The 260,118-nt window shown below is 40.9% G+C and overlaps 9 protein-coding genes and 1 long non-coding RNA gene across 14 annotated transcripts; 3 read left to right on the plus strand and 7 right to left on the minus strand.

The window, feature by feature from the left end:
- Window positions 1–5,009: 5,009 nt before the first annotated feature.
- LOC117832238 (cAMP-dependent protein kinase type I-beta regulatory subunit) lies at window positions 5,010–87,284 on the minus strand. The gene is made up of 13 exons (XM_034711284.1): window positions 86,923–87,284; window positions 84,947–85,137; window positions 83,628–83,814; window positions 63,880–64,050; window positions 57,649–57,740; window positions 34,779–34,840; window positions 28,222–28,268; window positions 24,484–24,642; window position 23,886; window positions 19,260–19,319; window positions 16,501–16,622; window positions 7,885–7,966; window positions 5,010–6,449 (listed from the first exon to the last, which is right to left on the minus strand). Exons 3-13 carry the CDS (start codon window positions 83,799–83,801, stop codon window positions 6,277–6,279), a joined length of 1,143 nt encoding a protein of 380 aa, XP_034567175.1. The 5' UTR covers window positions 83,802–83,814; window positions 84,947–85,137; window positions 86,923–87,284; the 3' UTR covers window positions 5,010–6,276.
- Window positions 87,190–112,282, plus strand: LOC117832233 (dynein assembly factor 5, axonemal-like). Of its 2 annotated transcripts, none has more exons than XM_034711277.1 (13): window positions 87,190–87,767; window positions 88,234–88,418; window positions 88,598–88,722; window positions 88,927–89,045; window positions 90,598–90,830; window positions 91,170–91,394; window positions 95,841–95,984; window positions 97,682–97,850; window positions 102,368–102,515; window positions 105,495–105,645; window positions 107,333–107,489; window positions 107,705–107,896; window positions 111,680–112,282. In XM_034711277.1, the coding sequence occupies exons 1-13, from the start codon at window positions 87,230–87,232 to the stop codon at window positions 111,823–111,825; spliced, it is 2,532 nt and encodes an 843-aa protein (XP_034567168.1). In that variant the 5' UTR covers window positions 87,190–87,229; the 3' UTR covers window positions 111,826–112,282. The 2 variants fall into 2 exon arrangements, with proteins under 2 accessions (XP_034567168.1, XP_034567169.1); XM_034711278.1 differs by lacking the exon at window positions 87,190–87,767 and adding an exon at window positions 87,835–87,888 and having other exon boundaries at window positions 111,680–112,280.
- A 101-nt stretch (window positions 112,283–112,383) lies between these two features.
- On the plus strand, window positions 112,384–118,939 carry LOC117832236 (glycerophosphodiester phosphodiesterase 1-like). Of its 2 annotated transcripts, none has more exons than XM_034711281.1 (6): window positions 112,384–112,978; window positions 114,583–114,758; window positions 115,532–115,637; window positions 115,888–116,001; window positions 116,274–116,485; window positions 117,569–118,939. In XM_034711281.1, exons 1-6 carry the CDS (start codon window positions 112,718–112,720, stop codon window positions 117,714–117,716), a joined length of 1,017 nt encoding a protein of 338 aa, XP_034567172.1. In that variant the 5' UTR covers window positions 112,384–112,717; the 3' UTR covers window positions 117,717–118,939. The 2 variants fall into 2 exon arrangements, with proteins under 2 accessions (XP_034567172.1, XP_034567173.1); XM_034711282.1 differs by having other exon boundaries at window positions 115,909–116,001.
- On the minus strand, window positions 112,495–121,481 carry LOC117832239. Of its 2 annotated transcripts, none has more exons than XR_004635171.1 (2): window positions 121,356–121,481; window positions 112,495–113,040 (listed from the first exon to the last, which is right to left on the minus strand). It is a non-coding gene; the product is annotated as an uncharacterized LOC117832239 (long non-coding RNA). The 2 variants fall into 2 exon arrangements; XR_004635172.1 differs by lacking the exon at window positions 121,356–121,481 and adding an exon at window positions 114,004–114,244.
- LOC117832237 (MAPK regulated corepressor interacting protein 2-like) lies at window positions 120,497–126,009 on the plus strand. The gene is made up of 5 exons (XM_034711283.1): window positions 120,497–121,071; window positions 121,167–121,236; window positions 121,740–121,879; window positions 123,110–123,202; window positions 125,602–126,009. Exons 1-5 carry the CDS (start codon window positions 121,017–121,019, stop codon window positions 125,670–125,672), a joined length of 429 nt encoding a protein of 142 aa, XP_034567174.1. The 5' UTR covers window positions 120,497–121,016; the 3' UTR covers window positions 125,673–126,009.
- Window positions 126,010–126,022: 13 nt separating this feature from the next.
- Window positions 126,023–135,060, minus strand: trap1 (TNF receptor-associated protein 1). Its single transcript, XM_034711279.1, has 18 exons — window positions 134,347–135,060; window positions 133,239–133,409; window positions 133,052–133,134; window positions 132,814–132,954; window positions 132,380–132,451; window positions 132,052–132,212; window positions 131,807–131,916; window positions 131,645–131,718; window positions 130,502–130,657; window positions 130,039–130,159; window positions 129,820–129,889; window positions 129,541–129,688; window positions 129,193–129,378; window positions 128,953–129,091; window positions 128,766–128,851; window positions 128,530–128,675; window positions 128,359–128,431; window positions 126,023–127,006 (listed from the first exon to the last, which is right to left on the minus strand). The coding sequence occupies exons 1-18, from the start codon at window positions 134,603–134,605 to the stop codon at window positions 126,905–126,907; spliced, it is 2,298 nt and encodes a 765-aa protein (XP_034567170.1). The 5' UTR covers window positions 134,606–135,060; the 3' UTR covers window positions 126,023–126,904.
- A 2,065-nt stretch (window positions 135,061–137,125) lies between these two features.
- crebbpb (CREB binding protein b) lies at window positions 137,126–177,534 on the minus strand. Its single transcript, XM_034712245.1, is given in 34 exon segments — window positions 137,126–140,356; window positions 140,472–140,753; window positions 140,984–141,145; window positions 141,393–141,449; window positions 141,451–141,539; window positions 141,542–141,560; window positions 141,946–142,034; window positions 142,037–142,110; window positions 142,188–142,304; window positions 142,385–142,531; window positions 143,131–143,281; window positions 143,401–143,468; window positions 143,595–143,672; window positions 143,771–143,827; window positions 143,955–144,035; window positions 145,291–145,379; window positions 145,489–145,728; window positions 145,844–145,962; window positions 146,106–146,286; window positions 146,468–146,641; window positions 146,841–147,239; window positions 147,390–147,578; window positions 148,088–148,209; window positions 148,526–148,588; window positions 148,681–148,858; window positions 149,032–149,149; window positions 149,268–149,405; window positions 149,564–149,660; window positions 149,786–150,025; window positions 152,580–152,693; window positions 155,210–155,462; window positions 158,145–158,312; window positions 160,917–161,524; window positions 176,642–177,534. Coding segments are annotated over 34 exon segments (7,446 nt in total). The 5' UTR covers window positions 176,727–177,534; the 3' UTR covers window positions 137,126–137,956.
- Window positions 177,535–179,564: 2,030 nt separating this feature from the next.
- Window positions 179,565–219,943, minus strand: LOC117832891 (adenylate cyclase type 9-like). Of its 2 annotated transcripts, XM_034712209.1 has the most exons (11): window positions 218,591–219,537; window positions 216,579–218,436; window positions 190,814–190,986; window positions 189,032–189,142; window positions 188,434–188,690; window positions 187,306–187,408; window positions 186,148–186,356; window positions 185,321–185,480; window positions 184,914–185,056; window positions 184,669–184,692; window positions 179,565–184,405 (listed from the first exon to the last, which is right to left on the minus strand). In XM_034712209.1, the coding sequence occupies exons 2-11, from the start codon at window positions 218,389–218,391 to the stop codon at window positions 183,046–183,048; spliced, it is 4,353 nt and encodes a 1,450-aa protein (XP_034568100.1). In that variant the 5' UTR covers window positions 218,392–218,436; window positions 218,591–219,537; the 3' UTR covers window positions 179,565–183,045. The 2 variants fall into 2 exon arrangements, with proteins under 2 accessions (XP_034568100.1, XP_034568099.1); XM_034712208.1 differs by having other exon boundaries at window positions 216,579–219,943.
- Window positions 219,944–224,118: 4,175 nt separating this feature from the next.
- Window positions 224,119–239,432, minus strand: srl (sarcalumenin). The gene is given in 11 exon segments (XM_034711650.1): window positions 224,119–224,657; window positions 224,660–224,854; window positions 224,857–225,179; window positions 225,181–225,256; window positions 225,259–225,294; window positions 225,297–225,326; window positions 225,446–225,679; window positions 227,153–227,269; window positions 230,422–230,517; window positions 230,923–231,024; window positions 239,293–239,432. Coding segments are annotated over 11 exon segments (1,404 nt in total). The 5' UTR covers window positions 239,354–239,432; the 3' UTR covers window positions 224,119–224,523.
- Window positions 239,433–243,381: 3,949 nt separating this feature from the next.
- Window positions 243,382–255,218, minus strand: tfap4 (transcription factor AP-4 (activating enhancer binding protein 4)). The gene is given in 8 exon segments (XM_034710886.1): window positions 243,382–246,338; window positions 246,341–246,359; window positions 246,476–246,643; window positions 249,967–250,116; window positions 251,096–251,266; window positions 251,377–251,475; window positions 251,592–251,757; window positions 254,706–255,218. Coding segments are annotated over 8 exon segments (999 nt in total). The 5' UTR covers window positions 254,795–255,218; the 3' UTR covers window positions 243,382–246,201.
- Window positions 255,219–260,118: the final 4,900 nt, after the last annotated feature.

A 260,118-nucleotide genomic window follows, 5' to 3' on the forward strand; every position in this document is an offset into this window, starting at 1 on the left:
GGATAGCTGTAGCAGAGAGTCAGAGCAGGAGAAGAAGACAGGAAACAAAAGAGAGAGAGAATCAGGGAGAAAGAGAGGGGGGGTAAGGGTCGCACGCCCACGGCTGTGCTCACTGTGCCAAATCTAAATATGTAGCACCAAATAAAAATAAAACATCCTCTCATGAGACCACGGGTGGCTTGGTAAGGGATGCAGCAAGCACACAAACCAAATCACTCCCAGCCATCTTATCTTGTAAATTTTTGGCAGCTCTTATATAAAACTTGTTGAGGGATGCCCTAATGAAGCCACCCTGTTAATGAGGAGCCAAAATGTTCCCATGCTGGGCTAAATTCTTAAAAATGTATCTCTGTGGTTCTCAGTGGATTTCACACCACTGAGGACCCCACTTAAAAACCACATTCCTCTTCCTGCATGTTCATCGCCTCCTCCACCTCTGCCTATATCCTCTGCATCCTCTTTGTCTCCTCCTCCTCCCACTCCTCAAACCCAACAGACTCATAAGTTTGTCTTCTTATTTATTTGGACAACATACCTCACAGATGTCCTGCACCAGTCTTACTATAGTGTGGGAGTATAGCTGAGAGTTGTAGAAGAGCCAAGCTGCAGTAGCCAAACAGGGATGGAGGGAGTAGAGGGGGTGGTAGTGCAGTAGGGGTCATTCATCCTCCTGAGTCCCAACTCCTGTTGCTTCCTACTCTCATGGACCACTTCTGATTTGTGCTAAGGGAGAACCCACAGAAAGATGCCGGTTTTCTTTGTATGTGGGACAGACTAGCAGTCAGCTATGCATTGAATATGCTTTAACCAACAACTAAGAATAAAAAGTAATAGATGTTCAGACCTGCATGTTCATAACTCTTGCGCTGATTTTAGCACCCCTATGGACAAAGCATTACCTTGAATGCTGTTCCTTCATTGTGCAGTAACATATCTTGACATCTTCCCGCATACCGGGGAACAAGTTTCAGGCATTAAAAATACCATAAAGATAATGGTTCTCTACCTAAAATATGTGTCCCTGGCATCAGATTCTGGATCAAATTCAGAGGGTTGAAGTAATGCAGGTCTGTTAGCAGCCGTGCATATTCAGCCAACATGTAAACATTAGATCAAAGTGCTGGAGAGCCGAGGCCACATCCACTTCCGGGGGGGGGCGTGGTCAGAGAGCTTATTCTCATTTAAAGGCAGAGACACAGAAAACAGCCTGTTCTGAGCAGGGTTGAAAAAGAGGGGTTAACAGGCATGCCAAAAACTGATTTCAAAGTGGGGTTTTTTGAGCAATAAACTTTAAAGACATGTTTTGGGGACCTCTTAGACCAATATATTTTGATGAAAAAGAGCATAATATGTCACCTTTAAAGTAGACATGAGTTTTTACTTTTAAAAATGCGTAATTATTCAAACTACTTAAAAAAAATGTAAATGTTGTATTATCACAATTCATGGGTGCAGTCAAGAGTACATGTATGTGTGGTGGCCAACATTTCACAACACACAACATTTCACAAAACGTAAAGGGTAGGTACAACACTTCTTGTTTCTGATTGGACAGATCTTGACAGCTCGACGTCCTTTCCTGTTTCTACTACTCAGCTGAGTCCCTGCAAGAATTTTAAACTGAGTTGGAAGGAATGGAAGAGGAGATGAAAATAATAAAGGAATATTTAAACAAAGGATACACATGTAATGTAGCCTAATACTCCTAAGGTGGTACATCCTCAGGTCTCGGCGTCAGGTGAAAAAGCATCAGGTCTCCAGGTAACCTCTGGGTTAAATCAGTCCGGGGCTTTGTGGGGCTCAGATCCTCAGATACAGGTTGTGCCATTATGCACAATAGGGTATTTACATATTTTGAGTGAGCAGTTTTTTTATGCTTGCTATCGGAAGTAATCTGGTCATAAACTGTGAAATTTGTCACATATGACATAGATGGACTCCACAATAAAATGGTAAAGGCTCCCCCCCTCCATCCAGCTCATCATATCTGTGGATAGAATTTGGGGCCGTTTGGAGGAGAGCCCACATGTTTCAGCTTGGATCAGATGAGAGCAGATAGTGACAGTTTGTCCCTGTCATATAAAATGCAACTCTGGGCAAACTGAACTGAGATGGCTTGAGATTTAGTTAAAACTCATGTCGTTATAGTTGCACAGACTGGTGACTGGTGCATGAATCTAAACTAACCGGTAAGTTGTTCTCCGTGATAGGAATACAAAAGTTGCCCAAATTGGAAGCTGGTCTTTATGCCCTTGTAAAGGCCATGATCCCGATCATAAGAGGGGACAGGGCCACAAATGGAAGGATTTGCTGTAATTCAGGACTTATGATCATAATCAAATGTTAAATCTGATTGAAAAATACAATTTAATTTAAGATTGATCACAGTGGGCATGATGCACTGCAGCAGCGCCTGATGTGCGAAAGTGGGAAGTTATATCTCCTTATATCACCTTATATTGAGAGTCTGTTTTTATTTTTGTATGTTCCTCATTGCTTTTTCCTCTTGTCATGGTGATTTTCATTGCTTAACTGACGTGATTGCTTTTTGTCCTGCCTCATCTTTCTTCTGTCTCTTCCTCCTCCTTCCACTTGCTCTACCTCAAACTGTCCCTGCCTCAACCTTCAACTTTGCCTACACTGGACTTGAACCCAGAACCATCCGACTGAAGGCCAGCAGCCCTGTCCACCACACCGCAGAGCTGCTTGGCAGTGCATGGTTTTTTGTTTTGGTCTTTTCATTCCACTATTTTGTTGTAGTACTTTAAAAGCTCAGCACAACCACATTGTGAGGAAAGTGTTTCCTTTCCATCTCACATTGGAAGCCCATATTGGGATTTAAACCCAGAACCAGTGGATTGAAAGATAGCATACAGGTCCTGGAGAGATGGCTGACTGTAGCCAATAAATCGCTGTGCGTATGATAGGCTGCAGCCTGCTCTTGTCCTTAGCAGTGGCCACAGCGTACCAGATGGTGATTGAGTGGGAAAGGATAGACTTAATGGAGGTTTAATAATGTATGTAAAAGGCATTAGATTATTTCCCTTTTTTCAGCCTCTACATTTGATACTCCCTAAAGCAGCATTTGCTTTTAATCATTTTTTTCAGGCATTTTGTCTGGTAGTGTTACTCAGAGTTAGAAGTGATTTTGACAGCACAGACCTCTGCAGTCATCTGTGTCAAATGATAGGCAAATCTGCAACTCATTACACAGTAAATTGATCTGCTATTGTTGCTTGTTTATGTGTCAGTTTGGGACACGTTATACGAAAAGCTGTCCAGCCGTCTTGCATAACCTTGCTAACAAACTGCACAAACAAGTCATTATTTAAAATTGTCTGTTGACCATTTGAGTTGAGATGATAATGTTGATTTCAAAATTAAAGCTCAGTTTCCCTGAACTGATGTTTGCAAAGCTGAATAAATGTTTTTGGTGTCAGTGTTACAGGCACAGTGGGACTACAGGAGCTGTATGGTGGATTATGGAGCTATTAAAGCATGAAAGACTCAGGCGGTAGTAATCAAAAGTTGGTAAAGTAGTGTGTGAAAGTGTGTGTTTTTCTGCTTATGCTCTCGCATTAGCACTGGCACTGAGCCATGGTATCGGGGCTCCATCTTACTATTTGTGCGACACTGCCAAGTTTTGTCCTCAACTGGCCCACCCAGCATGACCCAGCATTGGCCCTGCCTAATCAGGTGCTCTGGATACACACAGATACATGCATGAGCTCACACATACACTTTCTCACATAGGTCATCTCAGTTTTCATTCAAGCGTTACCAGTGTTATCAAAAAGGTTGTCTTTGTTATTTTTAGAAAAAATGATCACAGTTGAAGGTTGTGACTTTTAAGTATATTAAGTACATCTTACCAAACAAACTGCATCAATTGGTGATGCTTTGTTTCCCCAGAGATTGATTTGTTGCCTGCATCATAAGCACTTTGTAGTTTTCAAAGTGCAGCCGTCAGGTTCAGTTTGAAAATTCAAAAAGTTAGCTTCCACTGAGCTACATTTTCTACAACTTCCAGTCACATAAATCAAACTGTATTTTCCAGATTTTCACCTTCTATCCTCCTGGGTATGTTCAAATACCTACTACTCCAAGCTGTACTTTTAAGCAGATGTGCAGCTGACACATCAGCTGAATCGTCTTGAGAGCAACAACAGGAAAGATGAAATTGTAATCCAAAGAAAAAGGCAGCAGAATAATTGACAGCAGTTATAACTGAATTTGCAGCATGGTCTGCAACATTGTAGAAATTAAGCTTTAAGAATGTCTAGGAGGAGAAAGGAAAGATGCAACATGCAAGTGGAATAAGTCATCACATTCAATACATGTTGAACTATACTTACTGCATTAGGGGACGTGTTTTTTTCGACAGGTATCAAACCCAGGATGCTTGCAAAAAAAGAGAGAGAGCACTATTTGTATCGCTGAGTTGCAAAAATGAAGGTGTAAGAAAGTTCATGTGCCTACGTGATAAGTTGTTTGTGTTGGCCTGTGTATGTGTGGAGCAGTGGGTACTATACTCAATGGCAAGTCGGGGGCACATTCCTGAGTTGATTTAGTGGGCATTAAGATGAAGAGGAATGTGTCAAAGCTGTGGAGGCTTTAGCCTACTGCAGTGTAAACTGGCTGGGAGGAGCTCTGAGACTCTCTGACAGCTCAGACTGACGGATGAGTGACATTAGCTTAATGTGAGGAGGATGGAGAGCAGAAGAGAGTGTAGAGAAGACCGGTTTGAGAAGAGGTACCTTTTAGAAGAAACATAAAATGTGATTAAAGAGAACAGTTGGCACTTTAGAGGAGATTAAAGGGGACTTTTAGGAGAGGCTGGCTGTTGGCATGAGATGAGATGAAGGCAGAGAGAAAGACGTCTAATCAGGAAAGGAGGAGAAATTGCCAGAAGTTGGGTTAAACGAAGGGGAAAACATGTTAAAAGGAGTCACATTCTTACACAAAAGGGGTCGCTGATCAAGAGAAAATAAAGACTCCAATCAAGAGGATTTCAGAAGCTTATCTTTATTTGCTCAAGATGGTTTGATAGTTGAAAGAAAGAGATACGGAATACAGAAAGATTATTTTCTTCCCATTTAATACAACTTCTTTTGCTGGGTCATTTGTGCTAATTTGACAGGTTACAATAGATTAAAGGAAAGCAACACATGAATAATTTCTACCTCTGTCTTCTATATATTAATAATATATAAGTCATGTCTTAAAACAGCTGAATCAAACTTCTGGTTTGACCCAAAGTTACAAACTCTAAAGTGGTGCAAAAGCTTTCATACACGTTTCAACATAAAACAAAACCAGCTTAAAAAAGCATCAGGTAATAGTTGTGTGTGAGTCAGTGTTTGTGTGTCGAGGAGTCACATGGTCCTGAGACAGTGTAAGCACGTACAGAATGGTTGTGTGTCGTGTCAGTGTGTTTCAGACTCTGCTTGTGTGTGTGCACTGTACTGATAACACTACTGCCCCATTGGACTACCACAACTCTCAGATCAGACTTAACCGCTGCAGGAAATATTGGGACAGAGAGGATTTCTTGAGGACAAAAAAAACAACTTGTCAGTTAATCTGGCTGGCACACGCTGAGTAAAATCCCAACATATCATCTCTTCTAACAACCCCGACAGATAAAAGTACAATTAAAAGCACAAAAATGAAAGAAGCAGCCAGGAACATAATGCAATTCATACCTCTATATCTAGGTTTTAGAAAATAGAGATATGTGTAGTGCAGGTCTGAGTTGACCTTCAAATGGCACCACGCACAGCATAAAAACTAAACAAATAAAGCACAAGCAAAGAGCAAAGAAATAAGTGCTCACTTCCCCCTGCTGTACGTAAACATGTCTTTACTTCCTTGTCATTTCCTGAATTCATCCATACCCTTCATAAATACATGAAAGTGCAAACGCTGTTTTGTCAGATTAGAAGCATGCATCATATACAGTTGACACACTGTATTTATGACTCATTTACAGTCGAAACATTGCTTTCCTCCCTCTCATTTTTACACTCCTGCGTGTTGTTTTCGACATAAAGCTACGTGACAGCACAGGTCAAGTCAAAGTTCACAAGATCAAAGAAAAAAAGAAATGCGAAAAATGGAAAAAAGGCAGGAAATGAGCGCCCTGTCATCACGGATGTAAAACCCACATCCTTTACCCCGAATCCTCACCTCTATCCCACCCATGGACCAAAACTCTGATGCTGATGCTGATGCTGCCCACCCCTGCTGGTGGGGGCCCGGATAGGGGCCAACGGGTCACACAGTGAGGGAGATGAAGCTGTTGTATCTCTGGATGTTCCTTTTAAGGATCTCTGAGCATGGCCCCAGCACACGCTCAAAGCGGGGCCTGTCCAGCTTCACGCACTTGAGCGGACCGCGAGCAACTACGGTGGCTGCCCTGGGACGGTTCAACAGCAGGGCAATTTCACCTGAAGGAGGAGGAGAAAGAACATCAGCTAAGGTGTGTTTACTCTGTTTACTTTGGATCATCTTTTAAAGTTTGAATGACGTGAATTTCTGCTTGAGTTGTTCATTTACTGTCATATACTTTTCTCATTTTTAGTTTAACAGATCTGTTTTTTTTAGTAAAGCGTTACTACGGCAAGAAATAGATTACTGTGTACCCCCAAGTTGGAGTAAAAAGTTTTCAAATGCTAAACACTGTTACAATTACAGAAATGAGCATCCTGGGGGAAAGAACAACACCTACATTAAATACACACTGTGGCATCAGAATGAGGAAACATGACGACAAGTAGATGCTGCGGTAGTTGCAGTGCAATCTTGTACAACCTTATCCCAGATTGAAACTAATGATCTATTCATTTTACTATCATACAGCACACTTTACCCTGTTCATGACCTGAAAACATTCATAAAAAGCACAAACTTACCACCTCTGCTGTGGTTTTATGCTACAATAGCGTTTTTTAACTAAGCAGCTAAACAAGAGAACACTGACTACATGATGTAAGCATCACCATGCCAGCCTGCTTGAAGGGACATTTCCCTAATCTAATTAGCCTAAGCCCAAAAAATAGTTTTCACTGGCCCTTATCCTCGTGCGTCATAAAGGGCTCAAGAGCATTGAAGCAAAAAGAAGAAACCCTAAAGTAACTTATTACTTTTAATGCAGTAACTAAGTTACTTTTTGAAATAAATAACTAGTAATTGTAACTTATTCCTAATTTTCTGCAACTTTCCCAACACTGATTATTGGACAGCAGCTCTGATAATCTGTTTCTTATTTTTCATGCAAAAATAGTTTTTTTATTACACAGCAACTGATAAAAAACAGACATGCAGAAACAGCAGGTTCCTTAAAAACAGCCCAATCAGTTACGCTAAGACATCTTGCTTTCATTTTAAACTTTTCAGTGCAGATTTATGCAATCAAATAGGGTAATCAAACATAATGAAGTATTTTGTAAAGAGAATCACGTCACTGTGGATGGATCAGTCACATCGTGTAAGGTGATTTTCATATCTAAAACAGTTGCAAAGAGAAATATCTAAGATTTTTAGCATTGTTCAGACAAACTAAGCATTTTGTATCAACAGTTTGGACTTTTCACCTCACAGTTCCCTTACTTCAGTTTTTTAAAGCATTACCAGATTGAAATAGAAAGCTCTTTTACAGAAACGTAAGTATCCATGCTACATTTGAGTGTTGTTTGAATGTTTGACCTGTCACAGTTGTATGACATGCCAGAGTTTTATCATTTGGTGCTTTTCCATGAAGAATTTCTCGAATTCATGCTAAAATCAACACAATACAAACCAGATAGTATATTTACCAAAAGCTGTTTGTGTGTGGTGCCAAACTGGGAATGGAAAAGGCTTCATCAGCCAACAGCCACTCACCAAAGTAATCAGAGGGTCCGAGGCGTCCAACCTCCACGTACTCCTCATTGTCAGACCTGCGCTGCAGAACAGAGGCTATTCCCTGCAGACAGGAAGGGAAAGGAGAATTTAGAGGAAAGAAAAGAAAAACACAAAAAAGAGAGAGAAACAGGATGAGAATGGGAAAAAAAAAAGGGGGGGGGGGGGGTAGTGATAAAGGAGAGAAGGGGACAGAAAAGGAGGAGTTATTTAGCAAGGCTGAAAACCATCAGGAGGATTAAGCCGGGGAGAAATTCCTTTGCTTCATAAGGACACAGGTGCACAGGATTTAGGCCACTTTTCCATGGGACGGACACCTGTTCTGTTCTTTGGGAAGCGTATGAGCAGAAACACAAAACAGCACAAACTCAGATATTTCAACGGGGTACGTGATACAAACTCTGATTGGTTCTGCTTTATTTTCTCTAGGGTGCACTACACACAAACATCTAAGCCTGTTAGAGGCTGAACTCATTCCTCAGTGTCTCCATCCCATAATCCCCTTTTATCAACGTTCAGCCACAAAATGGAAACTACTGTAGCGTCCAAAACTGAGGAAGTTCCAACAGTGTGCCCTGTGATGACCTGAAAACACTAACACATAAACATGCACACACACCATTTCTCAGCGTTCTCCGGTAGCATTAGCATGATGCTAATGTACATTGTCCATTTGCAAACACACACACACCCACACCCACACACACACTCACAGCCTGGCAACAATAACAAGAAACACAGACAGATGGATGCAGACTACAACACAGACGTTCACATACACACATACAGTGAGAAAATCAACAGCTGATGTCTGCTGGACTGACTGACTGACTGACTGGACCCGCAGCTTGATGAGAGAGCGTGTGAGCCATCGAAAAAGTAGAACAGAGGAAGTCTGATTTCCGTTCACTCTGCCCAGCTGATGATAATGGTTCATATTGTCTCCTGCAGCTGTTGACAAACTTTGTGTGTGAATGAGCACATGACAGAATGTTAGTCTTTGAATATGAGCTACAACAAAGTGTTTGGAGTAGTTCTTGATGCACACACTGACATGCCAAACACTTGTGTGGATAAAAAGTCAGAGAAAGTAGATGAACTGATTCATCTTCTTCACAAAAGTGAAAGTAAACACACCCTCTGAAGGATCTTTCCCCCCCTCTATTTCTAAGCAAAGTTAACTTAATTCACAACATATCTGTGATATTATTAAACATGAATCAATCAGACGACAATTCAATTTGAAAAGAGTCTTGTCTGAATTTCTTGGGATGAAATCGGTCTTGATGTTGGGAAGGTTGCGTGCAATGATCCAAAATGAAACACATTAATCATTCTCCTCAAATGCATTAAAGTTGAAACAACAGCTCTGAAAATAAATGTCAAAGAAACTGCTTAGAAAACTGGAATTTACAGATAATTACATCAAACAAGGGAAAACTCTGAAATTGTCAGAGAATACATCTCAACAGTGCAGAAACCTGAAAACTCATTTTAAATAAGGGAAAAGTATTTGTTCTTTGTTACCCAACTCTGCAGACAACACCTTTCCCCACAGGATATCTGTTTGCCATTTATAAGGCAGAAGCAGTGGTAGAATCCTCCAGAAACCTACATGAAGGAATTAAGTTGGTGTAAAATAGCAGCAGGTAGAAAAAAAAATCAGCAGAGGGAACTTCCTAGTGTGTCTTGGACCGTGTCGCAAAACAGACTTGACCGTTCCAAATTTCTCTAACTGTCTCTAATCCTTCTCTGCTTCGTCTGCTCCTCCTGCCGACCGGGCTAATAATGTTAATATGAATATAATGAGCTTTAATGAGAACCCAAAAACTGCCAGCTCCTAACTGCAGGCTTACAAAGGTGAGACTGTGTTTCAGGGAAAGGGATACGTGAGTTTGTGTTTGAACAGAGCTGTGGAGAAAAGGGGGATTCTGTTCAAATATGTGGGATATACCGATGACCTCAATGCCAAACTTTACTTTAATGCCAGGGCTTAGCAGAGTACATGTAGCTTTGTATTGGGCAGTTGTGTGGCTTCAGGAAATTAATACAGTTTTGGAGACTAATTGACCAATAGGGGCCATTTCTATCTAAGATGACAAGAAGTTCATACTGATATAGATGTGTCATATTTATGTCCTTTTTCCTTTCCGTTTTGTGTTAGGTTTATTTAAAAATTATGAGTTTTGTAATGAGTATTATAAAAACAGTCCTTGATGTTGTTTATGCTACATTTATTATCTGATAAAACTTCCCTTCAGTTTAAAAACAACTTCTGTTACTATTTTATGGTGTAAGTAAGCAAATTTCTAGAGCACTTATATTGCTGGTATTGAGGTGCAAGCTAAAAAATACGACATCGACCTGTCCTTCCACCCAGCATTATGGAGAATGTAAGATCTATCGACGATAAGGTGGACGAGCTAACCCAGGCACCAGAGGGAATACTGGCAGAGTACATCATGCTAACAGAGCTAACACCGAACACGAACGCCACATTGGAAGGATTTCACCTGCTGTGGGCGGACAGAATACAGGAGAGCAAGACTGAACACACTGGTGAAGAGGGCCAGCTCAATCCTGGACCCTGTGGAGGTGGTGGCTGAATTATGGCCAAGCTGTCGTCTCTGGTGGACATTTTTTTCTATATACGTTCTTGTGAAATTCTTGTACTGTACACCTTCTGTTTGCTGCTGTAACTCCACGAATTTCCCCACTGTGGGACAAATAAAAAAGGAGTATCTTATCTTATCTTATCTTTACCAATAAACATATTTTTCTTATACAATAGTGCACTTGCAGTTGAGTATTGTAGAACTGTATACATTTTATATTTGCGGAGAAAAGGTTTACAGTGTGTGGTTTTAGGAGCTTGTGTATTTGTAAGTGGTTTTAGCTCCATAAGACATACACAATATCACAGCTGCTTTGCTCCTGACTGAAATGTGTCTTATTAGCCCCACTGATTAAAGATTAGCCAGTCTCAGCAGCTGAACTGATGAACTGGGACAGAACTACCCTGAGCAGGAGGCTGAAGGCAGGAGGCAGATAGCTTTCCTGTGTCTGCTGATCTTGGTCTTAATGCTGCTCTAGGCTGTGGCCTAGCTCCAAGTCGTGAGCATGCAGCAGAATAAAGGCTGGTGTCTCATAGTAATGGTGCCTGCCTTAATGATACTATGAAGGCTGGTGTATGTAAGCCACTATGTGAACACAATATGACTGAGATTAGGTTTGCTAGACTAAGAGTTCTCCTTATTAGGATTAGAGCTGGGCGATTCTGAAAATTATGTTATAACGCTAAAATATTTCATGTCAGTGGATATTGATAATTATCACGATTAATATCAAATCATTATTTTATTTACATGTAAAGCCAGATTTTTGGTTCTGTGTGGAAGTTGAAGAAACCATATCTGGATTTAGTTTCTGATAAGCTTCTTGAATCAATCATTTCTGACGGTGTTAAGTTACAAAGATTTTTAAGTTTTCTTTGTGTGTAGCTGTCGCTTATTTCAGCTGTGTTTACATTCCGCTCCAAAAGTCTTTAAGCCCCGCCTACCTCTCACTCAGCAACATAATTGGCTGTTCAATTGCCGTCTTCTTCTTCTGTCTAATGTTGGGTGGCAACTAGCGTTTAAGGATCATTAGCACCCCCTCCCTTTCCAGTGGTTGGGGGTTTAATTTCAGGTTTTAATACATCAAACTTTTATTGAACATGTATTATATTATATTGACAAAATTATATCATGATATTATTGTTATCGAATTATCACCCAGCCCTAATTAGGAGGGTTGTTTTTATTACCAAGGGAAGGCAAAAGAGGGAGTGGACATGAAATTGCACACAGAAGAAGACAGAGTTTTCAATCAATTAGAAGTTTCTGTCACGGGGTGACCGCATTGCATCTGCACCATCAATTATGTTTAATTAAAGGGAAAATCACTACAGGGACCTCTGACTGAGCTTTACAACCACCAGTGAACAAGGTGTTTAAGTACAAAAGTGGTCAAATTGTGAACGGGGAGAGAAGAGTGCAAGGGGCGCTGAAGCATCAGTGTTTACATCCAGTTGATGCCTCTCCTTTCTTTTCATGTCCAAACAAAGAAAGTGAGACAGTGCAGCACTGTAAAAGTACAGTAGTTCAGTGGTGAACAGGCTTCATCCAGTGTGGTCCAGATAAACCATCGCATACTGTACCACCCCAGCTCTGCTCCTCAGATATTTCCTTTATAAACATGGAGGATCCTCCACGCCATGCCGCAAAGGTGCAAAGGATAGGCAAGAACGACAGAGAGGGTAAACAAACAGAGCGTTTGAATGAATGAATAGAAAACGTGCAGCGAACTAAAAAAGAGCACAAGTGAGACATCACCAATATCAAGAGGATCTGAAGGGGTAACCTTAACCAAAATGAAGCCCCACTCATGCACATACCTATTCACAACATACCACACACAGAGCGGAGCGTGTCGGCTCGTGGGGATATGTCAAATGTACACTCTTGCATGTAGGAAGTAACACTTGTTTGATCAACAACAGGCACAAAGACAGAGAGAAAGAGAGGCACAAGCAGAGGTAGAAAGGAAAGGTGATATCCTGAGTAGCCTGTTCACGAGGCCACCCAGCACCACGAGTGTCTGCACCTTCTCACTGAGATGCCAGCCCACTCAAACACAAAGAGACTGTTATAGAAACATTCACTACTCTGCAAACAGAAATGTATTGAACAAGTTCTCTAAAATGAAGTGATTCATCTTTCCCTCACTCTGTGCTAATGCATTGATCTTCAGTCTATAAAATCCATGTTAAGCCCCATTAGCTAAATTGCTGTGCTTCATGTAGCTCCAAATAACAGGTGATATATTCTGGACAATCCACAGAGGATTTCTTTCCTCCCCATTGAGACATTTTAGACCTCCTCAGTGTGATTACTTTTGTATAGGGTCACTGACAAAATGTGGGATAATAAATTGAGATGTTGCTGTTTGGATTTAAGGCGGGAGGCGTTGAGAGTCCAAGCACAGAAAAAGGCAGATGAGCAACGCATACCTGATTTTTCTGAGCTTCAAACAGGGTAAAACAGGCATGAGTCAACTTCAAATACAAGACAGATTAAAGATAAGACTATCAGATAAATGGGGTTAGGAAACAGTGAAAAAAAATGTATGTCACCAGGAGAAATTGGGGATTCAGTGTGTTGGCCAAGGTCACTTTATCATGTGACAATGGGAACTGGGATCACACCGCCAACCTTCTGATTGAGGGATGAGACGCAGTCGCCCCATTTAATGAAAATATAACATTCAATAATGGAGTTCAAGAGGTTAACTAGGATTTGGTTTCTTTATGCTGATAAGATGTGTGTTTTTTTATGTCTGACATTTACTTAATAGGGATAGGGAGATAAATATGTAAGTTTTTGGAATATGTTCATTCAGTTTTTTATGGTTTGGTAAACTCACTTTGTTTTACATAACTTTTTCCCATCATTTCTTGAAGTAACACATTCAGCCCCTGTGAGATGGTGCAACTTACTTGTTTTCAACATAATTTTTCAAAATTCTCACTGACAGTTTTTTTTTTTTCCCATCCCTCTTTCTCTGTCCTTTTATTTGCAACATTTTATGTGACGTGGTGAGACCACAGATGACAGGGCGCAGGCTCGAAGTGTGTGAGAGTGAGGGAGAGGCAGCGCGCATGTTTAGCGAGAAGGGACGTAAGATGAAGTGGAGGGAAGGGAGGATAGAGAGGAAGTGAAGCTGAGTCCTTCACAAGCCCCCGGACTTCTGTAAAAGCTTGTTTGTACAGTGTGAGGGAAAAAAGAGTTTAAAACATGTCTCTTTTGATTTGGGCCCCTTTTTCCTCCTGGCAGTTAAAGAAAGTGATGTCTCTACACCTCCTTTTGTAAAGCCTCCCCATCAGCAGCATGTTATTTGGTGATTGTGGGGTTTGTCTCTTGCTGATGCTCCAAAACCGCAGAAACACAAAGGGTGAGAAGAGACAGAGGAAAGGGGAGGCAAGGAAGTCACAAATGTGAGACTATCAAACAAAAAAGTTAATTCTCAACTTAGTGAAAAGTAAATAAAGGTGTGGAGATGAGAAAAGAGAACAGTTGCAGATGACGAGGGGAAACTAATCTGATGGTAGGAAATTCTTACTCAAAATCCTCCTCTCGCATCTTATTTGTCCGTTTTAAATGACCCCCTCTCTCCTTTATTTCCTCCCTGCGTTCTTTGACTCATCCTTCTCTCCCTCGCTCTCTCTCTCTTTTTTCTCCCCCTCGTCTCCCTCCCTGGAGGCTGGGTCTGTTGACCCCGTGTGAAAGTCAGCAACACACATTCCACTACAGTCCACCCTGCTATGGGAAAGTCAGGCCCTGTTGGATGAGAGATGGAGAGTCACAGAGGGAGGGAGGGAGAGAGAGAGAGAGAGAGAGAGAGAGAGAGAGAGAGAGAGAGAGAGAGAGAGAGAGAGAGAGAGAGAGAGGGGATAGGAGGGAATTGGAAATGATAATCAAAGATAGACAGCAGAAAGGAAAATGGTTTAAAGAAAACTTACTATTACAAATTCAGTTGACAAACAGTACCCGTGTCTTCCTCTCTCCTTGCACCATCTATCCATACTATGATCCCTAGATTCTTCTGAATATGTTTTTCTCTCTCTCTCTGTGATCTATAAGTCTCAGATTGATCCATCATGCATTGCTAAATGTACGGCTATATTTTCGTCCTAAACACTGATGGAGTTACGGTGCTGGTTTTTAAAGCATTTCTGCAGCTTTGGGAGGCTTCAGTCTGAGGCTCCAAACTTGACCGAGACTGGGTGGATAATGTGAGCTGTGTTTAAGACATACATGTGCAGTCTACAGAAGATTTGATGGTGCGTTTTGTTGCTTTAGAAGTATTTTCATTTCAGTCAGACAACTCACGTTACTTAAGATAAAGTTTATTCCAGCATGCAGTATTGTGTTTTGGCGTATGGGCTCCGAACCTCATTACTCCTCGTAGATTATTAAATGCAGACATTTAGGAGTAATGAGATAGGACTAACCCCCTCGGAGCCCACAGGTGGATGCCGGGGAGGAGGTGGGTACGAAGTTTGCACACAGCGCTAAGCAGGACAGCAGGAGCACTTGCAAAGCAGAGGCAGAGACAGGGAGACTTGCAGCTTAAATAGACCGCCAAATGAGAGGATGTTGAGATCAGCTGACAGGGAGGATGATGACGTGTCAGTATGAATGAGCACAGCTCAAGTTGTTTGCCTGAACTAGCTTGCAGGGGGGGCTCCATTTTATGTGGAACATCACCATGAGAGCTTACAGGTGCTGAGTTTTGAGTTTAGAGCAGGGGGCGTTACCATTGAAAAATGAAATAAAACTTTAAAAAAAAACAATTTTATTTTTTGCTTATATGTATTTGCTTATCTCCATTTTTAACCCCTCAACCATTTCTGAGCTACAGGGTCAACTTAAAAAAGAGTTTTATTAGCTTGGGAGATTTTAAAATCAGGTTTAAATTCAGGATAATGCTGTTAATTAATTGTTTGGTGTCATTTCTGCTTGTTATCGTTCTCTGTGTAAAGACTTTGTGCTTCTGTCTTGGCCAAAACGCACTTGTAAAATAGATTTCGTATCTAAATCGGAATATAAAGGTAAAATAAAGGTTAAACAAAAAAAAAAATCTGGATTTCAGTATCTAGAAACTGTGCCGGTAATGAGTTAATTTGGGATATGTATGGAAAGTGCCACACATCCCTGCGTGGATGTGACCATAATCAAATATTTAAAGCAATGTAAAGTTGTCAGAACTTTTAAACCTTTACAGAAAACTGTCAAATTTGGTTACTATCATAACAAACAAACAAAAAAATGCATACTGTCCAAATACTTACAGGCTGCATTGACTATTTCAGAGGTTAATGATGAGGAGGGTGAAAGGATGATGCAGGATGCAGGATGCAGGTGAAGACATCAATCCCTCAGTGCCTTTGTTAAAACCCTTTGCATCCAACCACTCCCATACACAGCAACCTTAACCACTGTCCACAAGCACTGTTATTGGACCTAGAGTAAGACAGTCAGAGCTAATGACTGAGAGGCAAACCGTCAGCTGAGTCAGAGGAAGAGACAGGAATGAAGGAAGCAAGGACAAAACCTCAGCACATTGTGCCCCCACCCTCCCTAGACAAGGCCCTCTTGACTTGACCCCAGTGAAAGCTGTGTAAGTATGGAGTTAATCAAAAGTGTGTTAGGATGACAGGCAGGGGGCCCTTCATGAAGCTGCAACAGGGGCCCCACATCCACAAAGCTTGCAGTGTGAGGGGGGGCACGAACCGTGGTTGTAGGCTGGAGCACGGGGAACACTGCCGGCTACTCTGTCTGCTGGTGGCAATAAACGAGGATCAGATCTGATCTTAGCAAAGAGCCCACCAACATCTCTGCATTACGACATGTTCATCAGACATGCTGCCCGTCTGATGACACACACATGTTATTGAGCACCACATGTCAATGTGTACAGCTTACAGGAGATGGGACAGTAAATTGAACTGTCCAACTCTTTTTCCCACCCACACTTATCATCTCTCTCGGACCTTACCTCTGTTATAATGAAGAAGTCATCACCAGGTTCTCCTTGCACCACTATCTTCTCTCCATCTTCAAACTGAACGGGCTCCAGAGCATCAGCCACAGTTAGACGTTCCCACTTATCCAAAGACTCTGTGAAATGGTCATAAGTTCAGATCATTTCAATACAGAAAATATGTATTTACACTGACATTTGCAACAATAGTCACACAGATGTGTTTGTATGTTCACTATTGTCCTAAAGGAAGTCTTTTGCAAAAGTCCAGTAAGCTGACAGGAAAGTTAAGTCCTACCTCAGGCTAATCCAGTCATTCATCAGGGATCATTACATCTTAGATTCCCTTTTCTCCTCCCTCCTGCCATAGAGCTATAACACCTTGAAACCCCCCCCCCCCCAATTCTGTAAGACTCTGCTGACTCTGGGATGTGATGAGAGAAAGCTGTCGTCTTAAGGGTAGATCAAGTCTACCATAAAACAACAGAAAGATTCTATGTTATTTTTTTACTCTGAAACAGTCAAATAGCTGGAGAGAAACCTTGGAACCCATCAACCATTGCTGGTGACAATTCAGCCTGTCGGAGAGGCAGCCAATACGTCTTGATTTCAAGAGAAGCAACTGATATTCAAAAAAATGATAATGGACATTCAAGTCAAGACTTCCTCTTCTGTTTGCTTAATTTTGTTTACAGTCTAGTAACTTAGGAACCAAGACAGGAGCTGGATTGAGAGAAGACATCTATGATTTGATTGTTATAGACATTATGTTCAGGACAACTAACTAAATCCAGGATTCTTTCCTGCGGATTCTGCATTCACAAAGATGGATTACAAGATTTCCACACTTTGTTGAAGTGTGGGGCCAACCAAAAGAGAATGAAGTTAGTTCGAGGATGTTATGGTGCCATGTGATTGAACACAATTCCGTAGTAAAGCAGGAACTGGACACATTTACAACCTTAAAATAGATTTTTATTTCAAGGTATATTTAAACATTCCCTTGCTTGTGCACAAATTGACCAAAACCTTTGATAAGATCTATGTTTTTTCCAGTTTCTAGTTGATCCTAAGAGCCAGTGGCAACAGCTGTCTTTCCAAATATTCAACCACATGTACAGTGACGTGGTTAGCCCTGGATATTTTCAGAAGATGTCGGTTTTCACACAGAAACCAAGAACACAGACGGTCTCACATCCTCACTGGGAAAAACTTTCCAACCAAAGGAGTTTTTGACAACTCAGGACTATGATATCCTTAGAAAGAGGAGGATCCACTTATACCTAAATACCTCTACATAGAAAAATGAGCAAATAAGTTCATTCTTCTTTCACATTTCTGCAGATTATTCTGTTTTGGTCTAAACTTAACAGTCCTTCTTTGTCTGGAACGTGACTTATCTGCAGTGAAAACACTCCTCATCTTAGCTTTAACTCAGTGACTTGGTGACTGTGTTTTTATTTGACTAAGACATGAGTAAGAGGTGTGAACTACATCAGAATCTCCATGTTTGAGACTTTTGTCTGCTGATGTGCTCAGGAACTGATCCTAGTGTGTCCATTTGTGCAAATGTGTATGCTTTTAGGATTAAGTAAGGTGAAGTCTGGTCACTCGGAGGTGTCCAGTGTCCCCTCCTGTGGGGCCGTGGTGTCTGCTGGCCCCAGATGGATGTCCTCTGTCTGGCTGGGAGCTAAAGGAAGCAGGTCCTGTAGTAGTGATCCTTAACGCTTGGCATGTAACATGATACACAAATGTGCTGACTAAAGACCTACATTTCACGCTTCGCAGAGCCGGCACCCACTTGGATCATCTTGCTACACACACATACATGGTGCACACACAGGGAACCGGCCATTGGGATATCGAAGCCTCTGTGTGCGTGTGACAAAGAGCATGTTGTTTTTTCCCCCTCCACTCCTCGACATCAAAGGGCTTGTACCCAATTTCGTGGCTATCTCGAAAATCAAAGACAAACAAAAACACTCCCGCCTCCTACCCCTCCTTCCATTCACAGAGGTAAAGTGAAGAAGCAGAGCGGCAGAAAGAGGAATGAAGAGAGGAAAGGCACTTGGAGGAGGGAGGTGGGCGTTTGAATACAGGCCCGGACAAGGCTGTCAAAAAGGGAGATGCAGAAGAAAGGAGGTGAATGAAAGAGAGTGGATCTCGTGGAGACGTTCTCCTAAGACCTGAATTGAGTGTATGTGTTTACTCAGCCAGCTAATAACTCTGTACAGGGGGCATGGCCTCGCTCTATACACCACACACACACAATCAAGTGGAAGGGGATGAGATGTCAGTTCCAATTGCAACTCGTTTTGAGAGCCTGAATGAATCTCATTCGCTGTTCCACCAAACTCAATGGCCTGTGTCGGGTGGTGTTTTCCAAATTCCAGTAGGAAAAGAGAGGCTTATCTTAACTCCCTATTCTTTAATTGTCCACACCGCCACATTGCAGAGTGTGACTGGCTTTAGCATGAACAGTGGGAGAAGATTAGGACTGTACACACAGACCTTACTCAGCTATGGGCCATGTGTGACAACATGCGCCTGTGTTTATGTAGGCTAATCTACAGTATATGTTGCACTCGGCAGATTTACAGCCTGCACTCTGGACCCTTTGACCTGTGTTTAAATGTATTGCTTAACATGGCATACACGTGCATATCCATCCGTTACAATGGTAGATTCATACTGTAAATACAGACATTAACAGTAAAACACATGGAAAGTCCAATGACATCTTCAGTATGTGATACTTTTAGATGCAGACTCACCAAGGATGGACACTTTGCTGAGGAACTCTTCATACATCTTTCTCTTCCTCAAGTGCTGCCCTGTAACAGAGGGAGGAGAGGTATAACCCATCAGACACACTGGCTCACATATTATACAGGATTATACAACAATTCACTTAATATGATAATTTTCATGATTATTTTGAAAAACACTGATGTAAACATCTTGGTTTTGAGAGGCAGGACTGATTTATTGCAGTTAAATTTAGCTACATACTGAAACTGTGTCCTTTTCATTTTAGCTCCACAAAAATCTGAGCAAAAAATGAAAGTGATTGAATCAATTCCAATCTGGAAAAAAATCTGAACAGCTCTGACTACGATGGAAGGAAGACTAATGGATGCTGACATAGTTGATTGATGTCTGACAGACATGAATAAATACAAGAGTTATGTAAAAGGTTGAAGTGGTGAGTGGCTGACTGACTAACTGAATTAACATTCACATCCTGCTGTCCTCCTGTAGGTGACTGTGATTTAATGCAATACCATACTTTTAGCCACAGTATACAGTTATCATATGTGTTTAATCAACGTCTCCCAATGTATGTTGAGAAAACGTTCACTTTACGCCTAGTTTTAAACGTCTCTTAAACTGTGGCCTCACTGGTCTCACTGGGACTGTTTTTAATCTAAGATTCAGAAAAATTTGAGCACTTTGCAATATTCTTTACTACATTACTTTACAAGTTTTCATCTTCTGTATCTTTTAATTGGCACTTTGCTGATATAGGGAGCATGTGTATTGTACACCGTCTTTAAGTATCATTTTTGAAAGACTTTCATGATAATAAAAAAGAGGAAAAAAAATTGTGATCGTGATCCGAATCTACAGCGCAATCTATGATAAATGATGTAGACACTCACTGTACATAGCTTATGCGGTCATACTTATGGATGTGTGTATGACTTATGTGGTAATCCTCATTGCATGCATGTGTCTGTGTGTGTGTGGCCCACCCCACCCACCAGGCAGAGGGACTTTCCCCTCTGCCATGAGCATCAGGTGCTTCCTGACAAGTCTGGACCCAGAGGACCTCTTTCCTAACTCCGTTTCTCCTTTCTTTCCCTCCTTCAATGCAAAGAATCACTAAGAGCGAGCGGTAACTTAAAGAGGAACGCAGGGACAGAGGAGACAATCTCATCCACCTCGTGTCTGTCTCTGCATATGGAAATGATATATTGAGGCCCGGGTGTCTGTAGTGAATAAGTGCCTGTGTGCCACTGCTGCCTCTAATTTCATATAATTTCACATTTTCTCTTAAAGGTGAAAATGTTCTCAAGTGAGCCAACATCAAACTCAACATCATAAACAACTTGATTAAAGGAATTCTAGCCTGCATCACCTCCCTCCTGGATAAATTATTTGAATGTGTGTGTGTGTGCAAAGCATGCAGTCTGTTTTTAGTTCTGCCACTTATGTTTTGTAGCCGTCTCTGCAGGGATGAAACTTCATGCTCATTCACCAAGCAAATACAAACATTCACACATGTATACTTAACCTCACACAATCTCACACACACACACACACACACGCACACGCACACACACACACACACACACACACACACACACACACACACACACGCATACATACATACATGAATCGAACAGAGATTTGAAGTTGGTCTGCTGATTTCATCGCCTCGCCATAGAGCTCTTCAGACAAGCTTGCTGAGCTTAAAGGCTTACCAATGCGTACATAACATTACATTATACACAGCAGGTCTGATTTATGCCACTGCTGTGGGAAGGGCTGGGTGGGCTAATGTCAAGTCAGCAAAATAGGAATGATGTGGAGGGTATGAAAATGACACTTTTCTACATTTCTGAGTCTTACATTTCAAATGTTTTTTTTTTTTTTGTCGGGGCACATATTTTGCCCTTTGAATTTCTTTATTTATCTGCATCTGTCTCGATCCTTCCTGTCTACTTGGGAGGGCGTGTGCAGAACTCCCCAACTTCTGTTAGCCCTGATGTGTTCGCTCCTCCTGCGGTTAAAGATGAACCAGCCTCTGTGTCTGCTCGCTGTCTTTGAGGTAGAATCATCAAAGAGTTGAGGTGTGGAGAGAAGCCAGACTAAACCAACCGTACCTTACACCCCATCCCCATCACCTTCATCTCTGTCCAATGCGAAACACACACACCCCCACATCCATCCTCATTTCTTGGTATCATGTCTCCTTGTCTCCTATCATCTTGTGCTTTGTTTGTTGACAGGGGTCTGTCATTTTGTTAACGGCTTTGTCTGTAGCTGTGTGAGTTTAAATACCAAGATGACACGATAAGATGGGTATTGTTTGACTGTTGGCCACACAATGGAAACAGTGTATTTATCACAGGGAATGATGTTACTTTATTTACTAAAAGCACTCCTGGATAAGGATTAAAGGAGTGCATGCAGGGTAAGGTGGTTTTGGAGAGCCACCTTGGCTCTTATTTAAATGACAAGATTGCTAATACGTTCACATTCCTCCTTTCATCAGCATCAGCTCATTGCTTTAAGAACTTAGAGAGTTATAGTGATGTTGATTAAGACATGGCTTTGTATCATTTTTGGGGTGGTAAACAGCACACACTGAAGGGCTTATCATCTAGGTGATGTCTAAAAGGTAATCTATTAACAGGTGTAACTAATTAACTACCATAAAAGTGTTCCACAGAGAGCCCTTCATCATAGCCTGACATTGAAAAATAACTTTGTACACAGATGGACACACTAAATCGAATCGCAGCATCAAATAGTTTAAATACCCCAAATCTAGATAAAAGTAGAGATAACAAATCTTTCAACTTAATTAAAGGTGCAGTGTGTTGTGATAAGCAGCATTTAGCAGAACAGACTCGGTAGAAATGGAAGATGACATTCATAAGTCTGTAACTTAGAACAAGACTAATATATCTACATAAGGAGCAGGTTCCCTTCCATAGAGGCCATATATTAACATCCGTGTTTCAGCATTCCACAGAATGGACAAACTAGTGAAAGCCATACATGTGTTTAGATTTAGTGAGGGGCCACCAGAAATATACGGTTTAGAAGACAATATAAAAGAAGATAGTGGTAGTTGTGTGTTCAAATCATTTGCATTGATAGGTGTTTATAATGGAAAATAATTGACAAATTGAGGGTCATATCTATCATTCATCACAGGAGCAATGGGCAAATCTTAGCCTTAGCTGATTGGATTTTGTTTAAATGTTGATACAAATTCTCATCCTGCTGTCTTTTAGCTATGAAATGTATCACTCACTGAGAATATTTGCTTTACGAAACATAAAACAGAGACTTGCATCAAAATCACAGTATCAAAATTGTCAACGTTGTCATTGATGGTCTCATTTGCTTTTGTTGGTCATACAGAGGCATCACTGTTAATTTTAATCCGTTTCATTTTCTGACAAAAAATCCTCACAGGGGCTTTAAAAGAAAATATATCCAGTGTGTTTAAAGGTAACACATGGCAGCTGAGTTTATTGTTTACAAAAATGCCTTTAAGACATTCCCCATGGACAGCCATCATATCAAACCACATCCATATTAGATAATCAGCTTTAATAAATGTGTTGTTCAGTCTAAGTAGCCGCCCAAAACACAAAGATATTCATCTTATGGTTTCTTTGTGGTTGATCTCTGAATTTCCCTTTTTAACCAAATTTAAGTCTTTGATTTAACAGTAAATGAATAATCAAGATAAGACTTTCGACCCTCACTTCATAACTTTGCCTTAGATTATTAAATAGGTTTATTCATAATATGCATAACATACAAAATAAAAGATAAGTAAGTTGTAACTTGGGTATTTGGAAATCCAGCTAGAAACAGGACATGAGAGAAGCAGATGTGTAAACAATGAAACTGATGGTCGTGGCAGCACACCTTCCCAGGCTCCTGACTAACAATCTGCAGACACTCAGCATAATTTCACCGGGAAACACACACACACACACACACACACAAACATACTTAGACACACAGAGAATGCTCATTGTGTTGGCTTAAGATGTTGCCAGAATACCACACTTTATAAAAACAGCTTTACAAATCATTGACAGCAATAATTAACAGCAGGTTCACATAATTGAATTCTGCTTCACCCCGGCTCCCTGCCTGCTGCTGCTGCTGCTGGAAGGAACGAAGGAATGAGAGCAAGGGAGAGAGAGAATCTTCTGAAAGAAAGGTTACCAGGGCAGTCTGTGCCCTCAGTTTAACTATGTGCTGAAGAGGTGACATGAGTGCTGTGCAGCCTTGTGCCAACTTTACACTGAGCTCAAAGGTCCAAAAACAATCCAGCAGTTACATCTCTGCAGGCCAAAATGTTTGATGCAGGACACCACTGAATGTATTTACAGCAGGGTGGAACATTTGATGAACTATTTAATTGGGCACGGAGACTTTTGCAGGCAAGCTTGCAAAGTAATTAGTAATTTTAACAGCACTCAAAATGTGTGAGTGTGTGTGTGAGTGTGAGAAAGTGTGTGTATGTGTGTGAATCAGTATGACAGCTAGGGCAGAGCACCTTGTGTTTCCAGTTTAAACATTTAGACATTCCTGCTAGATAAGCTCCTGAAGAAGGAAGAGTGTGTGAAGGCATTAGGGTTGACCCTTTCTTTCCCCTACAGCACTCCCTTCTTTCCCATTGCCCCTGTCTTTGTCTAGCAACAGATGTAAAGGGATATTAAAGCTGTGTTGAGCTGAGTGTTTGGTTTTGTATGCAACTGCTGATTTAATTTCCGTGGAGTCTAAAGATGCAAAGTGTGAGAAATGTTGTGGCATTGAAGGTTGAAATATAATAAGAGTGTGTAACGTATATTTTAGTAAAAAAAATTTGTTTGTTCATTAAAATTATTACTGTAATATTCTGTTTTTAAGGGTGTTTTGAGTCATTTTCCCATGAGTGTGCATGTCATCATGTCTGACATTAAACTGTTTTTTCTTTAATTTTCTAAGTGTAATAAAAAGGTCACATTAGTGTGGGCACTAGGCTTAAAAGTTTCAATAAAGAAAACTCAGAAGCCTGCCTCAAAGGATTTCAGTGAGAACATTGTGTGAAGAGGGGAAAGATTACTTTTGCTTTTCTGAAATTTCCAAAATTAACAAAATTTAAATGTAAACCTGGAATAATGGCTTCCCAACCAGCCAACAGTGTGCTTCTGAAAGTGTATACTCAGAAAGGTGATGTCAGTGTGTTGAAGTTCGTACCATAAGGATGCGTCGATAGCTGTCTCGGTCGATGCCCCACAGCTTCAGATCAGTCTTGGCCTTAACGGTGGCAGCTCTTGGAGTCCCATAGATCAGGGCCAGTTCTCCAAAACTGCCTCCTTCTCCAATGCTAGTCACCCACTCCCCGTTCACGTACACCTGCAGACAGAATGAGAAAGAGCAATGATGACGGTGTTAAGCTTAAATGCTTTTGAAGAAAGTAAATCATTGTGTGAAGTAATTACATTTTCTCTTTTTTTTGTCAATTCAACTTCACTACCATGAGACACCTTTCAAACCCCTCTCCCCCTCTCTCCCTCTCCTCAGTTTCCAGGCTGTTTGATATGCTCACTAGGCTTCTCTCTAAGCATTTGATCCTCACTAAGCCCTCAAATGAGACCCTCTAAAAGGTCCTCTATCCCTCCTATCTCTCAATCCCCCCTTTTATTGTCCCCTGTCTTGTCTTGTTAGGACCTTCCCTTTGATTTAGGACTGACAGAGAACAGAAAGCCCTAACAGATATTGTGGGTCTACTCTCAGATCTAAAACCCATACAGGCACTCACATGCTTGTTCGTCTTCATTTAAACACACACATACACCTACACAACTCTATTAAGGCCAGCCACTGTAGCTCTACAGACAATTCAACATGATTGAGACTCATCAAGGCTGTCTCTGGGGCTTCTATGGTTTCACCTGTCGACACACTATCCACTATGTTGTTGACTTAATAACACAGAGAGAAAGGCGGAGAGAGAGGGAGTTGCATCTCTCATGTGGCTGTGGATTGCCAAAATTGTTGCAAGCCATTATCCAAGGCTCAGAGTGGACCACAGGGGACTCATCCTTCACTATAAACTGGTGTGGCTTTAGAGAGATGCAGAGTGGTTATGCCATGCTTAGAAGAACAGACATACGAGTGTTACAAGGTGTTACATCACAGCATGCAGGTAATACTGTTCTCTCTGCACAATTTCTCCTGTTCTTTATGTATCTCCTTTGTGCCAAGTCTTTGTTCCGCCCACATTGTCATACCTCCTATCCCATTGGCTCCTTAAATACCTTCATGTACTTTCAGGTTAGTTGGGTCTCCTGGCTTGAAATGTTCAAACAAGCAATGTTAATCTAACTGTATCAGGTATGCAAGAGTGAAGCTGGTATAAGAACATAATAATAATAATAAACTTGCAGAAAAGGTGGCTCATAGAGGCTAGATTGGAAACACTTGCACTGTATTGAGTAAGCACTGTGCAGGGGGTAAAATGAAGTTCATATGTGTTGAACATTACATGCTGTTTCACAGCTGTCACTGAATATTCAAATGTTGGCTGGTGGTAATTAAGATGCAACAAATCATGAGCACTTGAAGGTGCATGAGCAGACAGTGTTGCTATGTATCTGTGTTTGTGGTTGTTTGACTTATCTGCACATTCCCACGAGCTGTGTGAGAGAGATGGGCTGTCTCTGTCTGTTGGCTGTTCCTCTGCAATTATTGCATTTAATTTCTAAGTCATATATATACTCTAATAATACTTCAATAAGCTTTCATCACAAAATAATAGCTTGCATTAAGGTAAAAGTGCTTAAGTGAATTAAGCCAAGTCAGTAAATGTCATAGATCATCATATGGGATTACAAGATACTCATAATGACTTTGGCAGCTATATGCAGAATGCAAATAATAAGTAAATGGTTTACATCACATCATATGATCATTTATTTACCACTAATATATCAGTCCACAGCAATCTGCCCCCAAATAAGGAGTTGTAGAGCCCCTACTGTTACTATCTAAAACACACAATCTAAGGCGCATGGTGTACAGTGAATTAGGGCGTGTCATTTTGAGGGCAGACATGGCGGAGTGTTTACATCAGTTGCAGTGGTTGTCAGCTTGTAGGCAGTTTATGGGTTGCCAGCAGATTTACACCCCTGTCTAATGAGAGACATCTCCACACTTTAATAAGTGTGGAGATGTCTCCACACTTATTAAAGTGTGGAGATGTCTCGGAGATGTATCGGCACCAAGCTTAGAGTAGTTTAGTGACTGAGCTGTGACTGGGAGGCAGCAGCTGTCTGTAGACATAGAAGAGTGGGTTAACGTTGAGGCTAAGTAGATGCGTCAGGCTGAGGACAAGGATGGGGTCTTCCTTGAACTTTGTCGCAGAATGACTAAGTCCTAGATGTGGGAGCAGATGCCTAACATTCCCCATTTGTAGAAAAAGAGAGGTTGACGACCAAGCCCACAGCAGGCCCGATGATAATGACACCAAGTGATGCTACAACTGTTGAACTTGGCTACTGAGCAACAATCTCATATGCAGCTCAAGAGACAACCAAGCGGCAACCTCTGGTCTAAAAATATGAGTCCAATGCGGAAGTGCAAAAAACTGCAGTTCAACGAGGATCCACTTGAGGCTGGCTCCGGAAGTACCGGAAACCACATACACACCAATTCAAAAAAGCCGATCTTTATAGCAGAAATAAACATGTTTACAGCCTGGTACAAAAGACGAGCGTAGTGTGGATAGCTTATTTCCTCTGGCGGCAATTTCAAAGATATTGAGATTACAAGTCTTCCAATGAGAGGCACAGCTGACTTGATTGACAGGCACTATAGCTGTTGGCTAGGAGGCTCAAAGCCCGCCTCTTTACGCCACACTCACTCGACAGCAGCAATATGGCTGCCGCTGAGGATTGGCCTCAAAACAGAGCTTCAGAAACAGATGGGTGATGTCACGGAGACAACGTCCATATTTTATACAGTCTATGGAGATAACATTATAGCACGGTGAATAAAATTTAAATATCATTGGCCTAAGATATATCCTACAACAAGTGAAAAAATGCTCTGAACTTATGTTCTGAGTTAAGATTAAACAAAGCTCTATGGACAAACTTGAGGAAAAACAGACCTGCTGCTTAAGACACCCAACAGAACAACTAGACCAAGTAGTTTTAACACTCTGACTGCTTGTCAAAACACACGCAATCGACTGACTGGATGTTTATTTTTTAAACCATGTATTGTAAGAGTAGGATCTGATAAAATAAAATATCAGATCCTCAAGAAGCTTTGTCAGAATTTTGCAAGACATCAGCCACAACAATTCAAGTCAATGCCTAAACATTCGGAAAGCGTTGGCTGTTACACATTCCTCTATCAGCGCGCCATCTATGAGTTTCTGCACTCCTTCCTTCAGGTGGGACGACTAGATCGTCACTCTTTGCCAAGCTTGCCATTCTGTCTCTCTCATCTTACTCACGGTGCTGGTGCTCATCGCTGTAAGCTGATAGGGTCACTTGTTTATCTTTCCGTCAGCTCCTCTTTTTATCCCTTCCACTTACCTCTACCGCTCTTTGTCAGGCTTACTAAGACAAAAGACATTCCCAGTTTGGCTGCCTTAGCGTTGCACTGGATAGCAGCATGATCAGATTGTCATCACAGAGGAACCTTACTTTGTAGAGAACAAAACATGGGGGCAGTCCAATACAACCTGTCCATTGTTTGTGGGTAACATTGTCTCAGCATGAGTGGAGAAGGCAGGATTTTCCCACTGAGTCACAATCCTTCTGATAGCTTATCCTTACAAAGAGGTGAATAAATGATATTATTGCCACACTAAATAAAGAAATCCCCTTTATTTATGTACCTCCACTCAAGCCAATTTAAATTCAGTGAAAAAATATTGAACAGAAAAATAATGTGAGTGTGTGTGCTTGTGTTTCCACTTACGTCCACTTCACCTTGGTCAATCACGTAGAAGTTGTCTCCTTCATCGCCTGGAGGTAAGAGAGAAAAGGAGAAACACAGGAGTGCTTGAGATAACAGAATAAAAGCTGAACCTAGAGCCAGCAAGTAAACTTACTTTTCCTACAACTTCTACCTATACTCAAGTTCTTAAAATCTGACTTTTAAACCATGAAACCAAAATTGGTCAATGTAGAGATTTGAACAATTCATCAAACTCTAAAATACCTCTTTCCATGAGCAAGACATTAAATGTTAGTAAAGAATTGGTGAGGATTTTCCTTTCCTGAACCCACACTGGCACACGTTATCACTCTCTCCCCCACATGTCTGTCAACTTTCATCCCTTCTTTATAGAACAACTATAATGTGTCTTGCTATCATATTTTTGGCTTCTAAAAGCTTTATGGCAGGCCCAGTGTCAGAGATGCGGCTGCCTCCTCCACAATGCATATTTCATTGGTCCTGCCAATAAACTATCAGCAACAGCAGTTCTCATTACAGCTGCTTGTGTAGCTTAATAGTGGAAACTCTGAAACAGAGGTGCCTGAGCATGCAGACTTCAAATCAGTGCAATGTTATGGTACAATAAAACTCATAGTGAGACAACAGTTGTTATTGTTTGATTTATTTTGGTTGACACTTTTTAGAGTTATACTTCTTTCTTGGTGTTTTTAAAACTTAAACAATAAATGGTAAAATTCAAAAGAATTGTTTAAGATTCCACTTTATTGCTAAGAGTTAGATCTGAGGATAATACCAAAAACACATGTATGTACATTAAAAATACAGCTGGAGCCAGCTTGATCTAAAGCCAATATAGCTCTGTCAAAAGGTACAAAACCTTCCAACGAGGCGTCTAAATCTTTACAACACATGATGTCTCCTATTAATCATAAAAGTATTAACTAAATTTGACATGCTTTTAATGTTTTAATGTAAAGCACATTGAGTCGCCCTTGTGTATGAAATGTGCTACGCAAATAAAGTTGCCTTGCCTTGCTTTTATTGGACATATTGCGCCATGAAACCAAGGCATAAGCAGAAGCAGCCTGGCTGGTAGGGTCTTGTATTGATTTGTCGCAGACACTTATGGCTTTGGAAAGTCAAATGAGTCTTGTGGTATAATTTGCTTCATTTTCTCTCACCATTCCTTCTTTACACAGCAGGAGCCGGCATTTGTGAAATGAGCTGTCAATCATAATTTCATATGCACTTTTTTTTTAAACAAAATAAGGAATTAAAACTAAAATTGTCAGAAAAATAAGCACTGGGAAATAAATCAACATGATAAGAACTAGCAATAATAAGAAAAAAACATGTTTAAGAGAAAGTTGTTTGACATGTATTTTAATTTTATAGTTTGGTCAGTTGTCCCTCTGTTAACATTACGGAGGCCGGGTTTATGATCCATACTGCAGCCAGTCAGCAGAGGGAGCTCTAAATATTTTGGCCTCAAAACAAAAACACTCATGTGGTGTCCGTTTTAAAATACTGTCAACAGTTGGGACCAGAAATTAACCCAACAACCAGTACAACAGTGACAACAGACTATGTACATGCCTAAATGGGGTGCCTGCTCTACCAACTGAGGTAAAATGGTGCCCCTAAAGTATTGGAGGTTCATGCATGCATGGGTTATAACTTGACAGGTGGTATTCTGGTATTTTAAACCTTTACCATTTATTTATTAATTTCATAAATGTTTGGGTCCAACAAACAATTTTGGAATTGACCAGTAGCTGCTTCTACTAGCAGCTGCAAAACAGGCTTCATTATATCAGTATCAGTAGCCGGCAACTATGCCAATCAGTGTTTGTCCACTAAATGTGCTGGTTTTCCCCATAGTCAGGCTCTCATTGTTATTTTAAGTGTCCGAGTTTGAAACTGGAATTACCCTTTAAGGTTAAGATAATAGTTAGACCACCAGCTGCAAAATAAACATGATAACTAAACTAAGAGGTGCTTTTTCTGTAGATGTTGGGAAATCTATGACTCAGCTTGCCATGTAAAGTGTAAAAGAAATGCAGCTACATACTTTTATATGTGCATAGAAGTCAACTTGCAATGTTGACCGGTCTGCTCACTATGGTCTCCGTTGTGTAAATGACAGGAGGATTCTGTGCTTTCAAAGCAAATGCTAACCCTTGAAGTGAGCCATTGGATCTGCTTGGTTGATGTCTGCTAAAAGCATCTGGTCTGAAGATAAGGCTGAAAAATGGCGTAGTGTTCCTTTAATTATACTATCCATTACATAGGGCTGAAGGGAAATTATTAAGGAGGACTGACAGCCACATACATAAGCACTGTGAAGCTCTCCCTGCAGCTACCTCCTACAATGAGATACAAATACACCTCCATTCAGAGGCACAAGTGGGCAATGAGGCATGAGTATACATGACAAAAGTATGCATGTGTATGCATTGCGTATGTACCAAGTGAGGGTGTGTATGGCTGTGTGTTTGTGTGTGTATATGTTCACCTGAGAGTTGAAAGGCTGCAAGCGCCCTGTGTGTAAAGTTCACAGGAGTTCACACGGCTAATTAATACTGAGTGGAGAGAGCTCGTTAATCATACAGCTCTATTTGTCACACAAAACGCTCCTTGTCTGTCTGATGGTCTGTCCCAGAGGAGACCCCAGGCATACACACATACACACACAAATGCAACCTGCTGCAACCTGGCCCTCTGCTATCTCCCTCTCTCTGTCTCTGCCTCTCTCTCTTTCATCTCATCTATCTCTCTTTCAATTCCCTCTCGCTCTGTCTTTCTTTTCTTCGACTCTTCCTGTCTTTTATCACTTCAGTGCTTGAGTCTTTGTTTTGCGCCTTTCCAGTCCCCATGTGCCTGAGAGTGCAGGCAAATATTTGAATAGTGCGTGCTCTCACACAGGCGCAAACGCACACATACGCATGCACACTCTTCACATGGAGCATGCACACACACAAACAAACACACACACGCACGCACGCGCGCGCATGGACGCGCATGGATTCACACACACACACACACACACACACACACACACACACACACACACACACACACACACACACACACGCACGCACGCACACACACACACACACACACACACACAAATGCAGGCTGGTGCTCTCAATGTGGCCTTGGTTCAACACAAGGTAATTATTGCACACACTGTTAAGGTTCTTTGGCTTTACTTAGAAGGAAAACATGGGATACAACCTCAGCCTGTAACGTGTTCTGTACCAACTGTTACGCTTAACCCGTTCATCTTTCACAACTGATACTATGTTGGAATTCATTATCTCATATTTGAAATCATCACTATGCTTTTCTTCTATTAAAGAACAATTGATCTGGACCTACATTTGACAATATATCACACTTAAAATACCTCTATGCTCTATTTTGCATGTAATGATAGTTCATTCTTTCTTTGTTTAAATACCACTCTAGCCACAGAGCTGATAACTCCCGGCTGTGTCAAAATAGTGTGCAATAGGCCAGGAGTAGGAGCGTTTCTTTTTTTTTTTGAAGCTGCACAGTAGTCCAGACACAAGCACTGACATCAGCGCGGCACTGTACTGTATATACTGTATGCCAAAGTCTGTAGTGTATATAACAATGGGCTGTCTGGGACTGGGGGCCCTGCAAGCTAGCTAGACTTATTATCACCAAATTAGGACTGATAATCCTGGATGTTATCTGAGGGGGTGGGAGAGACTGAATGAGTGGGGTCAAAAAGTAAAGCGTTTTCCTGCACTTAATGCAGAGGAGAACGTTGTTAGGATGGCAGTACCAAAAAATGTAATCTATGTCATTTTCTGCTTGTCTGAACCAACATTTCTTCCAGAATTGGAAATGTGTCAGTGAAAATTTGAGTTATACTGAATTAAACATCTTCTAAACTAAACAAAATCTTACGGTCATTTGTGCATTTTTCCTCTGCTCCCTGTTCTGTGTGTGTGTGTGTGTGTGTGTGTGTGTGTGTGTGTGTGTGTGTGTGTGTGTGTGTGTGTGTGTGTGTGTGTGTGTGTGTGTGTGTGTGTGTTTCTTAAAAGGAGTTCCAGCGGGAGGTGTTGGTAAAATAAAGTCTGACTCTCCCTAACTCTGTGTTCCCTCAAAGTCCAGGGGCGTCTTCAGTTAAGGCTTTAGTAACTTTGGTCAGGCAGAGTGGAACCTTGCATTTGGTTCAGCCTGAGGGGATGTATGAGCTGGGGCGAAAAGAAGGGAACAAGGGAGTGTACTGACAAAATAAACAAAAATAGTGGCAGTGCATTAGATGCATGCTGTGAAATAAACAGCATATTTATTTTTGTGGCAGCACAGTCAATTGCCTGACCGCTTTGGCATTTTACCGGTATGTAAACTCCGTTGCTAGTGTTTGCGATATTTTGTGCAGTTGTTGCAAAGTACACAGGTGGAAAGTTCAGTGCAGCGGGACTTGGGCGTCAGATGGGAGTTAGCAATTGGAGCTTGGAGCATATTCAACAAAGCAAAACTCAATAATAGGACTTTGATAATTGTTAATTACATGCACACTGCAATAACCTGCAGCAGAACAATCACACGCACCTTTGGAACATCACTTATAAGTTGGTATTCTATCCTTTAATGCAAAACACATGGAATTGAGTTCATTGCCCCTGTGCAAAACAGCTGCTTCTCCAACTTCTTTCTCAAAACACAGCTGTTCATATTTTGGTCTAGACATCCATCACAATACAACATATTATGTTGACATTTATAGTGTGAATTACTGTAGAATTATGACTGAAACAGACTCAGATTGATGCACTTCTATAAAATGCTTCACAGAACTATTTTCTGTTATTTGCTTCTATTATTATTACTCTCTATTGGTAATTTGAGGCAAAAACATCTGCCTTTGGTAGCAGGTTTTTTGGACTGAGTCCTGCTGCTCTAACGCCCTCCTCTATTTGTTGAGCATTTATAAAGGATATTGGAGCAGGTGCTTCAAAGCAAAGTAACAAGGGAGGTGAGTGACTATGGCTGTATCTAACAATCACAATAACCTTTTATCTACTGTAATGGCCCTAATAGAGGAGGACATTGTTTTTAAGAAAACCCCAATTTTACAAAATGACTTTTGTGATAAAACCAAAAACATTGAATTACATCAAAATTAATTCTCACATTCAAATGGAATAAAATGTAATCACATGTGTGAGTGTAGCATTTATGGTATCAGTATGTTAACACCATATTAAATCCCCTGCAGTCTATTGGATGGATGACGGGTCTGGTAATGGGCATACAGTACCTTTGATCCGTTTTTCACTAACACACTCACACAAGCATCTTAAGACATCTTTTAGGGCTTGCCATATTTGGACATTACATTCAATACACAAATATGATACCATATTTCTTAGCTGTTTGACACATTTTTGGGTTCTGCTGCTTTGATAACTGTTTTCTTAAAAAAGGCATTATAACTCTGCCTCAGTTGTTGGCTTCACTGTCCTACTCTTGTGCAACTTTCATTGCATCTCAATCTTTCATTCTCCCAGCACTGTGGAAGTGAGACACGGCTGGTTTCAGTTGTGAGGGGTACACTCGCTTTCGTGGTGGTGTCTGTTGTAACGAATATTGACATTTAATTACTAAACACTGAATATATCTGTCAGATGTATACAGAGGAAAAAAACAACTACTTGTATTTTGGTCAATGCAGCATATTTGGTCTACGAAGATGTTTGCTATTTGCACCACTGCATAAAAGACTGTCTTATTTGTGTCCTTTGCAAATATACAGTGTTTGAACATAAACATCAATGACTTTTTTCATGATTTTAATAGCTGAACCCTAAACAGTGAGATATTCCACAATTTACAAGTTAATGATTTTGGATAACATAACTACGATGGCCCTGAGAGCTCACAGCACTGCAACTTAAGAAAACACATACAAAAAGACAAAACACAAGCAAATCAAGAAAAAATGTTCATCAATTTGACAACACATGCGCAACATTTAGAAAACGTGCTGCAAAGACCACAACACAACGGAAGTGATGCACACGTCAGGACACGCTTGTTATCTCACTTACTTTTTTATCTCATAGTCCAACACCACTGACGGTAAGAGAACCTCAATAGCGCTATGACTCGAAATCTGCGTCAACAACAAGCGTGTCCGGACGTGTGCATCGCTTTTAAGTGTCCTCTGGAAACACTTCTGTTGTGTGGCAGTCTATTTGCAGCGTGTTTTTCTAATGTGTTGTGTTGTGGTCTTTGCATTGCGTTTTTCTAATGTGTTGTGTTGTGGTCTTTGCAGCACGTTTTTCTAATGTGTTGTGCTGTGGTCTTTGCAACGCGTTTTTCTAATGTGTTGTGCTGTGGTCTTTGCAGTGCATTTTTCTAATGTGTTGTGTTGTGGTCTTTGCAGCATGTTTTCTAAATGGTACGCATATGATGTCAAATTGATGAAGATGTTTTCTTAATTTGCTTGTGTTTTGTCTTTTTGCATGGGTTTTCTTTAGTTGCAGTGCTGTGAGCTTCCAGGGCCACCGTACACAACAGGAATCACACCATACCTTGCTGGATGACAGTTTCTCCTGCAATGTGGGTGACTGGGAACATGGCGTCAAATATGTCACTGAAGAAGAAAGAGAGGGAAGAGGAGGAGAAGACAGGGGAAAGAGGGAGGGAGAACACATTTATTACCAACATACCTGCTATCATGGTCTCTGAATTGTTTACTCACTCACACATACATATAGTGCACACACACACCCACACACACACACACAAGTTTGTTGCATGAAAGAGTGGCATAATGAAATAGAAAGAGAAGCCATCATCACTGGGTAAACTCAGGTACCAAAGCCAAATAGAAGGGCCTGAGGACTCTGGATTACCCACACAAAACACACCCACTTGAATGTGGACAATACTGATTTCACAGACATTATCCACAGTCAAACAAACACTTTCTAAAGATAAAACCACGTTAAAGGTTATATATGCCAAGATAAAATATTTAGTCTAGTCCGACAAATCCACAAAGTTTTCTCATCATTATGCTCAAAACATAAATCTGCAGTATTTTTTTTTTCCATATCTTTTTATTACATTTTTGCAGACAGTACAAAAAGATGTCATACAAGAGTCAGATAAGACAGAGTATCTGCATATCTGCAGTATTTTTGGTCCTATTGTTTTATGGCGTTCTTTTCATTGATCCATTATAAGTGCCGCTTACAACCTAAGAGAATAACGTGATCGGCAAACTGTGTGCTACATTACATTAGTGCTGCACCTAGGCTTAGACATGACTGTGTGTTGTTACAGCACATGATCAAAGCCTTAATCTCCCAGTGTATCTTTTAAAAGCGGTGCTGAAAAAACAAACAAAATGAGGGCTGTGCCTAAGCACTTAATTTCTGTTTCAGCCCAGAAGGGAAAGCGCCTGTTAAATTCTTCCTAATCGGGCTGTTTAAATGCATGAAGCCTCAGCAGATTAAAGTTCCTCTGTTGAGATGTGTTAGAACAAGAGAAATCTTCAGTATGCTTCCTCTCCTCCTCCCTGCATGTCTCTCACCTTCAGGGTATATTTATCTATCTAATCAGTTACATACCGCCTGTCTTATAGAGAAATATAGAAAAAACAATAAAAGGGGGTCAGGCATATCAAAGGCATACAAGACCTGCTGAGTGAATGCGGGGCAAGTCTGAGCCCGTTCTTGGATGTGTGTTTAAGACTGAATGTGTGTGTGTGTTTGCAGCAGGTCTGTCTGTGTATGAGAATATATTGCCTATGAAAAGTTTGTACTCAATCATGTGTGGGTGTTGAATATATCCACACTTTTGACAGAACACTAGACTATCTACAAGCATATAGAAATGAAAAGGTTAGCACAGTCAAACACAGTTTTTTGCACTCCACAGACCTAAAAGTGCTGCTTAACATGAACTTCCCGCTAAGAAAAATGGAGGTCAACAGATGTTGGGGAGAGATCTGAGGATGTTATTGAGTGGTTTGGAAGTGAACGGACCCTGTTGGTATTTGTTTATGTGACGCGGAATAAAAAGCAGACCTAAGAAGGTGGATTTGGGCCAACTACACCCACAGGTACTAGTAGCAACACAGCTGGGCACTGACTCACACATGCATCAGGACACAGAGCACGCACACATGCAAATTGTACAAAAACTTTTCAAACTGCACAAACAAAGGCTAAAATATGGACAGGCACACTTATGTATTGATATACGGAATACATGTAGTGCCTAAGCACGCAACTATTGCACTCAGTCGTGCTTACCTGCATGCAAACACACACAACTGCAAATATGACACATTAAAACACATGCGTTCCTGATGAAAATACACATACTGGCACTCTAATGACACACAGTCGCAAACTCTTTGATCACAATTAGTCAGGGCAACATCTGCAGAAGAGCCCTTGACTCTCCTCACGTCTGTGGACACCTGCACTCGACATGGGGTCTGTTTATTCAGAGAGCTCAGAAGAAGTCAGTTTCAGGTCGAGTATGATTGGTAAAGTGTTGTGAGTGGAAATAATGCCCAAATACAGAAAAAGAAAGAGTGTTACATCTAAATGATTTGTGCTCTGTGACATATGAGTCAGTGTTATCAAACTCAGGACTGGTAATACTTCTGGCAAGATCACTTTTGTACTGATGATGATGGTTTGATGATGATGCATGCAGTGAAGTTGGTGCTCAAAACTTAGACATGCAGTCATAAAGACGGGATCAAAGGCAAGAAAACCTGCGTTTGGGTAATTGCCCTTGACCACCTCTCTCTTTCCAAAGCCCTGCCTCTCTCACTGAATGCATCGCTGAGCACAACAAAGACACTTATGCAGGTAATTACTTCCCCTCGTCTCTACCTGTCTCTCTTTCCCTTTCTTCATCCTTAACTTCCTCTCTGTCTGTTCTTGATAACTTTTCCCCTTCCTCTCCCCTCTCAATTACCCCTTTCTTCCCTCTAATTCCCTCACTGCCCCACCTATTTCTCTCATCTCTTGGTCTATCGCCCCCTCCCCGCGTGTCCCTGATGGGGCGATTAATCTTGTCCTTTCCGCTACCTGAAGCCCCTCTGACCTTTTGGAAAAGCAGAGGACTCCACAACCCCTGCTAACAATGGATGTGCTGTTCTGGCAGCAACAGGCAGAGAAACCATGCAAACTCTCAAGGGGCTACCAAGTTCACCATCACCTGGGCACTGTGCATTCCTCCATCACATGCACAGATGATTTCTAGAATCCTGCAGAGGCTAGGCTTGACAAGCTTTAGGGAATATGCTTTTTTATTTGCTTGTTGAATGGGACTTTTTTGGAGGGAGAGCGGCTCTTTTCATTTAACATTTTGAATGGGACTTTGTTGGGATTGCATTTTTGTTAATTTTTGAATGGGTTGGGATGAGTAATATTTAACTCAACATTCGTGTTTTTGTTCTTCAATGAAAGAATTGATTGTTCAATAAAATATTTCACACTTGATAAAGTTTTACTTACCAATAAATCTGTTTTAATTGTATTATTTTAGATGGATGTCTGCTTATAACAAAACAAATATTTATGCTTGGAAATGACACCTTTCCATTAAATTACCCTCAATTCCCATAAATTCCCATTATCCCATGGATAGTGTCAAATTTGGAATATTTCCAAAATTCCCAAGCTTAACTTCCAATGGAAAATTTACCGGAAACTTTCCGGAAATTGACCGGAAAGTTTCCACCCCTTTGCAACCCTACTACTACCCCATAATAATAATAACAAAACTGGATGCAAAAGAAGCATTTGTGCAAAAGCCCAATCAGTGTTTCAAATTATGCTTGCTGATATCATTCTGATGTTTTTCAAATTTTTAATTGTACCCCTCTGTGCACACACTCTGTACCTTCCCTGTTGATGTCAGGTCAATGAAAATAAAAGCAAAACTAATAATCTGAACTACAATCATGTCAGTGAAGCAGTAGGTCTGGTTAAATGGACACTCCAGTGGTGCCAGAAAATGCAGGTATGGGAAAAATTCATACAAATGAAATAGAGTACCTCCGTTGATAAAAAGCTGCATGTCCTACAAAAAAATTTGCATCTTTATGCAAAGCATGCATGTGTGTGTATATGGGAATAATAGAGAATTTCTCTTTTGAACATGCACACAACAGCCTTCTTTTGTTCTCAAACACCTATAAACTCAGTTAGCTCAGGGGATTTTCACTCATTAATTAAATAAAACCAGGCCTGCTTGTTGCAGCTGGATTTACCTGTTGACAACCTTTCTTGCTAACCTCTCTTTTCCTCCGTTTTTATTCCTCCTTGAACACAGCTGTTTATCCACCCAGCAGCGCAGCAGACGTCTTGTCTCTCACATTACTACCTCAACACACTGCACTGCCACCATGCCATTAACACCAAAGGTTTCTTTCTAACTGTGCGGCATGCAGCCATGTCTTTGTGTTTCTTAATGGGCCGCAGAATGTTGGGTTACACAAGCCCTTAATGGGGAACTCATCCAGAATGTTCACTCGTCTGTGTGGAAGAGATTTTGCAATAATCAAAACAATCAACAACTGCACCGCATTCAGGAATGTCCCAGCTCTCCAAGTTGTGTCTTGGCAGGGATGTGCCACTGGTTTGGCTGGGTGAGTGTTCATGCCGTAAGTGCTTGAATGATTAATGTTCATTATCGCAGTTGATAGTAGTACAAATGACTTATTCTGGGATATTAAAGAACAACAGTCTTTGTTCTACAAGTTCACTGACTTTGTTGATAGAAGTAGGAGCCTGGGGACACCAAATGAACACTACATGTCATGTGGTCATGTAGACCAGGAAGGGTAGCAGGAATACATGTTGATTGTGTGGGCCAAAGTTCAACAAACGCTAACACAGAACGGTTTACCATCTTTGATGTCTCTGTGAATGCAGTGGAGCTTTTAAGAAAACCTACAGGGATCCACTGAGCTAAAGGTGAATATCAAGCAATCTGTCCAAGGGCAAAGTAAGCTAAAAATTGGATTTCATGTACAAATATAAATAAACACCAAGTGGTTTCATTATGTTAATAAATTAAAAAACAGACATGAGGAGACCTATTTCTAAGGTTTTTAAAATGAGCTGTTGTCCCATTCTTGTCTGATACAGGATTCAGCTCCTCTCCAGTTTGGGGTCTCCTTTCTTTTGCGTTTCATGATACACCAAATGTTGGCAAGTCATGACTGCAGGCAGGTCAGTTTAGCACCTGGGCTCTTCAACTAAAAAGCCTTACTGTTGTAATTTATGCAGAATGTGGTTTGACATTGTCTTGCTGAAATATGCAAGGTCTTCCCTGACAAGGCGTTATCTGGATGGTAGCATATGTTGCTCCAAAGCCTGTATATATTGTTCGGTATTAATGGTGTCATCACAGATGTGTAGGCTACCCTTGCCGTAGGCACTTATGCATCCCAATACCATCATGGATACTGGCTTTTGAACTGCGCTGATAACAAGCCAGGTGGTCCCTCTCCTCTTTAGAACAGAGGATATGGCGTCCATGATTTACAAAAAGAATGTTAAATTTGATTAATTACACCACAGGACAGTTTTCTACTTTGCCTGAGTTGATCTTAACTAATCTCAGGCCAGAAAGTTCACTGAATTTCCTGGATCATGTTGGTTCATTATTCCCCCTTTGCAAGCTACAGTTTTAACCTGTATTTATGAATGCAGCAACAAACTTTGTTCATATAGACAAAGGCTTTTGGAAATGTTTTTTAGCCCATGCCGTGACCTCCACTACAGAGTTATGTAGGTTTTTAGTAAAGTACTGCCTGAGGGCCCAAATAACAAGGCCATTCAGTATTGGTTTTACAGTCATGTGCCCTTGGTACACATATCTCCAGATCCTTTGAATCGTTTTATGATATTTTGTACTGTATATGATGAAACCCCAAAATTCTTTGCAATTTGACACTAAGGAACATGATTCTGAGAATGTTGAACCTTTGCTCATTTCATTATAGTCTGCCTGATATTAAAAGCTCTTTGAGGTCTCAAAAGATGCACTGTACAACATAATCTCAACAACTTAACTAAAGTGGTAGGTCTTGATGAAAAACACAAACGAAACACAGCCTTTTGTTTGGCTGCCAGGTGAAGGATCTTGATTAGTCAGCATAATGTGTGAAGCATATGTACCACAGAAAAGCATAAAAACAGAAATTAGTGTTTCAATGATGATGTTAGGTATACCGAACTGTTTACTTGCCTGTTGTATGACTCATTGTGGGTAGATCACAGTAAGAGGGGAAAACAGCTTTATGAGGCTGACGAAGTGATTGACAGTTAAACGTCCTGAGTTTAAAGTATAGCTAAACGGGACAAAGTTACTCTCATGGGACAACAAACTCACCCATCTGCGCTTAATTACTGTGGACACAATTGCAATTTCTCATTTAACCACAACATTATATAAACTGGCACGTTTCAGCTGGTACAAACACCAATGCACTCAGATGTATAACATTCACAATGGGCAGGAGCTTGAGTCAGTGAGAATAGAGGGGAGTAAGGGGGGATGAGGTAAGTATAATTATAAAGCACTGAAGCCCTCATTGGAGATATTTATGACAAGAAAACTCTTGGCACGTGGCTGGGCTCTCAAAGGAGAGAGAAAATGGGGGGGATCAGGACATGCCAGCTACTGCCCAGAAATTCAAGAACATACTCCCAGCAGTGTGTATTCCAATCTACATGGTCAAAAAACACCACAAAAACAAAAACAGAATTGACAAGATGTTAATCATAATACTGCTGGTATAATACTAATAATAATGGTTGATAATTTCATTGTAAAGTTTGTAACTTTTTGCTGAAGAAATGTCTTTCAATTAAATGAAATATATAACATTTGTTCATTTGTTATTTAGTTCAGATAAAATATCCCAAGTTAGGTGTTTCCAGGGTGGAAGGAAACCTAATTAAAAGTATCTTGTTTCCTCATGTAGAATGATGGATATTTCTGGATTTGAAGTTGTCACAACTGAAAATGTTAGATATTATTCCCCTTATATCTCTAAGATATATTATATACATCACTGTCAACCCTTTTAACTTTTAGCTAAGTTTGTCATGGGTTGAGTCTTCTTGGAGTTCAGTCTGCTGGCAGATACATGGGACATAAAACTCTTGAGAGAAGGAACCAAATATTTCCCACACAATGTTGTTCATTTCTCCTCATGTAAGCAGGATAAGCATACTCTGAATAGCTGAGAATTTTAATCTGGCACACACATTGCTGTCTGTAGCTTGTGGCTGTGCCATGGTTTTATATCAATTTTTGTGCGGATATGAAAAAATACCAAGGTAACATATCCTTATACCCATGCACACATTGAATATTTCCCCTTTGCTCCACTTTGAAAACATGTAAGGTTGAGCTTCTGTCTGGTCACTTCTTGCAGATTTACCTGGCCAAGACTGAATATACAAGCAGCCATGCAGCACAGAAGTGGTTCTAGGGTTAAGAGCTGAACATAACAGTTTATGGCTGGTGGCAATGACCACTTAAAGATGGTCAACGATGTGGGAGGAGAGTGGAGGCCAAAGCAGAGAGAGGAGAAAGAAAACCCTCACCTCCCCAAGTCACAGCTGGCCTTTTTGTTCTTAGCTCTCAAACTGCAGTTCTGATAAACATCATAAGCTCCAAAACACACTTGGGGTACTTTACTTTGCAGTGGTCTGTTGCAATGTTAAAACTTTTTAAATCCTTCATTAAATTTAAGAGTGCTCTGGATATTTCTGTCTCAGAGATCTACTGGGGGCTAATGTTTGCATTCGTGGAGGTCCAAAGACATTTGTATGAGTTCACTGTGATTAAATGGTGGGAGTTATATTTAAAACCAACAGAGGGCAGGGATCACACTGTGTTAAATAGACACACCTGGTCATGGTGGGTTTATAAGCAGTGTAAACCTGCATGCACCCTGTTGCCTCAAAGTGTAGACGTGTGTCTCTCAATTTGTGTGCATTGCAGTACCAAAGCCCCTGAAAGTCAGGGGTGCTGATCTGTGTAACCCGTGCACTGCTGCTGAAGATCAGTGTTATTTAAATGTGCTACACTGATCAGACCACCTTTAAGAAAGAGAGATGGAGATACAAAATTAAGCTCTAGATTTGCAACAACTAGTTCCAATAGCTCTGACTTTCAAAAAAGTGTTCAGGTACAGTAGTTAGGTGTATATTTTTTGCCCATGTTTGCCTGTTGTGTATAAAGTGAAAGTGCATGAACTACGCTGCAGCCAAGATGGGCAATTATCAAAAAAAACTAGAAGTGGAAGGAGTTATGAAACCTCACCAGACCATCTCGGTTTCTGTACGTAATTTCATTCCCTTGAATTTTGTCAGCATCTGATCAGCACTGATTAAAAAAATGGAGCCTTGCCAATAGGACTGGGCCATATGGCTTAAAATTTAAATCTCAGTTGTTTACGCACAAAACAGGAATTAAGATTCTAACAGATTTTTTTTCCTTCTTAAATAAAACTATCATCTGGGTTAAAGAAAGCTGTTTGGAGGAAGACACGGACGATGTGTCTATTGTAGTGCATCAAAATGACTGTTCCTCCAGCTCTCTGGCATTTTTTTCACATGTACAGATGTACACATGAGGTAAGGCAACATCAGCAAAAAGCTTGCGGCAGGAGAGCACGTACCTGGGGTCTACAGTTTTAAGTGTATGAAGAACTCTTATCTTATATGAGCAACATATCTTGAGCGAAATGCAGCACAACTACATCATCAGCTTTCCCTTGTGTCCCTTTCTTGTCTTACGTAGATTACGTACATAAACAGACCCCATCCCAAATGCCTAGCAGCCTTGTTGTTTGTGTCTCTGTAGTAAGTAAACGGGGGGTAAGCACTGAGGGCCTAAATGGAATGGTGGAGGATGAAGAGGAAACTAGATTTTCACTCTAATACATCGTCCTAAACCACAGTTAAAAATTAAGCGATTAAATTGATTAGTCGTTGCACTACAAGCTAGATACTCTACCTATGAGAGAGTTAGTGAAAAAGTGCTTCACAGTTGTGATTGTAACAAAAACAAACTGTCAATTCTCATTCCAATAAATAAACTACACTTTGCATTAGGGCTGCACAATTAATCAAATTTTAATCGTGATCACGATTTTGGTTGCCACGATTAAATTAGCCTTATCGTCTGCGATATTTGTATTTTATGTCAAAACTGGGGAGCTCGTAAAAACATATTCACAAGCAGATAATAACATTTCCCACGCGCAGATATGAAGTCCACGCGAGGAAATTCAACAACCACGTGTGAAATATCATTATCTGCTCGTGAATATGTTTTTACGAGCTCTCCCGTTTTGACATAAATCTAACGCTATTATTGCCTTTTCTGTTTAAGCTGTAATTGTTTCCATTGAGTTGCACTTTGTGATGGCACTCTGTAATAGTATTTTTTATTATTATTATTTGTCATTTATTCTTATTAAAGGTTTCATTTTACACTGAAAATGGTTCACATATTGTTTGTTTAAAAGTAGTGTAAATACAGATGTTTTCCCAATGAATAATCGTGATTAATAATCGTGATTGCAATATTGGTCAAAATAATCGTGATTATCATTTTGGCCATAATCGTGCAGCCTTACTTTGCATACAGGGACAGCCAATGTAAAGGAAAGAACAACTGCTACTAAGGCTGCTCTAAAATCTTGAAGCAGTAGTCTTCGGATTAACATGAAACTGAACAGCTACCTTAGTAGCACCTCAGACCCAACTAATGTAGACTTGAAGCTTCCACAACACACTCAATATCAAGCTATTTAAAGGGACAGTCAAGAGAGCAGATAAAGTAGAAACAGAGAGAGGTAGAGAGGAGGAATATAAAGAGACACCTTTCACTCTTGCTTGTATACAAACAAGTGAAGCCACACACACATTTTCACCCACGTCTACAAGCTTAAAAATAGTTTGTTCTTTTACAACGTCTGCCTTAAGTTTTCACAGCAGCAGTGATAATGATGCAGAGCCTGTACACAAAACCTCATTCCTCGGCTGTGACTACTACTTGGAAAACACCCATTCAACACACACTCACGCGCACACACACTCACACACATATACACACACACATAATGGCATCCTGGAGGCAAGAGGCGGAGTAACTTGGCAGTAACAGACTAGAAAATGAGTTAGATAGATAGAGGGAGGGGGTAAAAGAAAGAAGAATCTGAGGAAACAGGAGAGCAAGGAGGACAACACATTGTGACAGTGTCTTCATATGAATACAAGCTGCTAGTATCTGATGTTTGAAATTATGGGATTGTTTGTTTGTATGCTTCAGAGCAGCCAAATAGCTTCAGGCATTGTTGATTTAGAACAATCATTTGGTGGGAGTGTAGCTAATGTGTTTTCTTCTTTAAATCTGTATCACTGAAGATAGATAAGTCTCACTCCCTTTTCCAGCAGAACCTCTGGAAATGTTGCTTCCCTGTGTGAATTCAGCGTGACAAGGCTGTTTAACAGGCCTACCTGATGATCCAACAAACACCACCTGCTGATGCAGCCATGATGTCAGCCTCAAAACATCACAAACATGTCCAACCCTGCACTTTCTCCCTCTCTTTCCTTTTGAATTCAGCTCCGCACAAATAACTTTCCCGAAATGTCTCTTTTATTTTCTTCATGATCTCCATCACGCCTCACATTTTCAGAACTTGTGGATTTTCACACCTTCCTAATCTGCTGTCTCTTTTGTTTCCTCAGGGCAGGAAAAAGAGAGCTTTTCCTGCACTTGTAAGGAAAAAAGGGTCAGACTCAATCAGGCGCTGACAGGACTAAGCCTCTTCCTCTCTGATTTGTCTACAGGCGACATGTCACTGAAAAGAGAAAGAAAGTGGCAGACACACGTGAAAACATTTTCTTTTCCTCACCCAGAGTGTTGATAATAAAGAGATACTCCCCTGAATTACGTAGGTATATAATGAAAGATAAAACAACCCTATACATTACATACAGCTGCCAAGAGCTGTGCCTCTCTCTCAATCTCCCTCCCTCCTTCTCTCACTCTCTCACATACACACATTCCCTGACACATCGCTGAACATCACAAGACATGCCGCTGTCCTGCGGGCATGTCTTTTCCTCTCCCTTCATCTCCGCCCTCTCCTCCCTCCCTCATTCCCACCTCACAGAAGACAAGCTTTGGAACAAGATAAGCGTTTGAGAAGCAGATCGGGTCACAAATTGTCTTTTGTTGGTGTTTAAACCTGAGAGGTGTTTACACTGCACATTATACGTGCATGCTCAAACACATAAATACAGTATATAGACGCTGAAACTGAGACAGAGAGGAAACTCTTTAAATGCCTGAGGAAGAGGGAGGGCAGGATGAGTGGATGACTTGATGGAAAACAAACCCCAAAGGGACCAGGTATCCACAGTAAAAGTGCTTAAGGCTAAAACGTGTGTGTGTGTGTGTGTGTGTGTGTGTGTGTGTGTGTGTGTGTGTGTGTGTGTGTGTGTGTGTGTGTGTTTGTGTGAACGAATGTCAACAACTAGGGCCCTGGGCAGTGAGGTAATAGGAGCAAAGAGTGCATGGAAGGGGAAAGAAATAGTTGACATTCAATACCTGACATCTGACTGATGTAAGGCCTTCCCTGCCGGAGACAGACAGCTTCATCAGACTCAAAGATCTGAAAATCTGGACAGCTTTGAGCAACCACGTAGCACCTTCCCTCTCTTGATGCACATAGCAGCGCGTCTCTCCCCACCCACCATAGTTTCTCTTTCTTTTTATGAGTCGGTTCTTTCAACATTATTCATCAGCGGAACATTTTATAAAGACCTGTTAATGACGTAGCGCTTCGCAAAACAATCAAAAACTAAAAGAGTGACATCATCAGCAACCAGCTGCACATAACTTTTTCACAGTGGTATGAGTAATCTGAGATGGCGCACTTCAATCAGTGCATTAACCGGAGGAACACTCTCTCAGAACACCGGCAGAGCGGTGTCAAGCGCTACATGTTATCAGACACAAGGGGCAGAGTACAAGAAGAGATCATCTAAATTATTGATCACAGACGGCGATCTACACACGGCGGTCCTTTCAAGAATCGTGTGTGTGGAAGACACCAGGGAATGGGCTAACGTTAGCAGCTGTAACATAACAACAACAAAAACAAACAGCAACTTGCAAGATATAAAAAGAACCCAATTTTTCATCCGCTATTCTGATTCTGCTGCTGTCAGGCAGAAACCTTGTATCTCCATGTTTCATTATTTATTTATTTTTTCAAAAATTATTGTTTCTTAGTGCCTGTCAGTGGGGATCACAAATTATCAGCCAATGAAAAGCACTAAAAAGAGCTTGTGACTGAATCCTGCTCAGTGTTTGGTTATCTAAAATCATAGACTGTATATATAATGGACAGCGTTGGTCCCCCTTTTCCCATTGTACGGTTTTGAAGCCAAAGTATCCCGTTCCAGAAAACCGATATCTTGTACACTTTCTGCAGCAAGAGTCTGCGCAGTAGGGAATTTGTGTTTCCACGGTAACAAGCTACGCCCTACAGCGTAGCGTCCATAGGTCCTACAGAGTTTCTATCTATGACAGCTGTCAATCAAAGCAAACCCTGATGTAAAACCCCGTTTTTTTACCATCTAATAACTAACAAAAAAAGGAACTTTTCACAAAAAAGAGGCCTTGAACACAAAACAGTCAAATAATAACTACATATCACCACAGCACACAGACGTGAGAAACGTTCGTACGACGTGTATTTATTTTTTAAAGCCAGCCACTAGGAGGAGCAGCCTCACTTCGAGCCGAGCCAGATGATGTCCATTTTATATACAGTCTCAGTCTAAAATACACAGCTTTTTTTTTATTTCCTGAAAAGCTGTAGTTTTGGAGATGTGAGGTTTTGGCCCGATAAAAGAGATTTATCAAATTCACTTCTGACATAGAAAACTAAATTCTTCGTCATTCTTGCTTTATTGAAGTTTCTCCAGTGTGATTTGCACTAAAGAAAACACCAGCTTTGAATGGAATTCCCTGAATATTCATATTCATATTTTTGTTCACAATCTCAAAACTTATAAATTAGGAAGATTTAAAGTTTATTCCAACACATCCTGAATGTCAATGCAATTTTACAATAAGCTTAGTGCATAGCTTTGAGAGGCTCACCAAAACAAGTTGGTGTTTCCTTATGCATGGGAGACCTTAAGAAGCAAGAGTTTGATACACTGAATTAATCCACATTATTATTAGTTATTTTTGCACTTTTAGCAGCGTTAAAAAGTTTTGCAAGGTGTTGATGCAAACTGTGCTCAAGATTGCTAAGTACACTGTCCTTATAAATACAGTATAATATTTGCCATGCATAGACTCTTTATGAACACAATTGCAAGGAACTAAACTTCTAAAGGAAGAGCCCTATACTGTATCTACTACATATTACTACAGATCAGCATTGGTCTACAGATTCTGAACATAGACAGTCACCTGAAAAGCTCATGATTACGGCCTTAATTCTATAAAACACAGATTCAAGCTTATCAGGCATGGAAGAAACGGACTGATCACCTCTTATCTAAATGAAACTCAACCAGAGTGACACAACGAACCAACAAGGAGGTCATGGGAGAATTAACACACTATAACTGGACTGTTGTCTGTGCCCGTGCACTGGAACCTATCACAGAAGTATAGACAAAGCAGACGGGATGTATACAATGGGAGGCCATGGGCCAAGCAGGGCTATTCTGTAGGGTGCCGGGCTGCTCTGTCCTCTGCTAATGTGCTAGTGGTCAGTGTGTGGGTTGTACTGTGTTGGCCTGGCTGAGCTACAAAAGCACTGAAGGGTTGCCGGAACATCATGTCCTCACAGCAGGGGCAAACCCTGGCTAGGAAGTCATTATCATGCCCATTTGCACATTTAGCCTACATATTCATTCACATGAAAGCAAACGTGACATTGTCCATGATCACCAGCACCCTGAGTCACTCCTGACTAATATACAGGAACACATGTCTCAGCATTATCCTGTTCACAAAGATTTCTAATGAACTTACTTACTCTCACTCTACTTCACTTGCATCTCTCAAGTTTTCCTCTATCAGCAGTTGAAGGGTTTCTGAGGGCTACTTTGTGAGGAAAAATGCAGGTGATTCACTACTTTCCCCACTGCATGTATCATGTCCAACTACTGTTTGGATCTAAGAGGGAGGCCAGGTTTGCTCGTTTCCCTATTTGTGGCAATACACGTAGGGAAGTGCACTGCCATGCATGCATGTGCACAGAAAGCCATCTACCTTTTTACACAACCATGCATCAGTAATTGCACAGGTACCTGTGCACCCTTGCATGAGCAGGAAAACATGTTTACACATGTGCTCTCACATACAAATACTCACATTGATGGTATAAACAGCTGAAAAGGCAGGGATGAGTCATGGCTAGCTGTGTTTTTTTCCTGCATGGACTCTGGGGTACATTTTGGAGGGAATTAAATGTTCTAAGAGAACTCCAGACCCTAACACTATGACATGACTCACTACTTTCTAAAGAACTGGATGGAGTGAAGGATGGAGAAAGATGGCAGGGGGCGGAAGAGGCAGCAGGGGAGAGGTTGAAACACAACAGAGGGTATGAGAGAGGACAAAAGTTTCCAGTTATCTCTGCAGTTGTGAGGGTGCATACATGTGTGCATGCGCTGATGTGTTTTCATCAGCAGCCAGGCTGATATGAACTTCCCAAAATAATGTGTTTGTGTGCATGCCCTGTGGTTTGCACAGATACAGAGGTGAAGTTGCCCGAGTGTGCTGGGGGAGGTGAGTCTGCTACTGCTGGCCTGTTAGTCCTCTGTGGACTGGATGGTGGTGGGGATGGTCGAGATTCAGTCAGGCCTGCAGCTCTCCTGTGGAGAGTGACCTCATCGCCTGGCCCCTGGCATTGTGGCAGCAGCACAAAGCCATGCAGGAGACAGAGAAAGAAGACTACACATGAATGTGGGGGAGGGACTGGATGTGAGCATGGATGTTGACTTGAATGAGCCTGTATATGACTGCGAAGGAGAGAAAGACAGGAAGAAAAAACTAAGAGAGAGTGGTTAACTATGAAAAGAGAGAGAGAAAGAGGACCACCAGGCTCTCAGAAAGAGCAGGGATGTGGACAGGCAGCTGATGAGGGAATCAGTAAGACAGGAAACACCAACACAAACAAAAAGACTAAACAACACAAAATCGGATTGTTTGTTTGTATTGCAGACTGTTGCTGTTGCATGGCCAACCATAAAATACAAATCACAGCCAAACATCTCCTCCACTCTTCCACCTGAACACACAGAGCAACAGGTCCTCTTAAGGGCTGGAATAAGGTGCACAAATAACCGTAAAGCCAAATACACACACAGGACGCAGACGACAGGATGCTTCCTGAGTAGTCATTCCAAAATTACAAGAAAAAGAGATTTAGTTCAGTGAGAGGAGAAAGACAAACAAGCATCCACTACCATTCAGTGCCACTGCATCCTGTTTCCTCTGCACTATTTACTGCCTAAAAGAGAGTGGGGGGTACATTAAACAAGTATCCTCACATGTATTTCCTCTGAAAAACTATTATCTTAGATATTTAAACTTATTTAAGTGTGTGGGTATCTGTGAACATTACATGAATTAGCTCATCTGACTCTCTGAGGCATCACTCGTTACATAGTTAATATCTGTATTATCTGTGTGTGACAAAAACACCCCCTAGGGGCTGCTGTGTGGTAACAACACACTCAAAGGGTCACTGTGTGTACATGTGGATGTTGATGGAGATGGAGTTTGTGTGTGGCTGTAATGCATTTTTTAAGAAGCAAGAGTGAAGGCATATAAGGCTCAAGTTCCACAGCTGTGTCATTTTAGAGCCTGATTCAAATAAATGAGCTATCAGATCATTAAACGATTATCAGTACACTATCTCACATTGCATCCTTCTCTTTGTCCGTTCACACAGAGGCGAAAATAAACTTCCACTGGAACGCGAGACATGATAGATCTCTCGCACGCAGCTTAGGTGTCTTTCCCTTCTTTATTGTTTGTTTGTGTGACTTTTCTGTCACTAACTGATTTATTTGTTGTTGCTCTTTGCACCTCTTCAAGGCAACACACACACACACACACACACACACACACACACACACACACACACACACACACACACACACACACACACACACACACACACACACACACACACACACACACAGTGCTAGTACACTAAAGATGTTCCCTGTCCATCGACAGGGGCTAGTGGAGAAGGTGCAGGGGTCAGGGTTTAGGGGTCAGAGGTCAACTAATCGGTCACTTCATCAACTCATTACTCAGCTTGTTAATTAGAGGATTAAAGCAGGCAGGATGAGGTAACCACATCTCCACACCCCTGCACTGATTGTATTCTTTGCTTTTACATTGAAACTACAAAATGTGACTGGTGTGCTGATTATACTTATTAGAGAATTGTATAAAAAAAATTGGGACTCTCTACATTTCAAATTATTGTGTTTGCTTGATTTACAGCTAGGTCCTGACCTCAGCAGGTTTAACAACTCCTATTACCAGATGGCAATGTCATTTATAATACTACAGACTCTGCCAGGACATCCAAAGGAATGGGATAAACAGGGTTTCCTCAGGCATGCCAGACTATTTATGTGGTAACACAGAGAGCAGGGCTTCTCGTGTCTGTACTGTCCCCAGGAGACTGTTTTGTGGTAGGAAGGCATTAGACTAATGCAGGACAAGAGAACTTGATGAGCGTATGTATGTGTCTATTTGTGAGTGTTTTGTTTGTGTCAAGGGAGAAATAAATGCACCTCAGACAGATTTCCCAGAGGCCCCTTCTTCTGTAATAAATCTACCTTTATATGTGACCTCCTGTGCCTGTCTCTTCCTGCTCCATCTCTCCATCTTTGCACTGGTTCATTGACCCTCCTGTTATGTTTGTTTCTTAGGGACAGCAATAATGTTCTAGGGTAAACTTGACCCAGGGCATATTTAATGATTTAAAAGTGTCAGAACCCCAAAAAATCCCCCAAAACATATTTTTAAATCTCATTATTAACTTCATTACTAACCACTTAAATCAATATTTAGTGCATTGGTGTTGTTTAATTCTCACAGATAATAGTTCAATGAGGATAATTCACTCGTTTTTTTATGAAAATTCATAATAAAACTTCTTTATGTACATTGGAAAGTGATTGGGGTGAAATTTATCACACAGTTGCAAAGGAACATTTAATATTTGACACTTCTGACCCCTTTTGGCCTCCGCTCTGACTACTGGTTCAATTTGACCCAGGAACAGCATCCTTGTAACATAAACAAGCAGGGGGGGTTGCAAATGTGTGAAATGAACAATATTCATTTTATATTTTGACCAAGCTAATTAAGCCAAGCAGAAGAAGTTTCATAGCGAAAAAATACTTTTAACATTTTATTATTATTTTTTTTACTTTAAAATGGGTCAATTTGACAGGGGGGGTTAATGAAATATGGATTGTCAGGTTACAGGTGTGAAGAAATGTTAACAAAAACAGGCGAACATAAACACTGGCTGTGCTGCTTTCAGAAGTTTCTTTTCTTATCTCTTCAGGAGAAAGTCAATAAGAACACTCTCAAAGTAAGAACTGAAATAAAGTTTGTTTAAACAGGCGATAATGCTTCTGTTGACTGTATTACAAGATTGGTTCTCAATGGGAATTTAACAAGGAGAAACAGTGGAGGAAGGCAGGCCTATCTGAACACAAGGCTATGAAGTTGACAAATTTGCTCCAGCTAGATATCCAGTGTGAGTCTCTCTGTTCTCTGCTATCAAAGTGCTCTCAGGATGAGATAACAATTTCAGTTTATACAACAAACACTGTGTGGTTACAGTATTGAGACAGGTGGTGTTCAGCTGAGTGTGGTGGTGTTAGCAAAGCAGGTCCAGCATAAATAAAGTAATATCCAACACCATTTCCTGGCTTATCTTTTGTCCTCGTGTGTCTGTTTGCATGGGCATATCATAATGAGGTTCTAATAGCAGCTAATGAGCATAACATAGATGGATCCCTCCAGTGGTCTGCTAGGGACAGAGGTGAAGACGTTAGGTTAGAGAGAAGCCAAGATAAAAGAAAGTTAAATAGAACAAAATACTACTCACTTGTGGCATATATTACTTTCAACCACACTCTTTACAGATCAATCTTAAGAACGTATTTTTATAATGCTGTAAGAGCATGAAAGACTGCTTTGATCTCTGCAGCCAACAAACTGCTCAACAAAAACAGAGCTTAGATGAAATCTGGAAGGCAAAATCTGTTGAGGTTTCCCGTCCACGCAGCTGAAGAAAGATGGACTACACATACACACCCAGACGCACACACATGCGGCTGGTGGAGCTCAGAAACTCAGGGGCCATAAAGTTTGACATATGGAATGGTGTGTTAATCAAAGACTCCACGCTCCCAGCTGGAGCAGCCGCACTGGGAACACAGGCTGACATGCATACTTCAGAACATCCCTCTGCGCGTGTGTGTGCGTGCGTGCGTGTGTGTGCGTGCGTGCGTGCGTGTGTGTGCGTGCGTGCGTGCGTGCGTGCGTGCGTGCGTGCGTGCATGCGTGCATGCGTGCGTGCGTGCGTGCGTGCATGCGTGTGTGCGTGTGTATTTCTCAGGGTACTGTAATCCCTGCCATCCTTTGTAGGGATGGTTATACCAGTGCATGTGTGTGTTTTGTTCACCATTGCACCAGTACAACAGGTCTAGGTCTCAGATTTGTTCTCCCAACTTCTGCACAACTCTTGCCTTTCAGTCTCCAATAGAAACCACTCGTTATAGGGCTAGTAGGGAGGATTCCTATATAGGGCTTATCTATATTAAGAAAAATGGTTTGTGCGGGATTATCTGATCAGCTCACAGAACGCTGACAGTTAAAGAGATGAATTAGAGCAAAGAAAAGTTTGAACAGTCAGAGAAAATGAGCTTTCCTTTCTTCTCTGAGCGTTTGGTGGAACAGTCCTCTGACAATGTAAAGAAGTGGTAATCTGAGTGCGTTGTTTTATAGAAAATAAATTCCCCTTCTCTTACTCTTTTAACTGATCTCTCCTTCACATTCTCCATTTGTATCTCTCTCCAGAACACACACATACTGTATATCTGCACATCTTTACATTCCTGACAATGGAAGCTGAATAAGCAAACTTCTACAAAACAGGATACGATCGAAGCAGAGCACTTGTTGGCTCTGTTGGGCACTGCTTGTCTTACTCGGAATCCACTGTCCTGTCCATGTAAGCAGTACATTTTTATTTATTTGCAAGTTGTCTTTTCTCCTGCTGCCTACTTTCAAGTGATTTTCTCCTTCATGCAATCACTTTTCTTGCATGAACTTTATGTGAGCAGGTTGCCTTAACCGTACAATTTTATCTCCAATGAATACCAATTACACAGTGTAGTTCTCTTGAGCAATCTTTCTTTAGATCTTGCAGTCTAAAAACTTAGAGGAAACCGATCAACTAATATAAACAACCAAAAATATATTTTTTGTCTAAACCATCCCCTGCTGGATTATTTTCTCCTGCTCAGTTCACGCCCAGATTTTAAAACACACTCTGACATCTCTTAGTCACTCTTTCTACATTTATATTTTACACATTTGGTAAGCGAGTTAAACATTAAAATAGTTGGAATCCATTCTTAAGACATGGAAAAAGTGGTTGATTAAGGATGATGTATAGTGAGAGGGTTGTTGAAACCATAGACTGTATAAATAATGGACGTAGTATCCGTGACGTCAACCATCTGTTCCCGAGCGCTGTTTTGAAGCCAATCGTTGGCGTGAGGTTTGTGAGGTAAAGAGGCGGGCTATGAGCCTCCAAGCCAACAGAAACAGTGTTCCTGCCTGTCAGTTAAGTCAGTCATGCCCTTAAATGGGCAAAACCCATCATCTTAATATCTTCTGAACTGTTGCGTTAGAAAAAAATTCACCCCATGTACAGTGTGTGCCGAAAGAGAAATAAGCTACGTAGACCCAAACAGTTTTTTTTTTAACCAGGCTGTAAACATGTTTATTTATGCTGCAAAGATCGTCTTTTTGAATGGGTGTATATTTGGATTCCTGTGTTTCTGCTGCCAGCCTCAAACAGATGCTCGATGAATTGCAGTTTATAACACTTCCACATGGGCTTCATATTTTGAGATCTGAGGTTGCCACTTGGTTGAAACAGATTGGAACCTGACGTTGCAAGTGGGACCCTGACGCAGGCAGAGGAGTCTTGTCGAACCCCCACTTAATACATTACTACTTACTGAAATAGTCAATAATCTATTACCAAATACTGATTAGGCAATAATTGTATGAATTTAAAAATGTATATTTTTCAGGTAAAAATATTCAGCTGTAGTCTCTGCCTGAGTTGCATTCATTAACAGTTAACTCTGTAGCCATTTCAAAATTAGATAACTTTTGTTTATACTGTTTAAAGTTTAGATCACAGTTATTCCACTAGAGTCTGTGATTATATGTATTTCTACAGTTGAGCTGCTGAGACTGTTAACAAATTAAAATCAAGCATTTAACACAGCCATGTGTTATAATTGTATAAATGATGTTAGTTCTGGCACGTCACTACAGCGAAAAACTGAACTTACCAGGAAATCCTTTGAACCCATCCTAATCCTGCAGTTTCAGCTGTGTGCATGCAGATTCCATGTTATCTCGCACCTGCTATAACTAAGTCAAAGGCTGGCAGGGAGCTTTAAAAATATATATTTTTTGATTGTTTACATTAGTTGATCGGTTTCCTCTAAGTTTTTAGACTGCAAGATCTAAAGAAAGATTGCTAAAGAGAACTACACTGTGTAATTGGTATTCATTGGAGATAAAATTGTACGGTTAAGGCAACCTGCTCAAATAAAATACATGCAAGAAAAGTGATTGCATGAAGGAGAAAATCACTTGAAAGTAGGCAGCAGGAGAAAAGACAACTTGCAAATAAATACAAATGTACTGCTTACAGGGACAGGACAGTGGATTCCAATTAAGACAGATGAAGAAGATGAAGAAGTAAGAAGGAAGACTAGATAGATTTTGAACTAAAGACGGAAGATAAAAAAGCAAGGAGAAAAGAGGGCAACAAAGAAAAAAAGTGATGAGAGCTAAAGGAGCACTGGAGAGAGGAGAAAAACAGAGAGGGCTTCATTGTTTTGGATCCTGCTCATTACTGAAGGGGATGATAGCATAATATAGTGCTAATGGGAGAACAAATCGTGTTGTGTTCGGCTTACATAACCGCTGAGTGACTAATCACACAAGATGTTTCCTTGACACACACAGCGAACAGCTCTCCGTTTTTTTCAATCTGTCTCACACACGCAGTCCTCAAAACAAAACAGAAAAGATATCTTGTGAATGAGTTGAGCTGTTTATTTCACAAAACAGGAGAAACTTATTTCCAATGTCACTCAAGAGTCAAGTGAAGCTAGTCTAAAGTAAAACTTGTAACTGTCACTTTTCTCCCGCCCAATGGCACCATATTTACAAGTACTCCTGATAACCTTCATGGACAGCTGTTTGCAGAACAAGAGAGGAGTAAGAAACAGGGAAGGAGTGAGAGAGAGAGAGACTCCATCTGCTTATGTGCGTCAGCCCATGACAGTTCTAGCTCCTGTAAAGAAGCCAATGTTCTTCTGCCAATGACAGAAGGAATCAACAAGAAAAATAACTGGCTTAAAGCTTCATTTGCTGTTTAACTGTCTTTAGTAACAGGGGTATATTCTACTATAGTCGATCATAGATATTGTGCAACCTCTAGAAAGACCAAAAATCACATATGGTGCTTCTCAGGCAAAGTTTTGTGCCTAACATTACCAAAGTGAACATATAGTACACACCAGAGCTACTGAGCCATATGCTCAGGATTCTAGGCTGCTGTGTGCAATTTTTCACTAACTCTCATTGACCACACATTGGCCTTAGATTAGTACACGTCTGTCAGTACGGGCTGCAGGCGCAACAACCGCAACAAAACCGCAAAAGCTACCAAGCCACCATCCAGTTATATAGCTAGCCGTCCAGCATCATCAGCTGGAAGTGCAGAGAGAGGAAGAACAGATGAGAGGGAGGGAGTCTGTAAGAGTGACAGAAGGAGTGGAATAGTTAGAAGACGGTAAAGCCAACTAACTGCCATGTTTCCTGTGCAATTTAGCAAATCAGACAGAGAATTCACCAGCTGAGAGCCTTCAGAGCCTCAGGCTGCATGTTCACCCACAAATCCCACAACAACTAATTCCTGTGTGCAGCAGATTTCTTCAATGGCTGATTCTAGCTATGTTTAGCGAAACAGTAAACATGACAGCCAGTCGAATAAATTCTACATCATGCATGGTTTCAAGGGTCGGCCATGTCGCCAGTACATAGCTTAGCTTGCCAAGAGGCCTTGAGTACATTAAAACCTGATGGTTTATGGTCTACTGCCATACATTTCTGTGCAGTAACTCTAATCTGCCACATTAGCCACCCAAGTACATGGTTTCTCAGACTGTCTGGATCTATCACATGTTGCACTGCACTCTGGGCTGCTTCAGAGGCACTGACGTGCAATCAGAGGCCTGCATGCTTGTGCCAAGGGAGCACGGTAAATTGTCAGCTGACGAAAGACTGGAAAGAGCATGTTTTGGGTTTGGCCTGTGGAGGCTTTAGCCAACAGGAAAGCTCCGGTGTTTTCCTCTCCATGGGGACTTAATGGATTCTCCCCGCCAATGAAACATTATTCCGGCTGGCAGTCCGGACCGCCAGCCACCTGAGAGGCTTTCCCACAACACCCCCCTTCCCTGTCACAGCCAGGCTGCGCCATCACTTGGAGATCTGGGACAGATGGAAGGCTGGAGAGAGGACGGTTAAAAGAGGAAGGATGAGAAAGAACAACGAATAAGAGCAGATGCTATGAAAAAGGGATGGATAGAGGGAAATCAGCATCACTTGCTGCTGAAACTGCTATGGAGAATTGTTGATTTCTCAGCAATGTATCTAAGCCTCAGAGACAATGTCTGAAAATGCAAGACACACATAGGTTACCACAGCAACCAACCGTGTAACAAAATACACAGAGACACATAGTCGCCCCCTTATGCACCTTTTTTGCTACACCTTGTACACGCTCTGTTGGCGTCTCCATCTCTCAGATATGCTCCTGAAAGCAGGCAACACTGGCACACAGTGGCCACAAGGGCAACACACTCAAAAGGAACAATGTCCTGTTTATGATTTTATCTGCTGACATACATTCACTCTCATTTCACATTTGGACTGCTGCTATCTCACTTCATGTTGTGTAAACTGTGCAAAACAGAATTCAGTGTAGTCTTAGACATCTGGTACCTTCTCTCATTGTCATCCAGATGGGCGAACAGCACATTCTTCGAGATGGCTTTTGCCAAGGCCGTCATGGTCTTGTAGTCCTTTGGGATCACCTGTTAAGACAAAGCAGTAATGTAGACTGTAAAGTAGACAGCCTGCAGGTGGACACATGAATTAAAGCAGCAAAAACACATAATAGCTTTTACTTCAAAGAAGACCATATTGAGTAATTAAAGAGCAGCGTATTGGCAAACTCTGAAAGAAGTATCCCGCACGTGTGTCTGTGTATTTTTGGGAAAGCCCATCTGTTCAGGGATTACACTCAAAATGTCACACAGCCCTTAAAATTTCAAGAGAGGCCTGAACTCATTCATAAAACATGCATTTTCATGTCCCAGACTCTGTGGGTTGTCTGCTAGAGTGTGTGTCTAAGAGTTTGAGTGTGTGTGTGTACATGGAAAGGGGATTGCAAAGTCTGTAGCCACAACAAAGTAAAAAAAATCTGTATTTAGAAAGAGGCATCCCAGAAGAGGACTTCAGCCTCACAGAGGCTGAGAAAGGCAAAAAGTAAGAAAAAGAGGGAAGGAGTAGGAGTGAAGCAAATAAAAAAAATCTTTATAGAAAAACTTGAAGAGGATGAGGAGTGTGTAAGTATGTGTGTGTGTGTGTGTGTGTGTGTGTGTGTGTGTGTGTGTGTGTGTGTGTGTGTGTGTGTGTGTTGTCTCTGGTGCTGGGGGAGAGGAGGGGGTAAGCTGTAATTACGTTAAAGCAACAGATGTCTCCACATGAAGACGACCACGCAGCACTGTTCACATCATGCACACAAATACACACTAAACCACATCACACAGGACATAAAAAGTACCAAATTTTTCATCTATCTGCAGAACACAGGCCTGGCTACTCAGTGGACACAAAGGAGAAGAGGCTGGGAAAGTGAGTTGGAGTAGGAGGCAGTCACCCAGAGAGGCTTAGCAAAAGAAGTAATTTTCAGATTCAGACTTTGGGTCAAACCCCTAATCATCCTCCACAAGACCAGGCTCCAGCGCTGCCACACAGGAGCTCATTAAATGTCAGCTTGTTAATAGCTTTTGAATAACTCAAATTGATAATTCAGATTTTTTTCTGCAACATCTCAAAGTAATGTTTCAGTGATCTCTTCTGACCATATCGGAGAGGCTTAGGCCTTATGGACTGTTGAAGTGTGTTGAATGAGAGGAAGCAAAAACAAAAGTGCTTGAGTAAACTTCATTGTCAGCAACAAGTATAGACTGTATAAAAGGAAGAATGGCATGACAGCTTCCAAAAAGTGAAGCCTAAAAATTTGGAGCTCTCTCTCTACTGACTGGCTGCAGAACAGGTCATAAAGCCCGGCAGATGGGATATGACTCAAATTATAAAATCTTAACTATAAAAAACTTTGAGGTCTGGCTTACAGAATTCTCCAGTACCTTATATATGGAGAGAATCAGATATGAGCTGTTGGGCAAAACAACCAGATTCTAACAAATATGTCAGCCCTTCCTTGACTACATCACGGCTCTTAGAAGACCCAAATGACACCTCAATGCCTTTGCCTTTAATCACACAATATAATTGCACAAAAGAATGACCATAGCAATATGTAATTTAGAGTGCTAAACAGATGATGTGTGCGTTTCTTGTTTTTGTTTGTTTGTTTGTTTGTTTGTTTGTTTGTTTGTTTGATTGTTCGTTTTCTGCTTTTTTGTTTTGTTTGTTTCATCTTGGATTTTTTTTTATTTGTAGAATAGGATGGGGGGATTGTTGGGATTGTTCTTCTTTGTTAACCTTCTGAATGTTCTGTCTTCTGAAAAAGCTATAAATAAAGTATTTAAAAAAACAAAGTTATAAAATCAAAATACATGTCAAATGAATTTTTTCAAAAACGTGTTTTCTGTCAGTAAAACAAAATCTTATTAAGCGGAGTTTTGTCAGTTTACTTGACACATGTAATTGACATTAGTTTGACCCAGGACATATGGACTTCTAATGTTAGTCCAATGAGTATGCAGAATTTGACGGCCCAGGGGCTGTATGAAGACTCTACATGAGCCATTATTGCATGCACTGGAGTGCTCCAGTTCACATACGGCAACAGTGATCTGTGTAGTCTTTAAAGCAATGCTAAGGCAGTGAAAGATTGCAAAGGACAGGGTGCAAGATCAGAGACAGTGACAGTGAAGGGCCAATGCTATGAAGGCTTGGGCTGCATGGCACACCTTTATTATTGTTGTTTTGTTTACAGCTTGTAAAAAATGAATTCACATTTGAGGAGTTAGAGCTGTTCTGTGTCTTTGCCAGCACAATAGTGGCCTCAGTTGGTAAATATAACATGTTTTCCCCATTTTTGCTAACTACATCTTAGCCCTTCTTACCCTCAGGTGGGCATAAAATACTGACTATATTTCATATATCATGCATCCCTAATATTTATCCAACCTTATCAAAAGAACAACCTTACTAGCTGACACTGACAGTCTGAGGCCAGCCCTTCAGGTCATTCTGCTAATGTGATCTGCAGGCATGATGGACGGGCCTGATGATTTGTTGAGACTCAGCACATTACAGCAAAGCTCCCTTTAATCAGATGAGTAGGGTAAGCTAATTGATTGAGTTCTGTTAAACATTGTGACAGTGGTGTCGTAATGAAACTGATGATGTGGGGCGATGTCAGTAAACATGCCTTTGACTGTGTGTGTAAATGTGTGTGTTTGTTCCTTAGTATTCATCAATGGCCTGGAGAAGTCCTCTCTCATATTGAAGCAATAGAGTTCTTTCATGCTCTAATACAATATTAATCCACTTCTCTCTGATGGTGTGTGTGTGGTTACGTGAATTCATTTATTTTTCACAAGTGTCTGACGTGGCAGATTGAGTTTATATGTGCGTGCCTGCGTGCGTGCGTGCCTGCGTGCGTGCGTGCGTGCGTGCGTGCGTGCGTGCGTGCGTGCGTGCGTGCGTGCGTGCGTGCGTGCGTGTGTGTGGAGTCAGTCTTGATACTGAGGGACAGTCAAGAAAATGGGGCTGGGAATGAGGGCAGGCTTGTTGCCATGACACATGACTGCAGTATCTGGTAGAGACCTCTGAGCCATAAACACAAGCGCCCGTGGGTGTGTGCACATACCTGACACACTCACGCTCTGCATGCTCCAGTGACCATGGGATTACAGCGTGGTGACAGGGGGGTTTGTGTAGTTATGTCATTACCCGTCAATTAATAGCATGTCAGGTTAATTTTAATTTAACAAGCATGGTCATAATACTGTAACCACTTGGGTGTGTGTGTGTGTGTTTGTGTTCTCGTACAGTATATGAATGTGTGTGTGCTTCTGCTGTAATCTGGGAATAGAAAGGTGAGTTATAGCTCCTGGCAAAGAGCACCCTTTCCTATCTTGCCATGAAATTAAAATGGACACATGGCAGGTTTCAAGATGACAGATAACTTAAACAGCTGCTGGTGAAGATGAAAAAAACATGAAACCCCTGCACAAAAGAAAACTTCTCGCTGTAAAAACAATTAGTCAAGGTCATTTAGAATTTATCATCAGTTTAAATTTAAGTTAGTATAAGTGTTGTGATAATTCAATATTAAATGTTACAGTCATCTCAACTAATGTAAAGTATCCATCTTAAATATTAACTCAATTGGAATTAGGAGTATGAATCAAAGCATATACCTCATAATAAAGTCGACTTTAATATATAGGTTATTTAGGATGTCATTATACAAAGTGATGACATTAAAAAGTGGCTGCCACTGTTGCCTTATAACGAGACAGTACCTTGTTCACATCCCAGTTCAGCCTTTAAAGAAAAGGAAATGCTTTGTTGACTAAATAACTAAATTGTAAAATTAACCCTCCTATTACCCTTGGGGTTAATTGGACCCCATAATGATCATAAACATCATTTTTTTGGCTTCGTATTTCATGATTTTTTCTAATTTAATGGGGACAACTGGGAAAACATAAATTTAAAATGTTGATATGTTCCATTTTCCTGTGAAAAAAAACTATGCATCAATGTTCCTTGGGGTCAATTTGACCCCAGGCTGTTTTAGCTGTATAAAACATAGGAAATTTCACATTTTACACACATTTGTTTTGGTTATTTTGGATGATATTGAGGTCACTACAAGATACATTTTTATAACCTAAAACAGCCTCCCTCTACCTTTAGATTGATATATAATATTTCCAGGCACCATGTCTCTAAAGACATTCCATGATGTGTCCCGTGTCATGCGTTTTGTTAACATAGAAACAAGGCAGGGCGACGAGAGCATGACAAACTCACAGCAGTTTGATGTTCTGTTTTACAGAACATCCTGTAAGTCCTTCTGAATGCTTTAAACTGTGTTTATGCTTAAAATACGTTTTATTTAAAGGGCTATTTAGGTAGTCAACAAAGAAACATAAAGTACCTGACACATAAACCTGGGTAACAATCAGTTTCTGGAGGTTTAAATTACTGGGGTCAAATTGACCCCAAGGATAAAGGATGTTAGTACATTTGAGGGTAAGAGGAGGGTTAAGTAAACTAAAGCAAACAGGTAGCTGAATATGACGAGGCATTTTTTTTTTATGAATAACAGACAGTTTAAACAACCTGTGACTTTTACACTGTTTAGTTTTTCTTCCCTAGATTATCAGCCTAAATAAAAAAATATCTTTGTTTTCTCTCATTCCTTGTCTCAAGAAGTATTTTGCACAACCAACAAAAAACTATGAAATATGGGAAAATATTGTTTGCAATGTCTGCTGTAACAATATGAAGTGTTATAAAATAACTAAATTAAGGATTGCATTTTAGCTTTATCTTAGAGTTCTTACGGCTATCTGCTGTTCTTCAGGTTTTGCACAATACCTGCGTTTGAAGCCTGTCCCTTCTGAATCCAAAATATACCCTAAAGCATTTTTTCACCACTTGATTGACACAAAGTAATTTGAGATAGCTAGCTTGAGCTTCATATGACTGCATCAAAATATATTGAAACTTTGAATAATCCAACAGCATCAGTTAGTGTATGCGCAGCTCTCTGCAATTTCTCAAACAGCAGGGACATGAAAAAACAACAACAACAAAAACTATTTTGCAGGTAGGCTTGTAGCAAAAGCTGTTCCTTGGTCATGAATACATGTGATGAGGTTTTCTTTTTTAGATTGTGATAAGAATATTATAGGGTTGGCCACATGTATATAAAAGAACAACAATAGGAAAATACTGCAGGCAGCAACATGATTAGGAAAACTGTATTATATCATTTTTTCAAAATAATTTAGCATGTACAACATGCTTTAAACATCGATTTAGATCAAATAAAGGATCCCCTGAATGCAGGATCCAGTCAAAACCAAATAAATCCAACCGCTTTTGTTAAAAGAGGTGTCAGGATCTACAATATTAAAGAAAGATGTAAATCTTAGCCCTACCCTTGCCCTGTTTGGTATTGCTGGTGGAGATAACCCTCACCTGACTTCTACAGAACGCTGCAATCCAGACGTGCAATCCTGCTAAAATGGAAGGGTGCTGCCCTGCCCACGCTTGACCAGTGGCGTCAGGATGTAAGGTCCTGTCTCAAACCTCTAACCTTTCTTAGCCTGCTTCCATAAGGCTCAAACTAAATCATCATGAGATGAGCTTTGATCTGGGCCCTTGGCATAAGAAGTAAGATCTTACTCTGTGTGGTGTGCTGCAAACTAACTCTTAGATATTACGCCTTGATTTTTGTAGGACAGCTGGGGATGGGAGGATGGGAAGGACTAAACATGTAATGATGTGCTAAACATCAGCGCAGCAGCTGACTCACACACTGCTCATTTGTTGTAAATAAACTAATTTGAGTGTGCTTATTCCTTATTGTTGTAAATAACACTGCTGATCTCCCTCCCCACTGCCAGCTTCTTGTTAAGTGTTTACATTCATGTTCTTACTGAACATGGTGTTACCAGAGCGACAGAACTGTGTCCAATGATTAAACAGCAACAACAACAACCAAAAAGTCTGTTTTACTCTTTGATTACACAAGTCTGTCTCTAAATGTATCCTACTGTGGATGAGCCCCCTTTAGTTCACTTACCTATTCAAAATGCATTTAGGATATTTCTGTTTATTTAATGTTGTAATTGCACGAACACAGGCCCCTGAATCAATCAGTGTTATTGTGTATGTATGGAATACTTGCATGTATTTCTGTGCAGGTATGTACAAGATGTTACTTCTGATGCTGACCTTGCGTACGTAACTGACAGCATCCTCTTCAGTGTAGACCTCGGCACTGACCCCTCCCCTGCGGCGCCTGGCCTTGACAACAGGGTTGGGTGGTGGGGGAGAAACCTCATCATCATGTGAGTCGGACTGGCTGTTAGACTTCTGGCGGGCCATGATCTGCTTGCATTCTTCCTGTTCAGACAAAGAAAGATAGAAAATTGTTACATTTCTAGTGCTTCAGATATGAGGAAGCAGATCAATCAATCAATCAATCAATCAATCAATCAATCAATCAATCAATCAATCAATCAATCAATCAATCAATCAATCAATCAATCAATCAAGCTTTATTTATAGAGAATTTTTCATACAAGTCAAATGCAACCCAAAGTGCTTTACAGCGAGCATAAACAAGAAAAAGCAGAAATAAAATAATGGCAAGACATATTCAAAAATAAAAATGGATTTTAAAATAGGGACTAAAATAGAGACTGATGCACACCAACAACAATAAAATATGTGTAACTAAGATAAGTTAAAGCATACAATCAATATCAAGAATAGAGATAGTTAAAATAAACGAATTAAAAAGGGTAAGCATAATTTTTTTAAATAAAATTAAGGCTAAAAATATCAATAAAACTGAGATAAATTTGAAAAATAGATGAATAAATAAATACAAATAAAATACAGTTATGATTTGATGATTTATTTAAAAAATAATAAATAATAAAACAACATTAAAATCCATATACTAGTAAAAAGTAATTGAATAAAATTGTTAAACCCCGCATAAAAGCCAAACTGAATAAATACGTTTTTTAGTCTATGCTTAAAAGTCTCAATATCTCCAGCTCCTCTCAGATCCTCCGGCAGGCTGTTCCATTGTCGAGGAGCATAGTGGCTGAAAGCAGCATCACTAAATGTTTTTGTTCTCCTATTGGGAACAGCTAAAAGAGAGTAGCCTGAGAGGCCTTCCTGGTTTATAAACTAAAAGCATACACTTCAAAACTAGTAAAATAATTCTAAAATCAACACAAAAAGCAACATGCAGATGGTTTATCAAAGAAAAAAAGCGTCTCAGTTGGCATCCCAAAAGGACTCCAAAAAACAGATGCATCTTCTTCCTTAGCTTCAGGCAAGATCACCTGTTCATTTTTCACCCTGGAAATGATCCCATGACGATGGGATGAAAAATCTCTGACATCAAACATCATGTGGACTTTAAACCAGGTCAGATGACATAACAGAACTGTTAAAATGTCAGAGAAACAACAGTGGAAACATTTAAGTCCTGAGTGCACACTGTTTGGACATCTGGCTGCTATGGTATGAAGTCAAAGCTATCAAATATTAATAACTGCAGGCCTGAATATGCAGAGAGCAGAGAGCTCAGCCGAGTACTCCCCTCCTCTCGGTTGATGAACAACAAGGAAGAAAGAGATCAAATGGGAGACAGGATGCCTCTGGCTGGCTCTCTCTTCAACTGCTGAGCACACAGCACAGGATGAATTATTGATCGCACACTTGATTAACACATTAACATATGTACACAATGAAACCACTGTAGGCTGATAATACGTGGGAGTGCTGTGAGACAAGGGCAGTGGCAATTTTTACAAAGCCAGCCAGCATCACTTTTTTTGTATATCAGCTATAAATGGCTGGTGTGCTTTCTGTGATTACTCCTTTATTGTGTTACATGAATGTTTCTAATAGCACCGTCAGGACTAAGTTGATGGCTGTATCATCCACCTGCAGTTATTTACCATAAGAACGTCATCTGTTTGCTTTTGTATTGCCTGTATGTGCCTGAAAATAAACATGGGTGTCTTTACTAGACAAGGCTCCAGAAGGGTGAGTTGCGGTGGCACTCTGGTGCAGTATATGTGGGGTCTAAAGTGCTCACTACACAGTCAAAAATAAACTGGAACAGAGACTGAAATGATGTGGAGGAAGAAAACATAATCCAGGTGATTTGTCTGTTTTTGTAAGCCTTTTGAAAATGATCCATCTGTTTCTTTTTAAGAGAACTAACCCTTGTTAAAAGTTCTTCTTTAAGCAATAACAATTCTTCTTCAGTAAAAGAAACAGCAATTTCCTCACATCATTGAGTTTAAGTAGCCTCTAAATGCACAATGTACAGAGTACAATTCAAGAACAACTTCTTTCAATGCATCATAGCTGGGCAACTTCCTCTCTGTAAAACTAAATCAGGAGGAAGAGAAAAAAGAAGATCCACAGCAGCCTGATCATCATGTGTAAGTAGGGAGCATAAAACTGCTGCCACCTTTTTATGCTCATATACCGATAGAGGGAAAGAACAAGAGGAGCAAATATAACAGATAGATTGCAACAAGAGAGCAACAGACGTGTAGACAAGTAAGGACCGGAAATGTAAAGCCCAAGACCACACAGCTCTGTACTTCTCTTCACATTCAAAGGAACAACAAAGTGTCACAATCATACCAACATCAGAATGTAACTAGGACAGGGACATTAATACAGAAGTCAGTTAGACGGTTGCCTTGAGGGCATCTGTCTGCTTGTTCTGTCTCTCATTTTGTGAGCCGATATCTTTTCATCTACAATCTCTCTCTAGTTCTTTACTCCTTTCTGCATCTGATTTCTCTCCCCCTGCTAGCAACATCCTAAGGTTACTGTGATGCTTGGCACACTCTGCATAACACAATGCGAGAATGCAGAACACACACACACACACACACACACACACACACACACACACACACACACACACACACACACACACACACACACACACACACACACACACACACACACACACACACTTCTTGCTTACGCAGAGTCACTGCCTGAGGGAACACAGCCAGCAGGAGGAGAGGAGGGGAGGTAGAGCTGAAGAGCCGGAGAATCTCATAAACACATGCACAGGCAGACTGCAGGGGGAGAGGGAGGCTCAAACACTCCAGCTTAATCAAGGTTGCAATGTCTGCAATCAGATAACAAACTGTGTTCTCTTAAGATAGAGAGGTCAAAGCCAAACACAATGCTTCCCTTTCTCACAACCATTAAAAACACAGACATCATAATTCCAAAGAAAACTAGAAGTCAGAATCACAAACACAGCTGACGAGCTGACGAGCTGACGTCTACAACAGTCACTAATATCCTCTTGAACTCTCACACAAGCTCACTTGGGGTTGTACCAAGCATCTTTACCAACAAAACTTCACATGCTGCAATAACAAACACAGTGTCATAACCTCTGTTCTCCCACCTTGATGAGAATACACAAGATAACTCCAGCAGGCTAGCTAGAGTTTGTCAGCAGACGTATTTACCATGGCATGGAGGGTCCCTGGCCAGGCCTGCTGTGAGTCCCTCAGCCTGTCAGAGTCATCAAATCAAAGTGTGAGTGTGTCAAAGTGTGCATGGGAATTAAAACACATCTCATACACACCTGACACACATGTCACACGGCTGCAGCATCCTGCCATACAAGCACAGCGGTCGCTGTGTGCATGTGCTGTGTCTGTGTGCACACTCAGGTTTGAGTGTGTGTGGGTAAGCGGAGCATCCAAGTTAGTGAGAGAGAGAGAGGGAGAGAGAGAGAGAGAGAGAGAGCGGGAGAGAGAGAGTGTGAGTGGCAGAATGACTGCAATCCCCACGACACAGCAGCTAAAGAACAAGGCTACTGATGAAAACACTGATCACAGCAAAAAGGCTGTCTCTCCATCGCTTCTGCGCAACTCTCTGTCTCTGCTTTCCAGCCTCTCCCCCCCACCCCCACCCCCCCCCCCCCCTCTCTCTCTCTCTTACACACACACTCACAATCAGGTGGCGCAATGAGAGGGCTCCTCTCGCTTCCCCACCGTCACTATGACAACAGGGTACAGTAAGCATCCTGACTCGTTGGTTGTGAGTGTGAACGAGAATAAACAGTGGCTTGCATACCTACGTATACACACACTGACGCACACACACACACACACACAAGAGTTTTGCCGCCTGTTGACACACTGTCTCTCTCCCCCTCTTTGTCACTTTCTCCTACATCTACAGTTCATGGAGGTGCCAACGTCACTCCCCTCAATATGGACCTCTGTTCTGACCAAATAGCGTGGCTGCATGTTTTTGCACCAGCGCCTGGCTCCTCACAGTCACATAAGGATACATTGTCATACATTACAATTCTCATGTGTGCCAGACAATAGTCTGTACCATGCAGCGTCTCGCTCACTCCCCACCGATCTCAAGCGCCTCCCACATGTTTCCCTCTTAGGTCAGAGAAATCAAGTGGGGACTTTGTGTCTCACGCTTCCAACAAGTCCTTTGTACTGTTCTGGCTTCTGTTTCCAAACACAGGGACATGGGACAAATGTGACCTGCAGAGGAGGACTCATCAATCCAAGGTGAGCTGATTGTAGCTGCAACGTGTTGTTCCAGCAGCATTGGAACCTTTATTTTTGCTTTATCTTTTTCCACACTAACACAGGACCGAGAGATTTGAGGCAGTGCCATTTATCATCCTGAGAGCTTGGAACAGTGGTTGCAACATAAAACACAACTGCAGTCGTTTTTTTTCTGCAATGTTACCCTTTTTTGCTATCGAATCTCCATTTGAAGTGGTATAACTTTTTTCAAATACATCTAAAAACATCATATTTATCTAGGGATATCTGATTACTGTTATATCAGTGCTAAAATCCCATGTCAGACCTTCTCTCTCCTCTCTCCCTCCTTCTCTCCTCTGCTCCCCCTACGTCATCATAAGGGGCTAGATGCCAAACATAGAGAGAGGACAAAAGAGTAGACAGAGGACACAGGCGAGAGCAGGACACAGAAGCTCTATCCAAAAAAAAAGAAAAGTGGGCTTTTCATTAGAGACACAGAAACTGTGTGGGTCGGAGATAAATCCCATGGAAGATCACACAGACAAAGGATGAAACACTCTGTTAATCTAAAGTCAGTGTTATTACACCATTATTACTGTTAATTTCAACTCATTCACGGATGGTGAGTCATTAAAATGCACCTTTTCTGTTCTGTTCAGTCCCCCTGAGCAATTTTCACAGAGCAGAGAGGAACAAAAATTTAAACTGAAACTCGTCCTAACAGCTCTGAGTAACTAACAGACTTATCAGGCCAACCAAACATCATGCTTTATGCAAAAGCTTTAAACCCATGAGAGAAGATCAGAGAGCTCACAGAGCAAACACATCAACACAACTATTCTTCAATGAAGCTCATTTCAGATATTAGTTAGAGGAAAGGAAACAGCTATACGTGATTACCTGAGGTAGCCCTGATCCGTTGACGTAGATAATTTCACTCTCCACTGCCGGGGCTGAAAGCATGCGAGTGAACCAGAAACAACAAGGTGCCGCGCAAACACAGACAAACACACATACACACACAGGTAATGAAGCATGGAGCACTGATGTAGTCTATTCATCGCTTTGTTCCAGACCATTACAGCAATAGTCAGAAAGTTCGCTTCTGTGTTGGGACTGCATATTGTTGAGTGCTGACCTCCTGGCTATGAAATGATGTCCACTCTCTTACTCTCCTGATGGCAATCAATACATAATGTGTTCTTAAAAAAGAGCGAAGAAAAGCTGCTATCTACAGCCAGAGTAAACCTGGGAAAACACCAACCAATCAGCCTTTTTTGGGTGCCAAAAATTTTAAACCATTTAAATCCCGTCCCGCTGTTCTGCCCGCTTCCTGCGCGTTCATTTCCCCGGCGTGAACTCTGAGTCCCCGTCTCCTGCCGCTGCTTCCCCTGACTCTACTGACTGCCCCTCTCGCTCGACCTTGGGCCTGTCCCCTCTTACCCGATGAGGTGCTTTGCTCAGGACTGTAGTCCGGATCAGAGTCTAAAAAGCTCTCACCACGGGGCTCTGACAAGCAGAAGAATTAATGACATTCAGTTAGTCCTAAAGAAATGTAGATGTATTGTAGCGTCCGTCCAGACGCTGTAGGGATGACGAGCCGATTCGTGAACATGTTGAGTTTTAATAACCGTTCACTGTCGGCCGTGATCACGACAACCAACAAAACAACAATCAATGTTTGAATGACTGAAGAACTTCTCCTCTTGTCTCTCCTCTCTCCCGCTTACACACTCTACACCTCTCCTGATGCCTTCACTAACCGTCAACACTGTAGGAATTAAGAACATCTACACTGAACACGTTTAACAAACAGTAGAGTTGTTACAGTATTATATGTGTTATAACTTTTCTCCTGATATCGTGTCACTGGTACAACTGGATAATGCTAGAATGACAGCTGTGAGTACTAACAGCAGCCATATTTATTTGTGTTTTTAACTTTCACTATGATAATGTTTTGGTGAGGACCGGTTTTGAATCAGTCACCATCATATGGTCGCAAGTCAGCGGCGCTCGTGCATGTGAGCGGGGGCGGGGGGCGTCGTTTTGGAGGAGCTCTGAGGGAGGAGGGGAGGGGTTAGACGGAGTCATGAGGACATGCTACATTCAAATTCATGCTAGTTTTCTGAGACTACCAACCCCAGCTTTAAGTTAAATTTGAATTTAAGCAGCAGTCTGTAAGATACATGTAGCTGACTTATTTAGGCACATTTACTGTCAAAGAGTAAACCATTTTATTTAATTTGGGTTTAATTGCTGTACAGATGCACTTTTCACATGTTCCCTGTGAACAGAGGTTAGGTTTACTTACTATGTCAAATGTGAAATTGGCCAAATTTGCCCTGGTTGTGTGTATTGTTATGATTGTCTCAGGGAGAGCATCATCCAAGTTTTAAGTAGGATGTACTTTTTTGTATGAATTTTGTTTGAAAGCAATTGTCATAAACAAATATGCAGTTTTAAGTATTAAGTATTTTTCTTATTTTGCACAAGAAATGAATATTACATAACAAATGTGATAAGAGTATCACCATAAGACTGTACGCTAATTCCAATATAGAAGAGAATTGATGATCTCTGCAATTAGGTGTGCGGAAAAAAAATATCGGTATTGGTAATCAGCTAAATGAGTTGTAAAATATCGGCATATCGGATATCGGCCAAATCCAATATCGTGCACCCCTATTGTTAGGTCTCATGTTAAAGGGTTTTGCAGTAGAGATAAACACGTCTTCATCTTTATTCAAAACGAATGTGGTTGCTGTTGATCATTCACTTTTTTCTTAAACACTGGGGTGTCTTTGATAATATATAGGTGAAGAGTTACACAAACATTTGCAAAATTGAGGGCGCAGCTGAGTTGACTAACAGGTGGATGTGATGTAGCTGTTGTCAGGAGGCTACAAGCACACCTTAACTCCCCTCGTTTCTAGGCTGACCAAAAGCGAGATTGAGTCAGCATTTTCTATACGGGGGGAACACCATTATTGGGCTTCAAAACACCTCTTATGAAACCAGTAGATCAGTAGAGTTGAATATTGAGACTGTCATTGGTAAAGTGTCAAAGTTTCAAATACCTTTTGGCTGCACATTTCCATCCTGATGTCTTGTAGCATATGACACACCATATGGTGATGTTACCAGGGTTAAAACTTGATTACATCACTTATTTGCTGGTTCAAGCTTCTCAGATGTGAACATTTTGCTTAAGTCCTTACTCTGAAATATAATAGAGAATACCTTTACATTTTGAGCCATTGATCAGAAAGAACTAATCCTTTCAGTTTAGACTAAAAGGAATTAAAATTGACATTTTTTTAAAATAACTTATTAATGATAAAAATGTAAATCACATCTGGCTATCACTGTCTCCTTTTTAGAGCTGTGCAGCATTTCTTCCTCTCTGACAAGTTGAAGAGGGAGGGAGGAGGGATGCAACGGGCAGATGAGAGAAGACAAAGAAGGACCACCAGGGAAACAGAGTCTTGGGGTCCAATTTACCTGTCTGGGCTCCCAAGGTGGGCCAGGGAGGAGGTTTAGGCCCGGGTCACTGCATGCACCCTAAGCTGATTTGACAAATACCCTGCTGCCAGCACGGAGGTGATGAATGAACACAGAAACTGTAGACACAAATTACTCTTTGTTGCTGCTCTTTGAAAGGCTTTACGTGTGGGACATGCAGTCTGTGATGCCAAAAAAGTCACACTGTATGCGCACACATCACTGGCACACATTCAGCCATAACTACAGAGCATGTTAAACAAAGCAGAGGTAAAGAAAAGTAGAGGGAAAGAAAATGCAAACCTACACCTAATTCTCCCTGAAATGCTCTTACCAAACTCTACAAACAACCAACCCTTCATGACAATCAGAGTTCTTTGGAGGGTCTGGTGGATTTGTTATGATAGGTCCTGGTGACAGCTGAATGGTTGGCAACACAGAAAGGCTTCTCAACTTACAACCGACAGGGAGACAGTGGCTGCTTGACCGACTGACAGACAGAGACTGACTGACTGACTGAATGAGGGTACCAAACATCAAATTAGGTATCCGTATTAGACTGCTGTTTGTGATTGATTGATTGATTGATTGATTGATTGATTGATTGATTGATTGATTGATTGATTGATTGATTGATTGATTGATTGATTCATTGATTCATTGATTCATTGATGTCTTCACTTCAAACATGTATATACAAAATGAATTGTAAAAAATATGAACAAGAAAAAAAGTCGAGAAATTCCACCAGAAAGCACTGAAACATTTCATTTACACGTGTGAAAGGAAGTAGGAAGAAGTAATTTTATTTATTTGTTTTTGATAGATGTCAATCTTTTTTATTTTGTTGTTCTTTTTAATCAAAAAAAGAAAAAAAAAAACAAGTTAACTTGGGTTTAGAAATAATGGTGGAAAACATAAACACACAATAATGTGCTACAATCTTAGTGGGAGCGCTCTATTTGCTAAATGAAGTCTTTCGTCTTAAATAACAATTTCATTTTCTTGTCACCTAACTTAAAGCTCCCATGAGAAACTTTTGGTATGTTTCCATTTTGGTGTATTTTATTTTATACACATGTAAGTAGTGTTTTCTGATTAAAAATCTCATCCTCCCTCCTTTTTACAATCAAATATATCACTCATGGAGAATCTTTATTGTGGAAAATGTAAACAATACAGGTTGCATGTTGTTTGACTCTTATACCTAACCCATGGTAGAAAGTGTTAGGTGGTTTTACAGACATTAAAAATAACTTTATAGATATTAACAATCCTCGCACTGATGGTCTAGTTTGCTTAAGTCACTTAGGTAAATTCACCAGTATTCATTCCAGTCTGTTTCATAACCAGCTAAAAACTCCTCACAGGAGCTTTAAGGTAGCTTCAAAGTGCTTAGACAGCAATCAGTGCAAACTTCTACACTGGAGTCTCGTTTGGTTTCATTTTTGTTGCAGTTTTGGATGTAAAATGACAGAAAGAAGACAGAGCACTAAAATCAAGACTCTTAAAAAATAATACAAGTTAATGATAAAGGAGTAAGAGGAAAGTAAACTAGCACAAAAGAGGTAAATTATCAATAGGGATGTAGGGTCCATATAGGCTATTACAGGAATATATTTATGTTATTTGTTACTCCAATAATACTATTTTATCTTATAAAACAACCCCCAAAAAATTGCTTTTATTTACCTATCAAGAAGCTTTCATATTCCCACACAGTAGGTGGCAGTATGCAATGGTGGGGAGTAGAATGGGTGAGACAAATCTTACAAGGCTGAGTAAAAAGAGAGGGGTGGAAAGACGAGGGGACAGCAGAATAAGACAGTAAGTGTTTTAAGATAGGGGTGGAGCACAAGACACAAACTTATGACAGTGCTCCGAGCATGGAGAACAAAGAGGGTACTCTCTTAATCAGAAGAACACACACAGCCACAGATATATACAGAAGCAAAAACTCAGAAATTATAAGGACTGCATTGAAAGCTATTTTTCCACTAAACTATAATTGTAAGGCATGCAGATATCTGTTGTTGTTTTTTCTGTTGAATAACAGCTACTAAAATTTTGTTTGTGATATAACCTTAAAAAAGTAAATCTCAAGATATCAACAGTAATGCTACACTTATTGGAAGAATCCACAGACCTCAGACGTGCAGCCTCTGTCCATGGTCCTATCCTCTCAGAATGAAGGCATAAAAGCCTCAAAAATATAACCAACGCATCTAGACATGCAAACATGGAAACTAGACTCATGTCTGAGCTCCGTACACATTCAGATGGGGTTGATGAGTGACGTCTAACAAGCGGTGAACATTTGATTGCTTGTGCAGCTGGTATGTTATGCACAGATTCAAAGTGTTGATTTCCATACAAGCAGCAGAGAAGGAGCAAGACACATCTCAATCAGATGTGTTCACAAGCAAAAAAACAAAACAGGAAGAAAGGATGAGAGAGGTAAGGAATGTGAGTGATCTTCTATGAAAACATAGAGCTGAAAAATCAAGCTGTTCTTAGATGCCAGAAAACACTGTTAAGCCCTGTGAAGATGCCTTATTCAATAAAACATCTGTGATGGCAGCTGCCCACTTGATGTACTGAGTGACATATTCACACTCACACATTCAGGCTTGGCACTTCGCCTGATGCTGCCTGTTAGAGAGATCTGTAATAAGGATGTAGACTGATGAGAAAATGTCAACTACTCTGGGTTCTTGCAGTATTACTTGTCTCATAACAAACTTTGTGAAGATATTAAAAAGCCCTTATTGCATTCAGTACATTTTTCTTCCTCTTATAAACTTTGGCAATGAAAAGTGTATTAGTCAACCAGGTTTTTGAGGTCCTTTACTAACAGAAAGCTAGTTTCCATTTAGCATACTCATCTCAAATAAAACAGAGGTCTCCCAGAGTCAACTAGGAAAATCTTCCACAGGTGCTGCCCTATAATCTATGCTAATGCTATAAACTTACCAAAAACGAGCCAACAGTCTGAAGACCAATCAGCTATCATCACGACAATTGCTACCCCTGGGAACGATCGCCAACTGCTTCGTTTTTTCCATAAACTGTATAAATAATGGTTGTAGTATCCGTGACGTCACCTATTTGCTTCTGAAGAGCTGTTTTGAGGCCAATCATTGGCCTGCCTCTTTACATGTGACGTAAAGAGGCAGGCTTTGAGCCTCCTAGCCAACAGCTACAGTGTTCCAGCCTGTCACTCAAGTCAGCTGTGCCTCTCATCGAAAGACTTGTAATCTCAATATCTTCGAAATTGCCACGTTAGAAAAAAATACACCCTCCGTACAGTGTGTGCCGATCGAGAAACTAGTTATCCAGACTCCACTCGTCTTTTGTACCAGACTGTAAACATGTTTATTTTTGCTTTTTTGAATTGGTGTGAATGTGGTTTCCGGTACTTCGGGAGCCAGCCACAAGTGGATCCTCGATGATCTACAGTTTTTAGGACTTCCGCATTGAACTCTGGAGGTTGCTGCTTGGTTTTTTCATGTAGCCAGTGGTTAGCAACAAATGGTTTCTTGCCAAGGTTCAGTTTTTAGTGCATTGTAGACATTCAAATGTACACAGCCAAGCCTTTGCTTCCCACCCACATCAGCTAGCCTTGACTGCCTATAACCACGTCATGACTTCACAAGTTTTCCTCTCTTGGACAACCTCTGGCAGGTACTGACCCCTGTAGATCAGAAATACCCTACAAGAGCTTCAGGTTTGGAGAAGTCCTGACCCACTTATTTTTCCTGCTAACAACACATCAACTGCTTGGGAGGAAATGATCACTTGCTGCCTCACATGGAACACCCATTGACAGGTGCCATTGCTGCAGGATAATTAATGGTTGTATATCTGCAAAATAAACACTGTAATGTATCTGTACATTACATGTCCCGAAGGAGTGCTGTTCATCCAAGTCTAGTGGGTCCCAGTTTCACTGTACAAAGTAAGTTACATAGTGCTCTGTATGACTCAGACAAAGAAACCATTTTATTTTGCCTCACTCGCAATTAACTGATCCTAAGTTTTCCAAAAAACAGCATCATGATATTGATTTATAAAAAGTAAAAATTACACAGCTTTCAGCAGATTGTTTGCTTTACTTCACATTTTTGATCTAGAACAGATTGTTAGCTACCCTTGCAAACAGATATCTGTTTATAGAGTTATAAAAATAGTTTGTCAAATTACTGCATATGAGACAGGGATGTCATTACGGAGGGTTGTGTCCCGCCTGCTTTGCTCTCGATTCCCACTCCAAAGCTTGCTAAAATGTGATTGGTCAGTAATACTCTAACAACAGTGCAATAAACAGAAACCAGAACACATCCCATACTGAAAATTCAGACCCCAGAGTACAGATGCTATCTTTTCTATGCAAATCTGTAATTATTTATTACAAACAACACATAGAATCCCTGTTATAAGATGGCCTATCAAAATACTCTGCTAAGGTGTCACAGAAAAGTCATTTTAGAGTGTAATGTGCCAAAAATTAGAATCACTCTTCAACAAGAACAGCCAATAGAGAAGGCAGGATGAGTTCCCCAATCAGAAGCTTCTGTTGTAGTGATCAAAGTCATCATTACCACACGTTAACAGACAGGATGAAAGGGAGTGAGATGGCTGTTATTTTCCCATTCACGACCTCAGCTGAGGACAGAAGACTTGTAATTATATCGAACAAAAGTTAAAAACAAAACCAGTCAACTGATGGTTTAGTTCGCTCTCCAGTGCACGTGTCTCTGTGTGCCAGTACATGAGTAGAAGAAGACAAAGAGGAGTATGAGGGGGAAAAAAAGACATCACAAAACAAGACTGCGAGAGAATGATTGAGGATATAAGACAAAGAAAAGAGATGCTCCTGATAAGAGTATGAATGCTGAATGAAAGCAACCCCGTGCAGATATGAAATGAGGTTTAGTCTGGAAAATGAAGTGAAAGAAGAAACCCCAGTGATCTCATTTGAGGCACAGATAAACTTGAACACATGAGAGGAGAGATGGAAGAACTTTGCAGATAAAGGGGACTCATTGAACACTGAAGTTCACTGTCTATCCTCAACTGTTGCCTGGGTTACCACTTTCAGTATGCGATGAGTGCTGACGAATATTGCTAAGAGAAGAAAGAGATAAACACAAACATGATGAGGGTGAAGTGAAGGAGACAATGTGATGACAAAAGTGTTTTTCAGTGTTGACTTCTTCTTTGTTACTGCACTAAAACCTGAGATGACCTGATTCCTCCCGTCAACAAAAACATAAAGACGTATATGTTGTTCAGCCCAAGTTTTTTTTTTTCCTTTACTGGAACTTGTACATTTTTACTGGAAACCAAATATTTCAGGACATAAGCATAAATGATTCACTAATAGAACACTATTGAACCAAGAGAATAACAGATTTTAGACAGAAGAGATGCAAAATGGAGTCTGCAGTCCTAAATCCAGATTGAATAGATGGGGCTTGTTGAACCAAATAATGTCCTCAGAGAGAAAAAGGAGCACAATAAGCTTCTTAAATAACTGGGACGGCACAAACGCATACATGCCCCGTTTCAATTCCATAATCGACCGACATTACAACACAATACAGGTTTGAAAGACTGAAATGAGGTTGTGAAAACTATGGACCGTAGGGGACAGAAGTCTGCCTTTCTTTTTTTATTCTAACCACTCTGTATACACCGAGCAATTTCAGTGACCACCATTCAACAAAATAGCTTGTCAACCTTGTTTCTTAAACAATACTGTCTTCAAAAATGCTGTGTGGATCCCAAGCGGCAATCTCCGGTCTAAAATATGAGTCCAATGCGGAAGTGCTAAAAACTGCAGTTCATCAAGGATGCGCTTGAGGCTGGCTCCCGAAGTACCAGAAACCACATACACAGCAATTCAAAAGAGATGATTTTTACAGCAGAAATAAACATGTTTCCAGCCTGGTACAAAAGACGAGTGGAGTCTGGATAGCTCATTTTTCGATCGGCTCACACTATGGGGAGGGTGGGGGGGATTTTTTCTAACGCGGCAATTTGGAAGATATTGAGATTACGAGTTTTCCAATGATAGGCAAAGCTGACTTGATTGACAGGCGAAACATTGCAGCTGTTGGCTAGGAGGCTCAAAGCCCACCTCTTTACGTCACAATCGCTCGACAGCAGCAATATGGCCGCCGCCGATTGGCCTCAAAACCAGCGCTCCAGAAACAGATGGGCGATGTCATGGATACTCGTCCATATTTTATACAATCTATGGTGGATTTTGAACTTCAAGCAACTCATAGGGAAACATGCATGAATTTTCAATTGGAGTTTTAGTGTAATTTTGTTCATCTTTCTGCATACACAATAAGGGCATTACATTCAAGGTGACCGCCTTTGGAGTGAAAAAATGTGTCTGTTCTGCTAACTGATTAGCATTGTGACAATGGCATCTGTCAAAATCTTCAATAAGTAGATATTTTCAAAACAAAACACTATCTGCTATTCATAGATTGTATTGAAAAACACTGAAGCCTTTGAAAAAAAAAAACAGATCCAGACTCATGTTGTCAACCTGAAGCTGCCGCGCTAATTAAAGTGAGAGTCCAAGCAGTGGTTGTCAATCAACATAGAGATAAAGTTAAGAGAGAGAGCCCAGGTACGAGAAACAAAACAGCACAGGCAAAACTGATTAATGAAAAGTTTTTCTTGGATTGTTTCACAGTAATTTTGCTCTTGAAAAATTATTAAAACAGGTATAGATATAATATCAAAGTTCACAATATTGTCATTGTGACTAGTGCTAGACCAATGATGTTTTTTAATGGGTGATGGTGATAGCAATAATTAATGAGAAGATCTTCCATTATGAAGCCAATATCAATGGTTATTTTTCTGCATTTGATAAAATACAATACTACTATAATAAATATTAACATACATTTTTCCATGCAAATTGAAATCAAATTTACATGGTTAACTTAGCAAGCACCATATTTCGATGTTTTGTTTTTATAATGAATGATACAGAAATATACAATATTATATACAGATCTTAGATTATGACCGATATCTATGTCCGAAGCAATACTAGACTGCATCATTCTATATTTCATAATTGGATAATTTAATATACAGTGGGTACGCAAAGTGTTCACACCCCTTCACTTTTTCTACATTTTTGTTATGTTATAGCCTTATTCCAAAACGGATTAAATAATTTTTTCCCCTCAATAATCTACACACAATACCCCATAATGACAAAGTGAAAAATGTTTTGTAGAATTTTTTGCAAATGAATTAAAATTAAAACACTCCGAACTGGCCATGAAACTGCCTCGGTGAAAAGGAGTATAACAAAGCTGCCTGACAAACGTCTGCAGACATTTGTTTCTTTTTTTAATAAGCTCATGAGAGCAAAATAAGGTAAAGCTAGTCTCAAAAGTGTCCTTCATATGTATCTTGTCGATAAAAGAGTGCTTTTTCTCTGTAGTTAAACTCAAAACCTTACTCTCTTGAAATAAATATTTCCTGTTAAATAAACACATTACGTGAAATGTTAGTTCGACGGCAGACTATTCAGTGACACTGTTTGATGTTTTATCTATCACACACCTTGCAACACAGGGAGAGTTATGACTTCTCGCCCCCCTCGGAGGACACCATCATCAGAGCCAACAGGTGGGGGATATGAGGCTGATTCAATGCAAACAGCAGCAGGGAAATTAGTGTAGTGCTTAAAATAAAGTGGAGCAGCAGCAGCAGCAGCATAGGAAGCAAGATGAAGCAGAGCACAACAGCTTCAGTCTTGTATAGCTACAGAATGTGATGGATGTGATGTAATAATGTTTTCCACCAATAACATTGTTTTTATCTAAGATGCAGCCACTTACACAGATTGCAACGGAGCCTTAATACTTTGCTCTGGAAGATAGAGGCCAATGTGCAATATTGCCTGTTACACATGCTTGCTACTGAGCCCATGTAATAATCATCCTGTTAACATGACTATAAGATGGCTTGCCTGTACAAATTTAATGTAAAGAGTCTTGATCACGACAGAAAATCTTTGATACTTATTTGTTATTGAGATGAGACACACGTACAGGGGAAGTGTGCAGCGTGTCATTTTACAACATGAATCAATAACAACTTAATACTGTGTGCTTCTGCTGAGCTATGTCACATCCATTAGTATGCGTGCAGCCTCAGTCTATGCAGCATTACAGTCCTCGCTAGCAGCAGCAGCAGCACCTCCACTATCACTGCTGTTTTTTCCTATGCTCTCTCCTTTTGACTACAGAGCTCTGTAAGAGCCTGATCCAGTCTCTTAAAACATACAGATGCAAACGCATAAAGAAGTTTGTATGACATACAAACACAAAGACACAATTTTGCCTTGATCTGGTTGGAAGTACAGCAAAAACAATATAGCCATGATGATGATAGTGACTGCTGATCATAACAACATTAAGTGTGATTTGAAATTTGAAAGCAACACAAGTTGTAAAAGTGACGTAATAATGAATAAAGCCTAAGATCAGGATGGTTCATTAGTTAAAGTTTATAATAAAACATGTTTGCATCACTGTAGATTAATACCTAAGACATCAAAACTATGAAAGAACATATATTGAATTATTTACAGGGCGTAAAATTATCACTCGCAAAGCGCCCATGGCGGGTAAAAAATGTTTTGGTGTCTATAACAAACATACACCCACCAGTGGCCGATGGAAAATTTTGTATTGCATGTGAGGTTTTGTTTTCATACTTTTGCCCATTTCTGCCGACTGTCAGGCTATTTTGACCCTTGCGGCGCGCTGTACTTGTGTTGTACGGCGGGAAGAGCGTTTCGAGGAAGATGTGGGGACACATTCCCAGCATGAAGCCACCACAAACAAAAAGGCAGGAGACGACCAAAAAGAGGAACAGACAGCTAAACGGAGTAATGTATCGTTATTATTTTAAATCAAATAAGGCATGATATTTTTATTTGGTCGGTGAAAAATATTTTTCAACAGCTGATGGCAGATGAGGTAAAAAGTTAATTTTACACCCTGATTATTTAATTCACAAAAAGTGTTAAACAAACCAGAATATGTTTTAAATTTTAGATTCTGTAAAGTAGCCCCCTTTTTCCTTCATGACAGCTTTGCACACTCTTGGTATTCTCTCAGTCTGCTTCATGAAGTGGTCTCCTGGACTGGTTGAATTAACAGGTGAGCCTTGTCAAGAGTTAATTTGTAGAATGACTTGCCTTCTTTATGTGTTTGAAACAGTCAGTTGTGTTGTTCAGAGGTAGGGTTAGTACACAATGGATAGCCCTATTTGACCTCTATTGTAATCCATATTATGGCAAAACCATAGTATTTCATAGTTTTGATGTCTTCAAATTAATCTACAATGCTGACAATAATTAAAATAAATGAAAACCATTGAATGAGAAGGTGTGTCCAAACTTTTGACTGGTAGTGTATAAACAAAGGGTATTCAAAACTAGAAAAAAAATAGAGATGTCTTTCTGATGCTCTTCTGTGGACACACCATTAGTTTAGCTTGCCTTAATGAGCTCAGCTTGCCTACATTAGGATTCTTTTTGCAGTAAAACAACAAAGTTTGTTGTTTGCATAGTAAAACAACAAAGGTTGTTGTTTTACATGTGTTTCTGAGCAAGTAGTATCATGCGTGGAGATATCCTTCCCTCTGAAACAACTGAACCAGGTAATTGAAACCTTCACAATCCTTAGAAAGCTGCTTCAGGTAAAAATACGCTTTCCTTGGATGCTCTTCAACAGACACAAGAAGTTGGAAGAGAAGCAATCTGAGAATAGAAGTTGCCACCCTGGCATCACCTATTGGTTTGTAAACCTCCTTATTAAAACTCTTTTGTTGCCCAGCCCTATACCTCATACCATTTCTAAAATTTTTACCTAACGCGTCTGTCTGGAGAAGAATAAACAAGTATAATGAATCATTTAATGAGTGGAAAAAAAGTATTCACTTGAACATGAAGTCCCAGCATAGTTTCCACAAACATGATAAAGCTTTGATCTTTTAGTGATTCAATCAGATGATTCTCACATGCTATCACACACACTCATACACACCTCTTAATAGCGATGATGCAGGGTCTCTTCCAGGAATCAAAGTGGTGACTATAAGCCCTGTTCTTATCTTGTATCTCTGCATAGTCACTTCGCTTGTTCAAGACTTCTCACCACGGCCAGAGCTCTCCACATGCTAACAGTAATAGCCTACAGCTCCACCCTAACCTTATGACCTTTTTGTGACAGCAATGTAAGAGTAAAGCTTATTGTTTGAACAGACACTCCTGATTCACTCCTGAGAAAACCAAACATATGCAATAACACTCATATAGGCTAAAACATGCTCAGCTTAGACAGCTAGTATCTTTGAATCTACAGTATGGTGCGTCACTGCAAGTTGTTTAACACAACCAGCTACTTATAAATAAAGCAGGAGACAAAGAAGCACCTTTCTTGTAAAAAGCATCTTGTGAGCCAGAGCCAACACATCAGCTGAACAGAGAGAGACACAATCTGAGCAGTCACGTTGTTTGTGGGCCAAGGGAAATGTGCCTCAGAGGTTGCCCCTGTGTTAACTCGTTTTCTTGTCATGATCCTTCTTTTTCACTGTTTAGGCAGAAGTAGAGCTGGGCGATATTGAAAAGAAGTTATCACAATACATTTTTTCCATATCAGTAGATATCGATAATTATCACGATAAATATGAAATCATTATTTCATTTACATTTAAAGGCAGATTTTTTGAAAGTTCTAGAAATCAGACGGTTGTTAGCTTGTATCTAGATTTAGTCTCTGAAAAGCTTCTTGAATCCCTCTTTTCTGACGGTGCTTACAGGAAGCAGGTCTTTTGTGTAAGACAAGATTTTTGTGAAGTTTTAGTTTGTAGATTCTTTTTTTCTCAGATTAAGGTTGTTACATATTTTGCTTTAAATTTACAACAAAGATACATCACATTGTATGCTGTGTATCAGTTTATAAAGTATTATTGTGAGTAGTGCACTCCCGTTTAAGGTTACTATGGATTACAGGCATTTAAATATATCAATTTTTTTATCAAACATTTGTTATATTTATATTGAGAAAATTATATCACGCTAATTATCGTTATTGAATTAATGCCCAGCCCTAAGCAGAAGCCAACGCTACCCAATGTGGCTGTAATCTTTCAACAAATGCGTCACCTATTCTGACAGACAAGCAGACACAAACAGTCTGTTCTCATAGCTCTCAAACAGGACACTGGCCTTTTATGGGTGATCCTCTCATATTCCCTAATGGAGTATCCCTTTTATAGGAGGAAAAATGAAAGCTCTAGTGTAACAGTGTGAGCTTTTGTAATCCAGTGTTTAAGCTAGCTTTACCTGATGTTCTTACCCGCTTGTATGTGGTAGTGTTACAAACATTTATTGAGTAATAACAAATAAATAAATGGTATTTTTGTAAAGTTCACGGGGCATTTGAAATACCTGAACTTTCAATGAGTACTTTTAAACAGAACCAATCCATCTTAAACTGAGCTTGTGTGTAAAACATTGTGATACTCATATAAACATCATCATTCATTTAATACCCCATCACTTTCAGGCTATTTGATTTACGTAGACTGTAGTATGATACGTGGTGAGAAAATATGAAGGAAAATCTGAAAGAAATCATTACTACAAAAAGGAAAACATTATGCATTTAGCATTCATGTCATACATTGCAGCACGCACAGATAAAAGTTACATACTAACTTGGCAACGCCATGTTCACCACACAAGATTTCATACAACACAGCACTCAGCATTACAAACAGAAAGGCTCAAACTTTAAAGTCACACAAACACAAGCGTCTTTTTTCACCAACCTTCTCCAGCTTTTCAAAATGCTCCCGCAGGAACTTCATAGGACGCTCAGGCTTTGCAATGCAGAGGTTCACAATGCACTCTTTGAGGATCTGCTGGATGTTGTGCTTCTGCACGAAAATTTCACAGCCCTTCAAACTCTCGTCTTCTTCCAGAGTGGAGGAGGGGGTGGCCATCTTACCTTTATCTCTGTGGCAGTGGGAGGAAAAACAGGGGAGGACCGTGAGAGGAGAGGAGGGGAGGGGAAGCAAATAGAAATGGAGGGAGAACTGGGTAGCAGAGGAGAAGAGGGTGGAAGAAAACAGAAATAAATGGGTTGTGCAGTATGCAGTGTGGGCAATATGAGTGAGTGCAAAGGGATATTGGGAATGAGATGAATCAGGAAGTTCATGGATTTGTGAGGTGCAAAGTAATTTTGTATATGAAAATATGACTTCCTGTCTTGTTATAATGTTTATTGGGTTCTCTTCTGGTGATTTGCAAACTATTCTATACAGTGCTATTGAACATGTTATCAATAATTTAAAATATTAGATTACAAATATCAGTATACAGTATATAATTAGAACGTACATGTGTCCCTAGGCAAATATGCAAATCAATCACCTGTGTGTTGATAGTGGGCAGGTGATCATAAACAAGAAGGATATGAATTTGTTAACTAAAAGTGGCATGAACAGTATTCAACACTATCATCCCATACAATAAAGACCTCAACCATGATTGATGCATTTATTAAAGACTATATATGACCTATGTTGGAGAAAGAAACTAATGCTTAAATGTTTATGTTATTGTGAAGGCAAAACATGATTTTTAATAGAGGTAAAGCAAATTATGTAGCAGTGTATCAAAACTGAAAGCAGCTTTGATTATGTCATCCTGCAGTTATGTCAAATAACAGTTTCTTTGTAGCAGAGCAAGCCAGGAAACTGTGCAGGTGCAGCTAACTGGAAACTAGCCTGTGTCACTTCCTCAATGGGAAATCACTTTTACGATGTGTTGTTATTTCACTGCATAAGAAATCTGCATCATTTATGGCCCTAAGGTGTGAGATCTACCGGGTTTCTTCGCAGCAAATAGCAAAGCAGTGTCCACACGTAACAATACTGCCATACCCAGCAAGTAAGGCAACTCAGTACCTGCTCAGCTGCATACAATAAACAGCTAACCATGCTAGCTCTGCTAATCTTACGGTGATCACCAAACTACAACGAAGGTGAAATACTGCGAAGTAAACAATGTCATCGGCCTGGTCTAGACCACTCATCTGTGTCTATAAAATCGCATTCCTGTCCAGGTCTCTCGCTGGTGTCCCTACCGTTATTTTGAAGGATGCTCAGAGAGAAAACACCTCGCTGGTGGTGGGAGGTTGATGAGGATCCGTTTGGTGGATGGGATGCTGCTGCTGCTCTGCCTCTCTGCGTCAGTCCCGATGACGTCAATCTGTCATCTCGACCGCAGCGGCACTCTCTCGAGGCCTGGAGCAGCGTCGAGCACGCGCCAGACCATCTGCAGGTGATAAAGTGTTTAAAGGTAACATTCACCTTAAAACTGTTGGAAGGAGATTTGGGCAATATTCGCTGTACTATTGAACAGATTGTATCTGTTTAAGCGAAAATGAATAGTTGCACGTCACCCTGGCTCAATTAGGCTGTCTGGGGACAGAGGCAAAAAGTAATAAGGGGCCGTTTATTAATTTATTACTACGATGCAGGGCATCCTATATTGCCCTGGGCTGCAATTTCCCACGAAAAAAAAGCACCTGGATCGCACATTACCCAATTTGCTTAAACACTGTGGCTGCCATAGAAAGCACATGAGCCCAGTGTTTTCCCTGTGAGAAATTAGTTTTGTTGTTTGTTTGTTTTTTGGGGGGGGTTTTCTATTACTGGTTTTTTTTGTATCGCTGCTTTTCTCTTGTCATTGGCCTTATTACTACTTTTTATGTGAAATGTATCTGGTTTCTGTATTGTTTTATTCATTCCTGAATTTTGCACTTTCTTAAAAACAATTTAAAAAAGTGAATTACAAAATAAAAAAAATAAAAGCACATAATCATATTTCCTCGACTGCGATTTCACCTTTGTGATACTTAAACATGTATCTTCCTTTTTTTTCTTTCTTTTTTTTTTAACTCTGAGGTCTCTATCATGTTGCATTTGAAGGTTACTTTAGCCTTTCTAAAACAGTGCTGTGATCTGTTTTAGAAAGGCTAAGTGGATTAACAGTGGGATGTTCCTATAAAATACAATTTAAACACTGAATTAAAAGCATACCATGGCAAACATAATTTAGATCAGTATCCTTACTGGGGATACACCCACAGAAGATGACTTTAGGAGCAGGGTAGGCCTGTATTGTATATTTCTGATGTCCATCAATTCCCTGAGATGTAGGGTGTTTATGATTCACATATGTAAGCCCTACTATGGTGTATAACTTGGTTCAATGTCTCAATAAACATCAATCAACTCTAACTGATTCCACCCCTACATAATGTTATATAGGCATCCCTTATATGGGTTTTATTCATCTGGTTCCATATGTTCATAAATAATGACTAAAACGTGAAGTAGGCCTATTACAAAAGTTTAATCAAAAAAACTACAATGGCTCAATGCAAATGTTGTATAGGAGCAGACATAGGACTGTGCGTTTTCATTAGCTTTATGTTTGGAGATAAGGCAAAATTATGTGTGACTGTATACAGTCTATGGTGTGAACACATATGGATCCTAGATTATTTCCATTCACTGTGCATTAGTGCACACAAGTATGCAGAATACCCTGTGCATCTCAATTGTTTAATAATTTGAGCTACAGAGTGCAACAGAACTTTTGAATGAACCTTTCAAGTTTAAAATAATTTCCTAATCTAGATAAGAGTGATCAATTTTAATCAAAGGTGGAAATGATCTTTTTTCTTCTAATTGTTAAAAAAAATAGCTTAGAGTTGTTGATGAAACATATAATATTTATTGTCTACTACCAACAAAACAAAGATATACAAAATAATATAAAATAAAATAAAAAGTAAAGTGAAACTGTAATGTAATACAAAGGGCATTTGATGACACGCTTCTGCCACCAGTAGCATAGCAAGACCAAACCATTGACAACTCTGTTGAATTGATATATATAAATAGAGGACGGCATTTCATAGAATTATTGTTTGTATTGATATAGATTTTTAATAGTGTGATTTTGAGTCTGCATGAGATGGCATATCTATACTCAAGACTGCTTCTGGTGAAGGGACTTCATAAAGCACTTCATGGTTTGGTCCCCACTTACATCTCAGAACTCCTGTCTCCGTATCACTCTGCTCTGTCAGAACACTCAGATCATCACACCAAAACTTCCTGTCTGTCCGAACATCAAGAACAAAGAGATATGGGGACAGGGCCTTGTCCATCTGTGCCCCAAAACTGTGGAATTCCTCGTTTATCTTGTGTAGGCCTACCTTGTGTTTACAGAAGGAAAAGACTGTCTGCAAAAAGGAAGAAATGTGTTAATAAAGTTGAGCTTTTTGAATCGAGGGCTAACGTAAAGCAGCCGTTTGTTTGTCGTGCAACTACATGTTGTCATAACGACAGCAAAGATGGCAGCGATGGCAGCTGGAGAAGAGCATGCTTCCTCTGAGGTTTTGAGAGGACTCGCTCGACATTTAAATTGTCTAAACGAAGACAACAAGGCGACAAGAAAGAGGGCTCTGGAGATAATAAAGAGGGAGACTGTTGATAAAGGACTTTCCAGTGACGTCTTGCAGGAGGTTTTCTCTGCCCTCCTCAAGCCTCTCCTCAAATGTCTGTCAGACCCGATGGAAAGATGCAGAGAAACTGCAATAACTACGTTAAGTGAGTTTATTCGCTGTGTACCCAAACCGGAGGAGTCACTTCCTTATGTAATGCCCTGTCTAGCTCAGAGGCTCGGAGAGAAAGACATCCTGGAGCCCGCCGAGGAGCTCCGTCTGTCGGCCATGGAGATGCTGACTCTGACGCTGGAGGTGTGCGGGAAGCATTTAGCGCCATATCTGAACGAAATGATCAACATCCTGCAGAGGACCATCGTAGACCCCTTCCCTGATGTCAAAAGACAAAGCTGCAAGTGTACCCTGAGCCTCGCAAAGTCTGTGCCAGGTTTGTGAACAGTTTTTGTGCTGGTTGTTGTGGATAAGGTATGTTGCCATGGTTTCCAGGCACGCAGACATGATTGCGATAGAAAAGTTCGCTTTCCTGCACTGTCTGGCCTCCTCTACAGGTAGACGATCATGAGTGTCTGTGACTGCAAGTCAATTGTTAGTATAGTAGTACAGTTCTTACTCTGGGGCAATTCAAATGTTTTTTTTAAAGTAATAGAACATGATAGATGACTCTATAAAACGCAATACACAAACATGCGTCACTTTGCCCTCACTTATTTTGTTCAGATATTGCTAGACAACTTTTTCTTGTCAATAAAAATAAAAGTGATGAGCACAAGAATAAAACGTAGAAATGTCACTGTTTTTTATGACTTAAATCCAACAATATATTTAATCAAATGTTCAATATTGATATTATACTAAAATGAAGAGACTGAACTGCTTGTCTTTTATTTCTGCAGAGCACTTTCACCTCCAGGCTGAGAGTCTGGTTAATCCTCTGATGCAGACGATTGCTCATCAACACTCCAGGGTACGGGTGTCTGTCATCGAAGCCACTGGGGTTGTCATTCAGCATGGCACTGTGAAAAACATGGATGACGTGCTCTCTCACCTGGCACAGAGACTATTCGACGACTCGCCACAGGTTCAGTTTAAAGCAGCTTAACACTGTGTCATCGTATGTGTTGCTTAGAAAATGTTTCACTCTCAGAGCATCTGCTGGTCTTTACAATCAAAGCAAGTGGTCTGTTTTTGTTGAGTTTTTTTTCCTTTGACTAGATCCTCTTTTCTGTTATTTTTCTGTTTTCCTGTTGTGTGTTTCAGGTGAGAAAAGCAGTGACTGTAGTTGTAGGTGAATGGCTACTTCACATGAGAGACAGATACTCTTATTTCCACAAACTCATCCCGCTCCTGCTGAGCAGCATCACTGATGAGATCCCAGAAATAAGGTAATCGATTCTGTCTTTTTTTTCCCTTGCCTCATAATACAGTATCATACAAATATTTGTCTGAGCTCATACAGGGGATATCTGGTTAAAAGTATGTATCACTTAAATATCTACAACACTGATATTTCAAAAGAGTGTTTTGTATTGATTGAAGTGACACTGTTTATGTTCTAGAAGATCATTGTGTCAACTCTCATCCTTCAGACTTCTTGCAGCTGATTTATGGAAGCAGGTTGGCACCCAATGGGAGAAGGAGAATGAGGAAGACATAAAGGACAAAATGGACTTTCTCCTTATGCCACCTCCCTTCTACCCACCAGGAGGTTAGTCACAGTCTGTTCACAACATTCAAAAGATTTCAATATGCTTCCTCTAGTTCATATGCAACTTCATAATCTCAGCATTAGAGCTGCAAGATTTAAATTCCTGATAAAATTAAGAGCTATTCTCATCATGTGAAACTGCTTTTCTTATGGATTTAGTTTGAGATGCTAATATTGATATATTTCATAGCATTTATAGTTTTTAAAGTTTGAAGCACAGTGGCTTTAAAGCATTAATATCCTAACCTAAACAATGTGTACACATCTTTTAAATTTCAGGGCTGTCCCCGCATCTCACACACAGAATAGGGAAGCAGAATAGGTTGGCAGTGTTGAGAGTAACAACTGCTGCCATGTAAAGCTCCTACTAGCATATATTATTACTATATTTTAACAAAGCAAAGAAGAAGTGATTACGTGTAGAGCAAATGTGATGAAAGACATTCTACCTAAACATATTATTCTGATGAAAAACAAACTCTTTAGTAAAAGCATAGGACTCCAGTTCAAGCTTAAAGTGTAAACTCAGACTTTCTATAATCCCGCAAGATTGTTTTATTGTCTTATTTAATCAAGGGATTACATCAGGTAACATCCGAGGCGTGGTGTGTGTGTGGATTTCTGTAAAAGTTTCCAGGTGTATTGGCTGACACAATGTACATCTTCAATGTGAATGTTATCATGTCAGCCTTCTTACATTCAATAGTGTCACTTTATTACAGCTCCCTTGTGTTATAAGATAAAGTAAAAATAATGTGTTGGACAGCTTGGCTTTCAGGGCAGGCACTGGCTTGGAAAGATAAGTATCTGCCTGGGGGCCTGGGGAGGAGTGTGAACCTGAACATGGTCACCATGACCAGGTTGAGTGAGTGTGTGAGGAGTACAGTTCCTTAGCGCTGCGTCTTGGTGGAATCTGCTATACATGCTGAGCAGCTACCTTTGTGACGATGTGGATGAATACTGGCTCTGCCTGGGGACAGAGAAGGAAAGAAAAGGAAAGGAGAGGAAGAGGCTCTCTCTTTCTGTCTTTCTCTTTTTTGCTGTCGTAAATCTGCCGGGCCTCCCAGTGTGAAGAGGTCACTGTCAGACAGTGAAAGACGACCAGAGAGGGGCTTGTTTTGTCTTGTCCTGGTGTGTTTCTCTGATTTATCTGTGCAGCCTTTAAGTCCTCTCTTCCTCCCTCATTAGTGTGCCTATAGAAGGAGGGGAACAAGGTGGAGCAGAGAGGAAGAGAGAGAGGGATGCTTGATTTGAAAGCAGAGGGCTATTTGAGAAAATGTCACACCTGCTATAACAAGTCCACTGTAGAAAAAATATGTATTGTAAAAAGATTTGAGTTGCAGATCAGTCAGCAGACACTTAGAAAGCTAAGTATCAGTGATTTTGTATTGTTTTTTGAATGCCGTATTCAGTATTCAGGCAGTTTATTAAAAAGTTCTAATAAAAATGGAACGGTTGACAGCGTGTTGAAATTGAAACATAGCCAGACAACAAAAGATAAATGCCCTGAATCACACAAACTGAGGAATATGATCTGCATTTTCATCTCCAGTTGAGCGTCCAGGGCTGGGCTGCAGAGAACTGGTGGTGAGAAACCTGGGGAGGCTGGTGCCTGCCATTACCCATGATGTAACCGACTGGCTGGTGCCCACACGGGTCAGGACCTCTCAGCTGCTCACTGTGCTGTTGCTGCATGCTGAAGACCACAGCACTCAACATCTGCAGCCTCTCCTCGCCACCCTCTATGTGGCCTGCACTGACACAGAGAGGGACGTAATTACCAACGTGAGTCCTGACAGGCCAGTAATCACATTACCAGGGTGTTATGTTATTTCTTTTTATAGTGCCAATTCTGTACGTACACAATACGAGTGTTGTGTGTTATTTCAGTTATTACCAGTTAAAATAACTTTAGAATACATCTGTTGAGATGTTAGTCAGCATTTTTGAGTATGTTCCTAATATGGACTCAAGCAGGCCTCAAGGACTTGGACTGTACCTGTTATCAAAGGAGAGTTCTATACATCTCTTTTGTGGATCTGTAGATGTCTAAAATTGACTTCTTGTTCTTATTCTTGTTCTCTCTGCCTCTTTGTCTCTCTTTACTCTGTAACCCACATGTAGTGCCTGGCTGCTGCTAAGCTCTTGGGGACCTTTGTCCCTCCTGACGTCTTCCTCAAGCTGCTGCTGGATCATGTGACAACCCCCTCCTCTTCCTCTCACCCCTGGGCCCATCTCACAGTGCTGGCTTCTATGCTTGGAGGCTGCCCCAGACCTCTCCTTAAACCGCATCTCGAAAAGATCGCCAACACTATGGCCCAGCCAGACGTCTGCCAGGAATATCAACAGGTCAGCAGAGAGAAGCTTGGTATAGATTTTGGTTCACCTGTTTTTTTAACCAGTTTACATAAAAATAACTGCTCATTGCAAGTAATGTCATCCACCCCATATATACATAGTATTCTCCCACTATTGTTAGCTGCATGCCCTCAGCTGGCTAACAACACCACAGAAGTTTACTATTGAAAGCGAAAGAGTAAAAAAGAGTAAAACATGAAAGTCAGATGTGTTTTGATGACATCTCTGCCAGGGTTTTTCTGCCGTGTCTGCTATGTCTTGATTTTCCTTCCTGACCTGTGTGCACCAGCTGTTTTTCTTTTCCAGTCTTGTTAGGTGATCTTGGCAGTCTCATAGCAGGTCATTTTCAACTCTCCCTGTGTACCATTTATGCTCTTATTTTTGGCAGTGACAGTATAGCAGTCAAACTGCATATTTCTTGCCTAATTTGTCGCTTATGTAAATAGGTTTCATGATATGATACAATTTCTATTTAAAAGGGCTCTAGTTGAAGAGTCTTTTTCAGTAGCACTACAGTACACAGTGAGTTCATGAGGTTTGCTGTTGAGTAATTCTCCACAATAAGGATCCTACAAAAGTAACACTCAGGCCACACAGGATTTTCAAATCCGACATTTGTTGAAATGTCTTTATTTTTGTTACGGAGCAAGTATGATATAAGAGTGCCTTTTGTTTTTCTCAGTAAATAATAGTCTCCCAGTGGATAAAAACACATCAAGTCCATAGCAGACACTTTCCATCTCCTTTCCTCTGTTACCAAATATATTTCCCTTTTAGAATCAAAATAAAATGTGTCTGGCAGAGAGCTATTTTCTGATCTTGGCGTATAACTGACTCACCTATACCCATGACCCCACCCCTTTCCCACTGAGGCCTTGAAGAATTTCCTCCCTGGGACAAAAATAACAAAAATCCACTAATTTCACGTGACCCCTTCATGGCTTCTCTGACCTCTCTTAGCAGAGGAGGCAGTGCATAGTCTTTGTTTTTTTTATAGCCATGTGTAAGGTCCCAGCACAGGCTGTGGCCCAGCCACGCCATTAAAAAAAATCCCTGAAGTTTCAAAGCCTCCCTGGTCAAGGCCGGTGATAAATGGGGAGGAAAGCTGACCCCTTCTGTCCTCCCTTGTTGCTATCCGGCGGGGTCACCCAGAAAGAGAACTAACAGGACGAGACGGTCAACATTGTCACACAGATGGAGGCAGACCTCTGCTTCCTCTCTGTCTGTTTCTTCATCTATCTCTCTCTGCCATTCTTTCAGTCTCTTTTTCTGAGGTCAAAAGTTAGAGCTCACCCAGACAAAGCACCTGCAACACTCTTCAACAACAGGCAGGGTTCATTAGAGGGAGCAGGGCCAAATCACCATGTAGCTGTAAATAACACTGCTGTAGACAAGAGCACCTGCATCCCTGTTTGTCTCTGTTCTGAAATACTGACCCAGCACACACACTCACTGCACTCTCCCAGCCCAAAATGTTGAGCTTTCTCTCAGATCCTCCATACGGGGCTGATTTACCTGTGTTTGATAATAGTTTAATAACTTGCAGACACACAAACAACAAAGGCATGGAAGTAGCTGACCCTTTGTTTTATTATATTTTACTTTTTTTAAATGAGGTACTTTTAGAACTTAACAGATCCAACGTAAGAGAGTTATGTGCCACTTTAACCAAAGGCTGAGAGAATGAAAAAACTACGTTTGACTTGGACATAAGAGGCCTGTTCAGAAATTAAACATAAATAATCATCAAAGTGAACAGAGGCAAGGGGAACTGCAGGGCTCAGTGGGGAGTTTGGGCTACATGCTGAAGATTTGGAATCTGATATATGATACTTCTGTACAACTTAGCCTCCCCAACTCTTTCAAGTCACTGTTTTCGTTTCTTTATTTCAGTATTTCAGGGAAAGAGACGGCGAACAAAAATAAATGGCAGATGCTCAGTTAAAAGTAAAAATATTGGACTTAAATTGAAGATGATGTCAGGGGTTTGAGGGAACATGAAAGGCGAGCTGTTGGTCAGAGAAGCCACTGTATCCTGAGGTACCTTGTGCAGTTTATATGAGGTGTTTGCTTATGAATCATAAAAGGGTCTCTTCTTAAAGATCTATTCCACAGAGGATTAGCTAATCCCTACACACCTTACACAGCTGTGTGTCACTGTGTTGTGGTTTACCATGGTGACAGGGCCATCAAATTATCTGCAGGGTTGGATCAAATTGGTAAAGTCAGGTACAAGAGAGAGGAAGAGGCGAACAGTAAATTTTATGCTTACTTTTTAACTTTTTAACAGTGAAATATATCAACAGAGGAAGAACAGGGAGGAAAGAAAGCTCTGTGTCTTCTCATTTTGTCTGTGCTTGGAGAAGCTTCAGCCCTCATGTCACAACTACCAACATTTTGCTGAATACACAAACATGCAGCCATACATCAGCCTATCTCCTACGTGCCTGCGCTTTGTCATGAGTGACAGCAGCACACTGCTCCCTCCTTCACTGAATGACAGATGAAGAGAGGAGAAGAAAGGCAGGATAGCTATCTTTACCTGACTGCAACGCATCAGCATATGCTGCACCTTTACTGTTTGTTTTCATGTTGCCTTGGCAACATCAGTAGCTGTGGGGTTGGTGGGCTCCCAACTGGATAGGAATTCATCGCCTGGTACGGCTCCTTAAAGAGGAGTCTTGTGTGTGCGTGTGTGTTTTTGTAATTGATGTATCCAGTGGTGGACAGATGCACACACTGTGTAACAAGGCCCCCTGAGCGTGCCCAGGCCAATGAAACCAGGTGTATCTCTCCCGGCTCCAGGTGTCCACATAGTGATTACACTGCTACACTTTTTCCGCTCTCCCTCTTTCCTTTCTTGGCCAGCCCTAATGGTTGTTTTCTAAGAATGTATAACATGTTAGTCTGTGTATGTGTACTCTAATGTGTGTGTGTCTGCCACTGTTTGTCACGTTATTTCCACTACTCCCTGCTCACTGCTGTTTTTATGGGCTTGTGAATGACAAGGCCCTGAGCCGGGATTTCCCCTATCAATGACTGGAGGAATTCATTCAAACAAGGTTCCACGTTGCAGCGGGAAAGCTGTGGAGCTCTTATTAATGTGGCTAAATCACAGTTGTTAATCTGGGCTACATGGAAGCAAATATTGTGCTCACTCATTTAACCAACACCCTGGACTCATGAACAAGTTCATTCCATTGTGTGCTCAAAACTCTATTGCAAACATTTGCAGACTGAAAGTCCCTCAGCTCTCCTTCCTCTCAACAAGCCCTGGCTTTGTTAACACTTTGAGCATCTTTACTTGACTTAACAATTGTTCTCACTCCAGATTCTTCTGAAGCTGTGCTGCTCAACAGCTATTCAAATAGGTGGAAAGATAATGCGCCCCCTAGTGATAGAGCTTTAGTAGTTTCAAGTCAGGCTTATGTTTATATTTTTTTAGCAGTGGAACATGAGGAGGTTGCATTAAATATTTCTCCCCGTCACCAGGCCGAGGCAAACACCTCGAGAGCACTTTACTCGGCTCTCAACACTCCCAATATAAAAGCTCATACTCTCTCACTCACACACTTGCATCTTCCGTCTCCCCTCTCAATCTTCCCCCCACAATCCAACACTAATGACAGACTGCAAACTGCTGTTGCTCGAGGTGAGCAAACTCTGCACTGGCTCCCCGTTTCTTTTAGAATTGATTTTAAAGTTATTTTACTTGTTTTTAAAGCTCTTAACAGCCTTGCTCCTCTATACATCACTGATCTCCTGTCATTTTTATGTTCCAACCCGATCACCAAGGTCCTCGAATGCTTCCCTTTTAAATGTTCCTTGTGTGTCTCACACAAGCACCGGCCAGAGAGCTTTCTGTTTTTACGCCCCTAAGCTGTGGAACTCTCTGCCTCTGGACATTAAAACTGTGAGCTCTCAGGGGAGTAGACTTAAGACTTACCTTTTTTATCTAGCTTTTAATTTGGAGTAATTTATTTTTATCCCTGGACTGCATTAATATTTTTATTATTTGTATTAGTATTTTAATCATTATTATTTAAATCATTGCTTTAAGATATATTTATCTTATTTAATTATTTATTTATCCATTTACTTCTTGTATTCACCTTCTTGTTAACGCTACCTCATTTTTAACTTTTCTTTCCACTATTAATTATTTTATTAATTTTACTGTATTGATTTTATTCTATTTTTAAGTATTTTATTCATAATCCTGCCTTTTATAATTTTACCATTGCTGTTGTTTTCTGTCTCTCTGTTATTCTGTGAAGCACTTTGGGCTTCATGTTTTTATGTATGAAAGGTGCTATATAAATAAGTTTAGTTGAGTTCTTCAGTTTATGGAATGATCATTCCTTCCAAATTCCTTCCCACGGGACTCCCATCTGGTATAAACCAGACAACTTAAAATACTTCTCCCCCTTCTCACAGGTCATGTACTTGGAGCAGTTGTTGGAGAGTGTGGATGTGCTTCTCTGTCAGTGTGAGTCAGACTGTGGCTCAGTCAGCCTGCAGCTGCTGCAGGTGCTGGTCACTGTCCAGAGCCTCTCTACCGATCCACCTCTCAGTGAAAAGGTGAGAAAACACTCCGACTTAACAGTATGAAATGCAATTTTAGATCCATCTTGTCTGAAACTCCACCCCTACTTTGTTTCTGTGCTGTTGTACCAGCCTTCCACCTTGTGTAAATAATTCATTTCAGTTCTTGTGTGGCACATTTTTGTAATTTCTCCCTGTTAAATTTTTTACTTTTCCATCATTTTTACTATAAAGGTGGGCAAGTTTTATGAAGAAAGGAAGCTATTTGAAGAATGTGAGCTTTGGTATGAGTTCAAAGTGGGCATGGCTAACAGTATAATTACCCACTTAGCCAGGCGAGCTGAAATTGCACCTTTGGAGTTGAACTTTAAATCCAGACTTTAGAGAAAGGAGGTGTCCAAAAGATGGAGGGGAAAAATAACAGATAAACAGAAAAAAACGAACAAAAATCTTTTATAGGGATGAGTTGTGTTTCATAACAGGTGTGTGTCGTTGGCTCAGCCCCCATTTGTGGCTCTATAATGCCTCCTACCGGCCACTGCAGCCCAAATGGTTTGGAAGCAGCAAGCTTTTATGTTGTGGTCAACCGCAAAATGCACCAGAAACAGCGACAAGTTGAGCCATCAGTATCTGAGGCAAGAGTGTCGCCTCACTGCTTGTCGCCGTAGGAGGTTAATGACAGGGAAAGGAGCGGGAAGTCATTGGCACCAATCCTTACTAGACACCACACAGACCACCAGTGTTTGTGTGTTAGTTTATGTGTGTCTGCATCGGTCCATAAGTCCAGACTGAGAGCAAAGCTGGAGGAGAGATGAGAGGAATGGATTAAGAAATAGAGAGGGAGGGTGAGAATGGCCTTGGGCATTCCCGGACCCAGAGGAAAAGCAATACACTGATTCCCAGAATAGGGGCATGGCTTTCCCATCAGTGGACAGCTCAGGGTTGTGTAGCTCGCTTCTGAAGGGGCCGATCTGTGACTCAGACATTGTCTCTGTCCCTGTGTGTCCCTGAGGGACTATGAAGGGAGCTATGAAGTGCCCTTAAGGTCAGTTCCCCTGCCCTAAAGAGTCAACTAATTATTTACTCTCCTATCTCTCATTCTTGCCCTTTCCTCCCTGCTCAGCTTTATTGCTGTGTGTGTGTGTGTGTGTGTGTGTGTGTGTGTGTGTGTGTGTGTGTGTGTGTGTGTGTGTGTGTGTGTGTGTGTGTGTGTGTGTGTGTGTGTGTGTGTGTGTGTGTGTGTGTGTGTGTGTGTGTGTGTGTGTGTGTGTGTGTGTGTGTGTGTGTGTATGTATGTGTATGTGTGTGTATGTGTGTGTATATGTGTGTATATGTGTTCGTGTACATATGTGTTTGTGTGAAGGGGATTCTGTCGGTTCCTGTGTCTTTGTGACATCCTGTGTATCTGTCAGAGTTTTTGTTTCTAAGTGGTTTTATGTGTAAGACCTTGTAATGTCTGCTCTGTTGTTCTTCCCATGGCTTCACATGATGTTACTTCCCGTGTGTGTGAAGAGTTTCTGAAATTACAAGAAAACAACTGTAATTGTTAAAATCACAACTAAATCACAACTAAAACACAACGCTCTTAGCACTGCCTTCAGTCTTTCTCATTTACTTTGCATAAACTCTACCTACAACATTTCTTCTTTGTCTTTTAGTCTTTTTTTAAATCAAAATATTACAGATAAAATGTGTTAAAATGATTGTCTTCCACCTATCCCTGTCCTTCCCAGGCCGTGGAGAGTGTACACTTGTTGCGTAAGGTGCAGGGCCTGGAGTCGGTGATGGAGCTCTATAGACAACATATGGGCCAGCTGCTGGACTGGCTGTCTGCCTCAGTCAACGCCTGGTCCAGTTACTCCCCGCAGAGACTTCAACTGCATGTCATAGTCACACAATCAGGTGAGACGTGAAGATTTTTTTTTTTTCCACAAGACGTTGCCAAATTACACAGCAGGTGCAGAAGTTTGCTCAAATAGAGACACAATTATGGTGGAAGAAATAAAGGAATGTTTTGAGAAAGCACCTGTTAATGATGAGAAAATCACTACATCCATCATCATTCTGCTCCATTTCACCTCGACAAGCTGGTGAAAGTCTATCATCCATGTCATGTTTATTAAAGATTGCTTTATGAAGCCATTGTTTTCTCAGCTTGCTCATGCACATGTTGGCTTTTGAACCAGAAGGTTGCCAGTTCAAGTCCCTGAACAGACCATGGTATAGTGATTAGGACTGGTTGCTGGAGAGTTGCCAGTTTGCTTTCCTTTTAGCAATGCACTGAACCCCTAAATGCTCAAAGCGCTCGTTTATGTGCAGCCCCCTCACTTTGATGTTTCTCCATCAGAGCATATCCATAGGATCCTGTATCTGCAAAGGTGCATTTCTGACCTATGTGTGTGGCATGTTCAAAAACAGAGTGAACAAAGTGAATTACCCCTTTGGGAATTAAGTATGTCTTATTCTTAAAAGAACTTGGTCTACACCGTCACTATCAAAGAGACTCTAACAAAAACAGTTTTGTTCAGCTGGTGTTCAAAGCTCAAACAACAAAAGCACCAAACCAACAAACTAAGCCAGAAAGAGAAGAGCAGAAACACTGGGTCAGTTTGATCCTCTGGTGACCCAGTGACTCTTGGGTTAGGGAGAAAGGTGAGAGAGATGCCCCCATCAAAAGTTTTACATGCCTCTCAAGTGCGTGTAGGCAAGCTGTGGCTCAGTGGTAGTCTGTTATCTCAAGGTTTGATCCCAGCTCCCACAGTCACATGCTAAGGTGTCTTTGGATCGAGACACTGAACCCCAAATTCTCCCAGTGACACAGTTAGTGGTGTGTGAATGCATATGAATATGATGGATCCCTACTATAGCAGCCTCTGCCATCAGTGTGTGAATGTGGTGTGTATGGGTGAGTGTGACTCGTGGTGTAAAAAGCACTTTGAGTGGTCAGAAACCATAGACTGTATAAAATATGGACGTAGTATCCGTGACGTCACCCATCTGTTCCTGAGAGCTGTTTTGAAGCAAATCGACGGCAGCAGCCATATTGGTAATGCGGAACTCAACCAGGCAGAGTGTGACGTAGTGTGAGCCTCTTAGCCAATGGCTGTGTGAAAACTCGTAATCCTAATATCTTCTGAACCGTCACGTTAGAAAAAAATTCACCCCCCGTACAGTGTGTGCCATTAGAGAGATTAGCTTCATAGGGCCAAGCCGTTTTTTGAACCAGGCTGTAAACATGTTTATTAATGCTGCAAAGATCGTCTTTTTCCCATTCATATCTATGTAGTTTCCGGTGTTTCTGCAGCCAGCCTCAAGCGGATTTTCGATGTACTGCAGTTTATAGCACTTCCGCATTGGCTTCATCGTTTGAGACCGGAGTTTGCCGCTTGTCAGAAACATGTTTGCTGTTTCAATCAATCAAACTTTATTTATAAAGCACTTTTCATACAATAGCATTGTAACACAAAGTGCTGTACATAAAAACAACCTAAAATAGAATAAATTAAGAAAAGATCCCACCCCCAACCCGACCCCAAACCCAACCCACAATCCTAAGGTTAAGAACGCAATATATGCAACAATAGTAATGAAAACAATAAAAACAATAAAAGTAAAATAAAAAAGAAGTTGCAGAACGAACTTAGGAAACGCTCTCATGATATCTTAATGAGGAAACACTGGAGGTAAAATAAGATGTTAAAACTCAACACAGGAAATTAAAAGAACTTGGTCTACACCGTCACTATCGAAGAGACTCTAACAAAAACAGTTTTGTTCAGCTGGTGTCTCTTTCTGGTCTTTGAATGTATCATTTATTTTTGATAAATCCCCATCAGTGACCCTCAGAAAAACACAAAGGAATTTGATATTAGTATTTTGTTTATCCAAGCAGAGAGGGTCATGGTCAAACACGGCCACACAGAGAAAGACAAGGCTGTCATTAGCACCAGTGGCTTACTGATCTTTGCAAATCCCTGACTCTCCCTCAGCTTGTCAGTCAGCCACTGTGTCTGAGACTTGTCTAGAGGGGTTAGTCTGTGCTTGTGTCTGCGCGTCTGTGTGTGTTTCAGTGGGTTAAAAAGCTATGACCCTGTCTTTGGTGCTGAGACTTCACTATACCTCTCTTTATACCAAATAATCCTCCATCATCAGCACCCCCATGTGCCACTCTTTCTCCCTCCCTTCCCTCTTTTCCTAAATGACGGGGCAGTTGGATACCCCTCTAATCCACACACACACACACACACACACACACACACACACACACACACACACACACACACACACACACACACACACACACACACACACACACACACACACACACACACACACACACACACACACAGACTCTCACATACACTCCCACGGCTAACTGACCAGTCCATCCTAAGTCCACTTAGTGATCCCCATGCAGGTCACTACATCAAACGGCACCCCAGCCGCCTGCTCTTGACCTTCCCCTGGATCAAGGCCACTTTGAAGCTCTTTATGTGTTAGTGATGTGTGCATTTTGTTTTCACATGTTCAATGCTACTCATGGCTTCTCCAGATTTTTCATTCCTACAAATTTAGCCTAGCAAGAGGACTTAAGACCTTTACACAGGCAGGGGACACAGACAGCATGTTGCTACTTTGTTTGATGTTGCATGATTCAAGGGAAATCCTCAATCTGCTGAACAATTGCCGGCAGTTAATTTGACAAGCGAGAATTGGTCATTTTGCTTACTCATCAGCTCCTGTCACACTTTGTCTGGGTTTTTTTTTAAACAGAAATAATCTGTAACCTTTTCGTATCCCACTCTCTGTCTCAGAATAGTAAATAGAGTAGTGAAATTTCCAATTGCTGCCTTGTTGTGCCCTTAGTCAGTGTGCAAAGTTTCCTCTAACGCCCTTTGATTCACACATTCCCATTGAATAGGTCTCTGTTTTTGTTTGCCAGTATCTCTTTATGATGTTTTCCACCACCCTAGGGCAGTCTCAGGATTTCCTCTGTCTCCTCTTATGTCTGAGTCCAAGCAGGGCATGGACACTTATCACTTGTTACACATGCATGCAGATTACTATATAAAGCTCTGTAAACATGCTGTCAGACTCGGTGGGTGGGTGAGTGGGCAAGAGTGTAACTGGGAATACTCTGACAGCGAGTTTCTCATTTTCCTATAATAGACTGTTTTATAGAAATTCTCTGTCACACAAAGACTTTTCTTATGCGTCATATACTCAGAGCTCTTTGTCACTCTCTCACCTGTTTATTGAGTCTCTCTGACTGTGAAGACCTTTTCTTGTTCATGGGACAGCTGCTCCAGACTAGGAAGGATTGATTGGGAATGAAGAAGCTACATAAATGAAACTCAATAAATCTCCTATTAGAAAACAGAAGACGTCTTTTAGGAATATGTTTGATATTTAGTGTTAAGACTGAAAATGACCGGTTATGGAATTAAACGGAGACATTTGGCCCCAGGTATAAGCACTGCTGAGGTGACAATGATCTGAGGTGAGCAGAAAATCACAACATTGGAGTTCAATCAGAACATAATAATGTTGCAACAGTGGAAGCAGTGGTCTAGTGCAGGGTTTCCCAAAGTGTGTCGGTACCCCCTGGAGGGTCGCCAGACACTAGTGTGGGGTCATGAGATGTCTTCCTGAACGTTTTTTTTTTAAAGTTATCTAAAAAATATTTATTATTACCCTTTATTTATTTTTTACCTTGCTTTCTTAAGTTATCTTCCTTTTTGTTTGTACTCTTAATTATTATTATTTCTTTATTTTTTGTATTTAATTTTTCTTCTCTTTGTTGGTTTTGTGCTACTTATATATAATTTGTTAACTTGTGGGGAACAAAGAAATACTGAAAAAATCCAATACAAAAGTTGAATGACAAAAGTTGACAAAAATAGTAAATTTTACCCATCATAGTAAAGAATATCGGGAAAAAAATAGTAGCTAAACTTGAAATAAAACCTTGAAAATAGAAAATGTAATGAGTTTTCTACCTTTCTTTTTACCAGATGACCCCTAAGTTTAGGGTTAGTGAACAGTTAATTATCAAAAGCATCAGTAGCAGTAGGTTAATTCATAAAGGAACAAGAAACAGCCACATGCTCATATAGGTAGGGTCATTTTCTGCAGACCAGCTAAATGAAGCCACATTAAATCACTTTGAGGGACAGTGGGGGTCACGAGTCTTTGGCACCTATATTTTGGGGGTCACCGGTGGAAAAGTTTGGGAACCCCTGGTCTAGTGGCTAAGACAAAGACCATATAATTGCACCAATCCTTGCTAAACTTTGAGACCTGTGTACTCATGAAAACCAATTTTGTCCCCACTATAGCTTTCTCTATGTACTCTGTATACTGTATGATGCCCTCTAAAATCCCCAAAGTAATGCTTCAAATGTATGTTTGTGTCATAGGTCCAGTGATCGGGGAGTTTCTGAGCCAGCTGATGCCTCTGCTCCGTAGCTGCCTCCAACCAGACAGAGACACAGAGATGAGGATGAGCGTCTTCATGATGCTCGCTAAGCTGCTACTGAATGCAGCCAACACATTGGATTCCCAAGGGTGAGAGGGATACGCACATGCTCTTCTCAAATCCACATCCCAGACACACAAATCAACTTAACTCATGAAATAAGCTTTTCTGTTGAAGTCAATGTGAAGGCCACACAAGGCAGATCAACTTGTGGTTCAATATGTAGGGTCATATTGTTTGATATATATCAGGTGTGACTCCATTTATCTTTGTTTAGATAGGACAAAGCCCACACAAAGTCTCCCCAAACTGTCCTATTTGAGTTCCCAAGTCTCTTTGAGAGTATCAGTGGGACTAACTCAATTTAGCTAATCATTTCTTTGCCTGATGAAGACGGAGCACATTATGTCTGAATTGCTTCATCGCGGTTTCACAACACATCTGAATTGTAACTGACTGAGGAAAGATGAAGGAAAGGAGGAGCTCCCATTTGAAGGTTACCCCCTCTCGGTGTCCCCCCTTCCCTCTCACCCTCGATGGTCTCCCCTCGCACCCTCAGCTGTGCAGCCTTCAGCCTGGGGGTTTGGAGCTCTAATCTGAGGGAATGCATTGAGCAGGAGGCCCTCTCCAGATCCCAGCGATCCCAGCAGCTGCTGCCGTCCATCCGAAAGACAAACCTTGCCCACAGGGTTGCCATAGAGACATCTGTGCTGTGTGTAACTGACCCTAGCCCTTCCAGTGGTTAATTTGAGGGATAGGCTGATAATCTTTGTGTGCTGTAGAAGTGCCTTTGAAGTGAGCACAGCGGTGTAAAGAAGACAAGAGATAGTACTATCCTATATCAGTGAAAAATGTTTTATAAACAACAGGAAGTTTTCTGAAGCCAAAAACATTTTTCCAGAAATGTGGACACTGGAACTTTGTTTTCAGCTTTCATCAGATTATTTTATCCTTAAATACCCACATTAAACAAAAGAAGTCTCTGTCTCTTATCGACTCCCATGGCCACCTGTACTGCCAAACACTTCTCTTATTCCTCAGCTACACCTCTGGTAATCACACTACTGTCACATCATGTTACATCTTCAAAAGATTTCAAACAAATGCTTAACTTACCACACAGTATGTGGGGCTGTGCGGTGATAACTCCATTCACACTCATCTTATACCTCCATTCATGATTTATGTCCTAATTTTTGCTCAACAAATTAAAGCCCCCACACACACCTCATGTCATCAAGAGGACAATGATAGTTATAGAGAAAACCTCTTCTCTCATAATGACATAATGACAGGCAGAAAGGGAGAGCATATAATAGAAACGGCAGAAAGGGAGAGTAAGTTTGTGTACAAGCATGTGCCTTTCATCCGCACAGACACACACGCATAATGTCTTTGTTTCATGTGGGGCTGTGAGCTGTGATTAAAAAGAGGGATGTGAAATTTAAGTAGAAGGTGAAGTGAGAGATGTGGCAGGCTAAAACCATACACTTTTCACAGGAGGGATGAATGTGTGCACTTTCATGCTTGTGTGGACAGAGCAAGGCATCCTTCTTTAGTCTTATTCCAAAATCTAACACTTCTGTATTTTTTTTTTTTTTTCACACTTTTCAGATTTTTTTGACACATGTGCGTATCAAAAATTATCCTGCAGTGAAGTACTCAAAGATACTTTGTATAAAGCAACCTCTTTAATATGATTTTAAAACTTTAAATTTAAATTTTAAGACAAATTGGCAAGCTTTAAACCACACACAATAACAGAACCGATATTTTCTAATATCAGGTCACCATAATACAGTTTGGAAGAATAATCCTTTAACCCTCCTATTATGTTGCGGGTCAAATTGAACCTTTTCACAGTCTATTTTAGGCAAAATATGCTTTCCAAACCAACTAAATGCAGCATAAAAATCTGGGCAGCATGTGACAGAAGAGGTGTCGTGTTAATTTATCAACATCACTTCATAAAAATAAAAAATAAAGTAAAATAAAATAAACAAAAATCTATGTCATGTAAAACAATTGTAATTATATTTAGGGCTTTCCAATGTACATTTAAAAAAGTTTAATTAATTTTAATGAAAAACGAGTGAGTTATCCTCATTGAACCATGATCTGTGAGAATTAAAGAACACCAATGGACTAAATCTTGATTTAAATGGTTAGTAATGGAATTAAAAGTTAGATTTTTTTTTTGAAATGTGCATTGGGATTTTTTGGGGTTCTGACACTTTTGGATAAATGAATATGCCCTGGGTCAAATTGACCCAGGAACATTATTGCTTTTCCAGAGAAACGAACATAACAGGAGGGTTAAACAATCATATCGATGTAAAGGAATACACTTTTTGAGATTTAATTAGTTTTATGTTACAAGCACTTTTGTTAAAAAAGATTTTCTTCCTTGACATTATTGAAGCACAGATAGCTGCATTGTTCAAGTATCCACACAGTGCTCTTTACAAACTTTCCTGGCACTTTGTGTACTTACAGACATGCAACTGAAAGGTGAAATCCCACTCTTCTTTCCTTTGGACAGCATCACTGTAACATGGAAATAAGTTTTTCCACCTCCAGGCGTCGTTCATGAATCATGATGAGTTTCAACACCTGTCAGGATGGGAAGACTAAGCTCACTCATGAACGCAGTCTCAGCTGTTTTAGTGGCACATAGTCTCCCCCTACTGGCACTGAAATGTCACGCCACACTTTTTAAACGTCATGACAATTTAACTGACACCAGCTGAGCTGCCTGAGGCTGGCGGCAGCTACCAGAGCTGGCTGATTTGGAGTGAAAGGACAGTGCCAACTCTGGTAGAGTGTGAGGGGATGTCTGAGGACCTAAGTCAGCGTGGAAAACAGAGAAAAGGAAAGGACACCCAGATGTTGCAGCCCTTGCCTGCTGTTCTCCCTCACCCCCACCTTTTTTTGCCTTAGAACAAGTGTGGGAAAGTGCCTGTGTTTACAATGTGTTTCAGAAATTCACATGATCAATGAATGCCTGTGGTAAATGCTTTTCTCCCCTCATCCTCTGTTCTCATATTTTACCTTCTTCCTACTTCCAGGCATTTTCGTGATGAGTCAGAGAGGTTCCTGTGTGACATCTTGCTTCCTAACTTGGTATGGCAAGCAGGCCGGACTGCAGCTGCCGTCCGCACCTCTGCCCTCAGCTGCCTGCTGGCACTGCTGCACGGAGGAGCCATCACACCTGGACAGGTACTCACACACAAACTGCTATGAAGTTATCCACAAATCACCAACCTACTCAAAGACACATGACACAGTGTTTTATCCATTTTAACCGGAGCAAAGGGACCCATGAGCCTTGGAGGCAAACACCGGATGTGAAAGCTCTCCAGTAGCACATGCATCTGATCTCATATCTGCAGAACCACTTTTTATTGACTCAGCTGTAAAGGAAAGATGTGGTAGTGTGTACTTTCAATCCATCAGGAGATGACATTTACTTCAATTTCTCTGTTGCGTTCATTTCCCATCAAAATAGACGGTCCTACTTGGCCATTTAGGGAAATATATCCTTCTGCAATGTTTTCTCTCCTTGGCTAAAAGAGTTGGCCATGTCAGGTAGCAGGTGTACACAGGGGCAAGCGGGTTCACATACCTTTGTCCCTGAGGAACAATGCTTCCACTGTGCTGGGCTCTTGTTATATGTAGGAACTATCCCCCTGGACATGCCCTTGCACCTGCCTTTCTGATCCTTCGCCCAGTCACAGTATGCGTGCTGTCACACACTCACATCTGGCTGTGTTTACGTTCCAGAGTGACCAGCTGAAACGGGCTCACACACCTCTACTAGTCATATATTTTCCACTACAGGGCAAAGCAAACAGCTGGGGGACAAAAAGAGTGTCGTTTTAGGTGTGTGAGTGGAATTGTATAATCAAGCTTTTACTAATTGTACCCAATCACATGACAAGAACTGACAGTAGTTCTCTGAGTGGGGGTTGAAAATGAGATTACAGTTGAGATGAAGTAAACACGTAATGATGGGTACTGCATCAGCGGGTTATGTGAGTATATTTCCACAAGCAAATTAAACAGCCTTTTATTTGGATGGACATTGTTTCCTCTCCACTCCCTGTGAAAACAATTAGCAGCTCCAGTTACACTTGGCACCCTCATATTGTCACTGATGTAATGCCGTATCACTTCTCAGCCAAACTTTCCTTCTCCTTCTGCCTCCTTACCTCCCTCTCCCCTCAGTCTTTTTTTTTTTCTGTTTGGCTTGCACGGTTTCAATAGCAAACAGACGGCGTGACAGAGGTTTAAGCCATCACCTCTTGGCCTGTTGCTCAGCCTCACCTTGTCTGTCCATTTCCTCTGTTTCTCATCTGTGGGTGTGATGAAAACATTGCTTTTCACTGGACTCCCGCAGTTTGGCATCTTGCCTGCGTGTCTGTTCAAACTGATACGAACCTGATGTGAATCTGTCATAGCTCAGGCAATATTTCACTTTAGTTCGGTTAGATAAAAATAATAACACAGAAATTATCCTGAATTTTGAAGAACAATACTGAAAAGGCTCTCCAAGAGTGTGATATCACTTTAACCATTAAGACTGGTCTTTTTCCTGGCTATTCTTGATTACTTAGTTTTGTATTTTCAGAAGAGGTGTTGGAAATTATAAAGTATGTGGGCCTGATAACGCAGCCTCAAAAAAAGTCCCAGTAGTATTACATCATAACCTCTTACAGGAGCTCATTTTCACTTTACCAGCTGTGGAAAAACTGGAAAGAAATAAAGATTTACACATAAAAAACATCATGAAATCTTTTTTTGTGAATGGAGTCTCTTTAAATATGTTTGAATACTATTAAACACCTGCACAGAGCTTGTCCTGTAACCTGTTATAAATGGGTTTTCTGGTCTTTTATGTGTGCAGCTGCTGTGTGTGGAGGAGAAGCTGCTTCCCTTGGTGTTGTCTGCTCTGGATGAAGACTCTCAGATGGGCAGACTTTATGCTTGTCGTTCTCTGTCCGCTATAATCAAGCTCACAGGGACCAGTCTGCACCCTGAGGCCCTAAACAAGATCTACCCCGGTAAATCGCACTACACCCAAATGCTCTGCATCTGATTTTTGGTGACTGTTAAATGCATAAACTATATTCTGCATAGTGGAAATACTAGCATATTGGCATGCTGGCTATCAGAAAATCCTTTTCTTTATTTTAACGTCTCCTGTCACACAACACAGAGTGGATCACAGAATTTGTCTTTTTCATCCATTTTTTCTTCTTCTTTGAAATCTCTTCAGAGCTGCTGAAGCATCTGGATGACAGCAGCGAGGAGGTGCGCAGCGTCTCTCTTCAGGCCCTCGGGTTGTGGCTGTCCAGCCTGACCAAAGACTATAACCCTGAGTTCTATACTGCTCATCTGCAGCTCCTCTTCCAGCAGCTCCTCTTGCACCTGGATGACTCTGACAGCTCAGTGCAGGACCACGTACTTGGTGAGATGTGGGTGGGGTGCTTTAACCTTGAACCTGGATATAATGGTGAGATCTTTACAGAGTGAAATGCACACGTTCTGGTAATGCCTTGCTAAACAATAAGGCTTTATCCTTGACATTTGGACAGAAATATAACGATCTACCATAGCCACCCTCAACTCTTCAGAAGTTCTCACTGTTAATCATATCCACTGTTTTGTGGAAAGAGTGCAGACGTTTTGTATTTTGTTTTAATGCACTATTGACAGACAGGGAAGGAAGAGATAACGTTATGCGGTACATAATGTTAAACATCCTCAGGTTTGTAGGACTTTAAATGATTATGTGATATGAACATAAAAAGCTGAAACATGTTCAGCTGATACACATAGTCAAACTGTTGTTTTGTGATGATTGCCAGAGCAGTTTGCTATGTCAGAAACACTCACAAAGGGATGAGAGGAATTAGGACTTTCAAATTCAAGATTATTACCTGGCACACTGCCAACAGATTCCCCCTGCCCTTATTCCAGAACCAGTCCTTTCTCATTTTTTCCACACAACTTATCACTAACAGCAGCCAGAGCAGTTTCCCCTGCGAGGGTAAGCCCCTAGGGCCTTGTCAGATCCAGATTTGGATAAGCTCCCACCTCAAGGAGACCTAAACAGGTAGATATGGGGGTCCCTATTTTGGTAACTCAGCAACAGTTCACCTGAGGTACATTGGCCTGTGTGTATGGCAAATTTCTCCCTCACACCCTGAAAAGTCCCAGCTCATGATAACAACATGGGCAACCCCCCCCCCCCCTTTCTGCATCTTTCCTGAAACCCATCCTGCTTACTCCCTCCATCTTTCATCTCTCAGTCTACCTTCCTCCCTTAATACCCAGTGTTTTCTATGACAGTCTATTGCTTCACGGCTGTCTTATTGGTGCATCAGTGGAAAGTCTGAGTGAAATGTGGTCAGATCCTCTGGACTTTCACTCTCTCCCACTCTCATAGATGTTAGCTGTCATTACTTCTGACAGGAAGCAGGTGAGCTCTGATGCCTTAGCCAGTGCTGTGAGGCCTCACCAAGGGATCTCTCATCTTATATGACTAGACATGAAGGCAAGAGAGATAAAATAAAAAAAAGAAGAGAAAGTATGTATGCTCACACCAGATGCAGCAATAGCTTCCATACCATGAATTCTACCTTAGCAAGACTGCTTTTGAAAGCTGTCCAAGAGCAGAAGGTAATTTTGTTGTTGCCACTGGTGATGGGTGTCTGCAAAATTGACTGCAGGAGGTAGAATATCATACATACTGTACGTGTTTTGGAGAATGTTAAGCAGCTGGACCCTAGACCGATTAGAAATGACTTGAGAGCCACAGAACAGAGTATACAATATACATATTGAGACATGCATGGTCAGTGTTTTTATTTCTTGATGACTACAATTCAATTTTGTATAGCCGAAATAAATGTCTTTACATTGTATTATTTGTGGAGCCATCAAACCGACCTCTGATTGCACTGTTAAAGTGGGATTAATGGTAAGAATGGATCATTCTTTATCTATATCTACTATATTACCAAAAAGGTTTCCACCATTAACAGCAGAAGTGCATTATTGCCGTGTATAAGCCCAAAAAGCCACACAGACAGACTTTCACTATATCTGGCTTATGTAGTTTAAAGATATAAATATGAATCATTGTGTGCTGCCTGATCTTCAAACTGTGATCCTTATGAAGTACAGCAGATTCTTAGACAGCTCAGCGTCTCTTTGTGAAACGAGATGACCTCACATCTTGCTGAGGGATCATCTGTATCTGACAGCACCTTCAACCGCCTGCACCACAAATGTGGAAGCATTCCTCACTCTCATGCATGGCGTTGTTTGAACCTTTCTTTTTTTCGTCCTCCTCCTTCACTTTCTTCTTCCGTGTCTCTTTGTACCTGTCATAGTTGATCCCATTCTTATGCTTCTAGGATTTCAAAAGAATATCTGAGAAGTGTCTCGATGTCTGCAGCATGTCCTGACAGCATGACGGACAGCACCTCTCATCCCTCCTCTTCTCTCCTTCTTCCTGTCCTCCACCCTGATAATCCCACTGTCCTGGCAGAACGGCTGCTACCTGCTCAATCACACAGGCTGTTGGCACGGCGATAACTCACTTCTCACAAGTCATCTTTGTTCTCTCTTAATTCAAAACCCCACAACCCCCGCCCCGCCTCTGTCCAAGCTGAGTACAGTATACACAAAGGCTAAAATTCCCCTCCATCTGCTTGAAGAACAAAGGCAAGTATCAGATGATGAGTTTACATGAGCTAACTTATCCACTGTGATGTTATTTCACCACTTTTTCTTTGCGGTTTACAAAGCATTTCCCATTGACAGCATTTCAAGTAATTCAATACACCTCTGAAATTCAGCAGACAGTGTGGGAATGATGGGATGGAAAGATTCTAATGGTGAAATATTGCCTCTTAGTGGGAGGAAATGGCAATTGCACAAATGGTAATGTACCTGTAAAGTTGATAAGATGGCTCATTAGTGCCATCTGCTGGTGTCATGACTGCCTTTTACATACAAAAAAGATGGAACAAATGAAAGAGAGAGAAATCAAGTGAATCACACGTGTGATGTTATTCTGGACGACGGGCGGAATAAAAACACTGCGGTTAATCTACCAGAAGTACTTTTTCGCCCTGGGTCCGTCGGTTGAAACGCACATAGTTCAGGGGTAAAGTCCCTAGTTCCGGGGTAAAGTTCCTCCGGTCGAAATGCCCCTTTGGTTGTTGTGTCTATCTGCCTTTCAGCCAAGTTAGAAAGAATTATCTTCCCTTACCTTCAATGTAAAACTTTGCAACATTTTATCAATTTACAAGTAACTCTTCCTGCCTCTTTGAACTCCATGAGGTCAAATAGACATGTATTTTTTGTTTGACCTGACAGGAGATAATATAAAAGATGCAATCAAAGCAGTCTTATTTTGATTATATCCTGAGGAATGAAGCCCAAAGAGTGCGTTATTTTAGGTAATACATTTATTGGCGTTCTGTTTTTTAAGATTTTATTTTGAACCTTTATTCCCTCAAGCAGAAAGATAAGACAGTGGATAGTGTACGAAACTGGGAAGACAGAGTGGGGAATGACATGTGGCGAAGGGTTGTGGGTTGGAGTCAAACCTGGGACACCAGTTTTTAAGACTACAGCCCCTGTACGTACATTAGGCATGCAATGTAACCACTAAGCCAAACTGGCACCCCACGTATTGGCTTTCTTGAAGAGCTTTATGTGAAAGGTTCAATAGAATTGTGCTGCTGTTGGTCTGTGGTAGAATCGGTTGCCTCTCAATCGGAGGGTTGAGGCTTCGATCCCTGGTCTAGCTGTCCACATGGGCAAGACACTTGACCCTGAACTGGCCCCAGTGGCTGTGCCATCTGTGTGAATGGGTTAGGTAAAAACTGATGGAATAAGTTAACACTTTACATGCATGGATGTGTTGTGAATGGGTGAATTTGACATATAATGTAAAAGTACTTTGAATGGTCAGAAAACGAGAGAAAGTGTTATATAAACACAGTCCATTTTAAATAAGTAAGTGCTTTTGATAAATAAATAATATAGATAAGCTAACCACCATGTCTGTCATTGGTATTAATCTACTCATTTAAACTATTGAATATTAGACACTAGTAAACATTTGATTTTGAGACTTTGGTATTTCTGCTTTTAGAAGTCTTCCTTTATCTTCTACTCAGAGTGCTTACTCCTGTTGTCTTTGTTTATTGTATCTTTTTGTGTGTGTGTCCAGAGATCCTGAAAAAGGGAAGCTCAGTCCATCCAGCGCTCCTGAAAAAGGAGTTGGAGACAGTAAGGGACAAACAGCGGAGTCCTGTGTACTGTGACCAGCTGCTTCAGCACATCAGCTCACTGCAAAAAGAGACTTCAGCAGAATGAGATGAAACACCCCCAAAAAAACAAAGAGGAAATGAACAGTGTGCCTTAAAAGTCTCTCACGTTAATCTGTTCAATATGCACAGAAGAGTAATAATAAGATTCTGTATTTAAAAAATGTTGCTCTTAAAATGAAACTTAGTCTTTATTTCAGAGATGTTTTGACCGATTTTAATTCGTATGAAAACTTTTAATCTGCATTTTAATGCTAAATCTCTTCTTCACTATTTTCTGAATTTACCTATGTTGCATTCCTTTGGTTCAAATGTTTGGTTTGTAAAGACATTTATTTTTTAAGTGCTTTGGTTGTGTTCAATGTTTGACTGCTATACAGATAAGATATTTTTGCTTGTACCTGTATCCAGATCTTCAGAGCCTTTGCTTCCAGATGCTGGTGAGTCTGGGAAAAGCTCCGGATCATATGATTTGCCTTCAAAATAAAAGCTTTTTATATTTCACAGCTATTGACTTGTGTTAAAAACAAATCTCATTAAAATAAATCAAACTATTTTAATGGGAAACCATCTTTTAGTGCTGTATATGACTTATATTCATGTGTAGATCCTGAAAAATGTAAAAGCCACAATATAATCTTTCCACCTTTCCCCTTTTGTATGTATAAGATATGAATGTGTAGGCTTGTGTACATTTATTTTTGAATGTGCAAGCCAGACTTTTCTAAGTATTTTTTATTTATTTTAAAAACATTGACATACTTAGAAAATAGCCACCTCTCTCTCCTCCCTCATCCTCTGCACTGTTACGAAATCAGACATCTGTGAGTCTGTCCCTCCACCATGTACTGCTGACAGCGGAGCTTCATCCATGCCATCTTTCTACATTACGGTTCTCTCATCCTCCGGTGCGGTGGTGCCACAAACATCCTCCCATCATCATGCTGCAGCTGGGAGATGAAGGGTTGTATTTCTCGGCAGTGTTTCTGCTGGTGATGCTGGCGACGAGGAGTGCAGCGGGGGCCTCTCTCCTCACTGCATTCCTCTATGTCTTCATGGTGATGTTCCGGTTTCCTCCGGTACCGACGGACCAGGCCAGCCGCGTCCTCCGGCCTGGGGCTCCGTCAGGCGGCGTGCCGCTGGTAGCGCGCCGCGGGGGTTGCCACGACGCTCCGGAGAACACGCTGGCAGCCATCAGAGAGGTGATAAATGGGCATCTGTTTAGATGACAGTCTTGAGCTGTGTGCTTTAGACCCCTGAAATACTGAGAAACAGAAATGGTTACTCCCATGCTGTTTCATATTTAGGTTCCATCGGAATCTGGTGTCAAACAGTCAGTACCCAAACATGAAGGCACAATTGTATTGTGTTATTTTGCATGGTTAGCAAAGCACCACCTTGTAAATGATCTGTAAGCTAGCTGGTGACATTGTCTTGTATAATTATGTTGCAGCTGTGATACAGTGTTCCCTCAAATTAACTATATGTAATTTAATGTTATCTTCACAGTGGACTCTATTTTCACATTCAAAGATTTTCCTATCCTATATTTCTTCACCTTCCTGTTTTTTTCTGCATCTGCTACAGAGGATGCTGAGTCAGCTGTGCGTGTCCTCCTCTAATGCAGTAACTCCAAATGCAGATTCTAATGCACTCCTCTTATGTGCCGGTTCCTTCACTTCTATATGACTTTATTTCAGTCTACGATTCACACTCTCGTTCAGTATTAAACCTTCCATTATAGGCAAGTATTGCATGAGGAGGAAAAGATGACACTAACTGTGCCTTTGCAGTTGTAACTGAAATATTTGCTGATGAAGCATTTCTGCTTTTTGGGGGATTTTGCATATCAAACAAAAGAAAGTTACATTTTGTTTCGATGATAACTATTTTTGTTACTGATGTACCGGGGTCTATTTTTAATATATTTTTCCAAATCAGTGACTTCTATTGTACAAACCAGCTGGGACCATCAACTGAAAATGGTGGCAAATTTGTAGACTGGAGTGAAATGCTTAATCAATCCATCAATCTATCTATATATCTATCTATCTATCTATCTATCTATCTATCTATCTATCTGCCTATCTGTCTATCTGTCTATCTGTATTTGTATAGCAACAATTCATGTAAGATGTTATCTCAAAACGCTCCACAGAAAGAGACCCAACATAAGCAAAACATGATTACATCTATAGTAATGTGGTTTTAAGCCAGTGATACTTACTACATCCATCTTTTGTTCACACTTGGGGATATTTAGCCATGCTATAACTTGGCATAAAATACAAGAAGAACCTGCTTTCAATTAAAGCCAGTATATTTGCTTGAGTACCATGCCAAGACTTGTCCTCTATCATTGACAGTCATGACTAGAAATGAATGCAACATTCTCCTGATTATTTCCAATAAAAGTTGAGTGCTAAAAGAAGGGGGCTAAAGCAATCTGCAGTTGTCTCTGTTGAAAGCTTGTGCAGAAATGCTTGAATTATTTTTACTTCCCTGAAACAGCATTGAATTGACTTGTCTGTTTTAACGTATATTGTCTCAAAGATCTTCAGCTTTTTGTAACACATAATCAGGTTCAGGTTAGTTTTCACATCTTCTGTATCACATATGTCTGTAGCTCTGGTGAACTATACACTGCTCAAAGAAATAAACAATTAGATTGTCACTCTTTAACGTTAGCTCACTGTTTTATCCTCTTCCTTTTTTTTTTTTTTAGCTCTTTTCCCCTCGTGTATGAAATGTCATTGTACCATGACACTGTTTTTTGGTCTTCTCTTTGTGTGATCTTCTGTTTCAGGCCAGTAGGAACGGGGCATCTGGAGTGGAGCTGGATCTGAGTTTCACCGCAGATGGAGTGCCCATTCTGATGCACGATGAGACTGTGGACCGCACCACCAACGGATCTGGACCAGTCAGCAAACTGCATTTAGTTCAGCTGAAGAGACTTGATGCTGCTGCTCGACACAGGCTTAAGTATGCTTCCAATCTTATTTTTCTGTATCAGTAAGTCTGTACTTCTTTGAGTACTTAAAGCTCTTGTGAGGGGCTTGGAGTTTGTATTAATTTTGGCGCCCCCTGTAGACAAGGCAGGACATCCAATCTCTTTGATGATCTAGGCCTGTATTCTTTTTTAAGAAAATTCTGATACTGCTTTCCTTTAACAGTCAAACGTTTCAGTCACTGTGAATCTTTTACAGTGAGTGAATAACATAATGTAATGTATCTCTGTTGCATGCTGTGTCACTTCATCTGACCCTTTCCCAGTGGCAGCTGTTTAAAGAATAAAAATAAAGAATTAATCAATCTTGTGACATGAAGGTCCCATCTGTTTTTTGGCTCTTATAAAGGAAACAGTATTCATTTCAGGGTGTTTGCTAATAACTTCTTACAGAAGCTTTAAATGAATATGCTGCTTTAAACTTCTACATCACATCTAGTAAGGTAAAACTTTGAATGCATGACTCTTACTAGTAATGGAATTTACTAGTTACTGATTACGTGGAAGTGAAATACTTGTTATAGAGCCAGTTTTGGTTGTTCTTTGCTTTTTTAATCAGAAATCAGAAGTATCAGCTTTTACTTGCTCTTATCAGGTACTATAAGAGTAATAAAGAATCAAGAGAAACAACTTGAGAGAAGACTGAGAACCTTCACAGACAACTTGAGAGAATGAAATCATGAACACCTAAGGAACATTTTGCCTCCATTCTGACCTGAAATCCTGCTGTGGTTTCTTTTTTCTCCAGGGACAAGTTCAGCGTAGAGAGGGTCCCAACTCTGCAGGAGGCAGTGCAGGAGTGCATCAAACACCAGCTGACCATCTTCTTTGATGTCAAAGGTCAACCTGATAAGGTACTGGATATACTGACTTAACATAGCAGGCAGTGAGGCTCTTATGTATGCACTCATGCATGTTTGGAACAATGATGCTAGATGAGTTTGAATTCAGTTATCAAATAGTCTGAAGTTCAAGGTGTATATCTGCTCAACCCAATAAAAGCTACACTTTGACTTTTCTATGAGGGAATAATATCTCTGAAAAAGCCTGTTCATTATCAGTTAGTGAAAAAATGTTCATTGAGTCATCTCTCTCCTTTTGAAGGAATGTTTTTCCCTTTTTCAGGCAGCATTAGTTCTTCATGAGATGTATAAGAAGTTCCCGATCCTTTACAACTCCAGCATTGTTTCTTCCTTTGAACCCAAAGTTATCTACAAGGTAACGAAACAAAACTTTGCCCAGTTGTACTGATAAAAGGTTTTCTATTCACTCATTTTCCATCTTGGCATAGCTTCTCCATTCTTCATCCACATAAATAATGAAATATGAGTTAGCTTTCAGGTTTGTTGGTTTTGATACTTAAAACTGAGCTCCTACACATGTTGTTATTGAGTTAGACAAACATTTAACCATCTCTTCTTGACCAACAAGACAAGTCCTCTGTCTAATTCTGACTGTTCTATTCTGATGACCTCTGACCTCTGCCTCAGATGCGTCAGACCGACTCCAACGTGGTCACAGCTCTCACCCACCGGCCCTGGAGACTGAGCCACTTTGACGACGGCACTCCTCGGAGCCTGTCTACTTGGGGTCAGTTATGGACGGGGATTCTGGACATCTTGTTGGACTGGGCCCATCATCACATACTGTGGAAACTGTGTGGAGTCTCTGCCATCCTCGTACAAAAAGACTTCATCTCACTGTATGTGATATTACATTTACTTCGGTGTGAAAATGCACTGCTGAAAAGTTGGCTTTAAGGGTGCCACATTGGATGTAAAGAGGCAGCAATGACATATAATATTGTTTCACTCAGAGCCCCCTTGGGTGATCCTTTCTTAGAAGAACGATGTCTGTCATCTGTCTGATCATGCAGTGAAATTGTAAACTGTATTCCATTTTACCGTGACACTGTATAATATTACATCCATGAAAGATAAGATACTTAATACCTTTATCATTACGCCATTTAAAGTCCCTAAACTTAAACACAAAGGCTGTGGCAGCTGCTTTCTGTATTCAATCAAAGATTGTTTGTAGCTGATAAGAGACCTCACTCTCAAGCTCATAACAGAACACGGACAAGGCTGAGTGACATCAACCATTGGTTTTTGCAGCGGTGGGATGAAGCTCAAAGATAGCAGTCACCATATTTGAAACGCTATCTTGACCTAACTTCCTATCAATCTTAGGCAAAGAGGGCAAGCTGAGGCAGGCCTTAACGCCTCCTGGCTAACAGCTTCAAGGACCCCACCTGTCAGTCACCTCCCAATTATGCAAATGTATGCATAGCCCTGAGCCTTGAAATATCAAAATGGATAGGTAACAAAAAAATCATCCTTGTACAGTTTCCAGGACTAAATGTACAAGCTTTTAAGACCACTACCTTACTTATTTTTTTTAAATCAGGCTGTAAATATGTTAAATTCTGATGTACAGTTGGAGAGTTAATGCTCATGGTTCCTACTGTGGTTTCCTTGACTTTGGAGACAGCTAGTGGACACTCCAGGAACTGCAGTTTTTACACTTTTGCACTGGCTTCAGAGGTTGCCTCTCAATATTTACAAAGTTAAGAAATCTAGTAGCTCTTAAACTTGGAGGCTGTGAAAGGATCCTGTTATGAAAACTGAATTTAGAACTGTGATTTATTTCCATGAAATGCCTTTTCCCCTGTATAGTTACAAGTAAACACTGCATCATTTTGGTGGTTCTTTGTTGGAAAAGAAAAATAGTATTATAATGAATAGTGTTCCATATTTACTCAGCTTTTTTTTCTTTCCCTCAGGGACTATGTTCAGTTCTGGGCAGAGCGAGGTGTTGAGGTCGTGGGCTGGACCATTAACACCGCTGTGGAGAAAGACTACTACCAAAACCTGCTGAAGATCGGCTACATCACTGACAGCCTGCTGGAGGACTGTGAATCTCATTACTGAATGACCAAACACACACTAATACACAGCAGGCACCAGGGTGTACATAAAGCCTTGGGGAACTTATTTCACCCTGTAAAGGCCCCCTCTAGGGGGGCTAAACCTAGAGGACAGAAACTTTGAGAGTGGGACTGACCGGTTTGATCATTTTGTAATTGGTCCACGATCAAATAATTCAGAGGACTCGTCAACGCTTTAATTTCCCCATTCTTTACAGTTCTTAGTTCCTGGAGGGAGTACATACATCAATAGGATGGAGGAACCTTGCACTCTCCTGAAAAGTTGCTCCTGGAATTGAACGTCCTGAAGTGTGGTGGAAACGTGGCTTTAACTTCTTGTCTTTAGGATTACCCCAATGCTAACCTTAACCACTGACCCAGAAGTAATATTTTTTCCTAATTGGGAGCTCAGTGTTTGACCCTAAATGGAAAAGCCAGCCCCTATTAACTGGTCTTTAATCTGAAATGTGTGCCCAAATTGTAGACTAAATAGCAAAATGTCACAAACGTATGAAAAGGGTTAAGTCATACAGAAGGGTCAATTGTCAAATGTTTCAAACTTGTAAAATCTAACATTCCATACGGTAGTTTCTTGATGAAAGTATTACAAGTTTAAAATGCTAGGATAACAATAGCATGACTGAGCTACTGTGGAGGTGTCGTGTTACATCATTACCTGCAGCTGGCATACAGGTAGTACAGGAAGGTTCACTTTAAATAACAGACACATTAAACCATGATGATCCGTCTCTATACGTTCATGTCCTTATCTTACTACCAGCAGCAATACCTCCAGCTGTCCTGGAACAGGGATTAGGATTACACTACCTTAAAGATATTTTCTACCTTCTTGAGCTTTAATGCACCTTTAAAGAGACATTAGTGTATATACTTGTAAAATTAGACTCCCTGGTATCATAAAAATGCCAGTTAATTATGATATTTATATAATTATAGACTAATAATTGTGTAAATATTCTGCAGCTTGACATGATGATTGTTTGGTTGTTTAAGTACTTTTTTTTTGTGAAATTGCACAAACACACAACAAAAATGTCTGCAAGGAATTCAAATTATCAAGGTCTTTTTTCAGTAGGAGAATTTGATTATCTGATTGTACTCTAAAGGATTTAATTCTGAAGGGAAAGTGAATCTGAATGTTTTCTGTGTGTGCAGCTCAAAGCAGAGATAATCTCAAATAACCTCATAATAAAAAAACTAATCTTTGTTGTTATGTTAGCATGTGAGACATGTTTAGAAGCCTATACATTTGTTTACATGACAATATAAAACTAACTTTTTGCTGTTGTATTTATGTTGTATATTCCCACATACAGTTCTAGATTTGCTTTAATTATTTTTTATTCCAAATACTGGTATACTGTCACTTCCAAAGATTATAGAGCGTATTAAGAAGAGAACTATGTTTGAAATGATTCTGTTTTAACCAGGAAAAACTTTGTTGCAGTCTAACATTTCTTTTACAATAGTGATCTGGCAGAAACAGGCAGCACGACATGTCAGTGATATAAATATAACATAACAATCACAAACAAAGGTCATATCCTGGATCACTGCAAAAGGTAATAGTCAAAGCATATTCCTCCATCATCTTCAATCTGCTTTTAGAAAACAATGCAAAGAGCTGCAGGTGCAAGGTAACAAAAAAACCTGTTCCCTTTGCATTTCAAGATGTACTCTGGTGACAGATATCAAAAATAAGTGTTGTGAATGGGAAGGCTGTTTCCATTGAAAGACTCTTTTTTCTGATTAGTCTGCCACTGTAGGATTTAAGCTCCAAAATCCCAGAAACAACCCAGCTGATATGGAGTTTTTGAAGATTAGGGGTCAATTATTTTCATCAACTGTCCATCAGTGTTAGAATAAAACTCAACATGCATTTTTGCTGTGGGAAGAATGTGTTATATTCAAATATAAGAGAGCCATCATCATCAAAACAGAGCAAAAAAACTTGGCCACACTTTACATTAAGGGCACAAATGTCATAGTTAATGGATGTTGATGCTTAACTAATGAACAACTCCTGAAGTTTTTCAGATTAATCAAACGGGCTGAGAAAATGCATGGTCCAAAATAAACTCATGTCCAACTTATGCTGTCCATACCTACTAATGAATGAAGTTACTAAGAATAAAGGTTCTATATTTAATGATCTATTAAAGGGCAACTCCTTCCTTGAGTATCAGTTGAGTATAAAGTTTGTGCCCTCATTGTGAAGTGTCACCATCCATCTTTAGGCCATGTTTGCAAAGTGATTGATGTAATTATCGCCTTTTAAGTGATACTCTTAAATAAATAACTTTTTAAATTAAAAACTTTTTTTGTAATAACTGTTAATAACCAGCTGCATGTATCAGTTCACTTCTTTTTTTAACTTACTTTGTGTACATATTGCAAAGCTCGGTTGCTTTGTAAACATGTGTATATGATTGCATTGTGCACATGAGCTCACGTGTGTGTGCTGTAAACAAAGACGTTCAGAGCTGATAGGGGCTTCATGCCTGAGCAGACAAATAACTATGTAAACTGGCACAACTAAAGTTCATCTCATCTGTCAGAGTTGTATTTGTTTCATTGATGCTGATATGGTAGAAGTGTAGAGGGAAGTCATATCTATTGTCAAACACTGACTGGGCATTTCCAGAACAATTTTTCACAATATCTAGAAGTTGGGAGGTAATGTGGGTAATGACCCAATTCCTCACATCACAGGGGAGCCCCAAGAGTTGCTTCTATCCTGGGACACTGTCTCTTTAAAGCGCCAGGGGAGGCGTGTAAGGGACGTCGAGCAGTGCTGCTCTCCGACGGTGTGCGTACAATGTCTTATGAATGACAACCGCCGTTTCAGGTTATGTGACATTGTGGTAGCACAGGACACCTTAGCACCAAAGTGACTTAACTGACCGGACGCAGAAGGCAGGTGACAGAGGGAATGTTTGCTGGATGAGATGCGCCCCAGCTGCTGGTTTTACGCGGAGTGGAGTGAGACGTACGGCTGTGTATTCTGAGACGTTACCAAACAGACTGCGTGTGAACCTGTGTTGGCTTCAAACTTGCACCCTGTGACTGTGAGTGAGATCCTGCCTGATCAGCTGACGGGAGGACCAAGATTTCACCCATAAGGAGAGACTTCTTTTGTACACATCGACAGACCCTGTGGGAATGCGTTAAATTTAAAGTGCCTTATCTGTACAAGTAGGCCTGCTCCGCCTGTTTGCACAGCAACTGGACTTACTTCTTTCCTAAAGTGCCAAAAGTTAACAGGTGACTTTTTTTCCTGCACATGATGTACACTATTACAAGAGGACCCAGCAAACTGGTCACCCAGAGAAGGACAGGTGAGACACCAATCTGCAACTTACAGACGCACTTGCAGAAACCTGCCAGAAATCCATGTTGAGTCTGAATTGATTATTTATTTCTCCTATTTTAGGGCCCACTCAGCAGCTTGACAACAAAATAAACGACTTCAAGCACAAACAAACGTCCTGGAACATGCCTGAGTAAGTGTGCAACTTTAAGAAAGAAGCCTCCTCTTATTTTAAAAGCCTTATAAAGCTCTCAGTAGTGTGTCCCTTTGAAATCCTGACCTTTTGGCTTAGTTTGCAGAGTTAAGACATACCTTCCAATTGTGTTGGCTTAAGTGTGTGGTAGTAGATGATCCTAGAAGCAGTGTAGACGTCATCAGTGTGAGACAAGCAGCCTTTGAAAGACTGAATGATTTATAACACTCCTTCACACTCTGACTCTCCCAAGGTTCATTCTGCCTGCTGGAGCTTTTTTAATGCCTTTCAAACTAGCCTGGATGTGTGTGTGTGTAAGTGAGTGTGTATGACCTTGTGGGAAGGCGAGGTGGCACGTTTTTTCACCCAGCTGTCGCTGCATTGCTTGAGTTTAGGCCCCCCAAAAAAGCTGAAACTCCAAGTGATTCTGAGAGTGATCAAATAATCTGTTTGCAGGAAACATCAATCTATATGTGACATTGTTCCTCTTCTTGTGTGCGTAGCCTTCCTGCACCCAAGATCGTTTTCAACCGCCTGAATGGTAAGAAGTACCATCACCCTGCTCCACCGCTTCCCACAGACACCCAGCAGGAAGAAAGCTTCACCGCCTCACACGAGGAAAACGTCAAATTTGTCTATGAGGGTGAGAGAATGAATCAAGGGAGTTACACTCTTTCTTGTCTTACTGCATCTACACACTCACCCCAGCTGTTTTGTGAATGACATTGTTTTACTATCAAAATTGAACTGCTAACCCCCCCTCTCCAAGCCTCACCGGCACAGCTGCTCTGACACTGATAGCCATGATAGGCAGCAGAGAAAAAGCTCTCACACCCACATAACATGCTCCTCATGACCCTCGCTGGCACACAAGCTAAAGGAAACTTAAATTTTTTGGGAGGTGGAAGGGTGGAAAAGACTCAGGGGACTGAAAGGATGAAAGGTTTTGTCTGTCCCAGGTGAAACTCTGCACACTGACCTAGTTTCCGTTTTGCTCTCAGTTCTTTCTCTCTGTGTGGTTGCTGAGTGTCAAAGCTCAGCCACCGGCCGCTCATAAACAGCTTCAGTAACCTTGTCGTTTGAGAGGACAAGGACAAAAAGAAGGCCTGATCCTCCCCCCACGACCTCCAGTTCAGGACTGTTTCATTCCTTTTGTACTCCCTGAAACACCCAAACCTGTATTATAAACAAGATTAGTTTCCTTAAAGACATGGCTAGGAGGCAGCTACAGAGATACAATCAATCAGAGCACACATACACACAGTCCATGTGACCAATCCACATGCTGCAGTATGTGAAATACAAACGTATGCCAGGAGTGGCAGCCCTTTGAAGCAGTTGCCCTTGTGGACTTGACTTTGTGGGTGTGACACTTGGGTGCAGGACCTTTTTTAACTTGGACAGATAAGGACATTTGCTGTACGCTACTAATTGCATCCTTATTATACATGTCTTGTGTTCAGTTCTTCTCGTTTTTGAATGCATTCTATTGTAGCTAAAGGATTATTTAGAAGTGTAATAGGACAAGTTATGGACATGCAGGAAATGCTTGAATTAGCTCCCTGCATAACCGAATTAATCTACTTCCTGAGATTATTGGATTAATGGTTTGAAAAGCACAGAAAAAGGGAAATCCCTGTCACTATTTCTTAGAGCCCAAGGGGATTTATCACTACTTTTGTTGGAGCAAGAGTGTGAAGCTGAAAAATATTAAATTTACAATAATCTGAAGATCAAACAATAGAGTTAAGAAGCTCGGACCAACAGAAATTTAGCTGCAGATTAAATATTGTTGATCCACTAGAATTGGATGACAATACAAAAAGAAGTAAGTATTCAAGAAGAGGTTTTGACTGTGTCCCTGTGTTTGTAGCCTGGCAGGAGGTGTTGCAGCCGGAGCAGGAGCCAGAGGAGGCCCAGGGAGCTGTCCTTTATAGAGAAACCACTCCAAGCCCACACACGGACAGTAAGGACAGCCTCCATACACCCCTCTATCTGTCTTTTGCTGCTCATGTCTCTGTAACATTCACTTAACTACCCTAATTTCACACAGACTTTTAAGAGCAGAGAAGTGCTTTCAAGCCTTACACTCACTGTTCACAGGGTCATCATTTATAGAGGTGTACAGGAGAGTGTTTTCTGAAGCAGGGTGAAATCTCAGCGCTTTTGTATTAACAGCCCACAGGTCTAAAACCACTGCAACCTGGACAGTAGTTTGTTCAGGTTTATAACAGCCAGCCAAGCTAGGATTAGTGGACCTGCCTCTGATCCTTCCAGCTGGAAGGAAGCAAGCGGGCCTCTCTCTCTCTCCCGTAGTCCAAATTAGATGTGCCACATCTGCTGACACAGCAAGAAAAATTAGCTAGGTTTATACTGTATTAACATATCAACTCTGCTAACAAATGCCAAAGATTAGGCTTAAAAAGAGAGATTTCTATGTGGAATTGGGGGTTCTGTTTTGAATTGCCGTTATATTTGGAAAATGCAAGTGATATTTGCTGATTTGTAGGGTACTACCAAATATGAAGTTAAAATAACTGTCACTTGTGTCAGGATAAATGCCCTTTCCTTTGCTTGTTTTAAAAAAAAGGATGGCCTTAATTATCCTCATTGTCATTGTCGTTGATAAACTTTATCTTAAGTAAACGTGAGTTGTCTGACTGAAATACAATAGTGATCATTATGATGATGTTAAAAAATGAATACTACTACAATACAGCTGCAGCTACTGTAAGAACTACTACAAAGTCATCATAATTAGTATATTTTTTTCTAATAATTAAACAAAAATTATTATCTTCATAATAAACAACAATTATTTTGCTCAGCTTGTATTCTATGATTTCAAAACCAAAAAAATTGAACTTGAGTGTTGTTTTTTTTCTCATTTTAGTAATCTTATTTTGAAAGTGTATACCGGAAGTTTCATGGCGTTATCCGATACATTATTTATGTTATCTTTACAAAAATGTATTGCAGTTCCTGCGCTTGTCTGCCAGAGGGCGGTACTAATACAGTCTATGTTCGTGATCATAATCAAGTGATTCATTGTCGGTAAGATAACAATCTCTTTTTTGGCGTCTGAATGCAAAACTGTTAGAGCTGAAGTTATTAAAACTCTGTGGAAAAACGCTGTTTTTTGATAGTTTGCACTCTATTTCTTAAGTTTGGTAACTTTATTGCTAGCATGTACAGTCTTAATATCAGAAGATATTTACCTAAAATAGCCCACCCAAGTTGTTAAAAAAAAAAAGTTTTGTTCGTAGTTATCATACAAATAAGTACGGTGTCCCTGAAGGCCAATAGTGATAAATATTTCAAAAGCGCAAAATAAATTTATGAGATCACAAAATACATTTCACAGATCTTAAAATACATGAAATGAAATCATAGATTGTATAAAATATGGATGTAGTATCCATGATGTCACCCATCTGTTTCTGAACGCTGTTTTGAAGCTATTCAGCAGCCATATTGCTTCTGTCGAGCCAGTCTGACGTAAAGAGGCGGGCTTTGAGCCTCCTAGCCAACAGCTACAGTGTTCCCACAGGCAGAGTGCCTGTCATTGGAAGACTAGTAATCTCAATATCTTCGAAATTGCTGTCTTAGAAAAGAATTCACCCCCCTCACAGTGAGAGGATATCGAGAAATGAGCTATTCAGACTACACTCGTCTTTTGTACCAGGCTGTAAAGATGTTTATTTCTGCTGTAAAGATCGGCTTTTTCCCATTCATGTGTATGTGACTTCCGGTACTTCCGGAGCCAGCCTCAAGCGGCTCCTCGATGAACTGCAGCTTTTAACACTTCCGCACTGACTCATATTTTTAGACAGGAGGTTGCCGCTTGAATGAAATGTATTTTGTGATCTCTGATATTTATAGTGATCTCTGAAATTTATTTTGTGACTCTGAAATTATATTGTGTGTACACAAATATTAAGGAGTTAAACAGGGAAAGATTATTGAGCTTTTAGTGAGTTAATGAAATAGTGCAGTTCCCAGCTGTGACCACTGGAGGGCAGTGAAGAATCACCGTAAACTGCACAAAACTGGAGAAAACGGCTCGACAGCTTCCAAGCATTTTTAATTCTCTAGTTCTACATGTTTTTATTTATTAATTTATATTTATTTTATTTTCTGGGATGGTGCAGTTTGACATGTTTAACAGAATATAATAATAGTAATAATTGTGTAAGAGTGTTTCACATTTTAAGAGACTATCTCTTCGTCAACCAGCCTCTAACTCTGTGACAAATGTCTGTATGTTTATCTTTGTGACTTTTTTTTCTGTGTAAATATAAATAAAGGTACTTACTTATTTAGTGTAATCAAATCCTTTAAATGATCTTCTTCCTTTTTATTCAGACTTTGTGCCTATAGATCTGGATGAGTGGTGGGCACAGCGTTTCCTAGCCAACATTGACAAGCTTTCCTGACACTCTTCTGGGATTTGTGGATCTTGACGGACGGTCAGGAGGTGAGACCTGAAGCAGGATGGCTCACAGAGAGGAGAGGAATCCTCGGCAGGAGGTGTGATGGGTCACAATGGTCTGATGTGACTCAAAATGAACAGACAGCGCTGGGACGCTAACAAAGTAAACCAGAGGATCACTTCACTGGAACTCTGCAACCCATCCATCTCAGAGTTGGCAGTCTTTGCTAGACTGCACGCTGGAGGACGACGCTTTGAGGTTCAGGCTGCTCTCATCTTCTACCCTCACAGCAGAGATGTCAATGTTACTTTGAAATGCAGTAAAAATGTATTTTCAAGAAGTTCTGTGCTGCATCTTTGTCTATTATTTTAATGCACACAACAAACAGCTCCATCCATAATTATACAGTATATATTTATCCATTTTACATTAAGCTCTCCTCTGCAATCACACCTGATGAGCATCCATGTTTCCATTTCACACAGTTCAGAAAATATTTCATTACACAAAATATTCCCACATTTCAGGGATCCACTTTTTCAAGACTTCAAAATTGAGCAAAAAAATAAAATGATGTGGAAAAACAACAACAATCTTTCAAGGGCACGTACGAACATAAAGAAAACAGTGTAAAAAGTTCACAGCTCTATTCAGCTGTTTGGATATCATGAAATCTTCAATTATTAGAACATTTTAGTTTTTCCTATACATTTTTTTGAAGGAGATTTTAAAGTGATTGTTTTGCTTCCAAGCTGCTGGGCAGATTAACTTTGTAATGCATCTTCCTTGCTCTTCTGCGTCATCTCCACACGGTTTCAGGCTTCTTTAAATATAGATCGCTCTAGACGTAGATATTATCAGGCCTACTTTTGTAATATCTGGTCATAATAGCAAGATCATTCCAGAAAAATCTCACTGTAACATGGGAAGTGTCAAACTGAGGTGTTCTCATGACCACCCTGTTTGGCACCTAACTTCTTAATATTATAACAGTTTGAAACGCAGCTGAACACAGAGAATAAAGACATGTAAGCTGTCAGCAGTCCATCTTAGCTCCTTAGCTTTTTAAGCCTTTTTGTGCTCTCCAAACAGGATGAAGGGAAAGAGGTGTGATTTCATGGCTTCAGATGAACAGAGGTCTGTCATTCTTTTCAGAAATAGCCGTTTTCTTTGCAGGACCTTCAGTCTACAGGTCACTGTCACCCAAACACACAGTCTGTTCATGTTGAGAGCTCTCAGTGCTTCTCCAGAGCTTTAGTCAGCAGATCATTGAGGCGGGAGATCATTGGTCGGGGATCATCGTTGAGGCCTGCTGTGATCATGGCGTTGTCATAGATCTGCAAAATATTGATAACAAAGAATGACTGATACTGAGAGCCAATCAGAAAACCTATAAAGGTTGCCATGAGAGAGACGAGATCAATGCTCAGATGGATATTTTCAATGATGCAAATCAAGACGAAGGATTCCTGAGGTTACTTTTTCTCCCTGAAAATAATAATGTGGGTCAGATCTGAAATAAATATAAAAAAACACACAACCTGAGACTGACCGTTACTAAAGACTTTGTTGAACTTCAATAACTTTTCATTATATTTTCACTTGTGCAAAAATTCCTGCCGATGTTTCAAATTAAAAGCAGTTAAAGATGCTTTAAATGTTTAATAGAAGTCCCTGCCTATGACACTCATCACCTTCTGCATAAAACAAGTCATAGATGAAGCAGCTTAAATAATCGGCAAATAATATCTCTGACCTCAGCCCTGGCTTTGACTGGAGCAATGTTTGGAAGATGGTTAAACAGTCTTCCAGGAATCCCAACCGTCAATTAATACACTTTCACTTCATACACAGGACTTATATGACCCCTTGTAGACTATTCAGCATGAAACTGAAGCCCGACCCAAATTGCACATTGTCTCCATGAGGTGTAACTGGTACTTTTTACCATACGACATGGAAATGCCCTGGTGTGGCCCCTTTTTGGAAAATGGTTATGGTAAATGTGTTTATCCCGTTGTCTCCTTCGGTCTTGATTTGAAATGACTTACATCAGCTGAAGCTCCATAGAACTCTGAAGCATGTGTTTTTAGCAAGCTTGATGGCTACTAAGAAGATGGTTGCCAGATGGAAACATCCCTTACTACTCACTCGTAAACAATGGTTACTAACGTTTATTGATATTGTGTATTTGGAACTTTCTACAGCTCGCATCCATGGAGCCAAAGAGGACATAACTCATCTATGGTGTGCTACAGTGGACAATCTTAAGGACTTGCTGAACTGATCAATCCCCCTCACACAGTTTCTCTTACATACCCACATACACACACCTACGTCGACATAACTTCACCACATTACCACAACATATGAATTTTCTCCCTTCTTCTTCTGGACCTTTTGTTTTGTTTGGTTGTGTTTCCCTTTTCTTTTCTTTTTTTTAATGTATTTTTGTCTGTTTGTTTTGGTATTTATTCTGTATGTTCCTTGGTAATCTATGTTTGTATGTAACTGTAGAAATTACAACAAAGATTTGATCACAAAAAAAAGAATGGGCAAATAAAAAGTATGTCTCTTTTGTAGAAGAGAAATTTTGACAGATTTTTTTGGCATTATCCTTATTTGACCACATCACCAAAACAGATCACAACACAATGAGACTATAAATGATCAGCTGAGCATATAGTACCTGTTCCAGCAGCAGCCCAGCCAAGTCTGAGTTTGAGTCTTTGAGCATATGCAGCTTCTTGACCAGATCATGTCTACAAGGTGGTAAATAAAAATAGTAAACAATAGTAAAGGTGTGCATAAAAACATTTTTAAAGCATTCAATTTATACATAGAGCCGTGTCTCTCTCACCCTGCGTTGATCTCCAGAGTGGGCTGCAGTATCTGCGCTCTCTCTTCGGGGGTGCGAGCCAGCTGCTGGGTGCGGAGGAAGTGACGCGCAGCACCCATCTCCAGAACTGTGATCATGGCAGGGTGGGTGTCCAGTCGAGGAGTCAGCTGAGGATCAGAGGGAGTGTGTTTAATGTGATGTGTCCAAAGCAAGTGGCGTTCAAGATGTCTTTAAGGTGAACCATGAGCCAGTTTTACCTTAATGTTGGTAACCCGGGGACCCAGAGCGTTCTTCATCCAGGACATGAGATCATCAGCCTGCTCCTGCGTCAGACGCTCGGATGCTGCAGAGGAGAAGAGGCAACACACATAATAAAGTCATTGCTGCAGCCAGGAAGGTGCTACAGTGCTAAGCTATGACTGCAGATATGAGGGAGGAGCAGACCCGGCTTGCTGTCCTCAAATTTCTCCTCCTTGTAGTGATCGACCACGATGTCCGTCTCCACTGAGATCATCTTCTTCTTGTCAAACTCTCGCAGGTGCAGCAGAGTGAGCTCATCGAACTGCTCGTAGCAGAACAGCACCTGCACAGAATGAAAGAGACGTAGACACCATTCTGTTGAGATGACTTAAAACCAGGCTTTGATGTCACACAGACTACAGTAAAGTCAGCCTGCCCTCTCACCTCCATGTCTTTCTGCTTCATGGCCTCATAGTACGGGGAGTGCTCTGCCAGATGCCGGTTCGGGGCACACAGGTAATAGATGTTGCGTGTTCCCGCCTTCATGCGGGAGGAGTACTCCATCAGGTTGGTCTGCTGTCCCGCTGGCAGAGCAGAGGACTCATACCTCAACAGCTTTGCGATGTCCTCCTGCACAGATACAGCATGGAGAACGCAAACATGTGATTTTACAATCTTGATTATGAACTTCTGCTGCTTTTAAACAGTCACTGCATTTCTAAAGACACAAGTATTAAAGACCTTTCTGTGAAAACTGTTCAGCCTCTTTAACTTTGCTCTAAATCAAGTCACCTTGACGTCTTGTTCCTGGGTGGTGACGATGCCCTCCCTCATGAAGAGGCCGTAGTCCTCAAAGAACTTGCTGTACTTCTCCGGCTCCTTCTTGCTCTGGTCCAGCAGGAAGCGGATCACCCTCTGTTGCAGAACATCACGCAGCTTCCTGACGACAGAAGTGGAGGTAAGGAAATATATTCACATGATCAATATTAGAGAACAGAGACATGGGTTTAACTTTGAGAGAAAGACAACACTGTGGAAACAAATCCAGTGAGTGCAGAGCTTGTGTTGTACCTGATGAGGGCGCTCTCCTGCAGCAGCTCTCGGCTCAGATTTAGGGGGATGTCCTCGCTGTCCACAACACCTGCAACAAACAAAACGTTTAACCCAGCAGGGAAATTTAACATCCTTCTATCCCCTCTGACTGGTTAAATGTTGCAAGAATAAATATAGAGTGAAGTAAAAATCAGCAGCTCAATCATGTGAGGGTGGAGGCATTGAGAGAGTCCTCACCTCGAAGGAAGCGCAGCCACTTTGGTAGAATGTCAGTGGCTTTGGTCTGGATCAAGACTTTCCGACTGAACAGAGCCACGCTGGATCCCATCTCCCTGCTCACGTCAAACATGCTTGGCTTCTGTTGGAGAAAGGTTATCTTAATAAAGCACAATTTCATTTCACTCCCTGACACTGAAGAAATATGTTGTGCAAGTTGATAAGGAGAGAGAATAATGCAGCCTGTCTAAACAAGGTTGCCACAGTTTTAGAGGTTGTTTGATTCACATGATGAATCCTGTTAAGTTGCTGCCTTGAATCTTAGAGCAGCTGAGTGAATCAATGAAACTTCCTCTTCCTCTGAATGGGCTGCTGGAGTTTGAACTCAGATGAAATAAATCTGAAGTGTCGAGTCTTGGTGAGGCTGTGCATAAGAAACACAAAACATGCAAAACAAAATAAGCCTGGTATAAGAGCTCCTCACCGCCTCAGGGACATAAAAGATGCTCCGGATGTTGACTGGGGCATCTGCACGGTAGTGCAGGGTGTAGCGGGGCCTGTCGTAGGACTGGGCCACGTATCGGTAGAACTCCTCATGCTGCCAGTCACTGATCTCCTTAGGCTCCATCATCCACAAGGCCTGACAGGAGACATCACAAAAAAATCAATTAAAGAAATCCACATGTACGCTCTTATGTACAGTTGAGGCCAAAATTATTGAGTTTTGGAAGTCCATCCTTTGGTCTGATGGAACTGGGTATATAGATGTTGATTATGTTTGGCCAAGAAAGGGAGAGTCCTTCAACCCTAAGAACACTGTTCTCACAATTAAACAGGGTGGCTGGAGCATCGTACTGTGGGGCTGTTATGCAGCCTCAGGCACAGGCAGCCTTGTTCGGATGCATGGCATCATGAAAAAGAAAGTTATGATGCCATTTTGAGGTATAATATGAAGAACTCTGTTCTTAGTCTAGGATTAGGTCGTTGCTGGGTCTTCCAACAAGACATGACCCAAAGCATACGTCAAAATTGGTCCAACAGTTCTTAAAGGACACCTAAACCAAGGTACTGGAGTGGCCCACACACAGCCCAGATCTCAATTCTCTTGAGAATCAGTGGCGGGTTCTCAAAGTGAAAGTCCATGTTCAGAAACCACGTACTTTGGAGCGGGTGGAACAATTTGCATTAGAAGAATGGGACCAAATCCCTCAGGAGATATGTGCCAACCTTGTAAAGAACTCCTCTAAGAGGTTGCTGTCAGTTGTGGCTCAGAAAGGGTGCACTCTTGACTAATTATGGACAGGAGGCTAATAATTTTGGACGTGTCATTTTTACCTTTTCTTGTTTCAACTCATTGCATCAATAAGATATCCTAATCAAACTTAGTGAACATTTTGACTTTGTTACTTTGGAAACAAATACACTATAAACACTTGTTTTTAATCGTCATTTTCATGGAGAAATCAAGGGTTTTATCTGATTTAACAAGGGGGGCTAACAATTTTGGCCTCAACTGTACTTTGCTCTGGACACTTTTATTGGAATCAAAGTAATTGTAAGATATCAAAGTTTGCACTGTGAGCATTTATAAGATTAAGACTGAATTAAACAGAGCAGACAGACTGACCTGCAGAGTGTTGAGCCTCCGTCCATTCAGGAAGATGGGAAAGCTGACAAAGTTGCTGTACTTTGTAACAACCTCTGGAAGAGAAACAGCAACATGACATCATGACATATGAAGTGACACACTCATGTTATGGTTAATCCTCTAAAGCTCTAGCAGTTATACCTTTGACTCGGTCCTCAGAGGCAAACTCCTTGCAGTCGTCTTTCAGGTGCATCACGATCTTTGTTCCTTGTTGAACCCCGCTTGCTTCAGCGATTTCAAAAACCCCAGAGCTAAAGAAGAGGATGAAATATATAATTATTATCCCTGTGTTATCTCTGAATGTTTGTATACCACATTCTTTGTTCTAATCACAAACAAAAATCACACTACAGAAATTTCCCTCCCCATCCATTGCTCCCTCTCACCCGTCTGAGGACCACTTGTATCCGGGTGCATCAGGCTCTGCAGACCGGGAGTAGACGTCAACACGGTCAGCCACCATGAAAGCAGAGTAGAATCCAACCCCGAACTGGCCAATGATGGTGCTGCTGGCCTCAGCCTGGTTCTGCAGGGCATCCAAAAATGCCTACAGAGCGAGGAAAGAGATCATTATAATGATCAACAGAAGATTACATCATTGGTTGGACAATCAAGACAAATCTTTAAACATGAATTGACAGATCGACTGTATCTAATTGTGTTTAAACAAAAGAGTCTGTAGGCTAGTTTAGACTGTGGAGGAAAGTTTACAACCTTGGACCCAGAGCGAGCGATAGTCCCCAGGTTGGCTACAAGTTCCTCCTGGTTCATCCCGACTCCTGTGTCCTGTTTGAGTAAAAACAGCTACATTCACTCCAAAAAAAATATAACAGCTTGTTGTGCATCATTCATTCACAAGGTGGCACTATTCAGCAAACCCAGAGCAAGAACAAGAGACCAGAAGAAGCCCTTTTTTCACTGCAGCAACCTGGTTATTCTGTGTGCCCTTAAGCACCCTGACAAACCAGGATTGAGGATCAATGACATGAGAATTTTTAACCCCCTCTTTTGTATTAGTTGAACGACAACAGACACATTAGTGACAACATACGACTTCACACTTTGTTCCTGCAATGAAAAAGGCTACAATGTAAAAAATAGATTGATAATGAATGCATGCAGCACATCTTATACAGTCATGGTTGTACCTGAATGGTGAAGATGCCCTTGGCACCATCCGTCTGCAGGTGGATCTCCATCTGGGCCGTTTCCCCACCTGCTGCTACAAGTTTGTGGCGGAGTTTTTCAAGAGCGTCACTGCCGTTTGAAATCAGCTCCCTGATGAACACCTGGTGGACGAGGAGACAGCAAAGAAGCCAAAGATGAAATGTGAAGTGGTAAAACTAAAATGTCAGCTCAGGTAACTTTCAGCACAAACCCTCTGACCTCTTTTTCCGAGTACAAAGACCTGGCGACGATGTCCAGCAGTTTTTTCGTTTCAGCCTGAAACTCATGTTTGGAGAAGTCACCTGCAATGGATGAAAGGTTAAACAAAATTCAGATCACCTTTAAAAATAGTTTGTTCTACTAGCAGAAACATCCAGGAGAATTGTGTCTGCAGCTCAAACAGCACCTTGTACAGACTCTGTATCGCTGATGATGGTGTGAAGAGGCTCCTCCTCAGGCTCCTTCTCTGCCTCCTGGGTGCTGTAAGAAGACTGCTGGCTGAAGTCGAGCAAAGATCTCTGGGAGGTCCACACTCTGGGCGAACTGCTCCATTTCTGCTGCTGTCCGACCAGCAAGCCTGAACACAAGAGGAGTTATCTGGTGGGGCTACTTAAGAAGTAAAATAAACTTTCCTTTCGCTTTTAACATGGTTTTCATGAAGTTGCTGCTTGTTTTCATTTAAGATAAGATAAGATACTCCTTTATTCATCCCACAATGGGGAAATTCATGGAGTTACAGCAGCAAACAAGAAGGTGTACAGTACAAGGTATGATCTACAGGCAAGAAGCATCATTACAACTATTCTGATTAACCCATATAATATAGGTGTACGACTTTAACTCAAGACCTCTGTGCTTTAAAGCAGGGGTTCCCAAACTTTTCAGCCCGCGACCCCCAAAATATAGGTGCCTCTCGAACCTCAGTGTCCCTCAAAGTGATTTAATATGTCTTCATTTAGCCGGTCTGCAGAAAAATAGCCTACCTATAAGAGTGGCTGTGTTTCCTGTGCTGTTATGAATTAACCAACTGCTACTGATGCTTTTGATAATTAACTGGTCACTAACCCTAAACTTAGAGGTCATTTGGCAACAGAGAAAGGCAGAAAAACTCATTACAATTTTCTATTTTAACGTTTTATTTAAATTTAGCTACTATTTCTGTCTCTATTTTTAACCATAATGGGTAAAATGTACTATTTCTTGATACATTTTAAAAAAGAAATCAATCTGAAATACATCTCACGACCCCCCAATTGTGTTTCGAATGAATACATCATTCTTTATGCTGGCAATGGTGGTTATAGTGAGATATAAGAATGTGACTGTGACTTTCTGGGTTATGGTTCGGTCTGATATCATGAAATAATAACTGAGTCTATCACAGTTCACTTGTAGCGGTTGGTTTCCAATCTAGATGTCGGGTATACACACCAGTTCAGAGTTTACACATATGTACTCTTGTGGCTGTCAACTAGCCAACCAGGCTAATTTAAGGACCCACAAACACCACTTACCTCCAGCGAGGGGGCGTGCGGCAGTCCGGGTGCTCAGGCCCCGTGCACACACTGCAAACCGTGGGCTGGCCCTCTGAGAGGAACCGAGGACGAACCGGGCCAGCGAGAGGCAGCGTGACATGATGACAGACAAGAGACTGAAAAGACAAGATAGGTCGACCGACCGAAGAACACACGCTGAGCGACGACTGCAGAGTAAGGACCCCGGGCGCCTTGTAGTGACGTCACACGTGCGTCCATTACACTGCCTGATGAGCATCGATTCGCAATCCCAAACTTCTCAGTCTTGAAGTAATACTAGAGGAGACTCGCGGTCCACACTGTACCTTGAGGTGGTAAAACGCTGCCCACAGCTGTACCCAAGCACTGAACACACGTACATGCCTAAACTTGGCAGTAGGGCAACACAAAAGAACGCAACAGCCTAAGCCACATACATTTAGACTTGTTTGAAATAGGCTAGCAGCAGAAAACAATAATCTCCATGTTGGGGACTGGAGCAGTGATAAGACTATTCGATAAGCAGATGCACATGTGAGTCTATGTGCGTCTGTGAGTTTCATACATAGACTGACTATGGTTTCATACTGGCTTGAAGCGTAAGATGCATAATGTATATGGTCTGCAGAAAACTAGCCTCCCTATGTGCAGGTCCGTGTTTTCACCATGACTGTATAAAATGGTTTTCACCGTGCAGCTGTGAATTGACCTACCTTGTCTTTCATGTAGAAATCACCCCATGTGGTCATGTGGCAGTACAGGTTATTTTTTCCGTTTAACTTCTATTTTTATTATAATTTTATTGTAATCAAAACTATGCTATTTCAAGCACTCTATTTTTATTTCATTTTAACGGGATCTCCTGAACCACTCCATCAGTGCATGACCTCACTATGCGAAAACACTGATAGATATTGATAAACATGTACATTTGAATACATTTTTTTATTTAGATTTTGCCATACACGTCAGAAACTGCCAACTGTTCAGAATTCAGAATACTTGAATAAATTAAAAGTGCAGGCCTTCGTGCAAAAATGCTTTATTTTACACTTTACATAGACATAACTGCATTAATAAGTCCATTATAATACACTTCCCTACATTGTTCTCTTGTTGTATGAAAAAATGTGTCTATAATGTGTGTACACTTTTAGGAGTGAAGCATATTAACATTTTAAGTCACATATGACCTAATCATCTGTTTAGAGAGAAGGAGCTGGACTTTGCAATCAACCAGGTTAACAAGAGCAGGTGTTAAGCTTGTGTAGTCTTGTCTCTATCTCTGTCTGTAGTATATTTTTGTGATTTAAATCATGAGCATGGTCATCATTATTTTCTTGTACCTCCTCTCACGATCAATGGTACTCCTCAACTCTTATGGAAATTTCTCCAGCTTCTCTTCAGCCTCAGTTGACTTGTTTTTTTACATTGGCTGGGTCAAGCACATATGATGATCCTGAAAAATATCAATTTAATGGGCTCAATTTTCTGTCCACATTTCATAAATGTCACTGTAACATCAGTCGATAAAATACAATTGGTTCACTCACTGATGTCGACTCCACATCCACTGGTGGCTTCAAGAAAACATCTAGGTGTTCTGCAGCAGCTTTTTGCATTGGCCTGCTTGACCTAGGTGTATTAAATATGATTGGTTCACTCACTGAAGATGACTCTTCCAGGTCCTCTGTGACTTAAAGTCAACATCTGGACATTCTGCAGCAGCTTTTTGTCTTTGCCTGCTTGGCTTGGGTGTACAGGGTGCCTGGAGATAAAGTAAATTAAAAATACTAGGAACAAGTACTCTCAGTAAATATTGAATTTTGCTAGGTGTGGTGTGGAGTACATGTTAGTGTAAGATTTGAATTATATGATAAAGGAATTGGTGTTCATTTAGAAACAATTATCAATGGTAATAACTCCGTGAAGAAGACAGGGGAAATTGAAAAAGGATTTTATGACTGAAGATTATTTACCTAAAAAGTCACCCTAAAAATCACATAAACACAGGTTTCATTGTGTTGATATTTACTTAACACCCCCAGTAAAACTATTCTCACCATTCAGTGCGTCTTATGTTAATTTGCTAGCTTGGGTTTTTTCTTGAAACAGGTGTTTTCTCATTCATTTTCCCTCAGGTCAATCATATGAAAAAACACCTTCAAAAAAGAAAAAAACTTATGAAGACAAAATAATATATTTTATATATTTCATAATTTTTTGATAAAGGAAAAAAATCTGCAATTTTTAAATGGGTAAATAATTAACAGTCAACTAAAAAAAACTTGTCAATTACTACCTGAATTTGCTTCTAATGTAATTAATCGCACCTGCATAATAATCTTTTTGCCTTTTAATGTTGTGAAGAACTTTTGACACCTTCTGTATATAATTTTGCAATAAAACATACATTTAAACATTCAATAGAAGTAACAAAATCAAATCAGAGTGCAATATAATTTGAAATTAACAATCTCACATTCAAAATTTGATAAATTATTCTAGTCACTTGTCAAAAATATGAGAAATCAGATTGTTTTAGTGTCTCAAATGTAGGAATTTTAGCCTTTTCTTTTATTTAAGTAAATAACAAAATGTTGATATATCTACAGTTCCAAGATATCCACACGGACCTTTATTAATTTTTCCTTGAACTTTTAATACACATGAATTACTTATCCAAAGAAAACATTCAATCAAATAATTATTCATCAATTGAAATCATGATGCTGACCAAAAGAGATTCCCCTGAAAACAGAAACAAGTAGAAACCAAGTCTGTGGCACACAGGTTTATTTAACAATATGGTATATAAGTACGAAATGAGCCATTTGAACCACTTTTTACAGTTCAGGACTTCACAAGAACTTCTGTAGACAGAGGGGGAGACAAAGCAATTATTTAAACATTTGCAAGACAAAACACTGGACCCAAGCCAGTAAAAAGAACATTACGGCACCTGTGAACATTAACAAGCTTTAATGCAGGTTTTTCTCACACCTGCCTTTTGTGTTGGGTGTGTGCAATAGTGCCAAAATCTATACAAATGTGTTAATCTCCCGTAGACTCTGCAAACTGGAAAGAAATTAAGGCTTTCCCAAAGGCAGTCCTTTTTGTAAAATGGCATATTAGAATAAATTAGCCAGGGAACAGATAAACTGAACAAGAGGTGAAACCTAGCAAAAAATTCCCAGACAAATAATTTTACAGTCCTCTCAACACAAATATGATATTAATTTGAAAAGGTACAAAATAAAAAAATGAATAATAAAATGAAATATTTTTGTTTTGAGAAGTTTGTTAAAAAAAGTCAATACCAGAGCATAACAAATGAAAAACAAATGAAAATAACACATAGACCAAGGCAAATTCTTGCATGGCTGGTCTGAACCAAAATATATTCTTTGTGTCTTTGTTGTCTTCTTTTCAACAGCAATTAATAATTCACTCTGTGTTGGAAGAAAAGCAGTCCCTTGGTAAAAGGTAAGTTCACAGTCTGTAGGCCTCATATGACTCATTTGTTTGATTTCTTTTTGCTTTTTACATCAGCAAGTATAAAAATGTCTCAGCCGAAAACATAACAAGGCCTTTCTTCTGTCATAAAATGCTACAATCCTTCAACAAATTTTTCCAGCGTGTCTCCCGTCGTGTCACCCACCATACCCATGTCATTACTCAAACCCCCTCTGTTTGGTGTGTTCAGCTGTGGGAGCATGGCACTTTGCTCCGGTGTCCCCATGTGTCCCTGCTCCATAGGGCCTGACATCGGGCCTCCGAGGCTCGGGTGGGGGGAGCTGGAGTGGAGGGCACCGTGCTGAGGTGAGGGCTGAGGCTGTATACGTGGAGAGGGACTGGAATGCGGGGGCTGCTGCGAAGGTGGACGAGGGGATTGCACTGGGGCTGGGGAGCGTACTTGGTTTCCCAGGGTGTTTGCCATAGTCTGGCCAGGTAAGTGAGCTCCCTGGGCTTGACCTTGGAGCATGTGGGGTTGTGGACTCATTGAGTTAGCCTGCGCAGGAGAACCCATCTGCTGCTTTAACATCTGCTGCTGCTGTTGCTGCTGAAGCATGCGCTGCTGGAGGAGATTTTGAGCTCCATCCATACCCATACCAGGTTGTCCCATTTGGGAGCTTGGGGGATGCTGTCCCATGGGCCCCCCACCGCCTTGCATAGCCATTTGCTGCTGCATACGGAGCTGGGAGTAGCTTGCTGGCCCTGGCTGCTGTTGAGGGAACTGACCATGACCCTGAGGCATGCCTCCCTGCTGCTGCTGCTGCTGCTGCTGCTGTGCCTGCTGCTGCATCTGTTGCATTCTGAGCAGTTGCTGCCTGCGGTACATTTGTTGATTGCCGTTTTGAGCAGCATTCATCATCTGGCCTTGGGGGCCCATAGCTGCCATGCCCTGGGGCCCTGTCTGTTGAGGAGGCTGCTGCTGTGGTGCCATACCTGGCCTCTGCACCTGGTTTGCCATGGCTGCCATTGCCTGCATCCCAGCCTGAGCCCCAAGCATAGCTTGAGGGTTCTGCTGTTGTACCTGCTGCTGTTGCTGCGGCTGGTTGGCCTGATACTTAGCTGTCCTCTGTTTAATGAAGGCGGCCATCAGTTGGGGATTGGACTTGAGGATGTTGAGGACCTGCTGTTTTTGCTGAGGGGAGCTGGGAGATTTTAGGGTGCGCAGCAAGTCTTGCAGGGCAGTCGGTGCAATGTTACCAGGTATCCCTCGTGGCATGTTTTGCTGCTGTGGTGGCCCCTGAGGAGGCATGACCCCAGGCATTTGGAGACCCTGTTGCTGGGGCATCATGGGTCTCTGCATGAGCTGGCCCTGCTGTGGCATGGGAGTTCCCTGAGCCTGTTGAGGGGCCATAGGACCTTGTTGAGGAGGGACCTGTGGTTGATGGCCCTGGGGATTCTGCATGGGATTCTGCATACCTGGACCCCACTGGCCCTGCTGCATAGCCTGCATTACCTGTGGGCCCCGCGGCCCCTGCATCATTTGCATCTGACCCTGCATGGGCCCTATCATCCGTGGGTGGTTCATGGGCATCCCATTCATAGCATAATTCTGCTGCTGCTGCTGCTGTTGTTGTTGCTGCTGCTGCTGTTGTTGTTGTTGTTGTTGTTGTTGTTGTTGTTGCTGCTGTTGCTGCTGCTGCTGTTGCTGTTGCTGCTGCTGCTGCTCTTTCCTTGCCTTAACTGCCATTTCAATCTGCTTGGCCACCTTCATTGCTGCCAGCAATGGCTGCTGTTGCTGCTGCTGATGCTGCTGTTGTGGCTGAGACTGAACCTGCTGTTGGTGTGACATGGTAGGCAGAGGTGACTGCTGCTGATGAAGGGGGGATGACTGAGGCCCTGGTTTGCCCTGTGGCACAGGGGTTGTGGGCTGGCTGATCCTGCCGTTGTTGGGGAAGCTTTGGGCAATATTGACAGGGTTGTTTGGCGGCTGTTGTTGGGGCTGGTTGGGCATGGGTTGAGGGGTCTGGGGTGTATTAGGCTGCTGCACAGAGTTTGGGGTGTCAGGGGCAGCTGAGGTAGGTGGGGATGGCATGGGCATACCCCTTCCAGCCATGGTAGCCATTCTGCGGCGCATCATTTGAGCCTGCTGCAGCCTGTGCTGCAGTTGCTGCTGACGGAGTTTTTGCTTGATGTTGAGACAGAAAGGAACAGGACACTTATTCTCCTGACAGTGCTTGGCGTGATAACAACATAAAGCAATGAGCTGCTTGCACACAGGGCAGCCACCATTGGTCTTGCGCTTGCAGCCCTTGGTATGTTGAACCACCCTCTTCATCTTCTGGCACGAAGGCAGGGAGCAGTTGGCATTTCGGCACTGGCAAGCGTGGACCAGGGATTGGATGCAGCGCTGGATGCTGAGACGTCGGCTCTCTTGAGGGCTCTTGGAGGCCTCTCCACCCTGACTGTTGCTGTCATCGTCCAAACCCAGGCCCCACTTCACCATCTGATGCTCATGGCCCTTGGCGTTGTAGCAGTTAATGCAAAGGTCATAGTCCTGATGAAAAGTAAGGAAGACAAAATAAAGATTAAGTCAAAACTTGAATTGGAGAAAAAATGATGCAGCTAAAGATTTCAAGACACATTTGAATGCAGGTGCCATGTTTCTTTACCTCACAAACAGTGCAGTGCCAACGAGTCTCGACATGGTGCTTGCATTCATTGCAGGTGTACACAAAGCGGTCCTGGCCCTGGTTGTGCAGCTCTACCAGCATGCACATTGAACTCCATTTGCACCTCCTCAGTGAGCTAAACTCCCAGTGCTTGTCCCTGGCTAAAGTCAGAAAGGCATCACGGCCGTCCATCAGGTCGCAAGTCAACATTGGGTCGGGGTCCATGATGGGTGGCAGCGTGTTAATGACTGGTCCAGCATGGAGGTGGATAACAAAAAACACCTGGTAGTAGGAAGGAAAGGGGAAATGTGGTTAGTTGTTAAGATCAAAAGTGTGCTATGAAAAATTTCAACCAAGTCCATTTCATGTAAGAGCTAAGTCTCTCAGCCACTTGGCATAAAAATGTCAAGTACAAAAGAAAAGAGCAGTTGTTGGAATGTTGTGAGACATGGCACTTCTATTAGTGAGCAATGGACTGCTAATTCATCTGTTATAGTTGGTAATCTTCTCACCTCCTTATGCCTCTCCAACGTGGCGTAGAGCTTCTGGGAAAGATCATTGGCTACATTCGGCATCCCAGGCTTTTTCTTATTGGCTCGGCTGACGCTGCTCTTGTTTTTGTTGGTTTTCTTGTTATTCTTCTTTTTGGCATTCTTACTGTCAGCCTGAGCTCCCTTAAGGAAAAGAAACACAAATGTTAAGAGCAGTAGAGATTGCACAACAGGGAAGATGAGATTGTGCAATTAATCTGAGAGTGGTAGAACAATGCTAAAAGCTATTATTTAATAATAGGGATTAGCATGATAAAATTGTGGGGTTAAACAGAGGTCCGAGCACTGGGCTGGTGACTTTGGCATAACAGAGCATTCCTTCTAAAATTTCTATTTCAAAATACTCAGTCCATCCGACCAGCTCACATACCTCTGTCGTATCAGAGGAGGCCGTGTTCTCCTCCTTCTTTCTCTCCTCCTCCTCCTGCCTCCAGCTCCTTGATGCTCTCTTCCAGAACATTAGGCCAAAAGTCGCCCTCAAAGTATGCCAGCTCATTGGCACTTGTAATCCTGTCTCTGTCGCCTGCTTGAAAATGTCCTAAACACAGATCCACAAAGTTGACTTGATATGAAGTAAAATGATACAGATGTATTTAATTCCCTTTATGAGTTGCTGAGAGATCACATTCTTAAGGATGACTCTGAACATAAAAACTTGATCAGGTCTTTTTAAGTACAATTTTCTTCACAGGTAACTCCAAAAGACTGTTTACTGTTGCAGTTTGTGAGGTGGCATAAAAAGAAGTCACCACAACGCTAACAACAAACACGGTTATTGATATGACACTTCAAAACTCATCAGAACAGTTTGATAATCAGTTTGAGATTTAAAGTCAGCATACAGTGGAGTCTTATTCATTTGTTTGACAAATAAGAGAGCGTCAGAATGTGGCCACAAATATGCAATATGATCGTTTTCTTACCTTGTAGTCATGTAGGATCCTCTCAGCAAAAGCCTTGTCCAGCATCTTTCTGTACCACTCTTGGAGCCTCTTGGGCTTGGGGATCTTCTGTCTGGAGGGTGGCAGTGGAAAATGTAGTCATCTCCTTCACTGGGAGGGCAGGCCCAGATATGACCTGTCACATACCTGAGGGTCAAGAACCAAAGTTATCTCTTTCAGGAATCAGCTGTGGAGTTGTGAAAATTGTATAAAGTATTTCCAACTCACCCCAGTTCTTCACATACTCCAGGTAGCCAATTAAGATCTCATGGTACACTGCAGTCCTTAGCAAACGTGGTTTGAAGAAGTGAATACTGTCGAGGTATGATATGTAAACCCGTCTGCAAAGCAAAATAGAGTGTTTTACAAAAAAATAGCACAGCTGCAGAACTCTTTCCAATGTTTTATTTCTACAGGTTACCTTGTATTTGGAAAGGGGCACTCTGAGCCGTATTCCTGGACGTGCATACCGAAGAAACAAACGTCCGTCCCATCTACTTCCTCGAATGCAAAAAGTGCTTTGGTTCTGTAAGGGAAGCCATCCACCATCTCGCCTGAGTCCACAAACCTTTTCAAACAGAGAGGCAAGGTAAAGTTACCAATAGGTTGATTAGGAGAAACTAAAGCTAACAGTGTTGAATTATTTTGTCCGAGCATTGGGAGAAGGAAGATTTAAGACCCCAGGCTAAAAGTGCTCCTGAGATATTTCTATTTTCAGATGATTTATGGATGTTTCTTACCATTAACTATGTAACTACGCTATAATTGCAATTTGTTTCACTTGCAGGCTAAGCAGCTAAGTGTCAAAGTACATTTTTTGTAGCTTTGGTCCAGAGGTAGTTGGTAAGCACCAAAGACATCTACAATAATGAAGTTGTTTTCTAACACACTTAAACCCATTGATTTGAAGTGTTAATGAGGCTGGGACATGCTGGCAGCCTCTGGTTTGAAGATGCTGATCAAATGGTCGTAATGTCACTGGTTCTGGTCCAGCTGAGCACTTTAGCTGCATCCCATTTCTGTCACCTCATTCGCTAGATGGTATTTTCAAGACTCCAAATGAACATGAAATATATAATAATAAGCACATTTTCTTTTAATGAGCCCCAACCTCTCTTTTAGCGTGTTTCCAGGTAAAGATAATTTACCAGTAGGTGTGAACCTCACCTTGACTTCATGCCAGGCTTTATCTCCACAGTTTTGTCAGAGCTGGCCACCACTCGCACAAACACCTCACCAGCCTCTGGGTGGTTCTGCCTTTTCAAGTACTTGTTTACTCTGTCCTCAATATATGTCCCCAGCCTTGTAGACTGCAACCCTATATAGAAAATAAAAAAACAGTCATAATGATTTGAGCTTAAAACACACGTCACAACATTTAATGAAGATTTTCTATTAAAATTTTTTTTATTTTTGTTACTGCTTGGAATAACTTACTTTTGGCAGAAAACTTGTTCTCCTTCCTTGTTTTGCCTGACTTCTTCAGACAGTTATCACAGATAAAGCTAGAAGAAAAAGGCAATACTGGCGATTAGTTTGGACCCAATGTAACTCCATTTAATACAAATGTCTATTGAATTTACAAAATGACTGCATATGCTTAAAGGAATGATATCTTTGGGAAGAATTACCCTGATGGCCAAATGACATCATAGTGCAGCACACATATCTGATGCATCTTTCGTCCACAGTCTTTACATTCAATGAAACTGAAAAAAGAAATGTACATTTTTAGGATTTCTGTGGGAAAAGAAGTGTAGCTGCTTCAATAATTGAAAGTTAAGTTTACAATCCAGATAGTACTCACGGTTCAGAGTCCAACGAGTCGTTTTTCTTCTTTTCAAACTGCTCTTTTGATATCATACTGCACACAATGAGACAGAATACATCACAGTTGATGCTGACTTCTGTGCTTAAAACAAGATTTAAAACAAGGTCTAATAATCTGATCATCAGGCGGGGGTTAAGCCACAAAGTCATGTGTGACTTACGTCTGCTGCTGCGCCGGGTCGTCCCCCAGGGTCACACTGTTGCCCTGGATCTCGTTGAAGCACTTTTCACAGAAGTGATACCTGTCGGCGACAAGGCCAAATTTGGGTGAAACTGAAGTCACACACAGAAGCAGCACAGGCAATTCGGTGTACAGGCGACAGAATGCAGAGTAAATGGAGGCAAGAAGGGCACGGGTAGCGGACAGACAAGACATACACACATGAAGACCGAGGCAGGGGCTCAGGTTAGTTGCAATTGAAATGTTCATCATCCAGTCACTCATTCAAACTGGAACAGGGATGGAGAAAACTGCTAGAATTTGATGTTAAGAAAGGTAAATGAAAGAAAACATGAGATGACTGAACACACTGAAACTACTGTATGTTGAAACTGCACAATATAGAGGTCACTGCATGCTGATGAAGGAAATATATGGAAATGCAAGGAGAGACAGAACACATGATGATGCAGATGAAACATGTGGGTAGCAGGTAAACTGCTGGCAATACTTAAAGCAATTTTTGAAAGATTTAGCCAAATGAAAAAAACTGGTTCAAAACAACTAAAACCTTTGGACACCTGGGTAAGTATCCTGTGAGAATATGCAATAACTGAGTAGTGTTGCATTGGAATGATATTAGGATGCAGTACCAGAGTCTACACAGCAGGAGGTGCTTTGGTGCTAGTTCTCAGCATGGACTGCATATTAAAATGGACGTTGTCAGATTGGTTCAGGGTAAAGCCAAGAGATTTACAGCGCCCCCTACTGACTGGCTGCAGCATAGGTCATAAAACCTGCCCCAAAGGGAAAATCAGTCAAACTGTGAAATTAAAGTGCACTGCTTAGTTTTCTCAAACATGGTTACAGTCATGATAAATAGTTCTAATCATGCTGACTTATGTTCCAGTCCTAATCTTTCTGAAAAGTTTACTTATTCAATTTTACAAAGAGAGGATGCGACATCACATGATTGATATCTGTGTTGACGTATGTAACCTTCCATACCAGATTATCAGAGTAGAGGCGGAACAGGGGGAGACGACCTAGCAGACTTTACCACACGAATCGTTGAACTTTCCAAAGCCATAAGTGTCTGCTTCAAACCAACACATGAATCTGTTCTGCTGACTGTACCCACCTGAGAGCTCTGAGACGTTTTATCAGTCATTTTAATGTGTGCTTTGGTTAGCGTCACAGGTCTGACGTCAGTCCCCTGGTATCTTTGGACAGATCTTATCTTAAAATTTTTTTTAACTGAGTGTCTTCTCTTCATAAAACCAACTCATCCTTTTGACGCGTGTCCCCCCTTCGGTAGTTTTAGTGTGAACCTTTACCTGTTCTGGTAGCTGTAGTAGGTGCCGTCCCTGGAGATTGTACACAACTGTTTGCCATAGCAACACAGCGTCTGAGGTGAAAACTCGTACTGTGGAAACAGCAGAGAAATTGGAGTGAGCAGCCAAATATAAAGATAAATGTGAACTGACTAGATAAACATGGTGTTTGAGCCTAAATCACATTCTGTGTTTTCTCACCTTCCGGCCGCAGCAGTAACCAAGGCCCTGCATGACGGGATCGATCTCTGCCTCAAACACTTCTGCCAGTTTGGTGCAGTACTTGTACACCCGAGACGTTTTGCGATTGTACAACCAAGCATTGTTGAACATGAGCCACACATCGTCCACATACTGCCATGGCTCCTGGTACTGCCCTGTATCAAGCTTGCGCTTGATCGTGGATAAGTCGATGGGATTCTTCACGATGTCAAAGTAGTCCTGTAAAGATAGAGGGAGACAAATGCAGGTATGAGCAAACCACTCTTTACAGTATTAACAGTCACTCTTTTAATTGCTAAAAGTGGTTATAATTGTAGTTATCATAGCTACTCACAGGAATACCCAGGAGCATAGGGTCAACAGGTTGTCTGAAGGGCAGTGATTCTGGACCTTGTCTGTAGAGGGCCTCAAGTGTTGGCATTAGTGCTTGTCTCAGCTCCTCTGGCTTGAAAACTAGACACAAAATATTAAAAAGGAAACAAAAAAATGAATGCATGCTTCCACAAATACACAGTTCTGGTTTAAAGCACACTTTAAAAATAGCCCACGTTGATTTTTTTATTTAAGTTAGTACATGACTTGAGATCTCTTCATACTTTTTTTGCGACTTTGAGCGGTAGAGGAGGTTGATGTGCCATTGGCCCCACTTTCCTCCTCTTCTTTGGGTTCTGACTTCATCTCCGGCTTCTTCTCCTCAGTTTCCATTGGTTCTTGCTTTGGCTCTGATGCATCTGGCTCCTCCTTCTTTATCAGAGGGGGTTTGGTTTCATCATCCTGCTGTTTGAACACAACCATGATTAACCAGCAGGTCTAGAATGCTGAGTGAGGAAACCATCAAGTACTGAAGGCGTTTGGTTTTGGGAAGCATAACAGAGTGAGAAGATCCAAATGAAGTTCTGTTTTGGGACATGAAATGTGATAAGAAGCAGTTGGTTGTCATGGATAGTGATTAACATACCTCCATTTTTACATCGGTCTGCTTCTTTCCAGAGTTGCTCTCATCTTCTTCATCTTTTACTTCAGGTTTGGCTTCAGTGCTGTTCATGTCTGGAAGGGCCTGCTGCGAGCTCAGCTCAGCCTCAGAGGCTGGGGTTGGCACTCTGTTATCTATACTTGCTGCTGCCTGAGACAACTTTTAAGAGAAGAAGAGGAAAATCATTGAAATGCTGATATACAACTTTGATTTAAATATTCTGACTTTGAGCACACCAAGTATTGACATTCATTGGTCCTCTTGGTTGGTCAGTAGCATGTTAATCTATAACGGAAGCACGTGAAGCTGTTAGCATTACAAGAGCCACAGGATATGTCAGTAGGCACTAGTATCTCACCGGTGTGCTGGGGTGCTGTGCCTGCACTGAAATGGGCTGCTGCATCTGGGGTTCTGGCTGGGGCTGGATGGGTGTGAGTGGCTGGGAGGGGTCAGGGGTTGCGCTCCTGGCTGAGGGGGGGCCAGGGAAACTATTGGGTATGTGGGTTGGGGTGGTTGAGGGCCCACCCGTGGAGGCAGGGGTGGAGGGCTGCGGTGGCACCTGGGCCTGTGCAGAAGCATGGTGCTGCTGCTGCTGCTGCTGCTGCAGCTGCTGCTGCTGCTGCTGCTGCTGAGGCTGCAAGCTGGCAGAGGCATTGGGTGGAGGGGTGGGGCCCAGGGGGGGCTGGGCTGAAGTGCCACAGGGCAGCTGGGAGCCAAGGGATCCCAGTGAATTCAGTGGGAGGTTAGAGTTCTGCTGCTGGAACAAAGGGGGAAGCATGGTCAGCATACCAATACACAGTATGTATGCAATGAAAAACAAAGTGCTTTTCATCCAGACACTAATATAGAAGAAGTGTTAAGAGCAAAAAAAAGCCAACATTTTTCAACCCAGCCCAAGTCTTCTCACCTGAGTTACGGCAGCCTGTGTTATGGGCTGACCCATGCCTACATTCACATTCATTGCTCCACCTGCAGTTGTATTAAATTGGCCCTGTTGAAGGAACTGGCCCTGGTTGGCAGGCTGAGCAACCATGTTGTTAGCATGACTACCCATCATTCCTTGAGCCTGGGGCATCCTTGATGGAGACATACTCATCTGTAAGAGACAAGACAGGAAACAAAATCATTATGGCAGCAGAGCTCTATTAGTCACCTCCTGCAATTAGTTGAATTTAATGCAGCAAACATGATAACCTTTGAAAGGACCTGTATAAACTCATGTTAAAACTGCTGAATCAAAAAATGGCATGACAACAGTATTTAAGCCATGGGGGAGTATTTAACTGCTGTACACCAAACCATGGGCTATGCTGGTTTCATTACATATTATTTATGGATGGGCCAAAACCTGTGCCAACATCAGGTAGCACACACCAAATGGTAAAATACTTAGGGATTAACAGTCAAAGACTAGAGGGCATTTCACATGAGGCAGGAAAACTAGACAGGTGAGACTGAAAAATGAGCAATAACTGAATCATTTGTGATGAAAAATAATAACAATAGCGGAAGAAAAAAGTGATAGATCTTTGTACAAGCTTGAGAGACAGAGACAGAGAAATGAATATTCTAGGAGACAGGAGAGACGGAGGAGAATGATCTAACCGTTGGGACGGAGCTCATGTTCATCTGCTGTGGATGGTTCATCGGGGAGGGAGTACGTGCTCCCAATGGTGCCTGAGACATCTGCGCATTTTGCATTGCCATTGGGTTAAACTGATTGATTCCTGTGGGAACAGATACACACAAGCACAATTATATACCTGTTTAATAAACTTGGGAGTGGTAATTTAATATTCCATGCACTAATGGGCTCGCTGAGGCCCTGAACCAGCTTCACGGCTTTGCATTCAATTGGTCACATAATCAGGAAGCACAGGAAACTAAGGCTCACTTTATTGTTGACTGCATATCAATTTCATTGCTTTATTAACATTTACAAGAAAACACGCACTGATGAAAATAGAAGGAACGGAGACAAAAAAATACAGGTTTTTTTTCTGCAGCAAACAGTTGATAAGAAAGAAAAGAGTGAACTATTACCTTGGGGCACCTGCTTACGGTTCATCATCTGAGTTGGTATGTTGGGCATAGGCACAGGTCCATCTGAAATAGCAGTAGAAAAGGACAATATTTAAAACTGAGTGAAGCTCCCCGTTTATATTTCATAGCAATGATTGAAGAGTTTGGCTACTAACTGGTCGGAGGTCGGACAGCCTGTCCTGGGCCCATGGCGTTGGGCTGAGCCATACCAGGCTGCTGAGGCCCAGGTGTGCCCACCATGCCAGGCTGTTTCTGGAGCCGTGAACGCCTCTTCTCCTCCAGTTCTTTCTGGATTTTGTAGATTTTCTCTGCCAGGAAGTGGTAATACTCATCCTGTTAACAAGAAGAAACAACAGAAAGATGTTTTAAAGGGGAAAAAGACAGGCATGTCTAGGTTGCTTGCTAAAATGATCTGCCTTCATTGTGACAAAGGAAAGACTTTAGGATTTTAAAAGACTGTCATTCCTAAGTTTATAATGCTGCTAAAGTTTTTAGATGTTACGTACCCTGCTGTTTGCTGACTCATACATGTCACCCTCTACCTTTCGCGCATATGCCACCAGGTTCTCCATTCGCCTGTCCTTCAAGGCTGCAGGGTCTGGGGTAGGGAATATGGCTTGTACACTAAAACCAGATGAAAGGAAAACAAATTAATCAACAATGAACTGGTGGACCATGCTCTGATGTTTTTATATCCTATAAGAGTAATTTTTTTTTACATGGGTTATACTGCATGACTCACAGTTTGTGCACCAAGTGGGTGCGCAGGTCCTGAGTGACGTGTTCATGCCAGGCCTTTCGTACCCCTGAAGCAGAGAGAGGGGTGGCAGCGGGCAGGTTCCCCATGCCTCCCACTAATGACCCGTCAGGCATCAGCTGACTGTAAGATGGAAAAACAAAGAAACTGGTAACTCCGCAAACAAATTTGAAGAAACACCTGGTAGACATAATTTTTCATTCACACAGTCGGAAGATGTTTCGAAAAACAAGTACCAAGGGTAATCTTTATTATGAAGTCTTAAAAAGCAGAATCCTTACTTGAGTGTGGATGGTAGAGAAGAGTCAGAGTGCATGCCAGACGTGTCTGAAGAGGGGACACCCATTCCTCCCGCCATCTGGTTTATCTGATTAGTGCCTGTTAAAACCAACATAATCATTTACTCAGGTTTATAAGAAAATGGCTTAGCGACAGATTGATGGTATTTTCGACACTTATAAGTAATCCTCTGAAGTGGCAGTGAAGTCTCATCTCTTCCTTACCTAGTGGGTTCAGATTTCGTAGCTGCGGGTGCTGGGGACCCTGGGAGTTTTGCTGACCAGGGCCCTGGACCTGAGCAGGGGACTGGTTCCCATACGGCAGGCCAAGGGCAGCATAAGCCCTCTGCATGGAGCTGGGGTCGATGCTTGTGGCACCACTGTTGATGGCTGTGGCACTGGGCTGGCCAGGCCCCACTGTACTTATGGCATTCTGCAGGCTAGCTCCAGGGGAATTCAGCATGGCTGGATAGAGAAGATAATAAAATAAATAAGTTGTTTGGCGATAGAAAACATTTATCTAAAACCTTGTAATATTCATCAGCTGTGTTGTGATGTTTTGTATTCTTCACACGAGTAGATGGTGTCATCTTTGAACCAGATTAGTGCATTATGTTTTTACACATGACAAAACTTTCCATCAAACAATATGGCAAACTTACTGAAAAAACCTTTAAGCTCTTTTGTACAGATGTAAGAAATAATACTACAATCAGCAAAAATACCAAAGTAGCCACCTCAGACATTTCCAATGTGGAGCTCAAAGGGTTAACTTGAGTAAATGTGTCAGTTCATAGTTTACATATTTTTAAATATGAGCCATAGTGTAAAGTTTGTTATCTGTGTGAATGAAATATATTTCTATTCAAGCAAAAAAGACGCATCTTCTCTTGGAGGCTTTAATTGAAAAGCCCCGCACTACTCCCTACTGTGTTGATTGCTGACAGAGAGCATGCTGCCTCTGTGGGGGATTTAAATCTGTCATATGCCCTTTTGACCAATCAGAGAGTGTTCTGTGTCTATATCCTGCCCCCACTAATAGCAGAGACATGGAGCCACTCCCCTGGGTGTCACATTACAGGCCCAGCCTTTCTAGTGGAATCCTCTCTCTGTGAGAGCTCTCAGCGTCAGCGAGCCAGCACAGAGCTGTGGCAGGGACGGACGACCTGCAGGTGGCACCACCTCTTCCTACAAGCACTGACTCAAGGCTACTACTGAGTGATAACTGCCTTGATGTACAGCTTAAAAAGCATGAGTTCTTTCCCTCGCAAAGAACAAATAGATATCTAATCACATTATCTGCTATCTGTACTTTACCAATACACATTTTCTACATGGTTTTAGAAGTATTTTAAAGAGAATGAGGGACTGCTGGAGTTACTCCACAGTAGGGATGCAACGATTAGAGGTACGATTATTGTGAGGGAAATAATCACAGTTTCACGATTATTATGCCTTCAAATTACCAACAGTTTTTGAGGGTCCTTCTCCAGAACATTTAGAGTGACAAACACGTTATTTGTGTTCTGGAGTATTCTTATGTCCTGATTTGTCATGAAACTGTCTGAGGTGGAATTATTTCATTTAAAAGGTGAATTAATGTGTTGTACTTCCTGGATGAATGTCAAATTTAAAATTTTAGAAGATTTAAAGTGTCATCAGTCAGATGTTAGTCTGATGCTTATAAAGAAAAAGGGACGTTTGATGTTCACCTAAACTCATTTTACAGAATTATGATATTATCCAGATTTTAACACAATAGTCTAGTTCAGTTGAATAAGTATTTTGTGAGCTTCTTCATTATAGACCGATGTCTCTTTCAATACCATTCATACCAGGTCGCACATTTAAATGACGGATAAAACAGGCACAGGTGTCATTCATATTTCCTTTACAAGTTGCGACAAACATAATATACTGGCCTCTTTTTGACCGAGACAAAAAATATGAGGTGTAGCAGAGCCTTCACGATCAGGTTAACTGCAGTGTTAATTTTTGCGGCTGTTTTAGATTTAGTCTTAGTCTTTAGACGAAAATGCCTGTTAGTTTTAGTCACATTTTAGTATTTTCAGTCCTTTATAGTTTTAGTCTAGTTTTAGTCGGCGGAAACTCAAAACATTTTAGTCTTTGATTTTTGCCAAAACATCTTCACTCTTAAAATAATTCATGTAGTCGCTCAGATATTGGTAACAGGGTTATACCAAGTGTTTAAATCGTCAAAATTTCACTACTTTAACACTTTTGCTTGTGTAATATCTTAAGTTAAATAAGTCAGCCTGTCCCTATAAAACATTCAAAAGAAAATACTCTTGATGTGACCACTGTGACTGTATTTTGATTCTCTTGATTCACAGAAAAATGCCATAAAGGGCTGTATTGCACATTTACGACAGTCCTTGAATGTACCTGCAGTGACAGGCCCACTGGACAGACAGTCGGTTCACAGCACTCTGAAATGCATCTGCATTTTTAAACATGGAGTTGATCCAAACTTGGTCAATGTGTCTGATGTATCACCAAACTTGAACAAGTCAAGCTCTAGATGTGGAGCTTTTTACGGTAATAGTGGCAACAACGGCAAACATCAAATATTAAACCGACGTCCCCCGGTTGTGTTTTTGTCACTAACGCACACTGGGTAAAAATCCTCAATGAAAGTGAGACAGATGAATGGAGGCAAAGAGCGGGTTATAAAGCACACCTGCTGCAGGTAGAGCCCAAGCTAACACTGCGCCCCTCAAATAATAACTCAGCCTGTTACAGGAATGCATGCCGCCACTAAAGTTTTCGTCTCGTCATCATCTCGTCAACAATATCAAAACATACGTTCGTCAGAGTTTTTATTATCAGTGATGCACTTAAGCTCATCATAGTCTCGTTTTCATCATGAAAAAATGAGTCGTTGACGAACATTTATCATCATAATTTCGTTAACGAAATTAACACTGGTTAACTGTGACACTTTTAAGCGCTGTTAATGGATAATCCCTGGTTAATCCCGACATCCACAATTACTCACGTTGCTGATTCCTCTTGTCACTAGCGTTCTTTAAAGGCAGGCAGACTGGACAGTCGTGCCGTGTACAGTTCTTCCAGTGGGAGATGATCTGTCTGGATGATGCACAGTGAGCAACTGAGGAGAAATAAAAACAGAAAAATAAGGCCTGGTCAGTAATAAAGCAGGTCCCAGTATTTTAAAGTTTAGCATTTTCTCAATAAAAACCCCCCCCCCCAAAAAAACCAAGATTTAGATGAAAAGACAGTGATTCTACAAAAAAGGAAAATTGGTTGTTGTTGTCAAACAAAAGCCTCAATTGCTACAGTCCAACGTGCAAATGGACATGTAGTAAAAGCAATTATACATGTTGTAAAACCATAAAGGAATCCTAGCATTTACTCTACGCATATAAACACTATAAATATCACAGTTTAAAGTTCATCAACCTTGGATGACTCTACTACCAACAGATGTCAGAGGGAAGCTGTTTGCCTCCAGGTCTAACAACAAGAGAAATTACAGCCAGCATAATGCCTTATTAAAGAAGAGTCAAGTCATGTCTGCTGGTGTTCACAGCCACAAGGGCATTTCTTGGAAGAAGAGCCAAGCTTTACATTGTACAAAACAATTAAACATAACTAATAACTTTAGTATCTTACTGTTGCTATTAATAGTGTAAGTGTATTGAGAGTTAACATTTCTTTAAACAATGTCATTAAATCACAAGAAGCCACATTGCTCAAAGGTAAATACATAAAGTTGCTCTTGTGAGTATTGGCATGCAGTTATAAGACAAGCTGAAAGTGATAGGCACTCCTTTAAGATGTAGAGAACTTCACAGAAGAAGTCATTGACACCGTTTACTGAGATGAGCCAATGGTATATATTAGGGATGGATAATGATTTCCGAATATTCTAATAAACTTTCGCTTCGTAAAAATTGAAGAGTGACTTCGAAAATATTTTTTTATTTTAAAAGTAGAATTTTTCATCGTTTTTACCGGTGCCTGGTTGTAATACGGTATTCCCGCCAGACGGTGGCTATCGAGCGTCTCAAAGTTGCTTGCTAACCGCATTAAGTAACAGGTGAAGAAAAATTAGCGACAGCCTCTGTGATTTCTCAGTTTCTGAATCTCGCATCACTACACATTTATTTCCATCATTGCTCACAACCAAGCGGTAGCCTCCAGCCGCGAGAGTTCAGTCCAATGCGGAAGTGTTAAAAACTGCAGTTCAGTTCATTGAATGTCCGCTTGAGGCTGGCTCCAGAAGTACCGGAAACCACATACACACAAATTGGAAAAAAAAGACATGTTTACAGCCTGGTACAAAAAATGAGTGTAGTCTGGATAGCTCAATCCTCGATCGGCACACACTGAACAGGGGATAAATTTTTTCATAACGTGGCAATTTGGAAGATATTTAGATTACGAGTTTTCGATTATAAGAGGCACAGCTGACTTGATTGAAAGGCAGGAACACTTTAGCTGTTGGCTAAAAGGCTTCAAGCCCTCCTCTTCACCTCGACAGAAGTTAGGTTGACTTCAGCATATCCAGTATGGTTCCTGCCAAAGATTGGCTTCAAAACAGCGCTTCAGAAACAGATGGGTGACGTCACGGATACTACATCAATTACTTATAAAGTCTATGCTCACAACAGGCATTGTGTCTATAACACTGTTGCAATATCTACCACATTCTATCAGTTAGTAGCCGACTACAGGTTAGGCCGGAATCATCACAGTCATGTAAAAGTCAGTGAGCACATGGATTAAGTAATTTAAAGCTAGGGTTGGTAGTCATGGAAAACTAGCATGGATTTGAATGTAGCATTTCCCCAGCACTCCATCTAACCCCTCCCCCCTCCCCTTGGAGCTTCTCCAAAAAGATGCCCCCCCCTCTCACATGCACGAGCGCCGCTGATTCGCGACCATATGATCGTGACGGATTCAAAACCAGTCCTCAGCACATCGTTTGTGTTTTGCCCTACGTCAAGTCATGTCTCACTAAACGGTAAGAAAATACCAAAACATTATCATAGTGAAAGTTAAAATCACAAACAAAGATGGCTATTGTTAGTACTCACAACTGTCATGCTAGCATAATCAAGTTGTACCGGTGACACGATATCAGGAAAAAAGCTATAATACATACAATACATATACATTTTCTGTAGGACTTACTAAATGTCATTCATTTTTTAGACTCTGATCCGGACTACAGTCCTGAGCAAAGCACCTCATTGGGTCAGAGGGGCAGGGAAAGCAGAGGTAGGGGACAGGGAGTACACGCTGGAGAAATGTACGCGTAGGAGGCGGACAGAACAGCAGGACGGGATTTGATTGGTTTCATAAATTGGCTCCTGATGGCAGGGATTGGTTTATGTGTTCCCAGGTTTACTCTGGCTGTAGATAGCGGCTTTTTTTCGCTCTTTTAAAGAACACATTATGTATTGATTGCCATCAGGAAATAAAGATCATTTTAACCAGTATAACAAAAAGTGTACCTAAATCTGACTACCAACCCCAGCTTTAATACCTCTTGATCTCAGGTGTACAGACAGGTAGATGTGTTCAAACATTGAATAAGCCAGAAATGTTATTCCTTCATTCAAGTTAGTTTTTGAAACTGTGCTCATAATTTTCACTCACCCTGGCAGGACTTGCCAGCCTGGCAGTGGGTCATGTGGTTGAGGACGTTCTTCATGGTGCGACAGTGAGGCAGAGTGCAGGCCCTCACCTCACCGTTGGCCTGCTCCCGCCGCTGGCACTTATGTGCATGGAGCAACAGGACCAGCTGCTGCTGAATAAGTTTGCGCTTCTCGGGGTCGGCCGTCGGGCCTGTTGACACACCAACAGCCCCAGGGACCATGCCCACCGAGGCTACCTGCTGCTGCATCTGAGACTACGAAAGGATTCAAAACAAACAGACAGGTCAGAGAATGATCACGATGCCAAAATTTTTTCAAATGTGTGAGTTTCAAATTCAAACAAAAATATATGAACCATATACTTTATATTAAAGTGGACGCCATAAGTGCTCACTGTGTGTGAAGCCAAAAGATTAAGAGCTCCCCCTGCTGACTGGCAGCAGTATAGGTCATAAACCCTGCCTCTCTCATGTTAACAGATGAAACATGAGACAAAATATAAATACACGTCAAATAACACTTACTCAAACGTAGTTTTCAGCCATCATGGTTAGTTCTTTTCATGACGATTTATGTTCAAGTGCTCATTTTACGTTTCAGTGCAATTTTATTTAGTCACATGATTTTAAAATGACGATTGATTGACAGCTCTGTTGACATTTGCAGGCTACTACTGTGTTCTGAACCAGATTATCAGAGTAGAGGAGGAACAGCCAGAGACAACTTCTTAAATACTAACACAAGAGTCATTGAACTTTCCATGGCTTTAACCGTCTTCAATGTTTAATTGGTAAGTTAGATGCATGTTTTGGTTAGCAGAGGGCGTGAGGTCAGTTCAATAGCTACCAGCTAGACTTTTGCCAACTATCAGAGACTGTCTGTGGTGTAAACTTCAGAATGACTGATTACATTAAAAACAACTTTTTTATGGATTTGACACTATGGATATTTTATAACAGAAAAAATGTGTAAAACAATGTCTTTTTGCTTAAATCTTATGAGCCAACAAATTATTATGTGCACATACTCTGAGTATAAACACACAAGCACACAAATTACAGAAGCCCAAGAGCGCTCAGTGCACAGGAACACATAGTGGCTATTTAGATTCATTCAATAAATCAGATATATAGCAGAGACTCTGGGACATGAAATGGAAAGAAAGAAAGTAAAATAGGCAAATGGGTCACCAGGGAGGACAGAGAAGGCAAGAGAAGGAAAGAAAATCAAGAACATGAGTATGAAACACCATGAGTTATAGGCATAATCAAAGAAAACCTATATAAGGCTTTTTTTTTTTTTTTTAAAGAGGTACTGACATTTCTTGCTTTGTGTAATCAATTTCCTGTTTCATGAGCATATTTGTATTTCTGAACTGTATTTACTTTGTTCCTTGAAAAAATCACTGTCTTCAACAGTTCTTGTCGATATACAACAATAGCTTTTTGCTTTTTTTTGCCACTAGGGGTGTAACTATTCATCTACTACATTGATGCATCGATTTATATTCCTATGATCTGACTACATGGATCTGTGCTCGGCAAGTTAGCCTTCCGAACGACTTATATCGAAATAACATCGTTTTAAAAGGGAAAAAAATCGATTGTATCGATACTAGGAAATAACGCATTGGATTTAAGCATAGCAGACTTTATATGGATGTGGTTTTTTTGCACTTTTATTGATAAGACGTTAAACGTTACTCAATTCAGTCTGCCTGTCTGTGACGTCATCGCAACGCGCCAGCAGACAACAAAACATTGCATAGCGGATGGCAGAGGAGAAGCCGAAGTGGTGAGACAGATTTGCCATACAAGGAAGCAAGGTGCATATGTTACATGGTGGTTGTAGCAATATTTTATCAGACAAGCAAAGTGTCTTGGCCTCATATAAATGAGCTATACAGGTAGTATCTCATCTACTGTATACAAACATAGAATCAGTTCCTGGCGCCTATTAAATTACGTTTTATTTGAAAGGTCCCTCTTTATTATTATAACTACCATGCATACTTACAATGTGTTTCCGATCACATTCTGCATTTACTCATGCCAATAATTAACACTTTGAACTGTTGCATGAAATGTGCATCACTGCAAAGAGTTCCAAAATGCTAATTGTGTTTTGACAGTTATAGACCATCCAGGACCCAAGGAAGAAATGATAACTTTCCTCTAGTGGCTTGTATGTTTTGCTTGGAGTATTTCTTCTCAAGTAGTTTATAATTTATCCTTTACACCCTGTCAAGAACCCAGATACTCCATACACATTTTTTATTCATCGTTTTTACAAACAGAGACATTTTTTCTGGTGTAGTTGTGTGCACACACCAAGAGTTTGCTTGAACACAGATTTACAAGTTTATTTTCTTGCGAGCAGTACTTATGATTAGTCAACAGGACTGGGTTTGTCAAGCCCCAAAGTTAAAGCAAATCTCCAACAGAGTCTAGACTATCTGTTCAAAGTGTTTAGGCTCAAGCTTTGGCAGAAACCCTTAAAAACCTTCTTTACACAAGGATGAAAAGCCAAATAGAGATTGGATCCACTACTTCATTTCGTAAGAGCTGCAGGTTTAGGTCTGTTTGAAATGCTTGTGTTGTGTTTCTTTGTTTTTGCATAGTATTGAATGTTGAAAATAAGGACAAGGACTCAAGAACATGACAATGCAAAACTGAAAACAAAGCTAGTCTGCATGCTCCACATACTGCAGAGAAACATAAAGCTAAAAACGAGTCACATAAATCCATATCTTGAAAATACGAAAAATAATTATTTTTTTCTAAAACATGCTAATGCCTGTGTTTGGGCATTAATTTTTTGTTCTTAATTTATCTCCTCTTCATTTCTATGCGCTACACATCAACACTTGATATTAATTCATGTAGGGAATATGTTCTACAATAACCATCTTGGGACATGACCTTAGTGACACTCACCAGGTTTGGCACACTTCCAGCTCCCTTCAACTCAGCAGGGAATTGGGGCAGGTTGTTGGGAATGGCTGTTTTGTTCTGGAGTTGTTGAGCGTTGACCCCCGCTGCCCCCATCTGCTGAACCCCAGCCTGACCATACTGCTGGCTAAATGGAGCTCCTGACATCCCAATCTATAGCAGACAATGAGAACAGAGGGTGGTAAGTAAATTTGGCATATCATAATAAGGAACAGAACAGAACCGCTTTTACAATGCACACAGCAAGGTCGAGATTAAGTTGAAACATGTCCTACAACTCTACTCTTTTTCTCAAGGTTTACACGTAGAAAACAACTTCAGAGATCTCTGTCAAAAACCTCAAAGACACAAAAAGAACTATATCACCGACATCCCTTGAAGTTTAAACGGCACATAAAAAGGTCAAAATAATCCATTCTTACGAAAACAATCAGGAAAGTAAGAGTTAGCTTTCTTGTTTGGTCCTTAAAAGTATTTGATCCCTGCATTTGTAATGGCCCTCAGGATGTATTTCTCAGCTTACTTTGCTTGCCTTTCACCACGGTGGCCGAAGCAGCAGTCTGCTGTGCTCCACGGAGGTTTCCAACTGCCAGTGGTGCTTAGGCAGACAGAGCAAGCCCAGCCCAGCAGAGAGAGAGAAACCGGAGTGGAGAGGTGCTCATAGAGAAAGACCGGCTTGCTCAACAGCTGAGCAGAGCACTGCGCTGCTGCTGCTGCTGCTGCTGCTTGCCCCTCCCCCCCTGCAAAGAAACACTCAGATGCTTGCCTGCCGCCTCCCTCCCATTCACACACGAGCCCAGCCTCATTCTCCTCTTACTTGAACCGCATTTGAAGCAGAGGAGAGTCACCAGGCTGTAAGACAGTGTAGCAGCACAGAGCGTCTCCAGTGTTTCCCCCTTCTCTTACCGTATCGTCTTCTGTCCTTTCCTCTCTACCCTGGCTCCCCCAACCTGACAGCCACACACAAGCCTGCTAAACATGATTTACAGCTCAATTATCAAAAGGGCAAAGGCTCCCAGAGGCAGGGCAAATGCCAGAGAGAGGGGAAGACGGAAGAAAAGGGAAGTAGTTGAATTAAGGAAGCAAATAAGGACTTCAAAATAGTGGTCGCCAGATATTGTTCTTTTAACAGCCGATACTAATAACAAGACAGAAAGTTAGCCAATGGCAGGTTTATAATGTCAATATAATGTTGTTGTTCATCTAATGTTCCATACACACTGACGAAGACGCCTGCAGTGTCCGCAGACATCGTTTACTTTTTAAAATTGGCCCTTGTTATCAATCGATGCTGATTATTTCTAAATGCCATTAACTAGCCAGACGATTAATCGTTCTATCTCTACTTCAAAGTTGAAAAAGAAAGCAGACAGACAGAGAGAAAAAAGGAGGTATCAGTGAAACCAACAAAACCCAGCGGAGAACCAGGCTCTTCTTTCTTTGTGTCTGAACAAAATGTCTCAAGTTCAGTCAGTCAAAAGGTTTTGATGATCAACACGAGGACTATTACTGGAATTGTACCATACAAATAAAGGCTGAATTCGCAAAAAAATCTACCTGGATCAACACTTTTGTTTTTCTTATACATGTTATTGCAAAAAACAAATCACCAGCAGGCTTTTTTAGTCAGTCCAAACACAGCTCTTGTCTTCTAAAAAGGGGCTATGTGATTTTCTGAAAGATCTACCTAGCACACATTACAAGAAACTTCAAACCTTCACACATGTAGAGACCACACACACGATGATAACAAAAGACAGATCGCACAAGATCTCTCTTATAGTGTGTGGTGTGCACTACGGAGCACACCACACACTAACCCATTCTGCAGTAGAATATCAGGTTCTTCACACTCAATATTCCAAATCTCGCGTAGTAAAACGTGACTTTGGTGTAAACAACACAGCTGACGAACAGGAAGAAGCTTTGATGATGTTTTCGGCCTCTTACTTTCCGAAAACAAAAATAAGAAAAGCGATGGAAAAAGTCATGGAGACGGCGGGAATGTGGGCTGTATGCATTACAGCGCGAGTCGTATCCATTACAGCGGTGAGTTTTCCCGGCGCCATGTTTTTACTTCCTCTTCGGGCAATCAGCTGAGTCACCTCGCATCTTGAATGGCTTTTGCTCGGGTACACGTGACATTACACACTGTGCGTGCTCGGCTCCTCTCGGAGCATCCCACACACTACAGGATTTCTAGTCGCAAATATGAAACATGTTCATTATTTACAATCTCTCCTTCTGAGGCCTTCTGAGCAGCTCCAACCAGACAAAATCCCTCTTAACACACCCCACACAACAGGTAAATCAGCCCGATTATCCTGTAGTGTGTACCCGCCTTAAGAACCACATATGGCTAAGGGTAAAACTAACATGACAAGGGAGGATACATCTTTTAAATGCAGTGACACAAAAATAAGCAGAGCAAGTGACGAGTCAGAAGTTTAACCTACCAAGGTAAAGTGGTGTATTGCTTCAGTCCCAACACTGGCCGCATACTTATGCATGATTAGTTTAATTTAAAGCAAAAAGGCTAAAGGGTTAGCTTCACTACAACCAAGCACTAACTTGTTGTATTTGTTGTGTGTAAAGAATTACACATGCATTTCTATACTTGTGATTACAAGTAATGAAAATGTAATATGATGGCGTTGATGATTGCATGCTGAAAAAGACATTTTGTTTTCTTTCATGTGTTGTACATGTCTTTGGCCGCGCTGAGAGAATGACTGGTAACGTGTGATATTGACTCACCTTATTCATGTTCCCAGCTTGCTGAGCATTCAACGCATTGTGTGCACCCATCTGCGGCCCTCCTTGTGTAAGTGTCTCTGCCAGCACACTGCCTCCAACACCAGGTCCAGCCCCCTGCATGCCTTGACCCTGGTACTGCATCCCAGGCCCAGGTCTACCCCGGCCTGCCGGTCCCAAAGCCCCATTCATCACTTGTCCTGTCTGGCCCATGACTCCATGCCCCTGCCCACTGTTCAGCATAGCCTGGTTGAAGCCCAGGCTTCCATTTCCTTGTCCCACTGCACCTCCTTTCTGGATCTGGGGAGACTGGTGATTAGTACCACCTGGTCCCAGTGGGCTTTTACCAAGCACAGCACCAAGTTGGCTTCCAACCATGCCTCCCTGTTGGGAGTTGGCAGAATTGAGACCGCCTCCCAAGATGGAGGAACTTCCTGGTCGGAGAAGTTCTGACAACTGCTTGTGTTTTGCAGCTGCATCAGGAACGATGGAGTCGAGACTAGGACCTCCTCCACCTGGGCCGCCGTTTGAGGACATTCCCATCCCCAGGTCTCCATTGGGAATGAGCTCATCTGGGAGATCATTTTCCAGGTCAAACAGGGACACAAGGTCTAAGAAAGGAAGAAAGAAAGAATATTGTGAATGAAGCATGCATCACTGGCTCAACTCATTTAACCATTAAACAAAGAAGTGAAGAATAATAAACAGAATTAAACTATTGTACCTTTGTCTTTGCTCCAATTATGGTTATAATATGACTAATCAAGGACTACAATTATCCCAGAAAGGGGCAATTAACATTGATCTAAACCAACTGTGGGGTTAAAGCTAAAGACAAGGTATTTGCTGGTTTCAAATCCTGACAGTTTAACAACCTTTATCATTGTTTCCCATACGGGTATTATTCGAAAGGTTGATGCAAAAAGAAATATGTCTATGTGACAAGCATATATTTTCCTAGTTCCCTGGGTGACCAGTCCCTCCCCATTTTGTTTATTGTTGCATGGCTAGGGCGGGACCTTGTCAAACAGTCCAGGCTAGTGGCCGGAGCAGCCAATGATACAGTAAATAAACACTCCGATGGTGCGTTTCCATTAAGTGGTCCGGACTGGTTAAGTAAGGTTTGGTACAGTAAACCCTGACCTTGCTTGCTTTTCCACAGCGAGCTGTACCCTTAGAGGCTTCACTCAGAAAGTGAGTTGGCAAAGTGACAGAACAGCTTGATTTGAATGTCGGCATTCGGGTTAAAAGATCAGACCATTCATTCTACTGTTGTGAGCTGCGAGTCTCACGTGTTTCACGTACAGAGAATATAAGAATGGATAGAAGGATTTTCCCTTGGCCAAAATACAAAAAAATGATACATTGAGGTCTGTATTGGCTCTATATCAACTACATTTTTGTTATGAGCATGAAAACTATAGCATGAAAGCACTTCCGAAATGCTTCTCAAAGCAAAAGCCTGATCCAGTTTTTGTTGCCCGGGACAGGTATTTACCCCCTGTTGTACCTCCGAGTTATTTGCGCGTTTGCTTGTAGCTCAAATTGAGCTCAGTGACAGCTGACATAAATGATTGAATGAGATGATCGGCTCAAATGCAGATCACCAATCTATTATAAAATGCCCAGATCGGCTCCGATCCGATACTTAAGATCGGGATCTGGACATCCCTACTATATTGAGTATAAAGAATGCAGTACACTGCCTGTTTGCATTGAATTTTCCCTTGCATGACTTGGGACTCCCTGCACCCTGCCCTGCCCAGCACTCAAACGTTTGGTTGTGCGGTCTACACGACTACTATGCATAGAGTAATGGAACTAAACAGTCTTATAACCCAGTGTCAGAACAGACACAATGCTTTTTCTTTCTTTTCCAAAACTCTCATTTATGTTCTTTGGCTGCATCATCACAGGAAGCATGCAATTTACCCAAATCCTAAACTTCAGAGCAACATAAAACACTCTTTACTGGTCTCCTTTCACTGCAACTCTGCATTGGATTTTAGTGGTGTTAAAATATTGTCCCCAATGATGTTACATTTTGCATCATTTGTGATTTCAGATGATTCTTGATCTGATCATCGTTTGCAAGTAGCACCACATAGAGTCTTGAGTGGATCATTTTCTGCACTTAATGCAGATGTCAATTTCTGACAATATGAAAATTACAGCGTTATGAAAAAATTCACCCCCGTACAGTGTGTGCCGATCGAGAAATTAGCTATCCAGACTACTCTAGTCTTTTGTACCAGGCTGTAAACATGTTTATTTCTGCTGTAAAGATCAGCTTTTTTTAATTGGTGTGAATGTGGTTTCCGGTACTATCGGAGCCAGCCTCAAGCGGATCCTCGATGTACTGCAGTTTTTAGCACCTCTGCAATGGACTCATATTTTCAGACCAGAAGTTGCTGCTTGATCACAGCTGCCATTGTTTCTCTGCACATGGACTGTTTTCATTCATACAGCCAAAACCTTCTGAAATGCAACAGGACAATACCATTTGGAATTTAACCGAGGTGACTGCTCACAACACCAAAAACTTCTCCCATACCCACAAATTCCCTATGTATGCGCAGTTATTTGTTTATAGGGATTGAACTTACACTCAAGCAGGTCAATCTCTGTTGTAATGTTACAGAGGGAGGTAGAGGGAAAGCTTTAGTTCTGTAACTGAGAGCTGTGCAGAAAGTAAACACAGTTACTCAACAGAAACAGAAAATGAACAGAACATTGACGAAGGCCACAGTCCAAATCACGTATGACATAATCCTTCACGTGCATTGCGTAGGTGTGCTACTGTGTGTAATCAAAACTGCCACACCCTTACACATGCCAAACCCAGTACACCAAGACATTTGGATTTAGAGGCCGGACAAAAATGTAACCTTTTATCATTTTCCACCAGTGGTTTTTAGTAAGGGCTTATATATTAGGGGGAAAGGCTTCAAATGGATTGCCGGAGCATTTAGTGCATTAAAGCAAGAAGTCTCTGAGAACAGCAAGAGACATGGATAGTGCAATGTTGAGAGAGCAAGCACCTGTTCCATGCCTGAGGCCTATTTACCAACAAGATCCAGGCCACACAATTTTAAGAGAAAGAGAAGACAGAGGACTGGAAAAAAAAAAAGCTAAGCTAAAAGGAGGAAAGACGTCTTCAGCAGGGTGATGCTTTTCAAAAGGCCTGGTATTCACGTCACTGATTGACAACTGAAGCATCCACCAATCAGAGTCCCCCAACACTTTAGTTATACTATTCTCACCAGAAGAGGACATTGGTGATGCTACTTGTAATTCACCCATAGCTTTTCAGCAGCCACAGAAAACTCTTCAATTAGCCTCTTCAGTCTGTGACGTGATAACAGGCTACACATCAGACTGTTGCTGTCTCCTCAAACAAAGAGACAAGATGGAGATAGAAAGGTCTAAATGCTACCCTTGACAGAGAAGTAGCAATGTTGCTACCATATCATGGCAATGCTGAGGACCCTAGTATAGGGAAACTCAACAAGCCATTATTACTCCAAGTTTGAACTGCCCAATACTTCAGTTAATGACTAAATACCTCCACAACTAACGTCCCTGCAACACAAGTACCTAGGGCCCTTTGATTTCCGCAGTCACGGAATCGCGGACTGAATTGCGGAATTGACCAATAAAAACGGAATCTGTTAAATGCAGAATATCGCAGAAATTAACATGTGTGAAATGCTGTCATTATGAGTTTCGTAGTTTTTTTGCAAACTTAGCCGGTGTTTCTGGTGGCTGCTTCAACATGTTGTTTATTTCGGGAGGGGGCAGGTGAGTATTTGTGAGGAGATGCACAGATGGTGCAACAAATGAGCGGTCCCCGGAAACATTTCTCTAGACAAACGTTCCTTCTCCTCGTGATGTCACTGAGCAGTGGGAAACCTAAATGGAGAGAGATGGCACCTCAAAAGGACTAGCTAGTACTACTATTAGAATACTTGTCCTAAGGCAATCACTTATAATGAGCTGAAATGAACTTGTGTTTGCATTCAGTTATTTCTTTTACTTGAAACCATGTCAAATTATAAGCACTTTGTACTTATAGCACTTATTGGTAAATTGTTATGTTACAACATTATGTTATGAGTACTGGCCAAAATTGTGCAATGATGTGTTGCATCAATAAATGTAAGGATTTTTGAATTTCATTAACGAAAAGTTTGATGAAGATCAAACTTGCTGAGGCTCTGTGTGGTTTCAAGAAGACCGTTTTAATATTAGACGACAGAGCGCTCATCATCAACTCATCACCAGGTGAAGTAATCAATCATGGTGACATCAAATGTGTTCAGAGTGAGGGCATGTCGGTTTACAAGGAGCCTTATGAAAAGGGACAGCTGATCATCAAGTTCCAGGTGGAATTCCCAGAGAAACATTGGCTCCCAGAACATCTCATGTTCCAGCTGGAAAGACTGCTCCCTCCCAGGGATGATGTGATGATCACTGATGACATGGAGGAGGTAGAACTCATTGATGTGGATGAGCAGTCACAAACAGAAAAGCTACAGCAGGGAAGCTTATGAGAGGATGAGAAAGTCCCAGAGGCGGAGTGCAATGTCAGACTCAGTAATTTTCAGACTTTTTCCATCGCTTTTACACAAAAAGCACACACTCATGGTTGTAAAATAAGTGTAAAGGGTAAAAAACGGAATTCTAAAAAATTAAAATGGGAAAAACAGAATTTGGAAAAAAACTAACGGAATTTGGAAAAAAATAATACAGATTTCATAGGGCCCTAAGTACCCTAGTTTCTGCTATGTGTAAATGAGCAAATTTTAACCAGTTTCAAATGCTAGATTAAGTTCCTTTAATGGCAAGACTATGCCAAGGTGTGTCCTAAATCAGCTAGCTTTAATCTGTTTATTGTTCTGTGAACGATGACAAGGCAACATAAATTACCTGTGCCATTTCAATGATGGTTATAATTAACAGTCCTTTTCCAGTTTAAGGCATGACATTTACGTCTTTGTACATCTCACCGTTTGTATGAATGTCCCACCACTGTGCCCGCATCACAGGTAGTAACAGAGGCGTTATGGGGCGGAATGAGATCACTGTGAGCCAGCGGAGTGGGAAGAGCAGAAGTGTGTCTGTTGGTGTGTGAGCATCTCTGAGTGCGTGTGTATGTGAAGCTCCAAGTGTGTGGGAAGTAACACCGTAATACAATGTAATCACTGTGACACCAATAGTACACTGTATCGGAATCAATATGAAGGTACAAAGATGTGATGGTGGCAGAGCTGCATTACGGCTCTGTTGCAGACGTGCAATACGTAAGTGCTTTAACATATTTCATGCCTTATACTTTCTGCCCTTACACAAATGTTGACACTAAAGGTTTTTAACTCAATCAAAAGGTAAATGGTCTAATTTAAACTGTATTTGTGCTCGAGTTAAACACAGTATATCTAGTGCAGAAAAGGTATTTCTATACAAAGTCAGGAGGTACGCCTTTTCTGATTGGCTAGTGGAGTTGAAGGAAAACTTTATGTAGAGCAATTTAGTCAATGTAATAATACTGGTGTTATATGACCATTTTTTGTCCAGTCACAAAACTTTGGTTGAAACATTGAGTGAAACATTCTCTTTTTTATAATCTTTGAAAGACAACCCTAAATAACCTGTAGCGTTGTACTCAAGCAGCAACCTCCGGTCGTGAGAATTGAAGCAAATCTGTTAAAAACTGCAGTTCCTCAAGCGCCCGCTTGAGGCTGGATCCAGAAGTACCGTAAACTACATACCCACCAATTTTGAAAAGCCGATCTTTACAGCAGAAATAAACATGTTTACAGTACAAAAAATGAGTTTAGTCTGAATAGCTCATTTCTCGATTGGCACACACTGTACAGGGAGTGAATTTTTCCATAACGCAGTAATGCCGAAGATATTAAGATTACGAGTTTTCCATTATGGGAGACATGACGTACTTCACTGACAGGCGGGATCACTGTAGCTGTTGGCGAGGAGGCTAAAAGCCCGCCTCTTTACCTCACACTAGCTTGACAGAGGATAGGTTGAGTTCAGCATATCCAATAGAGCACCCACTGACGATTGGCTTCAAAACAGCGCTTCAGAAACAGATGGGTGACGTCGCGTATACTACGTCCATTTATTACACAGTCTATGGTTTTACCTTGATGACACTGGAGGTCTCTCCAACTTCCTGCTTGATAAGGACATGGGTATTGCAGCATGTATGCAGTTTATATATGCCCCAATGTAGACATGGCCTCTTTGTGTAGTGCTCTGTCCCCAAGTTATGTTATAACATTTTATTAGGAGCTTGAAATAATCTTATGATTTGGAAATTAAATTGGATTAGGAACATGTCAATGCCGAACTTAGGACCATTTCAATAGACTTGCAGATAACGCAAAAGAAAAGCAATATAAGAAGAACTGGGAGACACAGTGCTTTTCTGTTTTTAACTCATCTGCATGACAGTATATTTGTCAAACCTTTAATATGGCACTTTATAACAGGAGCTGTGATGACTTCAAGATGTGCAAATTAGTGGCACACTACACTTGTAAAGCTGGAGCTGTAGTCATTTTCTGCACAGTGTTTATGAAAACCACATCCAATCAGAGAAAACACAAAGGAAAAAAATCTGAGGGCTTCACGATCTAAGGGCAGAAGACAATGTTTTCATTCAGTTCTCGTAGACAGACCCTGAGATGTATGAATGAATAAGCCACGTTTGAAAGGATCCTGTGGATTTATGAGGTATGAAGGTTAGGACGTAGGGTTGCAACATAGGGGTGGGACTGTTTTGTCCCTTTTTTTTAATCAGTGCACTTCAGACACAGAAACATAAGCAAGCAGATCCAGACTGTTGTTTCCTGAAGCGCTGTTTTGAGGCCAATCGACGGTGGCGGCCATATTGGAAATGCTGAACTCAACATAACTGCTGTCGATCAAGTGTGAGTTAAAGAGGCGGGCTTTGAACCTCCTAGCCAAATGGTACAGTGTTCCCACCTGTCATTCAAGTCAGCTGTGTATCTCTTAATGGAAAACTCATTATCTACATATCTTCGACACTGCAGCGTTATCAAAAAATCCAACCCCCCAAGAAATGAGCTATCCAGACTGCACTCTTTTTTTGTACCACCTTATTTCCATGTCTATTTCTGCTGTAAAGATCGCCTTTTTTGAATTGGTGTGTATGTGGTTTTCGGTACTTCCAGAACCAGCCTCAAGCGGACTATCGAGAAACTGCAGTTTTTACCACTACCGCATTGGCTTCGATTCTTGCGGCTGGCATTTGCCACTTGGACCCACTACATTTTCTGCTTGCTTTTTCACAGCGTTTCCGAGCGTAAACGTTAATCTAGAGCTGATACATGTTGCTGTTGATCACACAGCAATTATTACGAGGAAGTATAGAGACAAAACACCGGCGCACAAACAGGCTACGCGTTAAGGATTTCTTCGTTGGAAAAAAGGCTACACAGACCTATGGCGTAGGCTACCACATCGATTCAATGCAGAAACATAAACCTGGATTTAGGCTGTGATCCTTTGATAAAGACAACTCGGTAACTTTTTAATTTAGGATTTCTTCAGACTAAATCTTTCACATAGAAAACATCAAAATAGGGATGCTCCGATCAGATTTTATGCTGCCGATTTCTATAACGATCAGCCATGAGTGCCGATCACCGATACCGATCACAGGGATTTTCTGTACATTTTTCAATTTAGTTATGGTGAGTGCTACATCATCTGGGAAAAAAGGAACCATAAAATCACCTTAATTTAGAAAAAAACGTCTTTTTACTAACTTCTTCAAGAGAAAAAATTCAAAACAAAAAAACCTTGCAGGCACAATGCAGCAACTATTCAGTCAAAAGGACAACTGAGAGACACTTAAATGTATCTGCTATCAGTAAGACAATCTTTAACAGATTGGAAACATTAAGGCTCTCAACAGGCTAAATAGTGCAGAAAGTCAAATAAATAAAAGACAATATGTCTCAAAAGTTTGTCTTTCTGAATATGCCATGTTTGAAACTCGTGAAACTTACAGAGAATGGGATTCCTTCTTTAGTGAGACGTTTGATGTGAGAGTACACTGTCTGGTGGAGCTCTGACAGCGCTACGTCTATGAATTATTTACGTCCCGGTGGCACGTAGCGGGGCTCCAAGTGAGAGAGCAGTCGGCGGAACCCGGTGTCTTCCACCCCAGAGAAAGGCTCATCTACCCCTATTCAATTATTTTTCGGGTTATTTGCTTAGCCTTCTGACTGTCACGCTCATACAGGCGAGTATTGCCACTGTGGGCTGTGTTAGCTGCCGTCTGACTGATGCTGCTCCAGCTGTCTTCTTTCCATTCACTGCCGTGAGCCTCAAAAACTCACCATTCTCCGACAAGTGTTTGCTCTTTAAATGTCTTATTAAATTGGTTGTGTTGAGGCTTTTTTAACGTGCTTCCCCTGCGAGGTATTTTTTCGTTGCATGTGTTGCAGGATGCAAACTTTACATCACTCTTACAGACTGTATAAAAGTTCCACACGGCAGACAAGTTTGTTGTGGTTTGCCGCTGCGCGCCTGCGCAGTGGGAGGAAAGGGGAAGGGGGCACATTACACACAGGTCCTCTTTGGCCTGCAGGCTGCAAAGTATGAGCCATTGGCATTGATCGGAATACGCAGATCACATACTTTTTCACAGAAATCGGCCAATAATGATCGGTGGCCAATCGATCGGAGCATCCCTACATCAAAGTCCAGCATTTTTAACAGACACAGGATACCAGGAAGGGCTTCAAGCTGAGATATTGTTAACATTAGCTCTGATTATTTTGAGGAGCCTAGCATGTTTCAGGGATTCAAGTCCTCCAGTGTTCATTGATAGAGTTAAGCATCCAGAGAAGTTCCCTCTACTTAAAGACTAACGGGCCAGGTAACTATAATCAGTGTTAAAAAAAAAAAGTTTGTAGGTGTGAAGTTAGCATGTTTGATGCTGTAGGGAGGACACATTATATTGGGTCATGTTTGACTCATCAATGACAAGTACTAGGGATGCACCGAAACATTTTCCGTCGAAAATGGCCCAAAATTGGATTTTCGGTTTTTCGGCTGAAAGACTTCTATCACCGAAACACCCCGGCCGAAACAGAATGTTGTGATGATGCAAGCCAAAACCGTGGCCAGAAAGCGCTTTTCTGGATAAGGACCAACAATGTCTGCATCTGTTATTCCTTTAATTGCAGCACTAAAGCGTCTCCTAAGCAAAGACGTTGAGACGGACCACGGAGTGAAAACAATGAAACGTCCACTCTTAGAGTCTGTCAGCACACGTTTCACTGAGATCTATTCAGATCCTCTGCACTTCATCGTGACTGTACTTGATCCGCATTATACAGATCATTACTTGGATGTGGGAATAAAGCAGCGTGTGGAGACGGAGAAGCGTACAGCGCAGGAAGGAGAAGGAGAACAGAGCGCAGAAAAAAGGACTCGTCTCTCTGAACCAGATGAGGGGCATGCATCCTCGTTGTCTGATATGTTCAATGAGATCCTTGATTTTAGTGAGGTTAGTACACAGTCAGCTACATAAATGCAATGGTAGGGGAGACCGGGGACAGTTGTAACATTTTTGACATTTCTGTCTATAACTTTGAGCTCTTTTAACCCAGTGTGTTCAAACTGCTATACAAACTAGCTTCAATTGTCTGCTAATAAATGGCCTCGAAAATGCCTGTGCAACACAAACAGAAAATGCATGGCTTAATCTCAAATCCAAGGAGTGAAATGTTACAACTGTCCCCAGTCTCCCTACTAATAATTGGCATAATAATTTATTTTGGAGTTTTGGTTTTCGGCCTTGGTTTCCTCATTTTCGGTTTTGGCCAAAAAATTTCATTTCGGTGCATCCCTAACAAGTACCAAAATGTGTAACTGTAATTGGTGTCAATATTTTTCTTGTCCTGTATCAAGATCGTTAAATTGCCAAACCCAAGTCTTGGCATGCTTTTGTAACATTTTCACACAATTGGTATAGCTGAATAATGCTCAAACAGGGGTTGGTGATCATACACACAAGCCGGACATAGAAGGAGGAGGAAAGCTTGTTAGGTGAGCTCGGGGATTGGAGAGCTGCTGCTTAATATCTTACCTCTGGTGATAACGCCCACTTAGCCATATAAATGAAAACAAGCCTGACACTAGCCCATGGCCTCAGGTGCAAACACACAGCGACACAAGACGAGAGCGCCATAAAAAACTGTCACACATTAACATAAACATCAAAGACGAACTGCTAATCTGTGGTTGTGAGTGACAGCTCGGTGTGCACAGGGCTAAAAGTGGAGAAGGGAGATGGGGGCCGAACACAACAGGTTAGTGAAAACATGATATATTTTTGACAATGGGAAAAATCACCCATATTCACTTAATAAATGTATGTTCCACACACATTCAGGGCACCTTTCATTCGTTACGTACACCTTCAACTGAAAGAAACAAGTAAATTTAAGACTGCACAGGCCGCGAGCTACAGGTTCTTCACCGATTTGCCTCGCAATTTTCTCAGAATCACGGCTTTTCATGTATAGAAAAAAGGCAAGGATTATCCTCCCATCTTCAGCCTGGCACTTAAAATCTCCTCAGTGTACTTAAGACCTTGAGCTGCATGCTGGACTTCAAAGAGAGCAGGTCTACAAGAGACACTGTGCAAAGTCTTACTAAAAAACATGCGTTTGTGTGTGTGCGTGTGTGTGTGTGTGTGTGTCAACTGTGACAGAGAGCGCTTCTGGCAGGAGTGGGGGAGGACCCCCAGTGTCGGGCTTCTTTATTGCCCAGCGAAAGCTCCTGTCAACCCTCTGAGGGGATGAGCTACCCTGGCTGAGGACCCGTGGACCATCAGCCCGCTGGATACTACAGCCACCCACAGAAGAGGAGACAGACTGAACAAAGACACTTGAAATCTCTCAGCTGTTTGCAAAAGGCAGACAGATGTTATCGATCTCCACTATGATTCAAAATTAAGCAACTGCATGTTTTTTTTTTTTATAAACTCCCAAGACAATGAAAGTTAAAAGGGGGCTGCAGTGATGCAATCCCAACACTGGACTTACTCAAGTAAGATAGCTTCTGCTTCTTAACTACTTGGTGCACACAACTGCATTAAGATTACTGACAAAGCTAAGCTATATTCAAATCAAGCATACAATTATTTGACCATTTAGCCTTTACACACGGTGAAAATGACACCAAACAGTTCAATGCTATGTTTCAGCCCATTTCATTTCAAAGTCAAAAAGTTGCATGTTCTAATTAAATTAAAAGAATTTTATTAAGTGTGTTTCATCCATTGGACAAATTAAGATAATTTGACTGCTAAAAAAAAATCATTTACAAGTGTTTTGGTAACCAACTCAATAAAATTAGGGATGCACCAAAAATTCGGCCACCAAATATTTTCGGCTGAAACTGTCTGAAAAGTGCATTTTCGGTTTTTGGCCGAAGGACTTTTATCACCGAAACAACACAGCCGAAACAGAATGTTGTGATGACACAAGCCAAAACCGCGGCCAATACGAGCTTGTCTGGACAAGGGCTGACATGTCTGCATCTGTTATTCCTTTAATCGCAGCACTAAAGTGTCTCCTTAGCAAAGAGGTTGAGACGGACCACGGAGTGAAAACAATGAAAAGTCCACTCTTAGAGTCTGTCAGCACACGTTTCACTGAGATCCATTCAGATCCTCTGCACTTCATCGCAACTGTCCTCGTTTCTCGCGGCTGGCATTTGCCACTTGGACCCACTACATTTTCTGCTTGCTTTTTCACAGCGTTTCCGAGCATAAACGTTAATCTAGAGCTGATACATGTTGCTGTTGATCACACAGCAATTATTACGAGGAAGTATAGAGACAAAACACCGGCGCACAAACAGGCTACGCGTTAAGGATTTCTTCGTTGGAAAAAAGGCTACACAGACCTATGGCGTAGGCTACCACATCGATTCAATGCAGAAACATAAACCTGGATTTAGGCTGTGATCCTTTGATAAAGATAACTCGGTAACTTTTTAATTTAGGATTTCTTCAGACTAAATCTTTCACATAGAAAACATCAAAGTCCAGCATTTTTAACAGACACAGGGTACCAGGAAGGGCTTCAAACTGAGATATTGTTAACATTAGCTCTGATTATTTTGAGGAGCCTAGCATGTTTCAGGGATTCAAGTCCTCCAGTGTTCATTAATAGAGTTAAGCATCCAGAGAAGTTCCCTCTACTTAAAGACTAACGGGCCAGGTAACTATAATCAGTGTTAAAAAAAAAAAAGTTTGTAGGTATGAAGTTAGCATGTCTGATGCTGTAGGGAGGACACATTATATTGGGTCATGTTTGACTCATCAATGAGAAACATTTTCCGTCGAAAATGGCCCAAAATTGGATTTTCGGTTTTTTGGCCGAAAGACTTCTATCACCGAAACACCCCGGCCGAAACAGAATGTTGTGATGATGCAAGCCAAAACTGCGGCCAGTACGCGCTTTTCTGGATAAGGGCCAACATGTCTGCATCTGTTATTCCTTTAATTGCAGCACTAAAGCGTCTCCTAAGCAAAGACGTTGAGACGGACCACGGAGTGAAAACAATGAAAAGTCCACTCTTAGAGTCTGTCAGCACATGTTTCACTGAGATCTATTCAGATCCTCTGCACTTCATCGTGACTGTACTTGATCTGCATTATACAGATCATTACTTGGATGTGGGATTAAAGCAGCGTGTGGAGACGGAGAAGCGCACAGCGCAGGAAGGAGAAGGAGAACAGAGCGCAGAAAAAAGGACTCGTCTCTCTGAACCAGATGAGGGGCATGCACCCTCGTTGTCTGATATGTTCAATGAGATCCTTGATTTTAGTGAGGTTAGTACACAGTCAGAGCCATAAATGCAATGGTAGGGGAGACCGGGGACAGTTGTAACATTTTTGACATTTCTGTCTATAACTTTGAGCTCTTTTAACCCAGTGTGTTCAAACTGCTATACAAACTAGCTGCAACTAAACTGAGCACGTGCAGAGTGAGGCCAGTGATTCCCAACTTTTTCCTGATTGGAGCAAGTGCAAGTGTTACAACTGACCCATGTTACAACTGTTCCTGGTCTCCCTACTAATAATTGGCATAATAATTTATTTCTGTGTTTCGGCTTTCGGCCTTGGTTTCCTCATTTTTGGTTTTTTGGTTTCGGCCAAAATTTTCATTTCGGTGCATCCCTAAATAAAATGCCATATGTCCATGAGAGCAGTTTTTCACATTGTGTCAATAATTGTGCTTCTCTTTTACTCTTTGGGGTTTGGACTGTAGGTTGCACAAAAACACATATGAAGCAAATAACCTGGACAATGGAGATGTGTGATGGGTTTTATATTAGTTGAAACATGGAATGATTATTTGAAGATTGAGAAGCATAGTCAAACATTTTTTTCTTTCATTCAACCCAAATCTGAAGGCACTGTTGTGTAATTTTGCCTTTCTTGTTAACTCATGTTACCACTACTTTCTATGTTTATTCTCTATCTATTAGGGGTGTAACGATTCATCTACGACATCGATGCACCAATTTATATTCCTATGATTCGACTACATCGATCTGTGCTCGGCAAATTGCCCTTTCGGGTGAAACATATCGATTCAACGTCGTTTTAAAGGGTAAAAAAATGATTTCATCGATACTAGGAAATAACGCATTGGATTTAAGCACGGCAGACTTTATATGGATGTCTTTTTTTGCACTTTTAATGATAAAGACGTTAAACGTTACTCAATTTAGGCAGCCTGTCTGTGATGTCATCGCCACGCGCCAGCAGACAACAAAACATAGCATGGTGGATGGCAGAGGAGAAGCCGGCGTGCAAGAAATTATCAAGCATTGTGGTCCAGCGTGTGGAGACCAAGCGGCAACCTCGGGTCTAGAAATATGAGTCCAACACGGAAGTGCTAAAAACTGCAGTTCAGCGAGGATCAGCTTGAGGCTAGCTCCAGAAGCACCCGAAACCACATACACACCAATTAAAAAAAGACTATCTTTACAGCCGAAATAAACATGTTTGCAGCCTGGTACAAAAGACGAGTGTAGTCTGGATAGCTAATTTCTTGATCGGCACACGCTGCAATTTCGAAGATATTGAAATTACGAGTCTTCCAATAAGAGGCACAGCTGACTTGACTGACAGGTGGGAACACTGTAGCTGTTGGCTAGGAGGCAACAATATGGCCGCCGCTGCCGATTGGCCTCGAAACAGCGCTTCAGAAACAGATGGATGATGTCACGGATTCTACGTCCATATTGTATACAGTCTATGCTGGAAACACTTTGGCTTTTGCAAAGACGGAGATGTTCTAAATAAGTTGCTCATTTTCAATATTGAATATTGAAAATATTCAATATTGAATATTGAAAATGAGGCCTGGGCCATCAATATTGAATATTGAAAATGAGAACAGAGAAGGTTAACCTGTTAATTTAACCTGAAGCGTTGGTTTCACTTTATTCAAATAAAATGTGAATGCATTTGTCATTAATTGTTGTTTACTTGTTCATTTATATCCATAATTAATTTATACCTTATTCCCTTACAAGAAACAACAGGAATCTAGGACTGTCCAGCATCAAGGTATTTATTTCAAAGTCACACTGGTCGAACTTTTGGCTTAAAAAGTTACCGAATCGATTTCAAGTCACTGAATCGTTTCAGATTGTATCGTTCAAAATGAACCAATATCGTCTTTCAATCGTATCGGCAACCACAAATCACAATACAAATCGAATCGTTGTTAAAAAGAATCTTTACACCCTGACTATCTATTATTAAATGATTTGCATGAAAGGATATGTCCTAGTGAGACAAACAAGAACTTAAATGTTGTGCTGAAGTTTGAAGAAGTTGCAAGTTTTGAAGAAAGTGCTTACATGTAAAGAAGTGATGCCAAGTGAAGGAACTTACTTTTACTCTGTACATGATCAGTCTTTCCTTGCTAAATGGTTTAAATAAACTAGCAACAGAAAAGTTGGACAAAGTTACAAAACGCTATCTCTTACTGCATATTTTCCAAGCTAATCTTAAACTATCAAGCATCTTGTTGAATGTTGAAGCGGTTGAACCCTCAGTGAAAGTTGACCTAGTGTTAATGTTCCTATCAGTCACAACAGTGGTTCGAGTGCTCAGTCTGCATCGCTTTAGTCAACTAGCCACACAGGATCTATACCGACGTCAGGATCCAGGAGCAGCATGTCCCCACGCACGGTTTCTCTTTATGGGATCACAACATGTCAGACTACCAAATGCTCGAGTAACACTAAGCTGATCGAGACGCTCCAGACCAGGACCCCTGCAGATCGGTCCACATTTGCTTCAACTGTTTCTCACAGATGTTACGATGGGTAAGCATTATTATTGATTTCACTTTTAACCCTTTGATACCATTGGCCAGGAGCCTACTCTTTAAGGTAGGTGGTTTTATTTAGTCTGTGATCCTGTACCTATTATACTCGTGCAGGTGTAATGAAACAGTCCTACAGGGACTTCATGTACAGTTTTCCTGTGATATATTTGCACAGCACCACTGAGATGGCTGCTTGGTTTACTTTTCAAATGCTCTAAGACACCATAAGGCAGTAAGACTACACAGTCTGCAAGTAACAAAGTTAAAACCTTTGGTAGGTATAGTAAAACCTTGTCCTGCACTTACCTGGGCCATCCGATCCCGACAGAGGTGAATTCAGTTTGGGTCGCTTTGCAGTGGGGGGTCCGACATCCAGCAGATTGTCAGCCATCCTCGTCGACAATTTTATGAATGGATGATGTTGCAGAAAAACAACAGCAGGGTCGGTCCAACTTGTAAGCTTCGGGTTCGTTAACTCGGTCACTTTTCTTATCCTTACTCGCAAAGCCGCAATTTAATATTTTTTTCTTGACTGGCAAACTGGTGAAATGTTGCCTGGTGTTAAAGGCTTTAAAAAAAAGGCAACAGCGCCACGCTCCGCCACCGAAGATCACCCCATGATAATCCAACACCCAACACCCACATAATTATCCCCAATAATTACGTCCAAAAATTATTTCTGTTCGAAAAAAATAAATTAAAAATCAATCATTAAATATTACACAACGCGTAAGTTAATCCCTTTCTCGGTAGATCGCCGGTTTCACGTATGTACGGAATCATTTTTTTTTCTTAGCCGAATGAGCTGCCATAAAATCTTTCTCAGGCTTAAATAAAAAGAGCAAAATTCAAAAAATATTTTCTATGAGGTGATTTTTTTTTCTCGTCGCTGTCTCCCGGTAAATACAGTGTCTCGGGACGGAGATATGGCGAGAAGCGGCGCTCTCTAAAAGGGAAATCAAATATACTGTGGGCTCTCGAGACGATAAAAACCCATGTTTCCATTACATGTCGGCATTAATTCTCATCGGAAGAACTTACACTTCGATTTTCTGCACGAAAAAAGCCGTTTGAGTCTGGTCTGGGTAGCTCCGATCGGTTTTTAAAATTAATGCTCCCCCTGAAATCCCGATTCTGAGCCGCGTCAAGATGGCGGCTGTTGATTCCTCCGATACAAAAAAAGTTTTTTTTTTTCTTCTCAGCTAGACTGTGGGGGGAGGAGGGGAAGGTGTCGCGCTATGACGCCTTGACGTAAACCTGCGTCATTTGGACGTACGTAAAATTGCCTCTAGGGGAAGAATAACCCAAAAAATACAGATTACCACAGTAACCTGCTTCAATTCAACAAACATAATAAACATGGGCACAAATAGAAAAATAAAAACAATATAGTCACCTTTATACAAAATGATATTAGGTCTGTATTTAAATTGGTAGGTGTTACAGAAAAGAGCAATTTTACTTTTAAATAAGGGGAATGTTAGAGAACATACTAACAGTTTGTTTATAAGCTCATATTTGTTGAAATTTAAAGATCTAGTTAACTTTAAAACATTTTTATTTATGTTTAAAGCCAGAAACAGATTATTACCTGAAAACTTACAGAAGTTGTTTGTGTTTACATCTCATGAGGAGGCTCATAGACGAAAATTTAATTTCAAAAGTCTATACGCGCGCACTACATTAAAGCAAATGTGTGTTTCAGATTGTGGAGTTAAACTTTGGAATTCTAAGGATGATGATATAAAATGCTGCTCTAATATTTTACAGTTTAAAAGAATGTTAAAAGGTAAAGTAATAGGGAACTACAAACTCATCCAGTAAATCTTTATTTGATTGTTTCAGTGTTCATTGTTAAATTTGATGATTGGTGAAAAGAGAAGGTGATTACCAACGGGTTAGCTGTCTGGTTTAGTGGTAGATTGTTATTATTATAGGTTCTTCTTCTTCATGCTCTTGTTTGTTCATGGACAGTGTATACTCTATTTTGTGAAGATGTGTATCAAATATGGTGTGTTGTCAAACACTGAAGTGAGCAAATACAATTCTTATGAATGAATGAAATAATGTGTTTAAGCACAAATTTCCAGTTATATGTTCTTGATTTCTCCCATACTCTACTTCTTCTCATTCAGAGGGAAATATTGCTCTTTTATTCCAATGTGGGCAGTGACTTTACAATAAACTGCAAATCATCTTTTGTAGTCACAATTTGTTTCACATTTTCACATTCAAGTACACAGTTAAGACTCCTTACAAGGGAATCAATCAATATCAATACACATTTATCTGTATGTTACCAAATGTGTAATTAAGTTCTCATTTCTCTTGGTGCCATGTGTGTTGTTAACAGAAAGACAGGAAGAAGTATCTTCATTCAAGTCAAAGTAGCAATCACGTAAATATAAGCAGAATGTGGGCCTACATGGATAACTAGAGTTGAAAGAATTCATTATAACGGGGGTGCTACAAGAATGGGCAATTTTGAATGAGGACCGACAACATAAGGTTGACCATAAATCTACACCAGACAACACAACAACTGAAACAGACAAGAAATTATAAATAGTCATTCCTCTTGGCTTGACTAGTGCTTGGTTGCCCAAACATAGAAAAAACGCAGTTGCATGTTGCAGTGTCACAGCTATTTGCTTGCTTTATGTAAGTGGTTGATGCCACACTCCAATTTTGTATTCTGTTTTTTTTTGTCCACAATTCTCTGAGTAATTCTTAAGATACAGGAATTTGTTAGCAAATGATGGGTTTGATAGTGTATTTTAGTGTATATGGATGTATATTTTTACGTGTACGGTAACGTGTCATATACGTCATGCTTTTTATTACACCATTTAACACTTGTAATTACAGATCTGACTCATGGCTGTAAATTATGCTTCAAATGGTTTTACTGTGTTATTTATTTATATGTTGTGTTTTGTGAATGTACGTATTGTGCTTATTTTTCAGTGTGTGGGCAGACTTTTGTGGCACATGAGTTTCCCCACTGAAGTTTAATAAAGTTCTCTGATCTATCTTATCTTAACTTGGTGTCTATGGTGAAGGGAAGAGGGGGCTTGAAAATATTTTCATCTACCAAAGGGGGTCTATAGGAAAAGTTCAGAAACCACTGATGTACTTACATACACAGTTCCCAGACTAAATACAACAGTCAGAACAAAAAAATCCAGTTAACTAAGAACTATTGTCTATGTATAAGTAGGCAAAGAAGTTAGGCAATGGAGTATAATGTATTAGATACAAACAGTAAAAGACAGAATAAAACAGAAGTACTCAATAAAACACACAAACATTTGTCTTACAACTAGACCTTAATAACATGAATTTAAAAACCCATCACACATGAACACTGTTATGTTGCAAAAGTGATTAAAATAATTGATTAATTCTCAATTACATAATTAATTGGCAAATATTTTGACCACAGAATAATGGTTTTCAGAAATTTCAAAGAAAAGTCCAGATTCTTAGATTCTGTCTTCTTCTATCTTTCTGGTTTCTTTCTCTTTTATCACGTTTACATGAATATTTTCCAACATTTTATCAACCAAAACAACCAACTGATTAATCAAGAAAATAACCACATGTAGGATAAGCTATAAACTGAACCGGACAATATTTCCCAGCAACTGACTTTTATTCAACTTCAACCTTCACTTGCAGATCTATTAGCGTGCTATGTACAAAACATTTCAAAAAAGCAACAATTCATTTCAAACCATAAGTAGGAGGCTACTGAAAGACTGCCTACTCTACATTTATAAAGCCAATTTCATGTATGAAAAAGAAAGACTTGAGTGTCTCTTGACTGAAATCTTAAAGTCCTAGCTTGTCATAGTTTTTGAGATGATAAAGTTGGTCGAAATGTCTTCACATTCCGGATAGATATGAGCATCCCTTTGACAAAAACACAACCTCACACATTATAATTAATGTTTTACAAAAGGTGCACCTTTTTTACACACATGCAGGGAAAAAGAAAACACTTATGTAATAGTCCAACTTTGTTAAAATGACCCAGATTTTAAGACCATTCAACTCTTTAGTACATGCACTTATATAAATAATAGAAAATGCTTAAATACTATACAATAAAAAAGCAAACTGTACAAAAAGGTGAGTGCCGTGTGCAAATGTGATGTAACAGTGAATCAGTTAATGACTATCCTTCTACAACAAAACCTGCAAATTAAGGATATCTCACACAGAGATGGCAATGACACTCTTTGGCATCAGTTTTCTCAGTGTTCCCACTCTGCTGGTTCACAGAGTCTCATCTTAATGAATCAAAGCAAAAAATCATTTCAAGTTCAACAGCAAAAAATTGTGGTTGTAGTTCAACTAAATAGGAAAAAACAAACAAGTAGCAGTTAAAATTCTGAGCTCACATTCTTTCCTCAATGGTTTTGTGTGTCACAAATACAATACTTATCAAGAAAGGCGGGAAAAAAGAGAGAGAGCTCATACATGTTAACCTGACACTCAAGTATCATGACTTCTACTAAGCACTTAACCTTGTTGTATAATAACAATCACTGTTCTGAATGTTCCTTTATTGAAAGTTTTTAAACACAAATATATTAATAAAAGGGTTGTGTGCTCATAAGCATAAAGAAGCTGATTTTCCATGTTGAACCAATGATATTTAACTCTTATTATTGCATTAAAAACAATTATTGCCATGACAACATAGACAGTACACAACTGAAGGCCAAATGAAAAGCAATCTAAATACTGCAACAGGGCCAATACATGTTACATTTAATTGTAAGAAAAGGCACTGCTTAAAAGTCACAAACTCTTACAAACTCCAGTTAGATGTGATTTTAGCATTAAAGTAAACATTTGCTTTGCTTTTGAGAAGTATTTAACTTCTTAAGAAATAAAAGCAAATCAAATAAGATACAGAAAATAAAAACAAGTGAAAAGGCACAAGCTCATGATCACATAAAGATCAAGCAAACCAGCTTTTTAAATGTAAGATAAATGTTCAAGTACTAGTTAAAACACAACACCTTCCAATATATTACTTCACAAAACTGATTTTAATTTGGTAATTTATAAGCATAAGGTTTAAGTGCTGTTCGGGGTCTTTAAATAACAAGACACAGAACAGATTGGTGGTAACATTTTTTGCCTTTTGAGCACACAATCCTTTAGGCTGAGAAACAGCAACAGAGAGAAAATGAACAGCAATGTAATCAGTTTCATGTGCTTAAGAGTATGAAAGAGCAGAAAATTCAAAAAGGAAGAGTAGAAAAACCTAAAGTCATAACTATGAAATACATTTGGTGCACTGCCTCTGAATTTACAGTGCAATTATATTAAGTGTCATGCCATTGATAAAGCAGTTAGTGTGTTCAGCTGTCTTTCAAATCATATAAAGTATGATAGGGCACTTCACATGAACAGTTCAAGTTTTGTGTGACAATAAATACAATGAAACACATTTAGTCTAGTTTGGTGACATTCCACTTTGATTATCAATGTCTTAAAAGCACAATAAACTAACACACAGTGTAATCCAATGCAAACCTAGGCTGCTGATCCCCCTACTTGAAGTGACTCTAAAGTCACAGCTAAAGTGGCTCTCCAGGTACAGCAGTGTCTTTTGGGAATCACTGAAATACTCATTGACACTAATCACAGCTTAAATTCCCACAAGAACCCAGATCATGTGGAGCAAACACTACAGAGAGCTAACCTCATCTGTAGGTGCTGCTGTTAGCGTGTTGTTTATTTGTAACTGAGACCATCATGCCTCAGTGCTGAAGCAATACTAAGATATAAACTGAGGCCAGAGACAAAGCTGCTACATCAGCAAAATACTTTTTTTTCAACTGTGTTCCTTAACTGTTTGTAATCCTGCAGTTGCACAAAATCATTCTACTACCTCATAAACACCTCTCCTCATGAAACCCTGCATTATATTCACAAACATATTCAAACACACAATGTACACATGCAAATACACTCACATGTCATGCAGCTTGGCCCTGTATGCCCTCAGACCCTATTGATTAGTCTCTGCTCTGCCTTTCACGAAGAGCTATCAGGCTCTGATGCGTTGAACTTCAGATTTGACTCATACTTGTCCTGGAGTTTATCTTGTTTCACTCACTCTGATTCTCCATATGTTTGATTTATGGTCAGCTTGCTGAGAACTTCTTTGATAAAGGCAAAATATCATAGCAAAACATACTTTACTAAGTAAATCGTAACAAAAGCAAAGCAGTATTTTCCAAAAAGATTGCTTATATACACTTTCCCTTTATGTTAATCCACTTTTACTCAAAAAGGCTTAGTGTACACATTGTTCTATTCTAAAGGCACTTAAAAGACAAAAGAAATGATTTGAGATTAAAGGTGTACTGATAATCCAGGAAGTAAATGGGAGATGATGCAATCCATAACAGGCAAAAAAAGATTAAGCCAGCCATCAAGTCTTCACATACCTTTGTTTCTTACGGTGTGTCACTTTGTGGTCCAGCTATCCCCCTCCACTGATAACATCAACCAAATTAAATTCACAACAAAAACAAGCTGCTGCCTTGCTGAAGCGGAGAGGAAACCTGTGGGACTCTCTCTTTGATTCTACTCGAGGTTGGACAAAATGTACAAATGCTGATTGGCAGGAACAAGTGCTTAAAGGGTACAGGATTTATGATGAAAGTGCCCTTGTAACAAAATCCCTAAAGTTTTGTGAACTCTCCTACATAAATGTCATAATTACATTGGTCCTTCTTGGTGTCTCTCTGGGACTTTTTTGCAGAATCTTGAAGTCTATCTTGTGGGTCTGAGGAGGGGATAATGAGCTGTTTGTCATGTGTAGAAGCAGGAGGTCCTTCTCTGATGTAAGCAGGTAGAGGTGGCATGCCACTGTGAGACAAAGATTGCCTGGCATTAGAGGTATCTGAAGAGTGTCGTCTTTCACAGCAAACCATCTCCTTCACCTGGCTAAGTCCCGTGGCAAGAGAGGAACCAGCACTTGCACTGGGTACCAAGGTATTGGTGCTACTTGTATTTATGCTGGTTGCAGGCACCATACTAGCGATTTCATCAGTTGGTGAGCGCCCAATGCTACCATCTACCTGGGCCCGGATCTCTGGTGAGACTGAGAGTTGGTACTGAGGAACAGGCCCACTGTCACTGCTCTTGGGGTACAGAAAGGTCTTCATCTGACCTTTACCTTTAACATTAACTGTGCCCCTGAAATCAAACTCATAATCCATGCCATTCAGCACACAATAACTCTCCTCACTGACCTGGACACGACACTCAACACCTGTTGTATCCATGCGACTAGCGATGTTGACTGTGTCGCCCCATATATCGTAGAGAAGCTTAGTGGTGCCAATCACACCTGCCGTAAGAGGCCCGTGATTGAATCCAATACGTAGCTTGAAGCCAAAGCCCAGCATGTTCTTGTTGAAGTCGTCCACCACACGCATCATTTCCAGGGCAAATTCAAAAAGAGCACGAAGGTGAGCGTGAGGATGTGGTGCATCTGCACACTGCTGTGCATTGAGTCCTGCTGCTGCCATGTATGTGGCACCGATGGTCTTGATCTTTTCAATATTTGAGAAAGCAGGTTTCCTTAACAGCTCATCAAAGTCTCCAATCAGCTCATTGAGCACACGGTAGCACTCCTTGCCTCCTTCGTAGCTTTCCTCATAGAACTCACTGAAGTTTACAATGCTGGCAAATATTACACCCACATTATCGTGGTTCTTGGAGTAGCTCTGTGTGACCTTCAGCTGCTCGGCCACATGGATGGGGATGATATTGCGAAGCAGCCAGTCGGCCTGGTCCCTCATGTTTTGGATCTTGATACGGTGTTGATCAGCCTCCACATTGCCATGGTAATGTAGGCGGTAACCGACCTCAAATTCACGGTTAAGGAACCAGACCAAGAGAAGGAGCAGGAAAAAGGCAACACAGGCTTCAGGGCCCAGCAGATACTGTGGGATGGCCTTTGAATCTGAGACTGCCAGACTGTCAGATATAATGATGGAGCTGTTGCTGCTGCCATTATTGCTTTGGTCAGCCGACCTGGTGGAGAATGGGAGATAGAAATGAAGGTAAAACAGCTACACAGAAAGGTGGGATAAATAGTTTGTATTTTCAATCATTATTAAAATTTCTATAACTGTAAGCGTCCACCAAAACTAAAGACATTGTTGGTCATAAGGTGCTTGTATCTCAACACTTATTCAACTGTGCATCATAAAAGACAAAACACTACAAAAAAGATACACTGACTGGTTGGTGAGCTGGGGCAAAGTACAACACAGTAACAATAACATTGTACTTACCAGAAAAACAGACCATACGCACCACTGGAAGAGATAAAACACTTATTAATACACATACAATTCCAGCCTAACTGCATGTATACACATGCTGGGTTTCATGTTATAGATATGAATGGCACATTCAGTGGCATCAAGTTATCTCTAATATCATAGGACATAGATTATCATAAAATCAAATGTTTCTAGTCTTTGAAGGAGAAATTCTGTTTTTACTTTCATCGTAAATTAAGTGTGTTTCTTTGTACCTGCACGGGGAACGGAAGAGCAAGGCAAGCAATGCTAGTCCCACCAAAGTCGCTAGTGATGAGCGAATCCAGTAGCTGAGTTGGCAAAAGTTACAGTACTGAATGATGGCTATGATGACAGCACAGCAGAGGAACATGGTGAACTGGGGAAAACATAGGATGCAGAGCCTTTAGCGAAAAGACCCTGTCAAGTTATCATATAAATGACACTGACTTGAAGCTATAGTCATATGTTTCTATGATTAATGATGTTGAGTGAAAGCTGGGCATTTTTACAGGCACAGAAGCCCAACAGATGATATGATTTACATTTTAATGAGGACAGCAAACAATATAATTACAAACTTGATTATAACATCCCTGTTACTGACTATAAACTAAAGCACAATATGAAGCTTGAATTGCACCTGAATGGAGAGATGCATGTCACAGGTGACATGGGAGTAGACGGCCATGGTGGGCAGTGACACCAGCACGGTTCCAATAACGTGACGCACGACCCAACCGGAGATCGTTCTCATCAGCAACCGAGTGCAGTTCAACACACAGTCAAGGTAGAAAGCCATACTGGAGAAGAAAATAAGACATCTCTGATTGATATTCAGATTTTTGTAATGCATAAGAAATCATTTGACTTAAGTTTGTACGATTTATTAGTGACTGTATTTGAGCATCTACTCTCTATTAAATATCTTCAACTCAACTCAAATTGCTGCTTGTAGATATGAAAAAAGTGGTAAATTGAAACTGGATTTATTCCAAAGTTGAATTTACATTTCACTGTTGTGTTCCCTCATATATAGAAGCCTGCCCCAATTGATTTACTTATTAAACTGTTTTATTTTGGGTACCTGCTGCTCCATGCTAAATAACAGATGGGTTACAGTCATAGCTTTTATAATTTATGTAGGGAAGTTGAACAATTAGAAGCAGCTTGGTCAATGCCACATGTGAGAGGGCGCTGGTTTAACTCAGATAGCAGTGCCCACAGTGCAAGGATTAGAGTCCTCATTGCACTGGTCAAAGGATTGATTCCCAATCCTGACAGGACTTGGCACATGCCATTCCCCACATTTCCTGTCTCTCTTACAGGGTCCGATCAAATAAAGGCAAAAACACCCAAGCATAATCTTTAAAAAAATATGGTCGCATGTGAAGTTAAGACATTAGTTTCATGTTCTGATTTTGTTTTTCAATATGATTGCTACCATTCATACACAAAATCATATCGTACCGTATAGCCAAGAGAAGACCCAGTGCCTCTAAGACAACAGCTACGGTTGTCACGATGAGTGCTGGTGTGGACAGACTCTGCTGCGTGATGAGCGGGCGAAGGAAACAGGCCAGTGAAAGGGCTAGAAACACCAAACAGCACAGCAGCATGTCCAGGAAAGAACTGAATGTTGGACTGGCAAAGGTCTGCCCTATGGCTTGGCTTTCCACCTGGACAGGCAAGAGAGGGGGACAGAAAACAAATGAAGGCATGTTAAAAAAAAGGATTTAAAAAAATGATAAAATAAACATTTAAGTAGGTGGTTAATAGGAATAATGGGTAGTTAGGCTGCAAAATGAGCCAAAAGCATCAGTGAAAATATGCCATGAGAATATTGTAGTTTACAAAGAAGGAGCTGCACAAATGCATGTTTAAAAAGTCCCAACATTCTGAGTACAGAAGACAAGAATTATACAACAATTATTAAATGGTTGAGGTGGATTTTTGCTGAAATCAATCTGATTTTTTTGACAATATGACACATGACTCTTATTAAATGTATTATAACTATTATTATTGTTAATTTTATTTCTAATATTATTTATTATTATTTATTATTATTATTTATTATTTATTATTATTATTATTATTATTATTATTATTATTATTATTATTATTATTATTATTATTATTATTATTATTATTATTATTATGACTCTAGACATAACGATAAAGCAACAGTTGCATCCTTGACTATCAAATTGCACTTCTATAATTGCACCAGCAGAGGGCATCACAACCTAGTACAAAACTACTTGAAAGGTCCTGCAGTGATTTCTCTTTGCCGCAGTCTTGACCGGTCTGGTCATAACACAGCGCAAACAGACTTCCCAGACTAGACCAAGACATGCAGAGAAATACAAACAGGTGGAAAGACAATAAAATAAATCGAGCAGATTTCACAGACTCCACGCTCACAGATGGAAACTGGAATGTAGTGAGATAACTGATAAAAAATATGTTTCATTATTTTCATAGTTATAAACTATGTTCGGAGCACAATTAAATGACAACCCCACAGAATTCATGAATAAGCTCAAGCTAAATGAACACTCATACACTCAGGGATACAGGCAGTGCCAAGGCATGCACTGACACAGCACGTACACACTTATATACCTCCTCTTGGTAGCTTGTCCGGTAGGTAGATTCCAAGCCCCTTTCCAGGAAGGTGATGCTCAGCTTGTTTATGGGAGGCCTGTAGAAATAGTCCTTCATGAGGCTGTCACAAAAACAGAGGAGAGCCATTTGAAATGATGATCAGCTGTATTTCATAAGTAATAGAGAAAATTCACATTGACAACTGATACTGACTAATGGATAGACTGTACACCATGTTTAAATTAGAGTTGTTTGAAAATCCAAAATCTCCTATCAATATGTCATTGCATTTATCCAACTATTATCTATCAACTACTGTTTGAAAGAGGCAACAAATAACTGGCTTAAGGTAATTTATCATGTGACAATAGTGAACTAGAACACATTGAGAATGTTAAGTTAGTCAAAAGCAGGAAAAGTTCCAAGAGTCAGTGTTTCCCAAATCACATTTTAAGACTTTTAAAGACCCCCTAAATTTAACAATTAAAGCAGGAGCACAGAAAATAAAGCAGTTTAGTGTTTAAAATCTGGAATATCTGACTCTCTCTAACAGACATGATGACAAGGGGGGTTGCCAGTCAACCTGCTGCTAACATGACTGGCACAAGACTGTGCTATCCATACTGAATCAGTGTGTGCATCTGTTGAAAATAATAATAACATTAATTTTCTGAGCTGCACAGTAAGGCAGTGGTTAGAATGGCGGCCTCACAACAAGAAAACTCCTGGTTTAAATCCCATCTGGGGCCTTACGTGTAGAGTGTGGATGCGAGGTAACCCTCTGGGTACTCAAGCCTCCAACAGTCCAAAAAATGCTTGTTAGGTTAATTGGTAAATCTAAAATGTCCGTAGGTCTGAATGTGTCTGGTTGATTGCCTATATGTTAGCCCTGTGATGGACTGACAACCTGTCAAGTGTCTCCCCAGCCACCACCCCAACCTCTCTTGCCCAGTGACAGCTGGGATAGGCTCCAGCTCACCTGAAACCCTAAATGGGTTCGCAGTATAGATAATTGATGGATGGATGGATGGATATATAACTTCTAAATATTTTACCAGTATTGGATGGGTGTTGGTATAAGCAAGTCTCTGAACATAATAAGGAAAACTGAAAAATCTGAGGTGTATTTAATGCATTCGTTCTAACCTGTCCTCTTTGATGACATCCACAAAGTGAGCATCACTCCTCTCCCTAAAGTTTTTAGAGCGAAGAGGAATGAGCGCTGAGTGGTCCATGCCAATGACTCCTCCACTCCACGTCTTCTTCTCCTTCTCCTGCAGCATCTCACACAGGGATGTTTGGCTGTTGTTCAAAGCTTCCAGCTGAGGGCTTAGCAGGCCGTTTAGAGCCTTGGGGTTGCGCCCTGCAGCAACTGCTGGGGAAAACTTCAGATTTGGAGAGTCCTAAGGGTGAGAGAGGAGACCTGAATTTCCCAAAGATGCTGTAAAAATAGATCCCTCCTTTGAAAACAGGCCAGCAATAATAAAGAAATATAACACTTAAGAGCTACGGGCACATCATTCTAAATGATTTTGTCTATGGCACAGTTTATCTGGGACTCATGGAGTCCTACTTCTTTGAACTATTTTAAGTCCTTCTTTTAGCTGCTGGGCCTGTACCTACAGTTGTTTTAAAGGAAAATCACCTGCATAACAAACTGTACCAGACATAACAGACTGTGGATTTTATTGATGAACAGTTCAAAGTCTCATTTGTTTGGTTCAGGTAACAACAACATGCTAACCTTGCTACTGTTAGTCTTGTGGTTGTCATGGCAGCCATTGTGCACCGCTCCTTCCCCCGGAACCTGATCCTCCCCTGGTATCAGAACCACACTGCAGGAAAGACTGGGGGACTGCAGGGAGGCACAGATTGGAAGGGGACAGTATGCAGGGAGATGTAACACATTGAGAGGGGGGGGGGGAGGGGGGGAGAAAGAGAGACAATACATTGAGGGACCAAGGAACGCCCATGAGCGGAGAATACATGTGTTGATAGCATAGAGTCTTAGCGCTACAAATATACAGTAATCATAAAAGGGAGATGATGATTTGAGAAATGCATCACTAAAAAGACTACTCTCTTCACTTGGACACAAAGGAGGGATGAAATGAGAAACTACCAAGGATTATAATATGATTTTGAACTGAATAATATTCATTTAAATGAGTGGAACGCTGAGAAAAGTGACAGCAATTGTTGAGAAAAGAGATGAGGGAGAGTAAACAGGAGGGATAAAGAAAGTCTGCACAGACTCCAGGTTTTTGTTTTCTCTTTTATCCTCCTCAAAGAGAAAAGAAAACCTGTCTTCAAGAGAGAGATCTGTGTGATATTTATGTTGTGCTATTACTGACAATGACATGTGCAACATGCTGACAAGCCAAACATACACCCCTAAACAATGTAAGAACACAGAGTTAGCATGCCAGTGTACCTACATGCAACATTGAACATGCAAACATTATTCCAATGTCTCCCCTGTGAATCCTTCAGCACCTTCAGACTTGATTAAGCCTATATTGAGGATCCCTGACTGTGATGCCTCCCCATGAGCCTCATCTGTATCAGTTTCAGGGCTGTAAATGGAGGAGTAATCAGTGGAAGGCAGAAAGACCTGAGAAGGCTTCCAATCTCTCCGCCTGAGTTAGCTCATTACCACATCGAAGACCCCCACTGATTCTCCTGCCTCCCAGCATCCGCTTCTTTCTATTTTTTTTCTCCAACAACTACCCCATCCCCTCCTAGCCTTGCAGAGCGCTGGAGAATCTGTTGGGGAATCATGGGGTGCACATATGTGCTGAGAATGAGGACTTATTTGGGTGAATTTAAAGCACTGTGGTGCAAGCTTTTGAGGATAATTTTTAGGGAATAATGTGATGCAAGGAGTCTTTGACCTAGTGGTCCAATTTGGAAGCAAATTAGAAGTTTCCCTTGAAGGCAGAGCTAAGGAGGACACACTGGATGGACATGCTTTTTATTGATGAGCAGGGGAACAGCTATTTGCCTTGTTAATAAGATGTCACTGTTTTGTTCTCAGATTCAGATTGAATACAGATTTAATAAGGTCTGAAGGGGTTACATGAAGTAGACCTATATGGGAGCCCAATGAGGCACACTGAAAGCCCAAGGGGAAATAAACACAGATGCCATATGTCTGCAGGATGCCCAAGATTAATCTATGTACAGTATTTTCACAAAAAGAAAGGAATAAGTCAAATGCACGGTAATGACATGGATAAAAGCTATCAATTTTCTTTTCCCTTCTAATACTAGAGATGAAAAGAAGCTCAATGCATGGAAAAAAATATTTACTAGAGCTTCTGATACACCCACATAAGCCAAAAGTACATAGAGAGCAAAAAATTAACCTCAAAGAGGCTGTTGTAAAACATGTAGCTCAGTGTTCTTCCTCAGGCAACAGAGATGTGGGTTGAAAAAAAGCTTAGAAATGTACTCTTTCTCAAAAAAAAAAAAAAAAGGCAAATGTTTCATTTAGTTTTCTCAGAAATACAGTGGTGTTATTCACCTGAGCACTTTCTGGAGGCAGGTTACATGCAGACGGAGCTCCATCAGGTGTGTTAATTCTGCAAGTGGGGCACTGAGAGTCTGCATGCTCTGGTCCAACCAACCCCAGCTGAGAGCAGCAACAGTGAGGCTGAGGCTCCACTTTCCTGCCAGAGATCAGGTAGGTCTTCAGCCCTGCAGAAAAAGAAACACAGAGAAGGAGGCGTCAGTTCTTAACCTTGAATGAAATAAAACAGGCCAGAGATGGAGTTTTGTCATCTCTGTGTACATGTAGGTATGGGTGTTTGTGGAGTTGTTTTGGGATGCAGCAGAGGCTCAGTCCTCTGCAAGATGCATTCCCTCAGAGAATTATATCAGAGAGTTCTGACATGAAACTAGAATCCAGAAGAAGGAAAAGCAGTGAATATCAATTTCTCCCACTAGAGATAGCCAAGGTCATATACATGAGTCATTCTCGTTTCCATAAATATATACATAAATAAAAGTTCAAACATATGTGCAGGATTTAGTAAAGAGTAACAGAGAGTGCGTAAGAGACTAACACAACTCACTCATGGGCACAAACATCTATTTTGTCCTCTATTATTTATTTACTTCCCATCATACCTACTTGTTTCTTGTTTCTCTTTCATTTACCACAAGGGCATGTGCACGTGCATCCCTGTGAAGAGTTTATGCATGTGAGGTTCTCACCGTGACCATGAGACAGTAACAGTGTCAGACACATCAGGCCAGGGCCAAATATTTGAACACCTGCGTACTCCCACTTTTATCAACATGTTTTCATTTCTATCACTCCTATGAGGAATGTGTGTTTGTGTCTGCATGCATGTGTGTGTTTGTATGAGTGCATGTTTGTGCAACCTTTAGCTCTGAATTCAGTCTTCCAAGCTGAACAGTTTTCCCAAAACAGTGAAAAATGTGGAAACATGAAAGTAGGTATTTTTCTACAGATAAAGGCCTCCCCCTGTCAAGACCAAGCACACCATGTCTGGCTTCATGCCTACCTCAATTAGACTCATCAATGCTTAAGCTAGTTTTCAAGATTCAAAGGTTTTTATTGTCAATTTTCACTGTATATACGAGACATACAGGAAAAACGAGATGCTGTTTCTCTCTTCCAGCTTTTAAATATCTAAAATTTAAATACAAAATAAAATAAAATATAATAAAATACAGTTTTATAAAACTGTATTTTATGCTATTCTTAGTCTGTTCTACTATGTCATGTGTTTGCACTAATGTGTTTTACACAGATAGAGTTCCTAAGAGATACACAAAGTTGTATGAATTGAACAGAAATCATGACAAACTTTATGAGAACACATTTTAATTTACTTGCTTCACAGCATTCAATAGGATGGCCTGAAATACACAACCCTGTGTATATCACAATCCCAGTGAGATATCTTTTCTTTTTTTTTTTAACATTGTTAGACTGCTAGATCCCCACAATGCACCCACAGAGCAAATTTTAATCCCCATGATAGACATATGGCTCACTTCCTGTTTGGGTTTTTGCAGCCAGCTCTGTTGCTGGGAGGGACATGGAGTGGATTCACATTTAGTAAGGATGCATGTATGATATAAATTTGGTCAATAGTTTATCAGTTACATAAAGGGAATATTGTATCATTTCTCATACTGATAATACAATTTTTATCTTATAACACCACCCATAAAAATAGCTTTCAAATACTTATTAACAAGCATACACATTCCAATACAGTAGGTGGCGGTATGTGATCCACTATAGAGACGAACAAGTGCAGCTAAGAGTAAAAATGGCATCACCTGTGTGGATGTTTTTCACAGTTTTAAAAGAGGATATTTCAACAAGGAAAACATGTGCCACCAGCATTCCAAGAGGAGGAAGAAATGTCTCAAGTTTTAATAGAACAAATCTTTTGAGTCATCTGAAAAGCCATCATCATAACACAGATGTATTAAAGAAATACAAAGGAACAGTAGCCGCATAATGTGCCATGGTGTTGATTCAACAGGCATTTGAAGAACTGCAGAAAGTTTACCAGAGACAACCAAAATTAAAGCAATTAATGACAAAATCCCTAAATTTACAGTGATTTTTTCCCATGGTAGGGGGCTATGGATTTTGCCTGCTAATAGCGTATTTAATGTACGTTTAAAGTATCCCAAGTAAAAAAAATATGAGTCCAATGCGGAAGTTCTAAAAACTGCAGTTCATTGAGGATCCGGCTTGAGGCTGGCTCCGGAAGTACTGGAAACCACATACACACCAATTCAAAAAAGCCAATCTTTACAGCAGAAATAAACATGTTCACAGCCTGGTACAAACAAACAAACAAGTGTAGTCTGGATAGCTCATTTCTTGATCGTCACACACTGTACGGGGTGGTGAATTTTTTTTCTAACGCAGCAATTTCGAAGATATAGAGATTACGAGTCTTCCAATGAGAGACACAGCTGACTTGATTGACAGGCAGGAACACTGTAGCTGTTGGCTAGGAGGCTCAAAGCCTGCCTCTTTACGCTACAATCGCTCAACAGCAATATGGCTGCCGATGACGATTAGCCTCAAAACAGCACTTCAGAAACAGATGGGTGACGTCACAGATACTACGTCCATATTTCCTACAGTCTATGGTCCAAACACATGTCAATTGAAGAGTCAGAACTGTTCTTTGTTGTTTTTGTGTTAAAAAATAGTGACATCACTAGGACTTGGTAAGTACAGAATATTAAAAAAGATCGTCATCTTTGCAACACTAAATCTTTGTGCTTCTTACCATTGGATGTGCATAAATTATACATACTAAAAAATAAAATAGAAAAATATATAGGAAGTCTAATCGGTATTGGTTATCAGAAGCAGGTTATCATCGTTTATCTGTATTGGCTCATATTGCGCACATTTTTTAAATATTAAGTGAATACCCTAAAACATAGCCATTCAGAACACACAAAAAGAGTGTCTGAACTCCTCTCCATTCTCCCCTTAGCCTGCCTGCAATATTGAGACATGGCACAAATGCATTGACAAGTAACTGTGTGTATGTCAACAGCATAAGTGAGTACCTGCGACAGTGTGCTCAGCCACATAATTCAACTGTCAGTGAAGCCACAACCTCGGGCCCTAAGCATTGTCTGCTTAAGTACTTCAGACAGGCCTGCCACCTCACCTCGCCTGTGCCAAAGCCCCCTAGGGCTGCACTCTGTGACACACACAAACTCACATGCAGAGACCACACATATGACACACAGTTCTATTTGTGGGGATACACAAGCAGAAACAAATCTTATGGGAGAAACAGTGAAATAAGCAGCTCCAGAAGATGACAGGAAAATAAGAAAGCATGGGCACAAAAGGACTCATGTAAATACAACTGCAATTATGAGACACTGTAAAAAAAATTAAAAAAACACCCACTCTTACCACCTACACATCCAGTCAAACACATATATGCATATCAAGCGGAGGTGTAGATTGACGGTTTCACTGTAGCTGGGTCGATAGCCAGGTGGATGAGGAATCAGGGATAGGAAATGAGGATGGTAAACAGCAGTAACAAAGAACTAATTCGCTGCATCAGTGAAGCAGAGTGACACAGTGGAGAGAAGAGGCAGCAGAAAACTGAAGGAGCTTCTGACTGCTTCTGAGAATGAGAATGAGAGTGACACACACACACACACACACACACACACACACACACACACACACACACACACACACACACACACACACACACACACACACACACACACACACATACACTGGGTTGACTGATTTCATTAGTTTGCTAATCAAATCCCTCCCTGCCTCCCATCATGACATAAACGGACTTCTGCTTCAGCTCATAGGTCATCAGGGTTACTGCCTCCTCTCTTTCATATTACATCTTTCTTTCCTTCCATTTCTCGTCCTCTTATTCCTCACCTGCACAGAAACCAGAGGTAAAGATATCTTGAAATGATGTATGTAATACACCAAAGAAATGTCAAACAATGTCTCACAGTTGTGGGTACAGATTTGGTGGAGATTAGGTGTGAACGGCTAAACACTACAGGCCAGATTGGCAACATTTGACTAAAAGAGACACTCATGTCCATCTTGGCTGAAAACGCTATTAAAGTATGTGAGTCACCCTGTATGATTTATTAATGTTTACAGTCACAATGAATTCAAACGTTGCATCTGCTGTAAAAGTGATGGTTTCTGCTGAAGAATAATCAAACTTCAAAACACAGAGACCGAGCGGAATCCAACTAAACAGAAATCACTGGACCATTCAGCCTCTATTCCCTAACACTGTAATAGCTTATCGAAGATAATGAAATGTTTCAAGCTGGATAATATGCCCATCAGAGAGGGTAAAAAGGCAGCAAGAGACGCCAGGCAGGAATACTAAACTGGAGAAGAGGTGACTGTAACATGAAAAGAAATAGGTCAAAATCCAAACATGAAACTCTAAAAATTGAAGGAAATAATATTGAGACGATAGCTAAGTGAGGCGACCGGAGATCAGCTGTGGTCTACCCTCTCCTTCACATTGATTTATGTCAGAGTTAACATGTGTGCTGGCCTGAGTTCAGACATTTCAGCGCCCTCATCTTCGTCAGACTCAAGGAGAGAACTGTGCCTTAAGGCTGTAATCCATGGCCATCTCTCTGAAAAGGTTAATGAGGATGTGTGTTTGATTGATCCCTTCCTGTGGTTGGACAGCTTGTTTCAGGAAATCACTTCACATGACAAATAGAGAGAGGGGCGAGATAAATTAACTGTAGGGGCTTGCAGTAGAGCACAGAATGGTATCTGTATGTGTTTGTATGAAAAGTTACATGAGTTCAAGTGTCTCCAGATGTTTACGCGCCTGTTCCTGGACATTCTAGGATAATCTTGCATCTTTATGATCCAACCTTGTGGCAGCTGAAATTGCAGTATTGTCAGGCAGTAAACTGAGGCTCTAATAAACTGGCCTGGCCACAGCTGGCTCATCACGTCCACCTCAGCAGGGTCCAACATCATCAGAACGCAGCTGTGCTCTAAAGTCCTCACAGCAGGGGAAAGGTCATGAAGCTCCATGCTTCATGTCTTTTATTTCTTTCCATATAAGTGTGTGAATGGCTATCAATCTGTCATTTTGTGCACATCTGTTTAATAATCAGTGATACAGCTGACCTTGTGCAAATTGAAGAGCATCATTACTTGAAGGTTCTGGGCGTTATTAGACTTGAAGTGTCCTGTCCTGTGCTATCAGCTGACAGGGAACAGTAGATAACCTTTCCCATGAGAGCCCAGTCACATTATCTCCCTCTCCAAGCCCCTTTGTTCAGGACAGAAGAGAGTGACATGAGAAAAGCACTTTGGAAAACAAATAACATCATCAACTCCTCTCCTCCCCCTTATAGCAAATCTGAGCTCTTCTGGGACAACGGCCGCCCCTGAACTCCACTTTGAATGATGCTGTAAGGGGCTCAGTGCAAATGGTAATGGGTGCAAAACAAATACAAAAAAAGGTTTATGCAAGCTAAGTCGTGACTGCAGTGGTCAATTTAATAACAGAGGTATATCAAATGGCCCTGAGATGAGTACAAGTGAATTGGCTTAAATGCAAATGAGCAAGTACTAAAAAAGCATGGCAGCACGCAACCTTACACTGACCTTTTTGTGACAAAAACACAACGAACAGCAAATAACATGGTCTTTTATTAAAGAAGTGGATGTAGTATCTTAATTTTAAAAGTAAAGTCAATGCAAAAGTGCCTTAAACCTCCATTATCGTTGAGTTCTAGCATGTGTGCACACACTTTTTGGATTGCATGAAACTCCATCAGAAAATGGGCCTTCTTCTCTGATTTTATATTAGCTCAGCGAAAATGTTCTTAACATTATAGTTGCAAGTAATTGGGTTTTGAAGCGACTTATTTCCAAGTTTTTTAAAGAAAATTTTAATTCTGAATGACTGACTAGTCCAGGAGTAAGAAACCCACTCAGACAACAGTCAAAAGTAGGCACAATTGATCTGATACCGCTAAACACAAGATCACAGAGTCTGTTCGTAAACCACGTCAAACTGGTCTGCCAAGGGTAACTTCTTGCAGGTTAACGTCAACATCTTTGTACTGATTGAGTGGTTTAATGCTAGGTATTCTTAGTTTATACAACATCTGCAGTGATCCCAGTGCAGCACAATCGATGAGGGGGGCTCCTCATTAAGAAAGGTGCTTAATTACACATGATGCACAGTATTATAACTTAACTGATCATTTAAGTCTGTAGACACACTGACGGGGTCAGTCAGAATAATGTTAATGGATGAAATGTGTTTTCGACACATCGAGGAGGTCCCACACAGTCAGCCGAGGTTCATACGGTGAATAGTTTGGAGGGAAACAGCGGCCCTCTTTTTAAAACCTCAGGCAATAGGGTCTGACCCATAGACTGTATAAAATATGGACGTAGTATCCGTGATGTCACCCATCTGTTCCTGAGAGCTGTTTTGAAGCAAATCGACGGCAGCAGCCATATTGGTAATGCGGAACTCAACCAGGCAGAGTGTCACGTAGTGTGAGCCCCTTAGCCAATGGCTGTGTGTTCCCGACCGGGAGTCACCTCAGTCATGTCCTTATTTGGGCGAAACTCGTAATCTTAATATCTTCTGAACCTTCACGTTAGAAAAAAATTCACTCCCCGTACAGTGTGTGCCATTAGAGAGATTAGCTTCATAGGGCCAAGACGTTTTTTGAACCAGGCTGTAAACATGTTTATTAATGCTGCAAAGATCGTCTTTTTCCCATTCATATCTACGTAGTTTCCGGTGTTTCTGCAGCCAGCCTCAAGCGGATTCTCGATGTACTGCAGTTTATAGCACTTCCGCATTGGCTTCATCGTTTGAGACCGGAGTTTGCCGCTTGATCTAACCTCAGTTGTGACTCAGTTAATGGATAATCAACTTGGATTTGTCTGGAACTAAGACTTGAGGTTTGGTGACTCGACTACAACACTTGTCGTCCACATGTAATGGGTAAAGTCTAGGTGGCTATTTTTATTTCTTATTTAAACAATCTAAAATAATAAACAGGCCAAAGAAAAAAACATCTACTGTGAAACATGCAGCAAAAAAAACATGAATTTTACAGGTACATGAGCCATAAATAGGGAACTCTGTGATCCTTTATCTCAAAGCAACACCTCTCCTTTCAATACTCCCTTTACAACCCAAGTGGGACTAAGCAGCCAATGTTAATGTCCCGGGGAGGTTTACTAAAAGCAGCAGAACACAGAGGGCAACCAAGAGTGAAGGGGAACTAGCATATATGCTGAGATCAGCACCAACACACAAAAAACCCACAAGCATATCAAGTACCTTATCTTCCAATAATGATGGGTTTGCCTTTCAGGGCGAGGTATCAGAGCAGGAGGGCAGTGGAGCAGGTGGCGCACAGAAACACTGCTAGGCCAGGCAGCTCTTTATGCCAGCTGGCAGTGCCAGCAAGCAGCCCCAACCTTCTCTCTCCACTGCGTCCCTGTCCTGGGATACACTGTACATCCTGTCCCTGGACAGGGGGGGAAGAGGGCAGAAGGAGCAGGAGGAAACCTGTCCAATATGACAGGCTGTTTAGAAAGACTTCATTACTGCAGCATGGTTCTCAGGGGAGAGGAGAGAGGGATCAGAGGATGAGGTGACAGAGATTTGGGGGAAGATTCTGCATGGTAGAAAAGGTTTGGACTGAGAAAATAAAGGCAGAATTGAGGCAGTAGAGGTGGGGTGAAATCTTTTGTGTGTGCTGTCTATGAGTGAACCCATTCAGTCAGAAACATGAAAGGCACTTGTGCATTTTTCATAAGGAATCCCCAAGGGAGTCACACTGTCATTTCTGACAGCAAAGGAGAAGCAGAGAGCTTGTGCATGTGTGTGCATGTGTGTGCATGTGTGTGCATGTGTGTTCATGTGTGTGCATGTGTGTGTGTATGAGCCAAGGATGGCTTGGAGTGGGGGAGGGCAAGCACTGACCTTCCTTTATACAGCTGAACACTTCTGCTGAGCCCCGGTTCCTTCAGGGGCAGTTAACAGTGTTTAAGAAAGTGAGCAGAATTATCCACTTCTTCAAATTAGATTGAAGAGACGGTGTCACACAGACTGTGTCTTCAACAGACTGTCTTATGAATAATAAAGAGGAGAAGATGTTTCTTAATTTCCTCCATTTATTACAAAGATAAACAAGCAAAAAGTGCCAAATTCGGGTTTGGGTTTACATGAACATCATATCATTGCCAAGTATTATGTTTTATTTAAGTGATAGATTTGAGTAGATTGAGGCTTATATGTATGAAAATACAGCAAAACAACCAAGATTTGTCTGTTTGATGCACTATTTCCACTGAGGTTGTGACAGCTCTTATCATTGAAGGGGAAATAGATCATTGCAAGCTGGTTGTGATTATAGAGGGATGCTTCATGGAAATTCAAGTTAGCAAGGTTTTATGATCCATGTGATTAATTTATATGATTAGCCTAAAACCATCCCTATTCAGTTGTTTTTTTCTAATGGTTTCATAATAATATTTCCGCTGAAGACTTCCATTATCAATGCAATATCAATTTCTCCAAATGAAGTTACATCTGTATCTCTCTATCTCAAAATACACCAATCACTAAGTCCTTCCATTGTCCTCATCTTTGTGTCCCTGGTTACTGCTTCTTACTGAAATAGGATGTATTTTTTCAAAAACTGACATTTGCCCAAAAAAAAAGACATAATGAAACACTACATATCAGCTCTTTTGATAATTTGATCTTAGTCTGCTGCAGTTTTAGTTATTTCAGAGGGAAGCAGAACGCCTCCTGCTTTGCATAGATGAATATGCAGTGCTGACTTTATTTCAAGAGCTGGCTTTTCAGTAATATCATTCTTTTTCAGAGCTTTAGGGCTTCCAAGTAGGCACACTGTTGCAAGCTTCAGCTCCTTTTATAGTTTTTATACTTTTTTCCTTCATAATGTTCATTGTCTCTTCTTTTATGCTGTGATTCTTTGAATATTGAGCATATAAGATAGAGTTTGATTAGGATTAGGATAGGTCATTGTCATGGCAACATTCAGGATAGCAACTGTTGCTATACAGAACAGACTGTTGGTAGGATGCAAAACTGTCAAACTAATCGACACACAGCTAACCAATGAGTTTTTTCACAAACATTAAGACTTCCAGATAACCCATAGTGACCTTTTGGTCTGGTTATACAAAACCAGCTTCATAATAAGAATCAGCAAGTCTTGCACACAGCTGGGCTTTCTCAGCACATTTGCTCTCCCTGTTTGGGAGAAAAACACATCCCTGAACTGTGAATGACGTCAGAATACTGCTCAGCTTACACACAAACAAACTGTTCGGGCACAGCATGTCTTTATAAGATCTCTCTTCCTATTGTGATCAACATAATCTGTCAATATCCTTCCTCTCATTGCTGTAAACAGAAACAACACCAAAACAAAAGTTCCACATTGGCTTGTGGTTTTTATCCTGGATTCATCCAACCCCTTCGCGGAACACTCGAAAAGACAAAAGAAACACTTGACATCACTCCAAAGTCTGTAACTCAGGCTGGGCTGTGTCTGTCTCGTACATACTCATTTTGTATTCTGAGCTTCTGATCCCGTCATCCTTGATAGGCTGAGGCTGCCATGGTCTGCTGGCAGAACAGCAGATACAGTTGACATCCCTCCAAAATCTTTAACAACCCCCTCTCCAGCCTTCAGTGGCCTGTTGATTTCTCCCCGTTTTGTCAATCACTGTAACTCGCTGTCCTGTCTCTCCCTGTGTCCATCCAAAATCCAACTATCCTCCCCTCGTTCTTTTGTGTCCAAACCGATATTCATTTGCCTCATCACAGCACAGGCTTAGAGGCTCTTCTTTTCTGCCAAGTGTTTGCCACGACTGACATCATCCCAGAAGCTCAGACTCACTTTGCATCTCGTCTTTTAACACCATCCTCCTCTTCCTGTCAAGTCCTTCATCCATGCATGCTCCTCTAAATGCTAATCCCCTGCACACCTCGTCTTATGTCTCTTTATTATTGACCCAATGCAATTCGGCACACCTGGGCAGTCCCCTTGTTCAAAAGATTTCACAAATCAGTTTCCTTTCAGTGGTGATCTACCTTGCACTGCAAAGGTATGAGCCCCTTTGCAGTTGTAGTACAGCGGGAAATCCTGAGACAGTAAACTCCTGAGATAACAAGAAACTGACGTTGTGGGTGGCATTGTAATTTCTCTCCCTGCAGAATGTCAAGTTTTATGAGCTTTGTAACAACACCATGTTTAGCTGCGTGATAATGATTTTTTAGATAGTATCATAAGCATATTTTCTTATTTCCTACACATAAAGGATTAGTTCAAGCCCCCGGGCATCAAAATGTATGATTCGGATCTCTCCTAGAAATTTTAACGATTACAGCCAGCTCGTGTATGATGTCTCCTTCAATTCATTTTTAATACCTGTACTGAAAAAGTTGTGACATAGTGTAGAATGTTACTAATACAGATTTTGAAGATTCAAAACTCATTGAACACCTATAACAATTGAAAATACCCCAAAGACAACATCTCAAATGTGTAAATCTGAAAAATGTTACTGTTTATGTAAAATATTATCAAATATAGGGGTTAAATATTGCAAAAAAACACCATCAAATTCCGTTTGTATTACATCTTATATAGCGTTCCAACTTTTTTGAAACTGGAGTTGTATGTCCTATCTTCAACATCAAAACCAATTTTGTCCCAGACCTTATAATGCCATTCTTCTCCCTCTTGAGTCTCCTGCAGGAGAAATTACTTCTTTTATGCAACACTTAATATTTTTCAATGGTTCTGTAATAGATCCCATATTAAAAGAAAAATTCATTAGGGCTCTTTATTTTTCACTAATTAAACGAAACTAAAGAGTAAAACGGACTTTAAAACTTGCTTAGGGCTTATTTCTCCTTGAATCAAGAAAGGGCAAATTAAGATACAATGGAATTATTGCCAACATATTTCTGTCCGGAGTTGAAACAAAACACAGTTATATCTTCTCTGTGACATACTTGCATCTAACTGAAATTCAATTTCATCCCGTGCTGAATTATCTCACACTGAGGTGCTATTGACCCACGACTATGAGCAGCGCCCCTGCTGATTAAACAGTGGCTGAGTTCGTGGCTCTGGGTAAATGATCAAAGCAAACAGCTTATGCTTCACCTTTTATCCTCTTATGCTTTAATACTCAGACTCTGCTTGCTCGAACATTTTGAGTAATGGTATCTACAGCAGGGGATTGATTGATGAAAAAGTGCGTGGATCTTCTGCTGAGAGTTGTGCCACTCTCCTGAGGACTCTTTATCTAAAGCAAGCTGATGATACACAGAGAGTAAAAGAGGACACAGAAGAGGCACTGAACAAGCTGTGCGTATGCTTATGGTGTTTGCACGGCTGACATGCCTCCTTTCAAAAAGCAAAAGATGACCGGCTCAGTCTACTACCATGGTCAAGCAAGAAAGTAAGACAGACAACACTGTGATATGCTGCCTGTGAAGATAAACATTGGTTGTTGATAAAGGGGTCATTACAGAACAGCAGAGGCAGTTCTCTGACTCAACAGCTACAGAATGAGACAGCAAAAAGATGGAGGGCATGGCAAAATAAAATAAACAGGAAAGAAAGCGACAAGGAGAGTGACCAAAGACACTGAAAGTGATAAAGGAAGGGGAATGACCTTGTTGGGAATATATCAGGTACCTAACACAAACACACACACACACACACACACACACAGACACACACCACACACACACACACACACACACACACACACACACACACCACACACACACAAGAGCAGTATATCAGAAATGGCCTTAAGAAGGACAGCATGGGGGACTCTTGGGGCTGTAAAGCACGTAGGTGGAGGTGCAGATGACAGATACAGGGGACTAGGGGGGATGTCCCCTACTAAAGCCAAACCAGGGAGCTGCTGAGCCTGAGTCGGAGAGATGAGCTAGCCACATCAGCTTCTAAGACTGGCTGACATTAACATTGTGACACATCACTTCATAACATTCATGTAGATATCGGCCAATACTCCTTGAATATTTCAGGTGAGGTAATGAGAGATAATGCAGTCAGTTTCTCAGGTTAAGGGGTCATCAGCCAAGTTAAAGACAAGTTCATTCTTTTCTCTGTAAAATTCACAGCTCAGTAATATACAGACCCATGGATAAGTATCACCGCTGTTGAATTTACTCACATTTACTATGATATAACCTGTAACATAACTGTCAGACAAAAACAAGTAAAATCCATGATGAAGAAACCTGCTAGATGCACAGGTATACACCTGAAGGTACTGCAAGGACTGCAACTCATCACAGTCAGGGGTTTCACTGCAAAGAGCAGATGCCCTAAGCAAACATGCATCAATACATTTCCTTCAGTCTATTTTTGGTTTGATAGATTTAGCTCAGGTGGTAGAGCAGTAGGGGTGGGATTTGAAAACTGGATCCGACTTAGAACTGGTTCCAATTATCAATTCCATTAGAATTGTACACCTCAAAAGTTATCAATTCGTCTTAACAATTAATTTCACTGCACGACGTCACGCCGCGTCGAAGTACGTTGCATTACGTCACATACTCGCAACGCAGAAACTCCTTCAACCATGAGGATTCAAAGTATTTCCTCCAGGCTCCAGGGGCCACGTCCGGACTCACGCGACCGAAAAGAGGCACAGAGAGTTGGTAAAATACCTCCGCGATGACCCCCGGAGGGAAAGCATTTTTCCTCTCCAATTCAAAGTATTTTCCTCCAGGCTCGAGAATGAGGTCAACCTATTTTTCAGTATGTTCAAGTTAAATATGTTCATGATCAGTCTTGTGCATACATAATTTTGGAAAAATTAAATGGTTACTTTTGGTGCAGAAGACTGTGTAGAATTACTTTTTTTCACCCTCAAAAAAATACTCAGGAATCTTTAGGAGAATTGATAAGGAATTTGATTGATAAGCAGAATCGACAATGGCATTGACATTGATCAAATCTTATCAATTCCCACCCCTATAGAGCAGTCACTCTATGTACAGAGGCTATAGTCCACATTGCACTGTCGTTGGATCGAAAATTAAGTATGATTCATCTTTCTCTAAGGAATAATCTATTTGAATGATAAAACAAATAAAAAGTAGTGTGTGCCTCTCACTTGTTACCAGAACTCAAAAGACCACATGCCTGAATGGGCGCCCAGCAAATTGTTCTTTTGTTACTTCCATTATCCCGGTAAACAGAACTGACATCCGCACATATTGTGTTCACTGACTGATTGATTCATTGACTTCCCTGTTTGAGCTCTACTACTCACATAACACACTTTCTCTTCATGCAACACTTGGGCCATCAAGACAAGCGAAATGTGTTACTAGTAAGTGAAAAGCAGGGGTGGACGGGGACAAAGACAGATATAGCTTTCCAAAGTGAGCCAAAAAATGTCTCATTATTTAAGAATCTTGCTGTATTATATAAAGCACAACAGCACAGAGAGAGGGTGTACGAGACAAGGCTTTTCCAAATAGAAGCTTCTGTCATACTGAAAGCAGGAGGCAAGAGACCAAATGTATTTCACAGCCTGGGGTGCTAATAATAAAGGCCTTAGGTATGCATAATGGACACAAATACACACAGAAATTGAGGGGGGAAACACTTTTACTGTACATTACACATACACACACAGTCAATCTGTGCAGGCTGAGTGCTGTGTAGTGCTCCAGGGTGGACTGGCTCCCCGTCATCTCTCCTTATTCATTATTCACACAGCCATTTATCACACACTCACCTCCTGCTGTGCACACTAACGAGTGACTGCAGCTCAGAAATATGGCCAGACTGTGGATGCATGTGTGACTGTTTGCATTTGCACTAACAGAAATGCAAAAAGCAAATGTGTGCAAGAGACTGTGTACTTGTCGGAGGATGGGTGGGGGTTATTGTGGGTGTCACCTTAAGAGTGAGCTGTTCATCAGTCATTGTCAGTGAAGGCTGGTGTGTATCTGTAAGAGGAGGAGTGCTGGTATTTTTCTATACCCTTGATTACAAAGGAGAAAAGCTTAGGATGCATCAGTGACTCGTGATAGCAATTTATCACCCTGAACATCGGCATGGCAGTGAGGAGAGAAAGCTCAACCCCATACACAACTCGAGTCGAGCAGGGTTTCAAACCAAGAACCCCCCAAAAAAAAAGTTAGTAACAGAAACTGAAGACACAAACAGCTGCCTTGAATTCCGTGTCACTTTCAAAGTTTACAACTCTTAAAGAACCTGGAAAACACATTTTTGGGTCCTGTGTAGGTGTTCCTTAGAGCTACTAGGAAGAATCTCTGCCCGTGTTGAGGCCCCTTCTTGCTTGCTTGACAACAAAACAGGCCTTTGCTTGGCTTTTAGCATCTGAACCTCGGCAGAATAGAGCCAATTGCGCCCCTTTCTCCAAGTCCTTGCACCAGTCAATCCATCTGAGAAAAGCCTCCAGTTACCAGCTGACCCTCACCCTAGTCAATTGCCCGTTGCCATGGTAATTAGCCTTGGCAGGCCCGGGATGCAAAACTGGAGTAAGTGTGTATTGCTGCAGATGTGAAACGTCTTCTCCCATGGTTATGGAGAGGCAGGTGTTATGACTGTGAGCCAGGTGGAGCCCTGAACAGTATGAACCTGAAGGGGCAACTCTATCCATCGTTCTGTCTCAGTCTGTTTCTCCTGTTTCCTTCTCTCCTTTACTCTGCTCTCCTCTGTTCGCCTGTATTTTTTTCCTTGTTTTCAAGAGAAGCAGGAAAATATACAAGCAGATTTTCTCAGCACATTTCCATATATGACAATTCCTTCTGTGTTCGACTGCAGATTGACATGCCTTATGCAATGACTGAGTATGCAGTGAGAAGATTCCTTAACAAACTCAGGCTGTCCTGACAAGTTAACATTATAAAACGTATAACATAACAAAGTGGCATGACATTACATGTATCTAAAATACATTGTACAAAAAAATACATTACTGTATTAAAGCTCCAGTGAGTACCTTTAGGCTTATACTCCATTTTGGCCTCCCCTGTGGACAAAAGTGACACCTCTTACTTATCTGCCGATTTCCTCCTGTTTATGATGAGGCAGTGATTTTTCCCATGTCTATCCAATCAATTGTGTTTTTACTGCAACATGTAAGGTTTATTCATCCTTGTGTCAGTATACAGTATCTGATAGCTGAAAGTAGTCTTATAAAAGCAATTAAGACTACTTTATTTAACCTTTATTTAACCAGATAAAGACCCCATTGAGATCGAGACCTCTTTCGCAAGGGTGACCTGGGCAAGAGAGGCAGCAACACACGTCATAGTAAACAAACAGAAGATAACGACAACAAACATTAAAATATAAAATACAAGCAATTGATAAATAAAGTGCAGAAGTTATTTTACAGTTACAATTTAAGAACACAGGCACTGCTCGAAGGATTTCCGTTGTCGTTTCTTAAGATAGAGCGGAAAGCTTCCAATGAAACAAATGCTGACAGTTTCAGTTCAGATTGGAGGGCATTCCAAGCAGAGGGGGCAGAGAAACTGAATGCTTTTTTTCCCGTTTTCAGTTCGAACCCTACGAAATAACTGAAAATAGCATCAGTTCCATAGACTGTATAAAATATGGACTTAGGATCCGTGACGTCACCCATCTGTTTCTGAAGCGCTGTATTGAACTGACGGCGGGAGCCATATTGGCTGCTGTTGAGCGAGTGTGACATAAACAGGCGGAGTTTTAGCTTCCTAGCCAACAGCTACAGTGTTCCCGCCAGTCAATCAAGTCAGCTATGCCTCTCATTGGAAGACTTGTAATCTCATTATCTTTGAAAGTACCACTTAGAAAAAAGTTCACCACCCCCTACAGTGTTGCCGATCGAGAAATTAGCTATCCAGACTACACTCGTCTTTTGTGACCAGGCTGTAAAACATTTTTATTTCTGCTTAAAGATCGTCTTTTTTCCCCATTCATGTGTATGTGACTTCTGGTACATCCAGAGCCAGCCTCAAGAGGATCCTCGATGAACTGCAGTTTTTAGCACTTCCGCATTGGACCCATATTTTAGACGGAGGTTGCCGCTTAGTCAGTTCCCAGAGACAACCATGGGAGTTGACATTTGTCTTACAGCTCAGAACCTATAGATATTCATTTTACACTGATGGGAGAAGTGGAACATTTTTTATGTTAGAGGAAGTATGCTCGTATTATTACTCTGATAAATTACCTTTGGATGACATTAATCATTTGTAAATCTAATTATCAACATTCTGAAATTAATCGTAATACTGTGATTGGATGATTGAAGGAAAATCATCGGATTAATCTATGATAAAAATACTTAAATATTACAAAACTATACTCACGTCAAACTAAAATATAGTAGTTTTAAATAATGACATCTCCAGTAATTATAATATCATTGGTAACTCTTCATCACTGCTGGCGACTTAACACCTGAACACAACCCTTACTCAGCACTGCCACTGGTATTGATTTGTGTGCTTAGCTTATTAAATGAAAAGGCCAGAGGCCTCCAAGCGAAGTGAATGAGTGTGAGCAAGGCAGCACTTTGTGTAGCATGTTGTACCACAAATGCCACATTATTATGCTGTGTTTTTGCTGTAGGCCACCATGATGGCAACTTACATGTGTGCCTTCTTATCAGACAGACTGTGTTGGCAGTGATATCAAACTCTCACTCTGGGTCATCTCTGTCAGACTAATAGAGGCAGGACTCAGTACAATTGAGCCAATAGGACAGCAGTCTCTTATAGGTGCACTGCAGGGTGTGCAGGATACACTTGTCAGGATTAAATAGAGCACATCAGGATACATTGATGTCCAGACGAAAATCTTTAACAGTATTAGCTCAATAGAAATATCTCTGAGCTGTGCTGACAAGATCAATTGCCCTTGGAATGATATGCTTTCTGCTTTTCTACTCTTGATCCAGAAAGTCATTACACCCCTGGAGTACTAATCTGTTATTGCTTGCTGGGTTGAAGAAGCAAGCACTTCCCTTGCTGTACAACTCCTCCTGAACAAGTCGAGGTAGTCCGATCCTGCTGCGTAACAGTGTGACACAGCAGATAACCAAAATGACTGCAGCTATGAAATCCAGCTAATCACCACATCACAGACCTTCAATAACCTTGCCACAACAGCCTGATGTTTGCAGAGCCTGACAAGAAATCTTGAAGCTCTGCAGACTTGTTTACTATGATATAGCCAAAAATGATTGATGGAGAGATTGTCTTGCTGCAGGCCGCAATGACATGCCGTGCTGAACCGTAATACACAGTGCAGGGTGATACTGTAAAATGCAGCATAATGTATTATGCCATTACTCTCTTGGTAGAGCTGTAATCTACCATGCAGAGCCAAGGTATTCCAAACAGTGCTCGGTCACTGCAATACAATACAGCAGCTCTGAGTGCCCCCAGGCTCCTCTGTTCCCCTGGCTGTCCCCTCACAAACTCCAGATGAGAGGCAAACAGATCTCAGTATGCCTGGAAAAGCAATCCAGGGATTTTTTTCATCAATGGTTTTATAAGGCATCAAAACAGCTGCAGCTGTAGCCTTACCATGCAATAGCCGTATGTCTGCCCTTCATCCCCTCATAGTAGAAAGCCACTCCACTGAGAGATCCTCACTTCACTGTCGACCCTGTTGTCTTTCTAAAGCAGAGCTGATCGCTATGTGTGCATTATGATTTGGACTCAAATAGTCTACATGAAAATTAGGACAAGTATTGACTACTGGCCGGGAGAGGAGACAGCTATACAAACTGTATATGAAGAGGAAGAAACTAATCTGTTAAACTTTCGGGTCAAGTACTGCAGTGTGTAGACTGGCAGTACACACACACACACACACACACACACACACACACACACACACATGCACACGCACACGCACACACAAACACAGCACATGAGGTTTAAATCTGCACGGCCTCTCCTTCTTTGCTTATGGTTCATTTATGTCACCCTTTGGTTCAGTTAAACTCAGGCCACAGTTAATCTTGGCTGCTGTAAAGGCTATCTGTACAGCAATGGTCGCGACCACACAACATAACCAAGATGGCCATAAAAAATTAATATCTGTCACTAAAGCTAATGTAACTAGGATTTCAAAACTGAAGTTGCAGCTTGATTACAAATGCAAAATATGTCTGCTGATTTGAGATCTGGTAGCAAGCAATCTTTGAGGCCACAATTGTTAACCTTTTGTTAATATGGTAACAAGTGGGTGCATCAGAGACCAACTAGTCTAAAGGAAAGAAAGCACTTGGATAAAAAATGGATTTGAGCACAATTTATTTAACAGGGTATCACAGAATCTGTGGTTAAACAATGTAATAGAAGTCTGCCAAGTGTGGCTCATGTTAGCAGAGCTAGCACCACCAGCCTTCATTCCTCCTTGCAGTCTAATGCTCATATGCCTCTGCTCTAGTTGAGTCGTTACATGCCGGTTTAACCAGACACAGTCTAACTACAACTCAATAATGGAACATATCAACAGCACTACAGGTATGAAAGCACCTTCACTTACAGCAGAAATGGACCACAGTTGGGGCAAATTCATCTACTTATCTTGTTCTTTCTCTCCTTCATTTCTTCATACCCACTTCTTAAAGCACAACCTCAATACCAGCCTTATTTATCCTAGTCAAGGTCACATTTAACATAATACTCCACTGAGCCTGGGGCACATACTGTGCATTTTGCTGACTGACAGAACATCCCTTGAGAATAGCATTCACACCGCAAACCGAGGGAGGTGTGAGCGTTAAATGTGTGTGTGCATGTGAGTCTCCCAACGGCACAAATGGCTCTCCGGACAGCTAATGCATGCTGCTGAGCAAAAAGAAATAGATCCAGAGTGAAGAGAAAGATCATTCATCACAGTGGGTTTTTGCAGCTGAGTTCTGCTCCGTGCTGATATCAAAGTGTGGCTTATCAAGTATTCTTCTGTAGGCTCAAAGGTGGACAAGTTATCTGAGAAAAATAACATTGTGCACCAGGATATACACTGTCTTCTGTTTTATAGCCACATGGTTGATTCTCTTCAATACCCATGTGATACTCCATGTGATAAAACAGCAGGTCATGCTGATGTGTTTGGGGTCAGGATAACACCAGGCCAGTGCAGGAAGATATGATGATGGAAAATTACTAACATTAATCACTTTAGCAAAGGAGATTACCCAGTCTTGCTTTATTAGATATCTCTCTCAGGGCAAAGAAAAAAACATGAGAGAAAAAGGGCGTGAAGGGATATACTTTGCACAGCTGCCCAGCGCAGCTTTGCTCAGCAGTTAAGTTAGAAAAGGTCAAGTACACAATTCCAGCTGAATCTGATATCATGTCTTACTTGAGGCAGCTGGTTACTGAGAACCACGTTTATAATAAGTACCAGGAAAGGGAAAGAGGCCTGGGAAATTATACCAAAGAGCTGTCAGTAGCTCAAATGAATGAAAGTGTTCTTTAGATCATCAAAGTGGGGCAGCAAGCATTCATTTAGATTATTTTAGTCTTTCAAACTGTGGTACAGCGAAAGCCTCGAGGATTCACAGTAGGAGAAAGAGGAATAGAGCAAACAAACTAGGATAAGCAAGAACATTGGGCAGAGGTTCAACTAAGTAGTTAAATCCTGGGTCCCATGTATTGGAAACTGAGGTCTTTCTGACTGCAGCACTGTGTCCATCTTCCACCCTCAGCTGTTCACTGAACATCATCCCACACTCTCACACTCATTTGGACTCTCATTCCTCTCATGTTGTCCCATCCCGAAGTAAAGACTAAGAAAGTAGTTCAAAAAATAAGAAAAGGAAGAATGGTCTTTCATATCTACAACACAGCCATGACGTATCATATGTTAAGTTGTTATGAAAATCAGAAATTGATTCCACTTTAAAAATCCAGCAGTTATAGAGCAAAGTCATCATTCATTTGGCCAGTGTCATTTAACTTGGTTCAAAATTTGCTCTGTTTTACCACTGTTTTTGGTCTCAAACAAATCCTGAGAATACCATCTCGCTTTCTATCTGCTTCATGCTCCAACATCTTACACAGATCGTTACAAATGGGTCTTTTTGTTTTTTTGTGCTGTGCATTTTCAAACATTTTTTTTCACTGAAAACAGCTACCACCTGCTGTGACTGAAAAACAATGATAATAGAGGACATTGCTGGAAGATTTGCGATCGGACACCAAAATTAGATTCAGGTGATAATTCCCTTCAGATTCATCCATACAAGATACATCAGTCACTTTGCCGCCTTGTTCTTAATGATGTCAATTCATGAAGTGCTAATAAAAGCAGATTGTAGCAGCCTTAATTGTCATTAAGCTACTGGAGAAGACTGAAAGATGCATTCAATGACACTTGAAGAAGCTGCTGTGTCAGTCTGCAACATAATGTACAGTGGGGCAAAAGAGTATTTAGTCAGCCACTGATTTTGCAAGTTCTCCCACTTAGAAAGATGAGAGAGGTCTGTTATTTTCATCAGAGGTACACTTCAACTATGAGAGACAAAATGAAAAGAAAATCCAGGAAATCATATTGTAGGATTTTTAAAGAACTTATTTGTAAATTATGGTGTAAAATAAGTATTTGGTCAATAGCAAAAGTTCAACTCAATACTTTGTAACATAACCTTTGTTGGCAATGACAGAGGTCAAACGTTTCCTGTAAGTCTTCACCAGGTTTGCACACACTGTAGCTGATATTTTGGCCCATTCCTCCATGCAGATCTCCTCTAGAGCAGTGATGTTTTGGGGCTGTTGCTGGGCAACACGGACTTTCAACTCCCTCCACAGATTTTCTATGGGGTTGAGGACTGGAGACTGGCTAGGCCACTCCAGGACCTTGAAATGCTTTTTACAGAGCCACTCCTTCGTTGCCCGAGCGGTGTGTTTGGGATCATTGTCATGCTGGAAGACCCAGCCATGTTCCATCTTCAATGCTCTCACTGATGGAAGGATGTTTTGGCTTAAAATCTCACGATACATGGCCCCGTTCATTCTTCCCTTAACACGGTCAGTCGCCCTGTCCCCTTGCAGTAAAACAGCCCCAAAGCATGAGGTTTCCACCCCCATGCTTCACAGTAGGTATGGTGTTCTTGGGATGCAACTCAGCATTCTTCTTCCTCCAGACATGACGAGTTGAGTTTTTACCAAAAAGTTCTATTTTGGATTCATCTGACCACATGATATTCTCCCAATCCTCTTCTGGATCATCCATATGCTCTCTGGCAAACTTCAGACGGGCCTGGACATGTACTGGCTTAAGCAGGGGGACACGCCTGGCGCTGCAGGATTTGAGTCCCTCTCGGCGTAGTGTGTTACTGATGGTAGCCTTTGTTACTTGGTCCCAGCTCTCGGCAGGTCATTCATCAGGTCCTTCTGTGTAGTTCTGGGATTTTTGCTCACCGTTCTCATGATCATTTTGACCCCACGGGAGGAGATCTTGTGTGGGGCCCCAGATCGAGGGAGATTATCAATGGCCTTGTATGTCTTCCATTTCTTACAATTGCTCCCACAGTTGATTTATTCACACCAATCTGCTTGCCTATTGTAGATTCACTCTTCCCAGCCTGGTGCAGGTCCACAATTTTCTTCCTGGTGTCCTTAGACAGCTCTTTGGTCTTGGCCATGGTTGAGTTTGGAGTCTGACTGTTTGAGGATGTGGACAGGTGTCTTTTATACAGATAACGAGTTCAAACAGGTGCCATTAATACAGGTAACGAGTGGAGGACAGAAGAGCTTCTTAAAGAAGAAGTTACAGATCTGTGAGAGTCAGAAATCTTGCTTGTTTGTTGGAGACCAAATACTTATTTTCCACCATAATTTACAAATAAATTATTTAAAAATCCTACAATGTGATTTCCTGGATTTTTTTTCTCATTTTGTCTCTCATAGTTGAAGTGTACCTCTGATGAAAATAACAGACCTCTCTCATCTTTCTAAGTAGGAGAACTTGCAAAATCAGTGGCTGACTAAATACTCTTTGCCCACTGTAATTTGACAGAGCTGGTAATGACTAATTACAACATTTTTCATGCTCTTATTGTAACAAACAACCTTGGCCAATAGCTTGCCAACAACTCAATCTCTTATGGAAACAAAAGGTCATTGAGAAAGAAAAGAACCATCTCCATGTCTCTGTGGTGCTTCTGTCATCAGTAGGAGGATAATAGGACCACCTGGCAGTCTCCTCCAAAGAGATAATCTTCTGCAGGTGCCATCATTCTGCATTAAGCACAAAGGAAGGTCATGGACGGGTATTTTCCAGGGAAACGGAGCCAAATATAGAATCCATTTCCAGATAGGAAAAGGCTCAACAAACAGGCTGGCCTCGTGTACAGCCCCTTATAAAGATTAACACATAGAGCATTGGGCTACACTGACCAGACAATCCCAGTCAGTCAACCAGGTGTGCTGTGTTGTGGTTTGAAATACATTTCATCATTGACTCTTTTCTCTGTTAATTCATTCATAATTTAATCAGCTGCGAAATGTCAGAGCAGTGCTGTGTTATCAATCGATGAGCCAACTGGCAGAAAAAATCAATCTGCAACTATTTAGTCAATTGATTAATCATTCATGTTAATATTTAAGCAAAAAACTCACTGCTATCAGCACACACAGCTATACTTCTTCTGCTAACCATAACGCACATTCAACTCAGCGATAAACGGCAGAATTTCTCCGAAGAAAAACTGATCAAAAATAGAAAACACAATTGTTATGCTAATAATATTGGACCCTATGAATAATTAGGTTATTTTTGTTGGATAGGAAATCAGAAAGGAAATAAGATATAAAACTTGGGAGTGACTCACTCAAAATCTTATTCTTAAACTCATGTCAAACACTTAAAATAGCAGCCCCTCACATACTGACTGTTTAGAAAACAACCCCTTTTATTATCTGTTTAAATGTACCTCTTAGAGTCTGTTTTAATGTCCATCTTGATTGTCCCGTTACTAAGCTCTGGTGATGCGAACATTTTGTGAAGTTTTACGTGCTGCAGCCATCACTCACTTAGTGGTATCTAATACAGGGGCAGTCTGTCATTCAAAAGACTTTCATGAAGGCTGCATTTGTGTATACTTGCGGGTCCTCAGGGCTTGCTTACACGTGAACAGCTCCTTTAAAAACAGAAGAGTCTTTCCTTTGCGTTACAATAGTGTAACATTTTATACTGAAAATGTTTAATTGTAAACATCCCTCTGATGTTTCTCCTCTCTTCTTGATCCTATCTCCTCCAAGCCTCAGTTACAGCTTTGGGACGCTCTTTAGCAAGGAAGCATCATTGAAGAGAAATGAAATGCACAGTATGAAAAAACCTGATAATTGTCTTCAAAGGGCCATAAGCAAACTGTAACTAATAAGTACTTAACAACTTTTTTAATATTTAAAAAATAAATTACTAATTAAATGCTAAGAAAAAAGTCTCTTTCTAAGGTTTATCTTGTAACAGATAACCAAGTGATATTAATGTTAGCAAATCTTTCTTTAGTTTTATTTTGTGCTTCATACTTTTATCGAGAGGATATAGGACAGTGAATAGAGTAGAAAACTTGGAGTGGGGAATACCATGCACCAAAATGGCAGCAGGTTGGAACAGAACCAGCACCTGCTTTTAAGACCATAGTCTCTGCACATATGGGACACACCTGGGCCTATCCTCTTCTAAGGAGTTTTTTTTTCTTTTGCTCTTTATTCATTTTCTAACAACACTTGTATTGAATTTTATAGACTTAACAGTTATGTGTCATCAGTTATGTGCAGTCATCTGAAATGTATTTACAGACTAACTAATTATCATTGAGCTAACTGCAATATCATCATATTAGCCTACTTAACCCTGACAACAGCTATCACCATTGGGATGTAAACTGAGACACAACATCTTGCTTTGGGTCAGTACTGAAGAGCTAACAGGATGTGGCTGACCACACGTGGCTGCCCTCAGTGTTAACCTCTGATACAATGCACCGCAAACAGCTATTGGAAGCTATGAGTGAGAAAATATTAACTCCTGAACTTTCCAGCCACAGGATTAGACTTAAAAAATTCCAATACTCAAACTATTGGGGGAAAACAAGTGAGATGTTGTAATCACTCAAAAAGGACATCAAAAACAGAAAAGACAGCTGCACAGCTGCACAGCTCTTAAAGCTTAGGTCAACGCAGTTTACTTCTGAATCGGGCAACAGGGACGAATAGCAGCCAGTATCTATGCCTGTCTGCACTGTTTCCCAAGTGATTAACACAGAATGAGCCAGACAGTGGAGGGAGTTTTCATCACTGGAGAACAACTCTCTCTTGACAGCCAGCTCTCTCACTGGCACAACAGATCTGGAGGGAGAGCATAAATCTTGGGAGGGGACCTGAATACACGATGGAGGCAAGAAGGGAGGGGAGGAGGAAAAAGGAGAGTGAGGAGGCTGGGTGATAAGACTGTGGGTAACACATGTATCCTTAACAATAAAAAAGAGTAAGAGTGGTATAGTCACTCATTAATCTGACAGATGAGAAGAAAATGTGGGCTCATAAATCTTTTTCTGCGGGCTTGTAAACAAGAGGCACTCTCGTTCATCGTGTTTCATGACTGGTCTCAGCAGCAATTTCCAACCCCAAATCAGAGTCCTACAGGGAGTACATGTTTTATTGAGTTATTGTGTGCACAAATATTAATGTGTGCACTAGAACTGCTTGTTTGTGTGAATTGAAGGTGCATATTAATCCATGCCTAAACTTAATAGTGCAAAACCAGACATGCAGCCTCCAGGGAAGCATGTTCAACATCTATTCAAACAAAAATAACCCTGAAAGTCTCATTTGAAAGGGCAGATGAACACCATCTGCAATACTTTAGTCAGACACTGTCACCTCACTTACACTGAGTGATTATGGATCAGCAAGCCTCAAAAGACGAAAAGAACCATTAAGCTAACATTTAGTTTGACTTGAGTAATTTGCATAGATGTATCAAATAAAAGCCACACAGCTTAGAGGCAAAGAAAAGAGAGGACAAGATAGAGAGGTGAGAGAAGATAAACCTGCAGGCAAATCTCTATCAGGAGGGGCGACAGTTGCATTAACTCTGGGGTTCAGAGTGAGGTAAAGAGAACAGGACACATTGAGGACGTCTGGAAGGCAATCTAATTGAACAGGAAAATAGAGAGTTAGATGAGACAGGGAGGATGGAAGGTCGGGAAGAAAGATGGCATCTGGCTGTGATACAATCATTAATACCAGCACCACAGAGGGCACTAACAACTGATTCAGACCTTTGCAAACCATACACACCACATACGGTATATGTTGCAAAAACCTAGTGATGCTCTTAACCCATGCAAAAGCTTCACTGCAACTATTTGAAAGACCTGTAGGGCAAAGGCACATCAGAGCACATTTGTTTAAGGACAAAAAAATGTCTCTCAAAAGTGTGAGCTCATTTTGGGGTTACTTCAGCTTTAAGTCTCACCCTTGCAGCCACGGTTGTACTTTGGAGTACTTTGTAACATTGGAGCTTTACTCCTTTTAGAAGTCACAAAGCATATCATTTTCGGATTGCATGAATTAATAATAAAAAAGAGCAACAGACAGTAAAAAAGAGGATCAATCATTGCATCCCTTTTCACATGATCATGTTAGGCCATATTTTCACAGAGCACCTACCTTTGAGCTGGTCAGCCACCACACTCTGGCCTATCCTCTCAATGACTTGGCCGCTTTCATGCTGGTAGCGATCATCCAGGAAGTTGGCAGTGGCCTGTGATAAGTGAACCTTCCCAGCCACGCCCAGCTGCTCCATGAGGTTGGCCAGGTTGACGTCATTTGACCAAACATCAAACTTGAAGCGTTTCATGCCCAGGATACCACACAGTACTGTGCCAGTGTGGACACCCACCCTCATGTTGACCATCTCCCTCTTCTCCTGGCAGAACTGTTCGATAGCCTGGATCATGCCCAGGCCCATCTCCACGCAGCAGTAGGCATGGTCTGGCCGGGGTTCAGGGCAACCAGCCACGCAGTAGTAACAGTCTCCCAGAGTACTGATCTTTTCACAGCCAGTGAGCTCACAAAGCCGATCAAAACGTCCAAATAAGTCATTTAGAAGCCCAACGAGGGCATGGGCAGATTTGTTGGCAGACATTTTTGTGAAGCCAACAATGTCTGCAAAGAGGATGCTGACGGGTTCCATTCGTTTCATGTTGAAGGGTCTGAAGATGATCTGGCCTCTAGGGATTGATGTTTTCTTGCGTTTATTGTTCTTAGGGCTGGAGATGGCAGCTGCTGCACCACTGGTGGAGTACCGTTTGACAGAATTATCACCTATCTCCTCGTCTCCCTGCTTCATCAGTTCATCAGCCACTACTCTGGGCATGACAGAGTGGATCATTCGCTCCTTTAAGGCTTTCTCTACTTCCAGATCTTTGCCATGCATGATTGCTTGTCCCACTTTGAGGAAGGTGCTGCGTGAACGCACTTCAGACATGATGAATAGGTGGATGCCAATCACGTGAGCACAAAGGTGGAGCAGAGCTTTTGCTGGGCCCAGCCAACTTAGAGTATCCCAGTCTGTCTGGTAGGTGAAGTTCCAGGTATCCCCTGTCTGTGTCAGGTGCAGCCAGCCCAAAGTCTCAAATAAAGCAGAGTAAAGGAAGCCAAGCAGGACTGAGGCAAAGAGGCGAACATGGAGAACGCTGTAGAGCAACAGAAGAACCTCAATGCAGAGGGAGAAGGTGCCTACAGGAGACAGACAGGGGGACCAGGTGCTACCTTCCACAAGCTTGTCATAGGACATGTTGTATGTGGGTCCCATGCCGCTGAATTCTTCCACATCAAGCGTAGGTGCAGGATTCTCTGGTTCCCTGTAGCTCGGTTTCTGAATCTGTGGTGCCAGTGTAAGGATGAAGGTTACAAGGATGAGCAGAAGAGACACATGGTTGTAGCAGCGAGGGTACAGCTTTGTAAAAGTTAAGAGGAGGAGTAGGATGCAGAAAATGAGGAAGGACGCAGTGGGAATGAGAAAGGCAGTCCTGTCACAGCGGGAGGGGTTTGCAGCAAAGTACAATCCCCATAAAAAGGCAGCAGCAACCAGGTAAAAGAGAACATAACGGAAACGCCGCTGGGTCTGAGGGAAACACCGTTCTCTACAGGCCTCCTCCAGAATTGAAGAGTCAAACTTTGGGTCCCAGAAATGGCCAGCAGATCTCTCGAATAGCTGCGGCATCTTCCTTTGTGTCCGAAAGCTCTTGACCGCCGGCCTCCTGACTCCGGACTCTCCGGAGCTGCAGCTGGAGGAGATACTGTACTTGCAGTGCTTGGATCCCCCTATGAAGCCTCCCCCGATTGAACTCAGTGGCCCGCCTCCATGCTTGTGTTTGACACTGCTGCCAATCCTCACTGAGACGCCTCCATCTCCACTCGAGTCACAGCTGACTTCTGTGTTGTGAGGCAGCAGTTGTTGATGTTGGGGGGAAGCCATGGTGCTTTTTTATGTATCAAAGACTTTGCAGCAGGGACAGTTAGTCTGAAGACAAATTAAAGAAGTAAGGCAGTTTACTGGGCCATAGTATAACTGACAGGTGATGATAGTTTACTGAAAATGAGTGTAAAGAAAGAAATCTTTTCAGTGAAAATTCCACTGAGTTAGGAGAGTAGTGGCTCTTTGAGGCACAACAGACCTTTCAAAGACTCTGACCGTTCATTATTGCCCTCTTGACGTCAATCCCTGCATTCCTCTACATTCCCGTCTGTTTTGACGCACTTGAGACTGCTAGGATCATTTGCAGCCTGCTCTGCTCAAGTCCAAGTCCACTTAGCTGCACACACACTGTAACACTCATTGGAAAAATATGTGGTAAAACTCACAAAAGTACAAATATGGTGCTTAAAGGGAAATGCCGAGAAAGTAATCCACAGATGAGAAGAAACAGCTTTGAAGGGTTTTCTTGAGAAGCATGAGTGTGGAATATCAAATCCTGTAACGCGTTTGGAAAAAGCACGGTGCACTCTTGAAACCTGATATCTGCTATTCACCTTCTTGATCTAAATAAGTCTTTTTTTAATTGTAGAACGCGTATATCCAGATGAGAAGCCGCCATCTGAGCTTTTATGAACTCGTATTCCTTGCTGCAGGGCCTAATTGCGTCCTTTTCCCTGGACAGAGCCCCGTCTTTTCTTTACTTTCTACTCCGGAGTCTCCACCACCGCTGCGTCTCCATGCCCAGAGGATAGTGTGCAGGTCTGCAGGAAGCATGCATGAGCGGTGTGCAGAGAAAAACAAAACGGTTTCATTGCAAAAGCTTGGCCATCACCGATTCGTGTCTCCCCGAAGGCTTGACAACAAAAAGTCTTTGTTTGGTGTGGCTATATTGCCATAACTTCTCCAGTCACACTAAATATCGAAAATTCATTGTCATGGTGCGCCCCAAGAAAACATCCAGTAGTCCATATTCAGACCATACCGTTCCTTCTGTTTGCCGGACAGGTTAGAAAAAGAAAACGCAGAATTCAGCGGTCCAGATATAGTGTACTCAACTCCCTCATGTCTCTGAAGTAAAGTTTGCCGTCGGCGGATCAGCCCTCCTCTAAATGGCAGACAACGAGAGCCCTGAGAGAGTCGGGCTAATTAAAAGGTCTCCACCTCCGCTGCAAGCCCCCCCCTCCCCCCCCCCCAACACCAGCAGTCCCACAGGTTAAAGCAAAGTGCTTTCTTGATCCCGCCACTTTAATTGAATTGCACAAGACACACACGATATGATCTTCATACCTCTAAATATTTCCGCTCTAATCCAAGACAAATGAGATGGATTATGGCTGCTGAACCGTCCAGCATTTCCATCACCTGATCGTCCGGAGTGAGAGGAGATTGTCTTCCTTCTGTTATCTGACCATAATTTTGCGCGCCACAGCAGCGTCGACACCTGCATGGAAATGTTTTGGGCGCTATCCAGGCGCTGTGGGCAAAGCAGTGGCTGCAGCCGCCACCATCTTCTGTGCCTTGACAGGCGTCCAGCCGCGAGAAGCGCGCGTGTGTATGAGTGTGAAGAAAGCCAGAACCCATTGATAGTTTCCGCATTTTCCTTTCAAAATAAAACCATTGTTTAAAAAAAAAAAAAAGTGTATTTAAGTGCCTGGTAAAACTCTACAGCAACTCCTTCTATGTCATTTACTGAACAAGGGCCCACAAACCGACAGTTAAAACGACATTGTTATCCATTATCCATTTTTCTTACCTTTCACATTCATATTCTTGGTAGATGTTTTCTTTCCCCTAAGGGAAAGATATCCAACCTGCTGCATAAGAGCAGTAACAGGGCTCGATTCACTAAATTCATGTTAAAGTCTCAGAACAACTGACATCTGCATGCCCAAGTTGCTAAATTTGTAAGAGGCATTTGTCTTTCCAAAGCAAGTAGCTGTATGAAATATGTCTAAATTCTATTTTGAATTTTTTCACGTTTCCGTTTTGCTGGTTACTGTCAGCTTGGCGCTTCTATCTGTCTCGGGTGAGTCGAGGAGAGGAGAGAGGGACCGACTAGTGATGGGAGGGGTGGGGTAGAGGTACCGTACGTGCACGCACTCGGTAAAGACTCAGGTAACGAGCACGTGTTTTGGCGAGGGTGGGGACGTTTGTTTTTGACCGCATTGAGCACCAACAAAGACCCCCTCCCTATACCTTCATGTCTTTTCCTCGTCCATGTCCCGTTGCATGTAGAACGAACTATGACATTATTTCAAATGAATGCAAATGTCTTGGCATGCAGAACAGAAATAACTGTTCTTATTTGAAGCAGCCTACATTTTTTAATTAAAAGCAGAAGAGTCAAAGTACCCTAAAATACACGGCTCCTCTAAATGTAGTGAGTACTTCATTATGCTGAGGGTTCTGAGGGTTAAATAAATCCATGCTACTGCACTTATCCACCTTGAGATCATAGAGACAGTGTCTTTGAAAAGGTGACACAACAAAATCTTAAAACATTAAAAACATTATGCACAGCACAGTCTAGTAGAACCTGGCGAACCCTTAAATGGTTTATTTCTTTGTCTTTAGAAAAAAGTAATAAACAGCAGCCCCCAGTGGTTTCACAGTCCTGCAGTGTAAAAAAAAAGATCCCTTGGAGCAAATGTGCACACCTTTCTGCAAAAACGTTTTCTCAATATGAGGAATTAAAAGACCCCCATTTCAATTACACCATAGTGTGATTATATACGTTTTGGCTTCATCATCATTTCATTGTAAGGAGAATTTGAGGTCTAAAGACTTAATCTGCAGACACAAAAGTTGAAAAAACAATTCTACAAAGATTAATCTTTTACAATACATTGTAATGAGTGAATGTGCCCCTATATGAGTGTGCACATTCTATGTTAATGCTTTGCATATCTTATTGTATTTGTTGTTGTTTGGTAACAAATTCCAGGTCATTATGATATAAATTAGTAAAACATGAGCTAGAGCACTTTTCTTTTTTTGGGGGGGGAAGTCAAAACTTTTATTATGAAATTTAGATAAAAGATGTTAACCAGCACAGTATCCCTATTGTTTAAGCTGTGAAAGCAAATCACCTTTAAACCCCACTTTCCGTTTGCAAATATCTCTTTGCAATACTGGCAAAATAATATGAATGAAAACTGAAAATCCTCTCACAGAGACACACTTTTGGGTCAAGTCAGTGTGTTTAGTGGGACATATTAGTGCATAAATCAAAACATCATATTTCCAAGTATACACCCAAATCCACCACACACACCCCTCCCAATTGCAGTCACGACAAGTTGGTGGTGCATTGCAGCGCCAGAATCAACCACCCTTAAAAAAGTCTCAAAGCAGAGACTGGATCCTTCAGTGTTAAGGCTCTTGACCACAAGGTTGTGTGCAGAGTTGTGGTAGCCATTGGCATATGCAAGCAAAATGGGAGGTGGGCTTTGCATGTAGTAAGATTATGTCATTTGTTTGAATGAATCTTCTTGATTTAACAAAAAAAAAAAAACAGAGTGTCACTATCTTGTTGATCAAAAATCTTTATTCTTGATCTAACTTCCAAAATTGGTGAAGATTAACTTAAGTTGTATACCAAAACAAAAACAGTTAATAACCAACTTTTTTATTGGACACACATCCGTTCCAGATCTTATTCACAGATAAATTCAGATAACTGATAAGGAAATACCAAAAGCACAACCACACAACATCATTAGCCCACACTATCATCCCACTACAAACTGTTGCCATGATGAGTGTTAGTGGTCTGTATAACTTTTTACACAGCACTCTCTAGTGGGCAAGTTCTGGATCTGCAGTGTAAACTTACTAAACACATCCAGTGGAACACTTTCACTGAAATAAAGAAACAAACAAGTAAATTAAGCAAAAGTAAGATGTATTTTGTTAGTTTTCTCTGCCTTTTAACTATACTTAAGATTTTAATGGGAGAAACACGCTTCACTATGATGTAAGTGAGGGAGGACGGAGAGGGAACTAGAAGTGCATTTGTCCATGAATTAATTTGTCCTTTTCAGCTTTGAGCTGTACTTTTTACAACTTACCTGTTCTTTGATGATTTAGGACTCTATATTTGATGTAATAGTTTGACATTTTGGAAGACTGTTATCATGGTCATGCCTGTGTAGTGCTATAAATAGCTGGAGCCAGCAGCCAGTTAGCATAGCTTAGCTAAGACTGGAACAACAACAAAAAAGGTAACAGTGGGTCTGAGTTTGTCCAAATATTGCAAACTTTGCTTACCTGTGAAGCTCTCAAGCTAGCACATTATATTGTTAGCTTGGTCTGAACAAAGGCTACAGAGTAAAAGTGTCATGTTGTAAGAGGGGTTAAGAGCCAAGCTATTTCATGACCAGGGGCTGTAACTTCCAGAAAAGTCTGCTTTCTGGAGTCCAAAATCTTACTGTCATACCTTTTCTCATTTCAATCTCAATTAGTGCATCCTTGATTCTATTCCCATCGTTCTCAGCTAATGCCTCCTACCTAAGATACGGCACAGCTGCATCATGGATACACCAGTGCATTACTGCTCATAGCTCCTCCAGCAAGTTCCTCTTTCCTTGAAATGCATGTTAAGAATGAAAACAGACTTCCAAAACGACACACTGAAATCGATCTCAGCCCACATGCAAGAGGATAGAGGAGTGAGGAGACAGGGCACAAATTTAGCTTTGAACTGGATTTGTCTTGTTTCAAGTGAGTGAACTTTCCATAATGTCAAACTATTTTCAACAATTTTACCTTGCAGACACAGCAGTTCATTGAGGTAGGCTTGCATAAGAACTTGCAGCTATGGCATGTATCAAACCATTTTGGACATAAAGATTAGGATTTGGGGCTTACTTCTTTCCACAGAGGTCAGGGGTCAACTCAAGAGTCCTTCAAATTACATTTACCTCCCTCCAGCCCACTTTCACAATCTAAGAAATCCTTTTTCACAATCTAGCAGTGAGGGGTTGTAAAAAAGGTTTAACTGGATTATTCTTTACACATACAAAGCCTTTGGTGGTGTCCATTAGGGAGGTTCACACAGAAAAATCAATAAACATATCTTTCTAGCCTGCAGAAGAAATGGCTACAGACATCTAAAGTCACAACACATCCCTTGTGTATTATTATTATATCATCATTCAGCTTAAAAAAACTGGGTAACTTACGTTTCAAGGAAAAAAAAAACAGAGCACAGTACTCAATTTCTGCCAAATATTCAAACAGATACATAAAGATCAATTAAGAAATAAGCAGATTTACCATACCCACCTCACTCTGCAGACTCTGACCCTTGAACCCTGACCTCTGCTTCCATCACAGTGCTCATTTCACAGGTTGTCAACAACCTGGACAGATGAGCATATAAAACTTAAACTAAAAAAGGCCTCATGTGTTGCATGTTAGGTTTGGTTCAGGTTCTTGCTACATTAGGAAGTAGTACATTAACCGTATGTTAGGAGGAAATGCATGCATCTATCAAATAAGATGTGACATCTAACATGCAATGTAAAATGTTAAAGGTAAAAAAGGTTTGGATGATCATCCAAACACAAAGGCTGTGTATAGCACCCAAGAAAAAGCTACTTCTTCTGAAGCTTATGGAATTGACTTTCTGCAATGCAATTCTCGTGATTGTACAACACAAATTTGCAACTTCTGTTTCCACTTTTCCTGTTTAATTCATACAAAGGAGCTGGTATTTGACCACTGTCAGTTTCATAATTTTTCATTTTTATTTGAGCTTAATTTTTAGTTAATTATTTTTCACATCATCACTTCCCCAACCCCAAAAGCTAAAACAGTCCATCATGATTGTGCAAGGGAGAGAGGAGGGCATGTATGTAACAAATTCAGTGATCAGTGGCATCTTCTTTATCCTTCAGATCTTGTGTCTTTAAGCTGCCTATTCAACAATGACCCAACCCTCCATCTATCTGCCTCGCTCCCACAGTCCTTAAATGCAACCCCACATATACTCCTGAGGAAATAAACAAACACTAATATCTTCTCCTCTGTCTCCTCAAAATTACAGGCATTCTGACTAACTCAGGCCTGGCTTCCTTTCAGACCTCCTCTTCTCTTCTCACTTCCCCCACTCAAGTTATTTTGTTTTCCTCAGTTCTTCCGGTAGCGGTTCTTTGGCTTCTCACCACAGCCCGTGGCCTCGCAGGAGGACAGGCCAGGCTGCTTGCCAGAGTTAATGCTGCTCAGAAGGGCAGGGCTCGTTGTGGTGATTGCCTTCTCAATCTATCCAGCAGACATCCCCCCATGTAGGAGCACTGGGCTGACAAAGGCTTAAAGTTGTTGATTGGGTTGATGCCAAAGAAGTCACGGTAAGCATCACGGTTCGGCAGGTCAAACTTGCTGACATTGGTCTTGGCCAGGATGGATTTGAAAATGTAGAACTTGTCTGGTTCATCCACAATCTCTTTGAAGACAAGTTCAGGTCACTGAAGAAACTCATCTTCTCTTTGAAGGTCTGGACGTAGCGATCGACCAGCAGGCCGTGAATGCGCACACGGATTCCATGTTGGCGAATGAAGGCAATTTTGTTCTCCATGCGGTTTTCAATCACCTGGTTTAGATCTTCCAGGAGGGAAATCTCCTCTCGCTTGAAGAGCTCACGGCTGGTGTCAGCTGCATAGTCATATGGCCAGAAGGAGCTGACGTAGACGCGAGGGGGTTCGGTCACATTGATGAGAGCTAAGCTCCAAAATAGTGCTCCGTAGACTCTCATCAAGTCCTGGGTGGCCAGGTTGTCAGCCTTTTGAGATGATGCGGATCTGAGATTCGCGACCTTTCAGCTGTCGGAAGAGCATCTCCAGCTCCAGGCCCACATCCAGCTTTGTGGGTCAAAAACTACGAAGATCAGGTCAGCACGGTCATGAACCACTGGCAGACATCATTGAAAGGATAGCCTGGATGGAAAAGAGAACAAGTTAACCATTAAAAACAGAGTTACAGTAACCTGCTTTACATATTTCACTATGTATTTTGAGGAAAATCTGCAAATGAATGTCAGAGCTCTCTGTTTTACCTCTCTCCTGCTGCTTCCTGTTCTCAATAATCCCTGGTGTGTCCACAAAAGTCACACGTTCCAGCAGTTTATGGGGCATCTCGATACCAATCAGCTTTTCGAGGAAGTTTTGGCCAAACTTCTCCAGGGGGGAGAAGGACCGGGAGCTGTCTGCTGCCATCACAATACCTTCAACAGAGCGGATCTTCTCCCCGTGCATAATAACTGTGAACTCAGAGGTAGTCGGCTCAGCTCCTGAAAAACAAGGAATCACAAAACATTGTAGAGGAGAAAGACAGACGTATGAGATTTGACAGAGATGTAAAGACAAGTGGGAAGATGTGAAACCTTCTTTTTTATTGGCCACAGTTATGAACACAAATTTGACACCATCACCATTAAAATTGATATAGCAAAAAACATCCATACTTTGACTTGTGTTCTTTGCCTCCTAAATTTTGGTTCAATATTCTCCCACTTTGAGCTCAGTGTTTGGTCGCTATCATCAGCTGAGGAAAGTGCCCTGCTCTTTAGCTGTAGTATTTACCCCAGCAAGTCTCTACGTCTGTCTTCTTGCGGTTGGTGCTAAGCATTTGTTTTTTTGGTAACTCTTTACAATAATGGAACAGTTTGCTTAGCGAAATAATGCTTAATTCATGTTGAAGTAATGCATGACTCATGATGAATTTCTGTATGATTTAATAATTAATTCCTGTTGTTCACCATTAACTAATGATCCTGTCACTATGACTTCATGTATGAAAACGTGTTTAATACATCATTAGTTAAGGTATGGTAATTAACAGTTACTTCATACATCAGTTCATGTATGACCAAATTTGCTGGACATACAAGGTTTTTTTTAGGATAATTGCACATGTACAGCCTCTATGGCTTAAAACATCATATTTCTGAGAACAAACTGAATGGTGTGTATATAAATATGGCGTTTTAAAATTCAGCCTGAGAGCCTGTTCGTATGTAATTATCCTAAAAAAAAACTTGTATGTCCAGCAAATTTGGCCATACATGAACTGATATAAGAAGTAACTGTTAATAACCATACCTTAACTATGATGTATTAAACACATTGTCATTACATGAAGTCATAGTGACAGGATCATTAGCTCATGGTGAACAACGGGAATTAATAATTAATTCATACAGAAATTCCTCATGAGTCATGCATTACTTCAACATGAATTAAGCATTATTTCGCTAAGCAAACTGTTCCATTATTGTAAAGTGTTACCGGGGTTTTTTTTTTATGGCTTTTCATTTAGATAAGCCTCCTGTTGTGGTTAAAATCAACACTATGAAGGGGTGACAGATAAATAAATCTGTAAACTGCAGACCAGACTGGGGAAACAAGAGATTGAATTCCCTATAAAGCTCCCTAAAGCAGATGGGTACAGGCAGGCTCAGCTATAAATTTCGTTTGGCTCATCACCATGACCAAACCCATTCACTTTGTCATATGATACACAGTCATAATAAATTTTTTCCATTATAGCCATTAAATATATTGAGCTGGGAGAATAAATCGCATTTGAGTTTTCTTAAACTGTCATTAAGTTAATTGAATACTGTCTCTGTGGCACCATCTGTTCTTTGGATAACCGAAAAGGGTTTCTCCATCTTTAAATCCAGAACTCATTTTTGGGTGTTTTTATTCTTACTGGATTATATTACAAAATTAGACTAGTGCTAATTTAACAAAAAACATACCTGTGTAGAGCTGATAGGGGCTGTCGTGCATGCCCAGGAGGTAATTGATCATGGAGGACTTTCCTACACTCCAGGGTCCCAGGAACAGCACCATGGGCTTGGACGTGATCTCTCCATCTGTTGGTCAGAAAAGTGTAACAGTGAGTAAAACCTCAGCTGAATAAAACAACCGGTTAAGCGTAAATTTTTCACAGCTGCAAAGAAAAGTGTCAGAGCTTGAGCTGTTCAATGTTGTGATGTTGTCTAATAAAGACAGTGTTTGCTTAAGTCTCCATTTCCATTTCCTGCCTCTGAAAAGGACAGTTTGATTTTAACAACACGTCATCCGAAATACATCCAAAGTTTGTTTTGAGATGAACTGCACTTCAAGTCTGACAGACAAAAGCAGTGCCACTCTCAGTCCACAGCACAGATTGATAAAGCTGAAAAAGGAAAGAAAATGAAACACAGGTGTTTGATTAGAGCACAGACTGTGTAAAAAGATGGATGGACATGACAGCTCCTCAAAACTGAAGCCACAAGGTTTAGAGCTCCTCTTACTGACTAACGACAGGTCATTAAGTGTGCTTCCTCCATGTGAACAGACGGGACATGGGTCAAACTTTCAAATCAACAAAAATGGCAAATATGTTTTTCTAAAACACAATTAAGTACTCATAAATATGGCCCTCTGCTTACTGATTAAAGTCTAAGAGGTTGGCATTGCTTTTGTAGAGTGGGAGAAAGTGGAGATTTGTCATCCATCTTTATTCACAGTCAACAGATTAGAGCTGCAGCCATATCCCAGTGATGAACAACAAGGACTCAACAAGGCAAAAGCTTTCAGGGCAAGCTGTGTGTGTCATAAAAAGCTGCTATGTGTGTGAATGGACATGGTGTTGGGGTAGGGCAGAACTATGTTGTGTTACAGCCAAGTGATCCAAATCCCTCTTAATTCAAAAGAAGATAGGAATAAAAAGCTCTGCGTCAATACCAAAACAGTCAATACAAGAGGGAGAAGAAGTCATATCACAAGAAAACAAAGATTTTTATGGGAAAACACAATCTAAAACTGCTCTTGTTGAAAGAAGCACTGCTTATCTAATTATTAAGTGTGACAAAACATCAGTTTCTTGACTCCTAGCTGAACACTCACCACCCTTTCCCACCAGTGTCCCCTCCTCATACCTGCATGTCTTTTGCTTAAGCCAGAGCTGCACATGCAACCCCCTCGACACCTTATAAGGTCAAGTTTCTTTTAAGTTACATTTCCTTTTCAAAACTTTAGTTTGCTTTGGGAATTTTAGTTGTAAATCAAGAGAGTAAAGCCATATTGATAAACATGTTGGTTGAACTTTTTTACCAATTCTGGTGTCACACAAAGCTAAACGTGCCTGATATTTTGGTCTATGGAAATCTTGATGATTTACAAATGTTTGATGACAAATGAGGGGGGAAGAAGGGGTAGAGCACTTCAGGCTGTGCCATGCACAGGTAAGCCCGGCCCACACCCACCTGTGGCTGAGTCACCCAGGGTTCGTCCGGGGTAGGCTGTTAGATGAGGGGTGGGGAGGGAGGGAGAGGTTGGAGTACAGAAAAGTGAAGGGATGAGAGTGAGGAGTGAGGGTGACAGGTTTCTAGAAGCAACAGGTAGGGGAAGAGTGACAATGTGCAGGAGAGGGTGGGAGAACCTGTCCCATATTTGACTTAATCAAATATGTCTGTGTACAATAAATGGTTTGCCTTTGGGGTCAGGTGTTGAGCTTAACCCCACAGACTGTATAAAAAATGGATGTAGTATCCGTGACTTCACCCATCTGTTTCCGAAGCGTGGCTCCAGTGCTCCCGCCTCCTGTCAGTCAAGTCAGCTGTGCCTCATTGGAAGGCTCATAATCTCAATATCTTTGAAATTGCTGCGTTAGAAAAAAATTCACCCCACGTACAGTGTGTGCTGATCGAGAAATGAGCCATCCAGACTACACTCGTCTTTTGTACCAGGCTTTGAACATGTTTATTTCTGCTGTAAAGATCATCTTTTTTTAATTGGATTGTATGTGGTTTTGGGTACTTCTGGAGCCAGCCTCAAGCGGTTGCCGCTTGGCTTAACCCAATCGTCTGTATATTTTTTACTTACTTCAGTTCATTTAGTGGTAGTATAAAGCTTTGATTGATGAAAGTCTGTTTCTATACCAAACTTACAGACCACAAAAGTACAAACTTCATTTTACTGTTGGACTGTTGTGTGCAAAGTTCAAGGTTCAAGGTTCATTTTATTGTCATTCAGTCATATTTAAAAACATGAAGGAACGAAACACATTACTCAGGTCCAGCAGCATACAGAATAGATAACAAGCTAAAAGGAGACTCTACAAATAAAGAAATAAATACATAACCTCAAGCCTACAGTAAGTAAAGCCTACAATGTTGAACTTTCTTTGTGGAAACATTGTACAGTGGAAAGTCAAAACAATCAGAGACATTACAAAAGCATTAAAACATTAAAATGAATTATTTCATGTTCATGAAGATAATTCATTTTAATGTTTGTAGTTAAAGGACTCTGTCCATTCCAGTGCATGGAAACTAAACACCAACATTGCAAGGATGCTAAAACTCACAGACTGTCCAAAACATGTGACGGTGCTATGTTACAGTACTGTACAACCAAATTCATTAAAACCGGTGTTTTACGTGAGTCCAGGACTTGGGGCTCAACTTGGACTCAGGCACTGATGACTTGAACATTGACTGCATTAGGAATGGGAAGATGGAAAGGAGGACTTGAGCTTATTTATTTTCTTGTAAATACTTTTTTGTTGTTTTTGTCTGAGGTCTTCATAATTTAGTTTCAAGCGAGGGTGTTGCCATGGGTTAAACTGGATACTCGTTCAAAAACCATCTTGTACAGAGATTCTACAATAAATGTAAACAAGTAGTGCAACATGTGTGATGTATAAAATAACCTTAAAGGAGAAGACAGAAACAAACTCAAATTGTAAGAGACATCTGTCCAAAATGCACCTCAAAAAGTAAGTGAGACACTAGAGACTGAATATAAACTGTGCATTAAAGTTTACCCATAACCACTGAAGGTACTTACCAAGCTTTTACCTCAATCATGCAACAAAATCTTCAAAAAATGAGATTTACCTTTCATTTGTGTATTGTTGGATGGTGTGATGATATGTGTGTGGAGAAACAGGTATAAAAAAAAACCCAGTAACAAAGCAGTCCAAACAGAACCCACACATAAGAGCTGAATGCAGATGAAGCTGAAGACTCTGAGGTACCTGAGATCTCGTGCTGCCTCAGTTCATTGTACTTGTAGGCCTGCTCCATGGGCTTGATGGATGTGTGGTAGATCTTACGCAACCTCTCAATGGCCGCTAGAGGACAAGAAGAAAGAGAGAAAAGAATGATATAGATGTTAAATAAGTGTCAGGCCAGGAGAGAAATTGGATTGTATAATTATCAGAGAATACTGACATTTTCTACACTACACTTTCTACTCTTTAATAGCTGTCGTGGCCTACTCTTGAACAATAGCCACAATTTCCTTCATTTGAAATGAATACTCTCTCTGGATCTCTGGTCAGGTTTGAAAAATGAAATAAATTAGGTGCAAAATTATTTAAATCTGAGCCCAAAGATTAAGAGAAGAGACATTTCAGGACAAGTGAAAAAATCTGTACATTGTGAACTTGATGGTTTTCACTCTTGGATTTATTTGGTTGAATGCTTTTTTCTATGAACTGTGTTTTACAAGATAAAAATCTACTGAAACAACCCACCTGCATAGTCTCCTGCTTTTTCCTCAGCTGCAAGCCGCAACGTCTCGTCAATGTGAGATCTGTCTCTGAGGACAGTGTTGAGATCTTCTTCTTCTTCTTCTTCTGTGAACAACAGATGGGCATGATTGTTGGCACAGCCATTTTTTAATTTTTCCATAACAAATTTACACAGTACAGAACACAGGGTGATTTCCTGTCAAAAACAATACTTAGGGTGCATGTGGCCTAATGGTCTAAGCGTCCGACATATAGAGGCTATAGTCCTCATTGCAGAGGTCGAAGGTTCGATTCCAGGCCGCAACCATCTGCTGCATGTCTTCCCACTCTACTCCCACATTTCCTGTCTCTCTACAGCTGTCCTAACAATAAAAAGGCAAAAATGCCCCCAAAAACAGCCCAAAAAAACCAAACAATAATTAGACATGTACAAAACAATATCAGCAAAGATGTAAGAGGAACAGCTCTGACCACAGGGGGCGGCAAAATCGACAAAAACAGAAAGTTTCTCATAGGAGCTTTACATATCCAGATTATGTATTTTATAATAAAGAAGTACTGGGGGTAGATCAAGGTGGCCTGCAAAGCATTTCCAGTCATACACAATCAATACAGGTATGCTACAGAGGCTGATACTGTTTCTAGTACACATCCTGTGACATATCCTGCATACCAATACTTATCTTCACTGCTGAGAATGAAGGTGTGACATAGAGATGATAGAAGAAACACTGTAAGACAGTTTCGCATTGGAAATCATTATCAGTTCAAATATATTTGAAACCATTCATATGATCAGAAGCTTCCAATCAGACACTTGATGACATCTGAAGCCTCTTGCAAAGCAAAATGTTGTCACTTCCATCTCTTTGTCAGTCTTATTTTTCTCTTTCTAAATATACAAATCTGTCAGCATTGCATGAAACAACATTGTGCTTTCTTTCCAACACTTTGCATCCCAAAACCTATGTGCATGTAGTATTACTCACCCCTTCTAATCTGCCTGTGTGTGTAACAATCTGAAAGAGCTTATCCGCTCTACTATGTGTCATGCCCACTTTTGAACATATCGGATAGCTTAGATCACAGCTGTTAATACAATCAGCTCTTAATTTAGAAAGTAAACACTGAAAATAACCAGACAAAGACATTTGTTTGGCATCACTATGGGCTTAATAACAACAGCAGATATGAGATAGAGAGACAGAGAGAGGATTTCCCCAGTTAGCTAAGAGACAGGGAAGGAGAACTCATACCGGACTTAGTGTTCCCATCAGTAAAATACACTATGAGACAATGATGTGCAATCCTCCGTCTTTTCTCTTCTATATTTATACACCTATCACAGACTTATCTGACTGTAAGGCCTGTCCTTGTGTGCCCAGTCCTCAGAACAGGCCTCCCACACAGTCCTGCCACATGCGAACCTGCTGCAGCTATGATTTATAAATAGGAGCAGATGGGAGGTCTTCCTGGTTTACACTTCAATGTCTTGGGGGTTCAAATACTAGTATCCACATACATAACACTTCCCATAGAGTTGTTTGGGAATTTTAAGTATTTACAACATGTGTGGAATATTAAAGCTGATAGCTACAGCTTGATCACAGTCATTTGATTGTAAATCAGATTGTGGTAACATAATCTGAATTTTGATCTTGTTATTGAAAGAGATCATCTGCATACTTCCTTTCAGCACAGCCCAGTAATAATCAGCCCACTGGCATGGGAAACATATTAACATAATACAGATTTAACTTAAAATAATTAATAATGCTGATAAATGCCAGATTTCTGTTTGTAATATTACAGATGGCATAGGAAAACTCACAGTGCAATAAAAGGGCTGCTTTATCTCTTAAGTTCACCACACTTCCTCGTCTTTAACCGTGCTGGTAAAATGCTTTATGACTGTGTACAAAAATATTAACAGCAAATAATTCTAGAGTGGGCAGTGCTGTTATGGCATCCTGCACCACAACCTGGAATACAGCCACTGACCATGTGGTCCATGACTTCATGTGTATCAGGCCAAGTCTAAGAATGGCATTTCGCTTCGGCCAAAGGTGATGTTGCATCAAATGACAAATAAAATCACATTAAGGCCAGTGTGTTTACAAGACATGAGTCAAATGGAGTAAACAAAGTTGTCTGCCAAATTTAGGATTCAGAAAAAAAATTTGGGTAACCATTTAAATCATGCAAAATGTAGAAGCAAAATAATGCAGCCTGATACTGTGTAAGCAGAGGGAAATATGCATTAGGAACAAATATGCATAAAGAATATAAGACCCCACACAGTGACGCACAGTTTGGCTCATGCATTAATTGAGACCCCAACAGTTGCTCCTTTGCAGTTTTGCAGCAGTGACACACGCTGTTTGAGCACCACTGATTCTCCCAGAGTCAACCTGCTAAAAAAAACCTGTGTAATGTTGCCCCCAGCACAGTGCAAGAATAAGGGAGGCCAAAGGTTAGCATCCAGAATAAAAGGAGGATATGAACAGTACTGCAGTCCCCCAAAAGACTCAACAACTAATCTTATACTAATCTAGACTTGTTGGAGAGGTAATTTTAAGAGACAACATTTGTTTACTCAAGGAGATAGGACAGAATGTGGTGATTAGAAAAGAGGACACACAGGACAGGTGCAACAATCAGTTGCTTGATTTATGCGTATGATTGTACTTGATAAGTTATCATAAGTAGTAACAATGAGTTTGGTGTTGTAGCACCATGTTGAAGGCATTTTACACTTACTGCTAGCAACACATTTGCAAAGTTTTGGCACAATATTGGATGAATCACACAGTGAAAAGGAGTTTTTTTTGTCACTGTTGAAGATGTCATTCTTAAAAGTATACTAACAATGACTCAATGCGAGCCCAGTCCCATTTCCAATGGCCTTGCAGTGAAGCTACAATGCGCAGGGGGCTGAAATTCTCGCTTTGAAATAGGAAACCACTTGTTATGTTATATTTCAAGCCTCAGACCATCAACGTGAAAATAACTTGCCTTTCACTCACAAATAATTTTCTTTTAAGGTTGTGAACTCCTACTTTTCAAAAAGCTGGTTGCTTTTAAGTTGTTCACTGCTGTCATATTTTTGTATTGTATTGTTCTGTCTCTAGGTTTCTATGTATGTCCTCTCTGTTTCTTGGTCTTTTATTTATTGTCATACCACCTGTGTTGCCTCCTTGGCCAGGTCGTTATTGCAAATGAGAATTGGTTCTCAATTAAATCACCTGGTTAAATAAAGGTTAAATAAATAAAATAAATAAAATAAAGACTCCATTACATATTCCTTTCGATCTACATTAAACTATGATAATTCAACTGATTTTGACCTCTTGGGGACATGTTTCACAATGCTACTGTTGACAACAGTTTGGATTCTGAATGTTAAAGTGCTTTGTTTAGAGGGGAATTCAGAGAGTAAGATGACCACCATCCCTTGATTTCCATGAGATAAAGGACAACCTAACCTGGGCTGCGTGAAGGTAAGAGGTAGAGCTAATTGTGAGGGCTAATAAGTGGGGCAGTAGCTCAGTGGCAGAGTCCGTCTTCTCTCACTTGAAAGGTTGGGGGTTTCCTGGGCATAACTATCACTGTATGAAAGTGTATGAATTGTATTAATTAGTACTGATGGGCGCTTTACAAAGCCTCTGTTATCAGTGTATAAATGGGTGAATGAGAAATGTATTATAAAAGCGCTTTGGGTGTTTAAAGATTGGGAAAAGAAACTGTTTAAGCATGGTCCATATCACTTAGTCCATTTACTTTATAAAGTCAATGGTCTTGAAACAGATTTTCTTTAAGTGACTTTTAAGGAACACATTCCATCTCTTGATGTCCCTGTAGCACTCAAGGATTACTCAAGCCTCTGTAACTTGAGTCATCACTCAGAAGACTTGTGTCTTTTAACACTACCCTCTTGAGTGGGCCTTAACTGCTGCGAACGTGTTAACACCTTCCAATTCAGTCAAGCCCTCATGGAAGCCCTTCAATTGAGGTCTGCAAAGATCAGAGAGGTAGTGTTGCCTGCACAGGGCAGGCCTTGCATCAGTGCTCAAAATTAACCCTGCAGGCGCCAGGGGAGTTGAAGCTTGGACATCTGCTTCCAGGACCGTGTATCCTCAGTGAGCCCGTTGCCCCACAACCCTCCCTCAGTTTAGAGAAACATTCTGGTGGCATCAGCACAGGAGGAATGTTGGGGATTTAAGCCCACCACAGCCTCAGCAGCTGGCTAAGTCATGCCTCCACTATAGATCCTTGCACGGAGGCTATTTATCATCATCAGAAACAATGTCAATGCACTACTGCATATAAGAACATGTTGACAAATAGCTTGCTCAGTTTTTAAATGTTGCCGATGCATTTGCCATGTATTTAAATTTTACTTCTCAGGTCACACAGTTTCAAATGAGTGAACTCCAAATACTGTGGAGCCACTCACTATCCTACATACAAATACTTTGGAGTTGTATATAAGAGACAATTGAAAAAGTAATGCAGCTTGAGCACAACAGGTTAAAAGTGGTGCAAATGTGCACAAATCCAAAATAACAAAAACATTGAAAATGATCATATCAACAACCAAAATCACCCTAATGTCTATTATTTTCTTACATGCACATGAATATGTGTGCATTTACACCATCTACTGCATGTATCAGGTGTCTGTATATGCCTAAAACCCCAGGATCATCTTCTGCTAGCTGTACAGAGAGCGTAATAGAATTAAACAGAACATGATGAGGGCAGCCCCTGCCAGAGGATTTATCCTGAGCAAAGGTGGATTCAGGCTACATTAAGTAAAGGGCAGGGGGTTCCATGGAAAAAAAGACCCATGTACTGTCAGGATCTCCTTTAAATTTACCAAGAGAGGACAATTTTTACATAACCAGTCACAAATAATGCATCCAAAGAATCTAAATCATATCCATATTGCAAACACAAGACAACTCTCCAGCTTACCTCAGAGATAAACTGCATTTCAACACTTATAAAACATAACAAATGCTAAAAAAAACAAAAAAAACAATGTGCATGATTTCCCACAAGCAGGGGTCAGAGGTGTGCTGGCAGACAGCAGAGGCTGTGCAGGGCATGGCGCGGAGAGGCCACGAATGGCAACAGGTGCCACAGCTTGTGGAGCTAGTACACCCCCAAAGTCAAAAATAGACCCACAATGGGTCAGAAGATGGACAGAGGAGGGTGCAGAACGCCTGCCTCCTATTTTAGGGTTTTGACCGTTAGCCAGTGTGGAGACTCAGAGACATTCACATCCCTTAAATATGACTGTAATATACAAGCTTACAAATTAAGCGTCACTGTGCCAGTTCTGTTTATGTGGAATGAAAATACTTGGTAAAAAGAAAACATCAGTTTTGTTTTCATAAATGAAAAACAAGGATGTATGAGTTCCAGACAAAAGTGTTTACAATCTTAAATCTTTATATTCTGATGCTGGTGTGTTTTACAGTAAAAAACTAAACAAACACATGCATAACTGACTTAAAGTTCTCACTGGCCCTCAAAAATCATATGACAGCCACATCCAGGTTGTAAATCCTCCAGGAGGTCACTTACAACTGCACATGAAGTTGAGTGACAGGCCTCAAAAGGAGGTGTAATGGCAAAGGCACTTTACCCTGAGGTGTTGATCTGATGCCTCTATCCCTGCTCTCCTGTTAGAAAGCCAGGAAAGGACGTCAGGTGCCCTTGGGCCTTGGGGGCTTGTCTTAAGGAGGGGTATGTAATAGGGCAGTCAAGTATGACTGACGCGTCCCTCTACTACTACAAGCGTAGGGATGTCCCAGACATGCCACATGCCACCAGAAGGGATCACATGCAGACAGTGTGCCTTTACATTCCCCTTAGTGCAAAGTGAGGAGGCTAAATATGTTTTTAATGTATCAAGGATAGATAGTGTTACCATTCAAGTGTAAACACTATAATGTAAAGATCTAATCAAGGCCCAGAAGAGGCAGTGATATTCATCTATTAAAAGTTAGGTCTAAGGTTCTCAGTGTAGCATATGCTGTAATGGCATTTGCATTAATGACTTTAATATATTGGTTTAACAGCTTTCTTAAATCCGTCTCACACTTAAATACCACAGGTGACTTGGGATACTATACACAGCTTGGTTAGTGTTGGGTTTCTTGCAACCTTATAATAACTCATAGTTACTATAGTAACCTATGTTTACAGCTACATGACCAAGCTGAACCCTGGATATGGGCAGGTTGGTCACGTAATAAAGGCCGACCCATTTACACCAATAAACAGTCTTTACTGATCAATTAAATTTACTTGAGTGACTGTACAGGAAACACAATGTCAGAGCCAGATGATCTATCTGTCATTCAGCTGAGGCCTGGCAGATGGAGCAGACCCATCAGGTTACACCAGATACAGAATATGACCATGACAAATTATTCACAGAATAATTCAAAGCATCAATCAAATAATTTCTCTGTGATGTCAAAAGATTTCCATTAATGTTTATGGCACCCTTGCATGCAAACAGTGCTCCACCACCAACAAACTCAGCACATGCTGTTAGATGCGATCAACTAATTGAAGACATCAGCTTGGTTCGGATCAGAGACACACAAGAATTATGGGTACGATTTCACAACATCAAGACCATGCCAACGTGTTGGCCCTGCTGCTACAAATTGCACCCAGAATCTTGTTCATATTACAGTGAGGATAAAACATGAATGTCTTTGCTTTTGGAGTAGAAAATCTTGACAGCCCAAGGCTTATAGTCATTCAAAAAAAACCAAACAATTTTACATCTTTTTGGAGAGAGATTATCCTGTTTGCTCCACTCTGCAGAGTAAGCTACCTGAATGGAGTTTCTGACAGCAATCGAACCATTGAGCTGAATGAATAACTGCTCATTGAGCAGCAGGGAGTACATGATCCTCATCATAGTCCATAACCTGAGCGTTTTGGACTCATAAGTCCTGTGTGCTTGGCACCAAAGGTTCTCAATGAATATTTGGCATAATCAGATATTTGGAGGCCACTGGGAGACACCTGCAAGGAACTCCAGGATGAGGTTATGAGTTGTGACCAAAGCCCAGCCCCTCCTGCCTGGAGAATGCATGTCCCTATAAGGCCAACTGCTGGGAATAAATTGTGATTGTGACAGTGCAGAGTGACAGCAGCTGTGCAGTGTATCTAAAGGGAAGCAGGGGAATGGGAGGGGTGAGGAGTCAGGAAGGGAAGGGGAGAGGGAGGTAGGAACTGTAGTGACCAGTGTTGGGTTTCAGGAGGCCTTCCAATCTTAGACACCTGACAGCGGACTGGAATATGGAGGCCTGGGCCCAATCTGCAGAGCTGAACGCCACCCCAAGGACGGACAAGGGTGTCAGACAAGGGTAATGCCAGAAGCTCTGGTCCGTACCCAGACACCAGTCCACAGTTTTAGAGTGAGTAATCTGGGAGAGGTTGCTGTCACAAATGACATTGAACTACATGAGTGCCATGTGATCACATTTACTGTGGGATTGTCATGATGCTCTAGATTATCATCATAAAAAATGCTGTCCTGTAAGTACTCCAGCTGGGGAGTAACACCTCCAAAACAAGTTGTTGAAAATAAAATTCAAGAATGAAGCTACGAGATCACACCAAATGATGCAGATCTATATGTGACAAAAAAAACTAAGTGTCACTCCAAGCTCCAGCATGGCTGTTTCATTCTTGGTTAGACAGAGACTTTCCATCAGCTGGTGCCATGTGTTATGACAGCTGCCATGCTGTCAGTCCAGAGCAGAGGATGAACAAAAGTTTGAATAAACCTCACATTAAAAAGTCACAAAAATGAATTATTAGATATTCATTCATCAAGAAGCTCAACTTTGATGTGATTTTTGTGGGGGTTTTCTATTATAAAGAAAAATAGGACCCAACAAAGTTTGTCATTTGGTACAAGGCAATGACAATTTAAATATAAACTATGACAGATTTGAAATAGCCCTGCTCAGTGGGAAAGAAAGACCTGGATAACATTTCTGTCTGTGTCTATCCTCGGCCGGTGTCACCATGACTGTCACTGTCCCAACAAACAGTGCCTCTAGCAGCCTGGGCCAATCCTGATCAAACTGCCCCCATACTGGACACAAGAACAAACGTGTGCTAGCTGCTCTTGTACCCATACTTCCTGAAAAGGGATTATTTGATTAAGCAAACAAAAATCAAGCATTCATTTTACAGCTTCAAACTTACTCCACATCCTTTCATTCATCAGCAGCTCTAATCTGAACACAGTTATCATCACAACAGTGCACCACCAGAAATAAAACCAGAGCTATACCCCAAACCTTTCACCAAAATTTTAACCGAAAACCTTACCTGCTGTGGCCTGCAAAAGCAGCAGGGAGAGGAAACAGCAGATCAAGACCGTACCCTTCATGATGGCTGCCAGGAGAACTCTGATAGCCACACAGGCTATATACCAAGGCAGGAAGGTTAAAGGGCACCCAGAGAGAAGAGGCGGGGCACACAGAAGGCCAGCTGGTGGAGGGGCTGAGATCGAGGTGTTGCAGGAGGCATTGCATGCCACAGGGACTCTACTTGTAGCAGCTGACTCTCATTTTTAGAGAGGTCGCAAGTTGTGCCTGCATCAGTGCACCACAGCCTGACCCTGTGTTTCAGTGCTGATTCACCTAACTTCTATCTGGCAATTTCGTAGATTTGTGTCTCGGAAACAGGTAAAGGGTAAGTGTTTCAGAACATTTATCTCTCCTTGGAGGAGGACATTTTAATGGGGCTTTGGGGACAATGATTGAGATCAACTGTCTTACTTGGGGTTTAAAACCTTTTTGAAATGTGCTTTTTGCTTTCTTTCCTAAATTGTGTCACAAGTATTGGTACCATTTATAAGCCATTTGGCAGGAGTCTGTACAAATAAAACCAACGAGTCATTAGGTGATTTAGAAAGCTTAAGAGATGTTGGTCTTGGCAGATATTTGAATTTTGGCAAATTTTGGCTGCTACACTTGTCCCCTGCTTTTGATCATTAGGCTTAGCTAAACTAATTGCTCCCGCCTTGTACTTTGCACAGACTTTTTTGTGTAATGTGTTGAGGTTTCAGAATCATACTGTCAAAACAAAGTTCAATGCTCTTTTGTTTTGTGTCCAAAAAAAAGTTTTTACACCTCCCGCATGTCTATCCATTCACTTAGCTGTTCATGTGCATGATACTTGATGAGCTCGGAGGCTTTAGGCCTGCCTCAACTCCACATCTTTGACTGGTTGGGAGACCAAAAGTACGGTTAAGTCAGCATTTTTAATACGGTGAAAGCCATTAAAAGTCTTCATAACATCTCCTCAGCAACCCATGGGTGGCTTCACGGAGACCATGTCATTGTTCATTTGCAGTCTGTGGTTGCGGTCTACTCCATCCCATTTAAAACACCCTGAGAAAGCTAATTAGATTAGTTAATGTATGAAGGCATGTTTTATATTGCGTTATATGGCATATTTCTTTGCTTTAACCTTCTTGTAAAACATTTTAGAGACAGCTTGGCAAATTGTGTCACCTTTGGATGGAGCTGGACTAGCTGTCATTGTGCTAAGCTAACCTATTCAGGAATTGCATTCTTCACAATGAGTCACCAGAGTTGCTTTGTATAACAATGGATGGTGAAAAATAACTACAACCTCACCTCTTTTACATCCACATATAATTAGCAGTACATATATCTGAAGTAAATGAGAGCGTCACATCGAGGGAGCAGTGGAACACTTTTTCTAATAAGGAAGAAACAATGCTCACTTGGCTGCCATGTTTTTACCATCATAAGTCTGTTTCTGAGAGAGGGAGGGATGAGAGCTGAGGAGAGACTGCAACATAAAGACCCCTGAGTCAACCCAGAATCTCTAACACAGCTAAACGTTAGGCGGATTACAGTTTTATCACTCTGAAACAGACACACTGTGCTGAACATAATCCCACAATTCCTTGGGAATCAACATCTCAACTGTAAATTAATCTCCAAATGTGGCAGGAGTTTCTTGTTCAAGCATGTTCATCCCATATGACTTCAGGAGGCATGTCCAAACAATACATCATGTTCAATTTAGCGCGGAACACTGCCTTAATCTAGAGGATACTGCTCTGGTGGTAGGATGTTGCTCAGAGGAATTATGATTTGTTTATGAGGAAAGCTGTGCTTTCAATGGGCTTGAATTCTGGTTAACATTAATTCATTGTTATTTACAGATGACAGCCACTGGCATGAGTCGCTGTATTTTTCGGATTACGGTCTTAAATTTTCAGCTGAATCTTAGAATACGACACTAAAATACCTTCAAATCTGTAACTGTCAAATGCAGTCTACTTCAGATATGAAATCCCCTTATTACCAGGAATAACAGAAGTCATTAGTCATAGTTTCCTAAGTAGTAGCTTAAACTCTGCTGTTGAAGGATTTGAGTTCTATCTTTTTCAATTTGTTATTAACACTTTGAATAAAGATCACTGCTTCATGATTAGAACATTTTGTGTTAACTAGAAGAATGCCAACATTAAATATTTATTCTCCTGTTACTTTCATTAAATGCTCCATTATGACACACCTAATCACTCTAGCTATTGTATTGGTTTTAAGAGGCTCATAGATGCTATGAAATGAGGCACTTGCATATGTATAGGTGGCAGGAAGTGTGTGTACACACATATGAATGGCATTAATTAACTTTTATTTTTCACCCTGTCACATCTACTTTGACTACCAAATCCCTTTTCACATTGCAAGTCTGTAACAGCCCCAAAATGCCGCTCCACCATCATAATGCCTTTGGACTTTTATAGTGATCCTGCAGCAGCGTATTTGGTGTCCCACTGTGTTCACACTGTGTCACGGCGCTGTGGAAGCACAAGAAATGGGAACACACACACACACACACACACACACACACACACACACACACACACACACACACACACACACACACACACACACACACACAGACGACTCAGTGATCCCATCTTGCCTCTGTAATGCCTCTGTTACTACCTCCAATGCTGGCACAGTGATTGGAGGCAAGGTGTCTCAGGGGTGTCAATATTGCATATCATAAAAAACTGTCAATGTTGGAGAAGGGTTTAAGACTAAAGAATATAGTACATGTTATAGTCCTGTATACATTTGTTTCATTTTGTTAACACTTGGCAACATTTTAATGTTCTTAGCTAAAACGTTTTTTTAAAAGATATTATTATTATTATGATATTATGATTATGATTATGATTATTATTATTGTTATTAGATAAGACAGCTCCATAGAGAGACAGGAATTGTAGGGAGAAAGTGGGGGAAGACATGCACTAATCAGGTCTAGAATCTGAATCAATTCTGCGACCAGTGCAACAAGGACTACAGCCTCTGTACATGAGGTGCCTGCTCTACCAAATGAGTTACTGGTACCCCCTCAGCATAATTCTTTAAGAACTAAAGTATGGTGTTCTCAGAAAGTAACGATGGTAAGGGTAAAATATCACAATCAAAATGTATAGAAGGCTTGCAGGCTGTTACAACACATACCTAATAGTTGAATTTAACAGAACTTCTGACAAGGTAAATTGACACTAACAATTTGGGATGGCCGAACACATTTCAAGGGGGGCCCATGCCACCCTTCTGGATTTGCCCCTGCTCTTCATTCACCCCCAGATAAAGACCTTGTACTGATTACTTTTAGGTTGTCAGGTCATGCAAGCAGTACTGCTGATCCAGCCAGATATTTGCTGTTACGAAGTGGAGGTTAAATGTGAAGAGGACTAAGCTCTTGTCATCTTTGTATTAGTAGTCTAGACTTACCACCCTTGTCTTTCATCAGTACTTTACCTGATATTGTTTTCCCTTGTTTGATCTCAACTGTTTGGGTTCCTATTATTTGGTCTACCAAGTCTCAAAGTTTGGATTGTAAATCTGTTAATAAACTGTGCTTTCAAAGGCATTTTATTTAACAGGTTATTGAGAATACAGCCAACTGTTTATGTTTGAGACCTTCTGTATATCACTTAATAATTAAAGCACGTTGTAATAATAACTCAAAGGTAGACTCAAAACAGAGTTTTTTCTGAATGAATGGAGAGGTGTAAAACAGTAGCTTGGAGTGAATGAATGTGTGTCATTGGATGAGGGCATGAGATGCCACCTACCCTCCCTGGGCGTACATTTTAACTGTCGGAGATGGTTGTCAGTCTTAATTTAGCATGAGCTGTCTGACCAGGAGAGGGAGGGGGAAAAGTCCTCCCCACCAATCAGGAAAAGACACTTGTGCATCAACTGTACTACTTGAGTGACCAATGGAGAGGTTGGCTGAGTCAAAGCTGGTGCCATATAGCCATTACTGTCTCAGACAGCGTTGATGTGTAGAATGAAAATCAGTTTAAGAAGACAAACTGAAAAAAAGAAGACAAACACTCAAGGCCCAATCCGTAAAAAACAAAGTACAAACTTTATTATTCTGTCTTTACAAAGGCACAAGCCTCTTTATCCCCAAAACTTTTCTCTTATAAAACCAAAAAAAAACCAACAACAAAAAAATAGCTTCTTGATGACCATATGCACAGACTGGTCTAACAAAAAAAAAGGTTACAGAGAACAGACAAAAAAGAGGGAGGAAAGAGCTGCAAAATGAGAAAGAACACAGGAGATAATGACAATAGATAACTTTTAAAAAACAACAAGATGTCAGGGGCAAAAAAAGAACAAGACAGTGGAGGACTTGACATTGGGGAAGGGGGATACACAGCTGTCCGTTTTTTACGCATAACCTCAAGAGCTTCAGCTAAGGAGATGCCCCTTCATATGAAAAAAGAGGCAGACTCCTGTATAGTACAGTAAGTGCTTTGTTATCTTGACCCATTTAAATGATCCCCAGGCCCACCCCACTCAGCTACAATCTGATATGTCCACGTTACATTTCCTAACACACAGAACAGAGCAGAAAATACAGTTGGGAATTAAACAGTTCTGGGATTTAGCAGAAAAAATGTCTAAATGCAGATGGTTACGAGAAAAAACGAGAACTCTACAGAAGAAGAGCTTGCAAACCGTGATTTTTCAATATCCAGGAATCCCTTTCCTATGGTCAGACGCACTGGGAAAATGTCTCTTGATTTAATTGAAAAGAAGCGTCACTTATTTCAGTGCAGCTGACATCAATATATAGTTTTAAAGGGTAGTTTAACGACATAAATCATGATTGCTGAGGTGTGTTTACATGAACACATTATCTGTCCAGCAGTTCATATCTCCGTCTCTGCATTTAAGCATGTTTTTATCAGTCTAAAATAGCAGTGATGTGTCAAAAGCTCTAATAGTAATGCATCTATTAATACACCAAGTAACTTCAGAAAAGTAATTGAAAGGAAAGAATGGGTAAAATCTAATGGAATGTCATAATTTTATGTCAAACTTCTTTTCCACACATCTTCCTTTCGTAGTGCACATGAGGGGCAAAGAGTTGCAAACCAACTTACAGATGCAACCAGAAGTCAGTATTCAGACACACTCTGAATACCAGGGGAGGAGGAATATCAGGAGCGCTTCTTAAATATATATACCAGCAACTTGTTCATTTTTTGGGCAAACATAAGAAAATGAACATAAGAGGAGAAGGACAAAAATAACTTGGAACACGTAATCCAACACACCCTGGATGTTTACATAACTGTGTGGAAAGGATTCTGTGGCGACCAAAACAGCACAGATCAAGTGTTCAGGTACATCTCTCAGGACCCAGGGCTGTGTTAAGGCTGGCTTCACAGTGCCTCCCTGTGCCCATGGGCTACCAGTAAGGCAAGCTGTTGCCACTCTCAGCTACATGTCAGAAGTTCTGTAAGTCATCAACACTTTCAAGCAAACAAAAAAAAAGATCCAGGTAAAACATGTAAAGAGCGCACGCAAAGACAAATGATCTATGTAAGGAAATGCATAGAGCATATATAGTCAACCTCCAAGACACATTCAAACAGTTTCACAGGGCATTTTCCATCGGTTTGAAGTGTACTCTACTTTGATAGACGTCCTTGCATTAGGACACAAAACGACATTGCTAGGGTTAGATACATCTAGCCCTGAAGATTTAGCGCACAATTGATTGTATGTCAGTTGTTTTTAAATGTGTGAGTGCTTGGTTTCAAGGCAGGGCAGTCCTATTGCAGACTGCCAGAGTCTGGGACACCACTATACCCTGCAGGTTCAAAACACTAGAAGGGACACATACAAACACACACAAACACCCGTGGAAATCAGTCAAGATTGCCAACAGATTAGCTTATTGAACAAGCCAGGTGCTTTCATATTTGAGAGGGGATGTCAAAAAAAATGTCAAAGCATTTTTTCAGGCCATGAATAGAAGAAGAAGGGGATTACTGGGAACCCAGCCCAGTAAAAGAATGGCAACAAACATAAACAAACCAAATAGAAAAAATAGAGTTGTGAACCAGTCAGCAAGTTTTTTTTCCTTCTGAGCTTTGCTTCCTTTGAGCACCTTTTAACAAGAAGCTTTTTTTTTTTCCAGTACAATCACTTTCACTTGCAGGCTGAGGGTGCTAAAAAAAAATCAAGCATAAAAATAGTGGACTTCACAAGAGTAAAATAAAAAATGCTCTCCTCAGAAGCCACAAAGGTGGAACTTGAATACAAGCCAGTCTTGTAAGCTCACAGTGTCTCACAGCTCAGAGGAGGTTTAAAAGGATGTTTACAGAGATGCTCTGTGTTGGGTGGTGACGACGCCACACTGCTGGGCTTTGCGCTGACTTTTTCTCCTGCTTCGCAAATCAGTCACATGGCATTAAGGCCAATACAAAGAGAACAGTCCCAGTGATTAATGATGATGTTAGCAGACACATGAAATCTAGTTCCCAGTATTAACAAGTCAATCAGTGAAGCAGTCACTCTAAAAAGCCTTACTATTGATTAATTAAACAGACATGAATGTGTGTGTGTGAGCAAAAGAGCAGGGCTAGAGAGAAGCAGAGAGAAGATGCAAATGAGACTGCATGTATGCGTGTCTAAGTGTAAACCTATTCGGGCTGTCTATCATGGTATATCAGGTTAGAGTGTGTACTGAAAAGAAAAAAAGACAAAAAAACGAGTGCTTCAATCTGTCTACCAGCCCAATGAATGTCCACTGAACAAGAGTGCTGTGGGTTTGGAGCATCATGTAGCCCTGGTCAGCTTGGGTCTTTTGATTCTAAGTGTGTGTGTGTGTAAGTGTGCGTTTAAGATGCCAGAGTTAAACTCAAGGCAGTGAGCAGTCGTCAGGTCCGTCACTGTTTGACGCTGTGTCTGAGCCGGCTGCGTCAGAGAGGACTCGACCTGAAGTGACGATGACCGCCCTCCGCTGCTCCTCCTCCCCGATGCCACCCTTCCCTGCTTGCCCTCAATGTGCTGGATGGCCTGGAGAGAGAAGAGGGAAGCAGGTGATATTGGGAACAACAGCACCCTCCAGTGTTCACATATAGAAACATGTCAAACCAGAACTGAATCACAGGTCTGCTTTAGATTTGTCTTACTTGAACGATAGTGTCCAGGTTCTGTCGAGATGTAGACGGTGTATTGATAACAGATGTTTGTCCCATGGTTACCACAGTGACATGATGGGGCTGGGGAGGCTGGACAGGTGCAGGGACGATGACTGTGGCATGGTGTGTAGGTGCTGGAGGGGTAGCTGGGGCCAACACCTGTAGGGAGAAGCTTTTTTTATATCTCATGTTTGTGATTACGTGTTTCGACGACACTCTTCCTGCAGTCTTCATCAGAAGAGTCACGTGACTTTGTGATGATTGCCTGTCAGCTGATCTATTCAGGTTTGGTTTTCCTTCCTAAAGAGGCAGGACAACGCCCCCTGTCTACAACTGTCTTAAGACAGCATCCCACTCAGAGGGTGCTTCTCAAAGCTCTAAACATCCATCCTCACGTCTCTTCCTCACATCTCTTCCTCGCGTCTCTTCCTCGCGTCTCTTCCTCGAGTCTTAGTCCCGCCCACCAGAGATGCGAGGAAATGAAACCAGAGGAGAGAGGAGATTTGTATTTAGAGAAATGAGACGTCCTCTCCTCCGGAGCGTCATGTGAAGCGACGTCGGTTTGTGATGACGGCTTTAATAGCTGTTTGTGTCTGCACACATGTTCACTGTAATAACTCTGATAAATATAAACAGTAACAGAGCTCTGTCTCTGTGTTTACCTGTTTAACAAACACCTGCACATGAAGAGAATCTGCTCTTTGTTTATTCTGTCCTGAAGCATCACAGATCGATTCACCGGTAAAATGCCTCATTATTAAATTATCTATTACTTTGAGGGAAAATAGAAACCATGCAACTCTTTTCAAACCCCGTGCTCATTAATGATCAGCCTCGTATGAAACTTTATTAACCTGACAGGAAATATAACAAGTGTTTTTACTAACAGACAAACTTTACTGTCAGACTTCCCTTCATGAAGAAAACAAGTACAAACGGGGAAACTAACAGGAGGAATAACTGATCATTAATATATATTCTATCTATGATATTGGACTCTATTACTCTATTTCTTTAGACAGTGAATCTGAAATAAACAGTCAGATATAACATAATCCATCCTCTGTTATATTGAATTTATGATTTTCTGTTCAGTATGTGTTTAAAACTCACATCAAACACTTTTAATCTCATCTCATCACATACAGACTGTTTAGAATCCAACGTATGTTTATGGTCTGTTTCAGGGCACCCTTAGAGACTGTTTTAAGGTCCGTCTTTTCTCTGTTATTAAACTCAGCTGATGTTAAGTTTCGGATAAGTCCGAGCCGCTGCAGAGCCCAATCAGTGAGTGATATTTGATAAGGGGGCGTGTCTGTCAGAGAAAAGACTTCCGCAAAGTCTGCTCTCGTGTTTCCTCGATTATCCCTCCTCCGATCAGTCTCCTCGCTCCTCGCTCCTCTCTCCTCCAGCAGCGTTAAGAGCTTTGGGACGCAAGTTAAAATGGCTCGTCAGTAACTACTTCCAGTTCGGCTGAGGAGCGAGGAGCGAGGAGACTGCAGTTTAGAGCTTTGAGAAGCACCCAGAGAGCAACAGATACCAGAGATGAATAAGGGAGGCAGCGGATATCAGGACGTGGGCCTAGAGGACCGTATGGATGAAAGGGCCTACATGTACCTGGGATGATGTTCTGTCTGCGACTGCCAGAAAACAGGGGGCAAGGACAACCTCGCCCCCTTTTGTCCGACCGTCTTAAGACAGGATCCCACTCAGAGAGCAACAGATACCAGAGATGAATAAGGGAGGCAGTGGAGATCAGGACATAGGCCCAGAGGACCGTATAGATAAGGGGGCCTACATGTCGTCATGTACCTGGGATGCTGTTCTGTCTGTCACTGCCAGAAAACAGGGGGCATGGTCATCCTGCCACTTCAGGTAGGACGAGCAAACCTCTATACCCCAGCTGTCAGACAAGTTACAACAACATCACGTGACTCTTCTGAAGAAGACTGCCAGAAGCAACTCAAGGTAAAAAAAAGAAACACATTGGTCTAGTTATAGGAACTGTTGAACTAAGAATGTTTATTCTTGACCTTGAAAACAGCTGGCACCAAAATAACAAACAAAAAAGATAAATCTCATCACTTTGCTTGACACAAATGTTTTAGTTAATTTTTGAGGTATCTTTGCTATAATCAGACAGGGCAGCCAAAGAAAGACAGGAAATATGTGCTAGAAAAGAGTGGAGGATGACACGCAGCAAAGAGGCGAAGGTTGGAGGTCAAATCAGTGCCTTCTGCACAGAGGATTACAGCCTGTGTATAGGATGGGCAGGACTAAACGGTGCTCCTTACTTACACCTTTACTCAAATTTCAGGGTCAGGTGTGCATAACGCTCAAACCTTACAGTGTCCTTAAGTGATGCCACGCAAATGTAGCTTTCAAAAGTGAGCATCAAACTTTCATTCATCATTTGGTGTCTGCTTGATGTTGATGATTTTTATTTTATCGTGTCTGATTTTCTCTGTCTGATACTACTATACTTTCTGGATCTGATATTACTGTTGATGTTTCATTGTGTTTCGAGTCCTACTGTGTGTTCCTGCTGCAAAAAAGATTTTCCCCTTGTTGGACATTAAAGATCATCTGAATCTGAATATATTAGAATAAGATTTAACTTTATTTCCAGTAATCTACTGTTAGAGGTAATTTTGATGTAATTCATAGTGTTGATTGATTTGAGGTTGTATAGCCCGGCTCTGCCCAGAGAGCGTCACATGACAAACCCAGCCATGTATCAGTCATCTTTCACTACCAGTGCTCAGCTGCCTGCAGTAGTGGATGGCCAACAGCACAGGCCAATTGATTTGGCATCATGTTCAGTGAGGGTTAGCCTGCGGAAACAGGATACTGTAGCCATAAGAGTAGGAGACAGGCACAGCAGAGTCGTGAGAGCTGCTCATTTAACACATTGTAAATGCGTCTCGGCTGTTGACAGCTCTAACTCTGGACATAGAAGAGACTGTCATGTGCGACTGTCCGTGTGACATCTACACTATGATGTAAGATTAGTTCAAGTATACGTGAGGACAGAGGACTGGAATTTGATGCCTGCCACCTGATCAATCTAGACTCACAGGTCAAAAATATGTAGTGTTGATATAAAGTTGAGGATGTCACTGCACATTATATTTGACTATAAATGCTGCAAGGCAGAGATAGAGTGGAACGAGGGGACTCAAACACAGTTTTCAATAAAAGGGATAAAAAGAGCAACAGAGTCCAAAGTTATTCAGGCAGAAAGAGTAATGCCAAGTGAATCTAAGTAAAAGCGAAAGTAAGGTTAAGAACAAATGAAATGAGGAAATAGTTGTAGAGACCAACCTATCTCCCAGTTCTCGATACACAGACTAGAGCTTAGATGAAATGTGTGTAAACATAAAACTAAAAGCAGTTAAAACTAATTATGAGCTGATTGAAACATGAACAGTGGAGTTATTACAAGAATTTGTCAGTCAGACTATTATGAAATTATTTCAAACCTGTGGGCTGTGGGCCGGAGTTATGTCCCTTTCCAGCTGCTTGTGCTGCTGCAGGTGAATGAGGCCTTGTGTCTGGGCCTGCTGCTCCTGGACCAGCTGGGCGATTGCCTTCAGCTTTTCAGGGTACAACTCTGCATCAAGGGAACGCATCTATCAAAGAAACAACAACATGGAGGATAAGTGAAAATGACCAACTCAAACCATGCTAATCACTGTGTTCTCATAGAAGAAGCATCAACCCTTTGAAGTTGGAAATTGAAGACAGTGCTAAAACTGCAATTCTCATTGTGGCCACTTGGGGGTGGCTCCACCAGCTAGTAAATCCTCAGTCCCTTTACTACAATACCAATATTTACTTCAGAATGTACCTAATGCAGCCCCTGAACTTTACCTGTTGGCAGCATTGTGCTTTGAAAATTGTTTCAAGCTAATATATAGTCAAATATATAATTAACAGATATCTGTGCCTGTGCTCACCTTACCAGGCTTATGAGCTTAGCTAGCTAATAAGCAAGCTTATGAATCAGCCTTATGCACAGACTGTTTTACTGTCATTGCCTTGCATTTGCTAACTCCTCTCTCCTCCTCAGTTTCACAACTCCAGTATAGTCACATCTGGTTCCTAAACTCAAGATGGAAAATGCCAAACTCAAGGCTTCGAAACAGCAGCCCATAAACAAATGAATGAAATCCTGGCAGCTATGTTGTGTTGTGTTTAAAAACACTTTATGGTCTTGTAATGGTAAATGGTTAATGGACTTGTACTTATATAGCGCTTTTCTAGTCTGTCTGACCACTCAAAGCGCTTTTACATTACTCATCACATTCACCCATTCATACCCATTCACTCACTGATGGTAGAGGCTGCTATGTAGTGAGGGACCATCAGTGTTAGCTAATCTCATTCATTCACATTCACACACCTCTGAACAACACAGGGAGCAATGCAGGGTTCAGTGTCTTGCTCAAGGACACTTCAGCATGTGACTGTCAGGAGCTGGGATCGAACCACCAACCTCCCGATTGATAGACGACTGACTCTACCCACTGAGCCACAGCCGCCCCCTCATGGTTTCAGGTTGTTTTTTTTTTAAAGACTCCAAACTGTGTTTGATGTCTGAATCCTCACCTGATCCTCCAGCATCATCCTGACCGAGCGCTCTTTCTCCAGCTGCTGCCTTAACTCAATCATCTCCCTCCTCAAGTCTTCAGTCTTCTCCTCTTCCAGGATGTCTGGTGAGCCAATCCCTTCATCTTTCTCCTCTGCACGCCTCCTTTTAGGAGAGGAACCGTTTAACTCCTGAGAGAGTCAACACAAAAGGGGATATGCTTAGACGAAAACTCAATCCGAGGATTCTGAAAGCCAGAAAACAGTTTTGTTGTGACAGGGTTGGAACAGCATCACTATACCTGTATGATTCGTTTGAGCTGATTGTTCTGCTGCAATAGCCGCGTCTTCTCCTGCTCCAAAGTAAAAATGTACTCTGCTGTCTGTTGCAGGATTGCAGCCTATGGAGAGAGAGAGAGGATAAAAATAAAGTTAGAGGTCCTTTATGAAGGTGAGCTCAAACCTGTATAGCTACATCTAACTTATCCCCTGATTAATCTATCTCTTTGTGACCCACCTTGCTGAGCTTCTCTCCATCACTGTGTGGGATGAGTGTTTTAAGTGACTGGAAACCAGAATTGATGCTCTGCATACGCCGACGCTCGTTGCTGTTGGCAATCTCCCTGCGAATTCGCCTCTCTTGGTCCCGGGCTGTTTCTGGGGTTAGAGGAATGTTGGCCAGACTAGAGCGGGGACAAAGAGGGAGGATGGGAGTCAGTTGAACACACAGGGAAAATAAAGTGATCACATTTTGATTGCAAACTTCAACATGCCGCTGGAACCTTATAAAATGTATCACAACTATATTTTCCCTACAAGCGAAACATCAAGTAACATAAAATCATTACCGTCTATTTAGTGACCTGGGAACAAACTGTGATGATTAGGTAAGGTAAGTACACCGTTTACCTTACATGATCATCAATTACTAACTTGTTGATCAATCTCTAGCTATGGGATGATGACATCATTCTCAAAATATCACCGGAATCTAACAGATGTTAAACTTAAAAATCATCCTTCAATTGAGTATTTTGCTACCAATTTTTTAAAAACTACATTTTCACTTTCACTTTTGCAAGCAGGTGAGTGTAAAATTATTTTTTTCCACCAAAGCGGTGTATACAGACATTAATTACAGAATCCCTGTCATACAACACACCTTTTGACTTCATCTTTTGAGCCGAGCGAAGTGTTATTGGTCTCTAAACCTGTTAAACTAGCTTAAGGCATTTATTGGAATAAGTATACAGCTGAGGGGGCAAAAACAGCAAGGTCTGCGATTTATCTTTGATGACGCATTGCTACTGGGTTTTTAATCACCTCCACTGTAATGAGGTTGCAGCAGAAAGATGACAAAAATGTGTAGTTTGGATAAACTGATCTTTAAATTGCTCTATGTTACATCAATAATGATACAAACAGAAAGATATCCAGATTTTTACACTAGCATTTACAGTACACTTGTCTTTTAAGTTGATCAATGAGAGGGTAAGACTGCTATTCTAAAAAAGACCCATAAAATCAGTTCTGACAATTTCCCAGAGATCTCACAAGCACCACACATTGTAAAAAGGTTTGTTTTCTATCAACTCTAATCGACAGTATCTAGGATTCACTTTAAGTTGATTCATTTTATAACCTCAAACTGGGATGAAAACCCATGAGAATATGCCACAGAGTGTAAACCAGTTGAGGGGAAACTCTAAGCCAACTTCCTCTAACATCCACTGTGTATCAAGCTCAGTATCTCTGGGACCCTCACTAGCCAAGCCCTTATCTGTACTGACTCAGCTGCCCCAGTGCAAACACGGGGAACAATTGTGCAGACACAGATGAGAAAACGAGTATGTGTATGTGGACACACACGCTCACACGGAGCACATGTACCAACAGTGCAATGGCACATCCAGCAAAACCACCCACTGCAAAAACTAGACCTGATGAGCATGGACCAAACCACACAAACCCAAACCACGACAAGGACACAAACCAAGTTCCACTTGGAGTAGTTTAACTTTAAACAGGAACGTCAGTATGTGCCGACAAAATTAAACTTAATCAGTTGGTTAGTTCATTGATTAATGGATCATATAAGAAAACAATCCTGCAAGTCAATTATCCAAAAGTGTCAGAACCCCAAAAAATTCCAATACACATTTTTTTGTAATCAAAATTTTTAACTCCATTGCTAACCATTTAAATCAAGATTTAGTCCATTGGTGTTCTTTAATTCTCGCAGATCATGGTTCAATGAGGATAACTCACTCGTTTTTCAATAAATTTAATGTTAAAACTTGTATTAATGTACATTGGAATCCCTAAATATAAATACAATAGTTTTACATGACATAGATGTTTGTTTATTTTACATTTTTATTTTTTATGAATTGATGTTGATAAATTAACATGACACCTCTTCTGTCACATGCTGCCCAGATTGTATTCTGCATTTAGCTGGTTTGGAAGGCAGATATTGACTAAAATAGACTTTTAAAAGGGGTCAATTTGACCCGACAACATAACGAGAGGGTTAATAAGTATTTTTTTTTAATCAAGAGGGACTTCATTTCCCAGACTGCCCGTGTCCCACAAGCAGCCAGCAGCAACAGCAACAGCAGCAGATCCCTCCGCCTCCCTCTTCAAACAAGTCTGCGGACGTACCGAGGGGCCTTCCGCGACATACACACCCCCTTATTAAAAACACCACTTTTAATTTTTCTGCATCCTAGCGAAAGCCAAATGCCCCTTTACTGGGAACATAGGGGGGTACGTGTTCATAATATCCCCAATAGCCCTCACTGTACCCGACACCACCTCCGTGCTCCGAGCAGACTTTTCGTGTCCTCCGCCATTATAACAATGCGGCAGGCAGCATGGCAGAGACTGTGCGGGATGAAAAGACGCAGTGGAGGCGACTCGGTAGAGCGAACAAGACTCACGGAAACGCCTGTAAAACTGTCGCCACGTCGAATAGGGGCTATTTTGACAGCGGGTGTGTTATTTTCTCGTGCAAAGCAACCGTAAACAGGGCTCCATAAACAGGAAACAAACGCCAGACCCCCTCATCGCGTTAAGCACAAGCCACAAGCATGGCCGCACTACCCACAATAAGTTCGGATCGCTCTGAGCGAATACGGCAACCCCAACGTTGTGAACGGCCAAAATAGACCCTTTCACACTGTATGACATCCGCCAGTGTAACTGTGTCCTTTCTTATGCATATCACAACACTTTAATGTGACACTGAGGGGTAATTTGAGGATAAATAGAGCAGGATGCGCTCTGGAGAGAAATAGCAGCGTGGTGTGCGGGGAACCACGTGGTTTATGTTTGTCAGCCTCAAAATACACATTTTTCACGTCTAAATGGGAGAAATAACCTAATAAGGACAGTGTTAAGCTATTCACTGGACCCTCGTTTTTGCTCTGACGCAATTTTTTAATCTAGTTTGTTGATTATTAATGCTCTCAGCTGTTCGTGAGTGGGTCGTGTACACAATAACAGATCAGATGAAGCATGTTGCCTCACTGCCGTCGTTAAGTGCGTGTTCTCGTAACAGACGCCTTTTAATAATCATAACAATAATGAATCCCACAACGTGATGGGTTTGAAGCGCAGGTGTACTTACCTACAAAGACCTCCAATCACTTCTTTCTCCGTTTTCCTGAAATGTTGCAAAGAGGGCACCTTCTGAGCTGGTACCATGAAATACTCCATGCTCGCCTCTCGCCAGTTTGGTCCCCCCCCCCTCTTCCAACCTCCAAAAAATAAATAAAAATACAGCAAACAGTCTCTGGAATAGAAGGGAAATAATGACGTTAAAGAGCAAAAAAATCTCCTGATCAGACGGGTTAAATCCTCATAAAGAGATGGACCCTCGCTTGAGTGATGTAGTAGTTTCAGGCTGCTGAGAGTTGTAATGTTACTCGACTTCCAGCTGATGGGGTTCCCTCGTTGTGTGTGGCGCTCTACCTCTCTCTCTCTTTCTCCCTCCCGCCCTTCTCTTTGCTTTCTCTCTGCATTACCGTATGTGTGTGTGCGCGCCGCGTGTGTGTGTATGTGCAGCTGATCGGATGGCTTTCAAGGCGGGAAACAGCTGGTAGGAGTCACACTGCACTACCAAAAAAGCCTCCTTCCGCAGAGACGAGGGACTGCATGTAAACAAAGGACTATTTGGTGCAGAAATACAGCAGCAATGTAAGGAGTTAGACGAAAATATGTAGCTTTAATAGTAATTTCAACCAAAAATGACAACTGATTATTAAGGCTATTTGAGATGCAGAATTATGTTAAATTACAAATCGACCAGTCACAGGCGATTTGCAATTTACTCTGCTGTCCCTCCTCTTATTCTTCCTGAGGTTAAGTCATCTCAACCTTATTATTATTGTTGTGAACATAATGTAACTTCAGTGCTTCGATACAAATTAATAATAATTCGTGTAAGTAACCCCGACATAAAAACACCTAGACCGCTGATAGTAAATCAAAAGCGGTACTAGTCTACAACAGGGGCGGATACTCCGACAGCTGCGATAAGCGAACAAGAGAGGGATCAGCTGACGGCTTGGCAGAGCTGCACAGCAACAGCGCACCGGGGAGGGCTTCTGGGGACAGACTGCCGCCTGGCTGACACAACACGGTCTGGCGCGTATTTTTCTTCACCGTTTTGGGTGTAACAGTGGTTGTAAGGAAGGATTAAGTACAGTAACCCAATTTAATAGGTTTAATTATAGGCCGGGACGCGGGTGCAGCCAAACCAGACACAAAACAGAAGCAGTGATTTTGATTTTGCCATCTTGATAAACTGCAGGTGTTGTGTATCTCTATGGAGGCACATGCATATATTAGCGTTTGTATTGTCTGTTAGAGCTACAAGTTATTCAATGTTAACAATTGTAAAATCTAAATAAAATAAGCTAGTGTCCACTAACCACCATAGAACCCAATCGGAAAAGAATTTAAGACATGGCATAAACCCCCCCCCCAATTCATTTTTATTACCCTATATAAAATAGCTATATATATTTTTTCCTCTGCCTAAAGTCTTTCTTTTTTGCTTAAAGGTGCAGTTGGTATAAATGGGGTAAAAAAAACAACATTTTTGTGCTGGGTTTGGAAAAAGTCATAATACCAATCAGTACTCATCAGTAATTTGAGATTATGGCGAAATCTATGGGTTTTCCAAAGCCTTTGTATCAAGCAATGTTATTATTTCCTGCATTCCGTTATCATAGACCAATCAGAGCTCCAACCCTCTGGGCCCCTTCAACTTCATCCTGATTGGCTGGGAAGCCGGCACTACTTCCTCATAGAGTACACCTTTATTTTTATATATGCATGCATCATGTTTCTATTATGCATCTTCTGTGGATTCATTTATTTTGTTCTTAGGTTTTTCTGTTTGTATGATAAAGTGCAATGCATATTCAGTTACATGAAATCAAATATATAGATGAATGCTATACAGACTGAAAAAATGATTGCTGTGTCTTTCATTTGTGTCTAAATTATATTTTATTAAATCAATAGTACCTTCAAATAGTTTCTGTTTGACGAGCATTATTGTTAATCCCATTGCCTATTCATTACATAGTATAGCCTATTTTTTAATATTGTACTAGGCCTATGTTTACTATCATTTTATAGCCAAAACAATCACAGGCCTGTTTTTTATGGAACTACAGGCTTTAAAAAGCAGCTGAGGCCAAGCAGGGACACAAAAGGACCAAATACTACATTCATTATCAAAATACATTGGCTCCAAGCCAATAACAAGCCTTTCTACATTCAGTCATGGTTGAATCTTTAAAAAGGTCTTCAGATATAGTTTTAGTCTTACTGGAGTAGGCTATCACTTTGGACCTGTCATTAGTCATGTCCCACACCAATACATTCACGGCTCTTTATATTATTATTGGTTTAATGCTAAATGTTTTGAGCAAATCAGTTGCCCATAAAGTTTTGGTAAATCATGTGTCCGGGCTCATGTAAAGGCAAATTAATGCCCCCTAGTGGTGGCATGTAGAAAGGGTAAGGAGGTGCACCTGAGGATCAGTGAGGTTGAAACAGTGACAACACATCAATAAAATACAACAATCTTATGCAAATAAAGCAACATACATATAACTGATTAAAAAGCTTTTCATTAAAAGTGTTGATGATTGTTTCAGCTTTCTTGAATAGATGTTAAGTTAATATTTTTTCCATGAGTTTTTTTTTTAAGATTTGCACCAAAAGAACACATTTTTAGACCTGATGGTTACCTGATAATACATTACCTGAACATCGCTAAAAAAAAAATCTTAATGTTTTTATCTCCACCAACCTATGCTGGATGTGTCTTATTGAAGTGTGATACACATTTTTGTGTGTTTTTGTTAAGACTTATTACATATATGAAAGCCTAAGAAATTAAACAAATTATATCATGACACTCAATATAGCAGTAAAATATTTCACTGTTATTTAGGGAAAATATTTCAGTTCTACAATGATGCTGCTGTATCTAAAGTGTTTAAATGTAAGTAAGGAAATAACTACTTATCTATGGCATTATTCAGAGATACTTTATTTATCCCGGGTCGAAATTCAGTCATTAAAGTTGCTCCTATACACAATAGTTAAGAATATCAAATAATAATAGAAGAAGTAATTAATAAGATATAATGACCGACTGACCCAATTATTTTCAAAAGGAGTCTTGTTTCTTTATTATTAAGTTAGTTTATGGTGGACAACAAACAGGTAAATGAAAAACTTGAAAATCACGTCAATCATGATGTCTGGGGAAAAATTATCAAAAGGCCAAATAAATATTACTTAACTTTAGATATTTAATCAGATTTTAAAGGGGCATGAATGTCTTTCATTTAAAGTCGTTACATGGGTTTTGTGGTGTTGTCTTTGATTAACCTGTATCTTGACCACAATGTTATTATATGGCTAAAGATGCATATAATGATAGAAGTATATTTCCCAATATTACATAGTCAGGCAAGCACCTAATGGAAGTTCTATAGCAGAAGAATTCGGACATACTTGATAACATTTTCTCAATCTATCAAGTAGTTTATTAAACTATAAAACATGAGGTTACTCTGGAAAAAAGGTTGCATACAATTTTTTGGGCCCAATAAAAAGATATCCAATCTTCACAGCCCAAGCGAAAACACTGCACACTTACAATAACCACACCTTTATTATGCAAACACATTAACAAGTATAACACTTATATCACTTTAGCTTTGTTTCACACTTTGAATATTGGGGAACAATAATCACGACAGAAAAGGTTTGACATTTTCCCAGTAACATCTATTGCATCAACATCAGTCATATTTCTTGTAACAAACACCTAACTTTATCCACACTTGTACATGTAGCTAAAGCATAGTATACACTCTATTTCAGCTATAATAAAATAAACAGACTGCTTTATCCTCCCTGCAAAACTTGCCTCAAGTACATTTACAAAAGTAAACTCTCTGGTCACTTTAGACATGAAAGCAAGTTGTTACAGCCAAGTTGTTCCATGAAAAGTTCACATAATGACTAAAAATGTGGAGAAAATGTATAAATTCCATAAAAGTTTAAATTGAACAATAGAATGATTTAAAACTATGAAATACATGAAATGTGTGCACACATAAATATATGACATTTATTTACATAACTACTAACATTTAATTAAATATCATACAAATGTTAAATATATTCCTGTGTATACTTTTACTTACATTAGAAAGAAACACAACAGAATGGCAACATATGAATCCTCTTTGTTGAAATCTTTGAGGCCTGAAATAGATTCAAGACCAAACTCACACGTTTCAATGTTGTTGTTTTTTTGTGCTGGCAGTACCTTAAGCAATCAGTGTCTTCAACGCAAAAACGTCCTCATCACCCTCTGTTTTTTTGACACTCTACTCTCTAGCAAAACCACTGAAATCGTCAATGCCGCTTCTTGATCACCCACAAGCCGAATAAAGAAGGGGTGGGACTTCTGATCTCTGACCACACTCATTTTTCAAGTTACTGTACAACTTCCAGTTCTAGAGCTGCTGCTAATGGTCAGATATGTAAGATATATGCCATTGAATGAAAGCAAATATGAAGCATACAGAGCAGTTGAACACAGACTTAACCTTCACTACTAAGGGAAGTGGAAGTGCCATCAACTGTCGTTACCTAGCAACAGTAAATGCAGGTGAGAAGCTCTCTGAAATTGCGGCTGTAGATTGCCTACTGACATCACAAAAACAAATGTTTAAGGACCGGGCCTTAAAGTAAAGTTTTTTGTCTACTTTTAAATGAAAGAAACAACAGTTGCCTCTTGCAACACATCAAGTCCTTCCTCTGACCATGCCAGCCATGGATAAGGATTTGAGTGGGCAAGGCCACCCCTGGCGATCCCATGGATCTGGCCTTGCTAATCAAATGCACAATTTTACACATTAAATAGACGAAAGAGGGGCCTCCAAGGAAGACTCACATTTCTTTTTCCACAGAGGAGTTAAAAACATGTTTAATCAGTCAAGTTGAGATCACCTACATCGGTTAAAACATCAAGAGAAATCAAAGCAGACAAAGTATATTCACCCCTCCCATCTGTGAACCTGCGGTGGCCTTGGTGGACGATAACCTGCTGAGATCAATTCAAGTTTTTACTTTTCAAAGTAGAAAAACTCCTATCAACACAAATACAGTTATCTAAAAATAGCAATACTTTATCTAATTTATATCAAGTCTGATCTGATATATTCTGCTAAATATGTCACACTGTACCTTCAATCTCCAATAACCAAAGAGCACTCATCTGTAAACTGTTAAGAATATGATGCTTTGTACAACGCATACACCCCCCCTTATAAAGTCAACCACTTTGTCTTAAATTTGTGTGTAGTAGTTGAAAAATTAGCTCCAACTGGATCAGGAACATGGGACTTTGATGATGTGCAAAAATACAATATTTTTTATAGTATGACAATCTTGTTCAAGCAAAGGAACGAGAAATTGTTAACCACAGTATCCTGCACACA

This window comes from Notolabrus celidotus, chromosome 20, assembly GCF_009762535.1.
Source record: "Notolabrus celidotus isolate fNotCel1 chromosome 20, fNotCel1.pri, whole genome shotgun sequence".
Classification (NCBI taxonomy): domain Eukaryota; kingdom Metazoa; phylum Chordata; class Actinopteri; order Labriformes; family Labridae; genus Notolabrus; species Notolabrus celidotus.

Excerpts from the sequence above, each read along its gene's own strand:
- LOC117832238 (XM_034711284.1), bottom strand. The coding sequence starts at position 83,801 with ATGGCCACCCCCTCCTCCACTCTGGAAGAAGACGAGAGTTTGAAGGGC. Across the intron at positions 34,841-57,648 it reads CTGGATGACAATGAGAGAAG|TGACATATTTGACGCCATGT; the intron begins GTACCAGATGTC and ends TTTCTTCTTCAG. Across the intron at positions 7,967-16,500 it reads ACTTCTTCATTATAACAGAG|GGAATAGCCTCTGTTCTGCA; the intron begins GTAAGGTCCGAG and ends TCCTGTCTGCAG.
- LOC117832233 (XM_034711277.1), top strand. The coding sequence starts at position 87,230 with ATGGCAGCGATGGCAGCTGGAGAAGAGCATGCTTCCTCTGAGGTTTTG. Across the intron at positions 87,768-88,233 it reads CCTCGCAAAGTCTGTGCCAG|AGCACTTTCACCTCCAGGCT; the intron begins GTTTGTGAACAG and ends TTATTTCTGCAG. Across the intron at positions 97,851-102,367 it reads TGTCATAGTCACACAATCAG|GTCCAGTGATCGGGGAGTTT; the intron begins GTGAGACGTGAA and ends TTTGTGTCATAG.
- LOC117832236 (XM_034711281.1), top strand. The coding sequence starts at position 112,718 with ATGCTGCAGCTGGGAGATGAAGGGTTGTATTTCTCGGCAGTGTTTCTG. Across the intron at positions 115,638-115,887 it reads TCAAAGGTCAACCTGATAAG|GAATGTTTTTCCCTTTTTCA; the intron begins GTACTGGATATA and ends CTCCTTTTGAAG. Across the intron at positions 116,486-117,568 it reads CAAAAAGACTTCATCTCACT|GGACTATGTTCAGTTCTGGG; the intron begins GTATGTGATATT and ends TCTTTCCCTCAG.
- LOC117832237 (XM_034711283.1), top strand. The coding sequence starts at position 121,017 with ATGATGTACACTATTACAAGAGGACCCAGCAAACTGGTCACCCAGAGA. Across the intron at positions 121,072-121,166 it reads GGTCACCCAGAGAAGGACAG|GGCCCACTCAGCAGCTTGAC; the intron begins GTGAGACACCAA and ends CTCCTATTTTAG. Across the intron at positions 121,880-123,109 it reads CGTCAAATTTGTCTATGAGG|CCTGGCAGGAGGTGTTGCAG; the intron begins GTGAGAGAATGA and ends CTGTGTTTGTAG.
- trap1 (XM_034711279.1), bottom strand. The coding sequence starts at position 134,605 with ATGCTCATCAGGCAGTGTAATGGACGCACGTGTGACGTCACTACAAGG. Across the intron at positions 131,917-132,051 it reads TACAAGTGGTCCTCAGACGG|CTCTGGGGTTTTTGAAATCG; the intron begins GTGAGAGGGAGC and ends CCTCTTCTTTAG. Across the intron at positions 129,890-130,038 it reads GTGGCTGCGCTTCCTTCGAG|GTGTTGTGGACAGCGAGGAC; the intron begins GTGAGGACTCTC and ends TGTTTGTTGCAG.
- LOC117832891 (XM_034712208.1), bottom strand. The coding sequence starts at position 218,391 with ATGGCTTCCCCCCAACATCAACAACTGCTGCCTCACAACACAGAAGTC. Across the intron at positions 186,357-187,305 it reads GGACAAGCTACCAAGAGGAG|GTGGAAAGCCAAGCCATAGG; the intron begins GTATATAAGTGT and ends TTGCCTGTCCAG. Across the intron at positions 184,693-184,913 it reads CTCTTCCGTTCCCCGTGCAG|TGGTGCGTATGGTCTGTTTT; the intron begins GTACAAAGAAAC and ends TATCTCTTCCAG.